Raw genomic sequence first — 237824 nt, 5'->3', positions numbered from 1 at the left:
AGAAGTGGCTTTTACATCATGTGAAAGCTCAAATATAATGTGGAAATTAACCATTCGGAAAATAAAATTAACTCCTTTCTGAATGCAGCTTTTGTTATTTGGATAGAAAACATAAGTTTCTAAAAAAAAAAACCCCTCCCACTCAGTGTCCTTTGGTTCTAAGAATTTTATTTGTGGTAAATGTAGTCTACCTATTCTGCACGAACTCCACTTGCGACCCTAACAGCCTCTCAGTATTCACCAACCCTACCCCAATTTCCTGTGCTTTGTAATCTAATTTAGCCTAGTTCAAGTTTCGGGGGGGGGGACTTCTAAAGTTTTTTGGGGGGCAGGGGTAACTTCCTGGATTTCTTCCTTCCTTCCTCCCTCGCAGTCAGAATATAAGCAGGTGGTTTTTTGTTCTTAGTAAAAGAGTGACACTTTGTGCTTAAATTGCTTTTTTCTTTTTCACTAATCTAAACAAGCTTCATATGAATAAGTGCTTTGTTGCTACACAGCCATGTCTTTATCACAGTAATTGCACTGGGAAACTGCAGCTGAGCTGGCACCAGAAAAACCCAGTGTGAAGATAAGAACCATAGTTTCTCGTGTCTCCACCTTTGTCATTTTCTTGTTTTTGCATGCATGCATGCCCTCCGTGAACACTATATATCACAACCCTTTCAGTGCTTTGTGTTACATTGTCATTGTTTCACCCAATGAATCCTGGGAACTGTAGTTTAAGAAGTGCGTGGAAGCACAGAATTACAGAGCTGTGTGATTCAAGACCACTGGAGCAGGAGCGGCAAATGGCTGACCTGTGAGTGAAGTGTGGTCCCCAAAGCATTGTTATTTATTTTTTTGGCCCCCAGCAGTTTCTGCTGGTGATTTTAAAAACAAAAACACAGCATCAGCTGTATGTATGCAGCACTCTTGCCAAAAGCTTATTGTCTGCTGTGGCTGCCCAGATGGGGAAGCCAGATAGCTCAGTGGTACAGCATCTGCTCTGAATGCGAAAGGTCCCAGATTCAATTATTGGCATGTTCAGATAGGTTACATTTCTTGCCCTATGAGAAACCTTGAAGAGCTACTGCCGAAGGTCATCAGATCCACATAAGAACATCACCCCAGGAATTTATTGGAGAAAAGAAGTACACCTAACAATAGGTTTTTTTAAAATACTGCTCTTATAACACTCAAATATACTTATTAATACTTGCATTTAAATAAACTAAAAAGGCCCAAATGCTATGACCTTTCTTCACTGGGGGGGGGGGTTGCTCCATCCCCCTGATCATTTTGGTTGCCCTTAACTGGATAACATCATCCCCAGCAAAGGGAGACGAGAAGGTAAGCAACTTTTCAGGAGTACTATATTACAATAGCGCTTTACACTTAGCTGTGATTCTCAACAGCTGGTGTTCAGAGGCATACTGCCTCCAACAGGGTGGACATTACTGAGCTTAATGGACCAACGGTCTGACTCAGAAGAAAGCAGCTCCCAGTGTTCCTACAGATTTCTTAGCTAGATCACCAGAAGGGGGATGCTCTCCAAGCACTCTGGAAGCAGGAATTCATGCTTTGATCTGCTCTCCGCCAGCACTTGGGAAACAGCGGAGCAGTTTCATGAGCACTCCAATTTGCTCTGATCTCACATCTCTGATCCGCTCTGCTCTGTTAAATGACTTGGGAATACAGCAGTGAGCTGGTCTCCTGAAAATGAAAGGCATGGTCTGGAAGTGGAGGTTGTATGTAGTCAAAGACTGTCAGAAGTCGCTGTTGCTAATCTTACCTGGGAAAGGAGGGAGGGGGCTTGATCCAATTTTTATTGGTACCTCTTGCCTTCCCAATGTAGAACTGCTGTCTCTTGCTTGATTGTTTTTTTAAAAACCAATGCCTGTTTGTGCATGCACATACACTGCCAGAGCATGGGTGACCATGCCCAGTTTTTGGAAATCAAGAGGATCCTGTCCACCCTTCACAAAACAACAATAGCTTCCTAGGGTTCTCTGGGCAAAAGGAATGGCCGCTAAGCTGCCTATGCCTTGCCCAAACACAGACGGAAGTTGGCAAAAGGTCAGAGTCACAAGAGGGGGTGACGATGGTCACTAGCTTAGTTGGCATTATAGGGGGAAACAGACAAATCCATGAAGGATAGATCTATCAAAACTATTGCCTGTGAAAAATTGAACATAACTGAGTTCCAGAGGCACTGTAACTCTGAACACCAGTTGCCAGGGAGTGACAACACAGGCGCTGCTGTTACCTTCAAACTGCTTGTGGGTTTCTGGAGGAATCTGGTTAGGCACTGTGGGAAGCTGCAGGCCAGACTAAATAGACCTTTGGTCTGACACAGCAGGACTTGTCTTATGTGTGGCTATCAATACCACCTGCCTTCCTACTAAAGGGCACCTCAGGCAGGAGCAGTAGGGCTCAAAGGCAGTTTTTGTCTTTTTGCTTGGAGAACAGCTGATGAATGTTGTTTGTATTCCTGCTTGTATTAATCAAATTCAGAAGGCACTCTAGAGAAGATGATGTGTCACCGGTATCCGGCAACCCAGCTGACTGCCACATGTCCAGTGGGTGTCATTCTAAGGTCACGATCACACCAAACATTTAGCGCAGCAGTATGATATCTCTTTGAACAGTCATGGCTTCTGTCAAATTATCCTGGGTGCTAAAGTTTGTTATGGATGCTGAGAATTGCTACGAGACCCTATTCCCAGCCCCCAGAGCTACCAGTTCCAGAGTTCCCTGGGAAGAGGGACTGATTATTAAACTACTCTGTGGATTGAACTCTTTGAAGGGGAAAGGGGGTCTCCAAGCAGCCCTCAGCACTCTTAATAAACTACAGCTCCCAGAAGTCTTTGGGGAAAGCCACGAGCATTTAAAGTGGTATCACTGTACAGTGGTACCTCAGGTTACATACGCTTCAGGTTACAGACTCCGCTAACCCAGAAATGGTACCTTGGGTTAAGAACTTTGCTTCAGGATGAGAACAGAAATCGTGCTCTGGCGGCGTGGCGGCAGCAGGAGGCCCCATTAGCTAAAGTGGTGCTTTAGGTTAAGAACAGTTTCAGGTTAAGAACAGTTTCAGGTTAAGAACGGACCTCCAGAATGAATTAAGTTCTTAACCTGAGGTACAACTGTACTTTAAATATTTGGTGTGGATGTGGCCTAATCTAGGAGACCAGGGTCAGGGCTGGCTCGAGATGTTTTGTCATTGTAGGCAAAATGCTCCAATGTCCCCCACCGCCGCCGCCACATATCAGTGTCCTTGCCCCCTCCCTGCCCATTCTGTTGTGCCTGTGCCAACCCTGTCACAGCAACTGTATCCTCACCTGTGGTTGTGCCTGCACTGCTGCCACAATACAGCAGTGGACAGGGTAACAGCACTGTATTGGTGTTGTGGGAAGCCTTGGAGGGGGGGGTGCTAGGGGCTGGTGGTGGTGCAACAGAAGGGGCCTGAAGCCATCTCCCCTGCCTGAAGCAAATGGTTTCACCTTGCCACCCCTCCTTGAAATAGGACGCTCAATAAGTCATCCCTGCCTACCTCTCCTGCCACACAGAAGAGTTCTGGCTTGAGAGATAAGGGAGGCATATGACCAGGCTCTCCAGATTGCTGGGCTCTATTGATATCTAGAGCAAGAAAATTTCAGAGCAAGATATTGGTAGGGTGTTTTTCTGTTTTGGGGTTTTTTGTTTTTTTAAAATGAAGCTGATCATGACTGGTTATCCTTTTCTGGGCATGGGAATGAATGTCTGCTACAGAAATAAGAGCTCAGTCAGGTTGTGAAGGCCAGCAGATAAAAGGATTCTTTGTTAAATAGACACCAGCATTCAGTGGGACGAGGTTAACCTGGGGATGATATGAGCAGCTGGGTTTCTACTTGGATGCATTTTCAGAGGAAACGAAACCAAGTCACAAAAGGCCTGTAAGGCCTGGACTTAAATAAGTAATAATTATATGTTTTGCAGGGCTGGACAAGATTATTTAGAGGAGGTTTCACCAACAGGGTGCCCTTCAGATGTTTTGGACTACAATTTCATATAAATTGGCCAGAGATGATCTTAGGCAATGCACTGCAGGTGCTGAGTACAGTACCAGTATGATCTAGGCTTAACCTCAAATGACATGCTAGGACAGATGCAGAGGAGGGTGACTAAGATGATCAAAGGTCTGGAAACCAAGCCTTGTGAGGAAAGGTTGAGGAAGTTGGGTATGTTTAGCCTGGAGAAGGCGGCGAAGTGATAGGATAGGATACCTGTCTTGAAATACCTGAAGGGCTGTCACATGGAAGATGGAGCAAGCTTGTTTTCTGCTGCTCAGACCAATGCATTCCGGGTACAATGAAGGAGATTCCGAATAAACATTAGGAAGAACTTTCTGAAGGCAAGAGCTGTTGGACAATGTAAGGGACTACCTCAGAAAGTGGTGGACTATCCTTCATGGGAGGTTTTGGTTTTTTTAAAAAAAAAACCAGAGGTTGCGTGGCCATCGATCAGGGATTCTTTCCTTGTGATTTCTCTGCTGCAGGGGTTTGGAGTAGAGGTGCCTTGGGGTCCCTTCCAACGATGGGCGTAGACAGGATTTTTTGTTAGGTGGGGGTCAGACCGTCAGTTTGCTATGTATTTTTATTGATTTTTTAATTGGGGGCAGCTGCCCCTCCCTGGCTACGCCCATGCTTAAACTCTACATTTCCAAGCTCTCTAGAGACCCGCTGCGCCCCGACCCTCGTGCTCCCCCACCTCATTCTGCAGCTCCACGTGGGCTTATAGAAAGGGAAGGAACGGGCTGCCAATCGCCAGGCGCGCAACGCGCAACTAGAGGCGGGGTTTCCCCAGGCCCCGCCTCTGAAGCACCTGCCTCGGTTCCCACCACGGAGGCAGGCGAAGCGCGCCTTCCCTCCGCTCTGGCCCCGCTGCAGTCGTGCTTGGCGAGGCGGGAGAGTGGCCGCGCCGCCGGGGGAGCCGACGCCGCTAGAGGGCAGGGGCGGCACCCGCACGTCGGGCAGGCAGCGCCTTTCCGCTTTTGACTCACCCCTTCGGCTTGGGCTCTCCTCTCTTTCTCGCACACCCACCTACGCACGCAGGCAAAACCCCGAGCCGAGGACAGCGACGAAGCCTTGGCCGGATAAGCGGCGGCAGAGGTGAGTTTAGGGGCTGTTGGCTCCGTGCGCCCTGGGCGCGGCGGGCCCGGTACCTCAGACGCTTCGGACAAGTGCCCTTAACTCTCACAGCGTCAAAAAGGCGCGGGGGGGGGCGTGAGGGCTTTGCGCACGCGCCGACGCCCCCTCCCAACTTTTATGCGCGGACCTTCCTCCTCCGCAGGACCCCCCGATATCTGGCCAGGTCGCTTGTTTGGTGGGTGTTCTTGCGCTCGGGGAAGAAAAAGAGGTTGCGCTGCGCTAATTGGCTGGTTGGGGCTTCCAGGGCAAAAGAATAAGGGGCTTAGGGAAAGGTAGCGTTGTCCCTTCCTCTTCCCCCATCTCCTTTTTTTTAAGTCAAGGATCTGAAGACAGAAAACAAGTGTGCCTCTGAGCATGCACGGTCTGCAGACACCTCTAGCCCTCGCTTTGTCCACGTCTCCTCACAAAACTCTGAAGAGTAGGGGAGGAAGGCTTTGATCCTTGCATCTTTTAGTAGCCCAGGTGGATCTGCTTGGCAGCTGATGGAATGTAGCTGGGGAGATTTTTCTTTTCTTTTGTGAACTGTGGAAGATGAGGGGCATCCTTTCAAAACGTTTCGGACGTGTTGAGATTGTTTGTGTTATGAAATACACACAGAGACATATATGCATGTCTATGTGTTTATATATATATTTACACACACACACAAATGTATAACATCCAGTAGAGACCTATGCAACACTCAGAAGAAAGGATCCCTGTGTCTTCAATGGAGCTTACAGCCAGCAAGCTGAACATTAAGATTGCGATGAAATTTGTCTCCATACTAAATTCTGAATCTTGGCCATTATCTGATGCTATTATGGTAATTGCTCAAATCAAATAAGCATTAAGGTTGTTGGTTGAGTTTAAGAACTTGTTTGATGAAATCTGCATGCTCTTGCATAGGAGCAGAAGAACGGCCCTGGTCCTTCCGTAAGGGGGGAAAAGAACATTCTTGGTTGGTTCTTCCGTGGTGCATTTGAGGCATTCTCTCCTGCGTGAGAATGAAAGCAGAACCACCTCTCCTAAGATGGCACTGACTCTTCTTATAATTCACATTGAAAAATAATGTCTCTCTAAATAATGTGTTAACAAAGTCTCTTTTTAATTGACTTTAAAAAGAAGTTTTCAGTGAAACCAACTGATTAAAAATTTATAGCGCTTATGATGTTTCTTTGCCTCTGAGCATATCCAGAGTGTTCTTCCTCTCTAATGAGCAACCACCAAAGAATCCTGGGAACTGTAGTTTAATCATTACAGAGCTACAATAACCAGGACCCTTAACAAACTACAGTTCCCAGGGTGTGGGTGTGCACTTTAAATGTATGGTGGGTACAGCAGAAGCTCTGTTGGGAAGATATAGGGTAGGTTTCAGGCAGTCTTCAATCCTGGCATCTCCCTGTTCAATCTCTCCTCTGGGTCAATTGTATATGTAAACGTCCCTTATTTCAGAGTGCTTTATTTAAACAAAGATTTAGTCGATTGATCAAATGTTTGCATAAATAACTTTGAAGAAAAAAGCATGAAGTCTTCTTTTTAGATTTATGCCTTCAAATGTTTTGCATGGCAGCACTTCTTTTTAACTGGTCAAAACTTAACAGTACAGTCGTATGCAGTAGGGATAGGGAACCTGTGGCCCACCAGATGTTGTTGGACTCCAGCTCCCATCAGCCCCAGCCAGTGGCAGGGATGATGGGAGTTGTAGTGCAGCAACATCTTGAAAGCTGCAACTTCCCCATCCGTGCTATACAACATATTCAGAAGTCCCACTGTGTTGAGTAAGACTTACTTCCCAGTAAGGAAGGGTGCTAAGGTTATATCCTACATCAACTGGGCATGTAACAGGTATCAAACATTGCAGGCATCCTACTCTGATTATTAGTACAGACATTGATCATATAGAGAGGGGGAGGGTTGAATCCAACTAAATTGTGCTTGACCTACTGAAATTAATAGATCTGTGGTTGAATTAGGTTTTCACCAAGTACATATAATGTTGAATACAACTCAGAGATGTTGTAGCTGAAAACCCTTAATCTCAGTGGTGCAGAAGATGCCAGTGGTTATTTAAGAGATTTGCACTCTGCACACACTCAGAGGCACAGCTCAGCATTGTTTCCTGTGGTTAAATTGTTTCCTGGACTGTCAATAAATCATGGGTGAGGGGAGGGACACTATGACTTCCTTTGCTTGCACTTGGTCTCAGGTTCAATCATTGGCATCGCCAGTTTTTTAAAAGAGCCTGGTGGCAAATGATAAGAAAGTCCTGAGATTAGACTAGAGAGTTTTTGGCAATATTAGGCAAGAAAGGCAACCAGCCTCACCTGCATTAAGGCAGCATCCTACATTATGCTATATCCATGAAAATCCTGGCATTACTTTTGGGTGTTAGTGAATCGCTTCTTCTTGCCTCTGGGTTGATGTCCAGAACCTTCAGGAAACTGTCGTTTATTAAGCAATGGGGCTTTGCAAATGCATTAGCAGATGCATTAACAGATGAGCAGCTCATCGTTACCATTTCAGCGGCAACCCTGAGGTACAGGTGCTTCCCATTATTGGCAGCAGGGGAGGGCAGGAAAACCCCGAATGGTCACCGTGAAGCATATTCCATAATTCACAATTGATATGCCCTCTTGCTCTCTGTTTACATTTGGTTTTTCTAGGAGTGAAAGGGAGTGACTGTTCTGACGGGCTGCATCTGTTGACCAATCTGTGCTGTAATCTGTTCAATATGGCACTGTTCATTTCCCTTTTTAAACTTCATTTCCTTTTGGTGTTGCAGTCCCTGTGTTTCGTAAGCCTACAGATATTGAGCGTGTCTCTAAACTACAGCGGAGAAAGGGTTTTTAATTTTTTTGTGTGTAATGCTTTTGTTAAGAGAAGGTGGGAAATTAGCCAACTGCAGCCAAAGTGTTCATTTTCAGAATAAAGAACAGCGTTTCATGGAGGCTGCTGATTGTCTGAACAAAATGTGCTCCTAGCCTTTCAAGACCATAGTTCTTATTGCTGAAAACAAGTCTTTCTTTCCTGAATGGAAATTATTTCCAAGAGCTATTTCAAGTTTGACAATTTTTCTCTCTCCACTGCTGGCATTGATTTATAAGGCTGCCACCCACTGGAAACAACAAGAATCGAAGAATCATAGAATTGGAAGGGACTACGAGGGTCATCTAGTCCAACCCCTTGCAATGCAGAAATGCATGATTAAGAGTCTCATGCTTTTACCGACTGAGAGTCTTGTATCACCTTTAAAGACTAACAGACTTACTATGCCATAAGCATTGGAGGACTACAGTCCACTTCATCGGGTGCATGAAGTGGCAACCTGTGTTCCATGCAGATTTCTATTTGTACTTGTCCCCATTCAACAAACCTTCTAGAACAGTGGTTCTCAATTATCTAAGTACTGCAGGGGTTTTTCGGAGTTCATCATTTGCTCTGTTCCAAGAAATCTTCATTACGAGCCTGTTTGGATCATAGAATTGTAGAGTTAGAAGAGGCCGCAAGGGTCCTCTAGTCAAATCCCCTGAAATGCAGGAATCTCAGCTAAAACATGCATGATAGATGGCCATCTGACCTCTGCTTAAATTCTCCAAGGAAGGAGAGTCCACAATCTCCCGGGGGAGTCTGTTGCACTGTCAAACAGCTCTTGCTGTCAGAAAGTTCTTCCTGATGTTTAGTGGGAATCTCCTTTCTTGTAACTTGAAGCCATTGGTTCGAGTCCTACCCTACCTTTCATGTGACAGCCCTTGAGATATTTGAAGATGGCTACCATATCTCCTCTCAGTCTCCTCTTTTCTAGGCTTAACATATGGTTTCATCAGTCCATGCAACCTGTACAGTCAATAAAAGTGGTGCAGGTTCTCAGTGTTCTGAGATGAACTGCCTCATTTGAGTTTGTGCAGGCAAACCACATCTTTGCATATGTAGATTACACATGTGTTCATTTTGGAATTGTAGTTGTACAAACTTCATGTGATTCACAATCTATTTCGTACACATTTCATCTATGCAGGAAGAACTAGGTTTAAGCTTCCTCTTATAGCAATTGCTTTCTCCAAGGGTACTAACAAGAACCCTTCAGTGTGAAATGTGTCCTTTTAAAGAATTTGTAGCTTTTACAGTAAAACAGATGGACAGGTGGTGAGTGATTCACGATGATGTGATAAGCTTGTGAGGGTTCATGACAAATAACAGAACAAACTTCACCCAGGAAATCAGCATGGAGAGGATGTAATACTTGCCAGAACCTGTTTCCAAACGCAAGACTTGACCTCATGTTAGCCAATGTTAACGCAGTGGTTTGCAACTGGGGGCAAAAACTGGCCAAAGCTGTCTTGAGTTCATTGTGGTTCTGATGGTGATATGTTGCTCCCAAGGAACCTGAGATAGAGAATAAGATAGAGATGATAACTGTCTGAGTCAATTCCAGGTTGGTTTGCAAGGTGTTTACAGCAGCCATTGTGACACTGGTAGATGAAATACACCCACCCACCCACCCACCCACCCACACCTACCTTCACCACCATAGTCTACAAAAAGGATCACATTCTACATCCCTCAGGTCATAGCAGCAGCTGCTGCTACTTCCTAATACCTTTTAAAGGTGGGTTAAGTTGCAAGCTGGACATGTGCTGAAGGATGAGGATGTACCAGGAGACCCTAGGGATTGAACCCGTGACCACCTGCATGCAAAGCAGATGAGCTGACCATTGAGCCTGTACTATAAAGTAGGTCTTCCCACCAAGCTGAAGGACCCGCAGCAACAGCTGTTAGAAGACCAGACCAACACTAAGTTTCTCTAATTAAAACCAACCCTTTGATCGTGGTTAAGTTGCATCAGTTCACAGTCAAAGGATAGAAGTGGTTTATCATTGGGTGTGCAGTATCTAGGCACAGTAGATACCCATCAGTATCTATGGAGGTGGGGGGAGGCTTGCTGGAGTCTGCAGAGTTCTGAAGTGCACAGTTGTTGGCCTTTCTTCATGCCCACTTCAATATAAGATGATCCAAATTCTTGGGGAAACGTTGCAGGCAAAAAAGGACATGCCCTGCCCTTGTAGCAAGAACTCGCTTGTGGTGCAATATGGCCTTGTTGTCATTGTGCCATGCAGTATAGTTTAGGGTTAAAGATTCACTCCAGGTGTGTTAAGGTTGACTGTGACGGTACTACATGTTATTGAGGAAATGTAGGCTGGTGCTAGCCATGCATGCTCGTAATGTCTGGTTGGACACAATGAGATGAGACTAGTCCATAACTAGTCACTAGATTCTAGTGTGAAATATCCTATTGGAGTGTGTTTGGTGTGCACAATGTAGAGATAATTGGGCAAAACGGCTTCTTCCCTGTTTTAGTATCCCTTCTTCAAATTTTAAATATCTCTCTTTTTTAAAAAGCTGTAGTGTAATACGCAAGGTGATTAGAAACCCTTTTATAAAAGCTGAAGCAGGATTAATCATTAAACCAGCTTTTTTTTAAGTGTGTTTTTTTAAAAAAAGAAAAGCAATTGCACAGCACAGTGTCACCTTGACAGCATCCTATTCAGTGTAGGATGGAGAATATGCAGATCTGGTTACAAAACTGCGTGCTTCATACTTGTGGGATAAGTTCCGTAATTACCGGTACTACTTCTTCTTCTTTCTTTCTTTTTTTAAAAAAGCAGAATAATATACATCGGTGTTGGAATGTGATAGGGAGTATGTTTTCTTCCATCATGCTCTAATTCATAAGCCTATTTCTATTATGCTAAGGTGGCTCTTCAGTTCTCATTTTACTGAGTTAGGTTTGCAGTGGTAATATGGTGGTTAAGAGCCTCTGCTTCAAGATAGGAAATTCTAAATAGAAATTTGCTGCCACTGTGAGCCACTGCAGTGGTTAGAGTGTCAGCCTGGGACATGAGAGACCAGGGTTCAGATACCCACTTGGCCATGAAGCTCACTGAGTGACCATGGGCCAGCCACTGCCTCTTAGCCTATCTTACCTCACAGGGTTGTTGTGGGGATTAGATGAGGAGGAGGAGGATAGTGCCTTGAGCTGCCAAGTATCCTGCCTTGAGCTCCTTGGAGAAAAAAGTGGGATACAAATGAAATAAGTAACTAGCTAGCAAGGAGAGGTTTGGGAGAGTTGCCATGGGACCAAAAGTAAAAGTTAAGTAATAAAAGTCATGTTCTACCTTATTCCAAGAGCTTAAAATGGCATAAATGGTTGTCTCTCCCCTCCCCCCCCCCAATTTATTGTAATAGCCCTAAGGTGGGTTTGCCTGAGGCAGAGTAACTGGCTCATTGTCACTGGGTAGGCTTCAAGGCTGAGTGGGGATATGAACTTGGGTTTCTATAGTGAGATACAGATTCCCCAGTCTGCAGAAGAATTGCGTAAGGTCCCAAGATGGTAATCCATATTCATCCATAGCACCACCCCCGGCAGCCCCTCTCCACAAAAATTCCCAGTTTGCAGGTTATAATTCTACAGTGAGGAACCTCTGGGTGCAGCAATAGGAGGGAGAAGAGGAGACACATTTTTTGAGTTAAAGGATTGTGTCTCCCCTTCCAAAGTTTCCTGCTGCTGTCTCCCACCAGCTCTCCTCCCTTTGATGGAAGTGGTGAAACATGAGCTACTACTAGTGCGGAAACTCTGAGAAGAATCTGTGAATAATGTGTTTTGTGTTGCTGTGTGTGTGATTGTGTTTTCCCGCCCCCCAAGAGCCAGGATGCAATTCTGCAATTACATGGATTTTAGGGTGTGCATGGGACCAGGGTCAACTGAAGTTGAGTGCATCCTCAAGCTGATAATGTTCAGGAATTCAGTTTAAAATGCTATAGCGTCATTGCTCCACTCTTATCCTAAATGAGGGCTAGTTCTCACACAGCAGTGTTCGTGATGCAATAAGTTGCTTTATTTGAAAAAGGCTCTTGCAGATCAGATAAGCCCATCAGTGGGAGCACTGTAGCAACATCTGAAAGGAGGTGCCTGTGTCCCATCAATCCTATTTGGGACTATAATCCAATGTGTCCTTTTCTGGGTTAGGCTATTTTGCAACCTTTCTCTCTCTCAAAATTGACATGTTAATCAGCTTTGACTCTGATATGACATCTTGAATCTTCAGATTGATGATGACAACATTTGCCATTGTTTCTGTGTTCCTAGTTGTGTTTCCACCTCCCCCCCTTTTTTAAAGTAATGCTTTACCTCGCTCCCTGATTACTTGGTTTCTTCAGTAGCTAATTGTGAGGAGTTTGTCAAAGGCCCATTGAAAGCCTGAATAAATTACTCCAGCTGGTTCTCCTTTATCCTCTACTTCAACTGGCATTTTAGCAGCCTGAGATACTGTTTATCCTTTGTGCAAGTCTCACAATGGGAACCTTAAGGGGATTTTTCATCTGTGCATGTTCACACAGAAGTGAGTCCCTCTGAATTCAGTGCGTTTTACTCCCAAATGAGCGTCTAGAGGGTTGCAGCCGGACAAATTTAATGTGTGACTTTTTCCTCTCTCCTTTGAGAGTGTTATGGCCTTAATCCAGGTGGGGATGTGCGAGGGCCAAAACACCCCTTTCTCTTCCAAATTCTGCCATGCAATGATCACGAACAAGTAGGACAGCTTTGTTGAAAGCCTTGTTCAATTAACCCGCTGTTGAGGATTCAAAGATGGCGAGGAAGAAGGAAGAGTTGGGGCAGGTAGAACCTTGTTGATACTCGTGGGAAGAAGCAGAAAAGTTTAAATAATGTTGTCTAAGGCTGTGTACTCACTATCCCTTTCGAGTACATTCAAAGCACATGCTTTCCCTCAAAGAATTCTGGGCTCCGTACTTTGCCTCTGACAGAGTTACTGTTCCCAGCAACCCATTAGAAATTACAGTACCCATAATCCTTTGAGGGAACGAAGGTCCTTCAGATGTGCTTTGAAAGGATAGTGTGTGTGTGGCCATAGCGGAGTCACTGTCTGCTGCCTTTTCTATGGATGCTGAGCCTTTCATGGAATGTGCCCTTCCATTGTTAGCTCTGACAGTTCCAGACAGATGGGTTCAAATCCTTTTCTTTTAAAAAAAAGCCACCTTAAAGAGCTTCCAGAAAGGTAAGCATGTTTACAACACCAGAGAGCCTCGTGGCACATTAATACTACTGTTTACTATAGCCTGAGATGCAAAAGGGTTGAACACACTCAGAAAGAGAGAGAGCGTGCAAAGGGCTGGGGAGGCTAAGGCTGCTTCCCACCTCCTTGCCAGAAATATTGGTCCTTGCTCATCAGTGAGCTGCAGTTTTAGTTTGTCTACTGATTCGGAGCTTGCTCTTTCTTTCTTTCTTTCCTTCCATTTCAAAGTCTTCCAAAACTTGAAGGAACCAACTGATTAGATATTTCCTTTCCAGCTAGGTTGTGGTGGTCAGAGTACAGTATAATTTGTTACTTGCACAGTGCTTTTTTCATTGATGGGTAATATGGTGGACAGAATAAGGCAGGGCACACTGTAATAAAGTGGCCTGACTCTTGGTCAGGAATTGGATTTTCTGGAGGAAAAACCCGAGCAAGTGGTGGTGGGTGGGCTTCAGGTTCAACTTTCTTGTTGCCTCTCATGGCTCTGACTTGGAAACTAACAAGGACAGAATCCCACAGGGGTTAAATTTGGCCCAGAGGTTTCCACTTCCCAATTCCTACTATAATGCAGTCATGACACCAAAGATACCTGCTTCCAGCATTTTTCACATACTAACTATGCCACAGTTATTTCAACAATGTCTAGACACTTAAAACCATCAACATGCCTTACAACCAGGAGAAGATTTGGTGAACTTCAGCAGTTGACCCCCCCCACCTTGGTTTGCATAGATTTCTGAGTACGCCAGGGAAGAAAAGAGTAATGGAGTACCTAGCACATTTTGCACGAATTCCAAAGAAACGTCTGAACCACAATGTCATGTTTTCAGAACCATTCATTGAGTTTCCCCATTACTGCAGACTCAAATCATTGAAAGAATTGCTAGGAAATTGGTGGGGGTTATAACCGTGGTTTTGTGTCTGTTAAATGTGGCGTATGGAAGCCTTATGGCATGGAGTCATTCATTATATGTTGGTTGATTTTGACATCCTGGAAAATTGTATCTGATTTTTTGCCTTATTAGAATAAACCTGAAAGCATGAACTGTCTTATAAACTTGTTTTTCTTAGAGAGGTAAAACGTTGTACAGCGGTACCTCGGGTTAAGAACTTAATTTGTTCTGGAGGTCTGTTCTTAACCTGAAACTGTTCTTAACCTGAGGTACCGCTTTAGCTAATGGGCCTCCCGCTGCCACTGTGCCACTGCAGCACGATTTCTGTTCTCATCCTGAAGCAAAGTTCTTAACCCGAGGTACTATTTCTGGGTTAGCGAAGTCTGTAACCTGAAGTGTCTGTAACCTGAAGCATCTGTAACCCAAGGTACCACTGTAGTAGCAACTCACTAAAATCAGTGGAAATATTGCTGCAGATTAAATGCACTGCAGGTTGTAACCATGCAGTCCCAAACTTTGCATACTTATTTGAGTTCAGTTATGTTTAATATCAAGTAAGAGTCTCTAACATTGTAGCTGTTTCCCTTCCAGTTTTGATTATGGAGAATGCATTGTGTACAAGGTCAACTTCTAAAGGAGATGTATAACTGCAATGTTTAAGTGTTCCTTGGAAAAAAGAGAACAATTAGTTATGGAGGATGAAGGCAACAGGAACTATGGAAAGTGTGTTTATTCTTTTAATACCCACCCACCCATCCACACCCACACAGTTCTTTGTTACTCACCTTGGGTTTATTTCTAAACAAGGAGAAATGGAAACAAAAATATCAATTACAAAAAAAAATACAGTAAAACAACCAAAGCAAAACAGTGGTCTTGTTTGCCCACCATTGTAAATCATAGTTAATGGTTTACTATGAATGTGCAGATAGTTTCTACTTTGTTTCTCCCCTAGCATAAGGGGGAAACCCCATGATCCCCAGCTTAATGTTATGTCCACGCCCTGGGATCATGGTTTGTTTCACTCCAAACAAACCACAGTTTGTAAGCCAATAGCGAAACGTGGCTTAACAATGTGGTTTGTTTGGAGTGAAACAAATCACACTGCCATCATAATGGTGGAAACAGATGGGAAATAACAAGAGTCACCCAGCATCACAGAACGGCAACAGATGTCTCATAACAATCACAGCTAGTTCCTAAAAGCATAGGCCCCAAATATCTGAATATCTGAAATATATCCTCCTTCCCTACAGACCCTCTTGGGTGTTAAGATCAACCGAAGGGGGGCGATTTAGTAGCCATGTTAATCTCTTGCAGCAAAAATAACCAAAGTGGCTTGTGGCACCTGAAGGACTAGCAAGCTTATTCCATGTGCTATAGGGCGGACTTCCTTTTTATTTGCCTTTAATCTTCCAACATTCAGTTTCATTGAGTTCTAGTGTTACAAGAGAGGGAGAAAAAACTCCTCTGTTCACTGCATAATTTTATAAACTTCTATCATGTCACTTCTTCCTCTTCTTTTCTTTAAATAAAAAGTCCCAAATGCTGCAACTCTTTTTCATAGGGCTACACAGTTTTCAAACCATCTTCAGCCTGCCTCCCAGCTTTGGAGCTGGATTAATGGCATGGGTTGCCATGAAGAAGCTGGGATAATGGTTGCTCCCAGCAACTTCAAAGTTGGGGCGAAGGCTAGTTTGCTCATCATCCTTACCAGAGGTCAGCATCATAATGAAGTATAATTTATATTTAGGAAGACTAAGAAAACATCAAAATGCATGTGCAGTGAAATGTGCATCGTTTAATTTATTTCCCCCAACAATTAGGTTCTTTAAGATTAAAGCCCCAAAGAGTCTAAAGCATTAAAAATTACAAAGAAGAAGAGAATGATCTTGAAGAACTAGAAAACCTTCAGAGTTCTACCCCAAAACGAACTGAATTCAAGTTCACTTCAGCCAGCCGATACGCCTGGGAACCACTTACGGGAGTTGTCTGAACTAATTTGGTGAACTTTGTTAAACTGAACTAGTTCATTCCAAGCACTGTATCCGCACAGTGACCCTGTGAGGCTGGTTAGGAGGAGAGTGACTGGCCCAAGGTCATGGCTGAGTGGGGATTTGAACCCTGGTCTCTCGGGTCCTGGTCCAGCACTCTAACCACTACACCACACTGGCTGATTGGTAGAAAGAAACTTTTGCCTCTAGTGCCAGTTTTTCAAGCTTTTGGGAGTAATGGAAGGAAGAGAAAACAAAAGACAATATCAAATTCCAGGCAGGTCAACTTTATGCTAACCTTGCCTTCATTTGCCACAGATTGTGCCTATAAACCAAATTTAAACAAAGTCCAAAGGTGGTTGAAGCTAAACAGCTTTATCTAACTAGCACCAAGCATTTCTTTTTAAACATAGGATTAAGCCTATCTTGGCTGCCATCCATGTAGGTTAGGCAAACGTATTTTATAAGACGATTCTGCTGTTTGGCAACAAAAGATAAAAGCTTTTGCCAAGGTTACAGAAAAGATAAAAGATTTGCCAAGACCTATCTCGGCAAGAGGAGAAAACGGAAACTACATTGCTTTTTATTTATTTAGCTGTTAACTACATTTCTTCACCGCTCACTTGGTAATGCACTCCGGGTGTTGTATGATCCAAAATAATGAGTTTAACAGTCCTGTTGACATGATACAAAAGGGAAAAGACATGAGGAAGGCAGAGGAAAACTGACAAAAGCAGGTACCAACCCTGACAATTTAAAAATCAAAATGAAATGAAATATTAGCCATGCTTGGGCTGGCATCTGTTCTGCATGCAGAAGGCCCCGGGGACAATCCCCAGGATCTCCATGTAGCATTGGGAAAGATTCCCTGCCCAACATCATGAAGAGCTGCTGCCAGTCAGTGTTGATAATACTGATCTAGATGGACCAAGGATCTGACTCAGTACAGGGAAAGTTCCTAAGTTTCTTCGCAGTATGCAACCTTTTCATTGATTTTATTGGGCCTGTTTCGAGTATGACTTAATCGGATATCACCCTTACACTTCTATTTTGCAAAGAAGGCTTAATTTGTGTGCTATTGGCGGTTACGTCTTCCTTTTGATCAATTTGATTTCTCCCCACACCATGTTCTGAGAGTCCAGGTGGGGTGGCCACAAGCCTCCTATTTAGTGGCAAACTCTTGTGTTGCTTCTTAAACATTTTCATAACTGCACACAATATAAACAGCAATAAAAACCCTAATCTCTTATGTGCAAACATACAGCTTTCCCCAAGAGCAAACAGGAAATAAATGACACGTCCGTACTGAGGCAGAGCCGGTTTCTCCCAATTGGCTTCACATGCAGAGTGAAGGCACAGAACATGTGTGGGGAATCTGTGGCCCTCCAGAAGTTCCCAAACTACAACTCCCATCAGCCATGCTCGCTAAGGCTGATGGGAGTTGTAGTTCAGGGACATCTGGAGGGCCACAGATTCCCCACACCTGGCATAGACCATAAGAGGAGCCTGCTGGATCAGTCCAAAGGACCATCTAGTCCAGCATCCTGTTCTCGCAGTGGCCAACCAGATGCCTGCAGGAAAAATGCAAGCAGGATACCAGAGCAAGAGCACTTTTGCCTCCTATGGTTTCCAGCAACTGGCACTTATGGGACTGCAGGTGAGGTGGAAAGAAAAAGAGACAGGGCACGCTGAGACACAATTCTTGATGCTTTGCTGTGGAGTGTGTGTTCCAGTTCAGGTCTGAGTGAGACCACCCCTGCCTCCCTTTCGGCTAAGAACCTGCTGTCTGGGACTGTGCTGGGTGGTTAAGCCCCTTTCCCAAAGACTCTATGTCGGCTGGTGTCTGGCTAGTAGTCAGCAGCTGTTTCTGATACATTGCTTTCAAACTATTACGTGTTTGCCTTGAACGGCATGGATTGTTCATTGAGTTGTTTGGCTTTGCCTTACTTATATGCTGTTGTATGTTTCGATGTGGTTATATTGATTTAAAGGCTGTTTGCTAATTTTTGCTGCTTTTGTGATCAGTGTGAGTCGCTTTGAGGTCAGTGTTGTTGTAAAAGCATCACACGCAGGGTCAGGCCGCACATTAGCCTCAGTGAGGCAGTTGCCCAAAGTGGCAGGCTTTGGCACAGCTAGGAGGGGTACCAGATCGAGGGCCCTGAGGAGCATGCCTGCCACTGCTTGCTCCTCTCTGGCCACCCTTTTTCTCTTCCACCACCTTCAGCATACCGGGGCTTCCTTGAGCCGCCTCCAGTCACCTCAGGTGGGGGCAAAGGAAGAGGAGTTGAGGGGCAAAAGTGCACCATTTTGTTTTGCCTCAAGTGGCAAATGTCTTGGGCCAGCCGTGGCCTTATGCATAGCAAATCAGATTTAGATATGCCAAATCACAAAACACCCCCTTTGATCCTCTTTCATTGTGTCAGAACAGCCCCACCCCATGGAGTCTGGATTAGGCTGTCATGGCTTCCACAGAGGTGTCAGGCAGATGTCAGGACCCAAGGCCTACAAAATATATCTTACGCAGGCCCTGAGAGAACATGTTATCTCTGGTACGTGCTAGTTTGCATCTTAACAATGGCAGCTGAACTGTGTTGACAACATGCATTGTATCATGCATGGAGATCTCTGGATGGCGGGGGTGGAATAATTATCTTCCATGCCTTGTGACAAAAGGTGGTTTTGCTTCTTCGCTCACTTAAGAAGGTCCGCTCAGATCTATTTTTGGTATGTAATATCTGGCTGATCTTTTGAGATTTAATTTATAGGAGTGTGTAAGTTGCTGCCTCATACTGTGTCAGGTAAAGGTAAAGGGACCCCGGACTGTTAAATCCAGTCGTGAACGACTCTGGGGTTGCAGCGCTCATCTCGCTTTACTGGCTGAGGGAGCCGGCGTTTGTCCGCAGACAGCTTCCGGGTCATGTGGCCAGCATGACTAAGCCACTTCTGGTGAACCAGAGCAACGCACGGAAACACCGTTTACCTTCCCGACGCAGCGGTACCTATTTATCTACTTGCACTTTGACAAGCTTTCAAACTGCTAGGTTGGCAGGAGCTGGGAATGAACAACAGGAACTTACTCCGTCACAGGGATTCGAACCGCCGACCTTCTGATCGGCAAGCCCTAGGCTCTGTGGTTTAGACCACAGCACCATCCGTGTCAGACCACTAATCTATCTACCGTATTTTTTGCACTATAACGCTCACTTTTTTCCTCCTAGAAAGTAAGGGGAAATGTCTGTGCGTGTTATGGAGGAAATGCCTATGGGTGGCATGCCTACGGATTTTCCTCCTCTAAAAACTATGTGCGTGTTATGGTCGGGTGCGTGTTATAGAGCAAAAAATACGGTAGTTTAGTATTGTCTACACTGACTGGTAGTGGCTCCTCAAGCTTTTAGATGAGAATCTTTCCTATCACTGCCATCTTAACCAGCGATCTATGATTTCTATTTGCTCGCCTTACCAGAATTGCAAACCAGGATCCAATTCTGGCCAGGGTTATGGCAAAACGAAATGCAAACCCCTGTGACTTCTTGTTATCTCCACCCCACCCCACCCCCTTTAAAAGCAACTTGAGTGTGTATATAAGCAGCCCAATATGCACTACCTGGACTGTAATGATCAAACCTTAAAAGCCTGGGTGTTCAATTGCTAAACCCCCCCCCCCCCGCCATTCATTCTTTCCAAGCATGACAACAGATATTCAATAGTAAGTCTAGCTAGGAATGTGGTTGTACTTGTTTCTGTTCAGTGAGTTAAACAAATTTGAGTTGTTGCGTGTTGCAGATGCAGGGCTCTTCTGCCCTTCCTCAGGAGGAACAGCTCCAAATTGGTTTTAAGGGAAGTAGGATGGGTGATGATTGTCACCATGTTAATTTACCTGCTTCTCGGGAATTGGTTAGAGCAAGGGTAGGCAATCTAAGGCCTGGGGGCCAGATGCGGCCCAATCACCTTCTCAATCCAGCCCGCGGACAGTCTAGGAATCAGCGTGTTTTTACATGCATAGAATGTGTCCTTTTATTTAAAATGCATCTCTGGGTTATTTGTGGGGCATAGGAATTCATTCCCCCCCCCAAGAAATATAGTCTGGCCCACCACATGGTCTGAGGGAAGGTACAGTGGTGCCCCGCAAGACGAAAAACTCGCAAGACGAAAAACTCGCAAGACGAAAGGGTTTTCCGTTTTTGCGTTGCTTCGCTAGACGAATTTCCCTATGGGCTTGCTTCGCAAGACGAAAACGTCTTGCGCTTTTTTTAAAAAGCCGCCTGAAGAGGCGCAGTTGCGACGGACCGTGCTTCGCAAGACGAAAAACATCGCAAGACGAAAAGACTCGCGGAACGAATTCTTTTCGTCTTGCGAGGCACCACTGTAGATCGGCTCACGGCTGAAAAAAGGTTGCTTACCCCTGGGTTAGAGAGACCCTCATAGTCAGAAGAACCACTTGATTGCAGAAGAGGACTCCTTCAGGATTAGGGCCCTCTTCTGTCGAAACTTTTAACAGAATACAGGTGGGCCTGTGTTAGGGGGAGGGCAGAGGGCTGTTGCTTATGAGCTACGAGAGCCGTTGGAACAACATCTTATTAATTTATTTTTAAAAATTCTTGTTCATAAAGAAATATCAAAATGGTTCACAACAACTGTGCATAAAACTGTACAATAAAAAAACATATAAAGAGTTGAAACTAGAAATCATGATAACCAAAGATGTATTATTGATTGCCTGCATAAGCCTGGTGAAACAGAAAAGTTTTCAGCAGGCGTTTAGAAGTTGGCACTGAAGACGCCTGCTTCTTCTCTATTGGCCCATCGTTCCACAGGGCTGGGCCAGTTCACAGTAAAGGCTTGGTTTCTTGTTGTCAAATGAGCCTCAGTAAGGACCAAAGATGCTCCTGCAGATTATCTCAGTGACTGAGCTGGGATATGAGGTTTCTGGCAGTCCCTGCGGTACCCTGGATCTAAGTTGTTCAGGGCTTTGTAAATTAATACAAGGAGCTTGAACCTGGCTGCCAGCTATTACATTTTGTACCTGATCTTGGTTGTTCGCTGACCTGGACCTCAGACTGCCCCTTGCTTGAGCCTTTGTTGGGACCTCTGCTTGCGTGGAATTGAACCTTGAACTGGATTTGGATGTTGCTGCTGTCTGTGTCCACGATATCTTTCATTAAGTGAAAGGCCTGCTGCAACCTGGGACACATCTAGGACAAGACAGGGCATTTCTTATACTCTGCAGGCAAACTGTAGCTTGGAAACTTGTCTTAATGTTAAGTTTGGATCTCCTGGGTGCAACCTGGCCATTGTGTCCCCATCTCCATGGAAGCAGACAAATTGCCCTCTGCAATATTTATTTCAGCCCAAGAGCATATTATTTTCTTGCAACAGGAAGCAGCCCTGAGCAACTTCCTTGTAATGGTTCCTCTTTTCTTAACATGTGCCTCTCTTAATTCAGACCAAGCAGTTTGGTAGCTGTGTTTCTTTGGAGAAAATTATGTCTAGATGCCCGTGGGCTCTTGGGTGTTTCCTCTTTCGATGTGTGCTGAATGGAAAGTTTGTACTTAATTTCCTACCTTATCACTGAATCAACATCCATTTGTAACAGCTGGCACAGCTTCTGCCACTACGTCACAGTTAACGGAGGGGACAAGAAGAAAAGAAATAACCTCCTTTCTGCATTTGCTTAAGCGACCTAATTGCTCTTTAGAAAAGCAATGAATTAGTGTTGCAATTCACAAGGAGGTGTGGTGGGAGAGAGCAGATCTCTACATAGATCTAGTAGTGGCTTCTGTTTTGAAAGGAAGCACTTTGAATTACACTTCCTCCTGTCACTTGGATGCAACCTCTCTTGCACTTTCTGCTAAGCAACATTTGTCTGTGTTTGCAATTGCAGAAAGGAAGGAAATGCTGCTATCTTTTTAATATACAAAATGAACTTTGACAGAATGCTGGTTACTCCATATTCTCCCCTCTCTCCTTGTGTCAAGTATTATTTCTTTGGATATTTGTATGGCAACTTTCAGAGCTATACAACACCCCCCCCCAAGTTTGTATCATGAATTTTGTTTCGGTTCTAGATTTGTCAGATGTTAAAAAGGGTCTTGCAGCACTACTCGTGTGTGTGTTTCGAGTGACATTGTGTTGTCACGTTGGGCCAATCCAAAAGGTTCCTTCCTTCCGCCAGAGGAAGAAGTCTTAAGTTGGGGGACGGGAACTTTTAGACCAATATACTGCTTTGAAGATCTGCAAAAGCTGGTATAAAAACTTCAAGTTGTAACCAACTAAGGTATACTCAGAGGAGTTGTTGCTGTTGGCATTTGTCTTTCTTGAAAGACAATGGAGTGCGCCTTTGGGGGTGAAGTCAAACAACAGAGTGCACCTTCAGGGGTGAAGTCAAACTGGAGTACAATGGCACCTTCTGTGGCTGCGGAGACCATTAACTTGTAACTGCTGCCTCCCATGTTGTTTTTATGTTGTGTTAGCAGCACCAAAGTGTCCTGTCTGGGGTGCAAGCTTGGGCAGGACGTATTGAGGTCCTGGGCTGCCCAGACAACAAAACCCCCCTCTCTGCCTCACTGATGTGGTCCAAAGCAGAACAATACGTTTGGCACTAGCTTGGCTGGAGAAGTTTCCTGAAGGAGGGGTACAGCAAGCCACCCATCTCTCTCAGGGACTCTGGATTTGTGTAGGGTTTACTCCTTAGCCTTTTCTTCTTCTGAAGATGTCTTGCAAGGCAGCAGGTATGGATTTTTCCTTGAGTTTTACTCCCCAAATCTTTCTAATGAATATGCATAGCCGCAAGGCATCCAAGTTTTAGCACCAGAGTTTTCCTTCTCTTAGACAGGAAACCTTCCCAGGTTGAGGAGCCACATCTGCCCCTCATTTCCCTGTGTAGCATATGCAGAAACCACCTTCTTGACCATTGGACCTACTCTTGGTCCAGCCCATTGAAATTGGTAGACCTCAGTGAAAAATGTCTACACATTTCAGTGGGTTTTACTCTGAGTAGAATTAACGCTGGATACAGCCCCTTGTAAATAAATCCCAGTGGACCCAGCAAAAAAAGATATAAGTCCACAGACACTGAAATAGGTCTATTATCCTTCTCCCCTTCTTCCAACTTCTTCTGTGATGCTGGCACAGCAACAAAGAGACGTGTGCCAGGTAGCCTGGGGGCAGGATTGAGCTACTCATGTGTGGTCATGGATGTATGCCAAGTGCTATTATGTTCAGTTTGCCCTTGAAAGGCAACAACTAAAAACATTTTTAAAAGTGAATATGTGTATATACAGTGGTGCCCTGCCAGACGAATGCCTCGCAAGACGGAAAACTCGCTAGACGAAAGAGTTTTCCGTTTTGGAGGTGCTTCACAAAACGAATTTCCTATGGGCTTGCTTCGCAAGACGACAATGTCTTGCGAGTTCCTGCTGGTTCCCCCCCCTTTTTCTAAGCCACTAAGCCGCTTATCAGCTGATCCGATCAGCAAATAAGCCGTTAAAAGCCGCTAATAGCGCTAATAGCGCTAATCCGCTAATCCTTCAATGAGCTTGCTTCACAAGACGAAAAAACCGCTAGACGAAGAGAATCCACAGAACGGATTATTTTCGTCTTGCGAGGCACCACTGTATATAGAAAAAAAGAGAGAGTCCTAGTCCAATTCTTTGGATAGTTTCTCAAGCTCCTTAGTAACTAATTTATGTTGGCTGTCCTTTGGCAGGTTTGTATTAATTAATCTGTTGATAAAGCTTACCATCAGGGCATGACACTTGAGTAGGAAGCAAGAGGAACCTGAGACTGTGAAGGAGGGAATGCTGGTTGAAAGAAGAGAAATCCCCACTAGTGCTGGTTCAAATCATACATTTGAACTTAAGAGGAGCTGGCTGGATCAGGCCAATGGCCCATTTGCAGACCAGGATTTGCTCTCAACATCTACAGGTGAGCATTTGCCACAGAACCCCCCTGCTTTACATGTGTTCCTGGGTATATCTTCCACTGGCTAGACATACACTTGTTTACTCAGAGCACTAGACAAGTTTATTTAGGCTTCAGTAGGTAAACGGAAACCTTGTCATAAAACACTCCCAACACTACTCCGCAGCTAGCTGATCATTGGAGGAGCAGGCCTTAGCTCTGTGGGTGGAACACATGTCTGGGATGCAGAAGGCCCCAGTTTTAATCCCTGGCATCTCTAGGTAGTGATGGGGAAGACTCTTGGCTCTGAAACCCGGGAGAGCTGCTGCCAATCAGTGTAGGGAATATTAAGCTAGATCAGAGTTTCCCAGGCTTGGGTCTCCAGCTGTTTTTGAACTCCAATTCCCATCATACCTGACCACTGGCCTTGCTAGCTGGGGATGATGGGAGTTGTAGTCCAAAAACAGCTGGAGACCCAAGTTTGGGAAACACTGATCTAGATCAATAAATAGCTGCCTTATACAAGTATACAAGGCCAATCTTCCTATTGTTAGGTGCTCAAAAATAGCACTTTCTTGCTTTCTCCATCCTTCCAGTTGCTGTCCTGCAACCTGCTTGTGTTACTTTTGGTTGTTTGTTTCTTTAGATTGCGTCATCCACAAGGGGCATATCTTCGTCTCAGCTGCCTCAGTTCAGAAAACACAAGGAGCTTTATTTTCAGCTATTTCCTGGCTTTTCTGAGCAATTTGCCATCAATTTTCCTAATGGAAGAGTTAAATTAACTTTTATCACATTATTGCTTAGACCACAGCAGCACAAAGCAAAGTTACGAAATTTAAACCAGATGGTAGCAATTACAAGGACTTGCCTTAAAAAACAGAACAATACTCGCTATTTAAAGTTGATAATTAGCGAAACCATTTATTGGATTTAATAAAATTAAAAGCATATATTAAAGCATTTTAAAACACATTCTTATAATAACAGGAATTATGCAGTGCAAAACATTATAAACTTGTATCAAGGTGCATTTCTCAGGTTTTTCAAATCTCCAGGGTAATTTGCAGCAGTAGTACCGTAGTCACATACTTTCCTCTATATATAGCAGGTTTCCTGCAAAGGTTGCAACTGTTTGTTCCACATACTGATTAGTCACTTTTAGCAAGAAACACAGCTTCCTTTTAGCACCCCAAAATTTGATTTCCAGTGAAAGAGTCATGACTATAACTGACTGGTTGGCTTGACCAATAAGAAACTTTGAGCAATTCTTCCCTTAATCCCTTTCTCCCGAAGCACCAAATTCCTTTGTTGCAGTCAGATAACAAGCACATAAAACTTAATGCTCCTAATGACAGGGAAGTTAATATCAAGCAAGCTTGGCAATGCCTACTTTCTGAGGAAACCTCATTCAGCTTCCAAGGGAACCAGGTGATTCCAGGAACACCTGTTTGAAAGCCACAGGACGGGAGATTCATTTACAGTTTAATTTTACGTAGACAACCAGAGGAGTGGGTAAAAAAAAATCTTCATTTTATCAAAAGCTGTATTAAATGGACATATGGAAAGGTGAAAGGTAAACCAGGGGCCTATTATAAACTCCCAACCCCCACCCCTTATTCGGCCGAGTTTTAATGTGAAATCTCATCTTTTGCATATTTACCTGGAGGTTAGTTCCATTATGTTTAATGGAATGTACTCTCAGGTAATTCTGCACAGGATTGCAGCATTAATAAAAATGAATGCATTTTTGTGCCTGGCTGTTCCCAGTGTGCATATACGCATTATCTAATTTTGGCAGGGGACGCGGGTGGCGCTGTGGGCTAAAGCCTCAACGCCTAGGGCTTGCCGATTGAAAGGTCGGCGGTTCGAATCCCCGCGGCGGGGTGCGCTCCCGCTGCTCGGTCCCAGCGCCTGCCCACCTAGCAGTTCGAAAGCACCCCCGGGGGCAAGTAGATAAATAGGTACCGCTTACCAGCGGGAAGGTAAACGGCGTTCCGTGTGCGGCTCTGGCTCGCCAGAGCAGCGATGTCACACTGGCCACGTGACCCGGAAGTGTCCCCGGACAGCGCTGGCCCCCGGCCAATAGATGTGAGATGGGCGCACAAACCCCACAGTGTGTCAAGACTGGCCCGTTCGGGCAGGGGTACCTTTACCTTTACCTTTAATTTTGGCAGAATGTGAGCGCCATCAGTTCTCTGTAAATGGTTTTGGTGAGTATGGAAAAAACCAACCTCTGGCTGTAGCAGCTAGTGGGTGTGGGCCTTTGTCGTGAGACTTGTCAACTGTTCTCCAGTCAGAATGAAATTGGCTGGGTAAACTGTTGCCACGGAAATAGATGCCTGTGGTTATTGCTGTGTGCAGGAGGGGTTGGTGTGCTTTTTGAAGTCGGAAAGTTGCTTTGAAAGCATGGGCCCTTTTTTATATTTCTTCCCCACCCCTAACTCCCTTACAGTACTTGCAATCAGCAAGGGGCAGAGCATTAGCAAATTGGCTTTTCCTGCAAATGACACTTTGCTGTTACGGAACGCAGCTTCTACCACAGTGCGTTGGTACCATTTATAGCTGCTACCTTTTTCAGCTGCACAGCGTTTCGATTCTGCAAAACACTTTGGGTCCTTATCATTTGAGGGGAGGGGAATTAAAGCAATCTGGTAAAAGAGATTACTGCTGTCCCCATTTTACAGCTAGGGAAAGAAGGCTAAAGGTGGCAGTGCCTTTCCCTAACACATAGAATCATAGAATCATAGAATCATAGAATCATAGAGTTGGAAGAGACCACAAGGGCCATCGAGTCCAACCCCCTGCCAAGCAGGAAACACCATCAGAGCACTCCTGACATATGGTTGCCTCTGCTTAAAGACCTCCAAAGAAGGAGACTCCACCACACTCCTTGGCAGCAAATTCCACTGTCGAACAGCTCTTACTGTCAGGAAGTTCTTCCTAATGTTTAGGTGGAATCTTCTTTCTTGTAGTTTGGATCCATTGCTCTGTGTCCGCTTCTCTGGAGCAGCAGAAAACAACCTTTCTCCCTCCTCTATGTGACATCCTTTTATATATTTGAACATGGCTATCATATCACCCCTTAACCTCCTCTTCTCCAGGCTAAACATGCCCAGCTCCCTTAGCCGTTCCTCATAAGGCATCGTTTCCAGGCCTTTGACCATAGTGGGGCTGTGGCAGGGACTGTCAGGAGTGTTATCATTTATGTTGCATTTATACCCCATACAAGGAGCTCAGAGTGGTGTACATGGTTATGCCCTGCCTTATTTAATCCCCACAGCAACCCTGGAGATAGAGGTTGCCTGAGAGGCAGTTACTAGTCAGCAAGTGAGCTTCATGGCTGAGTGGAGATTTGAACTCTGGAATCCCAGGTCCTAGTCCAGCCACTCTTAACCACTACACTAAACTGTGTGGGGCAACCAGAGTCAAATGCCCACAGCCATGATATTCACTGGGTGACGTGTCTCTTGGCCTGACCTCGTTGTGAGGGGCAGGGTGGGGGAGAGGAACTATGTCCGCTGTCCTGATGGAGTACGGGTGAAATAAACAATGTCATAAATATAATATGCGGGATAGTGGAATTTAACTTGCAGGGCGAGTGTTGGGCATACAGACTTGCTGGCGATAGTACTTTCAGGGAGAAATGTTTCTTGTGAGGGTGGGGTAATGGGACAGAGGAGCACCCTGTCAGCAAGCATCAAACTGCTTGCTGTTTCTGTTTTGCTTGAGTTCACAGAAACTTCCACATCTCTTTCGGCTATGTCTAAAAAGGGGAGGCTTTCTAAACTTCTGTTCCGTAAAAGGAGTCCTCAGATCTCTTATCCGTCATCCATATTAAGGTAGATCTGCTATAAATGCCCCCAGATGCTAGTGTTTAAAGCAAATAAGCCAGTGTTTGCTGAACATTCAGCAAGTATTGACCTGGTGTCAGCTAACAGATATAATCTTATAGAAAGAAGTCAATCTTAAGTCATTTTAGCACCCGGGGCAGAATGTGCAAAAGGTTCCTCCTCACAATAGCATGCTGGTTAAAGTGAGGAACCTCAGAGGCAGTGTCAGGAGGGTGTTTATGTGCTGTGGAAGCCTGGCCCCTTTCACACGACCCCCCCCCCCCGGAGTTAAAGTCCTCTTTCTCATAGATGGGCAAGGAAAAGCATGTAAGCAATACTCTTATTTCAGGGGGTGCCAGCTGTTGTTACTATTATTATTATAGTTTATTAATTTATATGCTTCTTAACTGGCTTGACACCAGTTTGTGTAAATTCCTTACGTTATATTTCTCTGTGTTGCAGATTACTGGGGAAAAATTACATCCCTCAGGATTGACAGTCCCTAATGTAGCCCCGTGCAGGTGCCTGACATGTCACTTGCCTGTCTTGTTAAACATCTTGATTCAGGGGCTAATTTTCAGGGGGAAACTTTTCTCCTCCATCGTACAATAAGCTTTTTGGTATCCTTATATGCTTCCTGTATTCTATTCTAGAATATGAGAGGTAATGAAAGGCTACCACACTTTTGAGGACACTGTTTGCAAAGAAGTAGAATTTTAAAATAGGTCACTGGAAACTTAAAAAGGATAATTGGGGTTATTGATTTAAACAGTTGTTAAGATCAGTTGCAAGTTAGCTTTGGCTGGAGAAAAAAAAATCTATCCATGGGGCATAATGAGGAACCTGGTGATCACGAACAAATTGTGTATCTTAAGCTTGGAAAGGCACAAATTAGACTCCCACACTGGTCTGATAGCCTTCAGTGCACCCTGGAGCTAGCTTGCTTATGAAAATCGTTGTTATGAAAGTAATGTTCTTGCCTGGAACAAATTGTGAAGTTAGTAGGTTGAACAGTTTTCCGTTTGAGGTGCGAAGCTTACGTCCAACAACCTTGGCTGCGTGTAGATCGATAGAACCTTGATAGTTTGGTTTTTGATGGGGTACTCCCTGGGTCATTGCAGGCCAACAATGGCCAGTGATCACAAGAATCATGAGAAGAGCCCTGCTGGATCAGGCCAAAGGCCCATCTAGTCTAGCATCCTGTTCTCACAGTGGCCAAACAGATGCCTGTGGGAAGCCTACAAGCAGGACATGAATGCAACAGTGCTCTCCCTACCTGCAATTCCCAGCAACGGGTGTTCAGAAGCATGCTACTTTGGAGATAGAATGGTTCCTGGGCCATTTGAACCTGGGCCATGCTGCTGTGAGCTGCACTCTGCCACGACACTGATGGATACTGCCTATTCCTGATTCCTCCATGCTTGGGTGTCTTGACAGCAATAAGCTGTATGAGTCAAACCCAATCAAAAAGCCAGGATGATGGCTGCTTATGAAATATACAACACATTTAATTGTGTGCTCTCTAATTTATTTTTTTGTGCTTGCTTTTTTGTGTGGAAATATATCTCTAATTTGTAATATATCTCTAATGGACCATAAAGAAGGCTGATCACCGAAGAATTGATGCTTTTGAATTATGGTGCTGGAGGAGACTCTTGAGAGTCCCATGGACTGCAAGAAGATCAAACCGATCCATTCTTAAGGAAATCAGCCCTGAGTGCTCACTGGAAGCTACCAGCATGAGTCTGACGAAACTGCGGGAGGCAGTGGAAGACAGAAGTGCCTGGCGTGCTCTGGTCCATGGGGTCATGATGAGTCAGACACGACTAAATGACTAAATGACTAAATGACTAAATGACTAAACAACAACAACAACATATCTCTAATTTGTAGTTAGGTGTGTGATTATGAATTCCCAAAGTTACTGGTTACCAATAAAGTGGCAGACAATGTGAAATGTTGCATGGAGAATCATCATCTCTGGTTAATTTTTCTGTAGTAGTTACACATATTTTCCTCCCCCTGTCCCACCTGGGAATGCGGGTGGGGATCCCCAATGCATTAAAACAAAACAAAACCCTTTATGGTGATATAATGCTGAGGTTCATGCACAAAACAAATCCATGGTTTTAAACCATGGCTTGGTGTTATTTGTGAATCCTGCCCATCAGTTTAACTATGGGTTGTTTACTGCTTACAAACCTTGGTTTTCTTTAGCTATGGTTTTTCATTACATACAAACCCAGCACTCATCTTCAACCATGGCTTGCTTAGCGATCCCACACCAGACATTCACAGAACTGAAAAGGTTTTTCAACCAGTAGTTGAAAAATTAAATAGAAATTTTGGAGAAACAAGCCATGGTTTGTTTGTGGGGTAACCCATGGTTTTTTAACAAACCATGGATTAGCTTTAGAGTGAACACAACCAGTATTGAATTTCTGAGATTTTCAGCTGACAGAACAAAAAGGATATTTTATATAAATACATACATACATTCTTTACAGTAAATTTAATGGCTAGCCAAAAAACTGAAGGAAGGTCATGTATTTGTGGACATCTTTTCATTTGACTGATGTGTTTCCTTTTGATCTCCTCTTATGAGAATTTTATGGTCCGCATTAACCTTTGCCTATAAACAAGTAGAACCACTGCTTTGCCAGTCCTGTGAAAACCAACAGTGCATTTGAAGAATACAAAAAGGCATAAAGTGTGATGACCTGCTGTCTACTCCATAGACTGCAAAGATGAGCTGTTAGCTTCTGCTTTTCTGAGAACGATTAAACTTAGCAAAGTACAATTCCTTTTCTTTGTTTTACTTTCAGTTAAATTTGGATTGGCTTTTCTCTGCTACTGTGTCTGCACCAACACTTCATTTATTTATTTTTAGTCCTCAACATCCCATAGCAATCTTTGCATATTTCCTGTATGTGCCCATTGTGTAAACGAAAATCTGTTTCTTCATTCAGTGCTTCCTTATTGGATCAGGAGAGATTCTGTGTTTTTTTGTGGGTTCCAGAGCCTTGCAGTCAAAAGCCAGCTGTGCCTAAAGCAATCATTGGGCACTCGCAAAGGGAAAAGTTCTTGTCCAAGACCCTGATGAGGTTCCATAGTTAAACTGTGGAACTCACTCCCACAAGAGGTAGCGATGGCCACCAACTTGGATGGAGGATAAGGCTGACAGTGGCTTCTAGCCACAATAGCTGTGTTCAGCCTCCACTATCGGAAGCATTGTGCCACTGAATACCAGTTGCTGGGAATCACAGTGGGAAGAGCATTGTTGCTTGTGACCTTCCCATTGGGGCATCTGCTTAGCCTCTGTGAGAATAGAATGCTGGACTAGATGGGCTTTTGGTCTCATGCTGCAGAGCTCATCTTGTGTCCTTATGTGCCTTGTGTTTTAAACTGAGTCAAAGTTTTTCCCCCTGGTGTTGAAGATACAGGTTGTGTGTGTGACAAACAGGTGATTCCGCAAGGGGGCACTCTGCAAGGGTTATGTAAGAGGGCCACAGAGGGTCAAATTCAGCGTGAGTCATGTAGAAGCTGGTTATGTCGATCGGGGAAAATATTTGGTGTGATAAATGGATTCAAATGTGGGCTGGAAATCAAATTAAAACTTGTGGAGTATTGTATTTTGTCTGACAAATATACGAGGCATGTGGGGGCGAATTGTCTTGAGAAGGCCAGTGGCGTACTGAAATATGACAGCTCCCTGTGGTGCAAGAATAGTTGTATATTTAATTGAAAGAAAATCGATTGATTGGTTTTACTGAGGGTTTTGTCCCCTGGGTTAAGAAAAAGTACAACCCTGAGTCCAAGGTTTGTTCTTTCTTTCTGGTCATGGCTCATTAGGGAGAAACTCAAAGCCACAGCCTTGGTTCAGGTGTTACACTAAGCCAATCTTCATGGCAGCCTGCTCCTTCTTCACTTTATTTATTATTTGTTTACTGCGTTTACAGCTCACGTCTTCTCCAGTAAGCTCAAGGTAGTGCGTGTGCTCCTTCCGTTTTCCATCTTACCCTCACACAGCTGCCTTGTGATGCAGCTTAGGCTGAGAGATGAACAGCCCCAGGTTACCCAGTGGGCTTCATGGCTGAGTGGGGACTTGAACCCTGGGCTCCCAGGTCCTAGTCCAGTGCTCCCAACCGCTACACCCACCTCACTGGTTCTCATGGTAAGCTTGCTAATCATGGTTTACTGTAATGTGTGAACTCCGCCTCTGAGACTTCCCTTGAGAAGCTCAGCTGATGGGTAGGAGTTTAATCCTGCTTGGTCACTGTCTCCCCCTGCACCCAACTGGCCAACTGTGACAGATGGGTGGGACCAACCACTTGTCAGATAAAGATCTCTCCCACCAGGGCCCAGAAAAGGTTCCCCACCCCTGTTTTCAAGTATGAAATCAGTCTGCTTAATTATCTGTCCTTGCCTATTGTAGGACTGCTTATTTGAGTGCCCAGGTGCAGAAGTCAAGAATGAAGAGGGTCGGAGGAGGCTTTTCCCAGAGACGGAGGCAAAGGAGGCCTCTTACTTTCATCTTTTCAATTTAGTGTTGATAAATGAGCCTTTGGGTAACTAAAAACAAGGCATTGTAAGAAGATCAAGGCTTTTTTTTATTGCTGAAGGTCAGTAAGGCTTTGCTTTAATCAAATGTCAAAACGTTTCACCAAGTCGGGTAACTCCCTCCCTGTACAGTCTGCTTCATCCTTGCTTATAAATAGCTGTTGTGTGGGCTCCTATAGTCTGAGGTCAAGAAGCTCCGAACAGCAGGAAGTGCTTCTGCCTGCAACAGCTTCATTTGTTTCCGAGGAGGAAGTAGACACATGCACCTCTCTCCAGACATGCCAGGATTAATGCCGAGACCCCACACACATCCAGGGTGTCTGGCCGCATCCACACCATCCCACTTTGAAAAGCGCTGTGATACCGCTTTAGGCAGTCATGGCTTCCCCCAAAGAAGCTGTAGTCTGCTAAGGGTGCTGAGAGTTTTTAAGGGACCCTTATTGCCTTCACAGATCTACAGTTCTCAGAGTTCCCTGTGAAGGAGGGATGGATTGTTAAACCATTCTGGGAGGGGGAACAGGGCTCCCATCACACACCATTGACCATTCTAGGTAGGGGCGATGAGAGTTGAAATCCAGCCACATATGAAGGGTACTCCTGGATGAGAGTTCATTATTCAGAGAGGAAGAGGGAGCCAAAACCCCCACTGTCCAAATCTTTGTGTGCACATAGACTAGGTTTCTGGGTCCTGACCAAGATCTTTTGTTTCCAGTTAAACCTCAAAACAATTGGTTCAGCCTTTAGGACTTGCCCTGTTGGGTACCATTGCTAACATCAGCAGGACTCATTGTGTACTCCTGTATATTTTAAGTAACCATTTTATCACTGGCAGATAACTGGCCTACATCTGGTTTTGCTTACCCGTTTTCTTCTGGGGCTCTCTTCCTATTGAATTGGAGCCAAGGGGTGCCATGGAGATGGATGTTTTGTACCAAAGCAGCTGCAGTTACAATACCAAGTCCTCAAGTTCTTCCCAAGCCATGCTTAGCCCTCTTTTTTCACTTGCCCCCTCCCTATAGATCACTTACTTCCTATAGGAAATCTTTCCTGATACTGGATTTCATATATTGACCCACTTTTGAAAGCTATTGGTTATTACTAGAGAACCGTAATTTGTTCATTGTCCATTGTTCATGTAATGCTGCTGTTGCCATGGAAGTAATTTTGCTCCCAGTGTTTGCATCCGTCAGCTTCAGGTTTTATATTTTGGGGTTTTTTAAGTCTGGCTATTCATGTCTGGTACAGCTGTGTTGGGGGGGGGGAACCCCACCCATCCTGGTTTTAGGCTTGTGAGTCAACTGCACATGTACGTTAATTCTGGAGAGAATACTGTTAGTGGACTAGGAACTGGGTTCAATATTTTAATGTGCTGTAGACTACAATCCTGTGCATGCTTTCTTGGGAGTAAGACCCAGTGGGACCAGCCTCTCTCTTTTGCGTACAGAGATGGTTGTTATAAACTGTGGGGTTAACTTTAGGAAAACCTCAGTTCGCTCACTATGTAAATGGAAAGAATACTAGAAATATCCTCTCAGATGTCTCATTATTATTACTATTAATTACCCAGCCTTTACTCTAAGGTTCCAGGGTTGATTACACCAATTAAAACACAATGTTAGAAACAGTTTAAATCAACCTGCAATCACATAAATGAGGTGGGTCCTAAATATCTCGCATGTATCCCTGTATTGGGAAGTTTTTAATGTTTGATGTTTTATTATGTTTTTATATGTGTTGGAAGCCATCCAGAGTAGCTGGGGCAGCTCAGCCAGATGGACGGGGTATAAAAAATAAAATTATTATTATTATTATTTAAAAAGCCAGGGTCAAGAAGTGTGTTTTCAGTATTCGCTGAAATTTGTATAATGAAGGTACCAGACCAGCCTCTGTGAGGAGAGAATTCCACAACTTTGGGGCCACCAGAGAATGCCCCCTCCCAGGCTGCCATCATCTGACATCTGAGGGTAGAGGAACTAGCAAGAGGGCCCCCTCTACCAGTCTTAGCACCTGAGGACGTCTGTAGGGAAGGAGGTGGTTTTTCAGGTATTCGCAGCCTGATTCATTTAGGGCTATGAACACTAACATGGGTGCTTTGAATAGTGTGGTGGAGTCTCCTACTTTGGAGGTCTTTAAGCAGAGGCTTGACAACCATATGTCAGGAGTGCTCTGATGGTGTTTCCTGCTTGGCAGGGGGTTGGACTCGATGGCCCTTGTGGTCTCTTCCAACTCTAGGATTCTATGATTCTAATTGGGCCCTAGAACTAAATGCTAATCCCATAGAAGAGAGTCTGTCTATCCCCTAAATATCTAGTCCAGACTGGATAGTTAAAGTATGAAATTGTGAACTGTTGTGAGGACACAGTTGGCTGGACAGTACAGAAATGTCAGAACAAAATAAATGTACTTTCTAGGGCTTCAACGGTTATTTAAGTTTAGTTTAATCAATGCATTTTAGTTTTCTCTACCAAATACTAATACTTAAAAACAGCACACTAGAAAAGCTGCAGATGGAAAGCCCCATCTCAGAAGAGGCATCCTCCCTTCTCTTGAACACAGGATAAATCCCTTTTTGTTGATTATGTCTGCTATGACACACCATCCAAAATAGTTATTTCATTGATTCGAAACTATTGTTTCAACACACAGAGAGACATTAATGGATAGACTTAAAACCACATGATTCATCAGCCAAAATTTCTTTAACCAGGTGACGTCTCTAATACAGCCTTGGAACCCACCACAAAGTTTTCCCCCTTCTTCATTTTGGCTTCAGAGGAAGAAAAGAAGCATCTTCCACATCTAGCATGGGCATGCAGGCTACAGGCTTCTTAAGTTGGCTAGTGAAAACATTTGCCTTTAGTCAAGCAAATTGGTGGAGGACATTCCTCTTCCACCAATTTGCTTGTCATGGTTTATCCTTCTCCTTGGCCAGCATGGTCACCAAGTGGAGGAGGGATGGAATGATCAGTTTCTTCCCCCACTTACCTACTTGCTTACCTCTCCTTGGTCCAACTTTCCTCTGAATACCAGTTGCTGGAAACCACAGGAGGAGAGAGGGCTGTTGTGCTCAGGTCCTGCTTACGGGTTTCCCATGGGCACCTGGTTGGCCACTGTGAGAACAGGATGCTGGACTAGATGGGCCACTGGCCTGATCCAGTTGGGCTCTTCTTGTGTCCTTAATCCCTTGCCTGCGTGGAATTTCTGGTTGCCTGTGACTACTGGGTGTCTTGTTAAATACAAGGCTGCTCTAATATTTCCCACGAACCTTTTAACAATGTACTTGGAGTGGGTGGGGGTGGATAATGGCAGGATGAATGAAAAGGACTACAATACTGAATATTGCAGGAGAAAAACGGTTGAGTAATAATCATTCGCTGACAACAATGTTACAGTATTTTGTTACCATAAGACGAGCATCATGTTTAAAGGGATCGTTGTTGTGACTCACTCATCCTGAGAGGAGAAAATGTGTGTGTATTTTGCCCTTGTTGTTAAATAATATTTACTTTATTGGAGCTGAGGAACATGCACTCTTCTTAGACAAAGACGCACCTGCTATACTTGAAACATTTTTTAAAATGCACAAAACCCTATCTCTCTCTGTCTTTCCTCTGCAGTTTGCCCCACAAAGCAGTAATCTGAGGGAATAACTGACAGCTTGTGCAAGATGTTTGAATGAACACGGCGAAATAGAAGCAGCCTCCCATCCGCAACACAAATAGCAATCAAGTCTGGAAGAAGAAGGGGGGGTGGACACCATGTGTGGAACTGTTGATGAGTAGCACATGGCTTGGGAGCGGAGGAGGAGGAGGGTGCTTCTCTTCCAATTTATGCTGAGATCTGGAGGACTTAATGCTTATAATAAGAGATGCGAGCGCAGAGCGCGAGTCTGCTGATGTGGCCAAACAAGGCAGACCCAGCAGCTACTTGACCGGAGGTGGCTACTTGGAGCAGCGCAGACCTGCCCTGCCTATCACGAGGGGGAGAGGCACCACCGTGGCCCAGCCAGAATTAAGATGCCAGCAAAAGGCAAATACTTCTTCAACGAGAATGAAGGCTGCAAGATAACAGACCCTTTGTATGAGAAGTACCGCTACTCAAGCCAACAGCATCCCCTCCTCTTCTTCATGCTCTTCATCGTCATTGCCTATTGTGCGACCCTCATCGTCGTTCTCCTCACCCAGCATGTGAGTAGATACAGATGCCTCTGTTCTTGCTCTTCGGGCTCTGGAATGAAGTCTCAAAGTAATTTGCTCTAGGTTATAAAAGGGATTTGTAGCAAGAGGGGCACCAGATGCTTCATTTTCCAGTTGTGCTAGTTCGGGTCAGTGTGCATTCATTCGTAGCAGCCAAAAACACCTAGAAAAACTAAGATCAGTACACAGGGGGAGAGGGAGGATTTGCTAAGGTGCCGCACATTTCTAAGGAGCTTTAGAGTCCAATACTGGGCTTAAATCTAATTGTTACCAGAATACAATACTATCAGTGGGGATTCCTTGTGAATACCAAGTTGTGAATACCAGAAGTATTTATACAATGTGAGGTTTTGCTGCTGTAGTAGGAGTTATACTTTTATCCTGGCAGTGAGGGATAGGTTCTGACCTGCACTAACAGAGCTAGTGGGATTTCCAGTTTAAAAGTTGCAAAGCAGAAATGGAAGGATCTCCCAGTTTCTCATTTTTTCAATAGTCAATTCAGTTCTCCACATTTTGAAGCAATTTGCAATTTTTCAATTAAAAAAATAACCATATGAAAATTCAACAGCATTTAAATGTGTGCTATTCCCTAATAGACACATTTTTATATGCAATTTTGACTAAAGTGCACATTTTTAAAAGCAATTTTCTATAAAATAGTGCATTTTGTACGTTATTTGCACTGATACCTTCATTTTCTCATGCTTTCCCATTATATATGTATATATTTGTAAACACTGGTTGGCTGGATAACTGTATCACAGAATTTGGATAAGTATGGATTTTGGAGAATAAGTATGTTTTGGTTCGCATATTGTTTTGGAAAGTTCAAATTTCATAGTCTCGAACTGAAACAAATTCCTTCCCTTGTGACCAGGAATGATGGGAATTGTAGTCCCAACAACATACAGAGAGGGTTCTCTGCTTCTAGGGTAGATGATCAGATATACCAGGTCAGACAAAGGGAGCTTCTTGTGTTGCTAGTGTGCTTTAGTTTATGAAGTTCTGATGCCTTTAAAAGTTTAGATTGTTGGGAGATTGTGCTATGGAAGAATGAGAACATCCATACAGTCTGGTGTGTGTTTTGGTGACTTTTGTTTTATTTTTTATCAGCCACCGGGAGATCATCTTGCCTACCTTATTACAGTCGGCACAGCACTCATAATTTTCATAGTCATGTATGTTCTGGTTTACCTCGAATACTTCTTTTGGTGTCGGCTGAAATTGTTTGCTGTTGTGATTTGGATCTGCTTACTGGCCATAGGATATGTCTCTGTTTTTGCCGCAGGGAAGACTCCTCAACTTGCTGCATGGGAACAGGTATTTTAATTTTTATCTATTGATCTGTCATCTTCTCCTTCCTCCAAGCTGCTCATGGCATTGAATAGGGTTCCTTATCAGGCTTCCTCCAAAATCTTGGGCTGCATGCACCCCATATCTTTAAAGCACATTCCCCCCAAAGAGTCCTGGAAACTGTAGTTCGTTAAGGGTGTTGAGAAATGTAACTCTGTAAAGGGGGTACATTACAGTTTCCAGGATTCTGCTTGGGGTGGGGACTGTATTTTGAATGTGCTTTTTAAAGATAGGGTATGTCTTCATCTAACCTCTCCCATGAGCCATTGATGAAAGGTCACCCAGTGAGCCTCATGGGTGAGCAGGGATTGCAACCTGGGTTTCTCTAGCCCAAGTCCAAATATTCTGCCCACTGGCTCTGGGAAGGGATGTGTTTCTGCTGTGTTTATATACACTCATTTAAAAATGCATGCTTTAAAACAAAACACAACTGCCTTCAAATCTGGGGCTGTCTGAATATCCCCAGACACTACTCATTATGCAAATGGGCATGGCTAATCACCTGCAGTGGGGGGGGGAATCATTTAATTATGACATCAATTTGCAAAATTAATGCTGCTTTGATTATGAGCAATTAGGGGCACCATTGAGAGTTACAGATGTGGGTGTGCCTTGGAGAAATGTTTCATCAAACTGGAGATAGAAAGGGAGGGAAAAGAGCAGGCAGGAAGATTTGATTGGTTGACTGCAAAGGGCATATACAAAACATTCCTGTATATGCCTGGGTGTGGTAAAAGGAGACATCTCTCTGGATCTTTGGAGAGCAGATGGGAGGGTAGGGTAAGAGAGGAGGCAAGCCCCCCCGTTCAGTGAGATACTTTGGCCTATAATACACTGCCCATTAGATCAGAAGAATAACTGGATGGTATGCAACCCTATCCAGAATGCTAACTCCTCAGATAGATGAAGTACCCTTCATCTGTACCTCTGTCTTGCTGGGGTTGTGTCCCAGTTTATTGATTGTTGTCCTGTACGCAGGTGGCGCTGTGGTCTAAACCACTGAGCCTAGGGCTTGCTGATCAGAAGGTCGCAGTTCGAATCCCCGTGACGGGGTGAGCTCCCGTTGCTCGGTCCCTGCTCCTGCCAACCTAGCAGTTCGAAAGCACGTCAAAGTGCAAGTAGATAAATAGGTACTGCTCCAGTGGGAAGGTAAACTGCGCTTCTGTGCGCTGCTCTGGTTCGCCAGAAGCGGCTTAGTCATGCTGGCCACATGACCCTGATGCTGTATGCCAATAAAGCGAGATGAGCGCCACAACCCCAGAGTCGGTCATGACTGAACCTAATGGTCAGGGGTCCCTTTACCTTTTTTACCAGCCTTTTACCTAGGTTTCTGATTAACACAGTGATTTCCCTAACCCATTTATAGAAGTGGGAGTTGTGCTGTTCCTACCCAGTTCCCTGAAAGCATTTTTGAGTACTGGTTCCTTCACAGCTTCCGTTGTTCTTTCGAAACCTATCATTTGTTCCGTAATTTTTGACAGATGCTTGGAAAACATCAAGGATCTTGTTTCTTTTTAACAGGTGCCATTCTTTCTGTTCATCATCTTCACGGCTTATACCATGTTTCCCTTGGGAATGAGAGATGCTGTGATTGTCAGCAGCGTTTCAGCGCTCTCCCATATTGTAGTCCTGAGCATCGCTGTAGCGCAAAACAAGCAGGACCACCCAACTCTTCCACGGCAGGTAAGGCAAAGGTTTGTATATGTGGTTGCAACATGTGCATTTTGATCAGGCAGACGCCGTGGACACCCAGTGGAGCTCAACACTGGAAGATTCAAGACAGGGAAACTAAAGTATACTTATCCATGCAACGCATAGTTAAACTATGGAACTCACTTCCGCAGGTGGCAGTGATGGCCACCAACCCTGATGACTTTAAAAGAGGATTAGAGAAATTCATGGAGAGGGCTCTTGATTCCCTTAATGGCTGCTAGCCATGATGGCTATGCTTTGCCTCCACCATTGGGAGGCAGCAATACTGCTGAATGTCAATTGCTGGAAGCCACAGGAGGGCTGTGCTGCTCTTTCCCTGCTTGTGCCTTTCCCTCTGGCATCTAGTGCTGCACCGTGAGAACAGGATGCTGGATTAGATGTTAACAAATGCTACAGCTGGCTGAAAAGTCATTGTGGTCCATTACCTATGTGGTGGAATGATTAGAATGCTGGACCTAGGAGACCAGGGTTCAAATTCCCACTCAGCCTTGAAGCTCACTGGGTGACCTTGGGCCAATCGCTCCCTCTCAACCTAACCTACCTCAAAGTGTTTCTTTGAGGATTAAATGAGAAGGGAGAGAGAACCATTGAGCTTCTTAAATATGTAAATAAATAGCATAAATACAGTTGCTGAGGCTCTCAGCAATTTTCAGGTGGGCTGTAGGGGTTAAAACTTGGATTTAGCTAAACATATGGACAAAAAAGAAAATTTCAGAAGCTAGAAGAATACTTTGTTATTAATGCACATGTGTGTCATAGCCCAGTTGAAGAGGTTTCATAAGGACTTTCCCAGTTTAACTGGGCTGCCTTTTAAGTCGATCAAAATGTTTTTAGTTGGTTTAGTTAAGCAGTTAAAATACAACTTTTATTTGTGTCTTGTATGTTAGAAGAATAAGTGGTAGTTAGAAATAGCTGTGTTGTGCTTTTCTGTTGTCTTGGGATATAGTGTGTTGTTTTCTGGGTGTATATTTATTCTTTGTTGTTCTTCCATGTGGATATTGGCTGTGTCCCATTTGTTGGCTTCATAAAGCTGGTGGCATTCTTTCCAGGAGCCAGAAAGAATCTTGGACAAATTTATCAAGCAGTAAAACCAATATCGGTCTAGGAAGTCAGGCTGTAAAACTCTTTTTTTCCTTTTCTTCTGGTGTGTGTGTGTGTGTGTGTGTGTGTGTGTGTGTCTGTCAGAGTTACAGAATTTGGACACAGAGTACAGAAAGTTTAATCATGCACCTGCTGAATTGAATCGCACCCACTGAATTTTTTTACCTGAAGTGACAGTAAAATTGTTTTGGGAAGCAGACTGTGAAGTGTAGAAAGAGTGCACGAGTCCTGCATTTGTATCTCATTTTTTTTAAATTATTATTTTTCAGTTAAAGCAAAATGTTTTCTGCTGGGCAATCCAGAATCCTCTTCACAATGTTATAATTCATGATAAATACCGAGAGGGAATGTTTGGCTTTTCATGAAGAGGGTTGGGTGTGTTCCTAAATTGCTTGGAAAAGGGAAAGAGAAATTCTCATGGCTTTGTAACACTGGTCTGTGCGCCAGTTGCACCCTGCCAGTGAATTTTCACAATTGCTTGGCAAGCACCAGGGGTCTAGTCATGAAGCTTTTGAAATCTGATAAACAGCTCGGTGTAAAGGGGCAAAGCCTCTCTGATTCAGGATCCACATAGTTGAGGTGTGTGCGTCATGTCTCGAAGGGTGAGGTAACCCATTTCCTTCCCCAAATGATTGCTACTTAGTGAAATGATGCAAGCCCTTCTTTTTAACACTTTGCTCTCCTTTCTTCTCTTTGACAAATCTCTTAACAATTTTTTTCGGGAACAATTTTCCTTTGAATTTTGATTACTTGCACATTTTGAGGCATCTCCTTTATATTAAATGCTCATTTGACACCCTGAATCACACTTGATTGACTTCAGTCTTTACAAGAAATGGGTTCTAACAACAATTTCCTCCTCATTTCAAGATACTTGCTCCTCAGATATCCATTCAGCAGGGAGGGTGTGTGTGTGTGTGTGTGTGTGTGTGTGTATGTGTGTCAGAATTCCAGGAAGATACATTGGGGGCTGATATTTGGAGAATGTTGGGGCTAAGTTGCACATTATGTAAGAGTTCTAAGATGGGATCTCCTGCCATATTCTGTTTTCCTTTCCTTATTTAATTTTCGCTTCAGTGCATGTGTACAGTGTTTGCCCTCCAGATTTGGCCAGGCGTGTGAGGAGGCGGCTGAGGGTGTGTATAGTTCATTTAGGCATCCTGTCTTGATCTGAAACTTGTAGCAGATCCAAACCATACATTTAAAGCAGATGGCTTCCTCCAGAGAATTGTGGAAACTGGAGTTTGCTAAGGTTGCTGGAAATTGTAGCTCTGGGGAGTGGAGGTATACTACAGTTCCCATGATTATTGGAGGGAAGCTGTGTGCTTTAAATGTATAATGTGGACCAAAGGTTGTTGATTAAGATGCCATGAGAAGCTATGGTACATTGAATTCTTCTGCATTGTATTCAGGCACATCATGTAGGGCAGGTATGGGGAACATTTGGCCCTTGAGGTGTTGCTGAACTATAACTTCCACCACCCCTGGTCATCAGCCATGTCTACTAGCACTGATGGAGAGTTTTAGTTCAGCATAGTCTGGAGGGCCAAAGGTTCCCCACTCCTAACGTAGGGAGAAAGTGCTTGCATGAGTGACCAAAAAGCTCATTCATACCTCTTCTTGTTTGCTTGTCTTAACTGGGCCAGTGCATGGTTATTTATAAGCCTTGGGTGGGTTTATTGTGTTGAATGCCTGCATATATTCCACTAGAGTGTGGAATGTGATAGGAAGAACTGGTTACCGTTACCTGTATCCACATACATATGTATCCATATGTGAGAAATTCACATATTGCTTAATGTGGCCTGGATCGGCAACTGTGGACTAGTTCAGCTTTGAATGCTTTCTATAAGCTTTCTTTAAGTTCCCTGGTCGTAGTTTTGGCTGGATTTCAAACCTGGAGAATGATGTGATTTTTCTTCTAAAACCAAATACATCACCGAACCACTAAATGCATGTACTCATTTGTTTAAAAGTTTTCTCCAGCCCATTCATTGTATAGTCATTCCGGGATTTAGAGGAAACATAACATCAAATAAAATAAAACATTTTCCTTTATAGTTGTTAGTAACCACAAATTGACTCAGTCTTAAGTCTACCAACATCACCCCTGCAGAGTTAAAGGGGCAGAAAGCACTTAGAATAAGCTGACATCTGAATGGCTGTAAGAATTGTTTAACTGTTAAAATGTTGTAGTTACAAAGTGGAGTGGGATTTTTGCTTGACTACACTAATATAGTGATCCTTCTTGTTTTGCTATCAGAGTTGCCTCTTTGATTTGCTAACAACAGGCCAGAGCCAGTCATGCTGGTTTTCCGGGGGGGGGGGGGAGGAAGGAAAATATCCCTTTGAAAATTTGGGTAATTTGCACAGAGCAATTCACAACATAGGGTGATCTAATTCAACATGTTTATTTTAGTAAGCAAAGTAACAAAATTTTGAAACTGACAAGCTTACCAAATTTTGTATTTGCCATTGTCATCCATTCATTGTTACTGTTGATCTTAAGCAATGGAACACTTTCCATGGTAAAAAGAAAGCACTGGGGGGGGGATTCCACCCCACACCAATGGCCAGATCTTGCATAGTCTTATGCTCTGGATTGGTTCAGAAATCATGACAAGCCATAGTTAAGGACATTAAACTATGGATTGCAGTGATGTCAGAATTGCCAAACCATGCCCTTCAGTTGGCTAACAAGAATTGGAATCCATGGCTGACTAACCAACTAAGTTTTGGCATGATGTGTGGATTGACAAACCATGGTTGTGACCACCACTCTGCCTTCATAGGCTACCGAAGGCACAGTAAACTTGTGAAGAGTAAACAAGTGAAGTAGAGTGCTGAGAGAGAGAGGAAACCAAACAAGCAGTTTGAAATGTATTTATCTACTGAAGATTTCTCACTGGACCTTCATCACAAGTGATCCCAGCGACAACAGGGTACAATCAATATAATCACAGTAAAACATAGGGCAGGTAAAGCAAGCCAATTGATCAACACTGCCAAACTACAACTTAGCACTCAGTCTAGATGCTAATATCCTGTAAATGCCTATGTAAACAACCATGTTTTCAGCTCCTGTTGAAAAGCAAAAAGAGATGACACCAGCTGTAACTACATAAATTGGGGGCAGGGGCAGCACCACAGATGAGCTTCCAAAAGCATAATTTCCAAAGGTTTAAGGGGGGAAAATCCACAGGGGAAGCTATACATTGCTACTCATCATGATGGCTGTATGCCTCCTTCAGCATCAGAGGCAGCGTGTATCTGAACCTCATTTGCTGGGCAACACCAGTGGGAGAGAGTTATTCCCCTCATTGTCTGGTACTTGGCTTTTCAAAGGCACCTGACTTGCTGTCAAAAGCAGGATGCTGGACTAAATTAGCCTTTGGCTTGATCCAGAAGGGTTATTTTTAAACCATGTTTTGAACTTTGCAGCACTATTCGTGCAAACCATGGTTGGACATGATGTTTGAACTGAGCCAAAGTGACAGTGATGGAAATGCTTGGGTTTTAAAAAATGCTTTTAGGGGATTTAAAATTAGCCCCACCGTAGTTCTGTAAACTGGAGAGGAAGAGGAGAATTAAAACCTGTAGCATGTTCTCCCTACGAAACTGTAAATCACAAATGGTAAATGTTATTTGACAACTTAATCTATTATCTAGATTAATAACAATTGGCACATGTTGCTAATTCCTGCCTGCTTGAGTGCTACAAGTCAACTCCCTGTTGCCAACTCTTTGACTGAAGGCAGGAACTGTCCGTTTCACAGCCCCTCCAGTCAACCTACGTGAATTAGGCAACGTGTACCACCAGCAAAGAAGGCAGGTTCAAACCAGAAAGCTTAGGATGACTTGCGAAAGAGAGCCAAGACTCGCGTGCACACACACACACACACTTAAAACAACAACAAAACCAACCCTCCACTTGAGTTGCTAGCCAGTTTGACTTGCCTGGAGGAAAATTCATTCCTGGTCTCATAATTAGTTACTGGGTGCTAGCAAAACCCATAAATGAGAAGTCCTATGTGTAACTCCGTCATCCTTCCCCCTAGCTATTCTAGGGGATATTCTGAAGCCTTCGCATTCAAAATTCTGTAGCTACCATTGCTGAGCAACCTGCCGTCTGGATATACAGAATGGGCCCAGCTATTAGTAGCCTGCCCTCCTCCTTTATGCCAAGGACACTTTTACAGTTTATGGTTTCTTCTGGGTTGCAAAAAGAGAAAAAGTTGTTCAACAGATGGAACAAGGAGGCAATGGTGGCCACCAGCTTGGATGACTTTGAAAGAGGATTAGACAAATTGGAGGATAAGGCTATTGATGGCTACTGGCCACAATGGCTCTGCTCTGCTCACGCAGTTGGAGGCAGCAATGCTACCAACTGCTGGAAACTGCAGGAGGGGAGAGGGCTGTTGTGTTCTGCTTTTGCTTGTGGATTTCTACAGGCATCTGGTTGGCCACTGCAAGAACAAGATGCTGGACTAGATGGGCCCATTGGCCAGATCCAGCAGGCTCTTCTTAGGTTATTAAACCTTCCTTTGTAACATTTGCTATGTCTTTTGTTTCTTTGTTGGTTAATTTCCCCCTATGCTAACAGCATAAAAAGGGGGTGGGGAGAGAACCTGCCCAAGTTATTAAAATATGTAATTTCCTTTTTGTCTCAGTTACTGTGTATATATTGGAGCTCATCAGAATACTGTAGTAGATGATTTAATTTCCTTAGGCTTGGATGTTGCTTCAGTTTGCTAATATTGGCTATTAAATCACGGTCCTTCTCAAAGCAATGTTCTTGCTGCCTGACTGTTCACCATCACAAGTGCTTGCCTATATACACTCATTAATTTTCTCCCCAATTACCTTTCAACTGAACAAGCACAATCTCTTTCACAATTTCTAAATGAGTGTTGCGTTCGTACCTGAGTTCGAGAGGAAGCACACCTTTTCTACAAAGGGCTTGTTAAAAGGAAATAAACTTTGCCTATTATAGACAGTCAAGGAAGAGAGTAGAAGTTTTTTTTTTGTTTCAGGTTCAAATGGGGTGAAAAAATTACATCACCCTACAGATATTGAAAGATTAAGGTTTGGCACATGGAGCAGATAGTTCTGATTGCAATATATCACAGACGTAAGACAGAAAAACCCTAAAATGCAAAATTGTGGAGAGACAGTCCTGATATTTTTTTGCAGGCCTACTTGTTGGAATGTTATATGTCACTATCCACACTCAAAACTTTTCAGGATCTTTGTTTGATGGGTAGCGGCATTATTGAGTCCATTGATCTTCCCTCATTCCTTCATATTCAAAGATCAATGCCTCTCCTGTGTGTTTGTAGTGGAGGAGGCTTCTCTAGGAAGCAACTCATGAAGTTTCTTTATATCAGATCAGACTGTTTGTCTACCTAGCCAGTGTTGTCTACTCTTCTTGGCAGCAGCTCTCCAGGGTCTTAGGCAAAGGGTCTTTTTTTCTCCATAACATGCTACCTCTTCTTCCTCTCAGCACTGCTCCTTGAACCTGTGAAAACCAGAGGCTTCAAAGAGCAGTGCAGGAATGTTTGCAAAAGGGTTTTCAAACTGTTCATGCTACACTTTGAAGTCCCGGCAATGGGACTTCAAAGTGCAGCATCGCCTGATTCCACAGTGATATCAGATGAGGGACGGTTCCACCCACCTGTTAAGATTTGGCCCAGCTGGGGTGGGGACGTAAGGATCTGGCTTCCTAGCAAGAGAAGGGTCCCCACCCCTGATTTTGAAGGATCACTTCCACTTCCTTTATGAACTAGCTTTTCATATGGTACCAGATTATCTGAATAACGGCCTGCACCAGTATTAGCCTGCTCGAACATTGAGATCAGCATTTGAGGCCATGTTCTCTGGTCCATTGAAGCAAACCATGACTGGTAAACAGAAATCAAACCTTGACTTTACATCATAGTTTGTTTGGAGCAAAACGAATCATGATTCCTGGTTAGGACATACCACTAAGCCAGGAACCATGGTTTGTTGCTCCCCCTTGTGCTAGGGAAGGAGCGAAGCTAGAGCCCTTAAGGATATTCACAGTTCACTATTAGCACCACGCAGATACATCCAATAAAGCAAAATAACCTCATGATATCTAGCTAACTTTGGGGGAAACAACAGCTGGTGCAGGAATATGGAAACTTACATATAATGTGCAGTTGTATTGACTGGGTAATGAAACTTGGGCCAGGAGTCTCTTGTCATGTGCTGGGCAAGAGAACAGAAAACGAGCTGATTTAGCCTTAATAAAGTTCACAGATTATTTCACTTATAAAATTTTGAGTTTGTGATGTTGGGGCATTTATTTATTTCCTCAGGTGCTTGCCAATGCTTTCATTTTTCTCTGTGGTAACCTGATGGGTGCGTTCCACAAGCATCAGATGCAAGATGCCTCGTGGGATCTGTACAGATATACTTTAAAGTGCATCCAAGTCCAAATGAAGCTGAAGATTGAAAAGAGGCAGCAAGTGAGTGAATCAATGCTTTAAATACCTACACACTTTCTAGCTCTTTTAAAGTCATCATTCAGCCGTACCAGGAGATCATCACTTTGTCAGCAAGGTCTGTAACGGGTCATACTTAGAAGTATTCAGTTGTTCATGCTCACCAAAGGACACCCATACATGTGCAAAAGGAGTCTGCAAAACGGCTGGAGTAAAACCACTGTAACTGAACTCATTCCAAAACCTCTATTGTAACAGAACATTGGACCATGTTTTTGGCTGAATTAATGAGCACCTTTCCGGCACAGCAATTTATTATTTCCATTTCTATGACCCTCACCACCACTAACACTGACGTTTTTAGTTTTTTTAAAAAAATATTAGTGTTACTTTGCATTTCTCAGAACTTTATGAGGTAGGCAATGTTTTTGTGGCTTTTGACTGCAGACCTTGACACTTTGTCATTCTGATTCCTCCTTTTTTTAAATAGAATTGTAAGGTGGACATATTGTAAGGAGCCCCTTAAGTGGGCATAACATTTATAAACCACTTGATTCTTAAAAAGCAACAATCTTGTAAGCAGTTTAATAATAATAATAATAATAATAATAATAATAATAATAATAATAATAAAACAATGAAATTATCAGTAAAAACAACTATTTAAAACATTTTTTTAAAAAAATAAATAATAAATAAGCTAAATAAAATAAAAATAAAATAAAAAATGAGTTAAAACTCATGTCACCATTCTGCACGTGACTTTAAGAAAAAATGTTTTTAGGAGGTGCTGAAAAGAGTACAGTGAAGGGGTCTGCCTGATTTCAATAGGCAGGGAGTTTCAAAGTGTGGGTGCAGTCACACTAAGATATCATTTTTTACAAGTACTTGTAACACAAGGGACGCGGGTGGCACTGTGGGTAAATCCTCAGCGCCTAGGACTTGCCGATCGCATGGTCGGCGGTTCGAAACCCCGCGGCGGGGTAAGCTCCCGTTGCTCGGTCCCAGCTCCTGCCCACCTAGCAGTTCGAAAGCACCCCTAAGTGCAAGTAGATAAATAGGTACCGCTTTATAGCGGGAAGGTAAATGGTGTTTCCGTGTGCTGCGCTGGTGCTGGCTCGCCAGAGCAGCTTCGTCATGCTGGCCATGTGGCCCGGAAGTGTCTCCAGACAGCGCTTGCTCCCGGCCTCTTAAGTGAGATGAGCGCACAACCCTAGAGTCGGACACGACTGGCCCGTACGGGCAAGGGTACCTTTACCTTTTTTACTTGTAACACAGCTAGCTGCACAGATTGAAGTGCTTTAGTTTAGAGGATGTATATGAGACAAGGCGCTCTTGCAGGTATTTACTCTTCAAGGGTGTGGCATAAGTGCTAATAAAGCAAAATGAATAAGACCTGCTCTTCCCTCTTAGGAAAGCTTGCTTTTATCGATACTGCCGGCTCATATCTCTATGGGAATGAAACTAGCCATCATAGAACGCCTGAAGGAAACCAATGACAGGAAGAAGCATGACAACAACTTCCACAGCCTGTATGTGAAACGGCACCAGAATGTTAGGTGAGCTGTGTAACTCGTTCTGGTTCTGTTAATAGTTCTTTCTGTTGCCCCCGTATACTAGAGACACAATCCAGTTCTTGCCATTTATTTGTTTTGCAACAAATTCTGTGCCACCGGCATTAAGCAAAACATGGCAAAGAACAGGATAAAATCAATAAAATTTTATGCATAAAACAAATGGAAAATAGAATGCCGAAGTTATATTTGGGCCAAAGTTGTAGAGTTCTTTTTTTTGGGGGGGGAGCTTTGTTTTTTGCAATATATATATATAAAAAGAAGTTTTAAACCTATTTTTTAGGAAAATTGCAAAAAACAACAACAAACCAACCAACCACCACTTCCGATATGGGCTGCCATATACCCAGGTTTTCCCAGACATTTTTGCCGCTTTCCAAAAAATCCATCTGGGTGCTATTTTTGACAGATGAATCCCGGCTGTGTCCGGGATATTCCAGACATATGGCAGCCCTATATTGGATCAACACACTTGGATCACCCCTCAAGGGAAAGCCTGGGTGCACAGGTGAGCTTCAGTACCGTAGGTGCCTGCCTGATGTCTATTAGAGGAACATTCCAGTGGGCAGATGCTGCCACACTAAAAGCCCTAGTGGAATATGTGAAACATCGGAGCATATATCACTCTTAAAGGCTGTATATCCCAACGATCAAAATGATGGACAGTTGATCTTGTGGGGGGGGGGAGAGCAAGTGAGTTTTGCATGTGAATCATTTGCTGTCAGAAACCAGGGGAGCCATTTCAGTGAGGAATAGAGTAGATGATTAAAGAGTTGTAGTCAATGTTAGTTTTGCCTAACTTGGTCATCCATTAATTTCAATGGGCCTATTCTTGAGTGGAACTAACATTGGATGTAACCCATAGTTTGGTGCATATGTGTGCAGTTCTTAGCTAATGTCCATGACGTTTAAATATCTACATCACTAATGTAGAAAATGAGAAACAATTTAATTGATTTTGGCTTCCTTGCATAGCATCTTGTATGCAGACATTGTAGGATTCACTCGTCTGGCAAGTGACTGCTCTCCCAAAGAGCTCGTGGTGATGTTGAATGAACTCTTTGGGAAATTCGATCAAATAGCAAAGGTAAGCAACTACTTGATAGATAGAGAAGCCTCTTGTCATTTCAAGTATTATTATGTTTTGAATACCATATTTACTCGAATCTTAATGTGCCATCGAATCTAATGCATACCTCAATTTCCAAAAACTTGAAACCAAAAAAAGTATTTGCTGGCGAATGTAAATGTGCCATCAAATCTATTGTGCACCTTAATTTTTGCAACATAATTTGGCCAAAAAAGGCGAGCAATAGATTTGAGGAAATACAGTAATTATAGATAAATCCTTTCAACTATTATTACACTGAGACTAATAAGGTGTAGTAATGGTCACTGGCGGAGGAAGAGGAGTGCGGGGGGAGTGCACCACCCCTGGCAGCGCAATCCCCAGGGTGCCATCACGGCTGCCCCCTGCCCGCGCTGGGCGCCCTGCCCCCGCAGGCGGTGCGCCCCACCCCTGCCTGCTCTCCACCCCCCGGTGCCAGAGCGTGAAGCTCCGCCACTGGTAACGGTGCGATGGTCTGGTTCACATGTAAGCTAAACTGTGGTTGGGTTTGGGCAAACCATTGGCTGTATTTGGATGTCACACTGAACTATGGTTTAGCACCATGGGAAAGCTACAGGGAGCCTTGAGCTTGCATGCTGCTCCTCCTCCTCCCTCTCCTTCTCCTGTATGGCTAAGAGGACTTCAGAAGATTCTCCTTCAAGTTAACAGCAGCTTCCTGCATTATGCAAACCAGGAACTTTAGCTAACCATTGCTAATGTTGTTTTCAAATAGCCAGCTTCAAAAGTTGAAGTTGACATGTATGAAAATAACCTCCGTTAAGGTAATGCATTAACCCCAGTTTGTTAGTCTGGATAAATTACAAGCTATAGTTAAAAGTGAAAGCGAAAGTTCCCAAACCCAACTTTCCTTGCTGCACAGGCAGAGGAAGGGGGCATACAAGCTCAGCCCTGCATGTGCTGAATCATGGTTTAACAGTTCAACTATTTGCACCCAGATTCGCAAACTATGGTTTTCTCCAAATCTGACTGGTAAACTGATTTCATGCATTGGTTCCAGTTCTGGTTCGGAGGACAAATGCAGAACTTAAGCATGACAATTTTGATGCCGTGGCAATGATGCAACCTTGGTTTGGCTGTTTCTTCTGAACCTTGTGTAAATTACTACTTACTCTGTTCTGTATTTTGCAAATGAAGAGAAGTTATATTTAACAAGTTTCAAATCTCCCAAACTCTTACATTTATAAGAGTTAATAGCAGTTGATAGGTTGAACATGCCATTTTAGCACAAAGGAGTTTTCTGTGTCTGCAGAATCTCTGGCCTCAATCTATATTATACAGTGGTGCCTCGCAAGACGAAAAGAATCCGTCCCGTGAGTCTCTTCGTCTTGCGGTTTTTTCATCTTGCGAAGCAAGCCCATTAGCAGCTTAGCGGATCAGCTGATTAGCGGCTTAGCGGCTTGGGAAAAGGGGGGGGGAGGAAAAAACTCCCGCAGGAACTCGCAAGACATTTTTGTCTTGCAAAGCAAGCCCATAGGAAATTTGTTTTGCGAAGCACCTCCAAAACGCAAAACCCTTTTGTCTAGCGGGTTTTCCGTCTTGCGAGGCATTCATCTTGCGGGGCACCACTGTATTATGTTATATTCTTTCAAAGTACTAGTAATGTTCACTGTACTGAGCATGTGAGATTTGTGGGTATGAGCATCTGTCTCTATTTATGGAAGGTTCTATTTCCAACCATTTCCAATCTATTAATATTATAAATGCTCATGATTGGGGAGTTATGGTCTAAAAGTGTTCTGTCGCTGAACTATCTCTCATTAAAGGCAAAGAAGCAATTGGGATGTTAACTTAATTAAGCCTTAATGGATGTGGTAGAATTGAATCACTAAACGTACTGAAACAACTTGTGTGCTAAAATGGCATAAATGCATAATTAAGATGTTTAAAGTTCTGTCTTCCTTTTTCAATTTTTTCTTGTTTCTCATGCAATTCCTTGCATGTTGGTTGTTAAACGTTTGCGGAGACTGGAGAAGGATGAGGAGGTGGCCTTGCTAAACTTCTGAAAAGATTTATATTGAGGCTAACCAATTATCCAGACCATTATGGGGAGGGATGTTAGGAGTCCTCATTTTCCATTCTGCCCTGTGTTCATCACACGCAGCGTTGCTTACGTTATCAGTATTTGTGGTTGCTGCTGCTTTCAGTCTGCGATCAATACAGGCGTCGTCCCATGTACACATGCGTTCAATTTGTGCACGACTGTGTATATGGGTGGCCCCTGGAAATAATTAAATAAATTGATTTTTAAACCGCAAAAGACGCAAAAACTGCAAAAATAGCTTCTTAAAAAGTGAGAAAACGGCTAGTGCAACCCCAGGACCCTTTGCAGCTGCAATCTTGTGAGATTTTCAAGGGTTTCCAGCGGTTTAGAGGGTATTTATAGGCTTTTTAGGTGGTGTTTTCCTCTATACTTGATTTCACGTAAAAGTGCTATCCAGGAACGTAACCCCCATGTAAGTGGGGAGATGCCTGTAATTAAGTGATTGTGTTTTCCCACTTGATCTTTCTTTCTTTTGCAGTGAAATGGGTAGGGTTAAATAACAAGGTGACAACATAATTTATATAATTTGTTCGTTGCAGCAGCTAGCGAGACAGATAACGTTAGTTTTGGCAGAAGACGAACTGCAGCAGAATATTCAGATTTGTTTCGCTTCCAGACATGGGCCTAATAAGCACACATTGGCAATTTCCACTGCCATTTCTGTTTTTGCTGGAATTCTCCAACATCCCTAATTATGTGTTGATTTTCAAGACCCATTTCCGTATGCACAACAGGACTTCCTTCTGGCTGAGCTTCGTAGGGGAAAACTGGTGATGGTTGACAACTTACATTTCAAAGAAGCTTGTCCACCATTACTGATTAGCTGTGATTCCTGCATTGCTGGGGGTTAGACTACATGGCCATTTGGGACCCTTCCAACTCTGTAATTTTATGATTTCTCATAATCCCTGGGGGGGAAACAACTCCTGAGGAGCCCCAGAGTTCTTCAGAACAGAGATAGTAAAACAGCAGCTCCAGATAAGGTCAGATTTGTTTGTTCTGCAAAGTAAAGCCTATAATTTGTGTTCCTTAAGATAGATACTTGCTAATTCATATTTGCAGTGTTTCTGATGACTCGCATGTTGTTGTTGTTTTGCAGGAAAATGAATGCATGAGGATAAAAATTCTGGGAGACTGTTATTACTGTGTCTCGGGATTACCTGTTTCCTTGCCAGTACATGCCAAGAACTGTGTGAAAATGGGCCTCGACATGTGCGAAGCTATAAAGTATGTACTTAAAAAAAATGAGTTTAAATAATATTTGGAAACATTAAGAATGAGAATAAGTTACATAGTAGTGTGCAAAGTATACGTCCCCAACATGGGGACGGAAAAAAGTGTTGCTGTCAACCGCCTGTTTTGTACATCACACTAAGCCAAACCATGGCTTAGCATTAATGGGCAAGTGTGGGCTCTGGGAGAGGAGATTGTGGCCTCTTTATTCCTCTCCAGTAGTTTTGCTGCTCCATCATAGTTTTGTTAAGCACAGCATCCAAACTGGGCTCATGGTTTACCTATGCTGACAAAGCACAAGCTGTAAACCACAGGACAAACCTTGGTTACAGCTCATAGCTAGTCTGTAGAGAATGAGGCCATAGTAATTGGCCCAAAGTTGGGGAGGGTCCATAGCTTAGTGGTGAAGCATATGATTTGAATGGAGAACATATTGAGTTCATTCTCTGTTACCTCCATGCATGGCTGGTAAATGCTTTTGCCTGAAACTCTGAAGAGCCTCGAACAGCGAATGTAGACAGCACCAAGCTAGATGGATCAATGGTCTGGCTCAACATAAAGCAGTTTCCTGCGTTCCTAAAATGACAATAGGCAAGCAGTTCTAAGGCATTATTTGAGTCTGTGTTTGGAAGTTCAAACTATGGCTTGGGTTCTAAATGATGGTTACTGCAAACCTCAATGCATTTAATGTGTATGATAAAACAAGGGACGTATTTAAAGAAACATGTGAAAGCATCAGAGATGATGGTTCGTTTCTCTCTGTATTCAGTGCTCGTCTACTCATGAGCATAGACTAACTTGGCATATGGTCTGGCTCAGTAGAAGTCATTTTCCTATATTCCACTGTCCTCCATTGCTTGTATAGATGAAGGCTACTCCAATAAGTTTAAAACACTCGATCCATCCCACTTTTTGGCTGTTGCCTTGAGCACAGGGTGGACCACATCCCTAAATTTCACATTGGTTTTTGCAGTAATTAAGAGAGAATTAAAGCGCCAGCATAAATTTGTAGGCATTATGATGGGGGAAGAGTAGGCACCTCTTCCAGTCCTCTTCTGATCTGTTTTGCAGACAAGTAAGAGAAGCCACAGGAGTGGACATCAATATGCGAGTCGGCATTCACTCTGGGAACGTGCTCTGCGGTGTAATAGGGCTTCGGAAATGGCAGTACGACGTTTGGTCTCACGATGTCTCCTTAGCTAACCGAATGGAATCTGCGGGAGTTCCTGGGTAAGGATTCCCCAACCTGAAGTTGTAATTCACTTGGGAAAGAAGCCTGGTGAAATTATGCCCTTTTTGTCGTGGTGCTGGAGATGTGTGGAATCTTCACAACGCTATGAGCAAAACTTGAGTAATGTGCATTGTACCAAGCTATTCAGAAGAAGAGCTGTTTATTGCCTCTTATTGTCTATGGATGTTCTTTGCTGGTTGATTTTCTTCCTTTCATGCATTTATCATTTGATGTTTTGTCGTGGTTGCTCGCCATATAAGCCACAAAGGCCACATCCAGACCATACATGTAAAGCACATAGCATGAACTTGACCATGGTTTTGATAGTTTGCATGGTTCCATACCATGCCTACCCAATCCATCATTGAAATGGCTCAGAACCATCTGGTTAATTCTCTTTTATATATGAGCATAGATGCTCTTCTGTCATTGGATAACCCCCTGCCCCTCCCCCTCCCCCCCAGATCCTGAGTGTTGACATTGGTGAAGCTTTTCCCAGTGCATAAATAATAACAATTAACTGGCTGGAAGCTAGCAAGCAAATGAAACAGTTTAAGTAAATAAATGATCACATTAAGCAGTATAAGATGTTGATTTACATAATTAAAACAGTGTTGGCAACTCCCCCTGCACTGAAGCTCAACTCTGCCCATGGACAAATTTATTAAAGAGTTTTATCAATCTCTTGATTAAAGAGCTCTCCAAGTGGTGTCCAAATAAGACCTGTAGGTAAAACACAGGTCAAATCCACCAACCAATTAAAACACACACACACACAAATGCATATAAAACTATTGTAATTAAAACACAGATAAAAATCAATACAGCTTTTGAAAACAAATATAGCTTGCTGATTATATATCTGGGTAGCTGGTTCCCTTTTGGAGAACAACTCTAACGATAGGAATGTGCAGGGAAGAAACTATTTAACCGAAAGAAGGTGTGTGTATATATGTATTTGGAGCTTAGTGCATTACAGCTTGGATTGTTTCAGAACACTGCCTGAGAAACTGTGACGCTAGCCAGCTGAGTAAACTCTTGGATGGTTCTGCGTTGTGTAATATATCTAGATGTTGCCCTCGAGAGCTTCCAGCCCTTTTTGAGAGCCATTCAGCAACTTGTTAAGAGAGGGGTGGTGGAGGGAAGAGTGTTTTTTGGTATAAATTTGAATTAATGTTGTTGCACTCCCCACATTCAAGCTGTCCTTGAAAATGAGATTAGCAGTTTGCACAAGTATTGAGAGTGTGTATATTTTATAATGATCCCTAGGGCTACAGCTAATCCATGTGTGAGTCACTGTGCATATAATTAACGTTTGCTTGCATTAAATTCATGCGCGGTGCTGAATGCTGCTGCGTGATGGCATCTATTAATAATAATAGTAATCATATTGCCATGAATATACATAGTGCTTTGCAGACAAACACAAGGGAGGGGGAGACAGATCGGTGCCTTAGGAGGTTTACAGCCTAAATTTTGCTTGCCTCATCTCCCACACTGCTGAAAGAAAGGGTGCTACATAACGTTTGTTCCACACTTGCAAGGAATCATTCCTGCAGCATGGCAACACCTGCACTTTGGTACTCCCTGTCCACTGATAATAGGCAGGTGCTTTCTCTGTACAGTACTATACTGCTGAAACCTTTTTGTTGTCATTGCTGAAGGAAGCCTATCCAGACCTGCAAATTGGGACATGCATTTTAATGTGCAACTTTTATAATGTGTGCTTTGAAAACTGCTCGTTTATTTTGAAAATTTTAGATTAACTTGCTTTTAATATTATCGGTATTTTTAATGCGTAATTTATTTAAACCACTGGGAGGTTTTGACAATTAAGCAGTAGATAAATCCTATATACCTTCCTTAATAAAAGAAAATAAAACTGAAGGCACTGCACAAAGCCCAGTGAGAAATGCATGAACAATTGTGCTATGATGGATTGCAAATAAGCAAAGCTGTTAAACAGCAATGCTGCCAGGATCCTGGATTTGGCTTCCAAGGCGTGAAGCTGTTGAGAAGCTCAGGCTTGTCAACAGCAGCCATTGATATGGAAATGAATAACTTACAGTGACCTTTCTGCAAATGTTTCAAGTCTTTTGTGCTCCTGTCTCTTTCCTCTCTCCAGCCGTGTACACATCACAGAAGCAACCCTCAATCACCTAGGCAAAGCTTATGAAGTGGAAGATGGGAACGGACACCTCAGAGACCCTTACCTTGAAGCCATGAATATCAAAACTTACTTGGTGATAGACCCAAGGGTAGGTGTGCTTTTACCCTAAGATACACATGCATATTGTACTCACTTACAAGAGTGTGCACACATTTGTCTGCCTGGCTTGTTATTATTTTTAGCAAGTTACAAATGGAATGTTGCCTGGGATCTCCCTCCCCATTGGCTGAACTGCTGTGACATCATCACGTTCTCTGATTGTTTGGGAAGTAGATGCCCGTGGTAAAATGTCTGCAAACGATGTTGCATCTGTGAATGAAGTGGAATTTATTTATTTTATTTTTTAAAAAAGTTTGGCTATGAAGAACTTCATACTGGAATTGAGGGTGTGATAACTGTGAGCGTGTTTTTTTTCCAGGAAGGAAGGAGGGGCAGAGATAGAAATCCTGGGCAGACAAGGATAGGAAATGGAATGCAGGTGGTGGCAAAGCTAGATTGGGCAACCCGGAAGCAGAGTGGTTGAGTAAGCCCATGGGTGTGGGAGACAAAAGGACGGAGTAGTGGTGGGGGAGGGGAGAGGGGCTAGGGAGAACCTTGCATAGGGCAGGGATAGCCAATGTGGAGGCTTCTAGATGGTCTTGGCTACAACTCCCAGGGTTAATGGGAGCTGTTGCCAATGAACATGGGGCACTACATTGGCTTATCCCTGGAGAGAAAAGGGATGGAAAATAACAGCGAGACTCAGAACTGGGGACCAGTAAACCATGCAGAGTGTCGATATAAGTGAGCCTGAATTTTCACATTGATTTGAACAAGCCCAATCTGCCTGCAGGGTTTCTGGGGCACAATTGGGTTTCTGTGTGCATGTGAGCCTGCGCGTAATATACATCTGACAAAATTTTTGTTGTGTATGAGGGGGAGTAAAACAATTCACTTTTTAGTTCTGCAGTCTACAAAAAACAAAACCCCACACCTTGTATTTTGTAGCTGAAATAAGTTGAGCGAGTCTGCATGCTTAATCATGGTCAAGCAACCCCTCAATTTATTTTGCATGGCTGTGCTTATGTTTGTTAGTTGTCGTTGTTTTGCTTTAAGTTTCTCAAGCTAGGGAAAGGAGTTGCGGGTGTGTGTAGGGGGTGGGAATTGGGACACCGAAGGCAATAAACCACAAAGAAAGATAGCGACCGTGGACTGAGAACTGGGAACTGGGAGCACAGACGGTGGGGAGGCAGGGCTGCAATTGCATAACGAGGCTGAAATAAGTATTAGACATTCAGTTGCCAGGGTCCATGGATCCATGAAACAATGGCTTATAGAGTTCGGTCTCCAAGGAACACTTCAAGTATCCAGAAAAGGCTGCTCTTTAACTGTGTGTAATTAAAAGAATATGCTTCAAGCCTCCCACGTTCTGCCTTTAAGTGCAGCTCCACTGGCATTCTGAGAGAAAGCGATGAGAAAATAAAAGGTACTCCAGGGTGATCCAGTTTGTTCTGCTCAGCTCACAAATGAAACTGTGTGCTGCAGTTGAGGCCAGAATCCTCTTAAGCTGGTTCCCAAGATTAAACATGTGTTGAGTATATAGCGTGGATGTGGCATGAGACCTGTTCCACACACTCACCAGCTACCTCTGGATTGGGAGGAAAGGTCATAGCGCAGTATGTAGATCAGCGGTCTCCAGAGTGGGCTTTCCTGTCCTCTAGGGGGCACTGGGGTTACCTAGGGTGGCTCTAAGAGGCAAGCGGCTGGTGGGGAGGGGGGGCGCTGGAGGTGTAAATGAGTATCAGTGGCCATCAGTGGCTGAAGTTAATCAAATCGGTTGAATCAGTTAAACTAAATGGTTTAAATTGGATTTTGAATAAACGTGCAATTAATTGTTGCTGTTTAGAATTTCATTGTGTTGGTAGCTGAATTGCGTATTGTAGAGCTGGAAGGAACCACAAGGATCATTTAGTCCCACCTCCTTCAATGCAGGAATCCTGAGATTTAAGAGCTTCATACTCTACCTACCAACTGAGCTATCCCTCAGTGGATTGTGCAAACCACTATTCTGAAGAATGCTTTCCATGGGCACAGGGCACTGGGGTGGAGATAATGGAACTGAGGGGGAGATGGCCCAAAAATGTTTGGGAACCACGGGTGTAGAGCTTACATTTTGCATGCAGAAGTTTCCCCTATTCATTCACCTACATCTCCAGATGAAAGAGTCAAGTGATAAATGATGGGACAGTCCCCTGGCTGCCATAAGGCACTAGAGAGGCCTTGCAAGTCAGAGCAGGCAAAAGCGGTCTGTAGTCAGTGTTGGCTAACCTGCTGCCCTCCCAGATGTTCACGGACTCCAGCTCCCTTCAGCCACCGCGTCAGCCAACATGGCCAATAGCCAGGGATGACAGGAGTTGCAGTCATTAGGAAGAGCCCAGCTGGGTTGGACTGAAGGCTGACCTAGCCCAGCGTCCTCCTGTTGTCTCAGTGGCCAAGCTGATCCATGAGCAAGGTCTGAGTCCAGCAACATATGGAGGGACCACAGGCTCCCCATCTCTGGGTTGGGTAGTCATAAATTATAAGGCTTCCTGCATCATTTCCTGTATAATTTCGTTTCACCTTGTTTATTGTACCTGGAACCTGTTAAGACTTTTCTGTAAGACTGTTCAGATGTGTAATCTTAGCATATAAGTTTGTATTAATGTGTATATTTCTTCAATAACTTCTGATTTTACTGATAAATTACACTGTTCGCTTGCTTTTAACGTTTTTAACCAGTATTTTTTAACAAATGTCTCATGTTTTATGGTCACCGCTTAGAACAGCCTTCACCAACTTGGCACCCTCCAGATGTTTCGAAACTCATTTTGGCTGAAGCTGGTGGAAGTTGTAGCTTCGAACATCTTAAGTATCATAGAATCCTACCGAGGATCATTTAGTTCAACCCTCTACTGCAGTGCAGGAATAGTCATTCAGCTGTCCTTTATGGGAATCAAACCGGCATGCTTGGTGTTATCATCAGCACGCTCCAACCAACTGAGCCATTTAGCTATCCAAACTGGAGAGTGCCAGTTTGGCTTAGAGGTTACGGATGAGTCAGCAGTATATAAATTCTGTCAAATAAATAATTTCATTTGTTTGTTACATCCAGTTTTCTAAAATGTACGCTTGGCTGTCTTGTCTCTCCCCGGGTTCAGTCTAAGCAGCGCACTTCCAACAACCACCTCCCACAAACCACCAGAGTGCATGATGGCTTGAAGATGAGGGCCTCTGTCCGGATGTCGAGGTTCTTGGAGACCTGGGGGGCCGCCCGGCCTTTTGCTCACCTAAACCACAGAGAGAGTGTGAGCAGCGAGACAACGGCACCAAACAGAAGGCATAGGAGGGTGAGGCTCCATTGCTCTTTGCTCTTTCTTTCCAAAACCCTCAGTTTGGACTTGGTTGGCTTTTGGTGGTTGTTGCTGCTGCTGCAAGGAGCCAGAAGTAAATATTGGAAACAATAGAAAAAGGGAGAGAAGTCCTGTCCCGTCTCACCCCCCCCCACTTTACTTATGGGAAGCGGAGTTTGTGGCCCAGTGTGGCTATGGGGTGGGCGGGTACAGCCATTTCCCAGCTTCAGCACGGCAGTGGAAGGTGTTTTCCTGCATGGCTAGCTGGGAAATCCCATGAGACATTGGGGGCCAACCTGATGGGCGGGATGTCAGAACGGACCTGGGTGAAGACTTCACCCACCCACGTCCTCTCTGAGGTGATTTAAAGGGCTGGGGTCATATGTATTACATACATATCAGTTCTCCTTTGGACACCAGTCTGTCATAGGGTGTACAGATGGTCAACAATAAGTAAAAAAATAATAATCCAGAAGCACAGTCCTTTTTTAACACCTTTCCACTTGTGTCTTATTTATTTTATTTTTTTACGTTTTATTTTATTTATTTTATTGCAACAAAATCCTGTGTTAAGATGTTAAGGATGTTAAGAGAAAATATCACAGCGAAGAGCAGCATAAGAGCAACCGTAAAATTACATTCAGAAAGCAAATATAAAATAGATATTTCCATAGCAAAAGTGAATAAAGCTATAAATGTCAGGTCACTGCTTCCCTACCTAGGCAGTCTTGGAAATGACACTAATCTTAGGTTTGTTCCCCCTTCATGCCACTTCCTAAGAGGAAGCCAGCCCTTTACATTGCAGATGCAGAAACTCAGCCAACCATTTAAAATAGACTTTCTATGTTATGTGAAACTCACAGGTCAGGGGCTCCTCTGTGCAGCACTGAACATATTTTGCTTGCTGAATTCATTAAATTATATTTACATGCTTTAAGAGGGAGGGTTGGGAAAGCATTAATCCCCTACCTTTTCTCTCTTGCTTAGGAGATAGCTCTGCAGTTGGTGAGCCGTCAGAGGACTACAGAGAGGCAAGTCATGCATGGTTATAACACGTTAGATCCTGCTGTGTTGTGGTGTTTTGTGTGTGTGTGCGTGTGTGTGTACACACACACATGTGTGCACACACACACACACCTTCCAGAACTGTGATTAACAAGGCAGCTAGAAAGTTACTATTACTACTACTAAGCCAGCACAACCAACATAATATAAGATGTTTACAGTAAGAAAAAGCTCTGGGACCTCCCTGGAAGAGAAGCCCTTTTGCTAAGTATCTGAAAGGTCAGTGAAGATGGAGTTGTACAACTTTGGTGCCCCTGTCAAGAAGGCCCTGTCTTGTGTAGCACATAAATTGGTTTGCAGATCTTACTGAAGGCTCAGTAACTCCACTGCATGTGGTCTCTGAATCATTTTCTTTGGAATGTTCTTCTTATTCTGTGTAATATTCCTCTGTGACTTTAGCAGAAGTAGGCTGCATATTACTGTCTTGATTTTTGTATTAGATTTGGCTGATTCTTCTCTCTGCACTGTTTGACTTCAGATTTACTATTTTTAGTAGAGGAGTGCCCTTGTGAAGGTTTTCATGTGAGAAATGTTTTGGTGTTGTTGTTTTTTAAATCACCCAATACTAGGGTTGCCACCTTTAGGATTTCCTCCCTAGACATTATCCTCCAAAATAAAACAAAGTTGTCAGGCGGACAGTGAGCGGCTTAGAGGGAAAGGAGTTACAGTGAGTTGTGGAGGGGTTAAGCACACCTCTCCTTAGCTGATTCTCCACTGAAAATCCACCCCGCTCCTAAAATAGCAAGCAATCAGTGTTTACTTCCATTACATTGCATAGTTAGTGTCAGAGCTGCCACCCAGTCCCAGCTCACATAGGACCAAGTCCGCCAGCGTTCACTTTATAAGAGTCTTTATTAAGTTACAGGTTTCATTTCCGAACTGCAGCGTGCAGCTCTACACCTTCTGCCCTAGGTCGGCGAAGACCCGTCTGAGTCCCCGCCTCTTGCACACCAGCTTAATACCCTAGCCTTGCTCCACCTCCTTCGCCTCTCCCTACGTCTCTGGGTCCTTCTGCCCCCCTGGGCCTCCTCCCTTCTACTCTCCTCTGACGCTGACCCCCCTGATCCTTCTGCCTCCTTGCGGCGGGCTTTGGGACCTGGCTCACTCTCCGGGCTGCTTACTGCTCCAGCTTCCGCTGCATTTGAACTTGGCGCGCGCGCCCAACTCTCTACTTTCCTCTTAACCGTTGCCTCGCTCTCTGAGGAGGGCGTGACCACCCCTGACTCGTGCCCTCCCTCCTGCTGACAGCCTCCGGAACCCGATGCCTGGCTACCTTCCTCCCTGCTGCTCTCAGTCTTGAGCGTGGGTCCCGACTTCCAGCTGCTGCCGCCCTCAGTTATGAGCGTGGGTCCCGACTTCCAGCTGCTACTCTCTGAATCTCCTCTGTTCCCTTCCTCCTGGGGTGTCCCCCCGGATCCCCCCCTTGCTCTGCTCACTGGGGCTCCCTTTTGGGAGTCCTCTGACTCACTGCTTAGGCTTGGAGATCTCGGGTCGTCATCATCACTCATTTTCCCTTCGGATTCCTCCCCCTCGCTCTCTGCTTCCTCCCTTCTCTGCGTCTCTGCTCCTGAACCCCTGACATCCATCCCCCCCTCGAAGCCCCCCCTTCCCCCCTCCCCGCTTTCAGGTGTGGGTGCTGGGTGCTCCATCATCACGGGAGGGAATGCCGGATACAGTTCGCTCCCCGTGGTTGGCCGCCAACTGAAGACCTCCGAGTCTTCCTCCTCGCGGTCGCCGACGTTGACCTGTTCCGCTTCCATCTCTGTACCGCCGTGCTCGAACCCAAGGTCCTCCCCGAACACGTCCATGTCAGTCTCTGCGTCGGTCGCTCGACCTGGCATCTCCAGCCACTTCCGGCGCCATTGCTCCTCCGGTCGATCGTCCCACCAATACGAGGTGTCTGACGCCGAACCCGCCGGCGATCCTTCTGGGGAACGGGTGCTCAGCGCGGGTTCCCCGTCCGAGTCGAATCCATGGAACGTGCTGGAAGAAAGTGTGGGCGTGAACAGCCAGTCGTCGAAGAAGCTCGCTGGCATGGGTCTGTGTGGGAAAAGGGCATGAAACTCGTCCTTGAGCAGGGGTTCCTCCAAAGCGTAGTCTGGCACCCAGCTATTGGCGCTGGCCCGGGTGCCCTCTCTGGCTAGGAGGTATTCGACTCCCTCTTCCCCCCATCTGGAGTCCAAAATCTCCGTGACCTCGTTGATGGGGTCTTGCTGCGTCACCCCTCGCGTCTCCGTCCGCTCCCGGAACGGACTCGGTGCCGTCCCTGGCTCCTGGAATCTGTGAGGTGCCTTGTAGGGAGTGAGCACCGACCTGTGGAACACCGGATGCATTCTGGAACCCTCCGGCAGCACCAGTCGGAAGGCTACCGGGTTGATCTGTGCTTCGACTTGGTACGGACCAATTTGCTTGTGCCCCAACTTCTTCTTGGCTAGTGACCTGGTCGGCACTGCGTGGGCTGCCAACCAGACCCAGTCTCCCACTTGGATCTCTTCGCCAACCCGCCTGTGCTTGTCAGCTTGCACCTTGTAGGCGTGCTTAGCTAGCTCCAGCTGCCGTCTGAGTTGATCGTGTACCGCCTGCAACTCTGACGCGAACGCGTCCGCCGTCTGTGGTTCTCCGTCCCCCACTCTCTCCCGTCCCGGGAAGGTTCTGGGATTCCTCCCATTGTTGGCGAAGAACGGCGTCACCCCTGTGGACACGTGCTTCGTGTTGTTGTAAGCGAACTCGGCGAGCGGCAGGTAATCCACCCAGGTCGCAGGTTGTTGATTGGCATAGCATCTCAGGTACTGCTGCATGATGGCATTGACCCTCTCTGCTTGCCCGTTGGTCTGCGGGTGTCTTGCTGATGCCAGATCGACCTTGACATTTAGAAAACTCATCAGCTTCTGCCAGAAATTCGAGACGAACTGGCGCCCGCGGTCGGACAGGATAGACCGCGGCAGACCATGCACTTTGAACACGTGATCTATGAACAGTTTGGCGGTTTGTTCCGCCGTGGCCACCTTCGCACACGGAATGAAATGTGCCATCTTGGTGAACAAGTCCACCACCACTAGTACAGCTGTCTTGCCTCTCGAGCTGGGTAGATCCGTAACAAAGTCCAGGGCCACCCTCTCCCACGGTTCAAACGGCGTTTGCAGCGGTTCCAGCAGTCCCGCCGGTGGTTTGTGCACCGGTTTGGCCCTCTGGCAGGTGTCGCACCTCGCAACGTAGTCCGCGACTTCCCCTCTCAGTCTGGGCCACCAAAAGTCCCTTGCGACTAAGTCCACCGTTTTTTCCGTGCCAAAGTGCCCGGCCGTGGGTGCGTCGTGCAGCTGCTGCAGTACCCTGGCGCGAAGTTCGTCTCCCGGCACGTAGATGGCCCCTTTACGTAAGAGCAAGCCGTCTCGTATCTGGAACTCGTCGCCCTTCGCCGTGCCCTTGTGCACCTCTGCCATCTTCGCCTGCGCGAAGGAGTCGTCCTGCAACGCCCGCCGCACCGCATCCAGGTCTACTGTGGCTGAAGCGCACGCCCACGCTGTTGGCGCGAAGATGTGCATGGCTGCCGCTGGCGTCGCCTCTTCGAGGTATTGCGGTTTGCGGGACAGTGCATCCGCCATGACGTTGGTGTCACCTGGGACGTACTCTATTCGGAAATTGAAGTCAGCAAAGAACTCCGCCCAACGTATCTGCCTCTGGTTCAGGAACTGAGCCGTGCGCCAGTGCTCCAGATTCTTGTGATCCGTGCAGACCTGCACCGTGTGCTTGGCGCCGATCAGGAAGTGCCTCCACGCCTTGAAAGCTGCATGAATGGCCAGCAACTCCCTGTCCCAGATGGTGTAGTTCTGCTCCGACTTGCTGAGCTTTCTGGAGTAGAACGCTCCCGGCCTCCAGACCCCCTGTGGGTCCCTTTGCAGCAGGACAGCTCCCACTGCTCTATCGGACGCGTCTGTCTCTACCCGCATCGGTCTGCTGGGGTCGATATGCAGCAGTTGCTCTTCCGACGCGAAGAGACGCTTGAGTGCTTGAAAGGACTGCTCCGCCTGCTCCGTCCAGATGAATTTCTTTTTCGTGGAGCTTAGCGTGTCCGTAATGGCCGCCGTCTGCATCGCGAACCCCTTGATAAACTTGCGATAGAAGTTGGCGAAGCCGACAAACCGCTGGACCTCCTTCCGGTTGCGCGGGCTCTTCCAATCCAACACCGCACGAACCTTGGCGCTGTCCATGGCTAGCCCCTTGTCCGACAACTTGTAACCCAAGAAATCCACCTCCGTCGTGTCGAACTGGCACTTCTCCAGTTTGGCGTACAGTCTATGCTGCTGCAGCCTCTTCAGCACCTCCCGAACATCTTGGTCATGGGCTTGCTGCGATTCGGAGAATATCAGGATGTCATCCAGAAAGCAGACGCACTTCTTGTAAAGGAGTCCCGCCAACACATGATGCATGAAAGCTTGGAAACAGTGAGAACCGTTTTGCAATCCAAACGGCATCACTCTGTATTCGTAGGTGCCCAGAGGCGTGAACATGGCTGTCTTCCACTCATCGCCCTCCCTCATGCGGATGAGATTGTACGCACCTCGCAGGTCCAACTTGGTGAACACGCGTCCCTTGCGCACCGTCGCCAGTAGGTCGTCAATCCTGGGCATGGGGAAATCAGAAGGCTTGGTCATCTTGTTTAAGAGGCGAAAATCCACCACCAGTCTTTTTTGGGGCGTGTCTTTCTTCTTCACGAAGAAAACAGGACTGCCCCCTACTGCCCTGGACTCCCGGATGAAACCGCGCTGCAAATTGTGATCTATGAACTGTTTGAGTTCCTGTAATTCGTCCTCAGACATGGAATACAGCTTCCCTTTCGGCAGCGTCGCCCCTGGTAGGAGGTCAATCTTGCAGTCATATTGCCTGTGCGGTGGTAGCTTGTCAGCCTCTTTCTCGCAGAAGACCTCCAGAAAGTCTGCGTATTTGCGGGGGACTGCTTGCAACGTTCCCAACTGCAGTTGTGATTCCTCCTCCTCTCCCTCCTGTCTGGGCAGGATGCAGTGTTCTGCGCAATAAGAGGAGCCGAAGATCAGCTGTCTCTGGTACCAAGCCAGTGTCGGACTGTGCCTGTCCAGCCAACTCATGCCCAACACAATGGGCGTGTCCGACAGTTGGGTGACATTAAAACTGATGACTTCCCTGTGGTTGCCAAGGCGCATCACCATCGGTGGCGTTTGCTTCACCACCTGCCCCCCTAGCAACTCTCTGCCATCCACTGTGACGACTTGCAGGGGCAGAGTGGCAGGCAGTAGCTGTATAGCGTGCTGCTCCACAAAATCCTGCGCTATAAAGTCTGCGTTGCTTCCAGAATCCACAGAAAGCGGCACTTCGATAGTGACGCCATCGGGTAGCTGGAGAGATGCTGTGAGCTGCACTACTGGTTTGGGTGGGAGGGGGTCCGTGGGTTGCAAGATCGCTGGGGACTGCTTCACTGATGCGTCTGGCTGGGCCGCAGTGCCTCTGTCTCCAGCCAGACATCGTCGTTTCCCTGCTGTGGTTCTCCTTGCTGCGTTGCTGCAGTCACCATTGCTGAGGCTGCAGTGTGCTTGTGGAGCCTCCGGGGACACTCTTTCGCCAAATGGCCTGGATCCTCGCAGATGTAACACTTCCTGTTCCCTCTAGGAGGCTTCGCTTTCACTGCTGTCGGTGCTTGGGCTCTGGCTGCTGACTGAGCCCTTGCACCTCCAACCTCCATCGGTTCCCCTCCCCCTCCAGGCGGAGGTGTGGATTGCGCACGCGCTGCTTCTCTTGGAATGAAAGAGAAACTTCTCGCTGCTTCGCGCCCTCCACGTCCTTCATCTCTGCACCATGGACGTTCTTCCAGCCTCACCCCCACAGTCAGCGCCCTTTGGACCACCTCCTGCGTGCTTCGGGGCCTCTCCCCCCTTGCAATCTCATCCTTGACCGCAGAGCTTAGACCCTCCCAGAACAGGTCTCTGACAGGGGGCGAATCCCGGTCCCACTCTAAGGCACTGACCAGCGCAAAAAAGCGGGCATGGTACTGCCGGACGCTTGCCCTCCCTTGTTTTAGTCCATGAATCTCCCGTCGGGCAAGATCCACATCAATAGTAGACAAAAAACACGCATCCATCGCTTTGATAAAGGCATCTGCATTCTGAAGCGCCGGATCTTTATCCCTCCACAAATTGCGTAGCCACGCTTTAGCATCCCCATGCAAATGGGATAGTATGAACCCCACTTTCTCTTCCTCATCTCTAAAGTCTTTTGCCAGCAGTTGCAGTGCGCACATTACGTCTGCTCGAAAATTGGGGTACTGTTGTAAATTCCCATCGAAGTGAGCCACAAGCCCTCCTGCTCTCCGTGCCAACCCAACCCCCTCCGGTCTGGGTCCTGGCTGCCCGTGTTTAACCCATGCTTCAAACCTGGCGTGGAGATCTCTGTAGGCGGCTGCCGCATCCTCCTCCCTCTTCTTGGATGCCAGTACCTCCGCGTTCAATTGGGTAACTGCCTGTTGCAGCGCTGCAACTGTCTCTGCTTCCGTCATCTCTGCTAACCGTCGTGAGCTTGCTCCCAAACACCGATCCCCTCCTCCAGCTGCCTCTCTTTCCGCTGCGAGATATCAGGTGTCCGAAGCTTTTGTGAGACGGGTCTTACTGTCAGAGCTGCCACCCAGTCCCAGCTCACATAGGACCAAGTCCGCCAGCGTTCACTTTATAAGAGTCTTTATTAAGTTACAGGTTTCATTTCCGAACTGCAGCGTGCAGCTCTACACCTTCTGCCCTAGGTCGGCGAAGACCCGTCTGAGTCCCCGCCTCTTGCACACCAGCTTAATACCCTAGCCTTGCTCCACCTCCTTCGCCTCTCCCTACGTCTCTGGGTCCTTCTGCCCCCCTGGGCCTCCTCCCTTCTACTCTCCTCTGACGCTGACCCCCCTGATCCTTCTGCCTCCTTGCGGCGGGCTTTGGGACCTGGCTCACTCTCCGGGCTGCTTACTGCTCCAGCTTCCGCTGCATTTGAACTTGGCGCGCGCGCCCAACTCTCTACTTTCCTCTTAACCGTTGCCTCGCTCTCTGAGGAGGGCGTGACCACCCCTGACTCGTGCCCTCCCTCCTGCTGACAGCCTCCGGAACCCGATGCCTGGCTACCTTCCTCCCTGCTGCTCTCAGTCTTGAGCGTGGGTCCCGACTTCCAGCTGCTGCCGCCCTCAGTTATGAGCGTGGGTCCCGACTTCCAGCTGCTACTCTCTGAATCTCCTCTGTTCCCTTCCTCCTGGGGTGTCCCCCCGGATCCCCCCCTTGCTCTGCTCACTGGGGCTCCCTTTTGGGAGTCCTCTGACTCACTGCTTAGGCTTGGAGATCTCGGGTCGTCATCATCACTCATTTTCCCTTCGGATTCCTCCCCCTCGCTCTCTGCTTCCTCCCTTCTCTGCGTCTCTGCTCCTGAACCCCTGACAGTTAGGCTCAGAGATGGCTTTTAAAATGGTTAGAAAAATTCCTGGAAGATGAGGTCTATCCAATTTAGCTCTAATAGCTAAATGGAACCAAGCCCAAAGGCAGTATAACCCTGAAAATCCGGTGCTGTTAACAGGCAACAGGGGAGCGCACACAAGTCTGCATTTACCTGGCAAACTGTGGCAAACAAACCGTTGGACTAAATGTTATGTGCAGCTAGCTCTGGCGGAAGCAGACAAATGTGTCTGAGGAAGTGAGCAAATGGACTTGGGCGGTGTTTTCCTCCTGTGCTCTTTCTTTTGTCACTTTATTTACCCCAGTGTTCAGGCAGCTGTGGTTCTTCTCACTTTCTCACCCCCAACTCCACATACAGTCCCTGAATTTAGTCTCTCAAGCAGAGCGGTATCACTTTGAGCTCTGGGTGAGCCAAGGCAAGTGAAGAGAAGAAATCCACAACACTTAGCAAGCTGCACCCTTCTTTTCCATCTCTATTTCTATTATTTCTATTTCTATTATTTCTATTTCTATTTCTATTTCTATTTCTATTTCTATTTCTATTTCTATTTCTATATTTCTATTTCTATTTCTATTTCTATTTCTATTTATTTCTCTATTTCTATTTCTATTTCTATTTCTATTTATTTCTCTATTTCTATTTCTATTTCTATTTATTTCTATATTTCTATTTCTATTTCTATTTCTATTTATTTCTATATTTCTATTTCTATTTCTATTTCTATTTCTATTTCTATTTATTTCTATATTTCTATTTCTATTTCTATTTATTTCTATATTTCTATTTCTATTTCTATTTATTTCTATATTTCTATTTCTATTTCTATTTATTTCTATATTTCTATTTCTATTTCTATTTCTATTTCTATTTCTATTTATTTCTATATTTCTATTTCTATTTCTATTTCTATTTCTATTTCTATTTCTATTTCTATTATTTCTCTTTCTCTTTCTCTTTCTCTTTCTCTCTCATACTCTAGGCTCCTCAGCAGAGCCAGGCAGCAGAAGCAAGAGTAAGGATGGAATTTTCTGAAAATCTCTCTAGCTTATCTGCACAGATTTTTTCTAATCGCATCTTGCTCATTAATTTTGATTGGAAGCCTTCCCTCTCCCCCCCCCAGCATCAGCTATAAATCTTAGCAGTGCTCGTACACATTATTGTATATATATTATATGTGCATGTACTCCAGGTTTCCTGAAGTAACTGGCACATAGACAAGTACATGCAAATGTGTATGTGTTAGGCAATATATTTGTAAAATTATGCATGACACTTGACTTTTATGTAATACTTGCATTTTGTTTATATAGCTTCACATATATTTAGGGTTTGGGGGGGCAATACCCCCAAGATTGCAGAAACGGCTCTGATATAACCACAGGCTCAATACAAGAGGCAATTTGATGTGAGCAAAGCTCAATCAGGCTGGAACCACCAAGTTCTGCGTATAAATTGGTTTAAAATGGATTCCTCCTTCATCCCTTAGCATGAAATTATCGGTGAACGAATCAAGTGACATCAGACAAGGGCTGGGCAAAGAGGGGAAAACAGTGTCCTAGATCCTTCAGCTTTTTCTCCCAGCCATTCCTAGATCATGCACCACCTCTGGGTCAAAGGTTGCTCTGCAACATCAGATGTAGGTAGAGCTTGCAACTGCTGTATCATCTCAGGTGAGAAACAGACAGGTTTACTCCATGCTCATTAGTTATTTTCATTCACAACAAACAAATCAATTTTTTGCTTAAAAATATGCTCTTGCACATTACTTTAGGACTCCACACTTTTTCAAGATGCAACACAGAGATTTCCCCCCCCCCAAAAAAAACACAAACTTGAGATGTTTGCTTTTATTTTGTCCACCTTATGAAGACAGGCTGCTAGAACATTAGTCTTTTCATAGGTGATTAATCTGATCATTTCTAATCAATGGATGACATCAAATTTCTCTCTCCTTTCTCTTTCCCTGTGTTTGTGTGTGTGTGTTAGTCTGGATAGGTCTAGACAAGAACCATTGTGTCCTCCTTCGGTTGTAAGCTATAAGTGAGTTTTTCTTTCTTCTGCTTTCTGTGTATGCCTTGTGCCATAGAACAACTGGATACTCCCTTGCTACTTTCTCCTTTCTCTGCACTATATTTATATCTAAGCAATACTTGAGATACCTTGGCCCCCTTTATTTAATTGGCCAGCGTTCATTTTCGGCTTTTGCTTCTGCAAAATGTAATTAAAAGGTATGTAATGATTACTCAGTGCACCTTTTCTCCTGCATTTTGGGGAAACGTTTCATCTGGACGATGTTTCTCTGCCTGTCCTTAGGAATACCTCTCAGAAAGGAAGGATGGAAGAAGAAATTAACGACAAAATGATGTCAACCATCGAGGGCCTCAGTTCAGCCAAGTAAAGGCACCACTCTTTTCTTCCTGTCCTTGAGAGAATTGCCTCATCTGCAGAAGGGGAGGGGCAGAGAAGACCGGGGATTTTCCCCATGCTTATTTTCTGTAGTATGGGAGTGCAGGCCTACTTAGAAATATCGCCCCTTCGTCATAAATTGATGTGGAGAAAACAGGTTGTGTTTTCTTCAGTGATAAGCAAACACACTCCCCTGCTGCTGCCTTTTCAGTGAACTGTAACATGGAAAACAGGTTATGGGGTTAAGCATAAAGAACGCTGCACTTCTGCATAGGTTTCAGGTTCCCAGAATTGTAGTCCTAAAACACTGGTTTAAATAATCAGAATTACCCTGTGTTGAAAACACAGCTCATAGCTGTCTGACTGCTACAAAACCCTCGGTTGGCTCAGTTTTGAGAAGAACAAAAAAGTAGAAAACCAGAAGTGGGCTTGACAAAACAGGAAATTGAGAAATGTCCTCTTATGACATGACTATTAATTAGGAGGTTTATTACTCCGGCTCCTTAAGAGCACTTGTGAAATCAGGAAGCTTTTTGAGTTCAGAGTAAGAGTCTTCAGGTTAACACAATACAGATGTCAAGGGATTCATATGACACCCTGCTGCTTATGGTCTCTGGCAATACTAGCTAATCCTAAGAAATGCAGCTTTTTGAAAAATTGCACATTACAAACTTTAGATCAGAAGTACACAAATGGAATTCCAGAGTTCTCTGCAAATTTCTGCAAGGTCTCCTCCCACCTCTGCAGCCCTGGCCTGAATTCAGGGTTCTTCTGTGAGTTCAAGGGGTGCAAAGACCCTCACTTTTAGCAGGGATTGGCTCCAGTCGAGAACTCCTGAGTAGAGCCAATCCCAGCAGGACTTGCTTTTGGTGCCAAATTAAGAACATGCTGAAGGCAAACTCCACTTGCAGAGGAACAACCGGCAGCCCTTTTTAGGGCTCTCCATTGTTTCTCCACAGATGTGTGTGGCCAGGGGTAGTGATGCAGAAAATCACATTGAGGGCCAAATTAGGAGGCTGGAGGTTCCCCATCCCTGACTTAGAATAAGAGTGGTCTTAGAGCCCTGGTCTTCCACTGAAGAATTGGGGCCCACTACTGGGTCACAGCCACGCAGATGTATGCCAGGAGATTAAGAAATGGTCCCCGGATGTATGTTTGGCTTAAAAGTGGGTCCTGGGTTTGTAAAGCTGGAAGATACCTACTCTAGGGTATTCATAGTGCTTTAGTTATTTTCACAACAATAATCTTGTAAGATAGTCCGTATAGCATCGATGTGGGGTGAGTCTTAGTCTGGAACGGGGACCACGTCCCTAAGGCTGCTTACTGAGTTGATGGCAGTGGTGAGATCTTATTTATGGGTCTTCTCAGTTGTTTGTGCTTTGGGGAGTCCAAGTTCCCTCCCCCACACGTACCTTTTTGCGGTTCCATCTTGCTCTGCATCGTTTTATCCTGCTCCCGTGCATATGTTTTCAACAAGCATTTCTTCTTCAATGCAGGCCGTGGTGTGGTAAAAAAGACGACTTCCGTGGGCTGTGTGGCTTCTTGCTGTGTTTTGTAGAAATGGAGCTTGAGAAAGAGGTTAGTAAACGAAGCTTTGTGGCCTTCCTGTTTGTAGAATCTCGGGGGTGGAAGGTGGCCCAGGCCCCCTGAGGCAGGAACTTCCATGCATCCATCCTCCATTGGCACCACAGAGAAGCAGCCTGATTCTTCCTTGGGGTATCACCTTGTTACTCGAATCGTCGGGTCCTCCTCATCTTACCCTTTGAAAGGTTGAGCACCACCAGAAACTCCTTTTGGGAAGTCTGAAGAACTACTTTTCTGATAAGGCTGCTCAGAGGATATGATTGCTAACTTTAAATATCTGAAGGTCTGTCACCTGGAAGAGGGAGCAAGCTTGTTTTCTGCTGCTCCGGAGGGTAGTTCCAGAACAAATGGACTCAGATTGCAAGAAAGGAGATTCCAGCTAAACATTAGGAAGACCTTACTAACAGTAAGAACTATTTATTGATGGAACGAACTCCCTCAGAAGGTGGTGGACTTCCTTCATTGGAGGTTTTTAAACAGAGCTTGGGTGGCCCAGGGATCCTTTAGCTGTGGTTTTTGCAAATATAAAAACCCTACCTATAAAATGTGGTTGGACTAGAATGGTGATCCCAAGGGATCCCTTCCAGCTCTTCAGTTCTTTGATTCTGGATTGAGGAAAAACTACATTTTTTGTGCTATAAACAGGCTAGTGTGTACACAGCCAAACTCCCAGCCTTGACCTAGGGAGGACTTAATTCATCAGAGAGGCCAAAGTATTCACAATGCCTACTCTCCGGCTCAATAAATCTGTCCTTTCTTTCGCTCTGTAATCTCCCCAGAAAGCAAAGCTCACTTAGGTCTTCATCATTTCTTGCAGCTTCCACTCTTCACTGCCTGTGCCCCATTCCCGCCCCCGCTTGACTTTGTTTTGTTTCCCCATCTCCAGTATCGCACAATCCCGATCCCCAAACTGAGGGGCTATTTTGCCTGCGCCAGCATTGTGTTGCTGTGTATGTTCCTTGTACAGATTTCCATAATGCAAGGGTAAGTCATCCCCCCCTTTCCTTTTTAAATACGTTGCATACAAATCTGCTATAGGGGCAGTTTAATGTAATCCAAAGATTGAAGTAGTTAATGCTGCCCCCTGGCCCCAGACTGCAGAATTGGCACTGTTATGACTGCTATGTAATAGCCGTCCTCCATTTGTAAGAACTTGGGTCATATAGTGAGGCAGCACCCACAACTTTGGAACTCCCCGCCTATTGATATCAGCCAGGCTCCTCCACTGTATTCTTTCCAGCCCCTGCTAAAAACATTTAGGCAAGCGGAAGCAGTTGTTCCATATGCTCCAAAGCTAAGCATGTAGGAATACTGAAGATGCCAGGTGCTTCGGTTTCAAGAGACTGGTGTGCAAGTTCTGTTCCATACAGCGGAACATCAAGAAAAACACAACTAAAATTCACTCCAGATGGTTTGCTCATGTACGTGCACAGAAAATAGATCTAGCTGAAAGGAGTTTTACATTGATCGCTGCAATGCATCCCTATTGATTGTTATTGCATTTTTAAACCATATTTTATTGATTTTCAGATATACCAGGACCAAGGAAACAACAACAATATTATTATTATTGTATAAGCTTGGAAGGTTGCATGATTTTAGAAGGGTGTGTGGCTTTGTGGGGGGGGCATGGCTGTGAGAATCATGAAGAGACCCTGCGCTTGTGATTATTATTATTTTTATTTAATGAAAATTGTACACTGCTTCATTGTTTTTTTTAAAAAAGCCCACACCCTCAAAGCAGTTTACAAAAAGATAATAACCCTACCTTTAAAAGATAACAAAAGTTAACATACTAAAACAGATTAAAATCACCTCAACTTTTTAAACAGCTAAACAGTAACGTGTTCAGCAGGCACTGAAAAGGGTATAGCAAAAGTGCTTGCTTGATCTCAACAGGCAGGGAGTTCCACAGTGCAAATCCTGCTTCACTATATGATCGAGTTCTTACAAAGGCGGGACAGGTAATGGGGGGGGGGCCTCCTGCAGTAGTTCCACTTCTGCCAATTGAAGGGCTGAATGGGCCCAGGCCACTGCATTACACTACTGTTTGCCACTGCACTACTGTTACTGATTCAGTGCTGCCTCCTCTGGCCAGCAGTTAGCTCTTGGAGGTTTCAGACAGAGGTCCTTTATATCACTTCCACCTGAGAGAGCCTTTTAACAGCAGCCGCAAGGGATTGAACCTGACATCGTCTGCTTGCAAAGCATGTACTGTTCCACCAGATTATGGTTCTGTGCCCAAGATGGGAGTCCAGATGGCCCCGATTAGCAGCCCATGTTTCCGCTCTAGATGAGAGGAATGAATAGAGAGATGGCATGTAATTGGCGATGCAGAACCAAGGAAATTTGCCTCCTTATCTTTTTGGTGCTAGGGTGTTATTGCCTTGGGTAATATCCTGAACCACCAGCCTTGCTAACTGCAGGCAAATGTAATGCTTTAAACAGAGAGTGTTGGAGAGATTCTAACATTTCAGGTTTTTTTGGGGGGGGGGAAAGTGCTGCTCAATTAGCTTTGAAAGTCAGAAACAAAACGTGCAAGCAACTTGGCTATCAAAGGGATTATATATTCCCCTAGGAACTCACGACTATCGAAGCATGAATAACGTTTTTCTTTAGCTCTGCATCATCTGTTTCCACCCACCCCTTCCTCTCTTTCAGAACGTCAAAATTAGGGATTCCATTTGGGGTCGTAGCTATCATAATGGGGCTAATTTTGTGTGTGTGCTTTGCTGATGACTGTTGGGTAAGTAAAAAATAAAAATAAATGTCCAAAGCATTAAAAAAAAGAAAAGAAAATTGTACTGCCAGATAGCGTGTGTTTGCCTTAAATGCATTTGCATTGAAATTTGTTTATCCGCTGGGGTAAATTTAATACCAGCCGTGCTTGTAAAAATCTCCACGTATTATTTCTACCTGGGGCTGTTGATCTGGATCCTAAGAACTGCTAACATGAGGGCCACATTTACAGTTACTAATTTCAAGGTTGCCATGGCCAATATCTATCAGCCATTGTCTGCCCGGCTTAAGTGGGAATGAGTTTAGATTTCTCCTGAACATCAGTAGTGGGGGAGGCAGGCACACCTCACCAGGTAAGGCATTCCACAAACAGGGAGGCACCACCGAGAAGGCCCTGCAGTTGGGCAGTGCAGTTGGGCAGCTGCTGGAGTAGACACCACCACCAAGAGGGCATGCCCTGCCTGCCAATCACAGGGCCCATTGTGGTTGGTATTGGGGAAGTCGCTCCTTCCCCAGGATCTGCCTTCCCATTCATCTTGCAGTGGAAAGCCACACGACCCCCTTCTGCTGTACAAAACCACGTTGCTAGTAAACAATGGCCTTGCGGCATTGGCAGCTGCTGGAGGGAGAGAAGTATGGCCAAAGCTCTTCCATTTTAAGAACTGTGTGTAAGGAATCGCCTCCTGTAAACAACAGAAAATGTCAAACATTTGTTGCTGTAGCATGGTTGTAGGGAAGGAGGTAAGAGCTGGTATGCTTATGTGTCATGCTGTGCCTCTGTCATCTGTTTGCAGAGACCCTGTTCAAAGCAGTGGCCCCCAGCCCGCTATCTCCGCACGCTTTCAGAGAAAATGGAGACGATGCCAGCCGTGAGGCTCCCGTTGGCCACTATTGCAATCGGCTCTCTGTTAATTCTAGCTGTTTCTAACTTGGTAATTCCTTTCACTAGTCTTTTTTTCCTTTATTATTTCATAAAATTTACACACCCCTTGACTCTAAAACACCCCCCCCAAAAAAAAGCAGTTTGCAAAGAATAAAAAAAATGAATAGACTTCCTCAGCATTCTCTGCCTTCTAGCAGAAGGTCTCTTTCACTAGCAGACAGGTGAGTTTTAATATTACACAACAGAGGAACTGCACAATCTGTTGTGCAGCAGAGCTACCAGCAACCTGCCTATGCATTCTCTTGCACAACGATGTTCTGCTTCCGCAGAATTTTTAACTATGCAGTACATAATTAAACTGTGGAACTCACTCCCACAGAAGGCAGCGATGATCATCAACCTAGAAGGCTTAAAAGAGCCTTAGACAAATTCATGGAGGAAAGGGCTCTCAGCAGCTACTAACCATGATGGCTATTCTCTGCTGCCATGGTTGGAGGCAGTAATGCTCTTGAAAAGCAGTTTCTGGAAAGGGAGAGTGGAGAGTGATCTTGTGCTCCAATCCTGCTTGCTGGTTTCCCACCTGCCTCTGGTTGGCCACTGGTTCAGCAAGCTCTTACGTTCTTAATGTTTCAAGTAAGACTAAGGGACTAAGTGATTTCAAGAGCTTAATTCATTGCCACAAGCTGTGATAATGACTAGTAGCTTCAACAACCTTAAATACGGATTGTACAAAAGGTGGGTAGATCTATCAACTGGCATCAGCCAGTTCATTTCTTCACCATAAAGGGCAGGATTGCAGATTGTTTTAGCTAAGACTCTTATCCATTGGATTATGTCCTAAGTAGCACTAACTTGTCCCATCAGTGCAAGGATTTACCCCAATAAATCAATATAAATCCCCGCTTCCTCTCCCAACATGCCACCTAAATCTTTATAGACATTTTCACAGTTCTCCAAAGCAGATTTGGGGAAGGATGTGGGGCACACATGACAGGAGGAGAGGGGGGAGGAGAAGTCCCACGGCACAGGTGGAAATCCTTTCACTGACTGGCCACGTTGGTGATAACTGCCATTGTTTTGTAATAAAGCTATGTATTCGAATTCCTAACTAGTTTCTAATTTTTTAATTAGCACACAGACCAGACTATTGGAAACTGTACTACACCAAACCTGGTGAGTTTTAAAAAGCAAGTTTTGTTTGCTATATTAATAACCTTTGGTTTAGTAGTCCAAGATCGGAGATCTATTTCTTATTTAAAATGCAAACTTTAAAAAAATTATTGGTGCCCTAACCATCTTGCTTTTCTATTACCTTTCTCTTTGCATTTCACTGTTACATTTTAATTCTCCTTTCATGTGTACAATAAAACAAAACAAGAGGTGTTTTTTTTTAATTAAAAAAATTACCCTAATGATCTATTCAGCTTCTCAGTCTTAGAATCCTTTGGTTGTATTTTAAATTACTCATGGCAGAACCCTTGGCCAAAAAAAAGTGTGGTGATGGCAGCGGTCAAAAATAAATGAATGAAATTGACACTTGAGAGATAGAGAGAGCCCACCTCACAATCAAGGCATAGAGAAGGGCCATTGCTTAGTGAGCGATTCTCAACCTGTGGGTCCCCAGATGTTGTTGGACTACAACTCCTATCATCCCTGAGCTCTGGCTTTTCTAGCTAGGGATGATGGGAGTTGTAGTCCAACAACATCTGGGGACCCACAGGTTGAGAAAGGCTGGCTTAGATGGAAGGCATCTGCTTTGCATGCAGGAAGGGCCCAGGTTCAATGCCTGGCATCTGCAGGTAGGGAGAGACCCCAGCCTGAAACCATGGAGAGCTGCTGCTCATCAGTGTAGGCACTACTGAGCAAGACGGACCAATGGTTTGACTCAGTATAAGGTAGCTTCCCGTGTCCCTATGTTCATCCTTGAGCTGCTCCATTCTGAAGTATGCATTATGGTTCAAGTCACAACAGCTCCATGTTTTCTTTAGCCAACCACCAGACAGTCCTGTCGATTAATCATTTTGCTCTGCATGTTGATGGAGCCTGGCCTGCCACAGACAACAAACAATAGTCTCTCTCTTTCTCTTTCTCTTTCTCTCCTTCTCTAACAAAGCAGCAGGTGGGCAACAGTTCTTCTGAAAACAGCGACATGCTGAGAATTGAAGCTGAGACCTACTCAGTGAGTAAATTTGAACTTAAAATATGGGTTTAGATACATGCTGGAGAGAATTGAATACCAACACATGTTCAAAAGCTATTGGCTTCTGGCCATAACAGAAAAGTGAGATTGCCTTGCTTTTCCAATGCCAACATTCCATTGTGCTCCAGCACGATCAAGAAACAACTCAAGTTAGGGCAATGCAGAGAATGGGATGGCTTGATTTCTAATGGATGTAGCCACTGAGTAGGGGTGGGGTGGGGGATAAAATTTCATGTAAATATGTATGAATTTTCATGAGGACTTTGCAATTGAAAAAAAAAAACAGATATGAAAATGTGGAGAACAGAATTTAGGATTGGAGAAATGAGAAACTGAGAGAAGCCAAAATTGACAAATTTGCCCTTACCTAGGACATGACTACATAGGCAATCAGTGTGCCATGATATTATTTATATATACACACACACATATACATATATATATTTAGATAGATACATATTTTTTTAAAGCCGCTCCTCTTCTGTTCCAGTATTATACCTACTGCTGCCTTCTGGGTTTCATCGCCTGCTCTGTGTTCCTTCGAATGAGCTTTGAACTGAAGCTTATCCTTTTGTCAGGAGCTGTCGTTGGGTATTTCATTGTATTTAATAGCAACCTGCTTTTGTGCTCCAGCCGCAGCAACGTCACTGACTCCACCACAAGGTACGGTATCTTGCTTCTCAATGGTAACAACACTCTGTAAGCTGATGGTGAGCTTAGTGGAATTGCAAACTGCTGCTCCAGGAAGTGATCTCGTAGATTACAGTTTCTTAAGAAGATAGGAACAGACCCAAAGTATGCTGCAGCATGGTGACATTAGCTGCATTAGGAACCCTTTTCCACCAGTGAAAAAGTTGAGTTCTTGGGTATTGTGCGGATAATGATTACGCTAGTGTTGCAATGCATTTGCTGTCACTGCAACATGTCTCACAAAACCTTCTTCCTCCTACCTGAAGCATTTTCAGATGTTTAAACCACTCTGCAATTTTCATGCAAACACAGGGAATTGCCTTGTGCCAAGTCAGACTAGAGCAGACACTAAATGGCCTCCTTACTTATCATTGTGTTCATCGGTGATGAATTTGGGAGGTCACCTCGTTGCTTTTCTCTCTTGGCCCACCTGCACCATACAGTTAAAGTGCTGCAATATGACTTTAAATAGCCATGGCTTCCTGCAAGGAATCCTGGGTGCTCAGAGCATTAGGAGACCCCTATTCCCTCTCACAGAGCTACAATTTACAGAGTAGTTTAACAACCAATTCCTCTTTACAGGGAGCTCTGGGAATTGTAGTGCTGTGAGGGTAATGGGGAATCCACTATTTTATGTTTACCAACTTATTCTCTCTCTGACACCCGTTCAAGATGGTGCATAATGTGGAATTTGCCCAATCAAATCTCAAACTGGAAAAAGCCCCATCAAATAATTTTTGTTTCATGGGCTGGAAATGCTCAAGCCTGTCTTCCATTTTGACCTCTTGCCCTTGAGAGTAGTACTTATCCAAGTATCAAACTCAGAGGTGGATGGCAGTGGCGTTTACTTAACCCAACAAACTCAGGGGTGTCCCCCCCCCCTTGCAGGAGACAATATTTGACAGTAATTTATTTATTTTTCTAACGTGGATGGGTGTCTTTGTGTCTTGTGAATGGTTCCAACGTGCAATCTGGCAAACTCCTGTTTGTAGTCCTCTGTATCGCTTGAAACTTTGAACGTTTTAGAGATGCATTTCCAAACATTTAAGCATGGGTGTTTCACACATAGTTCCAAACACTTTTAAAATGAATGTTTTTGTTTTGTTTGCTTTTTGTTTTAGGTTTTTTATGAAAGAACCAAGAACAATGACAAATTTATACCTGGCTCTGTTTTACATAACTTTGGTTCTACTGTCAAAACAGGTAGGCAGCCCAGTCCTCATAGGTGTGTGATTTGCCCAGAGCTTTCTGTCTTCAGTTTATCTGTGATGTGACATTCTGAACCTTTTTTCTTCTTACTGTGGTATGTGGAAAGATTGATTGAATAAATAAATAAGAAAAAGATTGAATAAATAAATAGTTGTCATGTGGTAGAATGGATGGTACCGTTTTAGTCTGCAGCTGGGGGGAATTTGTGTTGTTGTTTTTTAAAAAATACTTCACTATGGGTATCCCTGCAAAATTATTTTGTGGTGTTTTCCGGATCTGCTGCATTTTGTAACAAATCAGACACTATAGGATTTGTTCTGAAGTGCCCACAGTCTCTCTATGCCTGTGAGTTGTGCTTCCTCAGTTTGGCAGTTGGTTGAATGGTGGAAAGTCCCAGTAGCACGGAGATAAAATCTGTGAGCCTAATACTAGTGATGATGATGTCTTAATGACAGCTGGGAAACACAGCGCAATGATTTGGGATAAATAATTAGGTACGATTTAAAATAGAAATGTGGCTTGTGGGAGCATGTTAGACAGTTAATGAATGCTGCACGTGTACAGGAATATGGGCATTTGTGGCTTAGTACACTTGGCTTGCATGGGGAAGAAAATGTGTGGTGTGCAATTTGGGGCGTCAGGGGTTAAATGCTTGGCTTATTGGTCAAGTCTCTCATTTTAAAAGATTTCAAGCTTTTGAAGGAGGAACAGTTGATTTCATGGACATTAAAAATGTCATGGAGCCCCTGAACCCACAAGGCATTAAACAAGTTTGCTGCAAGTACACAAAGCTTTTTTCTAGTATTTTCAGCTTGCTGATATTAAGGCTGAGTTTCATAATTCCTTGGTTTATTTGTTTTTTGCAGATAGACTATTACTGTCGTCTGGACTGCCTACAAAAGAATAAATTTAAACAGGAACACGAGTCGTTTGAAACAATGGAAAACGTAAACCGGCTGCTGCTGGAGAATGTGCTCCCAGCTCACGTTGCTGCCCATTTTATCGGAGACAAATTAAACGAGGTATAGAACAATAAGATTCACATTGCTCCATTGCAATAAGATTCACATTGCTTTCGTTCACTCCTCTGCTAATCTTTAAGAGATCACATGTTGAAAACAGCAAGAGGACAAAGCAGTAGAAGCCCCATGGTCTAAAAAGCAAAATAAATCTTAGGTCTCATTCAGAATATACACTTGAAGTGCTTAACCACTTTAAAATCATGGCTTACTCCAAAGACTTCTGGGAGCTGTCGTTTGTTAAGAGTGTCGTTAAGAGCGACAAATTTCCGTCGCAAAGCTACAATTCTCAAAATTCCCTGGGAAGAAGGAGTGGTTGCTAAACCACTCTGGAAATTGTAGCTCTGAGATTTCTGACACCTAGCGTGCACTTCTTTGAATTTACATGTGCTTAGACAGTGTTGCTTTAGTTGTATGGGGAGATGAAAGCAACTGGTAGCGAACAATGATATTGTTGAAACTGTTGTTGCATTTCCTGCAGGATTGGTACCATCAATCCTATGACTGTGTCTGTGTCATGTTTGCCTCAGTACCCGACTTCAAGGTGTTCTACACAGAATGTGATGTCAACAAGGAAGGGCTGGAGTGCCTTCGACTCCTCAATGAAATAATTGCCGATTTTGACGAGGTACCTCTTGAGGCTTGTGGGGGCCCTTTTGGTGTTGGGATTGGTTCTCTCTTTGCCTGTCCCCGCCTCTTGTGTTAAATAGCCAGAAATGAGTATTCTCCTCCCCTCAAGTCTTCAGTGTAGTGAAGAGAGATCTTCTTCTTCACAGAGGAGAGAATTGGCTTCTTGAGTCATGTTAGGAAGGGCCTTGGAGCCTGCTTGGCAGCATTTAAAAAATGTGACTGGTTGCATTTGCAGCAGAGAGGTGTATCATAATTCAGTGGGAGAACACATGCTTTGAATGCAGAAGGTTCCCGGTTCAATCCCTGGAATCTCCAGGTACGGATGGGAATCCCTTCTGAAACCCTGGAGAGCCACTGCCAGTCAGCATGAACAAATATTGAGCAAAATGGACCCAATGTTCTGCCTCGGTAGGAAACAGCTTCCTATGTTTCAGGGATGGGGGAAACTGTGGTCCTCCCATCTCCCATCAGCTCCGGTCACCATGTTCAGTGGATAGAGAGGATGGGATTTGTGGTCCAGCAGCAACTGTAGAAGGCCACAAGTTCCTGACCCCTGAGTAAGAAGGATGTACAGGGTACCTCTGCTTTGCAACCTTGGAGAGTCATTGCCAGTCAGAGAACACAACACTGAGAGTTCTTACATACTGAGAGCCCTGCTGGATCAGACCATCAGTCCAACTAGCCCTGCATTCCCTTCCCCACAGGGTCCAATCAGGGAAGCTCACATTCAGGACAGGAGGACCTTAGCCCTCCCTCACTCTTGTTCCCCAACAAGAGGCATGCTGGTTCTGATCCTGGATCAGATACTTCATAGTCATCCTGACTAGCAGCTATTGAGAGCCTTGTTTTCCTTCCAGTTGACCTGGGTATAAGACAGCTTCCTATGTTCCAGGGGGTTGGGTGGAGTGTGTCCTGTGAAGAAAAGTATCCTTGAACCAGAGAACCATGGTTTGATTTGCATACTTGAGCAGGATGACGCACCTACTTCTACAACCTTATCTTGAAAGGGTTGCCATCAAGGGTCAAAACACGATGAAAGGGGTGTGGGTGGGTGTCTTCATGCAGACATATTAATCAACCTATTGGGGAAGTCAGAAACACACAACCAAATCTTAAAACCCACACATCCTTCCCATGTATTTTGCCATATATTATATGTATTTTGCCCTTGGTGATCGGTATGAAGTAAAAAAAAAATGTAGCAGGAAAACCAGCCCTATCTTGAGCAGTATAGCCTCTTCCCCTTGTCTAGCTTATTCCACTGGAAACTCTGGTCTGTGAGAAGACTGTAACAGGACAAAGAATCATCCAGGTCCTGGATTTTAATTGTTTTATCAATTTTTCCCCAAACAGCTGTTGCTGAAACCTAAATTCAGTGGTGTTGAAAAAATCAAAACTATTGGGAGTACATACATGGCAGCTTCAGGACTCTGTATTACCCCAGGCCAAGAGAATAATCTGGTAAGTCACCTGCTGAAATACAAGCCACTTTGATAGTGTGTGTGTGTGTGTGAGAGAGAGAGAGAGAGAGAGAGAGAGAGAGGGAGAGAGAGAGAAAGAGCAAGGTTCTAATCCCCACTCAACCATGAAGCTCCCTGGGTGACCTTGAGCCAGTCTCTGCCTCCCAGCTTGTCCTACCTCACAGGGCTGTTGGGATTAAAGGAGGAGGGAGAGAACCATGTGTGCCCCCTTGACCTCCTTGGAGAAAAAGGTGGGATATAAATGCAATAAAGAAAATGAAATAAATAAATAAATGTGAGTTTTGTTACCAGCTACTTTAAGCAGAAAAGGGACGCAGGTGGCGCTGTGGTCTAAACCACAGAACCTAGGGCTTGCTGGTCAGCAGGTCAGCGGTTCGAATCCCCGCGACAGGGTGAGCTCCCGTTGCTCGGTCCCTGCCCCTGCCAACCTAGCAGTTCGAAAGCATGTCAAAGTGCAAGCACATAAATAGGTACCACTCCAGCGGGAAGGTAAATGGCGTTTCCGTATGCTGCTCTGGTTTCGCCAGAAGTGGCTTAGTGTTACTGGCCACATGGCCCAGAAGCTGTACGCCGGCTCCCTCGGCCAATAAAGCGAGATGAGCGCCGCAACCCCAGAGTCGGGCACGACTGGACCTAATGATCAGGGGTCCCTTTACCTTACTTTAAGCAGAGAGAGGAATGTAGGTGTCCACTGACTTTACCTGCAGTTCTAGGATACGCCTATAATATATCTGCACTCCATTAGTGGAGGAGTAGCTACCTCTGGCCATCAAGATGTCATTGGACTAAAAAACCCATTCTGGCTGGGGCTGATGGGAGTTTTGAGTGCCAAAACAACCTGGAGGGCCACAGGTTCCCTATCCATGCACTAATAACTTAAAGCAAAGATCCTCTTAACACTCTCCCTCCTGCCCCAAAATATTGTTTAGGACCAGGAAAGACAGCATGCTCAAATTGGCATCATGGTGGAATTTGCAATGGCTTTGATGACTAAGCTGGATGGCATCAACAGGCACTCATTCAACAATTTCCGTCTCAGAGTTGGTAAGTTCAATCCACTCCCCCCACCCAAAAGTGGTGGGGCAGGCTGAATTATCTTGGGGACACCACTGTATTTCTTCCATATTCAGTGATTTTTAAAATCACTACATCTTAGAAGAACATCTAATCCAGAATTCTGTTCTGATAGCAGCAAACCAAATATCTGTGGGAAGCCCGCAAGAAAGATCTGAGCACAAGGGTGCTCACCTTTCCGTTATTTTTCGGCAAGTGGTATTTGGAAACATTACTACCTCCAGAGCTAGTGTGATTTACACTGTTGCTTAGGAACCACAACCAAAGAACATAAAAAGAGAATTGCTGAATTGCCAAGGGTCCATCTGGTCCAGAATCCCGTTTCCCACACTAGTTGATCAAATGCTTGTAGGAGGCCCGCAAGCAGAGCACAGAAACACGAGGCGCTATGTTGTTCTCATTCAGACCACTGGTCCACCTAGCTCAGGGGTCAGCTCTTTTACACCTTTGCCGCGGCTCCGGGGCGGATACTAGCGAGGGGAGGAGGCGCATTGTGTGCCCTGACACTCCCCACTGTTTTAAATGTCGCAATGGTTTTGCGGCTCCCGGTTTTTTTTTCTTTGGTCCAAGTGGCTCTTTTTGTCTTAAAGGTTGCAGACCCCTGACCTAGCTGGTCCACCTAGCCTCAACTGACCAGCTGGGTTTCAGGCAGGAGTCTCTCCCAGCTGGGAGTGGTTGGACTCCAGTTTCTTACAGCCCCAACCAGCATGGCCATTGCTGAGTATTCACTACTGACTGGCTCTCCAGGGTTTCAGGCAAGAGTCTTGCCCAATTTTACCTGGAGATTCCAGGGACTGAACCTGGGACCACCTCCTCTGCCCGGTAAGCTAATGCAACCCAGATAGTGTTGCCATGACCAGTTATCGATCAGCTTACGATAACATAGAAGTGGACTTCTTCACGGGGTAGTAGCAGTGTTCCCTGCTGAAATACAAGAAGCCCCATCAGTGTTGGCATCCCGCCGGCTTCTGAAGACATGCCTTTGTTTAGGCACACATTCCCTTGAATTGAACTTGTGATTTTATTTTCCCATGCTGGCATACAACACCTTCCTCTTTTTGTGCCAAGAAGCCACAGGAGTGGAAAGCAAAATTTCATCTTAACCTTCCCTTTCCTGTTCTTGCAGGAATAAACCATGGCCCTGTAGTAGCTGGTGTGATTGGTGCTCGCAAACCGCAGTATGACATCTGGGGAAACACAGTCAACGTTGCCAGTAGAATGGAGAGTACAGGAGAACTTGGGAAAATCCAGGTAAAAAGGGGGGGGGCAGAGGGGTGAAGGAAACCTGTACAATGATTAGAACATAAAAAGAGTCCCTCTCCAAACCCAGAACTAAGGAGGTCATTGTGACTGTTTCCATTGCCTTTTAATCTCATCTCACCTACCCTTCCTGCTTCTTGAGTCCCGTCTCCCCAGGAGCAGCCCAGATGTTTTACTGTCCAGCAGGAAAGAGGTTGGGGGAAAGCTGTATAGTTTATTCCTATTGTGGCGGTTTCCTTGTTCCTCTTTCTGCATGCTCTTAGCAGGAGTAGTAGCTGGGCCTGAAAGGGATGAATGCTCACTTTGAATTATGAATGGACTCATGTGTTTTCTGTGCACAGGTTACAGAAGAGACTTGCAAAATACTGGAGAACCTGGGATATGCCTGCGAATGCCGAGGACTTATTAACGTCAAGGGGAAAGGAGAACTGGTGACTTACTTTGTGTGCACAGATACAGCCAAATCCCAAGCGCTTTGATTCGAGTAAGAAACTGCTGAGAAGTTTGGTCAAAATTTGTGTCCTGCTGGGCTTGGTTGTTTTTAAAATAACTTCCCTTCCGGAAAGCCTGGAAACTCCGCCTCCTTATGGAAAGGAGCTTATGACAAAAACGAGTGCGGACTAGAAGTGGTAGTACTTGTATCTCAAGAGGAAAGGATTGTGGAAAAGCTCTTTACAGCTGTGCCTGTCAAAAGAGTTTGCAGGTGTCCATGTTGCAGATTATTCTCTCCTTTCCCTGCCATGCAGCCACAGGACAGAGCTCCACTTCTGCACCTTTTTCATGGATTCACAGTTGAACGAATTGCCTCGTTAAAACATTCCACTGCCTCATCCTTTCAGACCTGGTTTTAACAGTATTGCACTTGTCCATGGCCACAGCACCGCCTTGAGTTTGCAGCAGTCTTATTACATAAGGCAATGGGACCAAAGACTCCTCTGCCTGAGAACTTTTTAACTGGAGATGTCAGGGGTTGACTCTGGGATCAACTGTACACAAAGCTTGTGCTCTTATCATTTGGTTGTGCTTCCCCCACCCTCCCACCTGACTTTGAGCTGCAGCTCTGCTCTAGAACTGGATTTCAGTACCAGGAACTGTTGCACTGCCAGTATTCTTCTCTACAACCACAACCCGGTCCTTATAAACATTTCTGTGGTGGTAATCCTGTTCTGCTGCTAAACCATACCCGGATATATCATACACATCTGTTTTGCTTATGCCTGTGCTATTCTCTACTGGAGCAGAAGACAAGTGATGTGAGGAACTTGCTTATTTTTTGCTCACATGGCTTATTTTTTTCTGGATTCTGTTACCTGGGTCTGGAAACATTCTTGGCCTTGGTTCTTGAATGTGCTTTCCACTCTGGGTGGAAATGTGTGGGTGGCTTCTCCTCGTACACCTTTTGCTTGTGCTGTAATGTTTTTTGCACTTCACCAGGTGCTTTTTGTTTCAGCAGCTATTAGTGCCCCACAGCAACATGCTTAACATCAGCAGTGTGAGTGTGCGTGTAAAAATCCAGATTCTTGCACTTGGTAACCCTGCTCCTATAATTGTGAGTAGCTTCAAATAGTTTTCACTGCTGGCATGGCAGTGCTGTAAGGCAGGCAGAATTGGGTGATACACACTCTTAAAATACGGCACAGAGAAACTTCCAGTGTCTTCCTTAATTCGTCTGATAAAAAGAAGTATAGTTTCTGGGGATACAGATCTCTCTTGTGGGCGTAACAAACCATAGGGCAGCACATTGGCAGCTACAGTGCAAATTTTGTACAGTTAGTGAACCTCTCCCTCCCTCCCAAACTATTGTATTGCTAGATTTCATCATTGGCAAGAGGCTGCCACCTGTTTCCACATTTTTATGATAAAAATGGACAGAGAGGGCACAACCAAATACAATGTCCACCCTGAGCCAGACTTGAACTTCGTATGTCTACCACCTTTTGCTATGCCATGGGTTTTTGCTTGCTCCAGTCCCATTAGACAATTTGAGAGGGGGGGACCTATTTGTTAATTATTATTCTTTCTCCTGTTGTCTGTAGAGTATTTCTTTCTAGCTTCAGTGATATTTAGCACAAACTAAGTCAGCATAAGGCAACTCCAAAATTGACCCCTGAATACCAACCTATATAACTAACTAGGTGAAGGAGAAATACTATGGGTTTCAGAACTCATTTTGGAAACACCTCACAGCAGTGTGTTGTTACCAGCCACCATGCAAGATCTGTGTGAGGCATGCTAATTGGGAGTAGGGAAAGCACAGAAAGCTGGCTTCTGAACAAAATAATTTTTCAGGTAGAACTCATTTAGTCTGCTTAAATGATACAGGATTGGATCCAAAGATGCAGAAGGTACAGGTTTCAGTAGAGCCTTGTACAAGAAGAAACTAAATTGCAAAAGATGGAGATTTGCTTTTCCAGCTTGTTGCAGGAGCTTAAGAATGGCTCTAGAATCTACCTGTTTTATTAATGGGCAAACTCCTGAGTTGTTTGCAAATCAGGGCCATCAGCTTATGCTCAATATTTTTTGGGATCCAATCCACTGTACCTGCCATTAGGTGTATTCCCAGGGGCTAGCCTTGAAACTTTTTTATCTTATGAAAATTACTTCTGTCTGACAGGCTTTTCACAGGAGAACCAGAAACAAACCACTAAGTCTTACAGGCAAGGGGAAAAGGTGTAAATTGTTTACAATGTGAAATGAAGAGAGAGTTGTTTATGTGCCCCATGGGGGGGGGATGCTTAGCAGCGCAGTGCTATGCATGTGTACTCAGAAGTAAGTCATACTGGGGCAGTGGGTTTACTCTCAGGTAAGTGCACATCTTGCAGTCTGACTTTATGTGGAGCACAACTGAACTGTGTTGACTAGTACCTGGGCATATCCTAGGAAAGCAAAATGAATGGCTTTGCATTGAAGTGTTCTATAAATTTAAATGTGAATACCATGAAACATTTTGAAATTGTATGTTTTTCCCTGTGATTGAGATTCTGTAGAATGCCTTTGGCTCTGCTCCAATTTGCAAGTCACTCTCTGGAGTAGCTTAACTGAAATCCAATTGAAGTTTATGGAAATCATTCCAAGACTTGAGGACTGTGACTCTAGTATTTTTAAAAAAGTTTTCAGAGTAGAATGTGACTAACTGTGCAAAGATTTCTGGCATTCTTTGCCCTGGATGCAGCCCTGTTGTGTTCATTATAATTACTGTGTAATTAACTTATGCGGAGGTTGAAGTGCCTATGTTTCATGACAGGAACAAAACTCTTCTAGTCAAGTCCTACTGTGGCTTTTAGGACTTTTGGAAAGTCTTAGCTGTCTAGAGTAGGTCACACTGGAAAGTAGCAAGATAGAGTAGTCCTAGGTAGGATAAAAAGGAAACTTACACGATTGTATTTTGTTATAGCAGCAAGTTAATGTGAAATATGATAACACTGCTTTCAGTTCTTACTTTAGTGTGCATTTGTTAGAATGCTTTAGTTCAAAGCATCCACCTTTAATCTTTGCAACTCTTTGTCATCGTTTGGCATCAGTTATCAAACGTCATATGCCAACAGCAGAAACTCAAGTGTGAAATGCAAGTATTAATGTTTAATTGTTTCTGTTCACATTCTACTGCAAGTCAAGGTAACTTGTCTACCTTCTGTTTTAATTCTAAATTTCCCAGATTAAAAATTTAGGATGCGTTTGTTGCCTAATTGCTCTTCTTTTGTATTGTTTCAAATTCTTTAAGAAATGTGTTTCATAAAAGTAAATCTTTCATTCTTGCTTTGTGTGATCACTTTCCCCAGGCTGTTATAATGAAAGAGCAATGTTACATGAAGCACCTTGCCCTCCATTTGACTGTCAACAAAGGAAAGACATTGTGCTGCCTGAGGGGGGGAAAACAAACCCCAAAGCAGGCCTCTTTGCTAGTTTCTTTTCTTATGTTGCCAGTTGCTTTTGGAGTATGTTCAAGGGAAAGCAGTCAACTGTTCAAGTCTAAGGCTGCTGCCCTGTGTACATCTCTAGGTGGATTCTGCTGAATGTGAGCAAACTCAATAAGGCACTGTTATGTCTGATGTGATGTGAAAACTTGTCTAGGGTGACTCAATTTAAATTGAACATTGTTGCCCACAGCAGCCATTTCCAGTGGCCATGATAAGCTTTCCTTTTGCTTCGTCATGTGACTTCCTGTAATAAGTGCACCATTTTAAATGTCAAATTTAAGGCTTTCTAGCCCATTGTCACCTCAGTCCTGTATGACTCAAATAATGCCTGCAGAATAGAGGCAGCATCTAATGTAACAAGATTTGTGTGAATGTAAAACTCTGCAACTTGCTTCATTCTGCACTGCATTCAAGAAGCATCTCTTAGATCTGTCAGGAAAATAGAACTGGTTTGGTTTTAAAGTTTTTACTAAGAATTCAAATATAACACAAGTATACAAAGTGCCCATGCATGCACTGGGACAAATCTTTAAAAAAGGAAAGACTTGAAAACATTTATGTTTTTAACATATGAAGCATCATGTACCACCAACTGGTTCACATTCATTTCCAACGAGAACAGGAGCTTTTGGAGGTTCCTCTGCTTCTGGGGAGGAAAAAGCATTAACAGCCTATTACTTTGCTTGTTTTGGCTAAGGAAACAGGTGGAGGTATATTAGCTTCTCTCTATTTAGACAGACAATGGTGTGAATCTGCTTCAGAATTAACAAGCAGCTCTCACTGCAGGGAAGGGGAAATGTCAAGCCAAAAATGTGCCAAAGTCAGATTTAGGCACATCTTCCAGCTCTAACTAGTCCAACATGATAGGGTCAACACAGAAGTCAGACTTTCTCATTGTTTATTTCTTCTGTGGGTTAAGTACCTCTTAAGTGCTAGTTTACAGAATATCTTACTGCAGTTACTCCATGTGGTGAGCAACTCATGAACCACATCCAGGACAACCAATCTATGGGGACCTGCTGAAATGCACTGTGGTTACTCACCATCTGTTAAGTCAACAAAGCTGTCCATGGCATCTGGTAAAGGAACTGAAATCCCCATCGCTTTACGGATGCCATATGTGCTCACAATATCTCCTGGAGCCACTTGTTGTGCAAGCTCTTTTAGATTACTTGTCACTCTCTCCGCTGGAAAAGTTAATAGTAAAACATTGATAGGACTTTATAAGGTTTATCTAAAGTCTGTTAATTGCCCCCCAACCGCCTAAAAATGCAGGGTTCTGTCATATAAAACTAGTTGGCACACATTGGTTTTCCATGACATGTAAAGTGGGGCAGAGTTAATGATTTATGATAAATCACTCACCTATCTGGACCATTTTCTCTACTGGTGCATGGGAACAAACCATGGTCACTGGCTTAGTACTATATCCTAGTCAAAGGTCATCATAATTTTTTATATGCCACCCATATGACTGGGTTGCCCCAGCCACTCTGGGTGGCTCCCAACAAAATATTAAAAACACAATAAAACATCAACCATTAAAAGGTTCCCTGAAGAGGGTTGGCATCAGATGGGAGAGCATTCTACTGAGAAGGTCCTAATTTGCTTCACTCCATACAAACCACAATCCCTGGTTTTGACATATCACTAAGCCCCCAGGAATTGTGGTTAGGGGGCCAGTGCTCTAGCACAGAGGAGCAAAGCAAGCAAAATCACCTCATGCACAGTAAGCCATGCAGCCCTCCATACGGTATAACAATAGGAACAATAAGGAAGTGAAATGCACTACCTTGTTTCCCGTCGTGGCTACCGTATCTAACTTGCTCTGTGCACTAGCTGCAGAGTCTTTGCTGGCCCTGCCCTGTCCATCATGACTTCAGATAGTGGGGGCAAGGGAAGATTACTTTCATCTAGCTTTCCAGGCTTGGCCCCTCTGCCTGCAGCAGCCAGCAAGGCATAAAGGAATCTCCTTCAGCTTGCAGTAACTAGCATTTCAATCCCCGCCAGCAACCACAAATCTTCCACTCTTCTATGACATCCAGGAAGGTGATGTCCCTATATTGTCGTGGCAATGCTGCTCCATTTGATAAATGTGGTTACCAAGACAACCAGCATCCATTTTAAAGAAGTTAGTAGCAGGGCAGAGGTTAGACTAAAGAGCCAGGACGTGTCTAAAATTTAAAGGTTTCACGTGCCAGGAGCAACACACTTACCCAACTGCATCTCTTTGTAAGATGGGCCCAAAAGGCAGATCATGTTCGGAGGTGGCTTCGTACTTAGTCGTTCATTCTGAGCGTCTTGAAGCTCCCGAAGCAATTTTGTGGTTTCGTCAAGTTTTTTCTGGAAGACCTCCGCTTCTGTTCAATTGAAAGTGAAGTTTTGGGCAGACATCAGCTGGGCTGGAATGTGCCAAGAGGCCTTGCAAAGCAACAAGTGCCCAGTTCATGCCACTCACCTTCTGAGTCAAACTCCTCCACAGGCATTCCAAAATTGGTTACTGCTCTCAGTGCTGTCAGCCTCTCCTTACTGAGAGAGGAGTCAAACCTACTTGGTTGAGCTGTTTCCAGAATCTGTAGATGGCAAACAAATGCAGGTTCTTAAAAATCAAGCAAAACCCAAATTTATACAAAATATTTGAACCAAGCAGTGCATTTGTGGTGACTCTCAACCTTTTCTTCAGATCAAAAATAGGCATTAAGAATGGGGAATGTCCATTGGGCATGCTGGCTGGGGCTGTTGTGGCCCAACAGCTGGAGGACCACATATTCCCCATCCCTGCTATATACTAAGTGGGATGGTTTAAACCACTATAATTAGAACTACTCCAGTATCAGCTGGTCAACTATCATATCTGGGACTATGTTCCATCTTCAACATTTACAACAAAAGAGAGGCAATTAAACCATTCTGCAGAATCTCATCCATTTGCCAATGAGTCAGATGAGGATACCTTAGTAATACATTTATACCTCCTTCATCAAATGTCTCCTGTTTACAACAGTTATGTTGAACAGACAACAGCATGAAGTTGTGAGGGCTTAGCTTTCAAAGTAATAAGGATTTAAAACAGGTTTCTTTATATAGTACACGCTGTGGCTGGAGAATACAGATGACTGCAATTAAAATCTGACCGTGGCACAACAATAAGGTGAACTTTACATAACTTGATTTTAATGCTATGAATGAAAGGTTGCAACACAGAGCTGGAAGTTTATCTCCAATGCTGCACAGTAAAGAGCAAGTCAGCTGTTCCGGTTTTATGTAGAAGTACAGTGGTGCCTCTCAAGACGGAAAACTCGCTAGACGAAAGAGTTTTCCGTTTTGGAGGTGCTTCGCAAAACGAATTTCCTATGGGCTTGCTTCGCAAGACGACAATGTCTTGCGAGTTCCTGCTGGTTTTTTTTCCTTCCCCCCCCCTTTTTCTAAGCCGCTAAGCTGCTTATCAGCTGATCCGATCAGCAGATAAGACGCTAAAAGCTGCTAATAGCACTAATCCGCTAATCCTTCAATGGGCTTGCTTCGCAAGACGAAAGAACCGCTAGACGAAGAGAATCACAGAACGGATTCTTTTCGTCTTGCAAGGCACCACTGTACATAAAATTTGGCACTTGAAACAAATTATTCTAACTGGCTTGCATGAGAACCTTTCACTGCCTCAATCAAATTCAGAAGAGTATCACCTCCACATCCTTGCTTGTAGCAGACTTTTCACACAGACATTCAGCTTCTTCTGCTGGCTGCAACTAGAAAAGAAGGATAAAGTTTTCAAGCTGCTCAACCCCTTCAACTGGTTACCTCTGATTTAAAACACTCCAGGGTGGGTGCCTTCCAGATGTTGGTTATATTTGCTTGAGGTGGACAGTGAGGGCTTCTCCTATGTAATCCCGGGCTTTTCATATTACCACAGTGATACAGGAAGGAGTAATACTGCTGTGGGTCCCATGACACCGAAGGGGCATAAGAATCTGACCTAAAGCTGATGGGTTTTAAGCAGCCTGTGCACATGATTGCAGGCTTAGTTATAACACACACACATCTTATCAAGCTAGTTTTCTGCTAATTAACCCCATTACAGGGAATAAATTTCTCAATGAAAACTTCACAGTGGGATCCAGGTGAGTTAAATACTCTTACATAAAAACATAGTTTGAAATATTTCTAAAGGTATGCCTTTCCTCCAACATGCTTTCTCAAGGAGAACCAGTACCTGGTCTCAGAAGTAATATCTGCCATGTAGATTTTTTTACAGTCCAGGGTAATTGTCCCCATGTCTATGGACTCCTTAATGCCATGATTTCCACTCCACCATTTACACTTTGGGAGTAGCCAAAGTGTAGTTAAACAATATTGGGAGGGCAACTCCCATCAGCCTCAGCTTGTAGGGTGAACAGTTAAGGATAATGAGAGAGCATCTGATACAGATGCTCACACACAAGCAGTCTCACCTTTTCTAGTTCTCTGAGTGAGAGAGAATGCCTTCCTTGGGTCAAAACATCCAACAAACTGTCCGCCATTACATATGGGTAGTCTTGAGATTTTGCCAGGAACTCACTGATGCTGAAGATAAAAGCAACAAAATTGCATGCCAATTAGTTTACAATAAACAATCTTACAAATAAAAACAAAATCACAACTTACCTTTGAGGTTTTGTTTTGTTCTCTCTTTAAAAAAAAGTTTTATAATATCAGAACCACTAGGGATGTTAACTGGTGATTTCTCTTAAGTTTATAGATTTTCCCTTTCTTGGATATGTTTTTAAATTCACATCTGTACTGGGATGCAGACATGCATTATTATCCACAGGCTCGTAACTTGTGTAAATTTGCAGTGCTAGTTATCACTGACGTTTCCTAGAAATAGTAAAAACTGGAGCTATGTATGTTCAATGCAAAAGGTGGTATTCTAATCAGTCTGTGTAACCTGCGCTTCATTTGGTGGGTGCAGGAGGGAAGCTGATAGCAAAGGGATTTGTATGTGCGGTGGTGGGGGAGAGGAGCACATTATACCCTAATGTATGCCAACTTGAATTTGTCTTGGAAAAGCCAAAGTGCAACCAGAATAAAGTAACACTAAGCAAGCTTTCTACAAATATGGGGTTCAGGGGTGCCAACTTGAATAAAATATTAGGGGAGGGCCAGGTAAGCCCTGCCCCACATAACTGATCTCATGATGTTGTGCAGACACACCAGTTGAATGGCAATGCCCATAAACTTTGGGGCCGCCTCAAATATTTCATTAAGGGGGGAGCAAAGCTCCTTTGGCCCTTAGGAGTTGGTTCCTATGACGTGGTTACACATTAACATGCCAAATACCAGCAGGTGCCCAACCCCAGCGCTCATTCCTCCATCTCTCACAAAAAACCTGGAGAACTCAGTTGGTTAGAGAATGACAGTGATGATGCCATGCTTGCAGGTTTGATCCCTGTATGGGACAGCTGCATATTCCTGCATTGCAGGGGGTTGGACTAGATGATCCTCAGGGTCCCTTCCAACTCTATGAATCTATGAACCAGTCAGGAAAGCTGAGACACAAGAAGAGATCCATCCAACTGAGACCCTCAAGGGAAACTTATGTGCGTAGAAAAAGCATCTCTCAGAATCATACCACAATTTAGATTTTTATTTGTATTTGGACAAAGGTTGTAATGGATGAGATGTAAAAATCGAAATACTAAGAACTCACTAGCTTCCCTGTTGAGTTAAGTGTTATTCCAGGAAAACCCCTGCATTAACTAGTCAAAAATAAAGAATACAAAAGCTGCAGTCAAGTTCCATTCTCTTGCTAGTGCCAATGCCAGTAGCAGGAAAAGAAGCACCCCCCCACCTGCCAATATGTGAACATTTCTAAAAGAGGTTTTTAATTCAAAGTCATCACGATAAAGACAAAAATAAGCCTACTTACTTAAAATTCCCTTGATTAGAATCTTCCCCATAGGTGGAATAGATTAAATCAGAATCATCCTTGCTGATATTTGCAAATGTGGAGTCATAAGCTGGAGCATAAGAGCTAAAGGGCCCGTAGTTCAAGTACATCACTAATGAAAAATAAGAGCCGGAATTAATATTCTCACATGTGTTAGACTGAATGTCCCTTTTAACAACAGATTTGCTCTTCACAGGTGTTTACTGTTTGTTGGAAGAAGAGGTACAGCTTCTCAATTTAAAGCTAACAGCACTTTAAATCTATTGCACCTGGTCTGGCCAGAGTAAAGAAAGCCTCTTTGGGCTTTGAGAACCCAGTTCCATGAGTGCCAAGAAATTACTGTTGCTTCAATTACACCTGTCCTAGTGCCAGGCAACCAGAGATGTTATACTTGGGGCGGGGGTGCCTCCTCTCCCCACTGCCAGTCACCATTTCTTCCAACAGAAAATTGTAAATGTTGGGGAAACACTGAAGCAACTGTCATTAAATATTTCTTTCGGAATGAATGAAATGCTTTTTCAGAGGTGGTTTTATTCACTCAAAGGCCATGTTCACAATGATTTTGACTTAATAAACTATACTGTGCAAGAGATGGGCTGGCAGAATTGCTGCTTCATTCCCACCTTTACGCAAGTTGCTAATCAAACCAGGAAGGGGATAGTTTCACACGGCAACTGAATCTGAGACAATATTTTATTCTCACTAGCCAGCCTTAAGCCAGAGTTTGCTGTTTGCTTATTAAACCTGGTTTGTTAGGGAGAAGCAAAGCCCTAACAAACACAACAAACTAAGAGAACAGAATGCATAATTCAGGGGTAGCCAATTAGGTGTCCTCCAGATACTACAACTCCTACCAGCCCCAGTCAACATGTTCAGAGATGATGGGATCTGTAGTCCAACAGTATCGTGACATGGGTAAAGATTGTGCCTAGTATTGCCACAATTCTGACCAATCCCCTCCACCTAGGTTGTGCAAGTCTTGTGTCTGAACCTATCCACTTTTACCTTGCACAACTAGGTTGCTGAATTCATACCACACCAGAGCTACATTCCATAAACTGGTTTATTAAAACTGGCATTTCTATTAATTGCTTGTCAACCCAGATTCAACCAGCATGCATGCCCATAGAAAACTGCTTTTGCAAATCCAAATTGGTTTAACAGGTACATATGTGGCTATATGCAGTGCCCCAATATTGAAATAAGAGTGTGAAAATATTATTATGCCACACAGTGTAGATATCTTAAAAGCCTCAAGTCATATGTTTCAACTCTTGAATGAATCAAGTGATGTGAATTTCTGTGATTCAATTTGTGTTTTGCCTCAAGAATGAATACATCAGCAAAGATAAAAGACTGTGGATACAGAGCGAGATCCAACATTGCATCAGCAGATGTGAGGGGACTTCCCCTTCCTCTCCACCCCATGCAGCTCCCCATCTTGCTCCAGAAGGACCCCCAACATCCTGCAAATCCCTGATTTGCAGGGAGTTGCAGAGGGGAGGAGAGAGCTGCATTTGGACAAGTGGGATACCGCAACTGGGTATCACCCAGATTCAGCTTTGATCTATGTTAGCTGATCAGATTAGCTGAGTTTTAAGGACTAAACTAATAATGTGTAAAGCTTTTAATTGTTCTGATGATGGATACAAATCCCATATATTTTCAGGGATCAAACAGTCTAGTGCATATACCGTTAAAAGCTTTTGAGCTTTTCTAGCAGCTGCCAACGCATATGATGTGATCGTTCAACAAAACTTCTGTTTCGGCAAGCTAGAAACAATTCAGTTTTCTGCTGACTGGACCAACAACTCTTGCCAAGCAGCAAATGAGCAAAATATTTAGCTCTAATCTCTTTTGTTTTTTATAGCCCAAGTCATACAATAGATTCTCCTCTACTTATTTCCCACATATGCAAAATCTCCTTTTTATATGGGGTTTTTAGTACATCAACCACAAACAACTGCAGAAGGCACTAGGTGATATAAAGAGATCTGATATATAGCTTTCAATATTTATGAGAGGAAAAACCACCTAGAAGCTAAGTTCACATTGGTTGTCTCTTACACAAATCATGTTGCACAATTATGCTGTTTAAATAGCTCAACAACTTTGACCTGAACCCCTAAAAAACGGGGCTTTCCTCCTCCCTAAAAAAAAGCTGAACAACTTTGACCTGAACCCCCCAAAGGAGATCACTGCTAGTCCTTGGGAGTTGGCCACCCCTGCAGTACAGGAACGAGACTGCTAAAATTGCTCAGGCTGCCAATGCCATAAATTCTGCTTCGAATCTCTTAGGCAGCCTGGTATCCTCTACAGACCAAATTACAACAACAAAAACTAGTAATTGTTAAAAGCATAAACCTGTTCTTAGTTATCCCATAGAATTGAAACAATCTGTAGTTTAAACGAGGGCCTGCTATTTTAGGACTAGGTTGTACTATATGTGACTATACTTGCAAACATGTTGGCATGTAATATTATTTATTCATTTCATAAAATTTATACACTGCCTGATTTTAAAAGAAACCTCGAGGCAGTTTGCAAAAAGATAAAATCAAATTAAGAAAATCACAACCATACTTAAAAATATCCAAAAGCTAAAATGCTAAAAGAGATTAAATTTACCTCAACTTTCGAAGCATCTAGGTAGGCTTGTCTGAACAATAACATTTTAAGCAGGCGCAAAAAAAGAGCATAGTAAAGGTGCCTGCTTGATTACAAGAGGCAGGGAGTTTAGTGTTGTCACACTAAATATAAGAGTTCTTACAAATGTGGAACAGGTATTATGTGGCACCTGTAGTAATTGGGCCACCTTTTAGCAAATTCTCAAAAGGTTGTTTACAATAGTGCACAGTTAAGCAAACCTCTAACTTTCATACTTTATTTCAGCTTTAATTCCCAGTGCTCTTTTCCTCTAGGAAAGAAGAAGGGTGTGCCTGGGCAGAGGCAGCTGCAGCCTGTTGAGGAGAGTGCTGGCTGTTTCCACCTGTGGCTACTCAAAGAGGTTATCTGTCTGCTCCACCCCTCCAGATAACATATAAGTACATGCCTAGACATAGTTAAACGTAGCAAGGGCTACAGGGCACTCAGTCAGTGGTTCATAGCTGACCTGAGTACCGTATTTTTCGCTCTATAACATGCACCTGACCATAACACGCACATTGTTTTTAGAGGAGGAAAACAAGTGAAAAAAATTCTGAATGAAACAGTGGATGTATCATTTTTGTGCGTCATGCTGTGACCACAGACATGTGATCTGATGGTGAGTTTGGGGTAGCCCAATGCAAAAATCCTGAGAATCCCTGTGGATCTGTGCTTTGTAACCACGTTTTTGCACCATTGTGGCCCCAGGCAACAGTGGGGGCGTGATTTTTTGGGTGCAGGCTGTAGCCATGGACATGTAATGTGATCTGATGGTGAATTTGGGGTGACCCAATGCAAAGATCCTGAGGATCCATGTGGATCCGTGCTTTGTAACCACGTTTTAAGTGGGGAGGGAAGGAAAAACACAGAAGTGAGAATGAGCACGAGAGGGATGTGCAGAGAAGCAGCTGGCTAAGAATGCAGGAGAGGGGTTTAACGAGAGGGAGGAAAGGAAGGCAAAAGTTTTCCCCACACACACACACCCAAGCCAGCCCTCTCTCTCTCTCTCTCTCCCACCTGCATGTTTTCCGGCTACTTGCGAGTCCCTAAAATGCTTCCCTGGATGCAGCAGCACCGGAGCACGGAGATCCTTTCCTTTCCCCTTTGCTTGCCTGGAGGGGAGGGGATTTGCCTGCTCTTTGTTCTGTTTGAGCAAACAGCAACCGAAACAGAAGAGGGTGGGCAGTAAGACCCTTGAGGCAGAATGCAGGAAAGCAACAGCTTCCTCTCTCACGGAGCTCCCTTCTCCCTGACGCGCACGATTGGATTTTTGCCTGATTTTTGCCTCTGTGCTCGGGAAGGTCAGCTCCAGGGACCACACATTCGCTCAATAACACGCAGACATTTCCCCTTACTTTTTAGGAGAAAAAATCTGTGTGTTATAGAGAGAAAAGTACGGTAATTTCTGCCAGCCTTGTTGCATTCAAGGGCACCACTAAGCATAAATTAGAAGTCACACTTACCAGGAGTAACTTTGTTTCTTTTGTCTTCTTTGAACCCTTGTAACGTATTTACACCTGACTGCAGTCTTCCAGCTGTGACACCCAACTTTGCAGAGCCATGTCCGAGTTCTACCACTCAAGAGATGAACAAAAAGAAAGTTATAGGACTTAAGTTAGCCACATGCACACAACATCTCCCTTCTGAGTATTTACTAGGTTTTTCTAAAGCCTTTGTGAGCATAAACACTGAAAAATAGTCCCTTAAAAACACCTTTGTCCTGGATTCAACTATAAGTCATAAAAATGCACTAAGGAAGAAAAAGGTAGTTGTAATAACAACCCTAAAACAGAAATGTCCACGCTAATCTATTTTAATTTACTTAATTGAGCAGGTGAAGGCAGGGAACTGAATTTGGGACCTTATGCATAGAAATTATTAACCTATATTGCAAGGATGGGAAACCTGAGACTCTCCAGATGGCTCAGGACTACAACTCCATTCATCCCAGAGCTCTGGGCATACTGGATGGGAAGTCAAGCAACATCTGGGCAGGCACAGGTCCCCCATCTTTGCTAGATAAGGAATCATGCTTCTGGAAGGCGTTTGTTTAAAAATGCCATGGAATATTCCAAGATGTTAGGTCATTATTCCCTAAATCAAACAGCATTCTCATGAAGGACATCCCATTCTGACTGTCTCTGGGCTAACTGTTCAAACAGGGACCATTTAAGCAGGGACCAGAAGCAGCCAGATGCTCAGTGGGAATTCTAAGGAACGCTAGCACGGGAGGAATGTGGGACAGCCTCAAGAGACTTCCTCTGCACCTCTACTAAGTGTAGAAATCCATCAGTAATACACACCACCAAGGGGAAAGGTTGTTAAAATTACTCAGTGCAAGCATTACCCCCTGTGTTATTTTCTGCTGGATTAAGAAGTCCCAGGGTGGTTGTGCCATCAGGTTTTCTTCTTTCAAACTCACACTGAAATAAAGATCAAGCCATTAAAATGTGTCTTTTGTGCACAGCCTACAAAGCTAGGATGACAGAGTCATACATAATTTAGCAGGCTGTTTTGTTTATTGCTTCAATGAATGGATATTATGAGACTTTAGATTTGTAATCACATCAATCATTGAAACATCAGATGAAAGGGACTGAAACGTATTTAACTTATGTTATGGTGTTCTAGATAATGAGCATCATCCATATCCTTTTCTCCGTTTACCTGAGCATTAGCAGGTCTTTTTGTTAACTTTCCTCCTGATTCTCTGATGATATGTTCAATCAGTTCTTGTTCCCTCTCTAAATTACTATTCCTTATTTTTTCTTCAAGTAGCTCTTTCTCTTTCCTAGAAAACAAACATACATTAAAAAGAGACAAAAAATCCCATAACTATATACATTACTGTACCCCTTCATAGTATATAAGATAGCAAAAAAAGGGTTTAATACCACCAAGTCTAAAACTTTGTTTTAGAATGTGTGCAGTCAATAACTGGTAAATTCCAAGAAGTTCTTCATCAGTTTAAAATAAAGTGGCACATTTGGCAGTGAAGGTGGAATTTGCCAGTAACATGCTTCCTTCGTTGTGCATGTCATCATCCTTGAGTCTGAAAGTATTATTTCAAGCAGAAGGGACTGTATCCAATGTTGTTTGTTTTCTAAATAGTCCCACTGAACTTACAGGACGTGACTAATATAGGTCCATTAATTTCAATGGCTTTGTTTTGAGTAAAATTATCTGGATACAACAAAATGTTTCTAAAATTTGTCTTATACAGCAGGACAACATAATTTGAACCTGAAGTTTTACCGGAGTGCAAATAAGTACCAAAAAGAAAGAAGAGACAAGTCAATTCTGTAATAGGATAGTTTTCATTATATTAAATTGTATGTTTCTACTATAAATGTTGTCCACTGGCAGCTCTAGCAAACACTTGCTGCCTCTCCAGCTCCAGGATTGGCTGAGGATTGATTGGCAGTTGTGTGGTAAAGGCACCCAAGCATGGTCAATCTAGCAACTCCTACCAACTGGCCTTTTCCCTGCTCTGAAGCTGGAAAGGCAAGTGGGTGAGTGCCAATGCCAGAAGATTTTGTGCTTTTCCTTCAGAAAAAAATGTGGGTGGTGGTGGAATAGGACTGGTGGCTATGATCCTTGGCTAAGGCTACCCAAAAATGGGAGATCCCTATAGATGCCTCTGTACAGAGGTGTTCCATGTAGCCATCATGCCTAAGTGCTACTGACAGACCAGTCTTCTTCCATGTATTTGTTTAATCCCTATTCAGAGCTACTGGAGATAGTTGCTTTCAGTGCAGCCTGGGGCTGCTTGCTCCTAATTTTGATGAAATGAAAGAAATATGTAAGCCCTTTGCAGAGTAATTACTTCTTGAGTTCTTTGCTAGGTGTTTTAAAGGCTCTGAGGTCTATGTCCATGGAGTCTGCATCTTTCCCAAAGCCACCATCATCTTCACCTGACTGGAGACCTGTTTTATCTTTATGCTTCCTGCTCTTCTGAAGGTCTGCCATGAAGTCAATGCTTTGTTTCAAGCTCTGGATTCTTTCCTAAGGAAACAAACCATGCAGGTTTAAAACTTCATACTGTATGTGAGTCCCCCATTTTAAAACTGCCTAATCATTAAGTGCTTTTCTTTCAGTTACAAGGGGTCTTCAGAGGGGGAAAGAGGATTGCAAAGCTGTCACAGAACCCTTGCAGAGTCTACAGTCTTTTTCCCCAAACTGAAGGTCCACATTCTGCGCTAATAAAATATTGTAAAAGCAGTTGTACTAGCAGTGCTTTTTCCCCAGGGAGAACTCACAGGAACTCAGTTCCAGCACCTCTCAGGTGGGCACCATTGCCATTCTAAAAGAATGAAGGAGGTGTTCATGGTGAGTTCTGGCATCTCTTTTTCTAGAATAGCAGCACTGTGTGCTAGCAATGGAAAGAGATGGGGAGAAAAGCCTACCACAAGCTATCAGTTCAGATTCCTGTTGAGTGTGCTCTGTGCTTCCCCCATCTGCCCACTGGGTAGGTAAGAGGTGAAGAGAAAAAATGGGGTGTAGGGAAGTAAGTCTCACTGAGTTCAATATACTTAGTCCCTAATACATGTCTTTAGGATTGCAGCCGTAGTGATCCTTGGAAGAAAGATCAAGCAAGTAGGTAGGGTTCCATTACAAATAATTTGCAAACAATTTAATTTTAAGTTAGAACTATTCTTGGAGAGATAAAGAAGAAAGAACTACTTATTGAATTAACCCAATGACTTAGCCTTTAGCTAGAAAAGAATGGCCTCTTCTCTATTAAACACAAATGGAAATATGATGAAACCATACACAAGCCAACAAAACTCCAATACCTCTTGAATTATTTCCTTAATTCAGTTACCTGGCTGAGTATTTTCATTCCTGAATGCAAGAGTTTTTTAGCAGCTTTGTAATAAATGGTCTCTGGTTTGTTATAGACCATGGCGTTAGTACACATCAGTTTGAAGTTCTCCTGTATCAACAGAAGAAGTAAGACACATTAGTAGGAACTTACAGGAATGTTTCCTAGAAAATATATCTGCCCCTTTATGTATGGAAATTTGTACTGTGGACAAGATGGCAGGTGCTGTTTGTTCTGCCTGGCTAAAAAAGTATCCTCATAATATGGAGGATAAAGGAATAATGCATTATAATACAGGTGCAAGTTAGTCTATATAGTTTATTAGTAAAATTTCCAAGTTCCAACCTAGCAACCACGCTTGTGCACACACACATGCATAGACAGCACTGCTGTGTGCGCACATGCAGATAGGAAGCATTGCTACTCCATGGTTCTAGCTTACTCCACTGTTCTAATAGTCTCTCTCCTGACCCACCTCTAACTACAGAACTACTGCAGATAGAAGAAAAGGGCAGGCTAAGAAATCATTGCACTAGCTGGCAGAAGAGGCACCAGGCCTGCATTCTCTGCCGCCTCGAAGCTCTTAAGCGTGACAGGCTGAGTCTCTGGTTGGGATTTGGTATCCTTTTACTTAGATATTAGTTTGCAAAACACTAGGCCAGCAGTTGATGTGTGTTAAAGATGACAGATTTGATCTGAGACCAAAGATGCTTATGACAGACATCTGACTTTACACTTTTCATATTAATGTGCTGATAAAGGCAATGCTCAATGCAGACAGTACTCCCAAGAGATCAGAGGGCTCTTTTTGTCAGGATGACAACAGCAATAAGGGAATCACACGTGTTTTTCTTTAAAATATGCAAATAAAAGGATAAAAGGTTGGGGCAGGCATTTTAAAATATAGTGCTATATAAGGCAGGAAAGAGGCAAGTTGCATTTTTTAAAATTTCCTAAACTTTTTTTTTGGGGGGGGGGATGAGAGTCAATATACACAATATTTGTTTCAGTAATGCAATTGTATTACATTCTGGAAGAACGTAAGGGATTCTTATTACTGTCCTGTGTGCTAAAGCTTCTTTCCTACATTTCTCAAGAAAACAACAACAAAACAACAACAACACAAACATATTTACATGCTTCTGTGATTTAAGTAGTTCTCTTAAACACAGAAAAACCTCAACCTTATTAGTACAATGGTGAAGAGTCACTTAATTATGACTATAAGTATTTACTACTCTGATGCACTAATGACCAGGTTCATTTCACATCCTTGTTTTAAAAGATCAAGTACTTCTGCTGTTCAGTCTTTTCTCCTTGACACACACACACACACACAAAATTTCCAACACCCTGGAACATGAAAAATGTCTCTTGAAAACATTCACAAAGACTTTCTCTAAAGAAAGCAAATGAACAACTCTGAAAGCCAGATGCGCCAATTTTTTATTCTATGTGTTCATAAACTATGAAAGTGCAGCACCAAAATGAATAAAATATTGAAAAAAACCTGCACAATGCAATTGCTAGTACCAGCAAGTGTCAACGTCTAATCCCCCCTCTGCAGTTAAAATATAAATTAAAAGCACCTTTAGTTCTTCTATGGACTGGTAACCATTGTTCTTGATCTTCTCTTTCATGGTACTAAAATCCATTGGGCGTTTAATGATCATGGAGTAGCCAGGAGCAATAAAGTCAGTCACAGGAAATGAAAAGAAAGCATTTGGATCCTTTCTGTTAAGAAATGAAAAGAAGAGCCCTTTATGTTTCATTTCTATAACAAAGAACAGACAGAGCTTAGTATTAAATAGGAGAGAAGACTCCAACTTGAAAGAAACCACAGAACTGAACTGAAACAAGAGAGCTTTTGCCCTAATAATACAATCTTGCATTTCTTTAAAGTTGTAGAGGTGCTGCCTGGAAGCAGTCTCACCCTCCCTTTTTATTTTATTTTATTTCTTTACTTTTGATGGGATTTTATTTTTAAAGCATGTTTGACATTTCTAAACCAAACCACAGGTGCCACATTCTGTCTCTCCTTAGAACACCAAAATGGATTATAATATCAATGGCAGAGAAAGCAATTCTATTTTACAAGGCCGTTGAATGCTTGCAAAATCTTACTCTCACCTTCAATTGAAGGGTCCTGTTTAAGACTGGCAGCATTCCCCAAACTCCAAGCAGTGTTAATACATAGAGCAAAGCCTTCAAACATCAATAGTCCAAGCCTCACCAAGTGTAAGTTAAAACTAAGAAAGAAACCATCAAATCCTCATTCTGGTCCACATAGGTATGTGTCAGGGAACTGACATCGGAGGAAAGGGAAGTGGTAAGGCTCCCAGAGACTGGGAGAGAGTCAACAGCCAAAGCAGGGACCAGCAGGGGGAGCGCGGGGTCTCTGGAGGAGGATCTCAGTAATGCTGAGAGAGACGCAGCAGCCCAGGCAGGAAGTAGCAGGGGAGAGAAAGGGGTGAGAGACACTTCGAGCGAAAATAGCGGGGAGGTGTCAGAAGCAACTGCAGGGAGACCCATACTCCGCCGGAAGCTGCCACGTCGTGAGTCCAGGAGACGCGTTTCCGTTAAGGAACTTCTTTGCTGGAAGCGCTTCCGCAGACAGCCACTGTCAGACTCTACTAGTGACTAGAGCAGACATGTCTGAGGAGCTCTGTCACACACAGAGGTTTGTGGGGTCGCACAAACTCTGAAGGGGCACAATTTTAAGCACAAGCAGCTAACCATCCCCTGACAGCAGTCTGACAGTCTCTGTACGCTGCCTGTGCAGGAGAAAGCATCATGAGCAACCCAGTCGGAACCGGAGACGCAGGGGTTGGAGCTGGTCCAAGCTTGGAAGAAAGGTATCAAGCTCTGGAGGTCCAACTTGCGCTGCAGACGGCGAGGCTCGAGGAGAGAAGGGCTCAGGATGCTGACAAAAAGGGGAGAACCACTCAGTTCCCCAGAAAGGTACCAGGATTGGTGCAGAAGTTTGGGGGGGACCCCAAGGATTACCATGCCTTTAGGACCGAGATGCAATATGCTCTGAATGTGCAGTTTGATGAGTTCCCTGATGAGGAATCGCGAGTTGCGTTCGTAATTGGGCATCTTGAGAAGGGGGCGCGGGACTGGGTTCGACCCCTGATGGCAACGCACAACGATATCCTAAAGGACACTATGAAATTCTTTCGTGCAATGGATATCATGTTTTCCAGCGATATTGAGGAAGGGGCGGTACGCAGACAGCTAATGGCTTGCAAGCAGGGAAGCAGATCTGTCCGTGAGTACTGGACTGAATTTACCATGCTGATTCACAGATTGGGGTGGGATTTATCGGCGGCACCCATTCAGATGCTATTTGAAGAAGGTCTTTCTTCAGCTGTGAAAGACGAGCTGGCCAGGAGCCCCAGGGCGGGGTCTATGGATCAGCTGACCAAATCTGCGCTGACCATTGGAGCGCGCCAGGAGGCAAGAGCCTTGGAGAGGCGGGAAGGGAGAGGGGAACGTTGGAAGGAGTTCCGCATTCCAGACATTCCTGAGCCAGCTTTCCCGCCGGCAGAGCCGATGGAAATCGGAACAGCCCGCGCGCGCGCAGTTTCAAAGCCCAGTGAGGGGGCGAAGAAGGAGGGAAAGGGAGCCCGGAAATGCTATCTCTGCCAACAGCCAGGCCACTTTGCCAGAGTCTGCCCCCAGAGGAAGGAATGGCAAGGGATGGTGGGAGCTGTTGAGGGGGAAGAGCAGGGAGAAACGGAGCAGGTAAAAGCCAACGCCTGGTTGCCAGCAGGGCACTGCAGCCAGGCCAAAGAGCAGTGAAAGTGCCCCTTCCCCAAGTGCCAGTGCCAGAAGCTCCTCGACCTGCTCTAGTGATTGAAGTGTCGCTAGAGCTGCAAAATGGACACCCCCTAAAAATAAAGGCGCTGTTGGACTCAGGCAGCTCCTGCAATTTCATGAGCAAGGAGTTTGCTGCTGAGCACCAGATACAGACTATCCCTTTAAGCAACCCCCTGCAGGTGACCACGATTGATGGCAGGGAACTGTTGGGAGGAGGCGTCAGCTTGCAGACCGTCCCAATGATAATGAGGGTGGCAAGGCACACAGAACTGATAGCGTTTAATGTGGCCACCTTGGGAGGCGCTCCCATTATTTTGGGAATGAGCTGGCTAGCCCTACATGATCCGCTGGTGGGCTGGCATCAAAGAGTGGTTTCCTTCGGTTCCGCACACTGCTTAGAACACTGCAGGGCGGAAAAGGGGTCAGCAGGGGTCCAAGCCACCCTAGCAGGGACGGAAGTGATGGAGAAGGGGAAGGTGCCACCACAGTATGCTGATCTCAGCGACGTGTTCAGCGAGAAGGAAGCGGACCAACTACCCCCGCATAGGCCCTTTGATTGCCAGATCAATTTACTCCCTGGAGCACAGCTTCCTGTAGGCAAGTTGTATGCCATGTCAGACAGGGAGATGCAGGAGTTGCGAGCGTTCATTGACAAGAACCTGAAGAGAGGCTTCATCAGAGAGTCCAAGGCAGCGGGGGGTAGCCCAGTGTTTTTTGTGGATAAAAAAAACACGGACAAGCCGAGGCTGGTATGTGACTTTCGGGCCCTAAATGCAGTGACAGAGCCGGCGGCTTTTCCTATGCCCAGGATTGATGATATTTTGACCAGGGTGCGAAAAGGAAAGATTTTTACAAAGCTGGACCTAAGGGGGGCGTACAACCTGATACGTATAAGGAAAGGGGATGAATGGAAGACCACCATGTTCACCCCTTTGGGGGCATTTGAATACCTCGTTATGCCTTTTGGATTACAAACAGGCTCCGCGTGTTTTCAAGCCTTTATGAACCATGTACTGGGGCCTTTGCTCTACAAAAATTGCGTGGCCTTCTTAGATGACGTGTTGGTGTATTCGGAGAATGAGGAGCAACATGTGAGAGACGTCAGAGAAGTGTTGAGCAGGCTGCAAGCCAACGGACTGTGGGTGAAACTGGAAAAGTGTCAGTTTCATACCAAGGAGGTGGAATTCCTGGGGTACCGCTTGTCAGACAAGGGGTTGGCCATGGACCCCGGCAAGGTTCAAGCGGTGCTGGAATGGAAAACACCCAAGACCAAGAAGGATGTGCAGAGGTTCCTAGGGTTTGGAAACTTTTATCGTAAGTTCATCCGAAACTTCGCCCACCTGACGGCGCCCATCACGGACTGTCTCAGCAGCAAAAAGAAGTTTGTTTGGACGGGGGAGGCGGAGCGAGCGTTTGAGGAACTGAAAAGGGCCTTCGCCTCTGACGAACAACTTCTACATGTGGATTTACAAAAAAAGCTGAGGGTCGAAACAGACGCTTCTGACAGAGCCATAGGGGCGGTGCTTCTTCTGCAGCCGGGGAAGGAGGGGTCAGAGTGGCGACCGTGTGCCTTCTTTTCGCGAAAGCTGAACAAATCTGAGAGAAACTACACGGTGCACGACCGGGAACTTCTGGCTATTTATGAGGCCTTCCGGAGATGGAGGCACCTACTAATTGGTGCACAACAGAAGGTGCAAGTGTGCACGGACCATAAGAATCTAGAGTATTGGAGAACTGCGCGAGTGCTCAACCAAAGGCAGTTGAGATGGGCCCAGGAGTTCTCCAAATTTAACTTTGAGATTTGTTACGTACCAGGCCCGGAGAACGTTAGGGCGGACGCTCTCTCACGCAAACCTGAATATTTGGAGGGAGAGGGTGCACCCGAAGAGACCCATGTTATTCCCGAGGACCGCTGGGTGTGTGGGGCGGCTTTGGTGGGGCAAAGGGAACTGGTAGAGGGAACGGTGCAGGATGAATACGCCCAGGACAAACTCAGGGGTCTCAGGAGGGAGGGAGACAAACCCGGGGGTTTTGAGGAGAGAAACGGGGCGTTGTATTACAAGGGAGCGTTATACATACCTGAAGGGGAATTGAGGGAAAAGGTACTCAAGCAACTGCACGATAGCCCCACAGCAGGGCATTTTGGGCAACACAAAACCATGTGGCTGGTTACCAGGGAATTCTGGTGGCCCAAGGTCAGGGAAGATGTGCGTGAATATGTGAGAGGGTGTGACCGATGTCAACGAGCCAAGGGGGAGAGGCGGGCACCGGCCGGTTTATTAGAACCACTACCCACGCCGGAAAGACCATGGGAGGCAGTGGCAATAGATTTCATGACTGATCTGCCCAGGTCCAAAGGGAAGACAGCCATTATGGTTGTGGTAGACCTGTTAACCAAGATGGCCCACTTTATAGCCTGCTCACATGCGGTCACAGCAGAAGAAACCGCTAGATTGTTTGTGGAAAATGTGTTTAGGTTGCATGGTGCCCCCTTGAGGGTGGTTTCGGACCGAGGGAAACAATTTACTTCCAGGTTCTGGAGGAAGCTCATGAGCTTATTGCATGTAGAGGTGAATTTTTCCACTGCCCGTCATCCAGAAACCAATGGGCAGGCGGAAAGAGCTAATGGTGTCCTCCAGCAATATTTGAGGTGTTATGTGAATGACAGAGAGAATGATTGGGTGGAGAAGCTGGCGTTGGCAGAATTTGCCTATAACAATGCAGAGAACGTGTCCACGGGGATGAGCCCTTTTTTGGCCAATCACGGGTGTCATCCCCGAGCCTTCCCAGGGGGGGAGGGGGAGAACTGGAGCGTTCCTGCCGCAGAACAGTTCGTTGAAGAAATGGAAGCGATCCATCGCCAGCTCCAACTTAATTTAAACAGGGCGAAGGAGGAATATAAGAGGCAGGCAGACAAAACCAGAAGGGAAGGGGAAAGCATTAGGGTGGGGGACCAGGTGTGGCTGTCCACCCAAGGGTTACCATTTAAAGGAGGTTGTAAGAAGTTAAGACCCAAAAGACTGGGCCCATTTGAAGTCACGCAACAGGTCAACCCAGTGGCTTTCAGACTCCGGTTACCGAACCACATGAAGTTGCACCCAGTGTTCCACAGATCATTGCTGTCACCGTATATAGGGGACAGAGAGGGGAGGGTCAATAGGGGACCAGCTATGGAGGAAAAAGAACACAGCTACCATGTAGCGGAGATTCTCGATTCTAGGTGGAGGGGAGAGCAAGTAGAGTATTTGGTAATGTGGGAAGGGGAGCCGGAGTCGGAAAACACCTGGGTCAGGGCAGAGGATGTAGATGACGAGGTTTTGATTGAAACTTTTCATCAGAGATTCCCTAGAAAACCCCAGCCAGTGGCGAGGTTCCGGAGGGAATACTTCGCCACCACCGACGACGAAGAAGAGTTGGAGGGGTTCGCTGATTCCGAGGTGGAGGAGGATTCAGCGAGTCGGAACGAAGACCGATGGAGGGAATTGTTCGAGACGTCTGAAGATGAAGAGGATTCTTTTAGGGGTTTCAGCTCCTCACCGCCCAGAGGAGAAAGTAGGGGCGGGGGAGAGGGGGGCCCTGGAGGGGAGGTGGATGTCAGGGAACTGACATCGGAGGAAAGGGAAGTGGTAAGGCTCCCAGAGACTGGGAGAGAGTCAACAGCCAAAGCAGGGACCAGCAGGGGGAGCGCGGGGTCTCTGGAGGAGGATCTCAGTAATGCTGAGAGAGACGCAGCAGCCCAGGCAGGAAGTAGCAGGGGAGAGAAAGGGGTGAGAGACACTTCGAGCGAAAATAGCGGGGAGGTGTCAGAAGCAACTGCAGGGAGACCCATACTCCGCCGGAAGCTGCCACGTCGTGAGTCCAGGAGACGCGTTTCCGTTAAGGAACTTCTTTGCTGGAAGCGCTTCCGCAGACAGCCACTGTCAGACTCTACTAGTGACTAGAGCAGACATGTCTGAGGAGCTCTGTCACACACAGAGGTTTGTGGGGTCGCACAAACTCTGAAGGGGCACAATTTTAAGCACAAGCAGCTAACCATCCCCTGACAGTATGCAACATACCTAAAAGCTATGAAAGATGAGTTGTCCAAGGCGGTCACGAATCATACATATAACTCAACTGCACTGACTGAGAAGATTGTCACTAGCTTTTGGGCAAATCCACAAGCAAGAATAGGCCTGGAATCGTCAAAATTAATTTGACCTTCCTCTAGTAACTACTGCTTACTTCCACCCTTTCCCTGATAAACTCCTTTTAAAAAAAGAAAGTATGTTTTTGCCCTAATGGAGCAATGCTTCATATAATCTGTAGTCAAGTTACATGAACAATTCCCTATGAGGCTAGAAAAGTTCACATGGGTTAAGCAAGAGTATATGTCAGACAGATTTTTCCTATTAGGAGAACCTAATGCCCTCTGAACGCAGGTGGCGCTGTGGGTTAAACCACAGAGCCTAGGACTTGCCGATCAGAAGGTCAGCGGTTCGAATCCCTGTGACAGGGTGAGCTCCTGTTGCTCGGTCCCAGCTCCTGCCAACCTAGCAGTTCAAAACCACGTCAAAGTGCAAGTAGATAAATAGGAACCGCTCTGGTGGGAAGGTAAACAGCGTCTCCGTGCGCTGCTCTGGTTCGCCAGAAGCGGCTTAGTCATGCTGGCCACATGACCCGGAAGCTGTACGCCGGTTCCCTCGGCCAATAAAGTGAGATGAGCGCCGCAACCCCAGAGTCGGTCACGACTGGACCTAATGGGAAGGGGTCCCTTTACCCTTTACCTTTAATGCCCTCTGGAGAAAGATAAACTTAGACCACTAACCAAGATCCCATAAAAGCTACAAGATATTCCATAACTACTACAGAAACACAACCCATTTATCAGTAACTTTCTAGAACCACTTCAATAAAGATTTAACGATTAAAAGTGAAAACCATTATTGATGGAAGATGATGAGGAACTTGGGTTCAACATGCATTAACTTGGCAGATTTTACAGTTGCTGATAGTAATAGCAACACAAACACATGAGAAAGAAAGAAAGAAAGAAAGAAAGAAAGAAAGAAAGAAAGATCCAGCTCAGAAAAATTAACACATTGATTAGACAGCATTTTCTAGTCTTTAGCAATTTCTACTAGCAGTATCAGAAATGCTCAGAGTGTGAGAAGAACTCACCTTTGCAGCTGCCTCACAAGTTGGTTCAATGCTTCTTGAAGTGGCGTCTGTTCCACTTCTAGGACAAAAAGATGAAAGAAAAATATTAACTAGAGTGCATGCGCGTGCGCACACCCACCCACACCCACACACCTAAGAAATGCTAAATAGAAAATGCTATATTTTCAAATGAAGTACTGCTGTGCAAGGTAATAAACACATCAAGAGTTGCTTTCTCCTGTTAACAACACTTTTTCTGTGCATAAGGTTCCATAAGCTGGTTAGCTCTCTCAATTGCTCTGACAGGAAGGACTATGCACACTACAAAAAAATTAGACCTTTTCCATAGGTGGTGGTGCGCTCCCCAATTCTAATTCTGCCTATGCCGTAGCAAGGGGGTTGTTTCAGAGCTGCTGCTTCAATCACCTTTGGAACTTCTGCCTTTCTCCCTTCTTCAGCTTAGCTAGCTGAGATGGAAAGTGAGCCAGTCTTTTTAACTTTGGCCATACCTGCTCAGCAGGGAGGCTCAATGGCCAAAGACAGGTGTGTGCCTCATTATCACCCTGTCATCAAGAGAATAAGACCACAGAAGTGTCCCATCCAGCCATGGGATGCACTTGCCATAACTCTTTGGACCATGTTTGTGGGGTATTCCTGACTGTTTCAAGTGTTTCATATCTCAGTTTCAAACATACATTTATTTTAATTTTAGAAACAGTGGCGCATGAAGCATTTCAGCCTATTAAGAAACCGCCCACAATTTGAAAGCAAACTTCAGTTTTTCAGATTTTGGCCAATTACATGTTAGTAACGGTGAGAACTAATAGCTACAGTGTTGCTGCTATTTCAGCCTTATTTAGAGACTGATCTTAATTTTTTTAAAAACTTTCAGGATTCATATTCCAGCTTTCCTCTTCAACAACAAAGCACTTAAGGTGGCCAACATCATAAATTGAGAAGCAAGGCAGAACAAATCAACTTACTTAACAGCTCAAAAAGAAACAACAAAACAGCTTTTTCTTACCTTCTTGTTTTGCCAAACTGCTTGCCAATGGTTTTTCAGGTAGCAAGTCTAGCCTTAGAGGAGTCTGACATTTCAGTTCTCTTTCTCCTTCACTTTCACCCCGGTCCCTATCTCGCTTCTTTTTATCATCCTGTGGACATAAAATATAAGCAAAACTGTTGAGAGAAGTATCCATACCAGTGGCTGGAAATCTGATTACAATTTGTTTACTCAGTGAGGAAATTCATTGTAAGTATACTAAAGGTACACAAGGAACATTACAAATATGTTCTTTATGTGCTGTCTCCACCTACTGGAAGACACACTAAGTCAGGACAAGCTTATTAATAATTAAATGATGTGTTCCATAGGAAGCTGCCTTATACCAGATCAGCCTGTTGCCCATCTAGCCCAGTATTCTCTAGCTTGACCAGCAGTGGTTCTCCAGGGTCTTAGGCATACAGTCTTTCCCATTACCTGGTCCTTTTAAAATTGAATACTGAACAAGGGGCCTTCTGCATGCAAAGGAGGTGATTTAACTTTGAGGTATGGGCTAAATTTGCACAAGTGGAAAGCTGCACATGCAATTCTGCTTGTGCAAGGTGCCTTTACCCATTGTTTTAATTCCACAGTCCCAACTCAGCCCTTTATGCCGCATCCCAAGTCTTTCCAAAGGATTGAGGAGGACTATCCTGAAGACCAACCTTCACCAACCTGGTGCCCACCATAGGTTTTGGACTACAACTCCCATCAGCTCCAGCCCAAACATTTGAAGGACCCCAGGTTGGAGAAGCCTGCCAAAGACAATCTATCACAAGGAAAAGATTTAAGTTAAAAAACCAAAACAACTGCTCTGAAAGCTACCTTTCCTTTTCTCTTTCTTTTTTCCTTTTCTTCTCCAGGAACTTGCTTTTCTGCTTTTTTCCTCTTCTTCCTTTTCTTGTCTTTGTGTTTTTCATGGTCATTTTTGTCTTCATATAGGGCTGAATCATGTACTGAGCTCTGAGTGGAAAGTTCCGTGACTTCATTTCCTCCTACCTTTAAAACCAGCTTTAAGGGCTTTTCTACATATTCTAGGAAAAGCACAGGAAATAGACTTGGTTTAAATATTACAAATAAACTTGCACTACATACCCTAATAGGCTAGCCAACTTCAGGTTACAAAAGTTTTTAACAATTAAACTGATGAATATGTAGCCAATAATATATAGATAAGATATATATATATAGAACCCAAAATATTGACCTAAGGCTTATTTTTTATGGTGTCAGTTACTAGAAAAAAATGTATCTTTCTTTGTATAGCCAGCCAATCTACATGCAACCACTGAGTTTCATGTAGACCTTAGCTCCATTAATATCTGAATGCCACAGAGCAGCTTTGTACTTGGTTTTTGCAATGCTACAATGAACGAACTAGTCAGAGACAGAAAGGTTAAAACATAGCATTTAAGAGGATACTGTAGTGCTAAGTCTTGAAGCTTTTGTTCAGCATTCATACAGAACACGGATGAGAACATTTGGGGCCCCCAATGTTATTCGGACTCCAAGCGCCCATCAGCTCTAGATGATGGGAGATTTAATCTAGAAAAATTTGGAAGGCTGCAGGTTCCTCATTCCTGATACAAAGTATTTCAAGTGCTCAAATCACTTCACAAAACAATGGTCCAGTTCCCATATAAAAAGGTAAAGGTACTCCTGACCGTTAGGTCCGGTTGTGGATAGAATTGTTATAACAACATTTTTAGTAGGCATCAAGGAGTGTAGCAAGGGTGCCTGCTCAATGTTAATAGACAATACATTTCAAAGCACAGGTGCTGCTGTGCTGAAAGACAAACTCCTAACAGATGGAGAACAATTATAATATGGCACTTGTAGCAGTGCAAGCTCTGCAGATTGAAGCAGTCAAGCAAGCACATATGGGGCAAGGTGATCCTTCAAGTTAAATGGACCATTAACTATAGCTAGTTTAAAACAAGACAACTTCAAAAGGTTTCTGGAGCTGGCTTAAATATATATATATCCATAGTTAATTTTAAGTGCAGTTCCTAGTTCAACTGACAGATGAGCTAGGGCAGTCTGCCATTTTCTATGGGTGGCCAGGATTAACAGCTATCTTTGAGAGAAGGTATTGCACTTTTTCACTGTCTTTGTATTTTAGATATCCTGCTGGTTGCTCCTCCCTTTTTATGCTGTCACTGTTAAGAATTATATAATAAATACAGATTCTCATAAGTTTTATAACTGTATTTATAGAATCACTTCAATTTTAATATTGCATAAATATTATATTATGTACCGTGTCATAAGCTCAAAAACAAATCGAAATGCACAGTCAACATTCTACATATCCGGGTAGACCGAATGTTTTTTCCTTTTCTTTTTCCCATTCATAAAAATTATGCACCGCTTGATTGCAAAAACCCTCCAAGCCGTTTACAAAGAAAGGTGCGCCGAAAGGGATACAGTCAAGGCACCGCTTGACGTCAACAGGCAGGGAGTTCCAATGGGTAGGGCACAACCCACACTTGAAAGTATTTATTTCCTACAAGTGGGACATTATGTGGCACCGGCAGTGGCACCAGACCCACAGATCGAAATGGTGGGAGGGGCGTATGTTGGGGCAAAATTAATTCAATTAATTAACTGTTTAATTAATTAATGCTTGCAGGAACAGGGTGCGGGGGACCCTCAGGTGCCCTGTGAGAGTCTCCACTGCTCATACCTTTCTTCTACCTGACCTACCTCACAGGGTTGTTGTGTGGCTTTAATGAGGAAGGCGAGAGAACCGTGTATATGCCACCTTGAGCTCATGGGAAGGGGAGATACAAATGCAATAAAATAGATAAAGATATCCTACACCCACCCACAGGAGGAGGAGGCCACTTCCCCCTAAAAACCCCCCTCAGAATCCGGTTCCCTCACAGAACCACTCCCGCCCCGACCCACGGCTTCGAAGTGGACAGTGGAGGACCACAAACACACCAGACGCTCTCACACCTATACACACCACACAACAGCACCACACAACCCACCGCCCCCTCATTATCAACCTATTTAGCAGCCCCGGGAGGAAGGAGGGGCGGCGGCACCTTCATACGGGTACTTCTCCCCCCTGTGCTTCTTGTGCTTCTTGCCCATGGCCCGAACGCAGACGCCGCGGCCGCCGAGACGCTCCTTCCCTCTTTCCGCCAAGCCTCTCCCTCCTCCCGCCGCGCTTCGTTTATTCTCGCGAGAGGAAGGCCGAGCACAAAGCGGAGGGAGAGGGGAGCACAGATATAGAAATAAATGGAAGAGCGGCCTAACGCCTTGCCCGGGTGAGCAGCTTCCGCGCTCGCGTTGGCAGCCGTCTCTCTTCTCCCTGCATCCCGACCCCTGCGGAGGAAGAGATAGGAAGCGAACGGATAAAACGAGGGCTTGGGCGGAGCTCCGTTTAAAAAGCCGCGTGTCCCTGCCTCGCTCTTCCCTTTATCCGCCACCCCACCTCCCCCGCGCAGTAACCAGCTCTCGTCCTACTCACAGTAGATCCGCTGAAGTTAACGGGCACGAGTTAGTTCATTAATTTCAGTGGGTCTGCTCAAAGTATTCACAGAGACCAGTTGTGCTTTGACAACGTGACATATAACAGTTCAGATAAAGCCAAAGGGAAAAAAGGTAACAGAACTCGGAAGCTGAAGTTGTGTGCCCTTCTATAACTCTATCTCATAGGCCCGAATCGAAGGGGAGGGGGGAGAGGAGGAAGAAAAAAGCACAAGGAAGAGACTAGGGCAGAGAGCGGCACTAGTAAGGTGCCTTGTAAGATGAATGGTGTCCCCTGGCGGCTCCAGCGCGCCACTACAGCGGCGCAGTCGCCGGTTGAGCCTTGTTCTTCCCCGCTTCCCTGTTCAAAGGTGAGACTCAATTATATATAAGAGAGATGGCTAAAATTATATTTATATAACATATAAAATTATATATAATCAGTTATCTTGCATGGATATGTGCCTATCCATATTGATAAGAGCTTTAATTTGTAGGGTTGCCATATTTCAAGGAGGTTCTTTAATGATATATTAAAATCTTGTTTTCTGAATGCTAGGTTATGATCATATCAGACTGCAACTGAGAGGAAGCTTGATTTGGGGATAGGAGTTAAGCTCTAGGGTTTCCAAAAGGGGGTGTGGGGACACACAGCAGGCGATTTATATGGTGCATTCGTGTTTTCATTTATTTACCGTATTTTTCGCCCTATAGGACGCACTTTTTCCCCTCCAAAAATGAAGGGGAAATCTGGGTGCATCCTATGGGGCGAATGCAGGCTCTCGCTGAAGCCTGGAGAGCGAGAGGGGTCAGTGCGCACCGACCCCTCTCGCTCTCCAGGCTTCAGGAAGCTATCCGCAAGTCTTGCAAGCCCGGCGGGATGTCCCGCGGGCTCGCAAGGCTTGTGGGCAGCAGCCTGCACCCAAAAGCTGGGGACAGTGGGGAGGCGCCACCCCGCTATTCCCCGACCTGCTTCTCCCCCCCCCGCCAGCCCCACAAGCTCTTTTTTGAGCCAATAGGCAACTCATAAATACTTTTATAAATTGAACCTAGTGTACAGTTTACTTTTCATGAACTTTCTGCATCCCACGCCCCTTTAAGCCCATTCATCCTTGCTCACCTGTGTGCCTTCGTTACATATCTTTAGGCACCTGGCAAAAGCATTCCTCTTCTCCCAGGCCTTTGGCTAACTAAGCAATCTATGTCCTTTTAAACTGTGGGGAACAGGTTATTTTTGTTTGTTTGTTAGTATGTCATGTAATTTTATATTGTAAACCACTCTATGATCTTCGGGTGAAGGGCGGCATAGAAATTTTATTAATATTAATCATACCACATTGCCCCAGAATTTTGGTAACTATCATACTGACTGCCTTGGCGCATACCCAGAAGAAAAAGGCCGATGTCTCAGGGGTAGTACACATAGTCTGCATGCAGAAGACTCAAGGCCAGCAGTGCCAACTTGAATAAAATATTGGGGGGGGGGCTGCCCTGCATATTCAGTCACATGACATGGTGCATGCCGACCATTTGAATGGCAATGCAATGTTTTATTGGGGGAAGCGAAGCCCCCGCGGCCCATAGAAATTGGCTCCTATGCCCTAGGCTCAATCTCTGGCAACTCCACATAAAATGTTCCAAGCTAGTAGGGTAGGTGGGAGACCCCATATCTGCTTAAAGCAGAGGTGGAAAACCTTTGGACTTCCAATGGGTTTTATTCAGTGTAAGGCAGTTTCCTATGTTCCCCATTGCATGTTGTGGAGAAGGGCTGTAACTCAGAGGCAAAGCATCTGCCTTGCATGCGAGAAGTCCCTAGTTCAATCCTGGCATCTTCTGGTACGGCTGGGAAAGACTCCCTCTATGAAACCCTGGAGAACCTTTGCTGGGCCGTGTAGGCAATGCTGAGCTAGATGGACCAGTGGTCTGACTCACTATCAGGCAGCTTCCTATTTTTCCAGGAGGGCACTGTTGCTGGCTGAAACCTTAGCAGAAGCTCTTCACGCTGCAACGTTTTGTTGCAGACCCCACCTGTATTAGTAAATACTGGTCGCTTGGCAGAAACAGCAAAAGAGGAATATTGGCTCCACGATCTGCTTCTAGACTTCCTGAAGGTATCTGATTGGCCACTGTCGGAAACAAAATACACTGGGCTAGATGGACTTTTGGTTTGATCCACCAGGGCTCCACATCTTCCACCCCATCTTCACCAGTCTACTTGAACATAATGGATTAAGTAATGCCACAGATGTAAACATGAGAAAGCTGGAATACTTACCCTGACCGAAATCCCCTTTCCCCTCCTTTTTGTATACAGTGGTTTCCTTTCAACAGCAACAAAACCTGAATCCACTGTTGCAGAAATCTATACATTTTAAATATCTGTAGGTGACAACTAGCATAATGCCTTCCAGGTTTTGGATTTCATCGGACAGCAGCATAACAAGACATTGTGTGCTGAAAAGCGGGAGCGCTCTCTCTCTCTCCCTCTCTCATATCCCTCCCCTTTTGTCAAACTTAGCTTTACGCGAGAGGTGGCTAAGATCACACATTGATTTTTATTTAGAACAAGGACTTACTGATCTGTACATGACTTGTAATGAAACTGGCAAATCTCTGAGCAACTAAAGGTTCTTCAAGGCACACGATAAACGCTTGGTGGTCCTGTTTTGTCGCAGATGTGACATGCATTTGATGAAGACTGTCGTTGCCTGTGACAGCTTATGCCACAATGAACTGGATAGATGCTTGCAAAGTGATGTGTTCAGGATGCAGGGAGGAGCAGACTGCACACACAGCTAGAGGTCTGTGACATTTCTATAGGAGATGCCTACATAGCTAAGCAGGCAAGTTGCTTTTCAGCTCTGCAGGCCTGGGTGGGTGCACTGTATAATGTACAGTTACGACCTAAATCAGGGATGGCGGAGAAATTAGATTAAGTTTGCATTTAAAGGAGAAGCTACCTGTTTCACATTTCTCAATACAATGCATGAACTGAAAAGTAGCTGTCCAACATTTGCACCTCTCCAAATTTTGCAATGCTTTTCTGCATTCAAGTGATGTGTACAAAAAAATGTATATACCAGGGTAAAGTGTTCATAAAGATGTGTATATTAGTAAAAATATCAAAGAAAAGTGCATTGTTTTTGGAGATACCGCTTTGCAAAAATAAAAGTGTATATTAGGCAACATTACACACAAAAATGTGTTTATTAGGATAAATTCACACTGAAATAGTGATGAGGATTTTTCTCCCAGGTGGAAACTGATACGGGAATGTGGAGAACTGGAGACTGGAAAAATGAGAAACTGAGTGAAACCAAAGTTGACACGTTCTTTCACCTGTAGGCCTGATACATTTCTACATCATGCAGATGACCTGTAAAGAGTGAGTGAACATAGTGTGGCTGTTGGACAATAAATGCCCAGTGCTGAAGCACCTGTAGCCAGGGGGGTGCAGGGGGGCCGGCCGCACCGGGCACAACATCTGGGGGTTAGGGTTAGGGGGCGCAAATCCAAGGGTTAGGGGGCGCAAATCCACGGGTTAGGGGGCGTAAATTACTTGCCTTGCCCCGGGTGCTGACAACCCACGCTACGCCACTGCTTGTAGCATTTGGAAATGTATTCTTAGTCATTCGTTCTGAAGGTGTTCTGCAGGTGTGCATTTTTAACTACGGATGTTGGGGAAACTCTTTTCTAATAATACTATTAAGCGTACCTAGCAAAGCACAGGCAGGTTTGTTTCCACCACAGGCTGCTGTGTGTGTGAGAGAGAGGCTTCCTTTTTCCATACACTCCTTCTCCAGCGTTTCTCCCCATCCTCATTGTTCGCATTTTAGGTTGGAGTACTATGGAGTTTGAAATCCCATTTGCAAACAAACGGCGAGTCATTAGCCATGAAGAAACGGAGATTATTGTGAAGGGTGGGAGAGGTGGGGTGCGTGGAATGTAATCCTGCTTCATTCTCTCGCAGCCATGAATAACCGATACACATGTCTTTCCACCGTGGAAGTTATGCGATTAATGGAAGCCATTCTGTCGGTTGAGTTGCCACTTTCAGTGGATGCTTACCATCAATCTGCATCTTGTATAATCGACTTCCTTTTTTTGCAAAAAGAAGAGAATCAAAATCAGAGCTTGCCTTAGGAATTAGGGTCTCCTGAATTTGGCCCATAGAGTCACAATGTTAGTGGGACCTCGAAGATCAGCTAATCCAGTAACCCAACCAGTACAGGAGATCTGCTGATCTAGCACACCTCCAATCAGCCCTAGCAAGCATGGCCAGTGGCCACAGACGATGGGAGTTGTAGTTCAGCAAAATCTGGAAGGCCAAAGGTCCCCCAATACCTGCTTTATATTAAGCCCCTGTTTGGAAACAGTCTAAAATACACCTGCAAAACAAATGGAGGAAGGAAACCCATATGAAGCATTATATTCACGACTGGCGAGATGTTATGAGATGGCCAACCAAACATATGTTGTGCCTCAGTGGGAGTCTTGTTTATCTTTATTTTTTAAGAACCCACCTTCCTCAATGTGCAGCTCCTCTGTCTCATTCGTGTCTCTAGAGGATGCCGGTGAATGGCCTCCTATCTCCTTATTCTTCCATCCACTTGGTGGTGTAATATGCAAAGGAAAAATGGACCCGTCGCATTCAGCATTTCCGCATTAATGAAATGTGGATTTCTATTTCAGATAATGTAACTTGCTGGATTATTTAATAACCCTGGAACTTGTTAAGAGCTCGGCTAAGCTGCTGAGTTATTAAAGTGGGAAGAAATAGTCTTTCAAACAGTTGTTTTATGAGGAGTCTCTGTAGTCGTTGGCTTTGAGTTTATCCAGTGATAAAGCTATTTGCTAAGGTTGCCATTTTACTTCATTATGGCAAAATCACTTATTTGGGAAATAATGGAGAAATCAAAACTTTTTTATATTAAAAAGTTAGAGGAGATTAAAAAAACCCCACATTTTGCCTATTTATTTCTCAGCATTCATAAGCTGTGCTAAGAGGAGAGGGTTTGAGATTCAAAGGTGGAAGCCACACCTTCTGTTCAGGAAACTCTAAACCAGTTCAGAGGTGTACCTAGGCTCCCTGGGACCCCTGGCAAGGAGCAGTATCTGCATCACATTCCCTTGTGCCCTTGGCAATCGCCAGCTTGTCCTTCACAATTTTTGTGCCCTCTTGGACCTGCATCCTTGGCGGGGACCAACCTGACCAATCCCTAGGTGCATCCCTGCCAGTTGCACAGGTAGTTCAGGTGGTCAGGGCATGATGCTAATAACCTCAACGTGGCAGGCTCAATCTCCAAGTGGGTAGGAATGTGCAGGCTCTCCTTCCAAGGGAGGCAGAGGAATAGAGGAGGCTACATAACCCCATCAAACCATTGGTCCATCTTGCTTAGTATTGTCTCCATCAGGGGTAGCCAACATTGCACCCTCCAGATGTTGTTGGACACCAGCTTCCAGCATCTCCAGTTGATATTACCAAGGGACAGGGATGGTGGTAGTTGGAGTCCAACAGCAACTGGAGGGCACCCTGGCCTACACCTACGGGCAATGGATTTCCAAGGTCTCAGACAGGGGTCTTTCCCAGTCCCACCTGGGGAGGACAGAGATTAAACCTAGAACCTTCTTCACGGAAAGAATGTGCTATGAACTGTGAGTCTTCTCCAGAGAGGCATACAGTGGTACCTCGCAAGACGAATGCCTCGCAAGACAAAAAAACTCGCTAGACAAAAGGGTTTTTTGTTTTTTGAGCTGCTTCGCAAGATGATTTTCCCTATGGGCTTGCTTGGCAAGACGGAAACGTCTTGCAAGTTTGTTTCCTTTTTCTTAACACCGTTAATACAGTTGCGACTTGACTTTGAGGAGCAACTCATAGAACGTGGTGTGGTAGCCTTTTTTGAGGTTTTTAAAGACTTTGGTGATTTTTGAAGCTTTTCCAAAACTTTCCTGACACCGTGCTTCGCAAGAAGAAAAAAATCGCAAGACGACAAAACTCGCGGAACGAATTAATTTCGTCTTGCAAGGCACCACTGTAGTTCAGTGGTGGATAACACTGTCAGATTCAAAAACAGAACAGCTTTACACCTTTTACTCTCTAGGTCAGTGGACCTAAAGCCCAGGGCAGTTTTCTTTTTTAAATTCTAATACAGTGGTACCTCAGGTTAAGTACTTAATTCATTCCAGAGGTCCGTTCTTAACCTGAAACTGTTCTTAAACTGAAGCACCACTTTAGCTAATGGGGCTTCCTGCTGCTGCCATGCCGCCGGAGCCCAATTTCTGTTCTTATCCTGAAGCAAAGTTCTTAACCTGAAGCACTATTTCTGGGTTAGTGGAGTGTGTAACCTGAAGCGTATGTAACCTGAGGTACCACTGAATGGGGAAGCATTCAGACATGTGGTCCCTTAACTGCAGTCTCAAATGTAAAACTCAGCAAAAGCTAAGCCATATGACTCTCTTGATCACCAGCAACACAACCTCTTCTGGTTACTCTCAGAAACAATGACTGATCTGTCATGTGCAGCTGCTCCACATTTTGTGCAAATTAATTTATTGAGTTATTTGACAGCTATTTGAAATCTTTCCTGGAAATTGGACTACCCATTTACCCCATTTAACAACAACAGCAACAGCATATCAGACACTAGTATGGTTATCATTCTCTCTCTCTCTCTCTCTCTCTCTCTCTCTCTCTCTCTCACACACACACACACACACACACACACGGCAAAGCTGCTTAGCACCTCTAAAAAAAACCCACACCTGTGTGCCTGGTAATCACATAATGCTAAACCGTTGTTTATGGGTTATTAAACCATGGCTTAGCATTCTGTGTGAACTTTGAAGCTTAACTATGGTTTGTTTACTGGTGACAATGTATTGTTGTTGGTTTGTGAACTTTGGTTTGTTTTAACTATAAAAGGTAAAGGTACCCCTGCCCGTACGGGCCAGTCTTGACAGTCTCTAGGGTTGTGCGCTCATCTCACTCTAGAGGCCGGGAGCCAGCGCTGTCCGCAGACACTTCCAGGTCACGTGGCCAGTGTGACAAAGCTGCTCCAGCGAACCGGCACCAGAGCAGCACACGGAAACGCCGTTTACCTTCCCGCTATAAAGCGCTACCTATTTATCTACTTGCACTTAAGGGTGCTTTCGAATTGCTAGGTGGGCAGGAGCTGGGACCGAACGACAGGAGCTCACCCCGCTGTGGGGATTCGAACTGCCGACCATGCGATCAGCAAGTCCTAGGTGCTGAGGTTTTACCCACAGCGCCACCCGCGTCCCTCGTTTTAACTATAGCTTGATGTTATGTGTGAACCCAGCATGCTTCCTTAACCATGGTTTGTTGACCACCCCCTCCCAGACTCTCACCAAATCACAGTCTTCATAAGGCAAGAACAGCTGCAAAACAAGACAAACTTTGGAGAAACAAGCCATAGTTCTTAAACAACCCATAGCTTACATGACAGCTAAGCCTTGTGGTCTGGATATTGTACACAGGTCCCACTATCAGAGCACTTGTTATGTGAAATTTCAGTTATCCAAGCACAAATAATTATTCCCAAACCTTTCTACATGAATGGCTGATTCAGATATCCGAACAGCTGGAGTTTGCCCATTTCCTTACTTGCTGTGCTGGTCAATGGCAGCCATTTCAGGCAGATCAGCCAAATCAGGGAATAGGAGAAATTGGGCAAATTGGTTTTTCCTTTCTTTTGCCTGTTGGCTGTAGCAGTTTGGGGCAGAAACCGTGCAGACAGAGAGGGGAAAATCAGGCAAATCATAGATTAGAAATGTTTCCATAGGAAATAATAGAAATTGTCAGCTCACCTAATGAATGATTTTCTGGGAACGCATTGTATTGAGAAAGCAGGACCTGTGTTTACTATAAATTTTCAATGGGGGCCTGGCAGACTTTTGCATGCAGGCTAAAATAGGGTTAAACATACATTCACTAATGGTATGTAGAAGCCCAAAGAGATAATCTGTCAAAAACTTAGACGCATCATCATTGCACTAGTGTGGAAGACAGTCATGCAGTCTTTGGTTGGTTTACATACCAGAAAGCAGCGAAGAATCTGAGCTTTGGAAATTCATAGTTGACATTGTAACATGTGTAAGACTTCGCCGCAGTGTGAATTCCTTTGAGCGTCAGTTTCTTTTAGAGGGGATTAATTGCCACAGATGCTCCAGGCCCTGGAAATAGCTCTGAACACACCACACAGATTAATTTCAACTGTTGACTGTGTGTGTGTGTGTGTGTGTGTGTGTGTGTGTAAGTGGAGACCCATGCAGTTTCATGAAGGGCGTTGTTTTGTCTGAAATGCCTTCTTTGCTGTACAGTACTGTTATTTCTTTTGTTTATGCAGCATGATGAAATTGCATGACACTCTTCCAAAGTAAAGGAAAACAGGTCTCTGCCACAAAGGACTTACAATCTGGGATGGGACACATGTGAGGAAGGATTGTGGGTCAGTGGTAGAGCACACACTTCACATGCAGAAGGTTCGATCCCCAGGAAGGGGTGGGAGAGATGGGTGCTGAAATCCCGGAGTGCTGCTGCCAGTCAGTGTAGACTATACTGAGCTAGATGGTGCCATGGTCTCACTGAGTGTTCTTGGGCCCATGTCTTGCATGCAACTCTGCCCCCCCCATTTCAGCCATTTGGTTGGCATGTTTGGGTCGTTCTGCAGCACGTTTCCCACTGCATGGGTGTATCTGCTGTTCTGCCTATGCAATGGGGCAGAATCCTAAAGCCCCTCAGCTGGCAGATCTTCATTCCAGGATTACATAGGAAGCTACCTTGCACCAATTCAGAGCATTGGTCCATCTAAGCCCAGTACTGTTTGCACTGACTAGCAATGGCTCTCTAGGGCAGGGGTAGGCAACCTAAGGCCCGGGGGCCAGATGCGGCCCAATCGCCTTCTCAGTCCGGCCCACAGATGGTCCAGGAATCAGCATGTTTTTACATGAGTAGAATGTGTGCTTTTATTTAAAGTGCATCTCTGGGTTATTTGTTGGGCATAGGAATTCGTTCACATCTTTTTTTCAAAATATAGTCTGGCCCACCACACGGTCTGAGGGACGGTGGACCGGCCCACAGCTGAAAAAGGTTGCTGACCCCTGCTCTAGAGTTTGAGACAGGGGTCTCTCAGAGCCTGGCCTGGAGATGGAAATTGGGACCTTCTGCTTGCAAAACAGATACTCCCCTTTCCCAATGACACCCTGGATCCTCTATAAATTCTACAAGCAATCTCTGCAATCTGCCCAGAAATCTCTTCTTCTCTGTTCCTTTTTATTACCCTTCCTCATTGTTTGTAGATCCACAAATAATTGTTAACCTTTTGGGGCTTTAAGTTTGTTACTTATGACCCTTAAGCCATTTTTGAAATAATTATTTTCAGGGATGAAGCTCCTCTCCACCATAGGAATGCCATGCATCTATTTACCCCCTGACATATACAACCTGGAACCAAGCTTTTAAAATGGCTCGCAGGGTGATTTCACCTTCTTAACCATCTCAGATAGCACTCTGTCACCATGCAGCTTCCCATCTTGGTATAGAGTTTATTTTATATACAGTGGATGGCCATTTCTGTTTCCAGCCCCTGTATGTGTTGGTGGAGCGCTTATAAGCATTCCCCACCCTGTTACGCCCTTTTAGTGATGTGTTGATTTATCGTTTCAGGTCATTTCTGAGTTTGCGCCATGCGTGTGCGCGCAGTCTCACACCTTTCAGGCACACATTAATCGGTTGTTGCCTGTAATACCAATATACAATGCACAACTGCGATGTATTTACAAATATTTGCAATGCATATTTAGAACAGAGGTGCCCTATTTTCCATTCACTGGAAGCTTTCTGATACCTGGATCTTTCTGACCTCACATCAGGGAGTTCCCTGTAAAGAAGGATTAACCGCTAAACCTCTCTGGGAATTGTAGCTCTGTGAGAGGAGGGTCTCGTAACAACTCTCAGCAGCCTTAACAAACTACAGTTCCCAGGATTCTTTGCGGGGAGCCATGACTGCTTAAGGTGGCATAATGCTGCTTTAAGCATGTGGTGTGAATGTGGCCTTACTCTGACTCTTGACTTGACTCTTCAGCTCTCCTCCCTAGAGCAACTTCTGGATCCCAGCGGTCCCCCAGCAGCTGCAGTTGGCAGGCATGTTAGCCCAAGTTGCCCAGCATGGAACTAGGCACACATAACATAGCACAGTAAGCTGTGATAAACAGACTGTGCATTGTGGCTATTTTGCAAGAAGGAAGTATGGGGCAATGGCTGTTGTTGTTTTTAAGAAGAATCTGCTTTCCTCCCTCAAGTTGCCTCTTTTGATCAGCTTCTGCTGTGCCTATTTCCATGCCCACCAGAGAGACAGAAGGCAGTTTCTCCAGTTTTCATGACAAAGGTCTTGCTATAACAAGGTATTTTGCAGTCTGGGGAGGGCGGGTGGCGGAGGTGGAGGAAGGATGGGTAAGAGCACTGCTCTCTAGCAAAGGACTCTCTGACAAACTCTCAGCTTAGTTGTGTTGATTTGCAGGACTAGGAGGGCAGTCCAGAGCAGGAAAGGGCAGGGAGAGAGGCGGCTTTGCTAGCGATATCAAGATCAGAGGAGTGCAAGGAATGAAAGCAACGGGGAGAGAGGAAATGAGAGAGGAAACCTCTCCAGCACCTCATCATAATGATCGCAACTCCACGCTTAATATTTCTCCCCTCGCTTTGACACGGAAAGCGACAGAACATTTTCTCCCCTCCTCCCTTAGCGCATTGCAACTGTGTTCTGTTGTAGGAGGGGAAAGGTTCAAACTAAAGATTTCTCACCCACAGAATTATATTATCGCCGTTACGTGGCAAGTCCTAACCGTGTCCTTTATTATTTATTTGAAAGTATTTCTGGACTTCTTTATATTTCAAAAATCTCAGAGTGGCGTACACTATGTACAATATGAAAACAAGGTCCAGTGAAGCAAAAATATAAGCTGAAGCAGTGGACATTCAGGTTGCGAACGTGATCCGTATGGGATGCACGTTCGCAACCTGCAGCATTCGCAACCCACATCTGTGCACGCGCAGGTTGCGATTTGGCGCTTCTGCACATGCGCGACCGCCGAAACCCAGAAGTAACCCGTTCCAGTAACTCCGGGTTTTGGCAGTCTGTAACCTGAAAAAACACAACCTGAAGTGTCTGTAACCCGAGGTATGACTGTAATAAACAGTATAAAACAACAGTATAAAAGCATATAAAAGCATGGAAAGGCAAATAAAAGAGATCAAGGGGATTCATGCACCAAAAGGGTCTGATCTCTTGGGTCAAAAAAACAAAAAAAAAAACAAAACACAAGTCTTCACAAGATGTACAGGTTTATTGCCTTTTACTAGGTGCAGTTTGGAGTCCCATGAAATTTCATACATCAGTGTAGCTATTTGTCATGAGCCCCATGAAAACCTCTTGGCAAGATTGGTCAGAGGAGGTGGAGAATTGGGATGAGACTAATGAGACTGTCGAGCAACATCCTGACCACAACACAGCCTGACCTCCCAGTGGTGGAGAGAATTGATGGAGTTAGCCCCAGCTCTGCCCACTGAGGGTGTGGTAGACCTGACAACTGAGGAGGCATGCAAGCTTGACTTGGCCAGTGAATCGGGCTGGCAGACGTAATCCCCAAGGATCCTCCAGCAGACCTGTCGGTGTGAGTAACCTCAGTCTATTCGCAGGAGTGCCCACTTTCTTGCCCAGTACCATTGCTTTGGACTAGAATTGCACCAATAATTTTGTTCACCATGCCTTCCGAAAAGAGAGCCAAGAAGGCGCGTTAGGCGTTGAGGCAATTACCACAATCACACCATAAATTTAAAGCACTATGATACCATTTGAAACAGGCAAGGCTTCCCCCAAAGAATTCTGGGAGCTGAAATTTATTAAAGGAGCTGAGAGTTGTTAGGAGACCCCCCCCATTTGCCTCACAGAGTTACCATTCCCAGAGTTCCCTGGGAAGAGGGATTGATTGCTAAACCCAGGTGCTTAGGGAGAGTCTTCACACTGAAGATGAGCTGTTTGTTTTCAGGATCAAGCTTTGAGGCTTAATGGGGTGGATGGCACCACTGGCCTAGAAAGACCTCAGCATAATGCAGCTCCCTAACTTCCTATCTGGCCAGAGTGGTCTGTCTCTCCCCTGGCAGGTTTTTGGGTGGGAAAGAAGAGGACCACAGAGATATAAAGGGAGTGGCAGAATGAGAGGGGGCAGTGATGGCCTCCTTAGGTAAAGACGAGAAACTAGATTCAGTTTGCATTTGAAGGCAAACCTACCCAATTCCCACTTACTGAAGTACACAGAGGGAATACTGTTACAATATGCAAACCAAAACACAGAAATCCTTTGAAATTTGCACTTCTCTAGATTTTGCAATGCAGTTCTGCAGCCGAGACTATATGAAAGGACACCGGGTGGTATGCAGCTAAGTTTTACTCAGACCCACTGAAATTAACAGATTTAACTTTCTCATGCTCATTATTTTTAAGGGGACTACTCTGAGTAAATCTTAACTGCACACCGCCCAATATACTAAAGTATGCAGATAAATGCAGATGCTAGTAAAAATAACATACACGATTTAGGGGAATTTGCTTTGCAAAAATGTGTATATTAGGAGAAATTCGCACTAAAATACTGACGAATTTTCATGAGGACTTTTTTTTAAAAAAAGCTGATGTGGAAATGTGGAGACATGAATTTAAGACTGGAGAAATAAGAAACTGAAATGGACAGATTCAACCATCCCTAGGCCTCACCTGCCACTCCAAAAGGTGACCTCAGGAGCACAGCAAAATGGTTACACCTGTTTTAAACTGTTCATCGTATAGATTACTATAGCAGCCATGGCCAGGATTACTGGGGTAGTTGGGTGAATGGGTTGACGTTTGTTTTTCCTGGCTTCGTAAGACTGCAGTTTTGGAGATTTGCAAGAGTTCAGGGAAGCTTCCACTGCAAGCCACATCTGATCTGGTGGAAATCCGGCTGAGTTCAACTGTCCTCCCAAACCTGCCATCTCCGTGGTGCTTCCCCAGTGGCATAGACACGTCTCGTTTACATCTCTCATTCCGTTACTAGCGCATTAGAGCCCAGTAACAAAGATTGACAGTATCAATAATATGTAAATTCGTCTTTTTAATATCTTTTCTCTCCCTAGGAATGTTTGACATCACCCAGGGAAAAACAACAAACGCGTTTCATGTAGTCGCAGATCAGAGCATCTCTCCCTCTCTCCCCCTCTCCCTCCTTTCTTCTCCTTCTTCTTTAAACGTATCAATCATTGTATTCTGACATTGCGAGGAAATGTTCTGATTGGAGATATTTATGTCGCCAGTTATTAAAACGAGACAATTGCAATTAGGCGCACAGTGACGGCTTCTTATCTTCCAAATCATTTTGTCCTCAGATGAAACAACTTCCCTTTCTGCCCCCCTGTACATGTCCCCCCTTCCTCTCTCTCTCTCTCTCTGTGTGTGTGTGTGTGTGTGTGTGTATGCATGCGCGCCAGCTTAAGCTGTCAAAACCGGATTCAGTAAATAGGAAGTGCTGTTCTTCCCTGCAAAAGCTTTAGAAATTCCAAATGAAGTGTTTAATTATATAATTACCAAACAGACCGCCTCAGGTTAAATTCATTAGTGTTTCACCGGATTGCTTTCAGTGACTTCCCCGAGTACCCTCTTTTGCTTCTGGTAATAGAAACTTGTGGAAGCAGATTGCACCAATCGTTTCTCTCTGTCTCTCTCTCTCTCTGCGATTGCCTAGGTGTTCTTGCAACTTTTTTTTTTTTGAGGGTGACACATAAAAGACAAAAAAAACCCCAAATCAACAAACCTGCCAGCCGGCCATTGTCGCTTTGAAGAAACTGTTTCAATCACTTTGCGTCGTCTTTATGTCAGTTTGCCAGATGGCTTGGGTCTTTCTGAGGTCCTGTACCAACGGGGCTTACAGAGTGCTGTTAAAGCTTCAAAGCCGCTTTTTAATCTTCCCGAACATCACAGGGGCTGCGAAAGTGACTTGGGCTCCCTGAAGTCTCTCCTACAAAAGAGGCCAAGCGAGCCTGGAAATGAAAGCCAGATAAAGGGATTGCGGGAATAAGAAACAGAGGGAAAAGAGCAGTGGTTAGTCTTTCTTGTAGCGTTTCAAAAGGAATTCTAAGACAAATTATGGCTCTGGGTGTTTCCAGCCCCCACTCTTCCCCCCCATCCCCACCCCACCCCGGAAAGAAAAAGGACTGATACAGCGAAGAGATGCTGAGGCAGAATATTTTGACCCAAAGAACCCTTAACCTTGTATGAAGTGAAAAACAATGAAAGCACCTCTTTTTAAAATCATCTTAAGACAGTGTCCCTTGCATAATTACCAGTGTGCATGTAAAGGAAAGAAGGAAGAGGTTGTGTTCTCCACTCACCTTGCCAGCGGCAATGTTAATAATGAGGTCTTGGTTTTGATTTTAGGGGTTGTTATGGACTGTTTTGGGTTGTTGTTTTTGTTTTTTTAAGAACCTCTTTCCTTAGTCTGTCTGCATTGCCACACTGAACGATGTCGTCCTCAGATGTTCATGACATTTGACGACAGTTGTGTTTATTCGATGTGGCACTCGATCTGAAGAAGTACACCTTTCTTCTACAGATAAAGGGCTGGCTGATATTGCAGTTGTTTGGGGGGTTTTGCCTCCTTAAAATGCCTAAGTTCATCCTCCTTGCACAAATAAATACTTGCAATGTGTTTTGAGCAGTGAACACGAGCTGAAATGAGAAACTGGAGACTGGTTGACCTTTAGACCGCATTTAATGGCACACTAAATACTGGTTGCCCCCATGTGAGCTTAACATTTTGGTTGTGTCTGGTTGAGCTAAGAGCTTAATGGCTGTTTGGAAGCTTCCAGAACCCAGCAGCCCATTGTAGGCATTCAGGAGTAAAGATACCAGTTGTCCTGGTGTCTGCAATGGTCCTCTTCACATGATGAAAGAGACATTGGATTTTGACTTAGGAGGGTTGGCAGAGGAAGCTGTCATCTCTTCAAGGGGTGCAGAGTTGGAAGGGACCCTAAGGGTCATCTGGTCCAGTTCCCCACCATGCAGTAATCACAGCTAAATAATCCCTGACAGATGGCCACCCAAACGCCAATGAAGGAGAGTCCACCACCTTCTGAGGGAGTCTGTTCCACTGCCAAACAGCTCTTACCATCAGATAGTTCTTCCTCATGTTTAGTTGGAATATCCTTCCTTGTTCCATTGGTTCAGCTCCTACCTCTGGTGCAGCAGAATACAAGCTTGCTCCATCTTCAATAGGCCAACCCTTCAGATATTTGAAGTTGGCCAAGATCCAGGGCCAGCATCAGGAACTGGCAGGGTCAGGAATGTGCTGAGGGGGCCACAACCCTCCAGGGGGCCTGTTGACAAGAGCCCCTGCTCTTCAGTGTTGCACCCTGCCTGCTTGACTCTCATTCTGATCCAGGGCAACAGTTCCAGAGAGATGGAGGAGGCACAATAGATGCCACTGCTTGCTTGTTCATTGGCAAGGGAGCAGGTGGAAATAGTGAGGAAAATGAGGATGGTAATTATGGTGGTGAGGAAGCAAATTCCTCAAGAGAGCGGGATCAGGCCATGGGTAGGCAAACTAAGGTTCGGGGGCCGGATCTGGCCCAATTGCCTTCTAAATCTGGCCTGCGGACATTCTGGGAATCAGCGTGTTTTTAAAAGAGTAGAACTGGGTTGGCCTGCTGTATTACCTCAAAAGGCCCCAGTCGCCTAGGCTGCTCCTCCCAATCCCTGGACACTCTCTGGAATCCCTCTGGCTTTCGCTCTCCCTCTCCAGTACTGATGGCAGTTCCCTGACAGTAACCTTTTATTTAAAATGCATCTCTGGGTTATTTGTGGGGCATAGGAATTCTTTCATGCCCCCCCCCAATATAGTCCGACCCACCACAAGATCTGAGGGACAGTGGACCGGTCCCCTGCTGAAAAAGTTGGCTGACCCCTGGGTCAGGCTGTGTGACTTCCCCGGAGTCCCCCCCCCCAAAAAAAAACCCCTGGACCTGGCACTGTATGGCTATTAATATGCTTTGCTCTGGTGATAACAAAAGACCGTGATAAATAATCTTTGGAATGTTCATCTTATATTTTGAATCCTTTTCATATCCCTTGGGGAGGGGGGGGGGAGAATGTATCTTTTTGCAAATGTCTTTGGCTGCAGGAGATAACAAAGTGACTGACTGACCATAGCAGGAGCCGTAGTGATTCCATCGCAATTTGCAAGATCGGTTTGGGGTATGGGGCGGAGCAGGGGCAGCTCCTCCGATTGGTACTGAATGGCTGCCATTTTAAATTTCCCACAGTGCCCTGGAGCAGCTGACATAGCGTTGCTCCAGGGCAACATGGGAGAATTTAAACTGCTTTCCACACCTCAGCCTAGAGACCCAGGGTAGGCATCAGCACCGTTGGGCTCTGTCGGACTGCGCAGGTCCTGTCGCCTTCCCTGCTGCCTGCTCTTCAGGATCTGAAGGGGAGGCTATCCTTCACTTCCTGATAGAAACAAAATTCAGGGAAAGTTTGTGTCTCAGTGGGAGAGCGTCCCAGGTTCAGTCCCTGGCGTCTCCATATAAGGCTGGGAGAGACCTTATGGGGTGGCACAAAGCACGACTGGTGAGGGGCCCGGCCTGGGAAATAGGGATATGAGACAAGGAGATTCCCTAGGGTCAAATAGAAAGGCCCCATTTGACCCTCAGGCCTGAGGTTCCCTACCTTTGTAGTATGGGGTAGCATAGTAGGTATCTTTCTGGAGCTGCTTTTAAAATTCGCTCTGTTCCTAGGTGGAACACATGGATAAGTGTGCTGGATCTTGGAATGGGTAGGATGTTCTGTCCTTCCAGTTGTGCAGGATGAGGTGACTGGCAGCCAGTTTTGCACAAAGAAGCCATTTCCCACATCCCAGGGCTATATCCTGGAAATGGCTAGCACATTGCCAAGGTTCAGCCAGAGGCCAGGAGTTGAGCCAGGGGCGTTGGAGCTGACAAAATAGAGCCAGATTCTGGTTGTAAAGCCCCCCCCCCCAAACAGAGTCTTCTGAGACAAAGGATGACAATGCAACATCCTTGATCCAGAGGAGCATCTTATAGACATATTTCTGGGGCTGGTCCTGGGTTCACCTCTTCTCCTGACTCCTCAGTCTCATCCCCTGGAGAAGACAAATATGAGCCCAGGGTCATGGCTGGTCTGAGCCACCACCGGCAGTCACTCTGGCACTGTGGTGACAAGTTAATCTTGTTGTATATAAAAATGAAGGGTTTTCTGCATTTTAATTCATAGGTGTGCTTCAGCTACCAAGAAGTTGGGACAAAAACATGTACTGGCACTGTCTTTGGGCAAGGACCATGTAAACCAATGTCACTGGTTCCTGGAACCAATGAATTAAGCCCTTATTGGTAAATTTACCTGGAAACTCTGTTATCTTTCATCTCAAGTACCTCCTTGAAGGTAAAAAAAATAAATAACCCTAGCCATGGCAAAATTTTCTCTTGGAGGTAGTAAGAATTAAAAATCCATATGTCTTGCATAAAACACAGTGACTGCCTAGTAATGTCTTTTCCGTATTCTGTACTTTTGAAATTGTTTTTTCGGGTCCTGGGACCTTGATAAAGAATGTGTGTAGTGTCACTGGAGCTCACTTAAAAATAATCATTAACATCCAAACTGAGCCATTATGGATAAATCACCAAACCATGGTTTGACCAAAAGGAGCAGGTCTTGGGCTCACACAGTCTCCTTCCCTTGCATGCTACAACAGTCTATCTATCAGACCTGGTTCACAGCAAACCATAGGGTTTTCTGACACCCAGTTTGGGGGGAAATATTGTTTGCTACAAAGTAGAATTGGTCTGTGCTTCACAGTTCTCACCTTCAAACAAACAATATCTTGCCTGAGAAACATAGCGTTCTCAGCTGAGATGTAATGCCAAACTATTGCTCTACCCAGGCACTTGTCTTTTGTGTCAAATCAACATGCTGGGAGAGAGGGAATATGGACAAACCTGCTTCCTCTACTGTCCCATCGAGCTGGGACAGTTGACATTCATGAACTGGAGGTCAACTTTCTACAACTCTCTGTATTTGTGTTGACCAGCCTTCCTCAAACTGAAGCCCTCCATCTGTCTTGGACAATACAACTCCCATCATCCCTGACCAGTGGCCAGGCTACCTGATACTGCTATGAGCTTGCTTCTCTAAGGCAAAGCATCTGTCTGTCACAGCAGCTTACAAAATCAGTTGTAGGCCAAACATCTGCAGGGCAACATTGAGAAAAGCCGGTGTAGGCTCCCTGTAGCAATATAAGGATGTCCATGGCTGCTAGCCACAATGACAATGTTCTACCTGCATTGTTGGAGGCGGCATGCTTCTGAATACCAGTTGCTGGAAACCACAGGAGAGGAGAGGGCTCTTGTGCTTGGGTCCTGCTTGCTCCCTGCTGTGTTGGCCACGGTGAGAACAGGACGCTGGGCTAGATAGGCCTTTGGTGTGGCCCAGCAGGGCTCTTCATAAGTTCCACAGGGCTCCGAGATGGTTGATGGGTGGGAGCTAACATGCTCCTCTCCCCTGCCTCAAGCGTTAGTGCAGAGGAGAAATGCCTGAAGACAGCTTATGGTTTGTTGCAAACCAGGATGTCAGGAGCAGGTCAGCGATAAAACGCCCGTTGCGTCTGTGAAGTCAACTCTTTATTCAAAGAAAACAAAATAGTGCAGGCTTAGTGATCACAGCAGTTCTTCCCAATAGATCTTGCATCAGGGAAGGAGTTTCAAGGACTGGAGGTCCCTGCCTCCTCACTGCTCTCTAAGGCTCCTCCTGCTGTTCCTTCCCCAGCAGCCTAAGGCTGCTTCGTTTTGTCTCTCTTTACTCCGCCCTCTTCATTTCTCTCTGTGTTCTGGGAGACCAAGGGGTAGGGGAGCTAGTCACAGCAAGAGGTTCCCCAGCCTCCCACCAGTCTTCTGCATCCAGGCAACCCATGACACAGGAAGTCCAGGGAACTGTCAGAACACCCTTGGAAGGACAGAGAGGGAGGTTTGAGAATGGGAGCATGAGGAAAGGGCCCAGATGGTCAAACGATGGTTTGGCTTCCCATTGCTTCACCAGTATGTTTCAGGGGAAAGGGATGGGCTATGGACTTCTACATTTCGGAACATATACTCCCCTGTTCTCTTTTTCCTCTCTCTTTTTTAATCATCTCATTTTCCATAAGGATGTAATTTGCAGCCCTCTTTTTTACTTTTTAACAATTAACACCTTCCCAACCCCCTCCCCCCAGTTATTTTACCCACAAAAGAAGCCAGCGTCTCTTTGCTTCCATGCACAGATCCCAAATGTAGGTCATACAATCTAATAACTTTCAGCCCCTCGCTGACAAAGTTTCATGCGAAAGAAAAGAGAGGAGAAGAAGAAGAAGTAGGGGGGGAAAACCTAGAAAAAGAAACACACAATAACTTGGCTTTGACCTTGCACTCTTCAAAAAGGAAGTTACTTCTGAGCCACAAACATCAAAAAGAATAAATAATTGTTTTTCTTTTTTGTTGTTATGATATGGATCATCTGAGCAGTTAGTGGTAAGCAAGCCGCCTTTGATATGGTTTAGATGCCCTGGTGCTCGGCCCTCTATTTATGTCAGCGTGTTCCTGTTCCCACACCAGGAAAGTAGAATCCCTTGATTAAATTCATATTTGTTTTAATCTTTCCCTGTGTCTGATCTCAAGCTCAAAGATTCTAATGAAAAAGTAACACGTCCTGCTGGGTTTAGTGCTGATGTCAGGCATTCATGTGTTTGTCCTGTTCTAACCTGATAATGCCAGAAAAAGCTCAGAACCCCAAACGGCTCAAAATTCCAGCCGGTTCGAAAGACAAAAGGTATTTGGGTATTTCATGTGGGGTGTTTCCCCCACCTCCATACAAGGCCACAGGCCTCTTTTTGGTGGTGGTCTCTCTTTTTATAGCTATAAAAAAATGTTTTGTTTGTAGAAGTAGCAAGAAAGGAGGAAGAAAGAGAACCCCGATAAACAACAATTTATAAAATATCAACTGGCCACAACAGGGAGTTTAATTAATCTGACCCAGGATGTAATTTTGTATGCAGGGGACATTCATGTGTAATCTGTAGGAGTGAGAAGAAAAGAAAATCGATGGGCATAAGAAGGAATGATAAGGAAGAGAGAGGTTGTTTAATTAGGCTGGCCCTCTTTTGGAATATTTATGTAAATGTTTGAGACTTTTCCAGGAGTGTTAGAGCTGCTTGAGTACTCGGTTTTGTTGCTCTTTGCAATTACCAAACCAACTTACGCAACTTAGGCCAAATTCACACCATCAATTTAAAGTACTATGATACTACTTTGAACCGTCATGGCTTCCCCCAAAGAATTCTGGGAGATGTCATTCATTGAGGGTACTGAGAGTTGCTAGGTGTCTCTGAGCAACCCTCAGAACCCTTAAAAAACTACAGCTCCCAGAATTCTTTAGAGGATGCCACAACTGTTCAAAGTGGTAAAGGTAAAGGGACCCCTAACCATTAGGTCCAGTCGTGACCGACTCTGGGGTTGCAGCGCTCATCTTGCTTTACTGGCTGAGGGAGCCAGCGTACAGCTTCTGGATCATGTGGCCAGCATGACTAAGCCACTTCTAAATGGAACACCATCCAATAATCTGGCTGCTGCATTGGTTGTTCCTGCCACTATCCTTAGGGAGGTGACCATTTTGAGAGAAGCGAGAAAGAACTGCAGCTATTAAAGAAGTTTCCTTAAACAATTTTCCAGACGTCCTCGTCGTTATCCTTGCAGGGAGACACACATTCGCTTTAGAAATCAGACCGGGATATGTAGGAGTAGCTCATCTCTTGACAAGCAGAACTACCCAGCAGACCCAAACATAATCCTGCCAGGGAAGAGAGGAGGAGAAAGCGGTGGCAGGGAAACTGAAACACAGGCCTCTAATGTTTTTGGCAGACGTGTCTGCTCCTACAAGTGGGCGCGTAGGCAAGTTGAGATTACGGCCTGTGTTTCCAAAGACGTGTGCAGTGGGGGTGATGCTGAGCGCGCCTGATAGCAAATAATAGGATTTATACTTGTATCTCTTACTCGCCGCTTTGAAAATGCATCTCTGCAAGCGGGAAAATGCTGAGCTGTACAGAATTTAATCGGATGATGCCAACATAAACTGCTTCTCCTCATCCCCCACGTTAAGCTGGAGGTCAGAGCAGTCATTTCTGCTACATTGACACCACCAAAAAAAACCATACACAAGGTGTTTTGCTTCCAGAACTGGCCAGTACAGTCATACCTCGGGTTACAGCCGCTTCAGGTTGTGTTTTTTTGGGTTACGGACCGCCGGAACGGGTTACTTCCGGGTTTCAGCGGTCACGCATGTGCAGAAGTGCTGAATCGCAACCCACGTGTGCGCAGACGCGGGTTGTGAACGTGCATCCCGCACGGATCACATTCGCAACCCGAGCATCCACTGTACTCACTAGGGCTAGGGACAGGGGGGAAGAATTTGATTCAGTTCACACTGAAAGGTGAACCAACCCAGTTACCATTAGGTTTGGGTGAATATGTCAATTTTGGGTTCTCATTTTTTCAGCCCTATGATGTACAGTGGTGCCCCGCAAGATGAATGCCTCGCAAGACGAAAAACTCGCTAGATGAAAGGGTTTTGTGGTTTTTGAGCTGCTTCGCAAGACAAATTTCCCTATGGGCTTGCTTCGCAAGACGAAAACGTCTTGCGTTTTTTGCAAGTTTGTTTCCTTTTTCTTAACACCGTTAATACAGTTGCAGCTTGACTTCGAGGAGCAAGTCATAGAACGCGGTGTGGTAGCCTTTTTTGAGGTTTTTGGTGATTTTTTAAGCTTTTCCAAAAGTTTTCCGACACCGTGCTTCGCAAGACGAAAAATTCGCTAGACGAAAAAACTCGCGGAATGAATTAATTTCGTCTTGCGAGGCACCACTGTATGTTTCCACATCAGCTTGAGATTTATTTATTTTTAGTATTCATAAGCATTTTTGTGTGAATTTCTACTAATACACACATTTTTATTGCAGTTTTGCCCAGTGCATACATTTTTGCAAAGCAATTTCCCCTAATGTAATGCATTTCTGTATGTTATTTTCACCAATAAATGCATTTATATGCACATTTTATCCTACTACATAGATGTTTAAGGGCAGTCACATTGAAAAGTACATTTGATATTTTGTGGAACTTATGTGACCCATATGTTCAGATTCAGGGTCAGATTCTTCTACCTGCTTCTCAACAACCAGTGTTGATCCTGCCTCCATCTCCTAGGACTCAGAAACACCAGCACAAACCCACCTTGCAAGCTCAACCCACCCTGAGGATTGCCCAGTCTCATGACTACAGCCATTTGCTATGCTAAGTGTTGTGCCTGTCCTGTCCTTTGAAGCAAGGTGCAGAGGACATGTTGCTTGTTGGACTAGCGCCTTAGCTTGCACCTAGCTAGGTATCTCATCCTCTTACACACCTGCTGTACCTTGTAACTGTGCCTTGCCTATGTACCACTCTTATTTAAGCATTAAAGTCTTTGGCAGAAGCCGAGCTGGGAGCTGGAGTTCTTCTTCTGGCAGTGAATTCCAGGACACTTGGAAACCCATTGGCTGACGTGTACTAAGCAAGACAGAAGAAATTAATATGTGCACCAATTTCAGCAAGTGATTATGTGTACCATATGTCCATAGAGCTCAAAAATCTTTGCCAGTCTCCTGCCTGTTATTGGCGCAATCCTACTGAAACTACCATCAGCATTTGGAACTGTTTATCTGTCTCATGGATGTTGAAAGTTTGCTGCAAGCAAGGATTTTACAATGCTCCATCGCCAATGGGCATCACCAGCAGTAAACCTGAAAGCTTGAAAGGAAACCACACTGTCCTTCTTAGCAAAGCTTGTTAGTTACAAAGCATGCAGGGCAAAGGGATGGAGCCTTATTTCATATGAGGTACTACAGGCTACATCTCTCTATCTCTCTCCTGATACTTTCTCCAGATGAGCAGCTTGGGATAACATCACTAGAGTTATAAGATCATAAGAACGCTGCTGGATCATGCCAAAGGACTGTCTAATCATAAGAGCATAGGAAGTTGCATTATACAAATTCAGACCATTGGCCCATCTAGCGCAGTACTGTCTCCTCTGACAGTGGAGGACATACACCCTTGCGCAAATTAATTGAAACAAAACATGTTTTCTATCTTACCCATAATCCTGTGCTCAAAACAAACACGAAAAGTCAGTTGATCATTATGGTGTCGGAAGCCTGCAGCCAATAGAAAGAATGATGCGCTCGCCACAATATATTGAGGTTCTACGAAAGAGAGTTATTCCAGAGTTGGAAAAGAGGTATTCTGATGGCACTGGGATATTGCAGCAGGACCTAGCCCCCTGTCACACATCGAAAGTGGTGAAGAAATTAATGACAGAGCAGCAAATACAGGTACTTGATTGGCCAGGGAATTCCCTGGACGTAAATCCCATTGAGAATTTGTGGGCTATATGCAATAGTCACCTCTGTGCTGTAGACTGTACGGCTATGGAGAAGCTCATTCAGGCGCTGATTCAAGTGTGGTACAGGGATCTGAAAATCAACAGTGACTGTTCAAAACTACTAGACTCCATGCCAAACCGTGTTCAAATGCTGCTTAAAAATAGCTGAGGTCATATCCATTACTAATGTATATGTGAGTTTTGTACAATAAACTACATTGTTTGTTTCAATTAATTTGCACAAGGGTATCTTGGCTAGTAGTCACTGATATCCTGATCCTCTATGGGTGGCATCGTGCAGCAGACTTTGTCTCCTATCTAAGCACATTCCTTAAAACATTTGTAGAGAGTCCCTGCCCTTATAGCTGGAGGGCCTTCTCCATATGATTGAGAACCAAACCTGCATACTTTGGTGGTAGAGCCTTCTACTGCAGTGCCATGCTTATGGTACCCTGTTGAATGTGTTTAAGAGGAAAATAGTCATTCAGTGTGTGTGTGTGTGTGTGAGAGAGAGAGAGAGAGAGAGAGAGAGAGAGAGAGAGATCTGGCCAGAGTGTGGCTTGCCACTCTTAATTATTGGCTGAGACTAGCCTTCCTTCCGAGCGGCCTTGTTTCTCTGACTATTATAGACAAATTTCAGTCTACATGGAAACGAGCAGTGGAAAATATAATAGCAATTTTAGGATTCAGTCCACAGATCCTACTCAACATGTTGCATGAACAAGCAAAAAAACAATATTAAACAGCGTGTGGTAGATATAGAATGACAGGTAGACCTAGCCAGGTCCCCCAAATTTTTAATTAGCGAAACTAGAAGATATTTGACTTCCCAAGTGCCATACATAGCTAATCTCGAAATACCAAAAAAAGAAGGGCTTTCACTTTGGCCCGTTGTCAGGCCCTCCCTTCAGCAATTCAGGAAGGCTGTTATAGGAAGATACCTTACGAGGAGAGGAAATGCCCGTGTGGCTCTGGGCAGCAGGAAACAGCGGAGCATGCCCTTCTTCATTGCCAGTAGACATTTGAACTAGGCTTATCCAGCCCGTTTTATATAAGTTTCCTGGGTGTTCAGAACAACATACATCTCCCTATTACTATAGGACGAGAGCCCAGAAGTCACATATTCAGTCACCAGATTTTGTGCTGCCATGATAGATATTCAACGAAGAATGGTCTATGCTACAATTCAATCCTAAACTGAAGGCCCATATTGTTAGATCCGCACTTCTGAAACCCACCCCATATAGCTGTGTTAACCAATCTTTTAATTTTTCTTATAAATTTTTACTCAACCATTGTCTATGCTTAATTAAGTATTCTATGTATATGTTTAAATCTACCTTTGGTTCTTGCTCCTATTTATTTAATAATTATTAGCTTAGATTCATACTGTTATGCTATTTATTTAGATGTTTTGCTTATGCTGGTCTATGACCGTAATAAAGGACTTGACTGGGTATGGAGACTATTCCCCTTCCGAAACAGTGCCCTGGTCCTATATCTTGCCAAGGCTTCTGACTCAGTCCCGATTCTAAGAACACAACCCTTTTGATCCTAATTTGGCCAATCCTGCCCATACCCTGGTATCTGTCAGTTTGATACTCCAAGCATATAGCTCTTCGTTTCAAGAGTTTTGTATGTTATCAAGTATTTCTGGACTTTGGACCAGACACAATTAATGCTTGTGTTGTTCAATAAATCTAGCTATATCTGTTGATCTTAAGCATCAAGAGCATATGTCACACATAAAAAGATCCAGCTGCTGGCACACATTTGGATAGATTTATGGTGCACTGCAGATAGCTCTCTCCTCTGCTTTCTCTTTGCCCAAGACTTTGAGCATGCTTTCCCATTTTATACGCACATAAAAGTTTGTTCTTTAAAAAAGAAATCTGCCTTTAAAATCTTTTCAAAGTGTGTGTAGATATATACATGCACGCGAAATCTTGCAAAATCTTGAAAGTTGGTTTCTAAAACCAGATCAAATAGTTCTGACATTTGCTATCTAGCCTTTAAAAGATGTACTATAGATGGCGTTAGTTTCTTCCCCTGGTTGATTTGCTGTAGATAAAGAGCTAACCTGCACCTGTCGCTATAAACACAAGGAGACCATATTGTGGGAGCCAATGTCCCGGAGAGAAACACATTCCTTTAAATGTTAATCCATTTGGCTTAACTTTTTGTGACTCTTTATTCTTTTAGGAAACCGGGACCTGGCATAAATTGAATTCCTCTGCCACAATCTTTGGAGAGGGAAGGGAAGAGAAACATGCATGTTCCTGGCCTGATCTCTTTACTCAGGCGTTTGTCATGGTATTCTAGCCAGAGAAGAGGCCTGTAGCCGAATATCTGACTAGATGTTTGAAATCAACATGTCAACATCAGCCCCCCATCAGTGCCAGCACATTGGATGTCCATACCCACATCTAAGCCCAGGGAGTGGGTCCATGAGGTCATTATTTTCATCTGGAACAAATGAAACAAGAAAGTTGTCACAGTTCTCAGAGTTCCCTGTGAATAGCAATTAATTTCTAAACCACCCTTAAATACCATAGCACTTGTTTTATTTTATCTGCTTATTTTATTCATTTCATAAAATCCATCCACTGCTTGATTGTAAAACAGGAAGAAAAAACGCAGTCTACAAAAACTGTGAGGGAAATGGGGGGGGGGGGTTGAAACAACTCTCAGCACCTTTAACAAACTACAGCACCCATAATTATTTGGGGGAAGCCATGACTGTTTAAAGTGGTATCATAGTGCTTTAAATGTCTGGTGTGGATGTGGCCTTAAAATCCTCACTGGAGTTAGAAGTCTGCTGTGAAGCCAGAGGCAGGATGGAGGGATGGCCACTAATTTAGATGGCTAAACGAACCACTAGACTTAAGAGGCCGTATGTCACTCAATACCAGATGCTTGTTGGAAGTTTGGTAAATATATTGCAATGGTGTGAAGAAATAAAATTGACTGGTAAGCCTGCCGGTTGAAGGGATAAAGAAAACTTTTATTACTCGTGCCAAACAAAGAGAACCTTAAGTATAGGTTTTTGTTGTTGTTTGGTCATTTAGTCATGTCCGACTCTTCGTGATCCCATGGACCAGAGCACGCCAGGCACTCCTGTCTTCCACTGCCTCCCGCAGTTTGGTCAGACTCATGCTGGTAGCTTCGAGAACACTGTCCAACCATCTCGTCCTCTGTCGTCCCCTTCTCCTTGTGCCCTCCATCTTTCCCAACACCAGGGTCTTTTCCAGGGAGTCTTCTCTTCTCATGAGGTGGCCAAAGTATTGGAGCCTCAGCTTCACAATCTGTCCTTCCAGTGAGCACTCAGAATGGATAGTTTGGATCTTCTTGCAGTCCATGGGACTCTCAAGAGTCTCCTCCAGCATCAGAATTCAAAAACATCAATTCTTCGGTGATCAGCCTTCTTTATGGTCCAGCTTTCACTTCCATACATCACTACTGGGAAAACCATAGCTTTAACTATACGGACCTTGCCAAGTATAGGTTTTACATGTGGCCAAAATAGAGTCAATACACACACACATGTACTAACAAGTACAGAAGTACAGTGGTACCTCGGGTTAAGAACTTAATTCGTTCTAGAGGTCTGTTCTTAACCTGAAACTGTTCTTAACGTGAAGCACCACTTTAGCTAATGGGGCCTCTTGCTGCCGCTGCACGATTTCTGTTCTCATCCTGAAGCAAAGTTCTTAACCCGAGGTAATATTTCTGGGTTAGCGGAGTCTGTAACCTTAAGCGTATGTAACCTGAAGCATAAATAACCCGAGGTACCACTGTAGTTGCTAAAAGAGAAGTGAGGGGGGAGAACAGATTAGCTTTCTATCTGCCACACCCCACTGGTTCAGGTAGTTTATTGCAAACATCGTCCTTTCAGTCCCAGTGTTGCTGAGGAGTAATATTGCCTTCATGCCCAGCTAATGAACTTCCTTCCTAGAGGTATTTGGTTGGCTACCATGGAAAACAGGATACCACACTAGGCTTCCAAGGAACCGCGAGGTTGTCCCCAACATGTAGTTCTTCTACCCCCAGAAAAACTCACCCTGTACCACAGTCTATGCCTGCAAAAGGGAAGGTTTTTTTGACTGTGACGGTCTTGACTCCTTGTGCCAAAGCAACCCAGTGGAAGCTCCCCACCCCCCACCCCTACTTTTTTATTGTCCTGGAGATGAACATGATGAAGAGTTAACCACATGTGAGACAATGATGGCTTGAAAGGGCAGGTAATTAATATCATCTGTCGCAACCTTCTTATCTTGATGGACTGATGTTTAGAGTCGTGACCTGAGGACTGGCGGGAGGCGTGACCCCCACCCCTATAAAACCAAAGGAAGGCCACTGACTCTTGAGCTTCACAAGACAGCTTTGCTCCTTCTGTTGTCACACAAAACAGCTTGATTTGTGCGTGAGCATGAGAGTGAATGATGTTTTGCACCTCCATCTGCTCCAACATTAAGTTCCTTTCAAGTTTCGGCAAATGGGGTGGGAGAAAATGTTTGTGGCACATTTCGTGTCTTAGACTTAGAGGCTTTATTGTCCTAAAAAAATAATAATATTCCTGTCAGGTGATAGAGATTTTTTTTGGAGGGAGGTCCTCACAAACAGACCATTGATTCCAAATAGCTCCCCCCCCCGTTTAATTATTCCTGACATTTTGCCCATCATGTTGTAATGAGCTTCTTCAGAGGAAATTAAAACAGCTTGTCCCTTTGAAAGCGGAGACGGAGCTATTTTTCTGTGTCTTTGTTATCACAACACAAGCTGGTTCCCCACGCCCCCCCCTTCCTCAAAGCATACCTTGCTGTACAATGGAAGCAACATCAAGAATTTGGTTAGACAGCATCAATCACACATTAAAAGAAGTATCTCTTTAAACACATTTGTTCATTTTTAGAGAGAGAAAAAAGCAGGAGATGTGGAAGTTTTAAGGATTTAGAAATGTTCACCCACCCCACCCCCCATTCTCCAACACCCGTGAGGGTCTGTTTTTGAGCGCAGATGTGATGGTGAGGAACTGAACTGCAGATTTTAAGATAATGGCCTAATTGTGAACAAGGAGGCTTGAATTAACTCAATTCATTTGGGAGGTCTTTTGATAATTCCCTATATTAGCTGGGTCTCAAGCATTCTATGGTCCCCTGCTCATTTCAAAATATGTATCCGCCTTTGATCGTTCGACGATGTTAAGGATAAATCACAGATTAATTACTGGCTGCTTTGAGAGGCTCTTTATATAAGTCTAAGGCGGTTTTCTGGGAGCAGTAGTAGAATTTATATTTTAAGTCTGAGCAAATAAAGCCATTTTTAGTTTCAGTGATTATCATAATATCCCTAAACATGGCAGGATGAGAGATCTGGCTGTGTAAGGATACAGGGCGAGGAGCTGGGCAGTTCATTCACTACTGCTTCTATTAAAGACTTGTTGAGATGACCCCCATCAAGAGAACTCAAAGGGTTGGTTTTGCAATATACCACTAACCCAGAAGTAGAGGGGAGAGAGCTACCACTAAAAAGTGAGGAATTATCAAAGAGCCCTCTGGTTTCTGCTGGTTCCCAGAGCCGATCTAGATGTTTACATATTCTGTACTATAAGTTCCTGCAATGTGTTTGTGTGTGTTTAAATGAAGGCAATCTTTGGTGGCTGCAGTCAGGAGTGAGAAAGGAGCAATTGGGAAGGAGGCGCTTAGCTTTTTCCTTGACCGCAGTTTTTCCTCTCTGAATTTTTGGCACTCCCCCCACCCTGCGCTCGGGAGCTCCTTTCCCCCAATCTGTCCCCCGAGGGGGGTGATTATGAGAGAGGGGAGCAATGGCCAGCATGTAAAGAATCCCTTCCCACCAGCAATTTTCTATCCCTAGATTGCAGACTCCAGGGGCTGCATGAAAAATGCTACGATCAGCGTGCCAGACACATTTTGACCTGTCTATCGGGCACTTGCAACCAAGTAAAAATGCCCAGGACCTGAGGTCTCCACCATCTGGAGGTGAATGCCTGGTGATCCTTGGATCTTGACTGTTTTCACACACTAGCAACGCATCCTGTAGAATTCTATCCAGTATATTTTGTCTGCACCATCAGAATAAATTTCAGGAACGCAACAGTTGCATTGAAAAATAGAACTTTCTGTCTGCCTGGCCCCAAAATGGGAAGTAGGCATTCCGTTTTGATGACTCTACCCTGGTTTAAGGAACCATTTTGCACCTAGCTTTTATATCTGATTTTCTATTGTTTGCTTTGATCTCTTTCTACTCTTGGAAGCAATGTGTGTCTGAATACCGGTTGCTAGGAATTGCAGGGAGAGTGTTGTTGTGCTCAGATTCTGCTTGCTTGTTTCTCACAGGCATCTGTTTAGTCACTTTGAGAACAGTGTGCCGGACTAGATGGGCCTTGGGCCTGATCCAGCAGGCTTTTGCTTTCACTGGAACACTCCTACTGTCGCCGCCAGTGAATTTCAAGAGCTTAATGGGGAGGGAGTGTAAGAGGAGCCCACCAGAGGGCACTATGCTGAGGGCCTGCTAAAACATGGAGCTGATCCTGCCATTGCAGCTTTACAGGAAGAGATGTGTGCAGGATGGCTAACATGGTGCCCTTCTGATGGAGATGGAGGTTAATTGGGAGAAAGGGGCAAAGGAGGGCAGATCTCCCAGAGCGCCTGTGCTATAATTTGCAGTCAACTCCTGCTGGGCTGAAGCTTGCAAACGCGCTCTCTCTCTCAAATTAAAGGCACTCTTGCTCACCTGGAGATTCCAGCCTGCCACCTGCCACCTGGAGGGGGCCAGTCAACCGGGAGACTTTGGGTCAGAACTGGAGGTCTGGCAACCCTAAGTGGTGCTTATTCTTTAAGTGCTATTGTCCTTTTCCTGGAGACTTCTCATCAGCTTTTAAACTGAATGACCCTGTACTGTTGGGGCTGAAGAGCCCAGCTCCTCCTTACCTCTCCTGAACAAAATAGCTTTCTTTTCACTTGAAGTGACCAATGTGTTGACAAAAGAGCCTACTTATCTCAGGGTGGCCTAGATAATTTGAGTGTTTGCTAAATCAGCTTGGGCATTCCAACACACACCCCCTTTGTGTTTGATTGTTTATTTGTTTTTGCGTAAAACCGCATGAATTGAACAAATTTGAGCTCCACTCCACATTGTGCATATGCATTGTGGTTCACCAGAGGCGTTGTGAAAAGCGTTTGTAGTTAATATCTTTACAGAAAGCATCTATTGAATCGGAGGGTAATTTGCAAACAAAAATGTAAACCTCATTTGTGTGGGATTTGGGAGTTGCTTATGCAGTGAAATGCTACGCGAATTACCTTACTGCATCTCGAGAAATCATCCTTGCCAGAAAGCATGAGTATGGGGCATCTCAGTCAGCCTTGCACAAGGGAGCAATGGCTAAAAGGCTAGCAACTAAGAGTGGGAGATAAATTTGGCCTAATTCACACTGCTCCGAAGCAATATGCAAACGTTGATGCAGCTGTCATTCAAAATACTAATTTTATTTCAATTTTGCAGTGCTCCCCCCCCACAAATGTACAAAAATGCATATATTTAGGAGCAAGTGTGCATAAATATGGATCACTGAAAATAACACTTGTATTGGGCAAAATTGCTTGTGACAATGTGTATATTATGAGAAATGCACAGTAAAAATGCCAATGAATTTTTGTGCGGGTGTTTTTTCCACACAAACTTTTGGAGAAATGTGGAAAACTGATCTTCAGTAGAAAAAAAGAAGATACCAAAATCATTCATTCATTCATTCATTCATTCATTTATTGCATCGATATCCTCCCTCTTCCCTCCAAGGAGCTCAATACTGTATGGCTTATACACATTTCTCCCTGTCCTCATTCAATCCTCACAACAACCCTGTGAGGTAGTTTAGGTTGAGAGACAGTGACTGGCCCAAGGTCACCCAGGGAAGCTCATGACTTGATGGGCACTAGAATCCTGCTTTCCACCCAGTTCCTAGTCCGATACTCTAACCACTACACCACACTCTCTTGCTAAAAAGAGGGAGAGGTGGGGAAAATATGATAGATATGTAGATAGGAACATAGGAAGCTGCCTTCTGCTCAGTCATACCATTGGTCCATTTAGTTCAGTAATGTCCACACTGACCATGATTTCAGAGAGGGTTTTCTCCCAGCCCTAGCTGGAGATGCCAGGGACAAACAGATGCTGTACCATGGAGCTTTGCAACTCTGTGAGCTCTCTGAGTCAAGGGCGCCTTCTTTCAAGCCTCAATTCAGCTGGAAGAGAAGGTACTGTGATTATCAGGGAAAGACTCTTTGGGTGAATGTGTGCCCCTGGGCACTGTGTTAATGACTCCGGCTGTACAAATAAGAAGCCAAGAATATAATAAAAACACAGCAAACAGCAACAGAAAATATCTATAAAACAATACAAGTCAAGTGAATAGACAGAGACATCTTGAACCTTCGTTTGAAGATGCTAACTGTTGGCACAGGCTCAGTGTCACCTGGAAGGAAGTTCTGTTGCAAAGGATCACTACCCAAATCCATGGGTTTGAAATAGGTGGCCTTAGGATTATAGCTGGCCCTTTTCTAATTCCAAGAGGACAGTCCCCCCCACCCACCCTGCGGAAGTCTTGTAAAGAAGAAGAAGAAGAAGAGTTTGGATTTGATATCCCGCCTTTCACTCCCCTTCAGGAGTCTCAAAGCGGCTAACATTCTCCTTTCCCTTCCTCCCCCACAACAGACACTCTGTGAGGTGAGTGGGGCTGAGAGACTTCAAAGAAGTGTGACTGGCCCAAGGTCACCCAGCAGCTGCATGTGGAGGAGCGGAGACACGAACCCGGTTTCCCAGATTACGTGACTACCGCTCTTAACCACTACACCACACTGGCTCTCAGCTAAGTTAATTTTATCTTGTATAAGCATGGCAAGCTGTAAAATGCAAGCTATCCACAACTAAAAATAGAAAACAGCTGGTGATTGTGAAAGGGTCTGTAAGCACCAAGACAGCTGTAATTACACACAGACACCCACCCACCCACACCCACACCCACACCCCCAACTCTTCACCAGTAAGTGTGGAGAATGTGTATGCCTTTTGCCACCATTTTTATCTGTTTATACAAGACTTTGCAATATGTACTGAGGCCAAGGTATGAAACTATAGCAGTAGAGCTTTTAAAAATGATGCCGTTTCACACAATTTACTAATAAGCCAGATCATGTCTTTTACTAGATGGAGCTATTTCCCCCCACACTTCCAAGATGAAACTTGGAGCATTTTTGTGGATAAAGAAGCTGCAAACAGAAAAATAAATAAAAATAAAGCAATTGTAAGATGTACACTGGGACTTTATAGGCTCAGATTCCCCAATGCTGCTTCCCTTATCCCCAGAGGGCCACTCACAATGGCTCTGGCTCAGTAGCTGCATACACACCATACGTTCAAAGCGCTTGACTTCTCCCAAAGAATCCTGGGAACTGTAGAGCTAGCACCCTTAACAAACTGCAGTTTGCAGCCAAACACACTCCAATAGACGCACACCAGTAACACTCCATTTTTTATAGCTAGGATGACTGCCCACAGCCTCCACCCTTTTCTCTGTTACACACTGCTGATCGGTTTTTAAAAACTAAAGAGTAGGGGGTCTCCCACCAGTGCTGACCAGATCCCGCTTCTGTGGAGTGCGCTTTGCACTCACTGGCCTCCTCTGCTGTGCACTTCGCATCACCTGGTGGCTGGGGGGCAGCAGGCAACGGGGGGGGAGGTGCACAGAGGAGGAGAGGCCACTTTCTGCTTTGCCTCTACAGTGGTTCCTTGGTTTACAAACTTAATCCGTTCCAGAAGTCTGCTCTTAAACCGAAACCATTCTTAAACCGAGGCGCGCTTTCCCTAATGAGGCCTCCCACCGCCGGTGCCCTTCCACCGTTCGGATTCCTTTCTTTTACTGAGGTAAAGTTCGCAAACTGGGACACTACTTCTGGTTTTGCGGAATTCGTAAATCAAATCGTTCGTAAACAGGATTGTTCTTAAACCGAGGTACCACTGTATTGGCAAAATGTCCTGGGCTGGTCCTGGTTTCCACCCCACCCCACCAAATCTACACTGAGATCCTGGTGGGTAAGGGAGGAGGGCTTTAACCCTTTGGCCTCACTGATTCCAGTCCAGAATATGGAGGGCCTCCCCTACCACTAGATAAAGAACCAGTCATACGTGCATGAATGATGGTCACCTAGTTTGGCCCTGAGTGATTCTATTTAGAATCGAGAGCATCGTAGGCTTCCTCTGTACTGTGCATTTAAAGCGATATCAGGGCGCCATCTCTAGGGAGCCCTAGGAGCTCAAGGGCCCCCGACACAACTTCCAGTGCTTCGCAGAGTACTGGAAGTCACGTCCAAGGCATTGCAAAGTCAGGTTCTGAGGCTGCAAGGTGCATGACATCATGGCATGCACGCTGGGCACCCATAACCTGGGGCCCAAGTCAAGGCCCCTGAGCTGTATCAAGCAGTTGTAAATTGGGAATTCTAGTTTGTTAAGGATGCTGAGAGTTGTTACAAGATCCGCATTCCCCTCTGAGAGCTGCAATTCCCAGAGTGGTTTAACAATCAGTTATGATCCTGCCCACAGGGCCCTAATGAGGAAATCAACTGGGCAACGTACAGAGAGGGCTTGACGGGCGTTACTGATTGATTCTGGTTTCTTGTCCAGCCAGTGACATGTTTTGTCCAGAGACTGTTTTCGTGGGTTTGTGTGGTGCCTCCAGTAGAAAAACCGCCTTGGAATTTAGGTCTCTGCCGTTTCTCTGTCTGGTTCGCGTTCCCCCAGTGTTGAATTCCTAATCCCCACAAAAGTAAAGCTGCTGCCTGCTGTAGCTTTCCTTCTCCTCTGTTTTTGTTTCCTAGGGTTACTTTATTATTATTATTAAATGTCATTACTTTTCAAATACATTCATGCTTCTTAAATCACTTCACAGAGGAGCCTTTAAAAAATACAAAAAGAAAGAAAGAAAAGGAACTAGCTGTCTGCTGACACATTTTTCTTTGCTCTTAATGCTGGCTTTTGGGGGGATCCAAACCCTCTGACACAAGGACTTTTTCCAGAACATGGCATTAAAATATGAAGCCAGCAGTTCATGCACACACCTACATGTCTGTGTGCGTGTGCGTGTACACACTCACAGAGTCTAAAAAAGGCTAAAGCTACATTATTTATTAGCAGAACCAAGAAACACTGCAAAGCATTCCCTGTGTTCAGCAAATTGCATCGACTAATGCCATATCCAGTTACCTGTGTGCTGGAGGTACGTCTTGTTGCATTGCCAAGAAAAGCAACCAGTAATACTTCTTAGAATTTTAACTGTAGGATATAAAATCTGCGGTGTGCGCTTGTTCTTGGCACTGACATGAGAGGGAAAACCAGATATAAAATAAATAGAGGGAGCTTATTCTGCGGACACGGCTGTTGTCGTTCACCACAGGCCGACCATTGTTTTTCGCTGTGATGAAAGTTGAAAAGCAGCATCATTAAGTAACAAGGCGTTGCATAATGATTCTGTACGCTGTTTACCCAAAAGGAGGATAGAAGGCCAAATCTTACACAGCGAAGTATTGAACTGTTGCATGGGGAGGCCTATGCTACTTCAGTGTGTAAAATCAGACCCCTGAAAAGTGTGTTTGTAATAACAGAAGGACCTGAGTGGAGGGGAGAAGGCTGGATGAGTTGGGTGAAGGTCCTCTTCATGCTGCCTCTAATCTCAGCTTCCTTTGTTCCTAAATAGGCCAGTGATCTGGTGGAATGTGGCGTGCCACTTTTGTCACCTCCCCCTACTCTACATTATTTTTGGACTATATTTAAGCTTCTCAGCAGGTCCCATTTAGAATTCAAAATGAAAAAAACGTACCCTCCAACATTTCTCCGATGAAAATAGGGATGTCCCATTCCACAACAACAACAACAACAACTGTTGTTATTATTGTTATTGTACTATTTACACTTCATCCACAGCCACACTAGGCAGCTTCCGACATATATAAAAACATAATAAAACATTAAAAATTACAACACTTCCCTTTACAGGGTTGCCTTCAGATGGCTTGGGGGTCGGATAACTCCATACCCTCCAACATTTCTCTGATGAAAATAGGGATGTCCTAAGGAAAAGTGGGATATTCCAGGATCAAATCAGAAACTGAGATGGCTTCTGTAAATCTGGGACTATCCCTGGAAAATAGGGACACTTGGGGAGTCTGAAAAACCCCCAGTTAAAACAGAATACAGTCATGGGAATAGGGTGGACCCTGAAAACACACCTTTCAGGTGTCAAAGGTAAACTGGCGCATCTTCAGCATTTACCAAAAGTGCACCTCTGTGGGGAGGGAGTTCCTCAACTTTGGGGCTGCCACAGACAGTGCCCTCTCCCAAGACCCCAAGACACACACCCCCAAACTTTGGAGGTGGGGCAGCGGTAAGAGCTAACAAGAGGGCCCCCTCTCCTGATCTTAACGTTCATGGGGCTCTATAGAGACGGAGGTGCTCTTTCAGATATTTGGGGCCTAAGTTGTTTAGGGCTTTAAGCACGAATGTGAGCACCTTGAATTGAACCCCGAAGCGAGCTGGCAGGCAATGTCTTTGCTCATGACCTGCCTTCCAAGCTCCCCACAGTCATCTGACTGACCACCGTGAGGAACAGGATACTAAACAACTTTCGTCGAATCTAGCAGGGCTCTCCTTCAGGATAGGTGGTAAACCCTCTGGAAACCCTGCCTTCTCCTTGCGTCAAACGTCACATGGCATCTCTGTTTTTCCAATCCATGTCTGCCCCAGGGGAAAGGGGGCTGATGACTCAGCATTTGTCAAAATGTCTGGTATGAGAGTTTGTTTTATTAACGTGGGTGAAATAATGCTAATGCAGAGGAAAGGCAAAGATGCTTGCCGAAAGGCCCGAAAGTGTCTGTGAGGCTAAGCAAGCGTTCGCCGGGTGAAGAAATGCTGCTAGCTGCTTATGAAAGCAAACTGTTCTTTTGATTTTAAACCTTTCACCTTGCGCCTTTCTTTGAATGATGCCATTCAGAGAATGAAACCTAATCCTCACATAGTTTATCCACGCTCAGTTGCCTGCCAACAAGGCTGCTAACAAAGAGGAAACTACTTCTATATTTGCAGAGTCTCACCATCCAGCACATTCACATCTCTCTCTCTTTCTCTCTCTCTCTTTTGCAATATGGGTTTTGTCATCATTCCACAGGTGAATCCCTGAAGCCCAGGGGACAACAATCCCACCAGCCAGCCCTGAATTACCAGCTTACAAAATGAAGAGCAGGGCCTGATGCTGGAAGACAGTATTAACTTGGAGCTCTTCCAAATGACCAGTTTCTCAAGCATTCAACCCAATTTTGTGTGTGTGTGGAAGATATGCAATGTCTCTGTCAGGGATGAATAAAGACCTTTAGAGGCCCTAAGCACTGAAAGGGTGATGGTGTTCCCCAAATCTAATTCCAAACAAAACACCACTAAACCATAAAATCTGTCCAAACTAGTTCCCAGAGAGGGTAAACCTTGGGTACAGGTGCCACGGGCTGAACCTGCGACTTGGCTCCCAAACCCCTTCCGTGAACAGAAAGTGCTTAGATCCAGTGGAGGTTTCCATGAACGGAAGTGAGAAGGAGACCATTCTGAACCATTCACACTTCTCCCTGCAAACCTGCACCTCACCATGCCACTTGAATATCATAAAGACAAGTGAAACCTGCAACAAAATGTTGCAGTACATTCTACCTCCTAAAGGGACTGCTCCTCCTAGCCAGTCATTCTTTACAAACAGGGAATTCCACTCCCCCTCTGATATGTCAGCATTGTGTTTGCGCTCTTAATTCTTATTATTAAAAAAAAAACACCTTTTGTTCCCCCTGCGCTTACTGATAGCTCCTGCTTTCTTCTCGTTTGATCTGTTTTCACTACAATTCAAGCGGCACTCACTGCCTGAGTTTTCTGTGAGAAGGAATGGTGCTCCTTTAACATCCTCCAACCTCAGTTCTTGCACCCAGTCACAACAGCTCATCTTCAGGAGTGCAGGTGGTTGGCCTGGCCCTAGCCTGACTTTTGAAGCAGCAGTCAGCATTTATGTCACCTTTTTAGGCTTGTGGAAACATAGGGGGAGTTTTAGCCAGGCTGTCCAATAAACGTGACAGCCATGAACCCTAAAGGTCATGTGAAAGTGGAATGAAACGCAAGTTGGGTTTTTAAAAAGAAAGAAAAGGTGTTTAAACATGTTGTGAAGGCATTTGTTTATCTGTGGCTACTGACCAAGCAGCTAAGAATGGAGCCTTTGACTAGGGTTTCCATATTTCAAAAAGTGAAAATCTGAAATCTGGGCACAAGAGTTGTTGATCTCTTTTTGTAATTTCTAAAAAGAAGAAGTTTTTGAGCTATTTTTAAGGAAATTCGTCAAAATCTAGACATGGGTTGCCATAGGTCCGGATTTTCCAAAGCATTTCAGCGATTTCCACCTGGACACTACTTCCAACTGCTGTACTCTGGCTATGTCAGGGAAATTCTGGACTTATGGCAACCCTACATTTAAAGAACATGGTTTTCCCCCAAAGCATCCTGGGAACTGTAGTTTGGCCATCACAGAGCTACAATTCCTAACCCCCTTAACAGACTACAGTTTCCAGGGTTCCTTAGGGGAAAGCCATGTGCTTTAAATACATGGTGTAAACATGACAGCTTTCTTGGGGTATCTGCTTAGCTGTTGTCAGAGACAGATAACTAACTAGATGGGCCCCTGAAGTGATCCATCAATACATATTACACGTTTTTATGGTGGTCCAAAATGCACCAGTGTACATTCCCATATAAATCTTCACGTTCATCTTAATTTTCCTCCTGTGTTTTGCAGCCCTCCTAAAGCAATGAAGAATTGCTAAGGATGGGCAAATTCCTGCTGCATGTCAGGATCTAACAATACCTTTGGGACTCCAGAAGCAAGCTTGTGGCTTTGGTAATGTGATATACGAGATCACGATGGCAATTAAGCCCCCTCCTATTACTGCAGACTCTAGAGTTTTTCCTTTTGGTTCCCATGATGAGGCCATAAACGTTGCTCATATCCCGCTAGTCAAGCCCTCCCTTTTAATACCTGTTGCTGTTTAAATTTTGCACGTCAAGTGTATTGTACGACACAACTGAAACACACATAAATAATTAAGAAGCGCACCAGCTTGAAAAAAAGAACGGTAAAACCTACACCGTTTATTCTCCCAATTGCTTGAGCTCATTTGATCATGAGGGACAGAGAGGGAGAGACCAGGATGCTCTAAAAGATCTCACATTTTCCATCAGCTGAACCAAATCCTCCTTTGATCTGTTAATCCCAAATTTATAAGGTTAGGAGATAAGCAAGCGTAACCAAATTCCTTTTTCTTTTTTGTATACCTAATAGTCTATGAATCAAGGCAAACATAATAAGCTTCTTTGCTATGTTCCCCACCCCCCTTTTAACCTCTTCTTGCTGAATAATTCAAGGTCTGCATTTCAGGGTCTTTTTTTTTTTTTACTAAAAAAAGAAAGAAACTCCAACTGTACATGCAAGCGCTTTTCCATGTGAGGAGCTTTTTCTCTCCCTCCCCCACCTTTTTTTTTTTTTTTGCATTCCTTCAATTTGCATTCATAATATTTTGATTTTGTATTTCTGACACAGTGGCTGACTAGCTTACTCTCCTTTGTGGGAGTGGGGGGGGGAGGGAGAGCAGGAGTTCCCTAGTTTCTTTGAAGTCCTGTGGAGGAGAAGGCCTCTTTTGTCCAGGAAAGCCTCAAGGCAGATCTTAGGTTAGTGAGGAAGCCAGAGGTTTGAGGCTAGTTAAATGTCACCCAAATGGCTCTCTTTATGTATTGAAATATCAGTCTTCTCCTCTTAGAGGAAAATGAATAGCATTACCACTGAAGGAGGCATGTCTTTATTGGAGGAGACTGCTTGTCTACTGCTTAACAAGAAGCTTTTAATTCTCCCTCCACACACACTTTTATAGGTTTTTGGTCAACCCAACCGTGGTTGCGCCATATTAGAACTCCAAGACAAGAGTGTTGTTTGGGTGAAGTAACAGAGCACAGACTCATAGCATTGTAGAGTTGGAAGGAACTACAAGGGCCATCTAGTCCAACCCCCTGCAATGCAGGAATCCTTTGCCCAAGGTGGAGTTTGAACCCATGGCCCTGAGATTAAGAATCTCATGCTCTATCAACTGAGCTAAGAAGAACCAGGCGTTAGCTATTGGGATTGTTCCCAGACCATCTATTTATTGAGTATTCATCCTGAGCATTTGCAGAACATTTGCAGGGAGGTTAGATGGTGTTAGCTATGTATTGATTGTTCGTTCTGATTCTCTGTGTGGAGGTTATATGACTGTTGCATCAAGCAGTCGTTATCCCACACTTTCCAGTGCATTTCTCTGTCACTGCAAAATGTCCAGTTCTTGTTTTCTCGTTTGGAGCAGGGGTTCTCAAACAGGGAGATAGCAATTGCCCCACCCCAAAAAATAAATAAATCTCGAAGCCACATGCTTTCCTATTGCACACACATCTTGTACTTGGTTTAACTCAGAGAACATTTCTGCCTATGCTTCTCTGGCCATAGAGGTTTCTGCAGCACTCGGCCAATCCTAATCCAAAAGTATTGCTATGGCAAAGAGCCCCGCCCCTCCTGTGTGTCTCTAATCAGAAAAAAACATTTGAATGATCAGACTGCCTGAAAGACAGCCCTACTATGAAGGCTTCTGCTACATCTCTTGTTATGAGGCTAACCAGCAGCCCCAGTATTGACCTAAGAGGGCTGCCTTGAAGGGGCAATCTGAGCATGCTCTGAGCTGTTTCCTACAGCCCTACCTCCAAGTATGTTCTTTGTAGCTCAGCAGGAGAAGCTGTGCTGACAGCATGTGATATCTTTGCTGAAACATCTGCACTGGCTGCCCATATGCCACCAGGCCAAATTCAAGGCTCTTCTGTTAAGACACAAAGCCCTGAACAATTTCAGTCCAGGGTATCTTCAGGAAGGGCCTGTGCTATTCCATCCCTGCTCAGTCACAGAGGTTATCCAGAGGAGCGTTGTTAGTTGTCCCCTGTGTCACAGAGGCCCAACTGGCCTCAACTGGACATCAGTCACTGATTGTTGCCAGCCCCAAGCTGTGAGACTTCTGGCAGAGATTCTGCAGGCACCCTCACTTTTGACTTTTATCTGTCTCTTGAAGACCTCTTCATGCCAACAGGCCTATGCAACCATTTAAATTTCCCCGATTAGCCAGCTATTTTAATGATTACTTGGTATTTTATGCTTCATTGTACTTGTATACATAGTCGTATACCGCCATGGCTTTTTTTCAGCTAGAACTCGCCAGAACCTCTCAGGTGGGCGCTGTTATCATTATAAGAGAACAAGGGAGGCGTACATGGTGAGTTCCAACACCTCTTTCTCTAGAAAAATAACGCTGTATACCTTGATATTTATGTGAGTTGGTCGCACGTACATATTTTTTTATAAATAAATAAAACTATTTTCCCCTAGTTGCATTTGTCTGCCCTGTTACATGTGATGCTAAAGGTTTGGACTCCTTGGCAGAAGGATGGCATACAATGTAATAAATTACCAGTTAATCAAGAAGCAAATTAATTAAAGCAGCAGAATCAAACTGTCCAGACAAACCAAAACTATTTTAATGGGCAGAGACAGGATGATGTCATCTCCCCTTGAAACAGGATGATGACCTTCCCTTTGCTCTTAGAAGGGACATTTTCAATGTGATCTTATACACCCTTGTACTCAGATCACACCCATAAGGTACATCTAAAACACATTTAAAACTTCCTGGAAATTGTGGTTTGTTAAGGGTTCCAGGAACTGTATCTCTGTGAGAGGTAAACTACAGTTCCTGTGTGCTATAGATGTGCTTTTAAATGGTGTGGATGTGACTTCAGAAGTAAAGTCCCATTGAATTCAGTGGGGCTCATTCACAGGGAAGTGGAAATAGGATTGCAGCGTTATATGTAAATCAACCTCCCCACCTTTTCCTCTGAGGCACCTTGGCATGGGGAGAATCATGTGCCATTATGGGATACCAGTTCTAGGGTCTTTGTTATTCATATGAAAAACAAAATATTTGATTTGAAGTAGAAAGTGAAATCTCAGAAGGGGTGTGTGTAGCTTTGATGGTGTCCCTTTAATTGTGTGCTGGAGAATATGAAGGCAAAGCTAAGGTTGCCTTCTGTTGGTCAATCAATAACAGGGGTAATATAATAGAAAACAAAAATACTTTTATCTCTAGAAACCAGCCTCAAATCTATTCTGGATCAAAGTAACAAGAGTATCTAGTGTCTGTTAAAATGTCCCAAGAAAGAACAGTCAGGCAGCTTCTTTCTTTGGTTTTTTGCATATCACACAAATCTATTCTTGGCATGCTTTAATTCCATAGAAAATACACATGCCTTAGTTAACAGTCAGGCCACCAAGAAAAGAAAGGAAAAGACTCTAACATTGTCACATGTCTTTGCTTTATGCTGGGCTCAAAAGCTTTTAAAGAGCAATTTTAGAACAGCACACACAGTGTATGGAATAAATTTGCTTTTGCTCTCATTAGAAGTTAAATTTATCCTCCAAGAAACTGGCCTTTGTGCTGGGTGCAGATGACAGCTGGTGGGGTGGGAGCTTCCTTCAAGCTAGACACATAAGGAAATTTGAACAAGAATGAGAAGACTAATTGTCCTACTTAGCCAGAATCAGCATTTGTCATTGAGAGAGCCTTTGCAGAACACCAGTGTTTCAAAAGTACCACATCCTCCTCTGTGAACCTGTCCCACCAGTTGACATCTAAATCCCTGAACAATTGGCCTTCAAAGCCATGTGTGGTGTGTGGTCAGGAGATCAGAGGGGCAGCTTCTACCCATCTAAGCCAGCTGAGAGTCAGCCCTACCATTAGACTGTCATGATCCACAGGGATTTCCACCACTGAGGAAGGGTGATGGCGCAAGCAAAAGGGAGGTCAGTAGTTCCTGATTCTCAGGGCAAGACAAGGCAAGAGTCAGCACCTGGGAAGGAGATTAAAACTGTGCTCCTGCACCAAGGCAAAACATCCAAGGTGTCTCAGCAAGTTCTTGGAGAAACTGGCTGAGTTTTATGGCAGAGCTAGGTAGTTCTTGAGAACACAAGAGTCCTGCTTCATCAGGCCAAAAGTCCATCTAGTCCAGCATTCCGATCCCACAGTGGCCAATCAGATATCTAGGGCACACCCAGAAGTGGGACATGAGCACAATAGTCATCTCTCACTCATGAATCCTAAGCAACAGGTATTCAGAGGCACATGACTTCTGATATATTGACCAATATATTGACCAGTAGCCACTGGCTACTGGTTTGCTTCAAGCTTTGTTTCGAGAGAAGGAATGGTTGTGTGTGAAGGGAGGAATGAGCATGTGAACGCAAGGTCCTTTGTCACTCATTTATGTAAAGGAAAAGCATGGTTTGACATAACATCTAAACTGCTCCACTGTGTTGATCCAGGACCATAGGCTGTGTAGACATTACTGCTTTCTCTGGCTCCAGCGTACTTCCTACCACTGGTGTTTAAAGTCAAGTACACATGACATTAGCCACAATCCATTTGTATCCCGAGCTACTGCTCTATAAGGAAAGGTTACAGCGTTTGGGACTTTTTCGTTTAGAGGAAAGGCGAGCAAGAGGTGACACGATAGGACTTTATAAAATTATGCATGGCGTGGAGAGAGAAATTTCCCACCACCCCATAACACTCGAACTCGTGGACATCCAAAGAAGTTGAATGTTGGGAGATTCAGGGGAGGTGAAAGAAAGGACTTCTTCCCACCCAGTGCCCCAGGAGGCAGTGATGACTTTAAAAGGATTAGACAAATTGATTAGACAGTTGGAGGCAGTGATGCTTCTGGATACTAGTTGCTAGAAAGTACAGGAGAGGAAAGTGCTCTTGTGCTCAGATCCTGCTCACTGGTTTCTCACAGGCATCCGGTTGACCAATGGGAGAACAGGATGCTGGACTAGATGGGCCATTGGTCTGATCCAACAGGCTCTTCTTATGTCCTTGTGGTGCAAAAAAGGCCCTAGTCACTGTCATGGACCACCTGAAAGAAGCTTGCAGACCCTGTGGAAGGCAGTCCATTAGGGCAAGCGGGACACTTCCTCACCATCCTCAGTCTTGGTTCCTCCAAGCCCAGCTGCCTTCTTATTTACAACAAGTCCAATGAGGCGGCACTGCCTGTCAACTTCCTCCTCCACAGACTCTGCCTCGCTCCTGCAGAGCTCAACAGGAAGGACAAAAGTAGAATTAGATGGCTCCACCAGTCATTGACTCTCTGGCTCCACCTACTGTTAGCCTCCACACCTTCTGCCCCACCAGTTCCAATGGGCACCAGCCACCACTGCCGGCTGACTATACTTGGGGAATCTCTGGTCTATGGTTTTTCCCATTGTTTTGTTCCTAACCTTTTAATTGGATAAGCTGCATTTGAAGCTGGAGGGAGATCTACTGTTTGCAAAACCTCCTACGTATCCTAGGTATTCTTTGCCTGTGAGTGCCTAGTGAATAAGGGTATAGACTAAGGTTGCCAGATTTTTTTCAATGAATCTGGGGACACTTTTCAACTTCAGTAGGAATGATAGGATTTTGTATGGGACTAATTTGTAAATCTGGGGACTGTCCCCGGGAAATGGGGACTTCTGGTAACCTTCATATAGACTATGGGAGAAAATCACTTCCATACCACTTTACTGAAGTGTTATTTGGATTCAGGAAGGGCTTGCTGAAAGATAAGTCGCCCTTTGGTATGTAGCAATGTATTGCTCCCCCCCCCCATTTGCTGACTATTTCCCCCGCGTTTGCATTATGCAAATTATCCCTGTCCCCCTCTTCTTCTCCCACACAGCGTGAGATGGGATTGGTTCTCTCTATTCAACAAAAGTGGCTGGGAATAGATGCTTCTATCTATATTGGATGCCTGTGCCTTGGCACTCAAACGCAGAAAGAAAACAATATCGGTCTGCCCGTAGGAGGCTGAATTTGTAAATATACATTAGTTTGGAAGTAGAATGAGAGATGATAAAATATTCAGAAAGTAGCTTGCACAGCCAGGGAGCAGATTAATGATTCTGCACAGGGGATATAAGTATATGTGATACGCACCATAAAATATAGATTTGGAACTGGTAACTGGGAAGACGCGGCACTGAAAGGCTGATCGGCTGCTGTCTGTAAAACACACACACGACTTTCTGTGAGGTTTGTGAGCAGCAGATTTCCTCCTCCCCCTGATGATGCAAACTTAAGAGCCACAGCTGCATGGGGGACAGGTCATAGCTCAGTGGTCCAAGGTTCAATCCGTGGCTTTTCCAGGTAGGTTGGAAATATTCCTTGTCTGAAACCCTGGACAGCTGCTGGCAAGTAAGTGTAGACCAGGAATACCCAGTGTGGTGCCCTCCAGACGTTATTGGATGCCAACTTCCATCAGCCCAAGCCACCATGGCCAATGGTCAGGGTTAATGGGAGCTACACCACAGTGACATCTGGAGAATGCTGTATTGTCTACTCCTGAGATACAAACTTCTGAGTTAGATGGACCAGGAGAAGACAACTTCCTCTGTGTGTGTGTGTGTGTGTGTGTTTGCTTTTTTAACTACATAGGCAGGTGCGCCCCTTGATCAGAATGTTATTATACAATTGCACTGAAATGCAATGTTTAACATCTATTTTTTATTATCATTAATTTTTAAAATAGGGAGGAAAGCACACGATTAAATACTGAACCATATCAATATTATTTTCATTATGCTGCTGAACCTTCCGTATTGGGAATATGCAGCATGAAATTTAACCGAGACGCTGTCAGCATTTGACATCAGTAATGAAATGTCATATATTTCTCTTAAGATAACTAAATAAAAAGTGGGGGTTTTCCCCCAGTTTTGAGGTGTTCAGTTTTAAGCACTTTTGCAATCTATATTCTGTGATTTTTCTGTGAAAGAATGTTGTTGTTGTTTAGTTGTTTAGTCGTGTCCAACTCTTCGTGACCCCATGGACCCGCGTGCACCAGGCACTCCTGTCTTCCACTGCTTCTCGCAGTTTGGTCAAACTCGTGCTGGTAGCTTCGAGAACACTGTCCAACCATCTCGTCCTCTGTCGTCCCCTTCTACTTGTGCCCTCAATCTTTCCCAACATCAGGGTCTTTTCCAGGGAGTCTTCTTTTCTCGTGAGGTGGCCAAAGTTATGGAGCCTCAGCTTTAGGATCTGTCCTTCCAGTGAGCACTCAGGGCTGATTTCCTTAAGAATGGATAGGTTTGATCTTCTTGCAGTCCATGGGACTCTCAAGAGTCTCCAGTGGAGTCTACTAATTAATTCCAGAATTAGGCATTGTGATGGTTTTATTATCATTTTCCTTTTCTCGCTTTTTTTTTTTTAAACATGTTTCTAATACTAGTACTCAGGCTAATAGATAATAGGTTAGAAACTTGGAGGTAGAATTTGGTTCGGAAAACATAGGGTAGTTCAAAATGAGCCTTGATTGCTCTTTTGGAAGAAAACAAATGCAAATTAATTTAATTTGCCCAGTTTATCCCGTGTGTATGGTTAATGGCTGAATGTCTCCCTGCTATGTACAAGGCCTGAAGAAAGAAAGTGAAAACTTCCCTATGCCTTTCTCCTCAAATTACCGGTATACACTGTTTTTGTTCAGCTTTCCTCAATAAAGCATTATCAGGTTTTCTTTGCTCTCTGAACTCCACCTGCATAATTTAAGTCACATTGCTAACAACACTGACACAGATCATTGGTATCTTAATGATCTGTTGGTATCCTATGTATAAGCATGCATTATGATGGTAGCCATGATAATATGACAGCAACAATCACAGATAACAATGGCTCTCAAAGTGAACCATTCACAGTGGGATCAAGTGTTAAACAGGGTTGTGTTATTGCCCCAACTCTATTCATTATTTTCATTGCCATGATCCTACACTTGGTTGAAGGGAAACTCCCCACCGGAGTAGAAATCATATATCGAACAGATGGAAAGCTCTTCAATCTGAGCAGGTTGAAAGCAAAGAGTAAGGCTACTGTAACTTCCGTCATAGAGCTTCAGTATGCTAATGACAACGTAGTGTGCGCACGCTCAGAGGATGACCTCCAAACCATCCTAAATATCTTTGCAGAAGCTTACGAAAAGCTTGGACTATCACTCAACATCCAAAAAACCAAAGTGCTGCACCAACAAGTACAAAATAACCCCTCTGCAGTGCCACAAATCCAACTCAATGGTGTAACGTTGGGAAATGTCAATCACTTCTCCTACCTAGGCAGTTATCTTTCCACTAGGACCAACATTGATGACGAAATCCAGCATCGGCTGACCTCTGAAAGTGCAGCTTTCTCTCGAGTGAAGTGCAGAGTGTTTGAAGACCAGGACATTCGCAGGGAAACCAAAATGCTTGTTTACAAAGCTATTGTACTACCAACCTTACTATATGCTTGTGAAACATGGACCACTTATAAATGCCATCTCCAACTCCTCAAAAGATTCCATCAACAGTGTCTCTGAAAAATTTTACACATCAGTTGGGAAAACAGGCGAACTATTATCGTGTACTGGAAGAAGCAAAAATCATGATTCTTCAACATCAACTTTGTTAGACTGGTCATGTTGTGCGGATGCCTGATGATCGTCTTCCAAAGCAACTACTCTATTCTGAATTTTAAAATGGAAAGCGTAATGCTGGTGGTCAACAAAAGAGGTTTAAAGACTGTCTCAAGGCAAATCTTAAAAAATGTAGTATAAACACTGACAACTGGGAAACGCTGGCCTGTGAGCGCTCCAGTTGGAGAACAGCCTTTACCAAAGGTGTCATGGGCTTTGAAGACACTCGAACTCAGAACACAAGGGAGAAACGTGCTAGGAGGAAGGCATGCTTGGCAAATCCACACCGTGATCAGCTCCCGCCAATGTCCCCACTGTGGAAGGACATGTGGATCCAGAATTGGCCTCCACAGTCACTTACGGACCCATTGTTAAAACCGTGTTTATGGAAGACAATCTTACTTGGCTACGAGTGATCGCCAAAGAAGAAGAAGAAGATGTAGGAAGTGGTCAGGAAGAGCAACTTTCTATATGTGATGGGCTCGGGCTCGGACTTGGAACCAGAGGCGTCTCAGTCTGCACCGGATCCTTAGCCTCAGGCATCATCGGAACCAAGTCTGGGGCTTGATCCTGAAGAGTCCCAGTCTGCACAGGTTCCCCCTGCAACAAACATCAGCTGGGCCGAGTCAGGGGCCTGAGCCTGCCCTGGCTCCAGATGCGGGGATTACCTCGTTGCCTTCAGCTGGGCCATCACTTACAGCTGCTCCAGGGGTCAGGGGAGGCTGAGGCGGCTCCTGGGTCTAGTAACCCAACAATGTCTCCCAAGCTGCAGAGACTAAGGTCTGAGAGAAGGTGAGAAGACCCGAGTACTCGCAGGAGGAGTGCTCGCTTTCAGGCGAAACAGGGAGGTGAGTCGCCGGGGGATCAGGACCGGCCGTTACCCCGACAAAGATAAAAGGCTGACGGACCCCACCCCAGGTTGCGGGAGCAACATTGCTGTATGTCAGATCTTGTACCTGTCCTTGCCTGGTTTCCTGCCTCGGCCCTGTCGGACTGACTCCTAGCAGAACCTCCGGATTCTGGACTGGTCCTGGACCGTGTTTCAAGGGTTACCCCTGGGCCCAGCACACTATAGTTTTGATTGAGTTCTATGAATTTTATTCTGCTAGCTCTTTCGCTGCCATAAATTTATGCTGGTAAGGGAGGGGAGACTTTGCCCTGACATAGTATAGAATCTGAAATAAACTGGTTACCAAATTGATGCTCCTGCACCAGACCACCAGAATTGCAGTTTTCGTCATCCCCCCCCCATGCCTAACACTTAAGGTAAAGGTAAAGGTACCCCTGCCCAAACGGGCCAGTCTTGCCAGACTCTGGGGTTTGTGCGCCCATCTCACATTTATTGGCCGGGGGCCAGCGCTGTCCGGAGACACTTCCGGGTCACGTGGCCAGCGTGACAACGCTGCTCTGGCGAGCCAGAGCCGCACACGGAACGCCGTTTACCTTCCCGCTGGTAAGCGGTACCTATTTATCTACTTGCCCCCGGGGGTGCTTTCGAACTGCTAGGTTGGCAGGCGGCCTAACACTTATGCCTTAGCTAAAACAGCATAAGAGTTTTCACTTCCCCAAAGATATGTGATCGTAGCTTCCTTCCAGCAGAATAACTTGGGAGTTAATGGTGGTGTAAGGGGTTTAGTAGCATTTCTAACTTTATCCAGCTGGTATAACACAAAGACAGGACGGCGTTGTAAATCTGATTTCAAAGCTATTCTTTCTCCACTAAGAATTTTAGGAGCTGCAGTTCTTTGGGAGGAAGCTAGGGATTTATAACAGAAATCTCAGTTCCCTTCAAAATGGAAATATTACAGAAATACCATGATAGTTACCGTAAATTGGATACAAGCCCCTGAGGGTTTGCAGTGTAGGGATGTCCTGGGTTTGGTGGTGGTGGGGATAAGAAGCTACATGACCCAAATTCCCCATATGTGTTTGCAGGTGGCAACGTTGCCTTGAAATGCATCACCAGCTTTTCTCTTTCTCGCTGTTCTCTTTGAGATTTGAGCGCTCCACTTCTCCAAAGCCAGACCATAGCTCAGTGGTAGAGCACATACGTACTTTGAGTGCAGATAGACCCAGGTTCAATCCCAAGCAGCATCTCCATGTGAGGAGAGGGGCAGACAATCCTTTGAAACCCTGGAGGCTGTGGACAGCCCTCAGGTAGATGGACCAGGAATCTGACTCAGTAGAAAGAAGGCAGTTTTCTATGTGGGCCACCCTCTCCCCACCCAAAATAATCCATGCAAATCTGAATTACTGGATTCACACTAAGGAAGGGACAGTGTTCTGTTAGAAGGAGGAGAAATCAAATTTCCAAGAATATTAGATGTTCCCAAATAAAAGCCCTGCTGAGTAACATACACATTTTTAATGGCTTCTTATCAATCTCCTTCATTCCGTATACAAACAGCAAAAAAGAAGACAGGATTAAAAGATTAGATTTGTCAAGTTGTGTTTTTTTTAATGTCTTTCAGCTTCTGCGTTATTAAACCCAAGCCACTGACCACATAGCTGGGCTTCTCTTCATTTGACAAGAAAGGAGGATTTCTTCATGCCTGCAATTGATTTCCACACTTCAAATCAAAGATTATTCAATCTTCCTCTAGAAATCTGATGTATGTTTTACAGGCTTTTCTTTTTCTTTAAAAAAGAAAAAGTCCTTTACCCTAATTATACCATCGCATGTCACAATTATCACTTGACTTCAGCAAAACCCTTCGGCAGGGGGAGTATATTGAGGCCCGAAGGCCAAATATAAACATTTTAGTAAGGAAAGAAATAAGAATGTGAGGGGCGGTAATTATAAATTAGTGTTTTTAAGGGGGGGCAGGCTTAGCACTTTTTAAAACAAACCAAAAAACTGCTGATGCACATGTAAGAAAAGTGGGGGGGGGGACTCCATGTACCAAGATTATAAAGTTCAGTGCAAGCTTCTTAATACCACATGATTTTATGATTTTCTCTTTCCTAGTCCCAGGTTAGTTAACATCTTCACGTTTTTTTCTCTTTAACTCTCCCCATGTCAGCTAGTGCAAACCAAATTTCTCTTTCACTCCACCTCCCTTTGTCTCCTGTATTTTTTAAGATGGTGAGTCTGTGGTGGGAATGGGCAAACACAACATTTTCACTTTTTCTCAGTTTTTCATTTTGCTCACCTTAAATTAAGTTCTCTATATTTCCACATCGGTCTGTGATTAAAAAAAAAAACAACTAATGAAAGGTCATCACCATTTTAGCACAAATGTCTCCTAATATACACATATGTGCTATATGCAGTTTTGTCTAATATACACATGACATGTTTGAAAAGCAACTTTCCCAAACATAATACATTATTTTCACATTTATATGCACATTCCTCCCCAATTAACCTTTTTTTCTGTACACGTCACTTGGCTGGGGAACTGCATTGCAAGATATTTCGGTTCATATATTGCTTTGGAAAATGTGAATTAAGTGATTTTGCGTTTAAATGTGAACTGAATCAAATTTCTCCTCCCATCCCTAGCCTGTTGGCTGTGATTCCCCCTCCCCTCTTACTTTCTGTTTCCTTCTGGTTCCTGGTCTACTATTAGCCTCTTTTATACACAATCATTGTTGACTATTTAATTTTTTTCTTTTTTAAAAAAGTATTGACGTCCAGACATATTCAGACACTTATTTATGGATCTAATTTCACTACTTTCTAAATGCCAGGATAGCGGACTCCCTTGTGGTCTTAAGGCAGTGTTGGCATTAATGACACCGTCTGCAGCCGCCCATTTCTCCTTCATTCCATCATCTCTTGTGTCTGTTTCAACAAAGTCATCCTTTCCCCGCACCCCCAGTCTCAGTAGGAAACACTAGAAACTGAGACCTCAAACAACCCATTTGAATTTATGCTCTAAAAGCTTCCCAGACTTTGACGTGCAGATGCCATCAAAGGCGATTCTTATCAGCATCCTGAATGCTCAGGTACGATGTCTGTTGGCGGCTTAGCTGGGGGTATTTTAGCAGTGATGGCAAAAACGGCATTTCATTCTCCCACATCTGAGGCTTGGGAATGACTTTGCAAAGTTTCGTTAATTAAGCCTGGCAGCCCCCTTGTGAGTCAGACAAGGAATATCTAAACGTGCGACATTATCCGCAACTCTAATGCAGCCACCTGTGGGACGGAGCGTGACAGTCCTCCTACAAGGCAAGCCCACACAGCTTGCACCCTAATTAAGCAATTAGGAGCCGTGGAAGGCTTTATTCAAAGAGCATGTAATTCCAGGCAATGCGCAGGTTGAGAAATGCATCTGTATCTGTAACCTGCATTCGTTGACTTCGCCGGCGAGTTTTGAGTGGTGTAAGTTACATTGCCACACTGCGTCCCAGCAGCAGCGGGCTTTGGTAATATGGCTCCCTGGATGAGGACAAAAGTTGGCGCCCCCTGTATATTTCTTATTTTCACAATAGTTCCCTATTTATTATTAATTTGCACCCCCTTGGCTCGGTGCCCTGTGCAGGGGAACCGCCCGCACCACCCTAAATCCGGCATTGGTCACAGCAAAGCTTTGTCTAGCTTAGTATTCTGTCTATGAAAGCGACCGGCCCTGCAGTGGAGACAGGGAAGTAGGCCTTTTTTTAAAACTAAGTGTCGTGCTGTTGCATGACAGCAACACTATTAGATGGATTTCCTTTGGATGAGGAGCTTAACAGTATCTTTCTGTGTGCGGGCGAAATTTATGAACATACAAAGCAGGGATTGGTCCAAAGATAAATCTACTGATAGCTAATTTGCAGCAGATCTGCAAGGGTTTCTGATTCTGAATTGTTTCAACAATATCAACGACAAAAGGATGCCTCTTCAGCCTTCCAAATTAAGTTTTTTGAATCCCTGAACAACTCAAGGTTCACACTTATGTTTATTTGTTATGTTTATATCCCATCTCTCCCCCAGTGAGCTCAATGTGGCATCCATGGTTTCCCCTCTCCTCATTTTCCCCTCACAAAACCCCTGTGAGGGAGGTTAGGCTGAGAGACAGTGACAGGCCCAAGGTCACCCAGTGATCTTCATGACGTAGTGGAGAATCCCTGTCTCCCTGGTCTTAGTCCATTACTCTAACCACTACACTACATTGGCTGTTACTGGAATTCATATTGGTGTATGACTCATGAGGTGTTGTTGGGGTGCTCCTTTCTGAGCCACCATTTTGCGCCTGGTTCCACCCATCTCCCATCTCCTATTTTGTATCTAGCTCTGTTTGGTGGAGCTCAGGGCTCTTGTAACCCTGAAGGGCCGTAACTCAGTGGTAGAGCATGTGCTTTGCAAGCAGGCGGTCGTAGGTTCAATCCCTGGCATCTCTAGGGTTAAAGGTAAAGGGACCCCTGACCATTAGGTCCAGTCGCGGACGACTCTGGGGTTGCGGCGCTCATCTCGCTTTATTGGCCGAGGAAGCTGGCGTACAGCTTCTGGGTCATGTGGCCAGCATGGGTTAGGAATGGACTAATGGCAGCTTTTTATGTTCCTGAAAAAAACTCTCTTAAGTAGATTCTGACGTGAATGAAATTTAGAGCAACGTGTCAGAATCTTGGTCAAAAAGCCTTAGCTTCATAATGCAACAGGTAATTGCAGTGTGAGAGGAAGATTAGAAAAGTGCCAGAATTCTAATCAGGAAATCTAATGCAATCTTCTCCACATCTGAATGCACCCTGAGGTTGGTGGGGCAGCACCCTGTTCACCCTAACGGGCCAGCTTCCTATATGTGGGCCAACCCCTCAGTTTCACAAGGCCAACCTTATGTCATGAACCTAAACAAAATGGTTGGTAGGGATGGCGCATTAGAAAATCAGTGCCTGCATTTTCCCTGCACACAAGGACAATGACATAATGACTGCCTTGTTATGTTACTATTCTCGTAGCCATTGTAGGCTTTCTGCCTTCAGAATGTGAAGGAATTGTTTTCACCCGCTGCCAATGGGGAAAAGGCTGCTATAGTTATAAAACTATAGTCTCTGTTCTGGGGCGGGGGGGGGGGAGGAGATTGGAATCACATCCTAATTTTTCATGGCTGAGATGCTCCATTTTACAATGCAGAATTGTTGTGGGGGGGGGTTTAAAGGTGCTTAAATTAGCACGGAAGAGATTCAGATCGGCTTCTGGCGTGGATACAGATAGGAGGTGCTCCATTCTATTTTTAATTATCCTGGTAATGGCTTGCTTTTCTATATGTTGGCCACATATAAGATAAGCATAATGCCACACTGACATGTGAATAGCTTATTCATTACGAGAGCCTGCTAAGAATCCACATCCGGCATTCCTCTAACGAAATGCAGCTGGAGCTTTCGGATACAGGACTAAGCATCTCTTGAACAGCTTGTATTCTGCAAGGTTCAATCGGCTATTATCTGTTGCATTGTGGATTATCTTCTCTACTGTGAATAGGAACCTCGCCCTGCAACATTAACCATGCTGCTGCAAATGCTGGAATTTACATAATGGAATTGCATTAAGGTGAGGACAGATGTGAAAAATTGAGAGCAGCTGCGCCATTTTTAAAACATCTGCATACCTGAATTCATAAAAAATGCATCTCTCTCTGTCCCATCCCCCCCGCCCTGGCCCCCACACTTCTGGGGCAAACTCAGAAAACCCTGTGGTATATTAGGTTTAGCCTCAAGGGTCCATCATTACAGTTTAAGTAGCATTATCCTCCATAAATTTGTCGAATCCTCTTTTAAAGCCATCTAAGTTGGTGGTCATCATTGCCTCCTCTGGGAGCAACCATAGTTTAACCATTCATTCATTCATTCATTCATTCATTTATTCATTCATTCAGCCTTTATTGGCATAATATAGTTTAACTATGTGCTGCATGAAGAAGTACTTCATTTTGTCTGTCCTGAATCTTCCAACATTCAGCATACTTGGATGTCCAGAAATTCCAGCATTATGAAAAACGGTGGGTGATCTTTTTCTACACTTCCTCCTCACTGCTCACCATGTGTCAGGGTTCAGAACATGACCCTCCAGCAAATCTCCCCCTTGCCAATGACCTGGAGGAGCCATCAGATCTGGACTTCACATCCCTACAAGGAAATTATCTCAAAATCTCCATTTCCAGAACATAAAAATATAAGGAGCACCCTGCTGGTTCAGGTCAGTGGTTCATCTGGTCCAGTATTCAACCAGATGCATATGGGAAGCCCACAAATAGGACTTGAGTGCAACAGCACTCTCCTCACTTAGAACAGAGACATTTTGACTAGTCTCTGTTGATTGTTTGATCCTCTTTTAAAGCCATCCTGCTGTTCAATCCAGTCACACCCACCTCAAACCAGCTTCAGTTTGACTAGAGGATTCAGCCAGATTCACTTTGTAGTTAAGGTAAAGGTAAAGGACCCCTGACAGTTAAGTCCAGTTGCAGACGACTCTGGGGTTTCAGCGCTCATCTTACTTTACAGGCCAAGGGAGCTGGCGTTTGTCCGCAGACAGTTTTTCCGGGTCATGTGGCCAGCATGACTAAACCACTTCTGGTGCAACGGAACACCAAAACCACAGCAGCACACAGAATCGCCGTTTACCTTCCCACCGGAGCAGTACCTATTTATCTGTTTTTGGGGCGTGCTTTCGAACTGCTAGGTTGGCAGGAGCTGGGATTGAGTATCAAGAGCTCATCCCGTCACGGGGATTCGAATCACCAACCTTCTGATCGGCAAGCCCAAGAGGCTCAGTGGTTTAGACCACAGCACCACCCGCATCCCTTGTACTTAAGCTAGGTGTGGATATTTGAGACAACCATTGCACTTGAGGAGATGAACATGCATGCGGAGATAACAACTTCGTGTACATGCATTCTGGTTATGGGTTGTGTCTGTTGCATGGGCAGGGAAACCGAAGAGGTAATGTATGTTGGGTGAAGATATCCCCACCTCCTCTCTGATGTGTACAACACTGCAGCCAAATTGATTTGCAGATCTGGCACGGTTACAGGTGCCACATAATACTCGTTCTGCATTTGTAATAAATCAATATTTTGATTTGGCAGCACCTACACTTTGGAACTTCCTGCCTATTGACATTAGGCAGGCACTTTCACTATACTCTTTTCGGCGCCTGCTAAGAAACATTTTTGTTTAGTCCTGAGAACATAAGAACCTGCTGAATCAGGCCCAAGGCAAACCTGCCCAGGTATGTACAATGTTCACATGTGTTTTAATCTGTTTTTAGTCCGTTACTGATTTTAATTATTATTTGAATGTTTTAAACTATTTTAAACTATTCTAACTGATAATTTTATTGTTTTATTCTTTTTGTAAACTGCTTTCAGGATGTGTGTGTGTGTTTATATATATATAGTGAGTATGTATATATATATATATGAAATAAATAAATAATATCCAATGCCATGGTTTCATAAACCATGGTTTATCATTATGTGTGAACTAGGCCAATACGTTTCTGTAATATCCCCCCCACCCCCCTATTATTAAACCAAATGTTTGTAGACAAAAACTGATGGTGAAGCCACCTGTTCAGAATGCTGGAGCAGCTATTTTCTTGCAGCGTGTTCCTCATATGTTAATGCTTTAATGTATTTTTTTATATATATAAAAAATCCTCAGAAGTTCTCTTATTCAATCAGATCAAGGCCAATGGCCTGAGCAATATCATAATGGGAATTAAAATGATTATTTTTATATAGTTATACTTTAAAAAAGAAAGAAAGAAGAAAAACCAATTCTCTCTCATTGATATCTGAAAGTAAAAAGGGTCCTTTTTAGGTTTTTATTTTCTCCAGCCAAAGATCCAGCCTTTATTGTCATTCCTGAACATTAGCCTCAAGGTTTAATTCAAGTTGAATGTAGAAGAATACTTTTGTAGTCCTTCATTTACATGTATGCCAACAAGCTTAAATGCACTGCAACCTTGGAAGACTTTCAAAGGAAGTAATAATTCCTCTGAAATAGGTCTTTTGAAAGCGTTATCTTGTTCCTTCTCTTTCTGTTAATCTTGGGAACCCCTTAGCATGTCAAAGCAATTTTTCTAATGTCACATCGTCTCAACATTACCATGAAAGCGCTTTAAAAAGATGATTTGAGAAAGAATAAATGTTGAATGAGCATTTACTAAAGGGCCATTTATGCCCCATTTGCATTTTGACTATGTTTTTTGAAATGTTTGAAAAGCCAGCTAATTTGAAAGTCAATCTCCTCTCCAAACAAACTTCGGGACACAAGTGTGTTTACACCAATCTCCTTCCTTTGTGCCTTCATTAAAAATAAAATCATTAGGTTGAAGCTGGTTTTTCTTTTTTTAAACAGGGCACGTAGAATAGACACGTAAGAACTAATGCTGAAATAGTATTCTGTTCAGGGATGTTAGCTGTGAAGAAATGCTTCCCCTCTGCTATTTGAAAGAATATAAGGGCATCTCCAGCTAGACCACAGTGATGGAAGGGCTGAGGTGGTGTTCACCACTCACTGTATGGTGAAGATGTGGCAGGAGTCTACCTCCTCACTGCCATCACCACCAGCTTCTGCCATTTCCCCACAACATTGGTACCCTCTGCTTGATTGCCTGGCGGAAACCCAATGAGCAACTGGGCAGTGACGTCTATTTCTCCTCATCTTCTTTCAACTTACAACTGTCAGGTTTGATGCCTCAACACCTTCCACATGCGCTGCATCAGAAGGATTTTGGGCATCACACGACAGGACAGAATTCCAAACAAAGATGTGCTCTCCAAAGTCCACATTCCCAGCATGTTTTCACTCCTGTCTCGGTGACGTCTACACTGGCTTGGTCATGTCCAGAGAAGGAAAAATGGCAGGAGCCTGAGGGGCGTGCTCTATGGGGATTCTGGCACCAGGCCAATTGGCAGATCAACTCTGCGTTACAAAGATGTCTGCAAATGTGACATGAAGACTGGCAACATCGTGTATCCACAGAAGTGATTCTCCAGGGTTTTGGACTGGGAAGATTCTCAGCCAGTAGCGGCTTGGGACTGGCAGGGCAGGAGGCCAACAGTAGATGGCGCCAAAGAGTCAATCACAGGCAGAGCCAACAAATTCTAGTTTTGTCCCCATCCTCCTCCTCCTGTCTGAATTCTACAAGAGGCAGCACTAAGATTTAAGAAAAGGAAGTGGGCAGATTGTGCTTCCCTCTGGGCTGGTTGCATAAGGAAGGAAGTTGGGGACTGACTGAGGATAGAGTGAAGTTAATAATAATAATAATAATAATAATAATAATAATAATAATTTATTATTTATACCCCGCCCATCTGGCTGGGTCTCCCCAGCCACTCTGGGCGGCTTCCATAAAAACCAAAAATACAGTAAAATATCACACGTTAAAAACTTCCCTGAACAGGGCTGCCTTAAGATGTCTCCTGAATGTCAGGTAGTTGTTTATCGCTTTGACATCTGCTGGAAGGGCGTTCCACAGGGCGGGCGCCACTACCGAGAAGGCCCTCTGCCTGGTTCCCTGTAGCTTTGCTTCTCGCAATGAGGGAACCGCCAGAAGGCCCTCGGCGCTGGACCTCAGCGTCTGGGCAGAACGATGGGGGTGGAGACGCTCCTTCAGGTATACTGGACCGAGGCCGTTTAGGTGGAGCAGTGCTCAACTCACCCAAATGGACTAGCCTCCACTGTTCCCATCCTTACCTGGAGATTGAACCCGGGACCTTCTGCACACAGAGTGGATCCCTTTCCCCAAACTTCGTGAGAAAGTTCGACTGAGGCAATTCCTAACTGAGCCAAGCACAGGCATCCACCATTGGAGAAACTATTTCCATGAAAGCAGGACGTTTTAAAAGACACAGCGTTTACAGCCCTAATTGTGGCAAGTGCCCTTAAGTCCGGGTCCAGATGTTAAAAGCTGAGCGAGTTAAGAGGAAGTAGTACGCCAGAGGTTATTCACCCGGTATTTGATTATAGAAACATTTTCCATCTTTTGAGTAGGTACTTCCTGACCTTTCCAGTATTGTGATCATATCCAAGTACCTGAACAGGAGTCTGAATAAGGAGTTGCTTACAAGGGATGGTGTATTTGGTTCATAACAAGGCAACTCTCTGTTCAGATCATCCTTTACGCACTTCTGACACTATTGGTCAGGCAGAGCAACACTTCAAGAATAAATGGAAAATTTTTACTCATAGATCTCCCTTTGTGAACTTTTGGCACTATGACAAAAGAGGATTTTCAAAATGTAACAGCTGAAAATGTCTCAAGAATGCAACTTTTATACAGATTCCCTCTAACTGCCTTTTCTTCTTCTTTCTGGCATGAATAAAAGTTCAGCCTTTAACCTTAGCTCAATCTAGTGCAGTTGGTTTGCATGCAGAAATCCCAGGTTCAATCCCTGGCATCTCCAGGTGGAGATGGAAATGTCCCCTGCCTTAAATCCCTGCTGCCAGTCAGTGTACAGTGGTACCTCTGAATGCAAACGGGATCCATTCTGGAGCCCCGTTCACATCCTGAGCAGGACACAACCCACGTCTGCGTGTGCGTGGGTCGCCGCTTCTGCGTGTGACATCATTTTGAGCGTCTGCGCATGCGTGAGCGACGAAACCCGGAAGTAACGCGTTCCGTTACTTCCGGGTTGCTGCGGAACGCAACCTGAAAACACTCACCCTGAAGCATATTTAACCCAAGATATGACTGTATGCAAAATGGAGCTAGATAGACCCATGGACTGGCTTCATTTAAGGCAGCTTCGTTTAAGAATACATTCCTATTCTTCCAAGCAGATTTTTGCATGTAAAATGTATTTTTCTATCTTTTGGGGTTTCTTTTAAAATACTGATAGATGATTATGTTAAGAGCAAAAGGCTCTCTTTCCTAATATGCCAGATTTCAGCACCTGTCAAATCATATTAAATGCACAATTAAAGCACACTATATTCCCAAAGAATCCTGAGAAGTATAGTTTCCTCTCACAGAGCTACAATTCCCAGTGCCCTTAGCAAACGATAGTTCCCATGACTCATTGGAGGAAGTCATGTGTTGTGTGGACCTGCCCATAGGTTGTTCTCAGTGGTAGATAAGAAAAGCAACTTTGTTGTGTTCCTTCAGATGTTCTTTCAGTGGACCAGGGATGGGGAATCTGAGGCACTCCAGATGTTTAGGACTCCTATTTCCCGTCAGTTCCAGCTGAGATGGCCAGTGGTCAGGAATGATGGGAGATATAATCTAACAACATCTGGAGGGCCATAGGTCCCCCAGCCCTGCAGTTGGCAGTTCTGGAACCCATTTTGAACAAGGCATGACAGTGTGTTTTTAAATCTTGCCAATATGCAGGAGACTTTTTGCAGTTTGTTTTTGGTTGGGAACCTTTGCAGCCATTAATACCTTGAATTGGGTTGATTCAGTGCAGGAACAAAGGAAGTTGCCTTACACCGAGTTGAATCATCATAGCTCAATACTGTCCACAAGGAATGATCCTTGCTCTCTGGGATTTCAGACTAGGGGGGAGGTCTCTCCCAGACCTTCCTAGAGATGCTGGGGATTGAACCCAAGGCCTTCTGCAGATGCTCTACAACTGACCTATGGTGTTGCACTGGTGTCCAGTTTCCAGGCTTCCCACAGGCATCTGGTTGGCCACTGTGAGAACAGGATGCTGGGCTAGATGGGCCATGGGCTTGATCTTAGCAGACTCATTTTAGTTCTTATGAACAGGCAGCCTGACTAGGTCTGAGGCAGCTTCCTAAGGCTACACCTTCTTCATCACCTACTTAAAGCCCTCTTGCACAACTTTAGCAGTTGTGGAGTATCCTGGGAACTTTAGTATGTTAAAGGTTTCTGGGAACTGCCGCAACCCCAGAGTCGTCCACGACTGGACCCAACGGTCAGGGGTCCCTTTATCTTTACCTTTATGGCTGTTAAAGTGGTATGAGTGTGCTTTAAATGTCTGGTGTGGATGCAACCTATGTACCAAATAAGGAGGAGGAACATTCTCAAGAATTCTCTCATTCAGAACTGAAGATATGCTTCTTATTTTCCTTTCTCAGCTCTGAAACAGGAGTCTTTCCCTGCTTGTTTTTGTGGAGACTATTGGGAGGCCAGAGCCAAAGCCAGCCTTGAAGGAGGTGTGTGTGTGTGTGTGTGTGTGTGTGTGTGTGTATACTTTGTACTTGAGTAAAGATCCCCAGCTTGCCTGTAGGGACCCTATGAAAGTGGGTAAAGTTACATAGCCCTGTTCTCTTACCCCAAGTTTCTTTCTAATGCAAGACTATTGGCGACCCCAAACTCTGTTCCCTAAAGCCTTATTGAATTTTTGACCTTGGAAACCCCAAATCTTTCTCCCTCGAACAGATGGGAGGCACTGCTTAAGCGAACGCTTCCGTTCCTTTGTGGATATGAAATCGCACTGCCTCCCTGTGAAATAAGTAACGCACATTCCACAAATCATGGAGTGTTAGCAATCTTATACATTACAAGTTCCTTGGGGGCAGAAAAGGCTTGCGTTTTATATACTTGTAAATGGCTGTGTTCACTTAAAGGAACTAGGGAACAAAAATAATTAATGGAGGGAAAACCATTATTTATAGAGTACCATAAATATACAGCATAACATGTAACATTCCTGCCCTGAAGAGCTTGCAGTGTAAAAAAAAAAAAAAAATCCTTTCAGTTGCAGGGTTCCAAGCGAGATGACGATGACACAACCGCTCCAGATGTGTCTGTGGCTTTTAGGTGTGGGAGCGAGGCCAAGGGAAGTACCACTTTGGATTTCTTTCAGCAGCAAATCTTTTAAGAAATCCCCAGACCTCTGGTAAGTGGTATTTCTTTTCTAGTGTTCGGCAGAATCACATGACACAGAGCTTTCCCCAGGCTTCCAGCAGGAGAGCACAGTTTAGGATGCTTCTCCACATAGCAATCTCTGGGCACATCCACACCATATATTGAAAGCACTATGATACCATTTTAAGAGACATAGTTTCCCTCGCCAAAGTATCCTGGGAACTGTAGTTTGTTAAGGGTGCTAAGAGTTCTTAGGAGACTCCCTGTTTCCTTCACAGACCCACAATTCCCAGAGCAGTTTAACAGCCAACCCCTCTTCCCAGGGAACTCTGGGAATTGTAGCTCTACGGCAGTAATAGGGGGGACTTAACGTTGGGATAAATGACTCCAGTTTAAGTTACATCGGTTGAGCTGGGAAAGCCCAAGATCTTCTGAATTCAAGATCTCTCATCCCTGTGGATCTTGGGTTCAGATAGTATTCTAAGGCTGCAATCCTAACTACTACTACTCAGAAGTAAGTCCCAATGAATTAGATTGAGCTTACTCCCTGGTAAGTGGGGTCAGGATTCCAGGCTAACTTGATTCAGGTTGGCAGCCCTGATAAAAATAAAATAATTTTGGACATTTATGCTACATGAATGACTTTATATCAGGTCAACTTCAATGCCAGGGAAACAATTATTTGGTATCTTTTTAATCTATTCATTTCCTCTACCTGGCATCTCGGTGCCTTTTAGATTAGTTCTCTGTAGATCGTCCCCTTTGTTTCTGTGCAGGCATTCAGTGTTTCCAATTTCATGTTACTGTACTGAATTCTCTTTTCATAGCAAAGCGTCTTTCAATATGCTTGTATTTGGGATAATGAAGTTCGTCGCCTCCGTGTGTTAAATAATTCACTTCCTTTTTCCGCCTCTGTGAAGTTCTCTTATTGTGGCGTGGCTTCCAAAACATTTTCACACATACACGCACAAAAAGCGTAATCCATAAAATATGAAGAACTAACAATGAACACTGACATTTTAATTCTTCACTTACGAGCACAAAAGGGATGACAATTGGAAATTGCTGTTGTTGCCATAATAAAGAGAGATTTGCATTCCTCTGAAATTGATAGTTTAGTATTTGAGCATAATGTCAGTAACGGCAAATAACAATGCCTAGGTTCTGCGGATTATAAGTAATAGCTGTTTTCCGTTGCACCCTGTTGAATAGCGCCATTTCCCCCACCCCTTGCTGTAAACAAATGAGAGGTTGCTGGCAGTAATAACGCAGGTTTGCACAGAATCAGAATTATTTCTGAATAAGCAGATAACAGCTTTGAGATGTAATGACTATGTGGGGTGGGGAACCTTTCTCAGCCGGAGTCATAAGGCAACTGCCATCATTTATGTTAAGCTCAACGCGCAGTCCTGTATGTGAACAAACATGGCCTGGATTATCTTTCCCTTCTCCTTTGAGGCAGAAGCTCCTGTATCTGACAAGTCAGGCGAATTCTCATATGAGAACTAGAGGAATATAGGAAGATGCCTTATAACATTTCAGGTCATTGGTCCATTTAGCTCAATAGTGGCCACAGTGGCCACTTTCACACCGTACATTTAAAGCAGTTTCATTCCACTTTAAACAGTTCTGGCTTCTGGAAGCTGTAGTTTGTTAGTGGTGCTGAGAGCTGTTACAAGGCCCTTATTCAACTCAGAGCTACAATACTCAGCGTGGTCAACAGTGAATCCCTGTTCGCAGGTGTCAGGGGTTCAGGAGCAGAGGCGAGGGCAAGGGAGGAAACAGAGAGCGAGGGGGAGGAGGCAGAAGAAAGGATGAGTGATGACGACGACCCGAGATCTCCGAGTCTTTCCAGTGAATCAGAAGATTCACAAAAAGGAGCACCAGTGGCCAGGGCAAGGGGGGAGACTAGGGGGACACCCCAGGAAGAAAGAGCCAGAGGGGACTCAGAGGGGAGCAGTTGGAGATCGGGACCAACGTCACCGCCAGAGAGTAGGAAAGAGGAAGAGCGCCAGGGAGCAAGCGCTGGCAGCTCGCAACAGGAGGGAGGGCACGAGTCAGGAGTGGCCACACCTTCATCGGGGAGCGAAGTGACGGTTAGACGGAAAGTGGAAGGTTGGGCGCGCGCGCGCCAAGTTCAAATGCACAGGAAGGTGGCGCAGTAGGCAGCCCGGAAAGGGAGCCAGGTCCTAAAGCCCGGCGCAAGGAGACAGGAGAGTCAGGGGGGTCAGCGTCAGAAGAATCCCGGAAGGAAGAGACCCAGGGGGGCAGAGGGACCCAGAGGAGAACTGTCAGGCGGAAAAGGTGGAGCAGGGCTAGGATATTAAGTTGGTGCGCAAGGGGCGGAGACTCAGACGGAGCTTCGCCGATCTAAGCATAAGACGTAGGGTTGCACGCAGCAGCTCGAGAATGGAGACTGTAACTCAATAAAGACTTATTTAACGATCGCTGGCTAGCGTGATCCTCTGTGAGCTAGGATCTGGAAGTAACCCTGACAGCAGGGAACTCTGAGAATTGTATCTCTTGGAGAGGAATAGTAAAGGTAAAGGGACCCCTGACCATTAGGTCCAGTCGTGGCCGACTCTGGGGTTGCGGCGCTCATCTCGCTTTATTGGCCGAGGGAGCCGGCGTACAGCTTCCGGGTCATGTGGCCAGCATGACTAAGGTGCTTCTGGCGAACCAGAGCAGCGCACGGAAACGCCGTTTACCTTCCCGCTGGAGCGGTACCCATTTATCTACTTGCACTTTAACGTGCAGGAGCTGGGACTGAGCAACGGGAGCTCACCCCGTCGCAGGGATTTGAACTGCCAACCTTCTGATTGGCAAGTCCTAGGCTCTGTGGTTTAACCCACAGCGCCACCCGTGTCCCTTTTGGAGAGGAATAGGGGCTTCCTAATAACTCTCAGCACCCTTTGCAAACCACAGTTCCCAGAATTCTTTGGGGAAAGCCCTACCCATTTAAAGCCGTGTCAGGGAGTTTTGCCTGTACACTTTGAATGTAGCCAACGACTGGCAGCAGATCTCCAAGGATTGAACCTGAGACCTTCTGAATGCACTGTGAATTATCTACCACTGAGCAATGACCCTTCCACAACTGCCACGTGGAGTGTCTGGGTCACATGTTCTCTTGTACACATGTTTGCTCTTTTACCTTGACTGGGTGAAAAATTCCAGAGGGGTAGCCCTATTAGTCAGTTGCAGTCAATCGGTGAAAGGTCCTGTGGCACCTTAAAGACTACCAGATCTTGTGAAGGGCATGGACTGAAGTGAACTCCAGCTATGGGGCATTTGTGGTCCTCTAGATGTTGCTGGAGCCTAGATTACCCTCCACAAGAAACAGGCCTTTCTTTCCTGTAGCCCCCTAACCTTGGAACAGCTTTTCTTGGGAGACTGAGATGGCCCTCTTGTGGCTTTTCTCCCAAAGCCAAATTAACACTTCTATTTAATGTTTCACCAGTTGATTTCTTTGGCCCCTCTTTTTGTTCGTTGGCTTCTAGTGGAGGCATGTGGTTACATTCATTCCCCCACCCTTAAACTGTAGTATTTTTTATCTGAAAAAGTTCATTTTTAAAAATGGCTAGTAGCCATGGTGACTATGTTCCACTTCTGCTGTCGGGGGAAATATGCCTCTGAATACCAGTTTTTTTGGGGGGTGGGGATCACAGGTGGGCAGAGTGCTGTTCCACTCATGTACTGCTTGCAGGCTTCCTGTAGGCATCTGATTGGCCAATGTGAGAACAGGACGCTGGTCTAGATGTGCCATTGCCCTCATTTAGCAGGCCATTTGCTTCACTCAGTTGAGAAAGCACTCCTCACTTCTCTGAGTGGTGAGAAGTTCTATGGACAGCAGTACCAGCTGAAGTTTCCTTCCTATGAAATAAAATGCAGCCTTACACTGCCTTTGTGATACTTGCTTTGTTGAAAGTTATGAAGGCAGACTTGCCTGACAGCAACTTGGACAGTGCCCCCCCCGACTGCCACCATGACTGCACCTCCCAGGCCCAGGTAAGTCCAACTAGAAACTCTACTCTCTTTCCTTCTGCCTAATTTCTGTTTCTCTGCCCCCTTCCCTCAGCTAGAGTTGGGTTACCTTATTCCAAAACACAAACTCTGATGGGTATCTTATTCCAAAACACAGAGAGATTCCTAAATATCAAGAGATGGTTTCTTATCTGTTGGCTCTTGTTGATGAGGCATCGACCAACTGTCTTGGACTATTAGCAATCTGCCTGACAAAGGGCTGGTCAGTTAGCAGCCGGAACAATATAGTAGTCAACATTGAGTGATATCTAAAGCACAATTCTTGGGGATATATATATATATATATATATATATATATATATATGGAGGGGAGAGAGCAAGAAAATTTACACCAGGGCAATGGAACATATTCCTTAACAATTGCCAGGCTACTAAAGTCAAAGGTTCACTCTCACACTGTACCTGCCAAGATCAAGGTGACTTTGGGGTCTCTCTTTGTGGGAAGCTCATTCGGCAAGAGCTAGTCATCAGAAGACTCTTTCCAATTAAGTAATTAGACAAGGTGCTAAATATAAAGGAGGACTGGTAATGATCCTGTTATTACAGCATTATAATATTTTGTAGCTTAAGAGCATTAAGAAGGCCTCACTGGCGATTTGAAATTAGGATCCTCTTTTTTTTTTAAAGCCCATCAAATAAAAGAGAGAGAGGAAAGAAGAAGAGAACTTCAAAGCTGCTTTTTTCCCACTTGGAAACCTGCCTGTGTTAGGATGAAATGAATAGAAAAAAGAGCAAGGTTTGCCTTCTAATAAAGCATCTGTTGCCCACTTTGAACATTTCTTACTTCTTTGTGAGCATGTCTCTCCAGTTATGGGGACTACTGACAATGAAGAACAGAGGCCTTGAAATAGACAATACCTGTTATCTACCCAATATTTCTGATTTTCATGTCACTTTGAACTGGATCTTCATTTGACCGCATGCTGAGTCCAAAAAGAATTTCTTTGTCGGCTGATCCAAAGATGCCAGAAGATGCTCGGAAAAAAAGTAAACTGCGGGAATCTGCTCAATAAAGGCAAGATGAAAAACAAGCCTTTGCCATTCACTCCACGCACAGACAGTGCTTTTAACTTCTGCCTATTTTGGTGCTGCAAAGAAGCCCCCTAAATGCAAATTTTGTGTGTGTGTGTTGTTCCAAGGCTAGATTATAGCTTTCTCTGTGCATAAAATAACAAAAAACAAGCATAAGCCCCGACAAGAACGGTGAGTATGGAGAAGTAGCCAGATTACTTAAAGTAGACCCCTGGCTTTCGGAAGCCCAATGCAAGGAGACTTTTGCTGCTACTGAGCCACTGCTGCTCTTGAGCAAATGTCAAGAGGCCTATTCCCAACAAAAGATTGGCAGCCTTTCACTGGGAGTTGGGGGGGGCAGTCAGATTTGGCAGCTCTGCTTAGCAGAGTGATTCAGCTAAAATTTGGCGGGGCTTCAGTAAGCTTTTGTTTGTTTGTGTGTGTGTGTGTGTATGTGTGCATGTGTGGTTGTTGAATGCTAGAAAACTCCTGGCCAGAACAGGCAGAGAGACAGGATTCCAAGGCACATTTTCATCTCCATCCAGCAGGCTCTCGTCCTGATTGGGCAATGATAAAGCTGGGCCCAGTGAATTGATCAATGAAGAATGTTTAATGGAAACCAGCCAACGAAATCATCAAAAAGAGCCTGGACTGGATGGCTCAGAATGATCTGTGATGGTGGGAGGGGGAGAGAAAAAACAAAAGCAAAGGGGGGGGGGAGAGAGAGAAACCTCCTTTGACTTAAATGGGGATGAATTAGACTAGCCTTGCCTGATTAAAAGAAGGAGTTTGAGCCAACAGAACTTTTTTGGGTGTGTTCTATTAATGGCATACATAGTTCCAGAATTGCTGGATACCTTAGGTGGGAAACTCTTTTCTGGCTGAGGGCCACATTCCCTTCTGGGGGCTGGTGATAGAAGTGGACAGAGCAATATATGTAAAATATTTACATTGTTCGCTAGACTGGTTTCTGCACACACCCCTGTTTGTGTTCCATCCAGGGAAGAAAGTGGCATGATCAGAATTCAAGGACAGATTTCAGCCAGGTAAAGAAAATCTTAAGGCCAGATGAATTGAAAGCATGCGGTTTCCCTCAATCCTGGGAATGGTCATTTACCACTCCCCGTGCTACAGTTCCCAACACCTCCAATGAACTACAGTTCCCAGAGTGGCTTAACCATCAATCCCTCTGAACTTTGGGAGCTGTAACTCTGTGAGGGGAATAGGGGTCTCCTAACGATTCTCAGCCTGCTTAACAAACTACACCTACTAGAATACTTTGAGGAAAGTCATGAGTGTTTAAAGTGGTGTGATAGTGCTTTAAATGTTCTGTGTGAATAGTAGTGGGATTTCTGAGCCCAGCTGCAATTGGGGACCAATAGGCCCCCTGCTTTTCCCTCTTAGTGACCACGCGGAGGCCAGTTGCAATTACTCTTGCCCCACTAATTCCCTCTCCGTCCCACAGCCACCTGCTCGCCCTCCCTCCACAGCCGTACTTTGTAGTGCACATTCTTTCTACCAAGTCATCAGTAACGTCAGCTGGAGCAGATGTCTGTTCTGTAATTGATTAGGTATCTTTCTGCGGCAAAACCGTTTTGAGTTGTGATCAAATGAGCAGTTGGTAGGGCCCGGGCTCTGAGCATCAGAATCTGATTATGTCCTCAGAAAAAACACAGCCTTTGAAGTGGGCCAGAGAACACTTGGGTAATTCCAGTTTATCTGTCTTCTGCAAAATTCATCTCGAAGGGAGGGATTTTTGCCCAGGTGTGGGGGGGTGGGAGAGGCAATGAGCTTGTTTCCATTATGACCCATCTGTTGACTTCAAAGTTCAGACATTGGCAAGAGATTGATTTAAAAACCTGGCAAGCTGGTTTTGCTTGCTTCTATATACTTGGGGCACCTGGTGGATTCAGACAACCAGTGTTCTTTCCCCTTCCCAGTCCTATCCCAATTTATTTTCCTCCTAATTTTTATTTACTTTTGAAGTCATCAGGTGTGGGGGATCATGTGCTTAAGAAGGCTGAAGGAGGCTCCGAAGAATTCAGCACTGTTGAGGGACCTCCAGAAATGATCTGGGTCAATGATTTTTGAACTGTAAGTCTGTTGTGTTGTTTGTTTGTTTTTTTAAAAAAATTGCTTTACAATACAGTGGTACCTCAGGTTATATACGCTTCAGGTTACATACGCTTCAGGTTACACACTCCACTAACCCAGAAATAGTGCTTCAAGTTAAGAACTTTGCTTCAGGATAAGAACAGAAACCGGGCTCCAGTGGCACGGCAGCAGCAGGAGGCCCCATTAGCTAAAGTGGTGCTTCAGGTTAAAAACAGTTTCAGGTTAAGAACGGACCTCTGGAACGATTTAAGTACTTAACCCGAGGTACCACTGTACTGTTGTAGGGGGACAGCAGATATACTGCCTCCTTCCATACTACGAACCTTCTTGGATGCAAAAAGGCACTCTTGGTACAGTGGTGCCTCTTGCGGTTTTTTCGTCTTGCGAAGCACGGCTATTAGTGGCTTAGCGGCTATTAACGGCTTAGCGGCTATTAACGGCTTAGCGGCTTTAAGAAAAAGGAAACAAACTCGCAAGAACTCGCAAGATGTTTCATCTTGCGAAGCAAGCCCATAGGGAAATTCGTCTTGCGGAACGACTCAAAAAACGGAAAACTCTTTCGTCTTGCGCGTTTTTCGTCTTGCGAGGCATTAGTCTTGCGAGGTACCACTGTAGTTGCTCCACCCAAGAGGGGTTTCCTCTGTGGCAGCCCCTAAGTAGTGAGACTCCCTCCCCACAGAGGTGCGTCTGTCACCTTCGTTGTATAGCTTTAGTCAAATACTGAAGACACACCTCCTTACCCTGGCTTTCGACAATTGAGACATATCTTTTTAGGATCCACCTTATTTCTATGATTGTAAGTTGTTTTGAACTTTTTTTTTAAAGTGCATTAACAGTTGTAACCTGTTCTGGGACCCTGGGGCAAAGGGCAAGTAAATTGTGACGACGACAACAACAACAACAACAACAACAACAGGATTTCCTGAGGGTGGGGGATCATAAAACCATAGAATCAGAGTTGGAAGGGACCCCCCCAAGGGTCATCTAGTCCAACCCTCTGAGCAGTAGCCTATGAGATGACCACAAAGAGAATAATCTCAAACCAGAAGAGTCTTGACTATAAGCACCTATATTAGTATGCATGTAAGAGCAGCTGATGTCAAATTTGTGCTCTGTGGAGCCCTGTGATATTTACTTAGAACAGAGTTAGGGAACCTCAGTGCCAGGGACTAAATGTAGCCCTCCAGGGACTCTTCCCAGGCTACACTTCCTCTTCAGTCACGCCCCCTGTCCCTAGGCCACACCCCTCATTGAGCCTTCTTTGCACCCTCCAGTGTTCAAACCCAGCATTCTGTTTGGCAGAGCAGAGCAAGTACACTCGTTGTACGTCAGGCAGGATTAAGGCTTTGTACTATGGCACTGAGTAAGCCAGATAAGGTATCTGCTTCCATGAGGTCCGGTGGCTTGCCTGCTTAAATAATATTTAAAAGTTTGAACTTGCAACATTTCAGCTTTCTTATATTCCAGAAAGCACTTCTCCAACATCTCACTTTCCAAGCTTAAAATCAATACAAGCACAGCTGCACTAGTCATTTCCTAAGGAAAACATTTTTCAGTGTTTCGCCCTCCGCAGTTCCTGAACTGGAAGGATGTTCTAGGAGTCAGCTTTTTACCAAAGTTGAGTGTGGGGGAGCAGCTAGGCACCCAGATAGGCATGGCAGCATCAGCCACCCACAAACGAGTAGCAGCCATTAGATGAAAATCTAGTGCAAACAGCTCACTTGCAAGCTTTGTAATAAACCTGATGCAATGCCTATTATGAAACCAGTACAGGTGTGATGAAGTGATGGGAAGATTTCAGCTCTATATCCCCATACCACACAACATACTTCCTGTCCCCATAATCCTATGTCTTCTTCCGTTCCATAAGAACGGAATGGCCAGCAAAACATCTTGACTCTTATTTGAAAGGAGCCTGGATGGCAGTGGATATTTCGAGAACAGGAACTAGTTTGAAGTGCCCATCCAGTTCAGGAGCACCCCAGATCCTGAAATTTCAAGACTGAAACCTGAGAGCGACCCCTGTTGATTCTTCTTCTGCTTTCCCTGCTACCACTGAGCCCTGGAGATGGAGGTTAATTGGGAGAGGAGGGAGCAAAGTAAGGCAGCCCCCCTCCCCCTGCCGAGAGCCTATGTAATAATTCACAGACAGATCCTGTGGAGCTGAAGCTTACACACATAGTCTTAATTTAGTTTTAAAACAAAACAATGCACTCTCACCCACCTGGAGGGGACCAGGCAAACGTGGAGACTTCAGGTCAGCCTGGAGGTCCGGCAACCCTATCCCTAACATTTTACATGGGAATTTCCGTTCTCTGCAAGAAGGAACGCAGATCAACATAGGCCCAGGATCTCTAGCCAGAGTTAATTCTGTGTGAGTAATAAAATGGCTTCCAAGCCTGGATGTGTTTTTGGCACAACTGTTTTCCTTTTGTGTGTGTTTCCCCATTACTGGGACCTCCCAGAATGTAGGAAGGCTTTTTACTGGCAGCTGGAAATTCTAATGAATTCTTCTAACTTGACAAGAAAGCCACGAGGTCTACATGCGCGCGCGCACACACACACACACACACACACACACAGCCTCTTCAAATCATACACATGACAGTAATTATCTCCTTTGCTGATGTCGAAAAAAAGCCAAAGTTTGCGTCATGCTGGATACCTCCAATAATCATTTGCATGGAGATGTGGCGTCTGTGGCATCAGGACATCCCAGCGCCAGCACTGGGGCACATGCTGGCACAAAGGCTCAATTAACAGCAACGAAGCTGCAAGAGAACAGCTCAGGTGACGGAACGAAATCAGAATCTTGAGTGTCAAGAAATGAGATGGCACACTAGCCTGTGTTCTGGGATGGTTGTTTTGTTTCTGTTTTCATGGATCGAGTGCTGAGGGAAATTACATCCATACTTGGTAAAGATTCCTGGGAACTGAGGCTGCTGCTAGTTGTTAGGAGGCCTCTATTGCCCTCACAGAGCTACAGTTCCCTGTGAAGAGGGATTGATTGTTAACCCACTCTGGGAATTGTAGCTCCGTGAGGGGACAGGAACACGTTTAGGAAACCTTACTTGGGTTCAGAAGTACCCAAACAAGCAAAATAAGCCCATGTGCACATACTGATCTATGTAAGCAGCTTTCATGCTATGTTCCAGAAACTCCTGAGGCTCCTCAGGTAGATCGTTGTTTATTAGAGGATTGGCAATAGCAGCTGTCAAGGCCCCAGCCCCAACCTCTCTGTGGTATAGTGGTTAGAGTGCTGGACTAAGACCTAGGAGACCAGAGTTCAAATCCCCACTCAGTTATGAAGCTTGGGCCAATCACTGTCTCTTTAAGTACCCTACCTCAAAGGGTTGTTTTCAAGATTAAAAAAAAAGGGGGGGGAGAGAACTGCACACACCACCTTGATTTCCATGGTGAAAAGGTGGGATAGAAATGTTCAAATAAATAAAAAGGGGGGTTCGGTCTTGGGGCCACCATTTAAATTTCCCACAAATCCCCTGGAGTGATGTTTTGGGGAGCATTGTGGAAATCAAAATGGCAACTACCAGCCGTGCAGGGCTGATCCAGAGTGCTGCTTCTTCCACCACTGTTGCTGCTACTACTAGGTAAGCGGGCATGTATGGGCCTGAGCCTTAAACCCAGTGGCTAAACTTATCCAGAATCCTTTGCACCATGCAAGGGTTCTGTGGCAAACACCAGCGTGGAAAGGGGCTCCATAAAGGTGCAGGGGGAGGGGAGGAGGAATTGATTTAGCTAATCCATTTAGAACACTTTATAAAGAAATGAATGCATGCATGCATGCTTTTCTGAGAGCAAAATCTGGGTTTCTCTTTGGCCCCAAAACTTGCACTTTTGTGTGAGCTGCAAAGTATGAGGAGCCACTGAGTCTCCTTTCATTCTCCTGAATTCCTTTTCTTCAATTCTTGACAATACCAAGGGGAGCTCTGTGGAATTCCGCCACCAGGGTGCGTTGGTAATGAAAGAGGAAAGACCAATATGTTGTGGCAATGTGATGTCTTGTCCGGACTCAGGTGGAAGGGGGAGCAAGGAGGAACAACATGTCACTTTTGATCCTGATTCTTCTGAGGAGGGACAGGATCAGGATCTCAAACTTACTTCTGAGAGCAAAAGGGAGGGAAACCGGCCCAGACAGTTTTACAGAGGGAACCTTTTCTTGAGAAGAGACAAAACTAACAAGACACCTTAAACTTGTGTGGCAGCCTTTGAAAAAAATAGAGAGTTCAAAAGGATGAAGCTTTCTAAATTCACAAGAAAGATGAAAAAGGAGCTGGAAGGCAAAGAACAAGAGGTACCCCTCCTCCGCCAACCTTGCTCTGGCCAAGCTGAATAAGCTGCATGATCTTATAACAGATGGAAGGAAGATGCTTGAATTGGGCAGCTATAGGTGGGGGGGGGATATGATTCTGTTTGCTTTTAAAGCCAAAAGTATCAGCTTTCCACTTTCTAAAACAATATGTGAACCAAATCGCAGCTATCCTTCAAAATCTGCAGCTATCTGACTTTTGCAATGCAGTTCTCCAACCAAACAGTATTTACTACTGTTGTTGTTGTTGTTGTTGTTGTTGTTGTTGTTGTTGTTGTTGTTGTTGTTGTTGTAAACCCTGTTTCCCTCCCAGAGCTACAGTTTCCACATTGGTTTAACAATCTGTCCTTCTTCACAGGAACTGATACACAACTGGAATTTGTAGCCCTGTGTGGGGAATAGGGGTCTTCTAACAACTATCAGAAACCTTAACAAACCACTGCTCCCAGAATTTTATGGGGGAAGCCATGACAGTTTAAGTGGTATCATAGTGCTCAAAATGGATGGTGTGGATTTGGCCTAAGTGTGGTGAAAGTGGTTTTGAAACAGATTCTCTGCCATCAAAGCAAATGCTGCAGGATGCAATTCTAATTCACTTCAACTGTGCTCTCGTTAGCAGCAAATTCTACATATGCCCTCATCACCCATTGCATGTTGAGTGGCACCCATTAGTCAGAATCAGGCTTGCCAGGTGCCAACAAAGACAACCCAGATACCACCCTTTAACCCAGAGATTTTGGCAGTTGAGAAAAGCAGCCTAAATTCCAGGTTTTATATTCCATTCTGTTCTGAAGGAGAGCTGTGTTTTGGTTCATGTTAAAATGAAAACCAAACTTAATTTCTTCCCCACCCATAGCCTTAATCCTTGATTAATTCCTATCTTTCCTCTCCTTCAGCAAATCATCAGCTATTTCCTCAGCCATTCCCCCCTCTCTTTTAATTGTATTGATATTTTAAAACAAAAACGGGGAGGGGGCAATTACAGGCAATTGCAAGGGTAAGAACATTGCTGGGAAGGAGCATGCTACATCATAAATTCATCTGGGATGTACGGTAAATCAATGGCCAGATGTCTCTCCACATGTGACCATGTGTCTTGATTTTTTTCTTAGGCTAAGAGACATTTTGAGGGCACATCTAGATTTGTGTGTGGAAGGTGTGTGTATAAAAAATGAGCCTCTGATTTTAGGTGGGGCTGGGCATCTGAATTCATTTATTCATGGTCTCAGGGCATATGGCACACAGGTCTGCAGAGATGTAAGCCCCAAAGCATATTGCCCCATTTTGCCATCAGACCCTTTAGAATGTTTGTAGAATGAGAAACATTACGAAATATGTTCCCTGGTAGTCTCTAGGGTTGGCCAAAGTGATTCATGCTTTCTCAAACAGGCTTAATGGTCCACATGTGTTTAGACTTCTTGAAACTGCTGTTTGGGGGCAGGGGGAAAGCTTAGCTAGATGGGTTTAACAGCAAGACCAAATCTTGTCAAAAACAACAATCTAACTTCCAGTTCAGATTGGGAATTTAACATCCTCTTTTTATGTATTTTTATTATTTTCTCAAAGGCTTCCCATTTTAATTACAAAACTGATTTGAAACTTCTTTTTTATTGTCTCAGCTGCCTCTGAGATTCTTCACTGGATACTGAATTACAACTGATGATCTTTTAGTGCAATCCTATGTAGATTTACCCAGAAGTAAGTGCCTGACGTGGAAGAGGGAAAAGGGTGGGGGGTGTTAGGCCCACTGTGGCCGATCAGAGAATCATAGAGTTGTAGAGTTGGAAGGTACCCTGAGGGTCACCTGGTCTAAACTCCTGCAATTCAAGAATCTCAACTAGATCATACGTGACAGATAACCATCCAACCTCTGCTTAAACATGAAGAGAAGAGGTATCCCATCCCATCTCACCTCACTTTGAACATTGCACTGAGTTTATTAACGCTTAGTCCCAGGTAAAAGTTCATAGGATCGTAGCCATAAAAAGCTTTGCAGGAATTCTCTTTTCACAGTCATCTGGCATTCAGAGGCATGCTTCCTCTCACAATGAAGGTAGACTATAGCTGTCATGGATAGTAGCAACTGATAGATTTACCCTCTGTGAAATAGACCCTTGATAAGTGTCTTGGTGCCCTACTCAAGACTTAAGGAAACTGTGGTGGACTTTGGACTCTCAAATTCCAGCAGCAGCCTATGTGATGGTAAATTTCGGCACCCTCTGCCACTCCATTCTACATCATTGTTGCAGCCCTGGCACCCAGTGCAGCCCAACTGACCATGCTACCCTAAAACCACCTCTGAAGGAAAGACGTCAGCTCAGTGGTGGAGCATCTGCTTTAATGCAGAAGGTCTCAGGTTCAATCCTTGGGGTCTCCAGGTAAGACTGTGAATGTTCCCTCTTTGAAACCTTGCTGCCAGTCCGTGTAGAGAATATTGAGCTGAATGTCCTAACTCAATAAGGCACTAGGCAGTTTCTTACATTACTGTAAGATGAGGGGGAGATGTCTTGTGGTATTACTAAGCAGCACCTTTTTTCTTCTCTTCTCTTTTTCTTCTGTCAATGGCGTTTGGCTTCAGAGAGTTTTTTCCCTTTCTGGGTTGCATCAAAGCACGTCCTGCCTCATCGCACCTTAGAGCATCCTCAGAGCGCAGTGACATGATCTGTGCCAGCCCACCTGGAAACACAACCGTTACAAAGCAGCAGCATCACCGATTCTCTTTCTACTTCTGCCATCAATGAACTGGAGAAAACAAGAGGCAGGAGCAGGCCAAACAGTGGGGATGCAGGCAGGGTAAGAATCGCTTTCTTTGTAAGGATAGAGGATGTAAGTCAAAATTCACCCCCTTGTCTTGTCAGCGAAGTTCCAGCCGTCAGCAGAGGATGCTGGCTGAACTTTGCCACTTTCTTCATAACATACGACATCTCACGTGGCAGAGCCCTCATCTTACCCCCATGATAGAGGTGACATGATAGAAGTTTATAAAACCATGCACGGCATGGAGTAAGTGGAGAGAGAAAAACTTTTCTCTCTCATAACACTAGAACTCATGGACATCCAATGAAGCTGAACGTTGGAAGATTCAGGACAGAGAAAATAAAGTACTTATTCATGCAGTGTGCAGATCAACGATCGAACTCGCTTCCATAGGAGGCAGCTATGGCCACCAACTTGGACGGCTGTAAAATTCATGCAGGAGAGGGCTATCAGTAGCTGCTAGCCATGATGGCTATGCTCTGTCTCCATGTTTGGAGACAGTATCTTTGAGTACCAGTTGCTGGAAACCACAGGTGGGGAGAGGGCTCTTGTGCTTGGATCCTGCTTGCCTGTTTCCCACAGGCATGTGGTTGGCCACTGTAAGAACAGGATGCTGGACCAGATGGGTCATTGGCCTGATCCAGCAGGTTCTTATATGTTCTTCTGATTGCTGCATTCTCGCCTCGGTATCCAGAGACGTTCATAGGAGCTTCCTCAGGCCAGGTCAGAATCTTTTATTTTGCTCACAGCAGCAGTTGATTTAATCCTGTATTTCATATTTTGTGTTCTCTTTTAATATGTGTTATTGTAGGCAACCAATTAATCACTCTTTCTTTTATTAGTTTGCCAGATTGCATCACTGCAGTTAGATTCATTATTTCCAATTGTTCCCAAAAGTTCCTAACTGTTTCCAATTTCTTTGGCTCTCTTTGCTCTTTCCATGCTTTGGCGTAGAGTGTCCTGGCTATGGCCATTATATACAAAATCCGTTCTTGATTTTGTTTTATACTGTCTTGGCCTTGCTTGGCCTTGGCATGCTTAAGATTCTTTTTTCCAAGAAATACTTGGGTCCAAACTAGACACAATGGGAGCTTCGTCAGGATGCAGATCCAGGAGACCCATGGCTGAGGCTGGGCTACGCAGGTGTAACTCCCCATCCTCAGCTCAGATATGGGACCCAGCTGCCTGAGCCAAGCCTAGCTGAAAGCAGCCCTGTATAGGGATGTTTTTGAATGTTTAATGTTTTTTGTGGTTTTATATATGTTGGAAAGCTGCCCAGAGTGGCTGGGGCAACCCAGTCAGGTGGGTGGGGTATAAATAATAAATTTATTATTATTATAGAATAGGACGTCCCTATTTTTATTGGAGAAATTTTGGAAGGCGTGGTGAATTGTTTGTCTGCTGGGTGTTGTTCCTTCTCAGGTCTAGCTCATGAAGAGGCTTATTTACTGGCAATGCAGCAGCGTAGATTTATGTTTGCACCGTTTACATTCACACCGTGCTCACATTTGTTCTTGTCAGTCAAGTAGTGATCTATTAATCAAACAGGACGCCTGGGGTGTTCATTACCAAAAAAAAAAAAAAAAGGTATGAAGACTGAATATGAATGGTAATTTTAGTGCTTTTGACAAACAAGGATTGTTAAGCCCCCCTGCCCCCATGCACTATCAATTCATTATTAAGGGCTTGCTTGTAGTTAAGTGACAAGAACCCCAAATCTCTTATTCAGTCACTGACATGGCAGTTTATTCCTGCTCACCCCACCCAGCCCCAGTTCTGTTCATTCAATGCCTAAGAATCCCCACTGCTCTTCCCAGCATGCACTGCTGTGTGACCCTTGACCTCTGGCAGTGATTAATTGTCTTAGTGTCATAGCAATCACCTTGCTCTCTCTGATCCGCGCTCACTTTGTTCTCTCTGATCCGCGCTCACTTTTTCTCGCCAGATCTCTCCCCCCCCCCATTTTTTAAAAATCTCTCCAGTATCCTGGTTACTGTAAAACAAATTAAGAGAAATGGCCTGTTGCTGGACCCCAAATCTCTTAATTCTTGATTCTGAGGCAGCTTTCTGCTCATGTTCTTTTTTTTCTTTTTATTTTACCTTGGATCTGATGAACTTGGAGGAGGTGATCTGCATCTGTGTCTGGACTCTAGCATACCCTCCAAGTGTCCTGATTTTCCAGGGACAGTCCCAGAACTATGAAAGTCATCCCAGCTTCTGATTTAATACCGGAATGTCCCTACTTCCGCTGCCAGGGCCGCCAGAACTGAGCTCACGGAGGAGGAGGAGACTGTGCTTCTCCCAAGCTGCAGCAGAAGCTGTGAGAGAGCACCCGGCCTCCCCATGCCCGCTGCTGCCAGGCTCCTCCATTGGACAGTTCGTGGCGGCGGCTGGCGAGTAGTCAAGGAGGAGAGCCTGCGGCTGCTGCAGCAGGAAAGGGGGAGGAAAGCAGAACAAAAGGAGTCTTGATTTTTTAAAAAATGTGCTTTATGTGTCCGCATCTAATCTTGCCCCTTTCTAAAATTTATTTATTGATGTGTGCTTTACTTTTTGTAAATCTACCAAATAATAAAATAAAATTGGGATTAAAGGGTTTTCTCTGGATGGCGGAAGGTGTGTGTCCCTTGGTGAAGTGGCGGCGGCACTTGCCCTACTTCTGATAGGAAATGCTGTGGGGGGAGGGATGGAGACAAAAATGGGGTCTGTTTGAGGAGGGTCAGTTTGGGGTGTGGGGAATGTCCCTATTTTCATCTGAGGAATGTTGGAGGGTATGCTCTAGGCTGGGCAGAAAGGCAGGTCTGTGGCAAGACTCCTGCCTGGCACCCTGCAGATTTGCGGCCAGTCGGTGTAGTCAGTACTGAGCAAGATTGGACAATGATCTGCTTCCAGACTTGCCGCTGTTTTCAAGGTTCAATTAATAAGGGAGGTCTTGCGCAATGAACTCATTTCCCTTAAAGAACAAACTTTCTGCGAGAAGGAAAGTGGTGGGGAAAATCCACTAGAAAGTGTGGACGAACATTTGCTTTGGCACACAATAGCCACATCTACAGTATACATGTAAAGCACACAGCTGTCCTAAAATTAAAATAAAAAATCATGGGAGCTGTAGTTTACCTCTCAAAGAGCTACAATTCCCAATACCCATAATGTGCTTTACATGATGGTGTGGATGTAGCCGAGGACATCTAACCCCCATGCAAACAAATTGGAATGAACTCCCATTAAATATCCAGCATGACTAATCTCCTTGAAAACAAACAGGGTGACTGGTCAATAAACAGCCCGCCAGAAAGCACCCAAAGGCAGCCTCAAATGCTCTCTTCTCTTTGGCTAGAGCAAAAGGGAGACCCAAGGCTCTCTCCACAAGCCAATGCTCACTGTTCATCTGTGCCCACTGTGTCTGCGTTGAACAAGAGCTTGTTATCTCTGGTGACATAAGGGTAAAAAGACAGGTAAATATCCACCTCTTAGGCTCACTCAAATCGCACAAGGAACCTTTTGCCTGTGAGTGAAGGTTGCTGTGTTTAGGACTTTTTAGTTTAGAGGAAAGATGAGCAAAAGGTGGCAAGTTTATAAAATTATTCATGGCATGGAGAAAGTGGATAGAGAGAAGGCCCTCCTCCCTCTTATAACACTCAAACCCATGGACATCCAATGAAGATTCAGGACAGATAAAAGAAAGAACTTCTTCAGGCAGCACTGAGTTAAACTATGGAACCGGTTTAGATGCCTTTTGAAAAGGATTAGACAAATTAATGGAGGAGAAGGCTATGGATGGCCACTAGCCATGATGACTGTGCTCAGCCCACATAGTCAGAGACAGCAATGTGTCTGAATATCAGTTGCTGGAAACCACATTTATTTCTGCCAAATCCTTCTAAAACAGAATTAGCAGAAACAATATCAATCCACTTTGGGGTTGTTGTTTTTTATATAAAAAAAAAAACAGAAGTGAGGGAAAATACTTAGCAGTTTTACATTCTTGATTCTGCTACTGAGGATGGATGCGTTAGCTGTGTGGTATCTTTGTGACACTTGTTCAGGCATGGTGTGATTGTTAATTATTTCCCTCCAACACTTTAATGTTGATTTGACAGGTTGTCAGGTTGTTTCTCTCTCTCCCCCGCCCCCAGCATTGCCTTGTCTATTTTGCAAAAGTATTGCACATGGTTGTGGTTGAAGAAATGTAAGCATATGCCTGTGTGTGTGTGTGTGTGTGTGTGTGTTTAAATCGTGCAATGAAATTAAATGGTGTATGACAAGAATATTCTTTAAATAAGCCTTTAATGTGTGTGACACCTTTTGGAGGAAATAATGGAAGCTGGTTTTGTATTTACAGCTGCAGTTTCTACAACCAGTCCTGTATTGATTCTGCAAACCCCTTATTAACACCTGGCTGCGCTTTTGCAGTTTGCTGTTTGCCTGTGAGATTAACCCGGACAGTTGCTTAAGTGAGTACAACTGCTCCCATGGTCCCGAGGTGATAGAAACCCTTCCCCCCCATCTGCAGTCTATCTGAAGGAGATAATAAGTTTCAACAGAAGGCTGTGTAGTGGTGCTGTATCTTTGGAACTCTCTCCTAGCTTTTAAGTGTACCTTGAAAATGTATTTGTCTGAAACAGCAATCAATTAAATGGCTTTAAAATGTTTTTAAGTGCTTTGACTTGGCTTTTAAACGGCTTTAGACCTGTTTTAGGTTTTGTGATTAGATTGTCTCCTTGGTATTTTACAGACTGTTTTATGGAGTTAATTATCTTCTGTAAGATGCCTAAGAAGCGCAAATCCCTGAAAAATGTCATACATTTTTAAACAAAATATTTTGTGGATCTTGACAACTGGTGGAATTCCAAAGGTGTGCCACTTGATTGTTCCTACAGATATTCTGCTCCAGTCTTCTCTGAGCACCTAGAAGTGCTGCTCTTCCATAGAGCTATGCCTAACCTCTCTGCATTACTCATTGCTGTGGATGTGTTTCCTTTTAATCACGCCCCATCTGCACTAAACATTAAAGTGGCATGATACAGCCATAGCTTCCCTTGTAGAGCTTTAAACAGTCATAGATTTCACCCCAGGGAATCCTAGGAACTGTAGTTTGTTAAAGGTGCTGAGAGTTGTTAGGAGATTCCTATTCGCCTCCCAGAGCTATGTTGCTTTGCCATTTGAACTTAATGGCCCCAGATTCCTCCAGGCAGATCTTCCTCGGCAAAGTCATGTTAAATGCGCAGAGCTGGAAATTTCCCAAGCAGCGGTGCATTGATAAAATTTGGGAGATCTGAATTACGTACCAACTCACTCTACAAGTGCAGTGAGCAGCAGTCCAATTTTTTAAAAGATGTTATGACTGCCGTGGCTTCCGTTTTATCTCCTTGGTGGAAGCTCTTCAAGATTCTGACCACATTCCAATCAAATGCAGATGTAGGTATATATTTTTCTGACTGCGATTGCATTATATAACTTACGTGCTGAAGCTCTCTTAGCGCAGATGAACGCATCTGGTTGTGCTGATGCAGGTGTACCATGACGTTTTTTTCTTCCTGAGCTCCTCCCAGTGGGCATCAGTCTCCCGTTAGATCTTGCATTTTTCAAAAATTCTGTTTTCAATGCCACGTGCATTTTCACACACACTTTATCCCATTATGTGCATTTTTGTACGCATTGCTCAGCTGGAGAACTGCATTGCAAAATCTGGAGTAGTATAGATTACAAAGGATGGCTGCATTTCAGTTTGCACGTTGTTTTGAAAGTTGGTAAGGTTCCCCTTTCCAAGTGAACTGAACCTAATTTCTGCCCCTGCCAACCCTATCAAACTCTATGGGGCCTAAGTTAGCCATGGCTCAAGTCTCATTGATTTCAATGGGAGCTCAATCCAGCTACTGTACCTGAAGCTTGGATCCAACCTGTTGTCTTGACAGATGATTGACAGAGGTGCAGTATATCCTGTGGCTTCTTTGGACTAGGCAAGTCATCTTAGATTTCTTTGACATGTTAGAGAGTTGAGAAGCTGCTCCATTTCAAAGCACACAGATAGGATGTCGGTATGTGCCCGCGCACCGACGTCTTCAGATGTTTGCTAAGGTTGGATACATGATCTTGTTTGGCTTAACAAGCAAACAGTACGATCGCCTTGTCCCTTGGCATTCTTAGAAACCAGGGTGAATCATTGAGGAAACCCCCCCCCCCTTACGTTCCTTCCATGCAAGCAAAGAGAAACCTCCCTCCCTCTCCTCTCTCCCTTCTCTTTGGCTGGAGTTCCTTGTGTACTTGGAACACTCTGCTGAGCTCGTGAGCTCTTGACAAGTGCGTGAGGATCAGAGACACCGAATACCTGGGCTGCGGCCGCAACAATTATATTTTCCAAACGTTTTAGGGTGTTTAACAGCTAGGAATGCTAATTCCGTGCACTTTTACCGCTTGGTGGCTACTGGTAGCTTGTCAACATGTGGAGCTGCTTTGCCTCAGCTTCTCTCTAGGCTTGCATGCTGTGGAGTGCAAGTAATATGTTTAGCGTGCGGTTATTGCAAACGAAAGGAAAGCCAGTGTGGCTTAGTGGTCAGTGTTGAACTAGGAACAGAAAGATTCCCGTTCAAGTCCTCCTCACTTGCCCACAAAGCTTATTGAGTGAATTTTCGGCCAACTATTCTCTCTTAGCATGTCCCCCCTCCTAGGGTTGTTGTGAGGATAAAAAGGCTGGGGAGATTAACTTTCCTGTGATGCAAATAGCGGGTTGTATCTAATGTTAGGCCTACTCAGAGTAGACAAATTGCATTTAATAGGGATTGCTAGCTTAGGTCCATAAATAATGTTGGTAAAACTTGGTTGATTGCAACCAAGGGTTGTTAACAGACCAGAGAAAATTTGACTTGATGGGGGCGGAGGGAGCAGTTTTCATCTCCTCCTTCAACTTTTTAAAAAAATTTTTTAAAAAGGAAGAAGTTGTGTCTCTTTGCTGCATAGACAGTTTTTAGTTTGTTTGTGCCCAGGACCCACAGCCAATAGGTGGGTCTGCCCCTACTCTCTGTTCTTAGACTCATTCTGGGTTCCACCCCTTGGCATACCTTATTTAAAGAGTTAGTGACCTTAAACATAAATAGTTGAGAGACAGCATTGCCCTGTGGTTAGAGTGCTGGGCTAAGACCCAGGCTGCAAAGCTTACTAGGTGACATTGGTAAGTCACTATCACTCAGCCTGACTATCTTCCAACCTTGCAGGGTTGTTGTGATGATAAAAGGAAGTTGGGGTGTGGGGACTGTGCTCCCTGAACAAGGAGTAGCTGGATTAAAATGCAATGAGTAAATTAATTAGGTCCATGTCCAGGACTAAAACCTCAGTGTCTAGGGCTTGCCGATCGTATGGTCGGCGGTTTGAATCCCCGCGGCTGGGTGAGCTCCTGTCTTTTGGTCCCAGCTCCTGCCCACCTAGCAGTTCGAAAGCACCCCTGAGTGCAAGTAGATAAATAGGTACCGCTTTATAGCGGGAAGGTAAACGGCGTTTCCGTGCGCTGCGCTGGTGCTGGCTCGCCAGAGCAGCATCGTCATGCTGGCCACGTGACCCGGAAGTGTCTCCGGACAGCGCTGGCTCCCAGCCTCTTAAGTGAGATGGGCGCACAACCCTAGAGTCGGACACGACTGGCCCGTACAGGCAGGGGTACCTTTATCTTTACCTTTACCAGGCCTAAAATACATATTTCTCTCTGTTTGTGTTTTGGGGGCCAGAAAGAGAAGAGCTACATCTCACTTTTCACACACTGCAGCCTTGCTCCAAATTATAAGGATATATGAGGAGAGCCCTGCTGGATAGGAGCAAAGGCTTAGCTTAGCCAGCCTCCTGGGGTGCAACAAGATAAGGGTTTAATACTGTAAACAAGTGGTAGTGGTGGTGATGATTATGATGATTATTATTAATTACCTGCCCTTCAGCCTAAAGTCCCAGGGCAGATTGCAGCATTTAAAACACATTATTAAAAGCCATTTAAAACAACTTAAAACCACAGGACTAAGGTGGGACTTAAAAATATGCCTCTACAATGTCAAAAGCCAAGGTAAAGAAGGCTGTATAATGAAAGTGCCAGACTCACCCATGTGGGGAGGGAGTTCCACAACTTAGGGGCTGCCACAGAGAATGCCTTCTCCCAGGCTACCCCACTCCCCAAGCTGCTGAGGGTGGAGGAAATACCCAGAGGGCCCCCTCTGCCAATCATAACGCCCAAGAGGGTGTGCAGGGAAGGAGATGGCCTTTCAGGTATTTGGGACCTGCATCATTGTTCAGACATAATAAGTGCATTGTTGGTAACAGTGTTTAAATTTATCAGACCTTATCTGGGAAGCAGCAATCAAGAGTAAATGTGGAATGCTGGGGGGAGATATTTGGGCTGTCATTCGGATGCCAGCAATGCAATGTAGGCATTAGGGATTTAATGGCAAATATACCTAATCTGTACTTTCCAAAACAATCCAGGAACCAAAATGCAGCCATTCACAAGCCATTCACTCCAAAATTTGCAGTTCAGTTCCCCTGCTGGGTAATGTCTATGAAAAACTGCACATACCAAAGCATGCATACAACAAATGTATTTGTTATTAAACATAACATACAAAAATGCATTACTTTGGAGAAAACTGGCTTTGCAGAAATGTGTGGGACCTCTCTGTACAAAAACAAGCCCTTCATCCCATTGTAGTCAGGAGGTGTTATCTACTGTGGAGCTATCTTCATGCATAAGAACAAAGGACAATGATGGTTGAAGGGGACATTCTCTTGCTTGGTGGCTTGTGAGTCATAGCCAATGTCTGACATGGGAAAAATAACTTGAGACAAGTTTTACTGGGTGACCTTGGAGGGATGTGTGGTCTGTTGGCTCCCAAGGTTATGGCTCTTTGGAGATGAGAGGCAGGTTTTGTTGTCCTGGGATCGGCAAGTATTTGAATGTAATAATAAATACTTCAGGAATGATAGTTTTCAAGGGAACAGATAAAGTTAAGTAGGAAGAAAGGACACATACCATGATGTTTATAACCACTGTGTTATCTTGCCAGTCAGCAAGAATAAAAACGGTGGAGTCCTAAAGAGATTGGGAGGGGGGGCAGAAATCCCATAGCGATGAGTCCATCTGCATGCCTTAATCTTAAGCAATCCATCCTTTATTCTCTCTCTTTTTTAGTCTCACTAGGCATTTTATAACAGTGTTAGAGCCTGGGATGGCAGCAGCAGCTGCCTGGAGGACTCCCAAGGAGAGGGAGAGGAAGCTGAGGGACCACACCACAAGGGAAGGTGTTTGAAAAAGGGTGAGATGCTGTCAGCTCTGCAGGCAAAGGGTGATATAACTGGGCTCCTGAGCCCCACAGGGGTGCTGCAGAAAGAATATAGTTGGTCAAGGGAGCTGTGGACTCAAAAAGGTCGAAAACCTCTGTTCTAGGGAGTTTCAGACACTTACCCAGGGTCTGTGTGTCTTTTTTGGAAAATAAGGCACAGCGGTTAAAAAGCAGAGACATCACCTTGCTAACAAATGCCCGTATAGTTAAAGCTATGGTTTTCCCAGTAGTGATGTATGGAAGTGAAAGCTGGACCATAAAGAAGGCTGATTGCCGAAGAATTGATGCTTTTGAATTATGGTGCTGGAGGAGACTCTTGAGAGTCCCATGGACTGCAAGAAGATCAAACCTATCCATTCTTAAGGAAATCAGCCCTGAGTGCTCACTGGAAGGACAGATCCTGAAGCTGAGGCTCCAATACTTTGGCCACCTCATGAGAAGAGAAGACTCCCTGGAAAAGACCCTGATGCTGGGAAAGATGGAGGGCATTAGGAGAAGGGGATGACAGAGGATGAGATAGTTGGACAGTGTTCTCAAGGTATCAGCATGAGTTTGACCAAACTGCGGGAGGCAGTGGAAGACAGGAGTGCCTGGTGTGCTCTGGTCCATGGGGTCACGAAGAGTTGGACACGACTAAACAACTAAACAACAACACAACCTGAGCCTATGATGGAGGGGTCCCCAGTATTACACTCAAAGAGGGCCTTGCCTCTTCCAGAAGCGCAGCATTGGGTTCAGACATCAGCTATTTTTCTCTGCCTCTTGCTCTCTGCTTGTCACATAACATCTTCCTCCCAGCTTCTAAACCACAGTTGCTTTTCCTGAGGTGTGAAAGGAGTCCCACCCCATAGTTGCCTCACAGAGATTCCTGGTGATCCATTGTTGTGCTAATGGCTCATTGCCCCACAGGCTAACACTTCCAAGGAAATTAGTCTGAGTTATTCCATGGGATTTGTTAGGTGTTGAAATACACAGTTTAGGAAGTTTGCCTAGCTAAATTAATTCTTTCACATATGTTAATTCCAGAGAATTAAAAGCACCCAACACACATCTTAACACACATGGGTCTGGCAACAGACTGGCCTTAATTAAATTCTAACACTAACTTGATCTGGAATTTAGGGTGACTTGCACCCACAGATTCATAACAATACAAAGCAAAGGAGCTTTCCAAGCAATTCAGATAATATGCAGGATTGTACTGTATCTTGTCTTTTGCTTTTCAGAATCAAATTGGATAATTCTTGATAGATGGCAGTCATTATTCCCCCTTATCAACTCAAATTTTCTTTCAGGAATATGTTGTTCCTGTTGATCTTATTTTTTAAAATATAATATACTGCCTCCCATTTGATAATGTTAGAATATAGGAGTGAAGCCGCAATATATGTATTAATTGTCACTTAGGAAGATATTCAGCTACATTTTATGCAGAGAAGGTCAATTGTAATTAATGGAGCTAACTTAGGGCTCACCCAGATTTGTGTTTATCCAGCACCTAGAAAGCATGGATCCAAGCAATTTTCCATTTGTCTTGAAATTTCTTGGCACAGGTCTGAGTGTGCCCTTGCCCCACTGCTTTTATTAGTGATAAATTGGAGCAAACATCAATCTGGAGAGAACCCAATTTCTCTTCTTTGCCTCCAAATTTCACTTTGATCTAAATTGGCTGTATAAACAAAAATTGGGCAGTTAAGATTCCATAGGCCAGTTTTAAAAATAATATAAAATCCAAACTACCGTGTGTGTGTGTTTGGGTTTTGGGGGGGGGGGTGTTTTCCATTCCAAATAAGAGCATTTGCCTAGAATGGAACCAGAGATCTTGTTCCGAGGAGCGCAAAACAATTTTAATGCCAACAATATTTTACACAGTAGAATACTTCCCTTACCCGCTGACTCTTCCATATAGGAGCAAGCCCAAAGGAACATTTCATGTGGAATTATTTAATTTTGATTAACAGAATGCTACTTTTAGCTGGGAAAAATGTTCCCATAGACTGGTAGGCAACAGAAAGGCTGTATAAAGCCAGATTACATCACTTCTTTCTCAGAGCAACAAAAGACCAATGGCATCCCCTCTTGCTGAGAGTAAATTAGCAGCAACTTTGGATCCAGGGCAAATACTTCAGAAATTAGGGGGTTACTGGCTCCTTCTAGGACCTGACACCTATTTTGCAAAGCACATCCAGAATTTCCTTTTGGTTCTTAAGCCCATTTCCGTACTTTTAAATATTTTTACTATACCAAACTGTAGGTTTCTGAACGGAAAGAATCTAATGAGTGCAACTGGGAATGCGAAATGGTCAGTTTAAATTTGGGAAACAGTGACTGGGAAATTTGGAAGTTGAGACAAGCCAAAATGGATAGATTTGGCCATTTCTAATTGCCAGATTCCATTTCTGAATTAAATATAGGAAGCGAAAAAATAATTAAATATGGTTAAGGAGGAGGAGTGTAGTCACATCCACAGCATACATCCAAAGCACACAACTTCCCCCAAACACACCCTGAGAACTGTCATTTCCCCCTCACACAGAGCTGTGATTCCCAGCACCCTTAATAAACTACAGGTGCAGATTTGATCTATGTATTTATGTGTGTATGAAGGACTTTGGGGGAAAATTCCCCACGAGGTGGGGAAAGAGGGGGAATATTTAGCTTCTGGTTTTTGTAAAGCTTGTTCAGGATTTAATGTCTGGCTTTAAGATCATTCACCTTTCTGTCTTCAAAGCAACCTGAAGAAAGAAGGGAACGAGAGACGTCAAAGATGTTCATAAATCACCGAAAAGGAGAAGAAGCCGCAGACCATCAAATGTGCAACAGAGCAAGGCATTTTACGGGTATATCTGAAGGAAAGGGGTAGGGGTGGGAATCTGTTCTGGGTTTTCGGTTTCCAAGTGCGTAATGCTGTCCTGCTAGCCAAGTATCTCAGGAGTGGAAGACTCTTCAGCACACAGTTGGTATGTGACTCTTGCTGCACCTGAGAAAATATACAGGCAGTGTGCCGGCCACAGGAATTTCATCCAGAATACGTGCTGCTGTTACAACCAGCAAACTCCACACATCATGTGCTGATGTTCATAGGAAGCTGCCCTATATAAAAGCAGGCTATTGGCCCATCTAGCTCAGTATTGTGACTTAGGCCTCCTCCAGATGACCGATTTATTGAGCTTTGCTTGCACAATGCTTATGTAGAGGTTAGACCGCTGGTTTCCAAACTTAAGTCACCCCCCCTTTGTTCCATAAACTTATTCTCAGTGCCTCCACCCTATAAAAAGCTCTACTCAGAATAGCAGTTTGCATGGCCAACTGAGGAATATAACAACACAATAAAATTCAAAACAGTAGCAATCAATTGTCCATTTATTCAAAATACAAGTGAAACTATTTAGTTTAATAAATTCAACAAAATCATAGAGTTGAAAGGGACCCAAGGGTCATCTAGTCCAACCCCCTCACAATGCAGGCATCTCAGCTAAAGCATCCATGACAGATGGCCACCCAACCTCTGCTTAAAAACCAAGGAAGGAGAGTTCACAACCTCCCAAGGGAGACTTCCACGGTCAAACAGCTCTTCCTAATATTTAGTTGGAATCTGCTTTCTTGTAACTTTAAGCCATTGGTTCAAATCCTACCCTCCAGAGCAGGAGAAAACAAGCTTGTTCCCTCTTCCATGTGACAGCCCTTGAGATATTTGAAGATGGCTAAAATGGATGACCTTGATCCAGTGATACCACCTTTTCAAATTATGATAGACATTTACACCTCCAGCGACCCCTTGCTGCCCCCACTTGCCTCCTAACACCCCTCCCCATGGTAATCCCACTGCCCCCAGTGGGTGGTACCACCCACCTTGGAAACCACTGGCTTAAACTGTAGCCTGAGCACACACCATACATTTAAAGCACAATGACTTCCCCCGAAGAATTCTGGGCACTGTAGTTCGTTAAGGGCGCTGGGAATTACAGCTCTAGGAGGGTTAGACTGCAGTTCCCAGGATTCCTTGGGTGAAAATGTATGCATTAAATATATGGCGTGTCTACAGTTTCTGTTCAGAATCTATTAATCAGCCACCTTTTTTATTTGCAGGGAGGTTGAACGACAATAAGCATTTGTCCTCATTTGCTTGTGATGAGTTTATACGTCTGCTCATTCGTCATTTGCAGGTTAGTATTAAAGGTGTTCCACAGGTAAAAATTATCCAGGTCAATCCTTCAAAAGCTGGCATTCATGATTGAATTCCTTTTCTTGCTGTGATGACTCTGCTGCAGCAGAAGGCATCTGTAGGGAAGGGCAGTATCTCAGTGAAGGATCATCTGCTTTGCTTGCAGAAGGTCCCCAGTGCAATTCCTGGTATCTCCAGGTGGCACTAGGAGAGAACCCTGCCTGAAACCCTGGAGAGCTCCTGCCAGTCTGTGTAGGCAATACTGAGCTAGATAGACCAATGGTTTGACTCTGTCAGAGGCAACTTCCTATGTTCCTATTGGTCACTGTGAGAAAAGGATGCTGGACTAAATGGGCTTTGGCTTGATTCAGTAGAGCTCTTCTTATCTTCTTCTGCAACACAACTTAGAGCAGAGGTAGCCAATGTGGTGTCCACCAAACATTGTCGACTACAGGTCCCATCATCCACAACCCTGCTAGCTGGGGCTGATGGGAGTTGAACAACATCTGAAGGGCACAACATTGCATACCCCAGTCAGAACCAGTGCCAAATAATGTGCAGATGAGGCATCAATACACAAGCCACAAATTGCATCTCATTCAGGATAATTAAATGAAGTCAGAGTGGACTCAAAATAGGCCAGGGGACCTACAAGCAAACATAGGGTAGTATTCAACACTAGTGCTACTCAGAGTAGACCCACTAAACTATAATATGTTCTTTAATTTCAGTGGGTCTACTCTGAGTAGGACTTGGGTGAATGCCACCCATAATTGAGGCTTTATATGAAATCTACATGGGGAATGTGTAATCTGCTGAGGAACGTTAACACGATGTGTTAAAATCTCTTTTTAAACGCACATCTTCGCTAATCCTTAAATGCGCTTTGTTTTCAGCTATGTTCACCCTGAACATTTTAGTTCAGTTGCTGTTATTATTTTAATCCTGTACATTTTATGAAATTGGCTGGTCCTCTTAGCAGTTGAAGATTTCAATCCTAAACACACCTACTAAGAAACACATCCCATGGAACTGTGTAAACCGCCATAAGCTTGCCCTGTGAGCAAACGTTCAACTTTTGTACATTTAGAATATTTTTGTTGTCATCTTCATTATTCTTTATCATTATTTTAAGCATGTATGTGTTACGAAATTGGCTGGTCTCCTTGGCAGCTGACGATTATAATCCGAAATATGTCTACTAAGAAATAATCCCATGGTGGAGCGGAGTATTCCACTGTTGTACATACAGAATAAAAGTTGTGCCTATATAAGGTATACAACAAGCAACTCCTTCCCTCCCTATACAGCATTAGCAGGAATGCCTCAAAGGACAAAATCATGACCAGACCCTGGCAGAAGAATGCACATATGGTTAAAGGTAGGAGACAACCACATATGCACACAGCAAGCTCTGCTCACATCTGTTGTTTGTTTAACCAGCCTTTTCCTTCTTCATAGTTGTTGAAGGAAAGAGGGGAGGGTATGTTTGGAAGGGGGGAATGATCAGAGAGGCTTTGTTTTCTAAAAGAGAGAGAGGGAGAGAGGGGGGGAAAGTGGTACAACTCAAACACAGATCAGTTTTGTACTGCTTTAACCATAATGGTTTTCTCTCTCCAGGCCAAGAATCCTGGGAATTATAGTTTGGCAACATGCAAAAAATTATCTGTGTAAGTTGCTTAAGCCCCCCTCCCCCTAAATAATCACACAGCTAGAGTTCCCAGGGGAGAGGAAATTACATTTAAACCAGTAAGGCCATAGTGTAGGTTTTTCTCCCACAATAAAAAAGTTCAATTTTAGCAGGGAACGAGGTTAGCAAATGCCTTGTAAGACAGTAAAAGGCTTTTTGATTTCGCCTCTCCAGTTATTTTCGGTTTTATTTAGAAGCAATGTATTAAAGGAGGTGAAAGTATCTGCTTATTGCTCCATCTGCTTTGCTCCAGTCCCAGTGTTGTTCATGGTTGCTGGGTTTTTTTAAAAAAGATACACAAGTCTGAGGATTGGCTTGCCTGTAGGAGCAGACAAAGCTACTGTCTAGTGAGTCAGGCTGTGTCCATCATAGGCACACCCTGGCAGGGACAAAAGCAAAGCCCTGATGCCTGTCCTGGACCATCCTTTTAAAAAGTGAATAAATTCTGAACAACAGAACCTGGAAGCCAGTTTTAAACCCATGCAATGATGCCAATGTTGCAGTGTTCCAGGGCTTCGTAAGGAACCCGAACGGCATTTTCCAGCTGCCTGCCACAGTAGCCAACTAAGTCTTACTCAGAGTGGATCTATTGAAATTAAAGAACTGAAGTCTGCCGTGATCATTTACTTTAATGGCTCTACCCTGAACAGGACCAGTGTTGAATACCACCCATAGTAAAGGGCTCTCAAAATGAGCCTGCTCAGAGTTAGATCACTGGTCTGTCTAGTTCAGTACTATCTAATCCAGTGGCCTTCCAAAGTATTGGGCAGGGGTCTTTTCCATCATTCACTATCAGATCCTTTTAACTCGAGGTTGCTCTAAACAAACTCGAAATAGAGAAATAAAAATGAGTAAAACTCTTTCATGTACATTTTGTTGTTGTCATCTGTGAGCGACCTTTCAAGGTAGGTCAAGATTATTATCCCCATGTTGCAAGTAGAGTTCTGGCGCCCTGAGCTGAATTTAGAATGTTCTCCCCAGAGACCTTTGCCTGGCACTGAATATGATGTCCTTTCAGCACTAGATGAAAACCCTTTCCTTTGCCCCAAGCATATTAGATTTAAGTTTTTATTCATTTTAATTAGGCTTGTACAATGTGTGTCCCCCTGCACTGCTCCTGTTTATATTCTATTTTTATTTGATTGCTATTTCTATTGTGTTATCGGTGCATTTTATTGTTTTAGCTGCTCTGAGAGCTCTTGCTGGAAAACTTCTAAACAAATTTTCAAAACAAACAAACAATAGCATCTGCCTTGCAGAGATGAAATTAACTACAACACCACAGCAGTTCCTGTTGCTTTCAGTTCCATTTCTGGTCACACTAGGTCATGACAAAGAAACAGCAGTTGGCATGTAGGTTTTAGATAGCAAAATGCCCACCAAATTTGGTGTGCAAGGGAGGAGCGATGGAGAGCTCCAGCCCCTTCCTAAATACACACCCCTCCCCGGTTTGGCATTGTAAAATGTTTACTTAAAAAATAACCAAATAAATACATATAGGTAACATTTCACCAGAAAGAGGTTACAACCTGAAAATCTCTTATACAATATTTCTTATCTCTTGGTGGACTTCTTGATATAACTTAATTCTGTTCCAACATAAGACAAAAGGTCTCCAAACTTCCATGAGTATGATTGCTCCATTTCCCCATCACTGACGTTTGCCAACTGTTTTGGAATCAATCATCAAGCATTGCTAGATTTTCGCCCCACCCCCAGGAACACAGGAAACTGCCTTGTACTGAGTGAGACCATTGGTCCACCTGGTTCAGCATTGCCTACACTGACTGGCAGAGGCTCTCCAGCACTCCAGACCAGATGTCTCTCTCAGCACAACCTGCAGATGCCAGTGATTGAAACCTGGGTTCTTTTGCATGCAAAGCAGATGTTCTACCACAGAGCCATGGCCATCCCCATAAAGTGTTTAGCAACTAAATTATGAGTTGCAATCTACGTATTGTTTACTTAGGCATTTGTATTCTGTTTTCATAGATTGTCCAAACAGTGCAAGAACAAAATTTCAGGTTTTAGAGACATCATTTCCTCTCCAGTCTCTTTGATAGTTCTTATGATAAGTTTCCTGAAGTTTATTACATACTTACAGGACCACCACATTTGCCTGAAGCCTGTGTTTTGTTTCATACGCTGCCAGCAACATGCATTAGCTAAGCCAAGTACAGCTGCCACCAGCCCTGCACACTCGCCACGCTGGCTGAAATTGTTGGGATTTGTAATCCAACATCTGGTGTTTGCCACCCTGAGCTAAACCATATAGGTGACAATACCCATCATTAGTCATACTAGGGAGACCCACTGAGTTATGTTCAGTGCAGTTCGACTTAGAATAGACCCACTGAAATTGAAGTACTTAAGTGAGTCATGCCCATGAATTTCAGTGGGTAAACTCTAAATAGAACTAATATTAGCTACAATCCATTGAACTCCATGGATTTAATGCCATGAATTTCAGTGGGTCTACTCAATTTTGTTGGCCTTGTATTTCTTGCAAGTATGGGGAATCTGACACCACATGCAGATCATTTTAATGAAAATTTCTTTAGATCTAGTAGCTGCTTTATTCTTTCTTCTCTGCTTTATGCCCTCTTAATGTAGTTTCAGAATTAGGGTTTTCATCCCATTATTCAACCCAAGATGTGAAGAGAATCTGCAACCCTTCTTTTTTTTGTTGTGGTGGTGGAACAGTGTCCCTGATAGTAACAGCCAATTGAAATACCAGAGCGAGTAGATGCATAACACAAAACAGCTGTCAGGGTTTCCCCCCACCTCCTCTTGGCAAATATAAACTTTCAGATCTATAGTTCAACCCACCATTTGAGTGGAAGTCAGAGAAGCCATCCCTGAAACATCTGTGGTAAGGGCTGTAAGGCTTTTAAGAAATGGAGAAGAGGAAGTAAAGCAACACTAAGGGCATATTCACACCACACATTTAAAGCACTGTTATACCACTTTAAACAGTCATGGCTTTCCCCAGAGAATTATGGGAGCTGTAGTTTGTTAAGGGTGCCAAGAGCTGTTTGGAGAACCCTGTCCCCCTCACAGAGCTACAATTCCAGGAGTGATTTATCAATCAACTCCTCTTCACAAGGACCTATCGAAATCATAGTTCTGTGAGAGGAATAGGGGTTTCCTAACGGCTCTCCACACCCTTAAACTACTGCTCCCAGAATTCTTCGGCACAATCCTATACTCGTCTACTTGGAAAGAAGTCTCATTTCACTGCTCGCTTGATTAGAGGGGGCAAGGGCAAAGGCCAGAAGCGGCTCACTAGGTGAGATGGATCCACTACGCTTGTGTCCTTCAGTGACCCACCTGCTGGGAAGCTGGCAGAGCAACTCTGCCCCACCCAAAAAAGATGTTTCTGGCAAGAATTGTGAGGAGGAGCACCAGGAGGCTCTGGGAATGAGCCAGGGGTGCCATTTGGGGGAGCTGAGCAGCTGAGGGCTCTCCTTAAATCTTCAAACAGGGGGCCAGCTAGGCTCCCTCAATATTCCACAGCCTGAAACGGGCCTTGCTGGTCCTTCCCGCAGCTGTGATGGGCCCCGTTGGGCCTTCCCATGGCTGCAGCAGGCCTTGCAGCCTCCTCCTGCCACGTGACATCAGATGTGCACACCATGCATGTGACGTCACCCCCCCCCAAAGTAGGGCAGAACCCACTGGGATGGGCAGTGGGTCCCTTCCTAAAGCATGTCCTTTGGCAAGTGCCCAATGGTGCTGACCTCAGGCATTAACCCTGTAACTTCTTGCTGGCTGTGTGTATCCAGGTTTTGACATCAGTTATCCATGATGAAACCTTGTTGGGTTACAAAACCCCCTTAATCACTACTGCGAGGAAGTAAATTGTATGCGGATGGGTTTTTCTTGGGTCCTCAAAGAAGTGTGGTAAAAAAACACCGCTAGTTGAAGAATAGGCCGTTTCCTTTTTGCCTTTGCAAAAGGAAACAAAAAAGCCAAAAGTGAATTGGCTCTTAATCTCCAAAGGAAGCTGATATGAGATGGATTTCTCCCTTCATCTCTCCCTGGACTGTTTTTTTCTTCCTGCTGTGAGAAAACTATGGTCACAGCACACCTGTGTTTCACAGGAATATAAAGGTTTTTGCAGCAGAAACCTCTGAAGCCCCCAGGAATTCCTTTGACGCTGGGATATGAGCAGCAGCTGTGGGTCTTAATAGCTGCAGTCTCCTTTTGGCGGGACTTTAATAAACATCCCCTTCCTTCAAAAGAAGCTCCAGTTAAAAAAAATACATTCTCAAGTTGTGTGTTGCACTGTTAAATAAATAAATTTGTTAGCCTTAAAGGTGCTTTCTGCAGGATTCTTCACTGCTGTTAACGCGGAGATGGTGACCCTAAAGAACAGTGTCACAAATGATCTGGACAGCCTTCTCTGTTAAAGGTTCTGTCTCTCAATTTGGCTGCATGCACACTAACCCATTTCTAGATGTAGAAAATGTAGTTTTTCTCAATCTGGAATTGTTTATCCTCAACATTAGGGTTGCCATATTTCAAAAAGTAAAAACCAGGACACCCTGAAAATTTCAACAGGCCTTTCGGAAATTTCCCGGACATATGGCAGCCCTACTGAACACACCACTTTCAATCTAGATTGATCCTAGGTCCTGCCATCCATAAGTGGGGGTCTGTTTACTTGATGTACAATTGAAAATCTTTTCCTTTACATTATTCACACCTTTTTCTTCCCTGCACATACCCCAAGTGAATGAAGAAGGAAGTAGTGATCCCACCCACAGCATCATTGGGCAGCTATGGATCTCTCCCCACCAGCCAATTGCTGGGCCCACTTCTATCTGTTTTCAAACGGGCACACTGTGGGGTAATACAGAATCAATATGCAATAACCCCCTCCCCCCCGAAACGAAACTGGTTTCTCAAGAGGCGCTTCTTAGGGGCAACAAATTTGCACTATATTTCCATTGTGTGCAGACTACATAGAAAAGACAAGTACTCAGCCTCCATAGATTCTAGAAATGTGTGCATACAGCCTTTATTTCCATCACTGAATAAGGTTTATTCTGTTCCCACCATCTTTCATTGGTACCAACACTCAGTCTGACAGCTTCCTGGTGCTTTTTGTCATCCTCTGTAATGAAGAAACCCAATTTGTATTGTGTTTTGTTTTTGTTTTCAGGTGGGTTTTTTTTTAATTCAAAAATTATCCTTGTTAGAATACTACTTTAAGGGACTTCGAAGGAAGGGAGGTTTTTTTTGTTCCTTTTTTGTTCTGTTTTATTTTAAGATATAATGAGAACTTTGTGTGAGCCGCCTGCAGCATCCCTGTTAAAACTGTGATTAATGTCACTGTATAATTCTGACAAGCTGAAACTCTCTCATGGCATCCATTCATCTCAAGAGTTCCTCTCTAGCTCTTATTTATTTATTGAACAACATGTAAGCACCGTTCCCTTTTTTTTGTCTAAATGTATCAGTGTTTCAGCACAGAGCCTTCAAGGTTTCAGTCTTGTTGACAATAATGAGATCATTCAGACAATTACCGCTGTTCCCCCCCTCGTATGTTTTTTATTTCTTTTTAAAAAAACCTCCACTAGTGAAGAAGATTAAAGAAAAGTTAAGGAGCTTTGTCTGTTTCCTGTTATCCATTTGCTAAGCTGGAGGGGGAAAGCAGTGTTGTGTGTGTGTGTGTGTGTGTGTGTGTGTGTGTGTCACACACACACACACACACACACACACAACCCTTTAACATTCCAATTGTATAAAATCAGGGTGTAATGCAAACAGCTGTAATGTTTGCAGATCACTAGGGCTTCTTTGGAAGTCCTGCACCATCATCCTGCACCAACATACCCTTTGCTATCCAGGGTCAAACTCTGGGGGTGGGAATAGTTCCAGAAAAACCCAGCTGTGGGTGGCACTGATTGGCTAGCTCTAATGCCATCACCAAGATACCTCCCACTCCCCATATCGCCGAGGCATTTTCCTGTTGTTTTACAACTTACCTTACTCTGTGCACTTGTACTTTTGTACTTTTCATTTTTCAATAAAGAATATAAAATTTAAAAAACGTTGATTTGAAAACAAGACAAGGGATAAATGTAGAAAGTGCTAGGTATACATGTGCTTGCAGATTTGTTTTGTTCTAAAGTGGGCAGACCACATAAAGCAAGGGCCCAGACGGATCAGGTTGTTTGGGATAATGCAGAGTTGTCTGTGCCAGAAACCTTAAGATCTCCCTCATACAGCTTGCAAGTTGACTTTGTTTTCCTCAAGTCACTTCATTAGTCTAGGATTCTGTTTCAAACTTTAGCTGACCTGAAGCACCTCAGACTCATTGCCCAGCCCTGACATCAGATCATCACCAACCTAAACCCATCACCCAACTCCTGAAGACTTTCCCTCAAATTTTCTGGGGATTTTTGCCCATGGTAAGATGGGCCTGAGGTTGTCTAACAGCTCGTAAGGACAGAAATTTGCTGGGAAGCCAGCAACATTAAGCCAAGGCACCCTGTCACAGCATTTGCTTGCTCAGTTATACTTGTAGCAGAAACAAATCTCATTAGGAGCCTGTGACTGTCCTGCTAATAACAACTGCTTTATTCATGCAAAAGAAGAAGAAAAGAGAGGGGTGGAAGAAGAAACCCTCAATGTACAAATGGGAACAGGGCAGTGGGGTGACAGAGAAGAAAAGTCCCGTCAAAACTAGATTAAAATAACATCAAAGAATGAAAATAAGTGAATTCAGAGTTTAACTATGAAACTCTCTTTCCTGCTGTGTATCTAGATACTGCAGGAGCCTCAAAGCCATGATTAGCTTAGACACCAAAGGCCGAACGGTACAGTAGATCAGCTCACACAGTTATAGATGACATCAAAGCAAATTCCACATGAAGGACAAGGGCAGGTGGTACACAGCGCTACATGCGCCTCAATCAACATGGTCAATGGGGTGTCCTAGGAGCTGTTGCTAAACACACACACACACACACACACACACACACAATATCCACAGTACTTGCTTAAGTTTTCAGGATCTGCACCATCCTGCCAAGCCTTGGGATGCTGCTCAGATTTGCCGCTGATAAGAACAGCCCTGCTGGATCAAGCCAATCTAGTCCAGCATCCTGTCCTCACAGTGGCCACCAGATACCAATGGGAACCCGTAGTAAGCAGCACCCGAATACAAGAGCACTCTGCCTCCCCTCCTGTCATAGCCACGCAATACATTTAAAGCAGGTGGCTCCTCCCAATCCTGGAAATTGTAACCTGACCCTCACCGAGCTACAATTCCCATGATTCTTTTAGAGGAAGCCATGCACTTTAGATGGTTCTCTTCCCTATTTCTACACCAATAGCCCACTGTCCATATGCTATCTTCCCCAGTTAAAACACAGAGGTTTTGTTGAGAACTTAACCCAAAGCCTTCACTCTGGTCAGGGACTCACTGCTCATTGTGGGCAGCTACTAAGCAGCTGTCACTCTGGCTTCAGCTCTTCTGCAGTACTGCTGCAGGAGTTTTGCTCTTTGCAGACCTTCTTTAGATGTTCTTACTTTATCTGTAAGCCGCCTTGAGTCCCTGTCGGGGGGGAAAGGCGAGGTGTAAATAAATATAATAATAATTCAGCCTTCTGTGATATCAGCTTTGGTGGCCTAACATCTTCCTCTTTAGACAACTGCTGCTTCCTGCTGCTAGGACCTCTCAGCCCTAGTCTGGGTTCTTCTGTGTCCTTGTCTTGGTGCAGACTCTTCATCAGTAACCAATCAAATGTTGCACTCTGTCAACCCATCCATTCAAGGGCCAATGAGTACAAATAGAATGCCCACTAAAAACCTATCTCAGTCCGAGCTTTTTTATTCTACTGTCTTGTATAAAAGCTGGTCTTTAATGTAACTGACATAATGGAAAAGTTCACAAGGTACAAAGTCACAGTATTGGCCTAGCTGGTCCTTGACAGGATGCCAACTGAAGACCTGGTCATTTTATCTCCCAGGCTTCCATTAGAAACAAACTGTCAATCTTTGCCCTTGAGTTAACGATCCACAAAACTTTTTTTTTTAAAAAATTATAGAACAGCATTCATACATATAGATTTGTATATCACTTATGTAACTTTAACTTCATAATATTGCTGTATGTCCGCAGGACCTATAACAAGAAATGTTGTGGCAAGAGGTCCTAAGGGGTTGTAGCTTCCCATCTGTGGAATGCTCTCCCAAGCAAGGTCTTCCAGGCACCTTCATTGACATATTTTCTGCACTAGGTAAAGACTTAAGCTCCCCCTACCAGGCTTTTGACAGACTAAGATGATGTTACTTTGTTACTAGTGTGTTGCCAAAGCTTCCTGTGGCTTTTATGGGGTTTGTTGTGTTCTGCTTCAATATATTCATATTTATATTTTAAATGTGTTGCAAATTGCTTGGAGGCCTTCAGGTAACAAAAGGCTTACAAGTCTAAACAACAACAGCACCAATAATAATTGTGTTAATGAGCAGTTAGGTAAAATACTGACTGCCCACTCTTTATTGCATTGTCCACAAACACAAGGGAGAATAACTCTTTTCATATATACAAAAGCTGACCGTTCCAGTAAGAGCCTGTAATATCTCCAGTGGGAAGATAACCATTCCCAGCCCAGGCTGGAGCAGAGCTTGTGACAGCCTGTCATGGAGTCTAGCATAAGACAAAGGCATGTGAATCAGAGGCATAGCCATGAACAAAGGTCAGCGACCAATCAGCCATACAGGAGGCCAGAGGCAGGAAAGGCTATAGACCACATACCCAACTGACAAATCCAGATTGCTATTCACTGTAAGAAGTTGCTCAGGCTAGTGTAGAAGGAAGGTTCTATATGGCCTTGCCTGTCTCCATTGGGTGGAGAGGTCAGCTGATCACCTTCAGATTCCAGGGTCAGCTGACAGCACTCAAACCAGCACTGCATCGTAGAGGGAGCCCTAGCCCAGAGTACTGGTGACTCAAAGAAGGTAAGGCTCTGAATACTGGCTTCTGGAGGTCCCAGCTTCAGACCTCCCTCCCACCCCTGGTAAAACATGAGTATATTTTTAGCAAACCAGCATATTCTGTGGCCTATCAGACTCAATGCAGCCTGTGCATACCAGGTGTTCTGACAAGTCCCTGGCTTTGCATTCCATAATAGCCAAAAAACAAACAATCAAATGAGCCCCTGGTGGGTCACCATATGTGGTTGGTGGGCTGCATTACCTTGGTTTGGTCACCAGTCGTTCAGATCTGTTGCCTGACCTCAGCAGGGTAACTGGATGGTATTGATCTTTGGATCAAGGATATTGCAAATGCAAAGGAAAGTCAGTTATTTGACTGAATGACCAGGTTTAGCAGGAGCAACAATGAGAAAAATTAGCAGCTGGGATGAATTCCCTCCCCCCCCCCCAGCCGGCAGGGAGGTTAGAGAGTGATGTACTGAAAACAAATTTCTGAAGCATCAGAAACTAAAGAGGAAATCATTTTCCAGGTGGTCAACATAGACTTTGGAATGTTCATAAAATGAGATCTAGCTGAAAATAACACCTGTTTTTCATTTGGCAAAGCATCCCAAATGAAGTAAGCGTTCACCCCACACCCATTATCCCTCCAGTGCTTATTGTCCATGATCATTCACTTCATCTTTCTCAAGAGGCACATGTAATAATGAGAGAACCTGTACATATTTTTTAAATGTCCCACAACCTCTGATCTATAGTGGTATGATAAGTCAGCTGCGCCTTTCTTTGGAAGCCACCTGGCTGTAGAAGCAGGGCTTGCTTTGCCTGCATTTTAGAACCAGCTGAACCACTTCACAACTCCTGAACTGAGTTGTAGGTAATAATCAAAATTTGGCAATTTTGGTTCAAAGTGTCCAAAAATGTGCATTGACATACCTATTTTAAGGAAATTTAATTAGATTTTTGTGTTCGTTTCACTGGCATGTGCTATTTTACTATTTACACTGCTTACCTAACCTTTAAAGGAAAATATTTTAGAGCATAGAGCCAAAGGCAGGCTACAAATTAATAAAGCAGTTTTTGACGCTCTTAATATGCTTTGATCTGTTTCCAGGCACTCTTTGAGATGCTGACTTTCATCTGTAAAACGGCACATCACTTGCAACCCAATTCTTCAAGGCCGAAGTGGAGAAGGGTTCCATGTGAACAGCAGTTGAACATGGGTCAGTTGTTCCTAAGAGGTAGGGGAGCACCATTCCGAAAGGGCAGGCAGTGATCTCTGTTGCCCTTGGCCAATCAAACAGGAGTTGGGTTCAGATCCCTGAATCTGGAGTGGCAGAAACGGGCGCCAAGATGTGTCCAGGGCTGTAACGCAACTGATCCTGGAGAAGCTGGCGGGAGCCCTAGGGAGAGTTCTCTTTTATTTGTGGAGGCCAGGGCGCCCTGGCATGGGTTTGCCTTGAGAGAAGGGCCTGAGCCTTGGAAAGCATTGGAGTTCCAGCAGTGATTATGAATAAACACCGGGAAGAACTTTCTGACGGTAAGAGCTATTTGACCGTGGAACAGACTCCCACGAGAGGTGGTGGGAGATGGCTGACCATCTGTCATAGATACTCTGGTTGAAATTCCTGCATTCCAGGGGGTTGGACTAGATGACCCTTGTGATCCCTTCCAACTCTACAATTCTATGGTTTAGTGATTCTATGAGCTTCCAAAGACCTCAAGGACTCCCAGCAGATGAGATCCTGGGATCCATGAGCCTTGTATTTAGAAGTTGGTAATCAAGATTGTTAGTTATTTATGCTTCAGCAGAGTGTTTAGGGTAGCCTTTCTCAACCATGGATCCCCAGATATATGGGGGTCCCATCATAACTAACCACAGATCATGCTGGCTAGGAACGATGGGATTTGTAGTCCAACAGTCTAGGGACCCACAGTTGAGGAAGGCTGGGTTAGAGTGTTGAACCAGGGTTCAAATCCCCACTTGACCATGAAACTCATTGAGTGAACTTGGGCCAGTCATTGCCTCTCAGCCTAACCTACCTCACAGGTTTCTTGTGGGGATAAAACCAGGAGGAGGACAACCTTAAATTCCTTAGAGAAAAGGGTGGGGTATAAATGAATTAACAACAACAAAACCTGTGGCCCTCCAAATGTTGCTGGGCTCCAGTTCCCATCATCCCTGACCACTAACCACTCTTCCTGGGGTAGTTGGGTGTCGGAATCCAACAACATCTGGAAGGTTGAAGGCTCTACAGTAGTCACATTTGGTCCAAAATATGGGAGGAAGGAACTGTACTCCTGAAACAGTACTGCTGCGTAGGTTTTAAAAGAATCCCTGTACCTGATCTTCACCTTTTATTTTTGAGCATATAATTCTGGACTTCCTACACAAACACAGAGTTGCAATAGGCAACCAGACAGGATGAGAGATGTGTGCAGAACGTTCTTGCACTCGCCTCCAAACCCAGTGCTCAAAGGCCAGTGTGGACTTTCTATTATTCCTTTTGTACAGAGATTAATCTGCAGTGTAGAATTTTTCTCTATGAACGCCAAGCCAAGCCATTTCCTTCCCAGAACATGCTTTTGGCATTGCCGGCTGCTTGCTATTCGCTGGACTTGACTGCAGGCCAAACCTTAACATCTTTACATATTTCTGACTCAGGCAAACCTCCAATAGCGATTGATGGAAGTTTTGCCTGAGCAAACACACCAGAATTAGTCCAGAATGTGTAGATCAGACTCTGCAAGGGTATGCATACGCACACGCCTATGGCTGTGTAAACACCATGCATTTAAAGTGCATGGCTTCCCCCAAAGAACCATGGGAACTGTAGTTTACCTCCTTAGAACTATGGTTCCCAGCACCCTTAACAAATCACAGTCTACAGGATTCTTTGGGGGAAGCAATGTGCTTTAAATGCAGACCTGTCTTAAGCATATGTGGCGCCGGGGTGCAAAGATCCGCCCAGGGCCCCACCCCCAGGTTGCCCAGTCCCAGGCGCGCAGGAGGGCAGAGCCAGCCAGCCACCTCAGCTTCTCACTGGCTCGATCGCCCCAGAACTTGCAGCACAGAGCCACCCGCAGCAGAAGAGCCCGCTGCGGTCCTCCAGCCGAAGGGGAGGCTCTTCCCTGGAGACAACTCTCGGGCCTGGACTCTCGGCCTGGTGCCCATGAGAGCCTGGCGCCTGGGTGCCCTGCACCCCTAGCACCTATGGGTAAGACGGCCCTGTTTAAATGTATGGTTTGTACACAGCCCTAGTTCTGGACCTGAAAATTAGAGCCCCTTCACATGTCACTACTGACACCCACTATAAGACCAACCCTCACGCCATTGAGGCTGTAGTGGCTTTTCTCCTTATATTAGGTTGGGTCACTGAGAGTGCATTACAGTAGATTTCTAATATCTACACTGGCTTTCATTGGGCTCATCCACACTGTCATTTTAATGTGGACGGTAAGCTTCCTGTTACCTGTACCTCCATTTATTCTCCGTTGCCCATATGATGTTTTCCTCCTAATCGCTGCCTTCCCACACTGTCCCCTCCTGCAATCCAGATTTTCTCAAACTGTCTGCTTTCCGGAGTATCTCTGGCATAAGAAAATCCTGACTGAGGGAGGGGGGAAAGTGTGGGAAGGCTGTGATTTGGAGGAAAATGTCATACAGACAATGGAGAATTAATGAAGTTACAGGTAGTTTGCTATCCGCATTAAATAACATTATGGATGAGTGGCCCATTGTTCTCTTGGCACAGTTTAAGGCACCAGTTTTGACCCATATTCTCTTAAACTACTTTCCACTCAAGGACCGCATTCCTAGGAACATATATCCCAGAGGTGGGTGGGGCCATAGGCAAAAGTGGGTGGGACAATGGGTGTCAATTATCCCTTTGCACAGTAGGCTAGTTTCTGTGTACACTCACACACCCCTCTTCATCTTTCATCCATGAAAGCTAGAGGCACAGCTGTACTGGGCTGGGGCTGATGGAAGTTGTAGTCCCAAAACATCTGGAGGGCACCAGGTTGGCAAAAGCAGCTCTGTGCAATGTAAGATAATGGTGGTGTTGCTGGGTCCTTTGATGCTCTTGGGAGGGGGGCTCCTCCTGCTAGCCCTGTACAAATAAGTGGCTTGTAGAAGGGGGGAGTGTGACCCGAACCAACACTGGTGATAAAATGACGTTCACCGTAGCCACTCAGAATAGAAATCAAGGCAAAAGCAAATTCCGAATAGGTCCTTCTGTCTCTGTTTGTGTTTTGTCTGGCACTCATATCGCCGCCCAAGTTCAAATAATAATGCAAAACATTCATGTTCTCTTCTGAATCTCAGCCAAAGGGGAAATCGTATCCAGGCAAACTTTACACAAAATCCAATCATCAGGCGTAATGGGAATCAAATGAACAGGATGATTGGATGCTTAAAAAATAAAAATAAAAAGACACACAGAGAGAGAGAAGCAAAGAAAGAAAGAAAGCAATGGAAAGAGGGGACGGCCAAACAGAGAGAAGAAAAAGGTCTGTTCTTGAATGGAACTTGACAATAAGGATCAGCCAAATCATCTGGAAAACACACATTGGATTTGCTGTGCTAAGTTGACGATTAGGCTGGCAAGGTATAAGAAACATCTTAATGGAATCCTGATTACTCAAGGTGTTGCCATTCTGATTGTGTTGATAGTTTAAATGCTTGTTTGCGAAGGAATCAGGGTTGTGGCATTCTGGGCAAATGTTGTTTCTCTCTCTCTCTTTCTTTCTTTCTTTCTTTCTTTCTTTCTGGTTAAAGAAAGCATTTTGGGCTCATGTACAAGCTGGGTGGTTTTCAAACTACAGGAAGATGCTCATGAAGGATCCCAGTAATTCCATACATGTAGGAGTGTGATGAATGGACTTCTCCAAATCTGGGTTGCCAAGCGGTCCTTGTGTGACAAGGCCTTCCTACCACAAACCAACACAGAAGTAACCACTGGAGGGATATGCGGCCCTCCATACCCTCCTCTCTGGCCCTTGGAATTCTCCCAGGTCACATCCTTTACTGTTTTTTACTTAACTGGATGGTATCCGTGGACTCTGGATTGCCTGGGTGGGCAATTCAGTGGGGCATGTGTAGAAATTACTAGCCTACTGTACAAAGGTGAAATTTATATTCATTGCTCCTCCCACATTTGCCTTTGGCCCCACCCACCACTGGCACGTGGTCCCTGGAAGGGTGTCCAGAAGGAAATGCTTCATGCTAATATCTTAAACCTGTGCAGGACCATCCTCTTACAGATTCTGCAATATTACACAGCATTTCCTTCCATTTGCCCTCTATTTCAAGCACAATTTAAAATTCCAAAAAACCTTGGGATGTTAAAGTTGAATAACCATGGGTGATCCCAAACTATAAATGCATCTGAAATCCAAAAAAGGAGGGAGGTTTCCTTATTATTCTAGCATACACATTATATAAGCTCATTATAGAGGCATTTGGCTTTAAAGGCACATGTAATTTAAATGTAATCTAAAGTTCAGAGCTTTCTTTATTGCACCCACAGCTCAGCTTGCCTTTTTGAGCTTCATTTAAACATCTGAGCAAACTCTAGTTCATCATGTTTTTGTTCCCCTGTGCCATTGATCTCAAAAAAGCCCACGGTCGCCTTGTGCATTATCCATCTTTAACTTTTTACATCTGTTTTGGTTCCTCTTCCTCCTCCCACCCCATCCCACAAGTTTCTGGTTGATTTAATACTTTACCAGATGAGCAATTGATCCTTTTGTCTCATCTTTTCAGCCATCCCCCCACCAAGTGAAAAGCATTGGCCCTAATACTGTCCCACCCCCACCCCATGTTTCAAGAGGCAGACTTCAAGGAACCTCATGCCTGCTCCTTGCATCTCTCTCCACCCTGAGGCTTATTAGTGTTGGCCTTGACCAGGACATCGTTTGGTAAACACACATCTAGCTTTCTGAGATGATACTGGTGTGTGATGTTTGGGACTGGAGCTGAGGTTGTTGGGATCCCCCTCTACCCCAAACCTCTCCCCCACCACCACCTCTGACAGCTGCACCTCACTCTTAATTTTCCTTTTTCCCTGCCATTGTTTCTACACATCAGCCATGAGTGATTTATTTTTCTTTAGTGGAGGGAATGAGAAGGCAGTGAGATAATGACATGAAAAGGGCTCAAGTGCTATTTATATAGGGTGGTTTTTTTATCTCCCTCCATCAGTTCACACAGGGAGAACTTGAAGCTTGATATGTTCTTGCTCTTTTCTCTCCCTCCTTCCACCCTTCTTGCTTGTACAAATGCGAAAGGCGCAAGGAGGGCTTTTGATTTGAAGTGCCTCTTCCGCATATCTAATTATTTCTCTATGATATTCATCTTGAGGTTTTGAGAGGAAGGTTAAAATTGCAACCTTGTTTTATGGCTGGTTTTATAGTTACTCCGCTCCTTTCCTTTTCCTTTTTTTTTAATCGACCTTCCCTGTGAAGCTATTTCTGAGCTGCTCCACTATAATATCAGCAAGGAGGCCAAGCTGTAATTTCTTTTCCCCCTACTCTCTCCTTTTTCTGATCTCCTTGCCAGAGAACTCTAGAATTTCTACCTTTCTCCCCCTCCATTTTGTTCCCTTTTGAAATATGACACGTAGAAGAGACTCCATGGTTGCTGGCTGAAGAAAGAATTGGGAGCCTGGCCATTGGGTAAGGCTTACATCCCGGGTCTAGTTTAGGTCAGCATGGACATTACTTAGTAGGGATCTAAAGAATGATTCTGACATTTCCTTAAGCCCATGGGTGGTTTATTTTGGGGGGAGGGAGGAGATTATGTGTTTCCTTTCATGCATATCAAGACCGCATGGTCTTGCATGCCTAAAACCACCCTACATAATTATCATGGTTCCATAGCCAAATGGAGATTGGTGTCTGGAGAAATGGTTCGTAGCACGTTTCTGGATTGTGACATATTCATTCCAGGAGTGTCGCCAGTAGTCCAGAGCACCACGTTTGCTTTTGTTTTGCTACTGGAAAGATTTTTACTCCCCCCCCCTCCACCTCGCCCTTTCCATCAAATTGAAGTTTGAGGCAGTTTGCATAATTTTAAAAAGGATAGTTTGTTTTGTAAAATGCATTATAGATACATATCAAAAATGGTAGCATTAGATGACTGATGGAGAACCTGTTGTTGGACTGCAACTCCCATCATTCCTGCTCAATAACCACCCTGTCTGAGGCTGATGGGAGCTGGAGTCCAGCATCATTGGGTGTGGGTGGGTGTGGATACAGGTTCCCCACCTCTGCACTGGCAAATGGCCCACTGTCTACTCGGAAATGTTCCCTTAAGTTCAATCAGACCTACTCCTAGGTGTGTTAAACCAGCAGCAGCCCATCATTAAACCCCACCAAAGCATATAATAAATAAAGCAGCTTTCACCTGGCATCTAAAAAGATATCAGATAAGGTGACAGGCAAATCAGGGTGAGGACCTGTAGTCAGGGAGCTACAATGGAAAATACCTAGCAGCTACCAACTTAATATCTAATGATGGGGCATCTGGATCAAAGTCTCAGAAGTTACAGGCTTGGGCATTCTATACTTTATTCATTCATTCATTTAATGTATTATGTGCCCTTCACCCTAAGGTCCAAGTGCAGGTTACAACATTAAAACACAACAGCACAATATTAAAAACAGTTTAAATCAAGTTGCCCAACTAAAAAAAATTCCATGACCTAAATTCATTTCTTAATTTTTTGAAAAGCTGGTCATAATTTCTATGGACAGCTGATTAATTTCAGCAGTAACTATTAAACCTAAGTATTTAAACTCACCACACAATAACTTGAAGCCTGAATACAGCCAAACACACTCCTGATGTGGGACAATATAACCAATTTATTGTAATTTATTTTCAAGCCTGCTATTTTTGAAAAGGAATTTAAACCCTTGCATTCTGAAGCATTAAAAATATATCCTCTGCAAAAAGATTTAGTTGGTGCTCCTTCAACCATAATATCCTCAATACCTTTTGAGACCTCAAATTTATTGCTAGAACCGCTATTGCCACTGCAAAAAGCAGCGATAGAAGGCAGCCCTCTTTAGTTCCTCTACTAATAACAATACTATCTGCACACTCTCCTTTAATTGTTATTCTTGCTGATGATGGTTAAATTAGATTTATCAGATGGAGGAATTTATCACTGAAATGCATCTTAGTCAGAAGTTTTTGGAGGTACCTCCATTCCACACCGTCAAATGCTTTAAAAGCAGCCAAAGAAAGTAACATAACAGGTGAATTAGTATGATGGGCAATAGATTATATTAAGAACGCTACATTGGCTATGTTTCTGTTAGGGATAAACTCTGTCTGATGTGGGGCTATATAATTGCCTATATAAGTACAGCCTTGCCTTGGAACGCCTTGCGAGTCGAACATTTTGGTTCCTGAACACTGCAAACCTGGAAGTGAGTGTTCCAGTTTGTGAATGTTCTTTAGAAGCCAAACGTCCGACTTGGCTTCCACAGCTTCCGATTGGCTGCAAGTCTCTGAATCATTACCAAGGAAAGTAATTTAGCATCTACATTAATTAGAGCTATAGGGCAGTATGACCCAACCTCCATCAAATCAGTATTAGGTTTTCGCAGTAGCACAGTTCTTGAATATTTCCCCAACCAGAATATTGTTAAATACAGGCGACTCCCCACTTACATAGGGGTTACATTCCAGGCCTCTGTGCACATAAGTGAAATCATGTGAAGTAGGGAGCGCCCTCTCTGCCACTCTCTCTTCAATCCATATACAAAGTACTGTATCCAAAAATATCTACAGCTAGAACTGAAGCCCTGGGGCCACCAGGAGTCTGGAAGACACACAAGAAGGCAGCTCTTGCTGCTGCGCTACCCCACACATCCGCTGTTGGGTGGGAAGGCTGAGCATCATAAGCAAATCCCTGATGTGCCTCTGATCTCTTTGAAGGTTTGTCTCCCCTCACTGACATGCCCTTCAGGTTCTGGGGAGGGTGTCCTCGTAAGCCCCAAGGACTCTCCAGCTCTCTCCCATTTCCGGGTTTGAATTGAATTATTTCCTGGTGCCGCACATATACATGGTAGCCCACAAATAGAATGTGCATGGGGGGGGGGGCGATGCTTGTAGTAAAGTCAATTAGGGTAGTAAATAATCACAAAAGGCCTTATAAAAATCCACAGAAAACTCATGGCCCTGGAGAGTTACCCTTTTAAAGTCTGTTGATAGCATTGCACACTTCCTCCTCAGACAAGCCCTGTTCAAAAAGTTCTTCCATTGAGATTAGAAGAGCAGTCTGAGTAAGATATAAGTCGATGGCCTCTGCAGATGATGAATTAGAGGAATATAGTTGTTTGAAAAGTTATATAAATTATTTGCTTATTGAAGGATTACTGTATAACAAAACACCTTGAGATGATTGAATACAATGAATTAAATTCATGGATCTCCGTTTCTTCAAGGAATGACCTAGCAATCCAGATGCCTTATTGCCAGACTCATAGTATAAACTTATTGTTTAAATCACTAGAAACGAAAAGATAGTCCAAATGATCCAGATATGCAAATAAGTATGAATGAAAAGAATATTGCCTAGTAGTAGGATGGCAAAGATGCCAGGTGTCATACAGATTGAAGTCATTAATAAGTTGTGAAACAGTATGATTGGAGTGTTTATATCTTTTTGTATAGTTATTTCGATCTAGATGAGGATTTAGACATTCATTTAGGTCTCCTCCTAATATAATGCTTCCTTCCTGAAATGCCTGTAAGGTTTACAGTAAATCATTAAAAAAACCAAAAACGTTTTTAATTGGAATTAGGAGCAAAAAATATGCTAATTGTAAGTTTTTACAGTGAATTCTTCTTGAGCTGTGATTGTTGCATTGCAGGGGATTGTACCAGATGAACCATGGGGTTCCTTCAAACTCAATGATGATGATGATTTACCCACCATTTACCATAAGTTCCCAGGGCAGGTATCAGCAATTTAAAAATACAATATAAAAATCGATTTTAAAAAATCAAAGTCAAGAGAATAGAATGAATTCCTAGATTGATTGATCGATCGATCGATCACATTGAAAGAATCAAACAGCATTTCAGACACGTTTGTGCTGGTTCCTAGTAGGATATAGTTCATCACTAAAACTATTTATTATAGTGACTAACAAAATAGAAATTTCAGATTCTTTAAAATAGATATAAATAGATAGATGATGATGATCGATAGATAGATAAATAGATAGATAGATGTGCTCGTGCAGATTAGTGATCAACTCACATCATTCTTTTTTTTTAATCAGATGAATGTCCTGATGACTAATATATATAAAAAATTCTTTAGCTGTTTTTATTTTGTTTTGTTTTCTCCAAAGGCAGAGTGCAATGGCCCCAGGGAACAAAACCTTGCTTTCCCCCCTAAATAACTATACGGAATACTCCTTGTACACCTGACTCCTCCAGCAGGCATTTTCAGCCTTTCCTCCACCATTGTAAAAAGGCTGAAGTCCTCCGGATCCTGGAGGGGGATCCAGCTGACATGTGGTGTGGGATGTGTGCAGAATATCACTTAGCACGAGGGTCTTTTGATTTACCGTGCGGCTTTGTCTGCTGCCCATAGCTACTTCTCCCTGTGTTAATATTATCTTTACAGTCCTAAGAAGAGATTAGCTGTTCTGACCCTCGAGCGGATCATTAGAAAGATAGATCTTCTTAACAGCTATTATGTGGTTTGAAAAAAGAAGAAGAAGCAAGCCTGCTTTCTATTTTATGTTAACATTAGGATTATTTTCTGTGTACAAACAGCCTTGATGCCTGAGAGCATTAAGGAGCGGAAGAAGTCAGACAGGGTGTGGGTGTGTGAAAAACACAAACAGCACAATTAAAAACAGAGAAACGTGGTTTAAAGTGGAGTCGGGAAATATTGGGAAATAATCGCCCACAAGGCTTTATTTCCTTAATAGTGTTACTCTTCGTTCTTACCTGCATTCATTTGGAACTCTGCTATTTATATTTTTAAGCAGTTGGTTAACTCTAGATAAATACCTAATTTACAGATTCCAAAGAAACTCAAGGCTGCACACACAATCCAAAAGAACAATAAAATGTTGTCTTTAAATTATCATCCTGTCCTTCCCATAGGAGCCCAGGATGGCTAACTGTAAATTTAAAAACCCAGTGCAACAGGCAGCAAGCAGTACTTGCACCATTTACTTTCGCTCCAGCTACGTATCAAAGGCCTGAACACATAAATATGTTTTACGTTGTTGCCTAAGTGACATCAGCTAGGAGACAAATGGATCCCCACAAGGAGGGATTTCTGCAACTAAGGTGTCACCACCGAGAAGGCCCTGCCCCACGGGTTATATACTTTGGAGGGACCACAAGCAGAGCTTTCTCCACCATTTAATGTATGAGCTGGTAGGAACTGGGGAGGCATTCCTTTAAGTCCTTGGGTCCCAAGCAGTTCAGGGCTTTGTACCCTAGCACCAACACTGTGAACTGAGCCCAGTAGCTCACAGGCAGCCAATGTGGTGTTTTAAGGGTTGATAACAAATGATGCTATCTTGCTTCTTCACATAACAATCTGGCGGCAGCATTCTGCACCACTTGCAGCATTTCCTGGACTGCTGGGCCCCTCCCTAGGATCCAATTCTGCACTCTCATCCTATTCTCCCTCTCCCTCTGAGTAGCCTTATCAAACCTCCATAGGGCTCATGACAGGGAGGGGGCACAAGTGTACATTCTTGCACTGATGGAAGAATTAGGGCTCATCCACATGTACCTTTTGCCCTGCATTTTCTAGGCACAGAACTATGCTCTTGAAGCACCATGTCTGGGTGTCCCCCCCCCAACCTTTTCCTCAGGAAAACCCGCTCCTAAAAGCTGTATTGGAACAAACAGCAATTTGGGTCTTCTGTGGATTGCTGTTTGCTGTGGTTCAGCAGTAAAGAGCAGGTCATGCAGGGAAAGCGCCAGGTGCTGGCTTTTTCAAACATTGGGAGCTAGAGGTTTTGGCAGGTTCTGCAATTCCCACGTGGCAGGAATTTCTCTGAGGGAAAAGTTCCCCTGAGGGAACTTCTCTTGTAGATCTCCTCTTATTCCTGTGGCAAAGGGGGAAGAGGACAGAGCGCTGAGGCTTTTGGGCTGGGCTCCCATAATACCCATCAAATGGGAGCCACGCTCCCTCTTTCTCCCTCGCTGCATTTGGTGCAACCACTACGTTTGGTCTGTCAGATTGTGGTTATCTGAACACCGAGCGTGTTCCTTCTCCATTGAGTGGCCACAAAATGATTCCCTCAGACCTTCAGTTTACCTGTGTCAGTTCCCTCTGAGACTTAAGGGACTTAAGGAGTAAGGTGGCTGGTGAAGAATGCATCAAGTTACGGGGTCATTTCTTTGAAGAGATTTGACACTTCTCCTCAGAACAGACAAGGATGTGAGTAAACCAATGGTGGTGCTGGAATTTCAGGGTGAAAATGTTTCTCTTTGGAGAGCTGCCTCTTTCTCTCTCACCAAGGCCTGAAAGATCAGGGGAGCATTTCCAAGGCAACAGCCTCAGAAGGCCACAGTCAAATAAATGTATAAATACTAATACCCTCAGGAGTCCCCCCCCCCACCAATGAGGAATCAAAAACAGGTTCTTCCCTGCAACCCCCCCCCCATATACACACCAGGGGTAACTTATTTATTTAATATTATTTATATACACTTGCTTGATAAGGGGGGGGACCTCAAAGCGGTTTATAAAACCAAGTGTAGGCTTGTATATGTGGTGACATTTACAAGAGCAGTTAGTCCTTCTAAATAGCTATAGTTTGAAAGAAAAAATTAATTACCTCATGAGTCCATGAGGAGTTTTAGGGTTTCACCAGAGGATGGATTGGAATTACCCTGCTGGATGAACTCCTCCTTTTACCTCTAGCAGATGCTTGTCTGCAACATTTTGTTGATGTCTCAATCACTGAGGTGCTAATGCAGCATTTCAAGGGTCCTCACTTTGACTTTTGCCACCTTGTAAAGATCCCACTTCATCTCTGACATGCCGAAAATGCCCCTGAGGCGCGCTGAGATTCAGGATTCGTCCAAATGTGATGCGCATTCCTACTGCTTACATGTGACAAAATAATTTACACAGGCACATGGGGAGCTGGGGAGCATGTGGTATAGTCCTCCTGGGAATGTGTCACAAAAGTCTCTATGGGGGATGATGTTGCTGAATACTTTTCCACACCAAAAATTCCCTGTGTGTAGAAAACTAACACTTCTAGGTAGGTTACTTTTTTATTTATTTTGACATGCTATCTTGCCATAGGCAGGGATTTAAATTTTTATTTTTGACATGAGAAGAAAATCAGATATACACCAGCTAGACTGAGAAATGGTACCATCCTGAAAGGGCAGTACAGTATAGCTTGCCATTGCTAATTCATAAACCACCCTGGAAATCTGCTTGGAGTAAAAACACCTATGATCAACAATGATAACAAATACAAATATGATAACAAATACAAAATGGTTCAGCTCTGAACATCTTCTGAAAGCAGTGCAAAAGTATTTTAAAACCCAATTTGGCTTTGGGTGTCTTGGGACAGTACTGTACAAGGTCCTAGCTTTCATCTTTGTGAAGGTTCGTTATATTTAACATGTTGCTACCTTATCCCCAAGTTGTTAAGGAATCAAACTATGTTTCTTCATGGCTTGATGATGAACCTTTGTGATGCCTTCTTTTTACACTGATTCAGACCCTTGGCACATCTGTATTGTCTACACTCACTGGCAGAAACTTTCTAGGGTTTCAGATGGGCGTCTTTTTCAGCCTACCTGGAGGGAAATCGTTGATCCTTTTCATACAAAAGTGTGCACTCTGTTCTTGAGTTCCTCTTCTCTGAGCTCAGCCAAAATATCATAGTCCTCTTCCATAGCCCTTGCATTTCCTCATTCGTCACAAGAGCCAGCTGTCTAGAACAAACGATGCCTCAGCAAGGAGGATCCTTGGTGCCCCTCGCCCTCTTTTTTGTTCAGTTTCTGAACACCGTATTTGTATGGCATTGGTTGCCCATGTTACTAATTGGATGCCCCATTTGCACACACGGACTAACGCTGCCTTGTGAGATGACAGATTTGCATACTAGGATCTGTAAGTCTGCGTATATATTCACGCAGTACAGGATGTTCATATCATTTGAGTTGAGTATATAGTGCAGTATGGGCACCCCAGAAAACCCGTAAAATATACAGGAATGGGAACTAGGCCTTGTACCATCCTGTCTCTAGATACCAAAAAACCCCACACCTCAATCCAGGCCCCAGCAAGATCACCAGCAGACCCTATCTTTCATCACCTCTGTTTGAAATAATCTTGATGCAAATAATCTTCTGGTTTTGAAAGGAGAAGCATGGTGCAAACAGAGCAGCTTGCAAGGTCGAGTGTGCATTTTGGAACATCTTGGAGGCCTACCAAAAGTTTTTTTTCTCTACCCTCGCTCTGTGTATGTGTGCGTGCATTAACTGGCTAAGGAATAATACCCTCAGCTGCCAGTTGAAATGTGCTGCTCATGTAACAGGAAGAGTTTGTCAACTGTTCCCCTGCTTTTCATTAGAGCCGTGAGGTTTACGCAAGGCAGTTCTCAGGGGAGGGGTGTGCAAGTTCTTTGAAGTCCTTTGTGGTGGCTGTCTAATCTGGGGGAAGAGGATTACTTTCTTTCTGCCAGGAGCACATGACAGTTTGGTAATTAATGAGCATCATAAAATTCTCTTTTACCATTAGATACCCATTAGAAAACCTGGGACGGTTGTCATCTCAGACAAAACCATGCAGATTCTCAATTTATCCCGACATCAAAGGGAATCTCCTACTGTCTTATCCTGAATGCTCTAATTGTGTTTGCATTCGGCGTGGCTGGTGTTGAATGTGACTGAGACAAGTCTTGGTGTAAGGCGCAGGTCTCCTGATTCGATACACAGCCTGAGCCCTTGCAGATCTGGAAGGGGGGCAGGGAAGCAGCACCCTAAATGTGGGGTAGGGCATCTGCATTACTCTTAAGAACCCCCGCTTTTCTTCTTACGCCTGCTGACTGTTTATAGTATTCATTTTCTGGTTTGAGAGCCTGGGAATTAATTCCACCTCCTATACAGTGTTACGAAATGAAAGAAATAAAACATTATATATGCTTTTCCTTTATTGGTATTGCATTACAAGCATATTGTGTTCTGGGTTTCAATTCGTTATTCAGCTCAGAGAGCCTCTTGGGTCATCTTTGCTACATTATTCTGAAAGGACAGCATCATCTCCTGCTTTCTAATATGGTTTGCATATGAGTGTGTGTATGTGTGTGTGTGTTTGTTCCTGCTGAGAAGGTTGAAAAGTATGAATCTGAAGACTTCCTTTGTGGCTTTTTCTGTGTGTATGTATATTTGGAAATGCCATTTCTTTCTGGAAAAGAACCCATAGACTTCTTCTTGAACCAAATTAGATCTCTCTTAGAAACAAGAAGAATAGACAAGTCATCTGTTTTGTATACTCTAAATGTAAGGCTCATTCACCCACCCCTTTGGAAGGTCAGATATTCAGCCTAGGCTTGAAATCTACACTGAATTCAGAGGAGAAGTCAAGGCAACATAAGCCTCTTTTCTCTAAGAGAGGCTGGTTGCAGCAAGTGCTGTTGTAATGAAAAAAAATATGCTTTCAAAGCAGTTTTGCTCTTACAAAGCAAGAAGAGACCAGCCGAGTCAGGGTTGCCAGCTGGTTTCAGGGAACTTTGTCTATCCTTAGAAGTTTTGATGATTAAGCGGTATATAAATCCTGTTAAATAAAATAAATGGTGTAGAACATCATATGAGAATGCTAATTCTCATGCAAGTATAGCATGAAGAAATAAGGTTGTTCGTTAAAGCACATTTGAAGCATATTCTATCCCACAAAGAATTCTGGGCCCTCGGCATAGAGTTACAATTCCTAGCAACCCTAAACAAACTATAGTGCCCAGAATTCTTTGCAGGAGGGGAAATGTATATTGAATGTGCTTTGAAGGTATAGTGTGTATGCATGTTTGCAGGTTTGTGGTTGAAGATGGGAGATGGTGCAGCCATCATTTTTAAAATTCCTATTTTTTAATTGTGTTTTTATTTTATTTCTTATATGTTGTATGGAATACAAATTGTAATACAACAAAATACAATAAATGAGAATTAACTATATAATTGCAGTACAATAAAATGCAATATATAAAAAAGAAATAATAAAAATAAACTCAACAATGATGCAGCATCTAGTGTAGCACAATGCAGTTGCCGCAACAAGTGGGAAAAAAATGTTTCACCAAGACGCTTAGATATTTTCAAGTTTTCCAGATGTTTTGGATAGCATCTCACACATGTGTGAGACCATTGGCCCTGCTGGCAGGGCTGATGGGAGTTGGCATCCAACAACATAGGGCACTGTGTTGGGGAAGGCTCATATCTCTCTCTAATCGCCTGAAAGAGGGATTGGGAGTCTGTGACCTTCCAGATGTTGCTGGACTACAACTCCCATCACCCCTGACCATTGGCCATGCTGGTTGGGGCTGATGGGAGCTGGAGTTCTCTTACAACATGTGGAGAGCCACAGGTGAAAGAAAGAGAGATAAAAGAACATCTGATAATAATAAAACATGGTGTAGTCAAGATGAAGACTCCACTGGGGTGCTGCATTTTAAAATTTAAAGCACTTGACCTGATGTGCTTATTGTTCTTCAGTCCATTTCAGCATCTGATGAAGCAGAATATGAACTACAGAAGCATAATATAAGTTACCAAGTGTAGCCAATGTGGTGCCTTCCAAATGTTGCTGGATTACAACATATGGAGGGCTCTACATTGGCTATTCCTGATTTAGCCCTCCAAGGTGTTACAGAGATGTGCAGTGAAATCTGGTGCATGTTTACTCATACATAAATAGTAGAGCTCACTTCCAAAAACATGTGCCTAGGAATGCCACCCAAGTTTCTACCCCTCCACGAAAAGTTAGGCATGGATTACAAGCTCATCCACATTTCCCCTTGTTCTGTGCCTAGAAAGCACGAGTCTGAGTGATTTCCCCCTTGCCTCGCTCCTTTCTCAGGAAAAACCCACTTTTCAGTGCTAAATTGGAGAAAACCTCTAGAGAAAATCTGAATTGCTGTTTGCTCCAACTAAGCGCTAAAGAGTGGTTTTCCACAGGTAAAAGCAGCAGGACAGGAGGAAGTGTGGATGAGTCGTACAACAACTTTGGACTTCAGAGTTAGCTGGGTAAATCCCTGGAGGCAGGAGTGGGGAATTCTGCCACACACACCCCATGGGTGTATTCATTAATCCCACCCTTCCTCCCCAAGGAACCCAGAGGAGCAAACATCAAAACAGATATCTTAAAATGAAATAAAAATACATTTAAAACATAAAAAACAGAACATCTCAAAACATTTACAAAGCAATAGTATACCATCAAGTGGCCAGCCTCTCTCAGCTATCAAATGCCTACGTAAACAATAATGGCTTTAAATTTATCCTGCAAATTGGCAATGAGGGAAGTGGATGCATGTCACCAGGGAGGGCATTCCACAAACAGGAACTACCACCCATCATGAGGCCTAGACAACCATGCCACAGCCCGTGGTAGGCAGAGTCAGATCTGATGGCAGGGGGAGTCAGTGCCAGAAACTGGCTCACTCTTCAGTATTGCGCAGCTTTTTCACTCTCTGTACCACCCTGTGCGGGTGTCGTCGTCCCCAGCCCCATGTGGAAGAGGAAGCAGTTCCTGGAGGGGTCACAGAGCAAGAGTGGGTCCACAACACTTGGATAGATGAAGGATGACATTACAGTGGCCTGTCTAGTCCAGCATCCTGTTCTCACAGTGGCCGACCACCAGACGCCTGTGCGAAACCTGCAAGCGGGACCCGAGCGCAAGAATACTTCCCCATCTTGCAGTTCCAGCAACTAGTATTTCCTTCATCATGGCTTGTAACCATTGAGAGTCTTGTCCCCATGAATTTGTCCATTCTCTTTTAAAGCCATCCAAGCTGGTGGCCATCACTGCCTCCTGTGGGTGCAAGGTCCACAGTTCAGCTGTGCGCTATGTGATGAAGTACTTTCTTTTAGTTATCCTGAATTTTCCAACATTCAGCTTAATTGGATGTCCATTAGTTCTATTTTACGACAGAGGGAGAAAAACCTTTCTCTATCCACTCTTTCCATTCCATGCATAATTTTATAAACTTCTGTCATGTTGCCGCTTTCTCGCCTTTTCTCTAAACTAAGAAATGCTGCGATCTTCATAGTTGAGTCGCTTTATCCTCAGGATCATTTTGGTTGCCTTGTCCTCCTTGCCAACCTCACTTTTCTCAGCCTGGGCCCTCCATTCCTACCTGATAGTGTGTTTTTTCCTCCCGGGCAGTAGGTGACAGACCTCTGCAGAGGCCAGCTGGCTTCTTGTCCGTCCTACTTTTTTGCTTTTTGCTCTTTGCTAGCAGCAGTCTCTCCTCAGCCCTTCCTGGAAATGCCAGAGATTAAACCTGGGACCTTCGGCATGCAAATCAGGTGCTCTAACCACTGAGCCCCAGTCCTTTCCCTGCATCTGCAGTGCTTGGATTTGCCAGGGCTGATTTCCGAAGTTCCTCACCACTGGATCCGGAGCCATCAAGTGGCAGACGGGACACATGTGAACTGATCCCACATCTGCTGTCAGTCTGAAGATGCTTTTCTGCAGACACTAAAGCAATTATTAGCATTTACAGTCTCTTGTTCACACGCTTTCATTTGTATTAAAAATAACAACAACCCACTTTTGCCTGGCTAAAATTAAATGTTTAACTCTTGCCCTGTGATGAAAACCCTTTCCTTTCAGTGGTGGCAGAGGCAACAAGCAAACAGTTCACTAGAGAAGGGGGGGAGAGAAACACCCTCTGAGCATTGTTTTTGGACACAAACATACACAAGTTATTAGAACATAAGATCAAAGGAGATGTCCTACTGTGTTTCTTTCAATGCTTCCTTTGTGCTTCTATACTGAAGCCTGGTAGAGAGTTAGAACAGGAGGAGAGGGAGGGAGAGGAAACCCTTTGTACAAAGATACTTGTCTCGGAGAGAAGCTCATAAAAGGTGATGTGAGAAAAGACGCCAGGTGGAGTATAAACCACCCTTATTGTTAAGAAATGCAAATAAAAAAGCCTCATCTATATTAAAACTTCCTCCCTTGTCATTTCTTTAGATGCTAAAGGATTATTGAAGTCCTGGAACTGCTAGTTCCAACCCCCCCCCAATGCCCCAACTCCCAATTTTTCTTTTGTTTTCATCATAATATACCATGCATGATTGCTGGTGAAAGTTAAGTTTTCTACTTTCTCAGCAAATAACAGTAAGTTAAGGGAGGAAACCTCATTTCAGCAAAAATACTTGCAGGAAGCAGGGAGAAAACAAGACTTGAATTGGAACATTTTGTTTTAAATAAATAAATAATCCTAGTGTTTCTGGGTGGTGGGTTTTTTTTTAAAGTAATGCATTCTATGAATGAGATTATCTGATGTCCCATATAGCTTAAAGAAAGACTGGTCTGTTGGCTGATGGCTTAGAGTTGTTTTGTTGGGGGGGAGGTTCTGGGAGCTGTAGTTTTTAAGGGTGCTAAGAGTTGTTTGGAGACTCCTTGTTCCCCACACTGAGCTACAATTCTCAGACTTCCCTGTGAAGAGGGGATGGTTGATTTTGGGAACTGTAGCCATGGTGTGTGTGTGTGTGTGTGTGTCCTAACAACTCTTGGCACCATTAACAAACTACACCTCCCAGAATTCTTTGGGGGAAACCATGAGTGTTTAAAGTGGTGCCATTGTGCTTTAAATGTATGGTGTGAACGTGGCCTATATAGTGTGGCACTAGGGCGTTGTCGTGTTGAGTACGTGGTCCCTGACTGGGTGGGATCACTCATACCATTACAGTGGTACCTTGGGTTACATACACTTCAGGTTACATACGCTTCAGGTTACAGACTCCGCTAACCCAGAAATATTACCTCATGCTGAACTTTGCTTCAGGATGAGAACAGAAATCGTGCTGCGGCAGCGGGAGGCCCCACTAGCTAAAGTGGTACCTCAGGTTAAGAACAGTTTCAGGTTAAGTACGGACCTCCAGAATGAATTAAGTACTTAACCCGAGGTACCACTGTACTTCAGGAAAGAGGAAAACATAGCAGCAGCCAGGGGTGTGTGGGGATGTCAGAGAAGCAGGAACCAGAATAAGCAAAGGAGCTGCACTGGCATTAATGTGGGTTGAAATAAAAGCAAAATGAATGAGAAAGATAACTTAAGAAGAAAACGGAAGGTGCACCATCACTGTCAGCTCAGCTACTAACGTTTCCGGAAAAGGCTGCTGCCACAGTTTCTGTTTCCTGAGGAATATCTAAATTTTCACCATCACAACATATTACACCAAGAATTAACTTTCTGCAGAGAATGGGTCACTAATGCATCACGACAAAGTGAGTTTTTACAACTCATTTCCCTTTTTGCTCTGTGAGCTTCTGGAGAGGTTCACTTGCAAAGCATCCAAGTACTGTACTAAGTCTTCATTAAAATTCTCTGGTTCTCTGGTTGCTCTCCTTCCTCCTGTAACGTGAAAAGAGCAGCTGTCTCAGGACAGCACCTCTCTCTCTCTCTCTCTCTCTCTCTCTCATCGGAGCCTGAGATTGTTTTAGGATAAAATGCGGATCCCTTTGATTACAGCGAAATGTTTTTGCCTGATCTATCGGCCGTACATAAAAGTGTGGTTATATCATCACCTTAGTAGTACCTCTTTGACCCCATGTATTTGATGACAGATGGTCACCTGGTTTGAACAAAGGAACCTACAGGGCCAGTTAGTCAAAGGAACTGTCTCCTTTTCCTCCTATATTTATTTCATATTCTTGTTGCTGAGTCTTCAGTAAGCCACTACTTATAGGTAGAATATGACATATCCTTCAGTCTATTAACAAATGAGCTGGGAGCAAGCTACATGCTAAGCTCAAGTACATATTATACATTTAAAGCACATGGCTGGGGAGGGCGGGGTATAAATAAAAAATTATTATATTATTATTATTATTTCCTCCCTCAGATAATTCTGAGTACTGTAAGACCCTTTTGGAGGATCTCTAGCATCACAATTTTACTGTCAGTTTCTGGGAATGTAATATAATTGTTGAAATCCTTCCAATTGCTTCCAACAGACTGTCAACTATTTGTTTAATCAGGAGACAGCACTACTAATTATTAATACCACATTTCTCGCTTTTGGCTGGGTCAGGAGGCAGAATACATAATGTCCTCCCCATATTCCAATCAATGTGTGCCTACTCATTGTATTACTAGAAGGTGATAGTGATAAATTATATTTCTTGGGGTTCCCTCCCTTGAAGCAAAATGAAACTCCATCTCTGTTCCGTTGTTCTTTGGGGCATGAGAAGCAAACCCAGGACACTGAATCACCTTTGTCTTGTGTTCATTCTAGTTCATTTCCGTTATGAAGTTTAGAGGGTCCGTGTTTTCTTTGACTTTATTTCTATAGCCCTAAGGAATGGTGTGAAGGCACATGACGCAGCATCATTTCTGAAGCTAAGCACGTCAGGGTCTGGTCAGCATCTGGATGGGAGACCACCTGGGAACCCTGAGCTCCATGGAAAAAAGACACAATGCAAATGTAATAAATAAGCAAGCATGGACTTCGCTCCTTTGTAAGTTCAGTCTCACCCCTGCAGAGCACAGTGTAACATCACAGGAGCACAATGTAGCTTAGAATGGGATTCCATAGACATACGTTTGGTCTTCTAGCACGGCAGCAGTGTTTAGGGAATTGACATTTGGCCAGTTATGCCTAACTAATGCTACAATAATGGATCTCCTATCTTGCCTTGTATGGGGGAAAGTGCATACCATATATATGATCTAAGGAGCTGCATCTGAGGTATAATTAGGGCTGCCATACATCCAGATTTTCCCAGACATTACCGGGATTTCAAAAGTGGAATTGACGTCCCCAGGGGAATTTCTGAAAG

General features: G+C 44.3%; 2 protein-coding genes and 2 long non-coding RNA genes across 10 annotated transcripts; 2 read left to right on the top strand and 2 right to left on the bottom strand.

Annotated features, from left to right (window-relative positions):
- Window positions 1–4878: 4878 nt before the first annotated feature.
- Window positions 4879–89349, top strand: ADCY7 (adenylate cyclase 7). 4 transcript variants are annotated; one of them, XM_082232864.1, is made up of 28 exons: window positions 4886–5129; window positions 36031–36600; window positions 37723–37929; window positions 39484–39645; window positions 47118–47267; window positions 48657–48802; window positions 49793–49904; window positions 53087–53214; window positions 54292–54450; window positions 56577–56709; window positions 59798–59986; window positions 60977–61020; window positions 70487–70540; window positions 70814–70894; window positions 72403–72484; window positions 73377–73474; window positions 75152–75236; window positions 76024–76161; window positions 77244–77285; window positions 78229–78291; window positions 78803–78975; window positions 80124–80205; window positions 81078–81233; window positions 81712–81858; window positions 83214–83321; window positions 84271–84385; window positions 85542–85666; window positions 86017–89349. In XM_082232864.1, the coding sequence occupies exons 2-28, from the start codon at window positions 36430–36432 to the stop codon at window positions 86152–86154; spliced, it is 3288 nt and encodes a 1095-aa protein (XP_082088990.1). In that variant the 5' UTR covers window positions 4886–5129; window positions 36031–36429; the 3' UTR covers window positions 86155–89349. The 4 variants fall into 4 exon arrangements, 3 of the variants coding, with proteins under 3 accessions (XP_082088990.1, XP_082088989.1, XP_082088991.1); XM_082232863.1 differs by having other exon boundaries at window positions 78226–78291; XM_082232865.1 differs by lacking the exon at window positions 70487–70540 and having other exon boundaries at window positions 78226–78291.
- A 693-nt stretch (window positions 89350–90042) lies between these two features.
- BRD7 (bromodomain containing 7) lies at window positions 90043–116211 on the bottom strand. 3 transcript variants are annotated; one of them, XM_082232923.1, is made up of 17 exons: window positions 116046–116211; window positions 113818–114026; window positions 112975–113104; window positions 111972–112029; window positions 104579–104723; window positions 102990–103100; window positions 101991–102169; window positions 100832–100955; window positions 100512–100587; window positions 99628–99741; window positions 95498–95630; window positions 94041–94152; window positions 93276–93338; window positions 92051–92165; window positions 91809–91952; window positions 90636–90779; window positions 90043–90238 (listed from the first exon to the last, which is right to left on the bottom strand). In XM_082232923.1, the coding sequence occupies exons 1-17, from the start codon at window positions 116092–116094 to the stop codon at window positions 90171–90173; spliced, it is 1974 nt and encodes a 657-aa protein (XP_082089049.1). In that variant the 5' UTR covers window positions 116095–116211; the 3' UTR covers window positions 90043–90170. The 3 variants fall into 3 exon arrangements, with proteins under 3 accessions (XP_082089049.1, XP_082089050.1, XP_082089051.1); XM_082232924.1 differs by having other exon boundaries at window positions 90043–90235; XM_082232925.1 differs by having other exon boundaries at window positions 99628–99735.
- Window positions 116212–116280: 69 nt separating this feature from the next.
- LOC309537871 lies at window positions 116281–211337 on the top strand. The gene is made up of 11 exons (XR_014222020.1): window positions 116281–116843; window positions 138754–138911; window positions 177327–177461; window positions 184469–184576; window positions 190544–190622; window positions 191503–191717; window positions 196021–196132; window positions 200839–200962; window positions 203721–203829; window positions 205079–206535; window positions 206775–211337. It is a non-coding gene; the product is annotated as an uncharacterized lncRNA (long non-coding RNA).
- Window positions 120081–131458, bottom strand: LOC309537889. 2 transcript variants are annotated; one of them, XR_014222041.1, is made up of 4 exons: window positions 130910–131458; window positions 130333–130558; window positions 124530–124677; window positions 120081–120570 (listed from the first exon to the last, which is right to left on the bottom strand). It is a non-coding gene; the product is annotated as an uncharacterized lncRNA (long non-coding RNA). The 2 variants fall into 2 exon arrangements; XR_014222042.1 differs by lacking the exon at window positions 130910–131458 and having other exon boundaries at window positions 130333–130681.
- Window positions 211338–237824: the final 26487 nt, after the last annotated feature.

This window comes from Podarcis vaucheri (genome assembly GCF_965113315.1).
Source record: "Podarcis vaucheri genome assembly, chromosome: 7".
In the NCBI taxonomy this organism is placed as follows: Eukaryota; Metazoa; Chordata; class Lepidosauria; order Squamata; family Lacertidae; genus Podarcis; species Podarcis vaucheri.
The sequence above is the reverse complement of the archived record's forward strand: the minus strand, read 5'-3'. Positions and strand labels throughout refer to the sequence as shown.

What these genes read in the sequence shown, in the direction of transcription:
- ADCY7 (XM_082232863.1), top strand. Translation starts at nt 36,430, where the DNA reads ATGCCAGCAAAAGGCAAATACTTCTTCAACGAGAATGAAGGCTGCAAG. An exon ending in CGTCAGAGGACTACAGAGAG is followed by an intron (nt 61,021 to 70,486) that starts GCAAGTCATGCA and finishes TGTGTGTGTTAG; the next exon opens with TCTGGATAGGTCTAGACAAG. An exon ending in CAGGCCAAGAGAATAATCTG is followed by an intron (nt 83,322 to 84,270) that starts GTAAGTCACCTG and finishes AATATTGTTTAG; the next exon opens with GACCAGGAAAGACAGCATGC.
- BRD7 (XM_082232923.1), bottom strand. Translation starts at nt 116,094, where the DNA reads ATGGGCAAGAAGCACAAGAAGCACAGGGGGGAGAAGTACCCGTATGAA. An exon ending in AGTCCATAGAAGAACTAAAG is followed by an intron (nt 103,101 to 104,578) that starts GTGCTTTTAATT and finishes CTGTTGATACAG; the next exon opens with GAGAACTTCAAACTGATGTG. An exon ending in CTTTGTTGACTTAACAGATG is followed by an intron (nt 90,239 to 90,635) that starts GTGAGTAACCAC and finishes TTTCCTCCCCAG; the next exon opens with AAGCAGAGGAACCTCCAAAA.